Source organism: Anoplopoma fimbria, chromosome 21 (genome assembly GCF_027596085.1).
Source record: "Anoplopoma fimbria isolate UVic2021 breed Golden Eagle Sablefish chromosome 21, Afim_UVic_2022, whole genome shotgun sequence".
Lineage (NCBI taxonomy): Eukaryota > Metazoa > Chordata > Actinopteri > Perciformes > Anoplopomatidae > Anoplopoma > Anoplopoma fimbria.
In genome coordinates this window covers 14,173,201-14,430,043 of record NC_072469.1, presented here as the reverse complement: position 1 = coordinate 14,430,043, position 256,843 = coordinate 14,173,201, and the positions used below count along the sequence as shown (strand labels likewise).

At 43.2% G+C, this 256,843-nt stretch overlaps 4 protein-coding genes across 6 annotated transcripts in view; 1 reads left to right on the top strand and 3 right to left on the bottom strand.

The window, feature by feature from the left end:
* Positions 1 to 13,828: 13,828 nt before the first annotated feature.
* Positions 13,829 to 38,394, bottom strand: mkxa (mohawk homeobox a). Its single transcript, XM_054623306.1, has 7 exons — positions 38,313 to 38,394; positions 36,781 to 37,052; positions 34,314 to 34,473; positions 31,452 to 31,605; positions 28,011 to 28,403; positions 14,302 to 14,328; positions 13,829 to 14,133 (listed from the first exon to the last, which is right to left on the bottom strand). The coding sequence occupies exons 2-7, from the start codon at positions 36,954 to 36,956 to the stop codon at positions 13,946 to 13,948; spliced, it is 1,098 nt and encodes a 365-aa protein (XP_054479281.1). The 5' UTR covers positions 36,957 to 37,052; positions 38,313 to 38,394; the 3' UTR covers positions 13,829 to 13,945.
* Positions 38,395 to 50,440: 12,046 nt separating this feature from the next.
* On the bottom strand, positions 50,441 to 91,797 carry odad2 (outer dynein arm docking complex subunit 2). 2 transcript variants are annotated; one of them, XM_054623101.1, is made up of 21 exons: positions 91,704 to 91,797; positions 90,361 to 90,602; positions 89,841 to 89,998; positions 89,291 to 89,498; positions 88,974 to 89,080; positions 88,314 to 88,450; positions 86,851 to 86,967; positions 82,160 to 82,377; positions 81,445 to 81,594; positions 80,062 to 80,215; positions 73,050 to 73,196; positions 72,450 to 72,659; positions 71,146 to 71,379; positions 70,465 to 70,575; positions 69,861 to 70,015; positions 64,478 to 64,658; positions 64,307 to 64,368; positions 61,826 to 61,940; positions 57,990 to 58,178; positions 57,504 to 57,725; positions 50,441 to 50,645 (listed from the first exon to the last, which is right to left on the bottom strand). In XM_054623101.1, exons 2-21 carry the CDS (start codon positions 90,582 to 90,584, stop codon positions 50,529 to 50,531), a joined length of 3,216 nt encoding a protein of 1,071 aa, XP_054479076.1. In that variant the 5' UTR covers positions 90,585 to 90,602; positions 91,704 to 91,797; the 3' UTR covers positions 50,441 to 50,528. The 2 variants fall into 2 exon arrangements, with proteins under 2 accessions (XP_054479076.1, XP_054479077.1); XM_054623102.1 differs by lacking the exon at positions 91,704 to 91,797 and adding an exon at positions 91,299 to 91,319.
* Positions 91,798 to 106,082: 14,285 nt separating this feature from the next.
* mpp7a (MAGUK p55 scaffold protein 7a) lies at positions 106,083 to 234,005 on the bottom strand. Of its 2 annotated transcripts, none has more exons than XM_054622687.1 (17): positions 233,691 to 234,005; positions 205,245 to 205,414; positions 191,007 to 191,125; positions 178,117 to 178,194; positions 171,255 to 171,335; positions 163,647 to 163,778; positions 149,449 to 149,530; positions 148,861 to 148,946; positions 148,115 to 148,189; positions 145,510 to 145,706; positions 144,898 to 144,962; positions 128,260 to 128,430; positions 122,221 to 122,301; positions 119,005 to 119,098; positions 116,144 to 116,252; positions 114,328 to 114,471; positions 106,083 to 109,004 (listed from the first exon to the last, which is right to left on the bottom strand). In XM_054622687.1, exons 2-17 carry the CDS (start codon positions 205,279 to 205,281, stop codon positions 108,825 to 108,827), a joined length of 1,731 nt encoding a protein of 576 aa, XP_054478662.1. In that variant the 5' UTR covers positions 205,282 to 205,414; positions 233,691 to 234,005; the 3' UTR covers positions 106,083 to 108,824. The 2 variants fall into 2 exon arrangements, with proteins under 2 accessions (XP_054478662.1, XP_054478663.1); XM_054622688.1 differs by having other exon boundaries at positions 233,700 to 234,005.
* A 2,557-nt stretch (positions 234,006 to 236,562) lies between these two features.
* Positions 236,563 to 256,843, top strand: part of waca (WW domain containing adaptor with coiled-coil a) — a 22,632-nt gene continuing 2,351 nt past the window's right edge. The window contains exons 1-11 of the mRNA XM_054622828.1: positions 236,563 to 236,841; positions 237,048 to 237,078; positions 237,929 to 238,121; positions 246,334 to 246,425; positions 247,147 to 247,262; positions 247,397 to 247,512; positions 252,559 to 252,813; positions 254,606 to 254,728; positions 254,887 to 255,035; positions 255,196 to 255,320; positions 256,832 to 256,843. The exon at positions 256,832 to 256,843 is cut by the window's right edge and continues 184 nt beyond it. Of these exons, the coding sequence (XP_054478803.1) occupies positions 236,801 to 236,841; positions 237,048 to 237,078; positions 237,929 to 238,121; positions 246,334 to 246,425; positions 247,147 to 247,262; positions 247,397 to 247,512; positions 252,559 to 252,813; positions 254,606 to 254,728; positions 254,887 to 255,035; positions 255,196 to 255,320; positions 256,832 to 256,843 (1,253 nt within the window). The 5' untranslated portion in view covers positions 236,563 to 236,800. The remainder of the gene's footprint in view (positions 236,842 to 237,047; positions 237,079 to 237,928; positions 238,122 to 246,333; positions 246,426 to 247,146; positions 247,263 to 247,396; positions 247,513 to 252,558; positions 252,814 to 254,605; positions 254,729 to 254,886; positions 255,036 to 255,195; positions 255,321 to 256,831) is intronic.

Below are 256,843 nucleotides of genomic sequence, written 5' to 3'. Positions count from 1 at the left end.
TTTTTTGGGACACTGACATTCTTTTCACTCACTTTCTTACTTTTTTTAAACATAGTATAAATTAGAAATTTACTCTGATTTCCAGTTAACTTTTTTTGTTTGTCATCACCGTTTTCGACGTACTATGGATATGTTTTTACATACCATCCACCTTCTTTTCTCAACATTCTTAATTATCTTTTTAGAATGTTTTTCGACATACATTGCTATGACTTTTTACCATGTTTTTTTTTGGCATACTATTGTATGAGTATTTTATTTTTGGGCATACAATACTTTTTATGTTGTTTTTTCGACATACTTTCTATACATTTTTTCAATATACTATACTTTTATGACCTTTGTTCTCGGACGACTAAAAATAATTAATATAAATTACTATGGTTTTTTTTGGCAGGCTTAATTACCACAGTTTTTATCCCATGCTATTCTTTACTTTTCCATGAAACACTAAACTGTGACTTCTTCATGACATTAAACTTTTTATGACATTATACCACAGACTATACTATGACTTCGACTTTTAAAAAAAACATTTAATTACCTTTTATGGCATACTATGACTTTATACATTACTTTTTCATTATAAACTCTATACAATGGCATGTTTTTTGAGACTTTTTGGTGACATACAGTATTATGACATTTTTTTACATAATAAACTATTACTTCTTTATCACCTAACCAGAAACTACTGTTACCCTCACTAGAGCCAGGCGCATCTCAATCTTCCAGCCGAGGACCAACATCATGGAACTTAGCTCTTACACCCGAGGAACAACGCTTAAATAACTGCTCCAACCAAGTTCCCCAAAAATCCTATACAGAAGCCATAAAAGACTGAAAAATCAAAAACAAAAAGCACAAATCCCAATACTGATGTGTAAAGCCAGAGCTGAAACAGACCATCGACAGCCAAAACATCACCACAGCCCGGTCCCTGTACCGGCCAAACCAAACTCCACCTTAGTCTTCAGGTGTTACTTGTGTTGGGTACTTATGCTCTGTAACCAAAAGGAATCCATTCTCAAGCTTTACAGGAACAGAACAACACCAATTTACTAACTGTGTATAGAGGACCACCGGAACTCTCTGACATAAAATGACCATCAAAACGCAACTTGTGACCGCTACACAAAAAGCACTCCTCAGAACAAGTACTCAGTAGAGCTGCCCACATTAACCAAAAAACAGCAAAACTACTACTACTACTACTTCTATTCACCACATTCGCCCATGTCTCCCAAACAACCAGATTGCACAACTCATTCCTCAAACGAGGTGCACCTGCCTACTGGGCGGAGACTGATCTTGAAATCAGTCTCCGCCCATCAAGCCATTTACAACCAGAAGAACCAACTGAAAACCCCTCATTTGTTTCACTTCAACTAGATGTAACCTTACCAAACGGGTTGGCATCCCAGACGGTCCCCATTTGACACAGCCTTGCTCAACGCCTGGGAGACCAGAGGAGAATAAAAGCAATACAAATTAATTTATTTACAAGGTACCCAAAATACAAAACATTACTTTTTTATGACATGCTATACTATTTTCTATACTATTACTTTATATAATTGTTATGGCATGCTATACTATAACTTTTATGAAATGCTTTATTATGACTTTTTATGACATGGTAGACTTTAAAAACTGAAGTGTAAAATCAACAACCTGTGGTCTTACAGGGGCTGATATGCCAAACAGGCTGTTTCTTAGTTTAAATCTAAACAAAGCTAACCAGCTCATGTCTGTGAATTATAAGGCTGTAACCTTATAATTCACAGACATGAGATTTATATGAATCTTCTCAACTCTTGGCAAGAACCAAATAAGCCTATTTCCAAACCTTTCTGTACTTTTCCTTTGAATCAAAGTATCTAATACCAATGTGACACAGAGAGCTACTGTTATTCTTCCCGTGCTTTCTGTACTCAGTCTTGTTTCAGACACACATTTTAGTTTTGACTAAACTGATTTGTCTCCTTAAATACAAACCAAATGGGCCATTAGGCTTTCTTTCAGTTGGTACATCTCACTGGTCTCCATACTAATTTTGGCTCAGCCAAGCAGCATCGGGTGCTAAAGTTATGACAGTTGTCTCAGGTGAGAAGTGGAATATTTACTTTATGTCATGGCAACACTGACAAGTTTTCTAAGTTGCTGTGATCTGCTAAAACTGCAACAAAATGTTGAAGTCAGACCTATGGACACTTTCTGCCATCCCAATTTGCCACCTCTGCCTGCCCCTTGTTAGTAATGCTGATTCATAGATGCTGATTCATCTTCTCCGTCCTTCCAACAGCCCCGAAATGAAGCCCACAATGGTCACAGCCAGGCGACTCTGAATGAAAAGGATACTGTATGTGACCATATATGTCCTCTTGAGGTGGTCCCACAGCCATCTGCATCCAAAAATGGTATAAAGTGTGATGATTAAACTTAGAGGAAGAATTCAGAGGGTTGCACAGTGTGTGCTCTGTAGGCAGTGAAAGGACCATATTTTCCAAAGGCCTCGGGAGGTCTTGTGCGGTCCCTGCCAAATGGTGCTAAAGTCACGCAGTGGGTCATAAAGCGCTACTGTACACATTGCTGAGGTCTCCTTCGAGGCACATGTACCACGGCTAAAGATTAGGCTGCTGTGTCTCCAACAAGAGGATGCCATGCAGAGGTCCACTCTAGAAATTGGACTTGTTCTTGGAATTGAAGTATGTAGTTTGGCCAGTGCTCGTACCCATCTACTATGAGTGTCAAATACATCCAGGATTTGGGAGGAAGTGATTACATTTTTTGATCAATGTCAGTACCACACATCCAATGAAAGAGCAGTTGCAGAAATCCAGATACCTCAACGGGCTGAAGTCCTTGTAATGTGTAATGAAATTGCGTCATTTGATCAAATGGACTGCCCCTCAGCAAAAATAATGTTCTTTAGTTTTTTACTTTTCAAATCCAGGTACTGTTGCTTTGGAAATACAAAGAGTACTGGCAAAACCCAATATAGCAAATTATCAGCAAAGTGTGCACAAAAACTATCAAAAGTAAAAGTCTTCAATATGGGAATTGGCCACCTTCATAATTTTGTATTATATCATAGCTTTACCATTAATTTACAGTATGAGTTGCATTTTATCTTGCAACTGGTCCAAGTAGAGCCTTTCTTACCTACTTTATGTACTGTTGAGTAGTTGAATCTAGCAATGCATCCTATTTTATTTATTGACCATATGTTTAAATTCCTAATTCTCAATGTAACTAATAACTTTCAGATAAATGTGGCTGAGTAAAAAGTACAATATTTCCTTCTTAAATGTTAAAGAAAGAAGTATAAAGTAGCATAACACTTAAATAACCAAATAAAGGATAAGAATCTCAAAATTATTCACAAGTGCATTATTGGAGTATATGTTCTAATTTTGTAAACCTGCATCACAAACTGCAAAACTTTTATCCCACACTTTCTATAAGCCCACCATCTATATTTATCACCAAATCAGAAATGTTCTGAAAAGGGTTTGACCATAAACACACCATCAGTATTAAACACTAACAACTGACTCAGCTGATAATCTATAACAGCTGCTTTCCATTATGGTTTACACACTGTGAAAACACAACACCATTCTGATTACAGATGGCTTTAAAATGTGACTAATAGTTCACTCCAACAGAATTAAAAAGTACTGAAATTCAGTATTTGTTTTGTAATTACAGCCAGTGGATAAGATAATTTTGTGAAATGGAGTGAGCATAAATTAAGAGGAGACTGTCAGATAATATTTCTAACGTTTGGTATTCTAGTAGAGGCATAAATTGAGACAAATAGTCACTCCTCCCAACTATAATGGGCTGCATGTGAATAAAGATGAAGTGTTCAATGCAGCAAGGACTCAAACCAACCCTCCTGACTTGTCTTTACCCAGCAGCTCTATACGCACACTCCCTGGACAGGATTAGATGTACGATAAGTGTCAGTCCACTAAAGCGGAATGGTTGCAGTAAGTAAAGTCGTAACCTGACTTCATCAAACTTCGAATCACCCGTGACGAGATTGTGAATCCAGACAGCAACGCTCCACGGTTTTTACGCCTAACATATGTATGTATTTATTTGACGGGGGGAGAGGGGGAGAAAAAAATAAAAAAATTAAATAAGAGTTCTATCACTAACATCTGGGGGAATGGGCTCCTGCGTTGGCCGAGTGTGCCCATTCGATTCCAGATTTATGGTAACATTACAGTTTTGGCTCCGGCTCCACGCTTGAGCAAATGTGAGGCCTATTTATTTGCTGGCCTTCAAAACTGGCTGCCACAATCATGCCATGCTGCCTGCCAGGTCTACAGCCACTCACTCTGTCTCTATATTTCTATCCCCCTCCACCTCCCTGTGTGTTTAAATATCATAATATACTTATATCAAATTGTAAAAATAATGTACATACATGTGCCTCTGTGTTTAATACTTTTTAAATACTACTCTGACTACTCCGTAATGTCATCCTTTTACTGTAAAATATGTCCTGGGAGTTTCACTAGGTCTGGACACATGGAGGCTGGCTTTGTGTGAGATTTTTCCATATGACTATGAAGGAGATCGGACCCACCACCCTGTCGTTTCACACACACGAACACACACACACACGGCACAGTCAGACATGCGCTCGAATCCCGCTCAGGCCTTCAACAATGTATCTTTGTGTTCCCAAACACAAAGTGTTAACGTGAGAGGACCTTCCAGTCTCTCTCCAGGCCTCCGCTCGCTGCCAAACCGCATTCCTCCGGCAGCTGCCATTTCTTACATCTGCTGCATTGACGTGGTTTCACTTGACTGTAGTGAGGAATGTATTTAGCTTTTCTGTGATGAAATATTACACAGAGACACCAGGCCCCGCTCTCGTCTATGTCTTATTTGTGATCCCCCGGCTGTCATTATGTTATGAGTGTCTGTGGCTTCTGTTTTGCTCTGCTGTCTGCCCGTGCTGCTGCTGCTGCTGCTGCTGCTGCTCCAACTCAAGACTGCTGGTCGAAATACTCACTGCCCCATAACACTTCCAACAGAGTCATGATGTGGACATTGGCTCCCAAAATACTGTGTAAAAGCAGACTTAACAGGGAGACCCCAGAAATGAAACCGTCCACTTTAACCCCCAACAAAATAAATAAATTGATGGTTATGTTAAGTAAGATTTAGCTATACGCTGGTTTTTTATGAAAGTTACCTGTAGCTTCAAAATTTTAGATAATTAAGCACATATTATTATCAAACCAGCAGGAAAAGTAACAGGTATAAGAACAAACTAGACAACAGATAAACAAAATAGAATTAACATAAACAATGTATACATTTTACATCAACTTTAATAGTTTGGTTCAGTCTCTTCGCTCTTATCAGTGTCGTTTTCAGACGCAACAGAAGCTGTTCTCAATAAAAAATCTTTGATAAACTTACTGTATGCTTCCTGCCTTGCACCAGCCTGTGGACAAAGATAGCAAATACAAGTAAGCGAGCATAAAATAATAGAGGATTTAGCAGCCAGATTTGTTTTTCAGGTATCAGTAGAGTACAAACACAGAGCTAAAAGTAGATTGAGTTAGGACTTACATTCATGGCATGTTGCTCTGTGTGTCCATTGAGAGTTTGTTGTGCTGCCCTTCATTTACCAGAAGAAAAGAGTGATAAAGCCTTAATTTAATTTATACATATGAGTTTGTACAGTTGTCATGAATTAGCTATAAAGACCAAATCGCTTTCTGCTGTAAAGTTTGGCATTTTAACGTTGATCTATTGAGATGGACTCGCTGTAGGAGCCAGTTTCAATTGGCCATTTGAGTAATTTCTCAACAACGGAGGATGCCGCTTGGTGTGCACAGCCTGGTCTCCAAAAAATGTTGTTCTCATACAGTACAACAAGCACCATAGTCAACAATTTAGTTTTACCAAACCTAGACAAGTATTGATGCCTTAACCTTAACATAATTGAAAATGCAATTTCGAAACGGCAATAGTGTCTTGACCGGTTAAGATAATATACTACTTCTAGTTATACTACGGCTAACTACTAACCGTGATACACACTTATCTAGAAATGTTGATGTGAAATGTATTTTTGGTTCAGAAATTGCGAATTGCGATTCAAAGTATTTGAGGATTGCATAAAAGTACAAGGCCAACGTTTTATTCTGCCGACTGGGTTGGTGTACAAGTATATACATAATCATGATACATGAATTGAAGTTGAAAGCTAAAAAAAAGCTAGTAAGTGGACCATGACTTGAGATTATTTTGTCACATATGCTGAATGAACTTCCATGCTCAAGTGAGTAATGTTTTAAAGCAACTATTGCCTATTTATACACCACTTATAAATGCCCTTTGAGGTGGTTAAAGAGATAGTGATTTCTGACCTAAAAATCCAAGAATTTCTTTTTAACTGGCCCTGTGAATGTGGAGGGATGACACAGCCACCTCAACGAGGCACTGTCTGCACAAATTGCAATTGCAGATTCCACTTTCCTTAACAGCCCAATCCATCAGGCTAAACCAACATTTCCCTGCCTGGTTGAGGGCAAAACCCAACACGGAACGGGCAGTCCTTTCTGCTTTGGAGGATGAACTTTGGAGGGCAAAGTGGCTCTGCTGGTGACACCACAGAATGCGAAAACAACAATCATGCAATCATGGTATATGGTGCTGCCGTGAGTGTTATTTTGGAATTACGCTGCCTCAGCTACTGGCAACACCCAAAGTTCATTCACTGTAGCTGAAAAAAGACTGCAATGAAAGGTTTCCTCAAATGCACAATAATACATTTTTGATATATCTGAAACATCATAACCATGAACTTTCTAGAACAGTAAATCCTGGGTTTCCTTGACCAGGGGTTCCCAAGCTTTCTGACTTAAAGCAACATCTTCTTGTGACTGCTCATCACAGGTTACATGTTTAAGAGTTGACGTTTGTAGGTTTGTTTCATTTGTCGGAATTTTGGAGGCCTGCAAGGGATTATAAATCCAGTATTTCACAAAACAAAAGAACATGTTTTTTGACGTAATTGGCAAATTTGAGAGAAAAAAAGGAGCCAAGCACGGCCAGATCTGAGGTAGCATTTCCAATCTGAGGCGTTGACTTTCACCGGCCCAATTTTGTACCTAAAATGAGATGCTTGCTCTTTGGTGGGGAAGCATCCCTCAACGCCAACAATGTGTTTTGTGAGATCAAACAATTGACTGTGATGGAGTTTCTATCTTACTGAAATAAAAGAAGAGGTGTCAAAATCGTAATTTTGAGCATTGAAATACTGACTTTCAGCGAAGGATTTCATGTGTATATGAAAATAGATATGTCATCTTAACTTTTGTTTGCACCAACAGAACCAAACGGACCAGTTCTCACTCAACAGCATGCGTATCGTTCTGCTCTCCGCAGGTCCTCCTGCTTTGTCTTGATCCTATGTTGGCAGCATTCACCGGCTTGGACCAACAGCACCTCTCATTGTTTGTAGCAGCTGTTTAGTCGGTCTGTCTCAGGAGCTCAGAGAGCAAACAATTACCAGGATTTAAGATGTTGGAAAACAGCTGAGGTGCAGGCAGCTACACCGCCGGCTTGTCCATCCCTGTGTGCGAATGACTCTTGGATGGACTGAGACAAGGGATCCAGGGAGGAAATTCACAGGCATTATCCTCCACTAAAGAAACATTGAGATCTGCTGCATATGGCTGAGCATGGCGGGCCGATTTTGGCTGTTGGAGGCAAATGGAAAAGGATCTGACTAACCTCTGAACAATAGCACTGAACATGAGACCTTTTGTGTTGCAGGTCTTTGCGGTGAGACCGGGACTGGGATTATGTCAGTTTAAAGCGAGGAGGAAGAATTGCTTTGGGTGGTTGGAGTTTGTGTAAGCGCTGTCTTGCCAACAACACAGCATGGCGCATGTACGAGCAACTGCGGTCCATGTAATCATGAAAACTTGACACCAGGTATCAAAGCAGAGATTTCCTGCATTCCCTCGCCTCCTAAGACCCATTCCTGTTTCATTTCGTGAAAAGTGTGTCTCCCTCGCTGTTAGAGCAGTTTACTCTGGCATTTGAGCAGAGTGTTTCTAAGCCATCTACATTTATCCATTTCCCAATGCTCTCAGGTCAGAACAATGTGCATGCCTCCACAGTCTGTTCTTACTAGAGCAATTGACCCTTTTTGTTTAAAACTGGCATGTGTCACATTTTTCCGCCCGTTTCAGACCCAGACTCTCTCCCAAAACAAAATAGAGATGATGTCCACCTGGAATAACACCCGGCATGTCCCCATTTGGCCAAACGCAGCGTTTACTTGTGGTTCCGTGTAAGCATAGCTCTCTCCCTCTTGTTCCCGGTGGTTTTCTGACGTTTATTATGAGAAATGAAGACAGGAAATATTTTTCAACTGCCTTAGGTTAGCTCAACACAGAGAAGACTCAGAAACCGCATCACTACGGAGCTGAAAAATTTCTTTAATACAATAATGGAATCAAGAAGACAAACACAGAACATATTGCTCACTTTAACATGAATGATTTGAGGAAATGATCAGTGAATATTAGTCTTGTCTGACACAAATAATTGCTATCTAGAAGAAAGGGCGTAGGGATCTGATTCTTACTTGGGGGAGAGCGGCCTAGGTCAACAGGTTTTCTCCATTCTGAACATATGTATGAGTAAATATTTCATAGAATATTAAATGTTTGAAGGAAAGCCAGAAATCAGAACTAATACTGAAATAACAAACTGTTCCCAGCACATACATGCTTCATTAAAGTAATTCATTTAGTCAGTAATCGGTGTTAGCACCGTGCAGTGTAATCCCGCTTCAGTGTTCTCAAACTCAGACTGCTCTCATCTACAGATGTGTACTTTGGGAAAATATGCTAATTTCAGGGGTATAATTTGTCTGTAAAGTAATAACGCTTCTCTGACCCTTTGTCTCCTGTGTGATTAGCTCCGGTTCACACAGTGTTCATGATCTGAGCAGTGGCTTGCATGCATCACCTCCTCAAACATCCATGAAGTTACGGCTGATCCAAAACAGCCCCAGTCCCAAAATGATTGCAAGGCCGGACCAAGTTTTTAATCAGTCAATTCTTTCAGGAATCTAACAATTAGGCCCGGCAATTTTTCTCATATTTGAGTCCAAGGGCAGGAGGAAGCAGAAGACAAAGTCCTGGCTCTAATGAACGGGGGCTCCTTGGAGCATCCTTCACAGAAAGGTAACTAATTACTTCAGCATGCCACGGGAGTCATATTTCCTCATCAAATGGGGAAATGATTTTCAGGACGTCTGCGTTCTCCGGTTTCATTCCGTGTGGTTTTGCCCGCCGTCGGTGCAGTTGAGTTTCTGGCCAACTTAATGGCCAAGGTGAAGTCTGGAGTCTGTCAAGTCATGGGCCGCGCCAAGCGAGAATCTCCACTTGTCCGTCTCCTGCGCCGAGATAACCGTACAGTTCCTCGACTCCTTTCGAATCTGTCAGCAGAGCAGAGAGGAGGCATGGGTGAAAAACAGAACTGAAGGGAGAAGCTATAGGCAGCATGGAATATCACTTAGTTTTTCAATGGAAAGTGTGGCTCAGCGAAGGTGGGGTTTGGAACAGGGAGAACAGTGAGGGACGAGAGGTCAACAAACCTGATAGGATTATTTTAGAAAGAGTCCGGGTGAGCCATCTCACTGGGCCACGCTGAGGTCCGGAGGCAGCTGATCTACAGGGAAGATAAGATAAAATAATCCTTTATTAGTCCCGCAGTGGGGAAATTTACAGGATTTACAGCAGCAGAAACCAGCGGGGCATCTTGTTGGGTGTTTGGCAACTCCACAAGATGAGTCCCGATCGGTTCTGACTGACAAATGGAACCACAGTACTCAGCAGCATTTACAGTTTGTGGCGTTCGCTGCAACCAGCTCGGGAATGGCTGCTGTCAACATATTTTATTCCTGTCTCTCAAATTCAGTTCTTGCAATCTTGTTTTCTCCTTCAGGATCTTTCTCATTCCGTTTTTCCTGACTCACTGTTAGATGGGCCCCAGCTCTGTGGCAGTGTTCATGTTCAGGACAAGCGGTGGCATGGTAGAGCCATTAATATACAGGAAAGAGAAGAGAGCCTGAGCCCTGAGGATGGGGACACACCTAGGAAGTGTGAGACATAAATTCAGGCTTCCCCTGGCCTCTTTGAGATGCCTTCAGACTCAGACATTGCACAAAGGCTTGGTTGTCCGTTGACGCTATCATACCAAATCCACAATACCACAAGGGTTCAAATTATATGTTCAGACTTATCTAGGTATCCGCATCACGGCAGCGGATATAGAAAACCCAAACTTTATGAAATCTTTATTTAAAGCCATTTGTCTCTTGCTGCTGCTGCTGCCACCCTCTTGAACTCCTGATACACAGATTTTGATCTGAACCTGGGTCAAAAAAATAAAGCGAAAAGCTCAACATCCTTCTAAAGGTAGCAAAAATACACATGAGATAGCAAACGCTGGGGCCCAAACCACTAATGTGTGGCGTGTGGTTGACGCCGATCACTGCTGTATACATTCAGCTCTTCCAACGGTTTGTCGTGATTAGTTTGTTTAGCTCTTAAAAACCACGCCGCCTTTTGTGTCGTAAACAAACATCTCCTATATTGTGATCAGTGTCGAACGGTGGCCCATGGTTAGAATTAAGATTTTAGCCTGATGACATCAACAAAAGAAAAGTAAAATTTCACAGAGAGACCAGAATTTGTATTTGTGTTTCCTATTTGTTCCCTCCCCCTCCTTTCAAATATTAAACACACTGACACCCCTGCATATAATGTGAGGCTATTTAGGGAAGATTAAGAGAAATGTCTAATATTTGCTTTAATAGCTGCACTGTTGATAGTTTTATATATAAAAAAAAAAATATATATAGCTAAATTTTATGTGAAAGGGATGCTTGTAGTGACAAACCCACATAGATTGTCTCCTAACTTGCCAATTCCTTTCTGCTCTACAAAGGTTTTTAGCTTCTAATGCTAATCGGTTAGATGTACAGCCTGCACATTAACTGCTTTAGGTTGAGTCTAACCGCTCTCATCAACCTCCTTTCAAGCTGTTTTAAGAGAAAGCTCTAAAAACCCACTGTGCGCTACCTGCTTAGCCCCAAACTTCAGAGAGTTAGCTATTAGCTTGTGAACATAGTTTAGCATTTTGCGGCTAAAGAGACAGACATTTTTCTAAGGAGCTGATAGAGACCAATTCTGAAAGAAAAGTGAATATCTCTTATATTAAATGCTTATGTTGCTCCAAATCTAGTGGATGTATGGAATTGCCTCCATACCAGTGCAAAAATGGAAATGAACATTAACAAAATGAACAAACACATGATGCTTTGCATTTCATTCAGAGGTTTATTCATTCATTATTTGCTTTGACCAAGTAACAATGTTTTTATAAAAGAAATTTTACATGAGAGCAACTCTGACAATACAAGGAGATATGCATTTGGTCATTGGATTGAAAATCCAGTCTCTATCAAAACAAACAAAAAAAGAAAAATTCTCAATTTATATAACTTAACAATAAAAAAACAAACTATGGTCACCACTTCGTTTTTACAAAGTCCGCAATAATAATTTATAGGCTTTATTACATACCGTTGCTTTTCCATTTGTCATTGTGGTTGTGAAAGCGGGGCTTGAGCTGGAGAAAGGCCTGTACAGTACCAAAGTCCTGGCCGTGGAAACCCCCCTTTGTTAAGGCTGGTGTCGTTGTTGAGGAGTGACTGCAGGTAGGAACAACAAAGAAGGCTCTGTTGTCTCTGAAGCCTCCTTCCCTCGCTCTTTCTATTCCCAGCGAGCGGGTATCGTGTGAGGTGTGAGGGTCGCGAGTGGTCCAGAGGTTCAGAGGTGCGATTAGAAACACAAGGAGCAGGCCCAGCACTACCCCGCAGCTAGCCTGCCTGGATCAGGTGTATAAAAAACACATGTGGGAGCCCACAACCCCCACTGCATAAGCAAATAGTGCCTGGGGATTGGCTAGTGCGATTGATTTCATTATACCTCCATAGGCACGCTAGCTGGAATAATATAGGGTTGTTCTTCATTTATTTAACTTCTAGTCACCTTCATGTAAAAACGCTCTTAATGGAGGCTGTTTGTTTTCTGATCGAAAACCAAAAACTGTAAGTGCAGCTTTTTTTTGTTTTATACAGTTTGCACATTCAAGACATAAAAAAAATGTCAAAAAGTCACTTTGTGCAGCTTCACTCCTCAAAGTCCTTGACCATAAGCACAGTATGGGTTGTCCAAAAAAAATACAAAAAACTGCACAATTTATGTAGGAGTGTACATTTTGACACACATAAACAGTACCTTAAAGATATACATAAAATTAAAAAGTCAGCATAGAAAGCCAACTTCAGTTTCTCAAGTCCAACTCAATCCCCCCCATTTGTGAACTTGGCATCGTTCGCCGCAAACGTTTACAACATATGCGCCGTACGTAAGTCCTTTCTATAGAAGAGATTCTTTCCATTGGATGACAAAAGAAGCTCTTAATGCGGTACGGCTAAGTGAAACCAAGTACAACGTTTTGATCAAAAACAAAAAGACCACACATACACAGACTGACAATAACAAATACTTTGAACACTTGCTTGGCCGACAAAAAGATAATGCTGAAATGTATTTTTGAAGACAAACACAAAAAGAAAAGCGAGGGGGGAGAAAGTCAAACTTTTAAGTCTGTCCTCTGGCTTCTTGTAAACAGCAATTTGGATGTAATGCTAAACAGCTGAGAGGGCTGAAGATCAAAAGGCTGGGGGAGCTGGTGGTGGCTTCTTTTTTTCTTTTTCTTTTCATTCATTCCGGACTATCTTGTTCTGAGCACAAACATGTGAAAAGGCAACATTCTCCACATGAAACACTGATAATGCAAAGCAAAAACATCCCTTTTAGGTCATGGCATTGAACAGATACTGTGCTGAACCTTAAAGCGTGCCCGTAGATCTACGTACATCTGTGACGCTGAGTGGGTGAACGTGACTTCATTAGGGCCCAGCTGAGCGATTGGGCACGTTTCAGCAAATAAAAGCTCAGATAAGAACGCAATCCTTTACTGGGTAATGAAACCCAAGGCCGACATGTGGTCAAGGTGGAGAGCGTTGGGTCTGCTTGTCGATCTTCTGCTCACTTTAGGGCAACGTATCTACGTATCCAACGGTTACTGTTGGCCTGCCAGCAACGAGAGGCCGACTGAGACAAAACAGTGTTCGGTATAGTCAAAATGAAGACTCCAGTCAAAATAAGCACAATTCCTTCAGGGATATACTGCTGGGTATTTTTTTAAGAGAGTTTGTGTGTGTATGTGTATGTGCTATTTGAGTTCAGTGCCTCAGATGGTGAGCTCATTCAGTCCTTAAGGCACTAGGCTGCAATGTACGGGGAGTTTCCATTCAGAAAAAGGAATCCTGAATTACGACTGTGACACTAAACTTAGTAAAATATTCCAAAGAGGCACCTCGGGATCTGTACTTTGCATTGACCATAGCGGGCGAGTTATTTGTCGTAACAACAAAGGCACTTTTGGCAAAATACAAATTTTCGTAGCATAAAAAAAAAGAAATAAAAAAAATCAGACTCATCAAAAATAAGTTAACATTACAAAAGTGTCTTATTTTAGGAAATACTGCAGAAAAACTCGTCGATATTTGTCTGTCAACCAGGCAAAGAAAATGATGCTCAAGGAATCTTTTGAACTTTTTTAAGACACCAATAACAACCAAAAACAATGGTTTCTCTTTTTGTTCCACACTTCCTCGCCTAAAGCGCACCTCCACCCCCCTCCCTACACAACAGTTCTCTTTTTCACTTCTTTGGGAGTTTATGTGGACTCCGGCGAGTTCGCTGAAACAGGAATGTTTGCTGTTTTTTGCATAGAGAGATGGGAGGATGGGCTAATATTTCTGCATCAGCGGCACTTTAACAGTCTTGATCTCTGCTATATGGGAGGACTTCTGGATGATGCAGCTGGTGGTCCCGGAGGCGCTGTCCTTCCCCTGCGCCAAATTGGTCAAGGCCATGGCGGCGTTGATCTCTCTCCAGTACGTCTCGTCTTTGCCCTTCACTCTCTCCTTTTGCGCAGCTCCGACGCCAATGCTGCCACTGATGATCGAAAGAAACACGCGAACATGTGCAGGAAAAAGAACAAAACAGAGAGCGGGCAGTTAAAGGTCAGGTTCAGCTTGTAATGAGAGAAAATAGAGGATTTGATCTGGGCTGCAAGGTAAGAGAAAGTCTACTCACTTGTCACATTTACTTGATCCATGGTGTGTGGTTTCTGAAAGTACAAGAAAATAAAAAAAGGTTGGTTTTGCAGAGTTCTCTGGGGTCAATGATTTATTGAACTCTAGCTGAACATACAGGCTCAGGAGGTGTCTGTGTGTGTGTGTGTGTGTGTGTGTGTGTGTGTGTGTGTGTGTGTGTGTGTGTGTGTGTGTGTGTGTGTGTGTGTGTGTGTGCATGGTTCTGTGTGAGGTCTGTTCTGTTAGTGTACACCCTGTCCTGTGCAAACATGTGTTGCTCTGTTTTCTCTCTTCACTCAGATGCTGGACAAAAAAGGACGTTTTGCAAGAAGCCGTCAAGAAACAAGGTGACTAATAGGATCGAGTTGAAAGATGTTTCTTATGACTCATAAATTCCATTCCCTAATATTTTGTCCGAAAACAAATGGGACCCGGCCAACGTAATTGAGTTGTCTGAGGAAATCAGATTGAAAATGACTGAGCGTAAAAGATTTGAGTGGGAATGAAAAGGCAGCAAGTGAGTCAGTGAGACGAAGATGGATGTCTGCTCTCTTTTTCTTTTTTTTTTTCTCTTCAAATGGGAGCAATCTCTATCTCATATGTGAAACATTAGTGGTGAATAGCAGAGTCATTAAACAATGAAACCAAACTTCTCTTCAGGGCAACCAGTGTGTTTACTTCAGCATGCGGCGGAGAGAAAGACCGTGTGCATGCGTCGGTGTGTGGGTGTGTTGGTTAATTGGCGCGTGTGTTTGCGCAGAACCTGTCTTCTGTCTCGGGCCCAGCTCTAGGTAGGTTTTGCCCGATGACACAGGCTTGGCGTTTCATGAGGCATTATAAGAGCATCTGGATTTCCTCGCCGTGCACCCTCCAGGCGCTCTCTTTAAGTAAACTAAACAAACAGCTAAGGCCCTGTGAGCTTTTAAGAAGTTCAATCGTGACCAGGTATAAATGATTGGTCGCCTCAAGAACATTCAAAAGAAGGCAAATTGTCTTGATTTCCATTTAGTACCAAAGAGGTCATCTAAACTCATACCTTCTTCACCCTCCAAGATGTCCCAGTGGGTACAACAAGTCTCTTGCACCCTCCACCCCACATTTCCCATCGAAGCAAACGTCTAAACCTGAGATGCCGTTTTAACAGTCGGCGTTCCTGAGCGTTCCCTGAAGCTAATGAAAATCTGTATCCCTTCATTTCTACTGGAATTTGATCCCCTATGATTGTATGACTGGAAAAAAAAAAGGTTGCGCAAGGTAAAGTGTTCAGGGTTTAACTTCCTCGAAGACAGCCACACAGAGTGCCAAAACTCCATCGGAGTCGCAGACAGCACACTAAGGATTTTACCCCTCTGCTTTGTCACCTATAACCTTGCCAAAGCTTTTCATCGACTTTCCAAAGACCTGGATCCAGCGTTCAGGCTTTCGCAAACTGCAATAAGCGCCTAATTACTTCCAACGCTTTTCTTCTGTTCCTCCCTTGTTTTCCAGAAATGTTCCCATGTAGCATGACCCGCGCTGACAGTACCGGGTTTACAAGGCCCCGGGCTAATATGGGCCTGATGAAATTTCCTGTAGTTTTCCAGTTTGCTCTGTAATAGGTGTATTCCACAGAGAGAGATAGGCTTTACTCCTAACAATTTTCTTCTGTTGATGATCCTTACACAGGAGAAGGGAGGAATGTGTGCGCACGTGTGAGAGGGAGATGAGGACATGATAACCCAGAAAAGTACAAACGAGACACAAATGAGATTTTAGGTTTTAGTGCATCAAAGCGTTCCAACAAAACCCTCACATTCTCGTCTGGCCACAACTCCCTGCTGACCTCTCTCTGCCTCGGGCTTTATCTTGCTTTATCAGCGTGTCCCTTTTCCTTTATTGATACTCCTCGGGTCCCTTGTCTTCTGTCCTCCACTTGTTCACCCCTTGCTGCGGCGATCCGCTGTAATAACCCCTGATCCAGGTACTAAGAGACAGACCATTCTCATGCAGCATAGCCAAAACAAATGCAATGTTTTAATAAGGGCTGACTCTTTGTTGTGTCAAGAATAAGTAACTCTCTTCCACATTTTTCAGAGCTTTTTTTTCAAAGCCCTTGCTGTTATCCATCTCTAATTTATCTCCTGTGCTTTCTTATTTTTTGGCCATTTTTTTAAAGTTGAACTGTGAACATTTGAAGAACGTGAAGGCATCCTCTCCGGGATCTAGTCTCTCGATTGTTGCCAGTGCTCAGAAGCAGATTGGTCCTGAGTAAAACTATGCACCATTCTCCACAATCACAGCTATGTTATTACAGGCAAATTACACTGTTTTCATATGTTGTTTTTCCTCCCCCCAAAATATATTAGCTCGGTGTTTACTGCCGCGGTGCTCGGTGCATGGATCGGTCGGTGACAGCATCGAGAATGTCAGTGGCCGCGACATCAAAGACAAACAACAAGCAGGGGAAAGTGTCTTTTTGTGTGTTGTGAGGTCACTGAGGTCTGAGAAGTACACAGCACTGGTCTTTCCGTCCACAGCTTTAAGTGTTTCCAGTGTGCGTGCGGCGTGTCCAAATGACGAAACAGTGTTTTCTGAGGCCACCCTGACCCCCCGCCTAACCCCCAAAGGCTCCCCCCGGAACCCAGGACACCCAGGATCTGTAAATGCACCACTGCATACAAAAACTTTATTTCCAAAGCTCTGTGCCTAAAACATTTAAAACTCAGATTTTTTAAAACAAGGGCTGTGCCAAAGACTCAATAAATCGGCAATAAATCACGGAGAACCTTTTATTATTTTATCTCTTTTTCCCCTTGTTATTTATATATTTTTTTGCTTTAGTGCTCTGCTACTGAGCACATGGTCTACTTTGCTGTTGCCTTTGGGCTCCATTGACAGTGGGGTTTCACGGACCGCCAAAGGGGAAAGCTAAGACGTTTGATGGTTTTTGGCGTCTCGCTGGAAGTCCAAAAATACTAGCTCACTTAACATCACTGCGGGGTTATGGAGGGAGAGCAATAAGAGAAAGGGAAAAAAAAGAAGATAATTGAAAAACACCAGACTAGTTTAACAAATCTTGGGTGAAAATTAGAGAAAACGAGCAGGGGCTGACAAATCAGACAGGGAATGAGGTTACACCTGTTCTGCGGACAGCAGACTGAGGAGAGTGGTTGACTATCATCATTACCATCTGGTGCTGTTGTTAGCAACATACAACAATAAACAAGGCAGGCCCTGCTGCACAAACCCAGGGCTGGGCTGAATTAGGCAGACAAATAAACACACACACACACATTTTATATGACATTTACGTCTCATGCTTTTAGTTGGTGGTCTAATCCAGAGCGACTTAGAATAAGCGTCAAGTCTTAGGTCACCAAAAATCACGTTGCCAAAAATAAGTCTTCAGTGGCTTTACAATGTTCCCATGACCACAAAACAACAGAATTAAATGTTTAAAAATAGATCAGGTAAGAGGAAGGACAGGATGTAAAGGAATGGTTTGGTAAATGCTAAATGAAAAGATTTATACCATTGTAATCTGAGACTGACATCGATCTTCTCATCTTTCTGTCGGCGAGAAAGCAAATAAGCATATTTATCCCCAAAAAATAACTTCCTTCCTTCCTTATTTTGAGTTGCTTTGGATAAAAGCACCAGCTAAATAAATATGATGTAGTTTGACAAGATTATCTCAACTCAAGGACCACTTACTGGCTTTTTTTTCTGGAGCTCTGCAACCTTATGAGCTACTTCAGCCTCTTATCACAAAAACTAAACATCCATAGTTAGATCAAATGAAAACAGATAAGTTATGATTATTTTCTCAACATTTCGAGAAAACATGGTTGGAACCCCTTTTTCATAACAAACCGTTTGTAAAGGGTTTGTAACTTTAGTAATGGTTAATAGCTCATTCTTTTTTGGTGACTTTATGTTAATATAGTCATTCAAGAAGCATTATGTTCTATAATTTCTGAGACATCATAAAAAAAAATTGTAGGTCATCAACAAATACTACTATTTCATTGATAAAATCCACCAAGGCTGCAGTTTGTAAATGTCCATAAATTACTTAATAAATGAAGAGCAGCTAAAAAAAAACAAGGCAAAAGTCCTGCTGGAGGAGGACAAACAACAGGCAGAGAGTCATTGTAACCACTTGGCAACTCTAAAGTGGATTGTCAAAAAAAGCTTAAATAACTGATCTATAAAGTAACAGTAAATTATATAATAGCAATTACTACAGCAATTAGATTAAATTATAAACCTTCTATAAAAGAAGAATGAGATGTGGAATAAAATGTTGTAAGCTGCTGGGCAGGAGGTTAAAATGCATTTACTCTGACCACAATGAGAAAATTCTTCCACCACTGGAGAAAGAGAAGAGTTGGAAAGACACACACACACACACACACACACACACACACACACACACACACACACACACACACACACACACACACACACACACACACACACACACACACACACACACACACACACACACAAATCCAAACTCAATTGTTGAAGTACGGAAATGAGCTAAGCCGATTTCCTCTGAAGCACCTGATGAGAACCAGAGTGGCGTTGCAGACTCGCCAATCTGCTCTCTGCTGACCTAGAACAGATCATCAGGTCTTTGAGTGGCTCCTTTGAGTTGTCAGGGTGGCCAATCCAGGTCTGAGGATGAGTCAGGACTTTTTTTTTTATGTCAGCACAGACGCATGTTCCATCCTGGAGCAAACACTTCACCTCCAGCAACGCATGTGTCACGAGGCTGACTGGATATAAAATCACATTCAAATTACTGAAATACTGACGTGTGACTGCATGGCCCCGTTTACTTTAAGCCAAGTGTTCTTGGTTACAACCAACAAGGAAATGACAAATGCTTAAGTCAACTTATGGCATGGTCCACTTTTGATGGTATCTTTGATTTGACACCGACCCAAGCCACAGAGTCTTGAGTGTGAGGAGAGACACCAAGCGATCGGTTACTGCTTTTGGGCTTCCAGATCTTCCTTTAAATATATTTCTTTATAATCTGGACTTTTTATAATGTCAAAGAGAGTCTGTAAAGGAAGTTAGAGATGCCTTGGCACTCCACTGCTTCGCGTTCTGCCAACCCCGACTTTTATATTACCCCTCCCTTCTCTCTCTCTCTCTCACTCTCTCTCAGTATGTACGGGTGGTGAAGAAATCTGAGTCTGAGGCTCCAAAAGAACCAAACTGTCAATTCCAAACAGCTCGCCAAAGACATCATATGCGGCGTAAATTTAATGCCTTCTCCTTTTGCCCTGACAACACTTGCATCACTTAAAAAATATTGAATAATTAGCTCTTATACTATTAAACAGAACATACACATGGTGACAGAGCCAGACAGATACTGAGCCGCTGCCCAAAGTAGGACTCTTGCATCCGCTGCATTTCTTTTTCTGGGTTGCTTTTTTTCCACTTCTGCCCGGCAGATGACATACGTGTGTGTGTGTGTGTGTGTGTGTGTGTGTGTGTGTGTGTGTGTGTGTGTGTGTGTGTGTGTGTGTGTGTGTGTGTGTGTGTGTGTGTGTGTGTGTGTGTGTGTGTGTGTGTGTGTCTGCGGTTGGGGGCAGATAACCAAGATCCAGCAATGAGGATTACGCTTTGTGTCTTCTTGCTAGATGGAGAAATAATAACAGTGTTTCTGATGTTTAAGCGCTGCCAGGATGTCATTGTGTTTACGAGTGCCAGTAAACAGAGTGTAATCAGGGCCCCCGTTAAATCAGCCAAAATGAGAAGAGCGTCTCGACGTAGAAGTAAATACGTTGTCATGACAAGTATGTGTGTGTCTTCTCCTGCGTGTGTGTGTGTGTGTGTGTGTGTGTGTGTGTGTGTGTCGCAGACTGCCAGGGTGTCGCGGACAAATAAAAAAATGTTTAAAAAAAGGAGGAAACCAGCTCATCGTGAGGGATCAGGAATCGGGAATTGGCGCGACAACAGATGCTCGCATGAAAATGATCATCGCAAAAGATTGAGAACTGAGACACTGATAGCATCTGAGGATCAGTGGGGCTCATACTTCAAATACTGACTGCATGACAACGGGGACACGCTGATGACGAACAGATGAGCCTGCCTGTTGCTGCTTGTGCCACAGCAGGTACAAAAGAGACAAAACGTGGGCCGACTTTTCCCCACGTCGAAGCCATTCCATCACGGGTTTCCCAGTAACATCGTCTGGGAAGGACGTTTGTTGTTTGCGGTGAACAAAACACACACATTAGGGGGAAAGAAAAGCAGAAACCACGAGTAAACATTATTCAGATTTTTAAGTGTTTTCATGTGCCCAAATATATCCTTTTTTTCCTGGAGCTGGAGGCCAAATGATATGTTTGCTCTGGACTCACTGCATCATTATGTTGCAATTCTTCACAGTGGTGGGGTTGAATTGCTCTCTCACACTCATCGGGGATTTCTATGTGTGTGTGTGTGTGTCCCGTGTCCTGGCTATGTCACACCTCTGCTCTCTCATTAAACCTCTCTCTGCTCTCCTCTGTCCCGTGGGAACACAATGGCAGCCTATTGTTCTAGACACGGCTGGGCTTTTTAAAAGTGGAAACAATTTGTGTTTTATACAGAGCGGGGCAGTGTGGCTCGGTTTCCCCTGACTGGGCAGGCAGCTGTGCTTTCTGAATCTGATGACCCGATTGTGCCTGTGTGTGTGTGTGTGTGTGTGTGTGTGTGTGTGTGTGTGTGTGTGTGTGTGTGTATGAGTCCCACAAAGCCTTGGCGTGCTGATGATTTAAAAACGATCAGGTCGAGAGGGCTCATTATTCCGCGCTCTTCCAGTTCTATGTTGGGGAGGTTGCGTATAAACAGCGTCTGCTCTGATGTTTGTCTGTTAACACTTCTCTGCAGGGACGATGGCCAGAATGAACACTGTCTCAGTCTGGTGCTGTCCTCTCTGTTTGCCTCGCACCCAGCCTCTGTTTAGTGGTTGGAAGCCAATATCCCATCTTCACCATTTTTTTCTCTCTCTCTTCGTCTCTCTCTCTCTCTCTCTCTCTTCCTCTCTGTGTTTTTATGCACCTTTCCATTCGCATGAAGCTTCACCACAGTTTAATGCCAGGATTATACCTAACCTCTGCCAACTCCCAGTCGTTCCCACCGTCGGACTGGCCGCACCCTGCAGGACACTTCACAGCCTCTCATGCACATCAGTGAGGACTCCACAATGTCGAGACAGAGTGCCAACATGACTTAAGAGTATGTTATATGATATGGGGTTCTTATTTTAACAAATTAGCCTGCGTTAACCGGCGTCTGTGAGTATATGCATGCGGGTAAATGTAATCCTTTGTTTTAAAATTGCAAATTAGATTTAAAAGTCCTGTTAGCACTCTGTCTCGAGGGACCCTATAGACACACACACCAACATGCATGCATACTTACATCACACACAACGCTACACTTGTTAAAGCGGTTAAACTTTTTGCACACTTAATCTTTACCCTTTGCATAACCCAGGTTTATCGGCAATATGTGGTTCTCATCCTTTAAAGGGTCAGTTCAACCAAATTGCACAACAACACATTTTTCAAAATACTGTAAGCAATACGAAGCCAGTTAGATAAAATACCTGCCTCTGACATTTCCTCCCCCCACACAAATCCAATTGAGGTGAATGGAATTTCATCTAGGCAGCAAAACAGTCAGTTGGAATGGCTCGACTGCAGGGAAAAGTTATCTGATGCAATACTTAAAGAAACTCAGAGAGCTAAATAAAACACAGCACGATGTCATGTGTGTGTTTCTGTTTGTGAAGAACTTAATTTTAGCCAATTTACTTTGAACAAAACCGAGGATACAGATGTAACCATTTGGCATTGTTATATTTTATTCATGGTTTATTTCAAGTTCAATATTTATCTGCATGATAGTATAGAAATGCTGACTTTATTTTTTATTACATTTTTTCAAAACAATTGAGAATAAGCCATTGGAATTTAGATTTTAAGAACTTGGCAGTAAGGATAATGCAGCTTAAGGGTCACTGTTTTTGGAAAGATACTTCACTGTTAAGTTTTTCAAATAATAATCTGAAACACTGAGGAGCACAATGTAACTCTTATCATTTCTGTTTCACTGACAGAAGTTTCAGTCATGGATATTCAAACAAAAACAATTTACATGGCCAGACACCTCTGTGGGTTAGTTCAAAAATATGAACAAAATATGAAAAATATGCATAAGAACTTTATCCTCGCCACATTTTAATTGTTATTCCAACCAAACCCACAAATCAAAGTCCTATTCCTAAAACAGACCCTCAACAAAGTGAGGTCTGGTCGTCATCCTCATCGCTCTATCTTTGTGAGGAGAAATAAAACAACACACTCACACACACATGCTCACTCTCACTTCTTCCAACCACGGTCTCCGTGTCTCTTAGTCACTACCACCCTGCTGTCTTTCTTCTCCCAACCGTCCACTGCTGGAGAAACCCAACTCTAGATCTGGATGGAACAAGTGCCTCCCTCTCCCTCCTCTCATCCCTTCCACACTGATTCCTAAAGCCCAACCTGAACCCAGTGAGTCTTGGCAAAAGCTGCAGTCTTGGAAGAACATCCCTCAACACCCCTCCTCTCTCTGTCTTCCCTTTCTCCTTTCCTTTGGAACTGTGGAAAGAGCAAATTGTAGCCAGTCTATCCACATCTCTGGATGCCTAAGATGAGTAGTCGTCATCCATCACCGCACGGGAGTGGCTCATTGTCACCGAGCGCCGAGCATTGTCTTTCCTGTTGCTCTGTGGCCTACAGTAAGCCACACCGCCGTTCAGCAGTTAGCGAACGTCTTAAATCAGACAAAACAGCCACCATCCCTCAACAAGCCCTGCTGTATAAATCATCCCAGTTAGGTTTCTCTTTGGAGAGGAAACAAGAGAGACATTAATGGTAAAGGAAATCCACTTAAGTAGATCTTGTTTGTCAAAAGTATGAAAACAGTCATGATAGAAATCTTTTATCATGAACAACCATCACATCCTTCGACCTTTCTACCTCGAGACGAGAAACCCAAACATTTTTCTTTCTTTTTTTCCACATTAAGATGACTTTTCTTCCATTCACCTGGACGACTCCAGAGCTCCTTAAGTGCCACTGAACTCTCAAGGATTCAATAACTGTCTGGCACTCACTGTGACCTAATTCTTAAAAGGCCCTTATGATCTCAGCAGCTGCCGTCAAAAAATGCTGTTTTCATCAGACGTATTTCTAAGAAAACTAACTGTTGAACAGTGTGTAGTTTAAAAATATGTCACTTAAATGCTGTAGAACAAAGGTGACTTTACTTAGTTGTATGACCAAGAATCTCTGACTTGCATGTTAGTTGATGCGGAATGAAATAAACAGTAGCAACAGACAGAAATTAATAAATAGGGTCATTTTGGCAGTTTAAACAATTATAACTTTAGCCATGGCATATCCCTTCAGAGAACTCTGGTTATCCTTTAATTTTAGCACCATCATCCAGTCAAACTTTATATTTAGCCAATACTTTCGTTTACGACCAAATACCTGCAAAACTAATGACCTCAGCTGTGCTTTGTGTTTAGTGCTAATTAGCAAATATGCTAACATGCTAAATTAAGCTGATGTAAACATTGTGAAAAGTTTAGCTGTTAAACATCTCTACTTTGGCATTGATATTGAAAGCAGATTAACATGCCTTAGCATTTTGCTAGTACTGCAGTATCATCACATTGCTGCTAGCGTGGCTGTGGATTCTTAGTTTTGTTTAATTATTGAGGGAGTAGAACGCAAACAGTGGAGTTTATGAGAAAAACAATAAAGATGCCTTCAAAAATGACTTTGTACCACCACCATAACTTTGGTGACCAAGTAGCTTTTCAGCTAGCATCACCATTGAGTTGGCATTTGTAGTTGTGAGGGAAAATTTGTCAACAATATTGGTTGGATTGCCATGAAATTTGCTGCGCTTTATGTACCCCTTTAAATGAACTGTAAAAGCTTTGGTGATCCCCTGACTTTTCATGTAGCCCATCGTTGGATCAAAATTTGTCCAAAAACATGTCCAAATACCTCCAAAACTAGTGACAGTCCCAAGGCAACATTCCGGAAACAAAGAAGATAAACAACTGTCTGCTAAACATCAGCATGTTAGCATTTTCATTCTAAGCATTTTAGCATGCCGACAATAGCATTTAGCTGACAGAGACACTAGGGCTGTAGTCTCAGAAAAATGTTAATAATCTTAGTTTAATAGATACACTTTCCAAATAGGCAGAGAAAGATCTAAATGTTGGAAACTTGCTAGTGGCCCCTGACTTGCTTTGAACTATTGATGCTTTTCCACATCAATAGAAGAATTGGCAAGCATTCTACACTCACCATCAGGCTACCGTACTCAGCTGTAACCACAGTCAATAAAGGAGAGAACCTGAGAACATGTACCAGTGTCAACCTTGTGTAAAATTTCGGACCGAGATCCCCCAGTCTCTGTCCGCAGACACGTTGGGAGTTATTTGCCGTGTAATGATCTATATGATATTGGACGGGACGAAATCTGGTACAGAGCGAGAAGGAAAACATTGAGCCAGATTCCTGCCATTTAATATCCCATTAAAGGGTAATTTGGCATGAAACTCCTGGCATGTGTGATGGAATTCTACTGCTCCTTGTGTTCAATGAAATTCCCCACAGGCTTTGGACTGTAGGTGTGTGTGCATGTGTGGTGTTTGTATTGGATGTGTGCGTGTGTGCGTGTGTGCATGTGATTGTATGAGGCCTGAGAATGGTACATGACCGTGAGTGTGTGAGTGTGTGTGTGTGTGTGTGTGTGTGTGTGTGTGTGTGTGTGTGTGTGTGTGTGTGTGTGTGTGTGTGAGTCCTTTCAGGCCAGCAGAAGTGTAGTTTTCCACTGGGGTAAATCTACACTCTCCATCTCTTGCCACGTCTGACTGCCCTCTGTAGTCACAGATAACACTGTGGGCTCAGGCTGTGGGCCACAACAGCCAACTGGCCCATTAATGGACTTTTAGCCAATGGGATGATGGTTGCCAGGCACGCCACTTTTGCTTTGGCCAATCCCAACCACTTTACAGGTCGGGATTCGTCAAAAGAATGTACTCTTTTGAAATTATTTTCCTCGCTTACTGAAAATCACTCTTGACATTTTGTCAATGTCTAAAGTGAGGGGAACATTCACGTTGCTTAAATCTGATTTCCCTTTTTCTTTCTCAGGTTTACAGTACAGATTTATGTGAAATTTGCTACTCAGGAAAGCATTTTACTCTTATTTTTATAGACGTATTCAAATTATTTGTAAAAGAGGAATGCGTTCACTACAAAAATATCTGGAATGTGCAGCCACAGGAGAAAAAAAAACGACAGAGGAAATGATGCAAACCCGGGCTTAAAATGATTCCTCTCTGCCTCCCTCTTTCATTTGCTCCGTCTGCGTCGGCGAGATCAGATGTGGAATTAAAATTTCATTTTCTTGACTTTTCTTTGTTTCGTTTGTTCAACTGGGCGATGGGATCGGAGGGCCCCAGCAGGTGTTTCGATCCCATGAGTCAACACTGCCTCGGAGAACTTTCCATGTGTGGATTCAAAAGCCTCTCTTGCATGTAATAGAGTAACACTACTGTAAAAGTGCCAGAGCCCGAGAAATCCAAGAGGGAGACGTCAGCGCCAAGAAATGATATTAACCATAGAGATAAAATAGTTATTCTCTATTAAAAACAGCAGGCCAGCCAGGTGAATTAATCCTTTTTTGGGGATTTCTCTTATTAAAATCTGGTAGAGAGGGAGTTACAAGTCTCACTTGGTCTATCCATCTCTTTCTTCCTTTCTCCATCTGTGAGTCCCAGCAGGTGCTTCGATGTGAAAAAGCCTGATGCTGGTTAAGGTCACAGGGTTTCAAGTTCTTCGATCAGGAGGATTGTAACCGCCGCAGCCGTTCATGCGTTTTTGATCCAAACGGACACACACACATACACACACACACACTCCTTCCTGCTCAGATAATATAAAACACATTTGTCCATAAGGGGAGCTTTGAATGGAACACAATAAAATCCTGCTCTTCCCCGCACAAAGGCCCAGTCCTCCGTCACCTACATCACCTACAACTTCAAAACCAGCCCCCCTCAACTCCTCCCGCTGCTGCCCACACTCATCACGAAGTAAAAACATCACTATTGGTTGTGAAGTGCGCCTGAACAAAGAGCCAGTGTTCTCGGCTGAAGAAGAACTTGGACAGATCTGACCTTGATTGTTCGCAGCTTTGACGAGCTGCGAGCCGAGGCATTGTTAAAGTCTTTGTAACGAGCCGAGTTTTGTGATTCGCAATGTAAGTCCACGGTTAGATCAGCGTCACTGTAAAATGTTTTAAGCTAGTTTAACTTAATATATGTTGCCTAAGACAAAGACATCAGGTATTTTTTTCTCATTATAAGTGTCTTTTGAGAGTTTTAGCCCTTAAAAAATGCATGCTGGGAAGTCCACTAATGTACTAATGATGCCTCTTTTGAGTGGTCCCTCTGCAGTAATTCTACTTATCATTTCAAGTAACAAGTAACTTAAACTCATAAGATTTGAAATTGTGTAAAAATGTAAGATACATTGCTTTAAAATTAATAAAACATATTTGCATGAAATTATAAATAAACTATGTGTTTTTTCCACATCCACTCTACATTTCCTGTTCATTGTTTCAAGTTGTGCCATTTTTTTCTTCTTTTTACCTTAAGTTGGCTGTCATTGACTTTGAAAAGTTCACAAAGTGAGAAATAAACTGCAGTACAACAAAGATGACCTAAATAGAAACAGGTGTTATTATAAAGTCTGTAAGGGGACCTTTTTTTAATGGATTATTTCAAAGTTGTCAAAACCCAAAAACAGAAACGGCAACAAGGGAAAATCAGGCTGTGTAGCCGAAACTAAAGAAACATTTATCTGACCCTGGAATGTGTTTTTCCATTCTGCAGAAAAATTAATGACAGAAAACGACTTGAGATTCGACTTTGTTTTGCACGGCCTATGATTTTTTTTTTGTTAGTACTTTCTTTTAAAGGTCACTTCGTCTAAAAAAAGAAACGTGTGCCTTTTTTCTTTACGGATCACACACGCTCAGCCTGCTGTTACACAAACACACAGCTCGCTTGCCTTGCCCCATGCTCTCTCAGCGGGACCTCATTGCAGGATCAAAGGCATGCCAAACAGTAGTCTGAAAGTGAGCGTGTTCCACATGGCCTTGTTGTGTCTGGCCTGCTCAAAGCCTGGTCAGAGGAGCCGTCTGGGGGGAATTCCTTCTCTGCTCGGCGGGAGTGGGTGAGGGACAGCCAGCGTTCTTGTGTGAGAGTGTTGAAGTGATACTACATGAGCTCCTCTGCTGTGGGTAAGTGAATGTGTGTTAGTGTTTTGGTGTTTTAAATCTAATAGAACTGGTTTTTCTTCAGGTAAGGGACCCTTTTTACTGCATCTCCATTTCAGGAGCCATATGAATCCCATTTAGCAACACCATATGAAATGTAGGGAAATGAAAGACAAAAGTGTAATATAGAGTGAGGCAGACAGTACGAAATAAAGGACCAGCTGCAGGAATTAAAACAAAATGTGCAGATGGAAGTGGGACGAAAAAAGAACAAAAGTGAAAGATGTCGTGTGTATGTGTGTGTGCGTGCGTGCAAGGGAGACTCTTGAAGGGAAAGAATGTAAGAAATGTGGCTCCTTACCAGCCCGATAAACAAAGTTCGCCTCAGCCTCGGAGGAGGACGGCGAGAGCAGCTCGTCGTCGTACTCGTTGGAGCTGAAGGAGCCGGAGTGGTTCCTCTTGCGGGCATCCATGACAGCGTTGGCCACCATGACGTGGCGCAGGGAGTCGTTCAGGTAGCGGTGCAGCAGGCTGCTCTTGTACTTGGGCGGAGACACGTAGTCCTCGGCCAGCGAGGCGGCCGAGCGCAGCCCCGCTCCCATACCCATACCCATACCCATACCCATGGTCATGCCCATGCCCATGGCCATGCCCATGCCCACCATGGAGGAGCCCTCCTTCTTGATCACGCTCTGGTACATGGGCTTGTTGAGCTCCTCAGGGCCGCTCTGTGACCTCTGAGGGTTGTCTCCGTCTACACCATAAAGGGGGGAAATTAGAAAAAAAACATTTAGATTCAATGCAGAAATACATTTCCCAAAGCAAATTACATCTTTCCTGGTATTTTTCTTGCATGTTTCTGTGCCTTCTTAGCCCCACCTGGAAAAAAATGTATACCGCTTTTTTATCAATTTGTAGATAATTGTCCCTAGTTTCCTGTGTTTTTATAAAATGTCCATACATTTGCATATTTAACTTCAATATCTTTAAAACACATTTGATTTGTATCTTTTTGAAAAATCACGTAAAATTCTTTGCAGACGAGAGGATGCAATTTCTTAGTCAGACTCTTTAAACATCCAATGTATTTATATCTCAGCACCTGTATGCAGTATAAACTCCATTCAAGTTTTCAAATGTTCATTATTGCCCTCTGATTAACTGTACATGAGCTCATTATGATGGCATGTGCAGTTTGTTAGTTATGCAATGCATTCAAGCCAATGGAGGCCCATTGAGCACCGGTGTATTAATAACCAGCACCTATATGTAATCTATATATATCTTTTAAAATGCTTTTGAATTCACACAGCCAATACAGGTCAATCGGTTTTCAAATGACGATAACATCATCCGAAAAAATCTTACCAATCATCATGTGCAGATATCAATCACACTCATATTTTTCAGCAAATGCTTCTCCAGTTTAAATCCAAGTACCTTCTGCATGTTCCTCCCCACTGACTCACAGTCTGGTTATTTTTGAGCTAATCTTGAATCTAAAGACCAGGGCAGGGAGATTTCAACCTGGCGCTCCTGCCCTCCTACTGGCATCACCTCAAGAGCAGAAAGCCCAGCCGGGACTTAAGACGCATTACCAAACCATAACGGATGGTAGCCTATTTCCTCTCCATCAAGACCACATTGCCCCTCTATTCCCCAGCAGAAATAAATAATTTCCAGGGAGCTCGGCAGCGGGAGAGATTGAATTAAAGCAAAGGTCTCTACCTGATGAAAGAAACGGAGGGGGAGATAAAACACCGTACTGAAAAAACATATATCCTCTGGCAGGGGGGGGGAAATCAGGGAGAAGTTCACTCAAGATACTGTCCCTGCCAAGACTGTAATTTTGTAATTTGGGCAGGTTGGACTTTTGATTCAGCCTGAGCCAAATTCAAATTATAGCTCCAACATATCAGAAACACATGGAGGTAGCATACTTGCTCTCCTTCCCCTGTGCAGTCTGAGGTAGAATTCAGCTATTGCTTCAGCATCTCATGCAAAACCACACGAGCGATAATAAACCCAATCAATATAATCCCATAATAGTGTCCTTTAACATCTAGGGCTGCCACTTTTTTGAATAAAACTTCCTTTTCAACACCTACATGACGGCATGTCCGCTCTAGATCCCGATTAAAAAACAGCATTTCTCACTTAGGCTTGCTACTGTAACTCCAAAACAAGCTGGACCATTTCAGGACAGTAAGAGGAATGCATGCCGAGTCAGTGGGGTCAGGTCTGGGCCCCATAAATAGCCTTCTGGAACAAAAGCATAGGCTTAAATACATAATGGAGGGCTTTTTAGTGCTTGGGGTCAGAAGTGGGAGCAGGCTGCGGACAGCTTCATAACCATAATGTGAAAGGGAGAAGAGTCAGGGAGATATACAGAGCCACCGGTGGTACAGTGGCCTGTGGCGGACACAATGCAAACACCATGCACACATTCCTCATTCAGCCGCACGCTCAGCCAAAAAATTTAATTAGAGATCGCTGACACCACAGCGCTCTTCATTTCTGTTCATTCTCTCACTGCATGAGTATGTATGTTATTTGTTTTTTTCATTTTTTTTTTTGTTCCCTGACCATGTTTGCAGTGCTGTCAGTGAGTAGAAACGGCAGTTGCTGTAAATACACGGCTGACAGAGAGCTACTCATTTTCAATTGTAGGCTTGGAGACAGAGGTTGGCTCAGCGGGGTGTCTTAATGACAGCGTGTCGTGGCCTGCCGGCCTCGGCGTCTCCCGGCTGGATCACACACTCGCCATTTTTATACACACTCGGAACATGGCCCCGCATGGCATCAGCCCGCTTTAGGACGCACACAGAGGGAGACGGCCTGGCCTTTGGCTGCATTTCACCTCATAATGCTAGATGTTAGTTCCGGGGGCACAAGAAGTATGATGTAATGAGATTATTCCAGTCACTCTGTACAAAGAGCATCAGGTTCACGCCAGACCGACTCATAACTGGAGTCTGAAGTGATCATGAATCAGATTGAGGGATGGAGTAGTTATGTACAGTAAATGGAAAAGTTTTCCATCATGCTTATAAAACTTGCACATGTTAAAATCCTGCCAATCAAACAAACGAAATGGTTCAGATTCAGATGTAGAATGAGGGATATAAATTTCACTTTTGCTTTCATCTGGAGCAATAGAATGAAACTGAAGAATTATCCCAAATTCCGCATTACAAGAAACCATAACTAAATAAATCAAAGGTCAACACTAACTAACTAACTGCAGTTGTTCTAATAAGTAATGAAGATGACGTTTTTAAGTATTTTTAGGATTAAATGAATTGGTGGGTTATCTATCGACTATCAGGCTTCCGTGGCAAAACAACTTCTTACTGAAAATGAAACACAGCTGAGGGGAGAGAGAGGCAGCTTGCATGTGTTAACTCTGCTGTTACAATTTTAATATGGTACTGCAGCAATTTCAAGTCATAAAGTCGGGCGACTCAGAGGTTCAGCGCATATTTCTTTTTTTAAAGTAGGGTCAAAATCTGTCCAGCAGGGTCTAAGGTAGCCTACTTTTTTAGTCTCTAGCATAGGTCGAGCCCATTAAACACTGGAGCGGGAGCATGTTTTCCTCACAAATTTCCCTGCTGTAGGACTAATAAAGGATTTTCTTATCTTATCTTATCTGATGTTTTATTTATCACCCTCCTTGACTACTATATCTCCAAAACAAATGCTTTTAATCAGTTGCCACCCGCCCAGGTAGTGGAGCTGTGATAGTTTGTGAATTCTCCTCTTTTAACTTGGAATGGAACTTGGAAGTGCAGTGGAGCCGTACCGTCTGAGCAGCTGTCCTCGCTGCTGACGCTCAGCCTCTCTGCGTTGCCCTGGACATACTTGTTGTAGAGCTTGATCCTGAGCGCCCAGCTCAGGTCCGGCTGCCTCACCGTGTTCTTCAGTCGCCTCCTGGCATTGGCAAACCAGTTGGAGACCTGAGAGAAAGAGAAAATAGAAGCAAATAGAAACATGTGTTATTGTTTGGACATCACACACCTCCACGTCCAAAGAAAACGTCTGCCATCAGTTCCCCTCGGGGAAACCAGAGAGAGGCCGAGGCAAAAGACAGAAACAGAGTCAGGTTGCAGAGCGGCTCCCTGGAAAAGCTTTAAGAAACATCCCAGACGCTCCAGAGAGACACCTCAGCATACATCTTTTCTGTATCAACGCCATGAAGAAACATTTAACACCCAGCAAGCGCCGAGCGGCCAGTGAACGCAACGTTTCATTAACAAATGTTCCGACCGACATGTACGTCGCCCCTGTATTTATTCTGGACTCACACAGCCTTCCTCCAATAATACGTTTTTTCCAACACTGTCTTCAAGATGCAATAAAAGAGACACTTGAGCCAGCGCTCTTCCTTTCACTGGGAAGGGAGACTATTAGATGTTATACTAGAATAACTTTTCATGCTCAATAGACTTCAAGCGGCTTATGAAGGGGCTGAGACAGGGGCCTTATGCTAGAGTACTTATTTTTCTGATCCCCTCTTACAGTATCGTGTTTCTCGTTAACTAAGACCATCCCACATCCCTTTTGTCTCGAGCCCAGCGCTGTGGCACTCCAGGGGGAAGGCGGCATCAAGTACATGTGGCTCGGCCGGAGGGGGAGGCCGAGGCGCGGGACGGCGTCGCTAATGAGGAACTGGAGGAAGGATGGCTTTCAATGGGGTGAGAGGAGAGAGAAAGGATGGCACGCCTGCTCAGATGACACCCAGAGAGATAAAAAAAAAAAAAAAAAAAAGGGGAGGACACGGCAGCCAAACCAGCTCTCTCACCCATGGCATGTCTGTGCTGTGTGTACCGTAGAGGGAGACGGCATGCAGGCACGCCGAGGGAATTCAACGGTGGTGGAGAGATGGCACCGGCGCATTAGCCCAAACTTTGAAGAAACAATTTACGACATTGAGATGGGAGGAAAATGGGCTGTTTTGATTCAAACATGACAGATTTAGTTGCTTCAAACACCTGGTGCCAGGTGAGTGTTTCCAAGGAAAAACGCACAGGAAGGGATGCGTTCTACATTACTGGCGGCGGTGGTGTGTTTGGACTAAACAGTGGAAGAACTGGGTAGTTCTTAGGCAAAGAAAAGAATGCCACATTGGGCTGCAACTAACAATTATTTTCATATTGAATCGTTTGTTGATTGATTTTTCGTATAATCCAGTAAATGTTTGGACTATAAAATAGTGGAAAAACACCCAGCACATGTTCGCAGAACTCAAGGCGATGTCTTAAATCGCTTGGTATGACTTGGTTTCTTGGTTTTTGGATTAGTCCAAAACAAAGAACTCAATTTTTCTATGTCATTTACATTTGCATATTCTAATATTCTTAGCATGTCCTCACATTTAAGAAACTAGAAAAAAATGTAAATTAATACATCTTAATGGAAAAGCAATCAATGAATTATAAAATCTTTTGGCAGTCAATTTTCTGTCCATTCACTTTGCAAAACAAAGTGAATCGGGAGAAAATCAAAGGAAGAATATAAACAACATAAAAAGTAAAAGAAATGTACCCCCAGAAGAAGAAGGACAAGGAAAATGTGGTCAGAATTATTTACCTGCCTGTCATCACCCTCATCCACTGACCTTTGACACTGCTGCTGGTATTTTGGGTGTCAGCTTAAATGTATGCGTGTGTGTGTGTGTGTGTGTGTTCACAGCACAGCATCCCGGTGTCCAATACAAAGCATTCCTCTGCACTCTGCTCGCCCTCACCAAAACAAACAGCTCCATCAGGCTCCCAAAATGAGAACCAGATTAAGCATCGTGGCCGGCGGCCCGAAAAAGCCGCCGCAGACTTTCTGAGGGCCGTATCAGTGACCTTGTCAGCCAGATGATACTGTACACACACAGCTGGGAGCGCCAGACACAAAACACACTCATATCCACTGCTGGTTTTCCTCTCAGTGGTCAGTTTTGTCAGTCTGTGAAGTCAACTTGTCCACTGTACTCTTATATTATCAGTAGAGGGTGCAATAGCATATAAGTGTATTTATTACTACAGTATAACTACACATGCACTAGTGGTGCATGTGTAGTTATACAAGAGGTCTGAGGATAAATATAAGGATAAGAGACAAACTAAAGGAGTAATGGGAAAATACATCTCTGCTACACAAATTTTCTTACATTTTCTAATAGAATATAAGAATAAAGTTACCTGTTCATGCCTCTATAATCTACAATATAAGAAAATAAAATCACTTTTCGGCCACATAGCGAGGGAAGCAAAGTAGAGGGCTCATAAGTCAAAGAGGTTGGGAACCGGCTGACTTACTGTATGCAGCGCCAAATTTGATTTACAGTCATTTTGTCAGATTTCAGTGAAATAAAAAACAACGAACGGAATTGCCAATTTGGAAGTAAGTAGAAATAGCATTAACCCTCACTGCTCGAGAGCTGAAACATAAACAGCTCAAGATGTAAAAACACTTTCTACTCATAGCCTCCTAATTGCAAATGTCAAAGTCAAAATCTACTTTTTATACAAAAACTCAAACCACATAAATCAAATTTCACTTTTCCCCCTCGCTGATCACACTCATGCCTGCGTGAACACTGACAAATACCTCACTTTTTCCTCTTTCCTCATCACCTGACCAGCAAGTGATAAAGACCAAAAAGCGGACTGACCTGGACGAGGGTCATTTGCGAGCCGAGGGCCAGCAGGATCTTCTCGGTCTTGGTGGGGTAGGGGTTGTCTCGGTGCTTGTAGAGCCACTGCTTGAGCGGCCGCGCCATGTCCTGCAGGGCCTGACGCTTGTGTCGCACTTTACCGCCGCTGGGACGACCCCTGTGGAGGAACACAAAGAATAATATCAGCCAGATACCACACTGAAGTAGAGCTATTATAGAAATGAATACATAAAACCGAGATTGGCCGTATGTATAGGAATTATGGGACACATTTTGGGGGTATTTTTTTCATCTAAACCTGGACTGTTTGTTCTTTTCTTTCCAGCAGATTTATTCTTTTTACAAATTACAAATAAAATGAATAATCTTCGGACAAATGCAGGCTTTAGTCTTTTATTTCAGTTGTTTGAAATGTACCCATCCTGCATTTATCAGTAACATCATGTGTTCATTACATCAGGATAAAATGTTGGTAAATCGTCTCAATTTTCAATTTCTAATTTTCACACAAATTAAAGTAAAAGCTGGTTTTAAAGCCATGGAAGAGAAAACAGGATTCTGTTGAAGTCCTGAGTGAACCGGCATGTTGTCTGAATTGTTAGTCATGACACATAAAGTGAACACTACATAGAGTGTGCAATTTTCTCACCTAAAACACTGCAATTAAACTAAGAGAGGTTGGATTAAAAAAGAGGGAGAGAGACAGTGCAAGAGAGAGAGAGAGATACACTGCCACACGCTGTTTATTTTTCATTGCGTGTCCCACAAACCACCGGCGGGTTGCAATGGAACAAACAAAAAACACTTTGTTTGGCACACATTCTTGCCAGATTAACATTTCACACCCAGGAGTAGCGGGTCAAGAACAATGTAGCCGGGTCGCAGGCACAGCCAAGCCATCACACAAGGGACTGACAAAAAAACTGTTATTATACTTCTGTTTTTCTTTACAGTAAAGTGCTATGACACATGTCCAGGGGACGATATATTAAAAAAAACATCATAGCAGAAAAAAGAGGGGATTAGAAATATATATATTCCAAAGTCCCAAATGAGTTACTCATCACAGCTCTTGTAGGACTACTGCAGTGATATAATACAAGATTTAAACAAACACAAAATATCATGAAATCACTATAAATGTCTTATTGTGTAACACAGATACCATGTGAGTTCCTAAAGGAATATTAACATTTTTCATTCAAGTTCATCTGCAGCAGCCTGATGGTTTTCCCTGGTCCGTGAAGGATTGGGTCTCACCTTAGCTCCAGGTTTTATGAACCTGTAGATGTCAGTATGGTGCCGTGCTCCGCTTCTCCCTTTATCTCTACAAAAAGCTCCACTGAGTGCAGATGTAACATATTTCAGTCTAACCTCAAGTCTGACTGAGGTTCATGTTCTACAAATATTTTCCTTGTAATCTAGATTGGTATGAACATCCGAAAGGACATTTTACTCCGTGTTCTTAGCTTTGGTTTAAACACACGCACACACCTCGCTTTAATCGTTTAGTGTTCTTCATTAGCCCTGATGCTTCCCTTGAGGCAACACAGTACAGTCACACATATCCACCACTCATAATATTCTTTGTTGTTGAAGGTTACTTCTGAAGGTCACAGCTATGATGTTCTCTCTCTCTCTGGTATCCAAAAAACTTGCAAATAATACATAACAAATAATAAAATGACCCAGTGTTTCTTACACCTGCTTCCAGTCACATAAAGAGAAAACAAAATAAGATATGTATTTAAAAAAACAAAACACTCTGCCCTTATGTGATTGACTAGGCCACACAGAGAGTTGAAGGGCGAATTTATTTATTGGAAACAGATGGAGACACGCTACCGAACACGGCTGACCTACTTATTAATTTTAAGATTAGCTGTGAGCATCAACACATAAATGAGTACCAGATTTAGAAACGTGAATATTAATTCCAACAGGATCCATCAGATCATGTTGCATTAAAGCCACATGAAAAAAAGTCAGTCTGTCCCACCAAATTTGCTTTTCAACCTTGAGATGTGAAGCATAAGAAGACAAAGTTTAGAACTATAAAAGACCTTCTTTGTGGGTATTTTATCTGCGCGTAAATGTCAGATTTGTGTGCGTAAATGCGCAATTCACGCACAACTATTTTTTCAATCAAAATTTTAATAATAGTTCATTATTATATCTCAAAGAGGCTCGTGCACATCACCAATGTCATTCTATAGCATTTGACCCTACAAGTCCTATCTGAGCTTGACATTTCTTATCCTGTCTTCATTTTGCGCACAAGGTGGAGAGATAACCTCAGAGCTCTGATAACACAACCCTCATTGTCATCCACTCTCTCGGTGTGCTACGTTGTGCTGAGTGAAGTAACCGTGAAACAGAGGTATTCCTCATCGGTAACCCCGGACTCTGCGTGTTAATAATAAAAGCCACACATGCGTTAAAGGCAGCAGGACGCTCCACATACCCGCTCCGCCTGTGCCTGATGGCCTGGTTGTCCCTCATGGTCTGGTTGCTGGACAGGAGGTCTGGATGTTGCCCGTCGATGACTTCTAGATAATTTCTGCTGCTCATTTCCACCTCTTTCGCCTTCTCCTCAAACAGGACCTGGCTGCTCAGTTTGTTAAACACGATGGTGTTCATCTTGGTGCCAGATATTCCTCCCGATTAAAAAATGAAAAAGGTACAACAAGAAAAAAAGTTTCTCCTCTGATTTGTCACAGCGTCCCCGTGTCTCTCCTGTGGAACAAATATGGATATATATATATTTTTTGACAGAAAGAGTCTTTGTATAAATAAATGATATACATAGAAACATAATTTGATGTTCGTGATTGTGTTTCCCTACACTGTTTGAACGCACCAGCCTGCAGACGGTCTCTGGCTGAGATGGACCGTGCGTAACTGCGCTGTTGTGATGCGTCATTATAAGGTCGTTCTTTGTAAACAGTCCAGTTCATATCAAGGGAATTGCGTGATAGCCTAATAAGTCCAAGCATCAGAAACTTATCAGATCTTGTAAAGGACCAAACAAAAAAACAAAAAAAGTCTAATCATTATAAGCGCAGACAGCAGGTCCATTTGTATCTATTATTGGTGGATACATTTCATTTTATTCGAGCGCAGTAACAATGAAACCCGTAATAAAAAACCCTCACATTAATTATTGTGCTACTCAGATTCAAACTTGATTTTTTTTTTATAGAAGATTTTTACAAAATCCCACTCGATTATATTTAATACGGTTTCACTTGATTTTCAACAAGCAACTAGTGAGAACATATAATTCACTGCTGTGTCTACAGAAAGACTAGATAGGTGGTTTGGATTGTAAAAAAAAAAAAACAATTAGAGATGTTTCTTTTTGTGTATATATATATATAAATATGTTTTAGATTCCGGTTCAAGCATCTTGAATATTTCTGCCCTGCCTCTTCTGCGCTGCGGTCGCGCGTCTCTACAAAAAAAAAAAAAAAAGAAAAGCCCCGACTGGTTTATTTTGGTGGGTGCTCCACATTATTCAGTGTTAAACAAACAAGCCCGCACGCCCCAGAAGTGTGACAGTTTGTTTTTCTCTTTAAATGTGGAATTGCGCCGCCGAGGTTGAGTATTGGATCTGTCCCGGGGAAAGACGCGCCGTGATGCGGTGCCATCAGCACCCCGCTGCCAAACGTGAAGCTCAGAGGACCATGCAGTGATGAAATGCACAGAAACATCATGCTGGCAGTAGGTTAAGAATGAATACTACATATCATATTAAGGCTTACAGTCGCGGAGACTTAAATCAAAAATTAAAGACCAGTTTAAGCTCAATACTCTCCATTCAAAGTTGGATAAACTGTTTTTTATTTTTTTTTTGTTTTTTAATCCCTTTCTACATCCCTGATTCCAAACCTAAATAACCTGAGTACCATTTCAAAGTTGAGCCTATCGGTCCATTCCTGGAAAAAAAAACACAAAACCCTCCCATCAGTGTGCCAGTGTGTCTCGGTCAGTTACCTGTCCCGGGCCCCTCCTGCGTCTCTCTGCCGTGTAGAACAATAATCCTGCTTCCAGTCGCCCATTCCCTGCTCACATGTTCCCGTCCTGAGATCCTGAGCTCAAACCACACGGACCGCCGTCTCCTCCTCCGCTTTATCCACGGGCCTGCGCAGCGCCGCCCGGGACTCTGAATATGTCACCATGCTCGTGTTTCCTAGCACACGGCCAGAGTCTGCGAACATACTGTTGATAGTCTACGCCGGTTCCGGGGCCGGGGGGGGGGGGCAGCGGGGGGAGAGGGAGGGAGAGAGGGGAGGGAGGGGAGGGAGGCATCACGCTGCAAAAAGTGGGCTGTCGAAATCACTGACTCCGTGGTAGACCCTGATATTGTTACTTTTTCTTGAAACAAATTTATTTCAGCTGACATGAGGAAAAAAAAAACTTTCAGTGCTAATGCTGGCTCCAGGGATTATTATGTTTCTTGTTCTGTTTCTTGTCTTGGAACCACTAATTCTAACGAGGAACATTTAATCAAGGTTTAACAAGTTAAAGCAGTTAGTAGGCTAAACTAAAGGCTTTATTAACAGTTCATAAAACATCATCACCTGTTTCATGGATCAGTTACAAGTCAATAAAGATGAATGTTAATTTGTGAAATTGTCACCCAAAGTTACTATTAAGTCCAGTGCATCTTGGTTGACTTAATTTGCGTTATTTTTCAATAATGCAAAATCTGCTTTAGCTGATGTAGTCCTTTATGGTGCAACATTTGCAAAAATAATCAATACAAAAACCTATTGATGTCAAGTGAAATAAGCTTTTGGGGCCACTCTGGGTTCCACTTGGTAATCCAGATTTAGTGCCCAACTATTCAATCTTTTTTCTAGGAAATTTGACAAACAAGTAGAAAAAAATCAGTTCCAATTAAAATCTTCTTGCCACATTTGCAGAATTTGTGACTTTGCCGACAGCTCCTGCACTGTGCATGGAGACTGAGTTAAACCTATTACCAACTGTCTGCTGCAGGCATACTCTACACCTGTTTTTGGATGCTTGTCAAGAAGGTATCATCTTCCCTTCAATGCAACACACACCACCTTAATGGCGCCATGTCAAATGTTTTCAGGTTTTTTCTTACAGGCATTAGTTTTTTGAACACCTTTGGAGTAATTTTCTTTGTATTCCATACTTGAATAAAGCTGCTTTATCTTCTTTTTTTACAGTACATTTTCTTCTTCGAGCTGCCCCAAGCTGAAGTCAACATCACTGCTTTTACTGCAACAACAATTATTCCATCAGATTCAAACCAAACACAAACCAAGCTGTTTTTAGTAACATTCAGAATCAAGAGGAAAAAAGAAGATTCTTACTGCATATAGCCATGCCACTGCTGGTTTCTCCTGATGTACCCTCTCATTGACTTCCATTATAAAAGCTGTCACATAATGGGCTCATGAGTCACAGCGTCTGAGGTTCTCAGCTGTGTGTTCCCTTGGGGTTTATCCAAGGTAGTGATTCGAAGGACGTGACTAAGCAGCAAGAGCCATATGAAGGGTTAGGGATTCGTGTAATTATTGTTTATTTGTGCTTATTTTCATTTAATGGGGGAAGTTCACTTTTACTAACGGCGTGTGCAAACATGCTATGAATGACCCAGTCATGCAATCACTTTAATTAAGGTCGGGGAGGGTATATTTGCTCAGGTTATACACAATATGTACGTTTTCCGTCTCGCCTGAAGTGAACCTCTGTAACATCCCGTGACCTTGTCACTGTTATCTAAATCTGTGGGTGAGAACAACCGTCTCTAGGGATGAGAAAATATGGACTTGTCACTGGCTTCTCTTTCATGTTATTCCACCTTCTCCACAGCCTCTGCTTTGGTTCACTAGATCTACGTTTCAGACTCCTGCCTGTTGATCATTGTGGGCGTACAAAACGATCCAACAGGTAGGAGGCACGACATCATTAATCATGATGTGCTGCTTGGTAGGGGTCTGAGGCAGGAGCTCTGCAGGCGTTCCCCGTCCCCTGTTTCATCTCAAGCTGGAGTTTCACCAATTTCACCAGCATCTGCTTTCTTTGTCTTCTAATCTTTGTCGCTCTGCAGGTCACTTGGTTGTGACCAATAATCGTTTTTGAAACCTGGCACCAAACACCAATATTTTTTGTCTCAAGTTGCAGACTGCTGAGACTTGTGCAGATATGGACAATTTCCCTGCTCAAACGATACAGGAGCTAAAAAAAAACACACTCTTCAAGTTGAAAAATGAACTTTCATGTGACACCTGAATCTTTCTATAACTGTTACAGGAGGAACCCTGGGTTATATCACATATTTAATTACACAAAATGGTGAAACCGCCATTATAGCCTTTCAATATAAAAATTGTTTACAGTCTGATTTATGGTTAAAGGGCCACCTCATAAATTTTACACATCAAAATCTGTTTACTCGACATAAAGAGAAAGTACAATTCAGCCTGTGAAAACAGTTATATAATGTCTTCTGTCCCTCTGGAGGAGATTGGCTGAATCTGAAAAAGTAACCTTGATGATGCAATAGTGATGTCATCAGGGTTATCTCAGCTCGGGCTTTGGAAGACTACAAACTGGGGATGTGGAGTTTGAAATGTGTGCTGTTTACCAGGCAAAGTGAGGGTGTTATGAAATATCTTGAATGGCTACAGGGAAGGTGAAAAACACAGTGTTTTTAGCTAAACTACTTAAACTACTGTGTTTGGCAAGCTAAAAGCTAACATGCCGGTAGTCCTGGAACTTGCCAGCACCAGTCACTCACAATAGCTTTCTAAGCTTCTTTCTATCCTCTTCGTGCTGGGCCGTTTGCACATCATTTAATTCAATAAAGATTTACTAAAGGGAGAGAAACAAGCTTACTGAGCTAGCTAGCTTGCTAACCATTAGTCAGCAGGCTAGTTAGCTCGGTTTCTAACAGGACACAGTCCAAACAAGAGATGTATTTGCACCATCTGCTCCTGCTTCAATGCCCATTGCTCTTTTGTGGAGCAGTTTATGACTGTACTCTGGCAGAAGAGGGTTACATAAAAGCAGATAATGAAACACAGCTAATAAGCTTCAATAGCTCTGTCCTTTTTGGACCCTCTGGCTCTCAGTTCCCTCAAAGGTCAGCACCCGTCAAGATGGGTTGCTATTGTTCAACAGTGCAAACTTTTGTGTCAAAGTTGAATACGGCACAAAAGATCTCTTTGAGCGTTTTTATGTTGCCCTTGTAGACGAAACTGCTGATTCAATTGAAAATAACTGATTTTGCTGCGAAATTTCACCATTTTAAATTCTGGTGTGACTGGACCAAAAGGTTATCCTTGTTCTGTATCCCAACATCTGGAGCTTTGTTTTCATACAATGCCGGGAAGGAAACCTCAGTTTAACGTCATCCTATGTCCTCCATCCAAGATAATTTAATTTAAATGCTATACGTCACTGTATTTATGGGAACATGAAGCTCTGTTCTTGCATATAACCTCTGTACATGTTTTATGTAGCCTACATGCCACTCAGTCTTGTATTGTTTTATATCACATCTACTGGAGTTCATTTGTATGAGGGTTAGGTCTGGCCTGCCAGAGGGGCGGTTGTAGTAAAAGTTTTATTTCCTTGCACTCATAACATTTGTTTTCTCCTTAAACTTCCAATTTAACTCTGATCCCTTTTACAGAAAACACACCACTAACGTAGCAAATCAAATGTCTCTGCTTTTGTATAAATAAGATACTGTAGTAAGGAGGCAGCAGAAGATCAGCAGCCTCAAATGGAAGACTTGAGTGTCTTTTTTGAGGCAGTGAATGTCAAATTGAAAAGCAGACAGGGAATACCCTGTTTTTGCTCTGGGGTACTTCATCATTCAATGTGTATTATAGGATCTCGCTATGAAAGGTGGCCATTACATGAAATCAGCGTTAGCTCAATGTCAACACCTTACGCCATTACAATCTAAATTATTTTTTAAAACCCAGGTCTCTGCACCCATAATCACACCAGATGATGTTTTCACTCCAGACTTGGACTTAATTTCGCCGTGTAAACCAAGTTGGAATTACATACCGTAGCGCGCGGGCTACTTGTAAAGCCACAGACATATTTTTTCAATAGTTTGCCAGCTTTGGTGGAAAATGTGACTGAGGAGAAAATTTGCAGGTTGTTTAAAATGACCCAATTACTGTTTTCAGGGGGGGGGTTAAACATTTGGGACACTAATCAGCCAGTTCAAACGTGCTCTGTCTGTCCATGTCTACTGAAAGTAATCAAGAGTCAAAACCAAATGCCATTAGTAGTCACTGCAATTGCTCCCTGAAATTACAGTGGGGAATAATTGCAACTTGGAACACCCAATACTCTTCGAACCCTCCTATCCTCTGTTGTCTCTCTAAATATGGCTTTCCAAGAATACACAAATTGCTTCTACATAGGCACATACTACTTCAGAGGAAGGAGATGCCAGTTCAGTATCCAGTATACGTGAAGGTGATGGATACATCTGTCAGAGAACATGCTTTCATTGTGAAACGGACCCTCTGATTTTCTTGCACTGGTAATCCAACTTGAATGAAGTCAGACAAAGCGTGCTTTTTGTGTGCCTAAGCCTTGCCAGAACTACTCACTCATGTTAGAATAACAAAGAGGCATATTTGACTTTGGCATTTATAATGCCAGTGTGAAAACTTAGAAAAAAAAAAAGTAGTGTCATAATTCTATAATTCTGGTCGTGCTATCTTTGGTTGTTGAGTGTCCAGGTATTTTTTTATTTTTTGTGAGCAGACAGTTGCAAAGCTCTGAAGTATTTGGGAGTGCTTGGGCAAACTGACAGACAGCAGTGAGCTAGACTGGAACGGGGTGTTATTTATGTATCGCGCGGTGGGAAAGGACATTTATTAATGTCAGAGTTAAAGCAGCACTTTGGAAACATTGGAGTTAAGAATGAGAATACCACAAAAGAGAGGATACAACACCACAACCAAAGCAGAAAAACTTATTTTGAACATTTGCCCAATTGACCACTTTTACAAATATTACTCTTAATTTTGTCAAGAAACTCAAGCCTGCAGCGTGTACCACAGTTTTTGTACTTTGCGCTCATGTCTCGAAGCACGCAATCAGTTGCAGATTTAAATAGGATGTCCTATAATGCCTTGCTGATGATTTGTTGATTTGGTGCTATTCCCCTCTGTTGCATGTCTTCCCCTCGGGTCCAGAGTTGTGATAGCTTGATGAAAAGACTGTGATGAAAACTCTGGGATAATATAATTTTTGGTGGGCTGCCATACGGAGCTCTCAGGTTGGTTCATGATCGAGGAAGGGAAACCTGGCCGGGCTTATGGTTCACAGCTGTGCAGCTGGGAGCGAGTGCCAACTCATCACTGTCTGCTGTGTGAGGAACTTGGCATTTTTGAGCGTCTTTACTAGACAATATCCTTTGTCTGCAGATGAATATAACTGCCTGTTGGCTATCAGTGTCCTCTCCTTTCCAGTTTGATGAAACTGCAAGAAGGAAAGGTCCAGACAGGCTGCAGGTCAGTCAAAATCCCCTGTGAACACAAAGCTGAAAAGTACTACGAACATCATCACGTCACATTACCGAGAAGGTTGCAGAGTGAGTAAGACAGTAAATCAGCACACAAAAAAATAACTGCAAACATGTTCAAAAATGTATTTAAAAAAAGATGCTTGTTACATTTTGAGGCCAATCAGTGTGATTTTAATAAAGCTAGAGTCATAACTTCCAAGTTTCATCAAATCAGCAGTGGTGTCTACGATTTCACAATTTCCTCGATTTCAAGGTCAGGTACAGAACAAAAAGCTATGATCTGTTAATGTGGTTGACAGGCATATCCTAACCCCCCCAACTCACACTGACTACAACGGGCGGACATCAGATCCGGTGAGCAAAGACTGTTTCATTAGAAAGGCTTAGATGTTGAGTGCCGTAACAGTTCAGGATTAGCCAGGATGACTAATCTAACAGAAGTCTTGCACGGAGCCTCCTCCAATCTGCTCTGCCTCTCGCATTCAGAAAATATCAGAGTTTTGATATGAAAAAAATATTTTAGATGTGCTGCAAATCTAGGCTCACAGTCCTTCTGGCCGTGTAAAAGCAGATAGAGGCACAGCAAAGTTTATCCCAAGGTTTTTGCAAAATACGTGGTTCTAGAAGTTTGGCCACATAGTAACTACTCGTTACAAGCTGGCAAACTGCAATAGCTGGTGAGCTAACCGCTAATACGCTAGCCTGCCTGGCTAGTTCTAGTGAGTCACAGTGACACCAATCTTTGTGTTCCCAGGATTGTACACCATTTCATTAAATAAAAAGTTACAGCAGGGTGGAAACTAATTATCTGAGCTTGCTAACTGTCAGCTAGCAAGCTAGCTGAATTGATCAATAAGTTCATAAAATATACTCAAAATACACATTTGCACCGACTCCTGTCTCGGTACTGTTTTGTGTATTATATGCTTAAGCATAGCAAAAGATAACCCACAGATAAGCAGAGGAGGGATTTTTGTTGGCTCTAAAAATGCATAATAGTTCATGTACAAAATTAAATTGTTTTGAACATTAAATTCAGAATTGAACTCAGAAAAACTATGTTTATTACAAGCCTAATGCTTGTAAGGACCAGTCGTTATTCATATTTTTGAGACCTTTTTGGACTCTAGCAGCCATGAAATCTGAACCAGACCCTGTGGTATTTGCTTGCACATTTCTCTGTTTATTTATTGTCTTAACAGTTTGTTATTTACACTTAATGGAAGGGAATGTCAGAATTCATTAGTGCAGTGAATTTTTTTTTTTAAGAAAGTCTGAGAAGTGCACAGGGGATCACAGGACAGCACTTTAACCTCCTGAGGAGTGCAAAATTGTGAGTGACTGCTAGAAGGAAGCAGATGCAGAGAGGCAACAAGCAGCGTGTGAGCACGACACGCGAGGCTCACTGCAACAGACCCGGTGGTGTGAGCATGCTGTAATGATATAAAAGCTAATTTACAGATCGAGAACAGACGCTGTGTTCACCCCCTCCTCCGCTACCAGAGAGCGCTACTCTGTGTTTGGATGGAGCTCTGAGAGGCCGTTTTGTATGCGCATGTTTTTAATGGCAACATCGCAAGCTAACCACCCCGCTGCCACCAGTGTGCAGCAGTTTGATTTTATATTAAAAACGGTCCTTAGACACTGAAGGGGACGGAAAGCCACTTTTAATATTTGGAAAGAACTTTTACTGTTCATTAGTTTCTTTTATGAAATATTGCTGCAGGACGCCTGAGGAGATGTGGGATCTTTAAAAAAAACTTCAAAAGAGCTGTTCCCTTTTAAAACAATTGAGCTAGTATCACAATACACAGCTCATTCTCTGAAAGACTGCCTGACTTTAAAAATAAGCGATATATATATATATATATATATATATATATATATATATATATATATATATATATATATATATATACCATTTACCATATATATACCATTTTCATGGCTGTAGAAAGGACATTTCCACACTAAATCTTGTGTTATGTGTTATGGTTGCATCCATCACCCTGACCTATGGGAAACCTCTACTGGAGTCTGGACAGGGTGAAGGTCAGGCCGATGGTGAGACCTACAGGCTGAGATACAGGGATGTGACAGATGCCAGGGCCCACACTTTCCCTCAAAACAAGAGCAACAACACCAGGGATATCCCTTCACTATTTCCATTCCTTCCGTTCAGTGCTGAGAAGCGTCAGATCTTGAATAGTGACCAGAAAGGCCAGAACCGGACGTAATTGCTGCCTGTGCAGAGGCGTGGAGGCATAACCTCTAATTTCTTGTGAATAATGTCCCTGTGTCAAACGGCCAGCCAAAAAAAGTGGCAGTTTCTGTTCCTTAGAGGGTTTGTGGCTCGGCTAATACACTCAACTGTGGCTTTATGACCAATGGGCTTGAGGGCCAGGCTTCTGAAACCAACTGACTGCTTCCTCTCAGTGCCTCCCCTGTGCTCTAAAAAGTTCAACATCAGGTTCAGATAGGATATTCAAGCATTGTTTCTTTACAGCAAGTGCAAATATTGCATATCAAGCCTCAGCAAGTTCTGGAGACATGATAGAACGCTAATGTGCAGAGATTCTTGTTTGCATTACATTTCCAAAATCAGGTTCTAACTCACACAGGCTGCACCCTCTACTGTACTCTTCGGGTAATACCCTCCTCCAATCACAAGCATGAATTTGTCTTCTTATAATTTACATAAGCACAGCCGGCCAATCAGGGCAGTCCAACCCAAATATGTGCAGACCCCACAGTATATTACGCAGCATGCACTGCTGCCAGACTATCTCTTTGGCGAACAGTGATTTTTCCACTGACTGCCTACCTACATGTTTGTAGTTTCCACTTCAGGAAATTCGTCAGTGCCCATCATGTCATGTCATCAGGACAGAGCTTCACGATACCTTTAGCATGTTCTCCATCACCGATTTCCACACAGGAAACTGGAAGGATTGGACCCAATACCGTAATGTCTGCTGCATCTATTTCAAGCTGGCCAAGCAGTGAAGCATTCAGGGACCTCATCTCCAGCTTGGACAGTCTCCCATGGGCAAGCCTTAGGTTTATGGATGGTCGGATGGTGGTTATGTCTGAGACACATATCAAAGCTTTTTCGCAGCCGCCCCACAGCTGTTGACTCGTGCTCTAATGCATTTTGCGAGAAGTTGAGACGCAACTCCGTGTTTACAGAATTAATGGACAGGACACTGAGATTTGGTTTACGACGCTCCTCCTCCCGTCATGGGCATCATGGAAGTGAATTGGTCCTCCCAGAAGGAGATGGATTACCTCTCAGCAGAGATCTAGGACCTGTTACAGTTACAGGATGTGGTCCAGGGGATCGCCTACTACTGGTTGTACTAAGGGAGCAGACCCTGCCACACCAACAAGTTGAGTATCTGGGGATTATGCTGGAGGCCTGCAGACTGCAGGCCGCTCTGTCAGAACACAGACAGACTGACCTGCTGTAACTGACTGTCATGCAGGTGCTGTGGTTGGTTGCAACTGCCCATCTGGTGGTACCACAGGGGATCCTACACATGTGACACCTGTAGATATGGTTTGCCAGCCTTTACTTGGATTCCAGGAAACAAAAGCAGCGCTTGGATACCATTCCCTTTTCAGTACAGATAGACCTTTGATACTTGGGGTATCCACAACACCTTTGCAGTGACGGTGTTCACAGATGTGTCCCTGACGGGGTAGGGAGGGAACTGCCTGGGGAGAGTGGTAGGTGGGGTGTGGCCCTGATGGAAGACCTATACATTGACCTCCTCGAGTTACAGGCAGTGTTTTTGGTCCCCCAACACTTTGAGCCCCTGATATGGTTGAGGCATGTGTTGGTGAGGACCGACAACCACACCCTCCTGGTCTACATCAATCAGCAGGGTGGGGTTTGGTCCGCTGCCCTGTTGAGAATGGCTAAGAGCCTTTTGTTGTAGGCCTCAGAGCACAGGTTGTGCTCTCCACATTCCCGGTACGGCTAAGTGTAAGTGGGTCTGATTGCCAACTGACACAACACTAAATGCCTGCTGTGGCCCTCCTTGGCACTGCACTGCACAATCTGGGCCATCCTCTCCAGGCTTGGCTCCTGAGAGGGACAGGCCAAGGAGTGCTGGACTGTCTGTACAGGTGGTGCAGACCATCCAGGTAGCAAGAGCGGAATCCACCAATTCCGATCACAGGTCAAGTGGTCGGGGTACAAACATTGGTGCGAGGAAAGGAGGCTAGAACCCCTGTCGTATGCAGATGGTAAGAATGTCTCCTTTTTGCAGTGTTTGATAGATAGAGAGATGCCCCATGAAAAAGGATACGCAGCAGCCATGTCTTCACGTCAGGAAGGGTCTTGCAAGGGTTTTGGCAACAGACAGTTCTCTGGTCACCCTCTCCTGGAACGGTTCTTGTAGGGGGTCAGGAGACAGTGCCTTTGATGCATGAGTTCTCCCTGAAGTGGGAACGGCCATTGGTGGTCGCGGCTTTGGTGAAGGGTCTTTTTGAGCCTCTCTCTCCATGTGGACTAACTCGCACTTTATACTATGTCAGTTTCTTTGAGTGTCTAATAAGGAAGGGGTTTTGTTTACATTTAAGTTAGGTTCGAGCCTGGTGCTTCGCATACAGACAATAAAGAGTGCCTTGTGCATCAGTGTCAGATGCTGAGGAACACGGAACAAGCTGCTGTATTTGACGCACTGGGAGTTAGAACGGGTTGAACTTGCATAGTTTGTTAAATAGTTTATATTTATTATAATACTTTATTACTAAAAGTAAGAGAAGAGCTAGGCGTATATTTTTACTTCGTTTCCCCCAGCTTTCAGTCTCCATGCTATGCTAGCCTAACTACATCCACTGCAGCTCTGCACTTAACGTATAGATGAGATTAATATTGATCTCAACATTTCACTTTTGGAAGAGATCAGATAAGCTATTCCCCAAAATGTTGGACTGTTAGTAAATTAGCTAAAAGAAAAAAAGAGGCGCAAATTAAGAAAAATCACAGAGCTAGAAATAAAAGCATGAAAAGAAACAGCCTGAGAAAAGGAAACTTTGTGTTTGTGTTTCTCTCCTTGTTGTTGAAGTGACTAAAAGCTTCTCCTTTAAACAGTATTGCTTTTTACACTAAGCATGTCGGGGAGGTTATAAAGCTTGCTGCATGGAATTAAAGAGCCATTAATCATTGTGAGTTTATTTGCTCTGAGTGGTTTGGAGTCAGTGGCTTCCTTCAGCTCCTAGTTTAGTTTTTTAGAGGAAGTTGCTTCTTCAGAGTAATAAGCTCCCTCATCTACTATCCTCCTTCCGCGCTCTTCCACTGACCCCCGCTAACAGCTGGTAGTGTTTAAACTTCAAAGAGTGATGAAGATTTTCAACCACATATTTTCAATGTTTTGCTAATTTTCTGTTTTAGCACGTGGCTGATATTAATGATGAAAGTCCCATGAGATTTTGTGGCAGCCTCTGTGGTTGAGTGCAGAGCATCTAAGCTAACTGGGACCAGGACAGTGGGATCAGAGAGACAGAGAGACTGACAAACATGTGAGGGGGGGGCAACAGTGGTGGAGGCCAACAGCCTTTTACTAAAACCTGCTGCGCAAAAGGATGTCAAGCCTGACATGGCCTGTTTGTAATAAACAAGAACAGAAGACGAAAGAATCAGACGAGACCGGGTCAGCTGCAATGAGGTGCACACGCACACCGTTACTATAGTGTCTAAATATGTACAATATATAAAAATGAAAAGTCTATAAAAAAGATATTTAGCAACAAAAACAACAAAAAATAAGTACTTTTAGGAAAAAGTAAGGTAATTTTCTACATTTTCCCAAAAATCCTTCATTAGAAAGTTTTATAGTTGGGGCTCACAAAGTACTTATGTGCACAGATGACTTCAACTAGCAAAACTTACTGACAAAAATAATGAGCTTGTTTGTCAAATATATTTTTATTATCTATAATAAATACTCCCACAAAATCTGAAATTAATGGAAATAAATTGTGAGTAATGTGGAAAATCTTGCTAAAATTCATAATATCTGTGGTGGAGAAATGACACACTATTGTATTCCTGATTATTATTGATATTTTTTATCCACTAACAGTTTATGTATTTATGTATTCATATTATAGTGTGGTATTTATACATAACGTTTGTGCAGACTTCCCCGTTTTCCACGCTGGTGCTGCATAACTAACAGCAAGTTACTTTGTTTGTCTAAATGTCTCATTGCAAGCACAGAAGTGTCCAGACTGTATAAGAGGATGTTGAGCAACCCAAGCAGATGTGGATCTTGTTTAGATATTGCGGTCTCGTCAGTTTTACTTAAGGAATGTCACTGCAGGCGATGCAGAGTGTTTCACGCTGAACAACGTATGGGGTATTTGGCGTGAGATCAAACGTGAAGAAGAAGCGTTTATTTTTATCATCACAGTCAGAGAGCGAGAAGAGGGCTTCCTAAAATGTTTGTACCAACTCCCGATGAGGTAGTTGATGGAAACGCGGGATGAAAGTTTGCCGCTAGGACGGAAGCAGCAGCTTAAATAAACACAGACTCATCAATTAAGTATAACATTTTATTTGAACGCTCTGAAACATATTCAAACCACTAATATTTGTAACACTTTTTTCATAAAATTCATTTTAAGCTTTTTTCAAACACATTTAAAACAAACTCTGAGGCTCAATAAAATAATTGGGCCTTCCTATTCGCCAGGGCCAGCAGTCGGATGTTGCGAACACACCCAGCAGCAGCCTCCTGGAGCATCTCATCATCAGAGCCCATGATGTGGATCAGGGGCTGTCGGAACACAAAGAACAGAGGTAACAGTTTGCAGCAGGAACAGATTCCTAAAGAATCATGTATTTCAAACAGTATGCTTGTACACCTTACACCCCTCATCCAGTGCCCAAACAGGTAGCTTGCTATACACATTGCCATGTCAGCAGCAGCCAATGCACACTACCACCAGCACGGCCTGCAAACATATACAGTGGCTGTGCGGCGACAGTCTCAAGCTGCATGTGTCCCTGTTTGTGTGTATGTGTGTGTGTGTGTGTGTGTGTGTGTGTATGCAAGTGTGTGTTCAGCCTGTGTGTGTCCCACTTTTACCCTTCCAAACCATGCCTCTGCAGCAAAGGGGTTGCAGCTGCGAGCACACATGCTTCTGTAAGTTCATTCAGATGAAAGTCGTGCAGGGCGGGCTCGACATTAAAAACCTGAGCATGAACCACACCACTTGACAGCCCTCCCGACTCTCCAAAGGTCAGATTATATCCGACTATTAGTGGCTTGTGTAAATGGAACTCGTTAGATCTCAGTGCAGAACAAGGTTTTTGCGCTCTCCAGAAATCTGGAAGTTTATTTTTTTTTGGTTACATAAAACCAAACATTTATACGATTTTTGTCCCCTTATTGTGCAGAATTGAGCAAAAAGGGAACACACAGGACATATGGAATACCACTGAGTGGCATGTGTTGTGGAAGGGTGAGTTTTTTTCTCCATTTTATCTGCAGCGAAATCACTACATTATGTTTGTGGGCGGCTGTGGGGCTGAATGAAAATAAAAAGTAAATGCAAGCATAAATACTCTGGTGTAATGGATGGATCTAAATGTGTTCAATGTGTGCTCTTTGGTAAAATCACAATGCAGTGCCACTGAGGTTTCCTAAGCCACACTTGCAATTATTTCGGGTCGTCTTGTTTACGTTCATAATGAAACAACGGCAACATTACATCCCTCAACTAAGCACTTAAGGACTCCCTGCTCCCAAACATAATGAAGCTTTGATGAATACTGTAACTGCTGAGAACGTCTCAACCACTTTTAAGCCCCATATATCAGGGATTTGTTCCCAACTGAATGAAAAAGGATTTGTAAAAAGATTTTTCTTTAACAAATATCATGCTGCAGCAGGCTTACAAGTGGTGTTTGAACACCGTCGGGATTGTTTCCCCTGGTTTCAGCGCAGCAATGCCACATCCCTGTTGATCCCGAGCAACACAGTGGACAATATCTAGTCTGTGGCTGTCAAAAGGAAATGATCCAAGAACTAAGCCCCTCCAAAACCTACAAACAGCCACTGATTTAGATTTAGTTTAAGGCAGCAGAATGATTCTAAAAGATTCTGGCAAATCTCCATTTTCTGACCTTCTCTCCCCTTGTTTCCCTCTTATTCAAAACCTCATCCTGTTCAGCACTGGCTCCGCATATCAACATAGGAAGTGATGGGATTTCGTTAAATCAAATTAAATGTCACTCATCATTTTCAGGAAATAATTGTTCGTAGACTTTGACCTAATCTCTATCTTGCGGATCCAAAAGGTCCTCACTCACAACACGTCAAATAGGGACGCTCAGTTAGGACCCCTTGGCGTCACTTTTTAACGTACTGGGTACCCCTTAGCGTCATTATTTAAAGTCGCCCTATTATGCTTTTTTCCTCTCCTTTAATGTGTTATATATATTTTATTTTTTTACATGTAAAAGGTCCGTAGAGGTTAAAACCTGAAGCCCACGCCTAAAAGGAGTTACCCTCCCCCTCAGAAACACTGTTCCTGAGCTGCCTCGATTGAATTCCCTCCTTCACTTCCGTAACTTTATGAGGTCATAATGAGGTTTTTTTTATGCGGCCGTCATGTCGAGAAGACTCTGCGCTTTGCTTTGCTCTGCAAGGGGAAATGTCCTTTGTTTGGACTTCTAAAGGCAGTTGAAATGAAGAAAAAGTGGATACATTTCATTTTTAACACTTTGCCCGAGCAGTACAACGAAAACTTAATGTGTTTTGAACCGCTCTGGAAGACGGGGCTGAATTCTGTTTGTAAGGGGCGGGATGTATAATAGGGCCTGTTTAACATGCAGGGTAGTCCGATAGCCTTCAATGTTATGAATTCAAACAGAACTACTTGGTTACCTTTAGGCAAAAACAATACTTGGTTAGATTTAGGAAAAGATCATGGTTTAGCTTTAAAACAGTATGTTTATAACTTAAGTTCCATACGTAAGTTATGTATGTGGCGTAAGATAAGTGCCTTACCTAACTTTAAATAAATCCATGTTGACTCCACAGAGGACACCAACAGTCGTCTTCTGGGTGAAAGTCCTGTGTTTGTTGATCCATCCATAAACGCCAACCTCCTCCCTATGCAGACTTTGTTGCTCTTTAAACTACGACACCTGACTTCCTCCTTTACTTCCGTCATAATAACTACGGCCAATAGAGACAGCGCTGCAAATGCAACACTGATGCTAGAGGGAGACGTGGAGCGCCACAGTTTCATGCGTAGAGCAACCGACCGAGCTTCCGTGTGTTACGAGTTGGAAGTGGGAATGGGCCGGCTGATCAGTGCTTATATTGAAAACCTGAGATTTATTTCCTCCCAGTCATCATTGTGTTCATGATGCATTTCATAGCAGAGCTAAGTCTGACCCTGACTCCTCCCCACCTTGCATAAAAACTCAAAATGCACATTTGTGTTTGTTAGTAAACAGCCGGAGTAGCAGAGACAAGATATTCTCAACATTTTTAGCGCAACGATAAACAGCAAAAGGAAAACAGATGAAAGTCGAGTTGAGCCAGCTTTTGTGTGTGTGTGTGTGTGTGTGTGTGTGTGTGTGTGTGTGTGTGTGTGTGTGTGTGTGTGTGTGTGCGCGCGCGTAAAAAGGGCTGTGAACCTACAGTGCACGTCAAGTTTAAAAACTGAGAAAATAATATCCTTCCTCCTGATTATAATCACATCATTTTGTGGAAAAACGGCACGCAGCCGTCCAAGACGTCAGCTCCTCTCAATGCACCAGTGTTGAGGAGTCGATGTGAAACATTTGCACTCTGGTTTTATATGATTTTTTAAATAGCATCCAAAACACCTCCAAAAGCAAACTTACATCCACAGGCTCCAGAAAACATGCAGCTCACTAAACAAGTCTCTTTTGTGAAAAGAGAGGATGCATGAGAAGTGCCAGGGGCGGCGTTTTTGCCAACCTCATAGCATGTTATTCAGACGACGCCAAATAAGGTCTCCCGAAGCGCACAGCTAGGCTAAGATAAGCGTGTCTCTCTTTGCTGCTTTTCTCTCTAGCTCGCTCTATCCCTCCCAGCTGGGATCTCTAGGAACATAATACGCCACTTGTTAGATATTGCCTGACCGTGGTAACATGAACACTTGCCCCATGTTTGAAAAACTGAATCGTGAGTTTTTTGAGGGTTTTTTTGCACATCAGAGAGCTCCAGTGAGTCCTGACCTCCAAGAAGGGAGCTGTGGAACACGCTCCCCCCATCATTTCCCCTTGGCTGAGGAGGGAGGGGGGAGGAGCGGGCGTGCAGTCTGAGAGGGCTGCACATATTGTTGCATTTCCACACGCACGCACCTCTTTGCACACAGAGGTGTCACGGTGTTAAGTGCGCTCTGTCGGACGGTGTCTGCCTGCAGGAGTTCAGGTTTAAATTCCCCCTGTGCCGGGTCTGACAGCCATTACGGCTCCATCAGCTACTCAAGCATCCCCATGTTTCAGACTCCTCTGTGGAGGGCAAACAGCACAGACAGACAGCAGTGTTTAGCTAGGGCTGAGGGGAAGCTGCTGAGGGAAGTCAAGGTAAACAACATTCTCTGCAGCCTCCAGTGAGCCAGAGGCTGTTAAGCTGCTTTCTCTGTGTCTCTAAAGAGGAAGAGGAAAAAGGAGGGGAGGGCCGCTTTCAAATCAATGGCTTTAAGGGGAACATTTTCAGCCAGAACTCCTCTGAGCACGTGCAACCTAAAGAACATGGCTTGACATTTCTGATCTAGGCGTGAGGGGAGAGAGGCTTAAGTCAAAAGGCTCTGAAACATTATGCTCCATGGATCTCAAAAACACGGTAGTCATAACAGAGCAGACAGCACACGGCGCCTGTATCATCTGCTCACCACACCCACAACCTGAAGTCACGTTAAGCGCAAACCAACGGGAAACTGCAGAAGTAAACCCTGTGATTCTCTACTTGGTTTTTTATTCCTTCACCTCACATTTGGGGTAATGTTGCCCCAACAATAACCGAAGTGTGCTCATGGCAACAAAAGTGCAAACTTGCTTTTTTTTGTCATTTGCATATGCAAAAAGCTGAAAAATACATACAAAGAATTGCCAAAAGCTGCGCTCTGAAATACCTTCAATTAAAAAAAATAACCAACAATTACCATTCGCATTTTACAATTTTCATCAATTTACTTCATAAAGCTTTTCTCATGAAAGAACCTCTTTAATACAAATAGCTGGATAAAGCTGCCAGCAAGGATTTATGGGTTCAGCAAACAATCCCCAGTCCTTTTTGAAGAGATGTAAAGTTGTGTGTGTGTGTGTGTGTGTGTGTGTGTGTGTGTGTGTGTGTGTGTGTGTGTGTGTGTGTGTGTGTGTGTGTGTGTGTGTGTGTGTGGGGGGGGCTTGTGGATTTGTACATGACACAAAATGAAGCATATCCGTATCAAACTGCGAGATACCAAGAGTGGATGTTAAATCGAATGGCAAGGTTGATTCATCCCTCAGGCTAGAAGTTTCTTTTCCCTGGTATGTATTTCCTGTGAGAGCGAGCACCTGAACAAGGTCTGATCTGAGGGGCCAGCAGGAAAATATGTTGGCAGAAAATGTACACAAGGACTTGTGAATGATTACAGGTTGTGTCCAAAACAAATCAAAAGTGTTTTATTTAAAGATGGATGATACTAGATAAAATTGAATTGATTCTGGATCATATTTGAAAGCTTTGGAAAGGGTCAAATGAAAAGACTATGATGGTCACTAATGTGTTTTCCAGTGTGAAATACTTTCTCTTCAATGCCTGATTTCCCCTGTGAATCTTCAGGGACTGAGTTATACACCATTAAGTGTGCTAGAGAGGAAAGTTACTGCTCTAAACGAACTTTGGAGTAAGAGAGACCTTTGCTCGTTTGAAATCGTATACTACACGTGGGTGAACATGTTTTGAGAGTTTCTCAGTGGCACAGAAAAGCTCTTTGAAATACAGTTGCAATAATAAAAGAGGTAGTTCCAGATTTTGACACAGGGCTGTAAATTAGACACAGGGCGCTGTATCAATCCCCGATAAACCCTCTCCAAACCTGTTCAGAACTTTTGGGGATATTGTTTTAACACATTCTCTCTAACAGATGCCTGTATATCACTAAGCAGAACATTGCAGCGCGCACTGAATCCAGGAGATTGACAAGCTCTCACACTGTAATGTTTCCTCAGGGGTCAGGCAGGTAAGCATGGGCCTCCCTCCCAGACTGGCTGTGACCGAGGCCAGACCGAACAATGAGGCTGCCTGTGTTGTGTTTCCATGTCTGAGATTAAGAACAAATGCAACGCTGGTGCAGTTACGTGGCCTTCGGTAATTAAGCTCTTTAAAAGTCCAAAAATAAATTATGGAGAAGTGTTGCAACTCTCAACTGGTACATTAATAAGGGCAAACACAGAGACAGATTAAAAAGGGTGGCATGTCACACACACTCACACCCAGACACACACACAAAGTCATACTCGAATTTCAAATATAGACACACACAAAAAGAGGGCATGTCCAGTTTCTGTCGTGGCTCGAACTACAAAAAGCATCCAGCTTAACGACTTTTGTAAATTGACATAACTCTTTCGGAACACCCAATGTTCAGTCCAGCTACCAATTATGGCTAGTGTTGAACCACATACACTGTAACGGCAGATCAAGCTAAAGTACACCATTTAATGAACATGGGAAAAAAACTATCTGGCTGCAATGGCATAACCACTTCATAATTTATATCGCAGTTGTTATTTAGGAGGGGAAAAAGGATTTAAACTGGCTGCGGCCACAAAACGATTTCTCATGTGAAAGTTCTTCTACGTGAAACATGATTGAATTAGAGAAGGAGATAGCAGTGTTTTTCCCAAAATGCTGAAATACGGGTACATGATCATCTGTGACAAGACATCAATTACAGCGTAATCTAACGCTAAATCTCCACATCACTGTCAGAGACAAACATAAACAGTCTCTGGAGCTGAGAATGGAAACAGCCCGACAGGCTCAAATGTTAGACAAAACAATGCTTGTTTCTTTTTGGAAGAGCATACACTGCAATGATGAAGAGAGCTGGCGGATGTAGCTTTACAGAGTCGGGGGTTTGGTGGGGGGGAAACATTGTTCTCTCTTAGCCTTGAACAGCTCTGACCCCACTCTTTGGCGTGAACCATATCGCTGCTGCATTCTGCCCTGATGTCCAGGAACAGCCCTTAGCAACAGTTACCCCCAGCTACAGCCCTTTGACTTGTGCTGTAATGGCATCTAGGGTCTACCGGAGAAATGGCACTGCGCACACACTGAGCTGTTTGCTTTTCTGAATTCCCATGACGGCTAGAAAGTGGAGTCATGTTTCCGCCGACGAATAAAAACCCACTTTGTTTCTGCTCCATCGGTCAAAGGCTCTGAAAATAGTCACAGCTTTTCAAAGTTTATTACTCTGTGTTTTTCACACATGGCTAAAACAAGGGGGATGGGAGGCCAAATCGCATTTTCCTCAATGTAATTATGCCAAATTTAGTCTCAAAAGCACCAAATAAAGCTGAGAAAAAATTGCTTACTAAATTAGCCACAAGAAAAGCAAAAGTAGGGAGCTATAAATCGAGCTTTAAAAAGACAACAGCTGACCTTGACAACCCCTTTCTCGTGCATGGTGATGCAATTGTTGGGGTCCCTGGACAGCTGGTACAGGGCCAAAGCCGTGCTCTGGTGGACTGCCTTGTCCTTTGACTTGAGGTACCGCACCAGGGGGGCCACCGCTCCGGCATCACCGAAGGACGCCCTGTTGCTTCCCCACATGCAGCAGTGGCCCACGGCCTCAGCCAGGTGGCGACGGAGCCTGTCATCAGTCTGTGGAGAAGAGAACAGGATGCTATTGGTCCCCAGAGACCTGTCTTTACAATGCAGATAATAACAAGGTCTGCTACAGCTCTGCAAGAGACTCCTGGCAGAACCTTACTATGTTCTTCTCATTAGCTGGGTTTATGCTGCATTCAGTAGGAAAAGGCCAACTAAAATGAATTGTGAAGACAGTTATTTGAATATGGAGAGTAACTGCAGTGTTGTTGAGTAGTAAAAGCTCGTTTTTTGTATCCAGCAGTGAAGTGTTCTTACCGTGTTAGTCAACTTGGCCAGCAATTGGACAACCCCGTGATCAGTGAGGACCGCCAGATTCTCCTTGTCTCTGGCTATTTTGGCGATGGCGGCGCAAATGCTTGCCAGCACCTCGTTGTTTGTTGACTTCAGCAAATTAACAATCAGTTCCAACCCACCGACGAGGGAGCGCACCATTTCCCCTGCATCCTACAGTCAAAGAGTCTGTTATTAGCCGGTGCTCTGTCAAAATGAACGAGGAGGATGACAGAGAGGGGAGCTAGTGTAATGACTGAGGAAAGAGCAAATGCCCTGCAGGGGCATTTTAAGCAGGACAGACAAAACAAAGGATACTAAATAAGTACAAACAAAGTATTTTCATCAGGCAACAATCAAAGTCCCATCAGTGCAAACCAAAGAGTAGAACTATCTTCATCTGTGTAAAACAGATGCTTTCAGAAATAACAAACCCTCTCCTACAGTAGAACTGTGTTGTGGATCTGGGCGGACAACGCAATAAGTTTGACATCTTTGTCAACCTCTTTCCTCCTGTCACTCTAACTTGTCATAATGAAGAAGCCAACATAGAATTTAGAGCTTAGGGGTGACATTTAAAATGTTTGCCTCAGACTGAAACACAGTGTAGACTCAAGGCTTCACGGTTTGAGTTCACGGCACCAGCTGGCACCACAGACCTCTCAGCCACTTACGGGGCGATGCCTACCAAACAAACGGGCTCATAGCGCCGAGAGAACCACAGCGGAAGAGCTGGCGGAGACGCTGGTTTCAGCATGGCTTGGCACATCAGGCCGCTGTTTTAAAGGCACGACTCCAACGTATCGCCAGCCACGGGAGAATACATCAAGGTGGCCCAAGTCTGTAATGTTCAGCGCTTTGAAAATAGAACAGGAGCTTTTCCCAAAAGCCTACAATTACAGATGACTAGAACATTAATCTCCATGTCAAGAGCTGATGTATGACACACACGCTCTGGGGTAAAGTAATTAGAGAATTTATTACTTGCACTCTACAGTTGTTCTTCATTCGATAAATTAAGGGATTTTACATCAAATTCAGCCCTGACAGAAAAGCAGTAGATGATTTACAGTTTCCGTGTACAGCTACCTTTGTAGATGCACTGTCGTGTTCTCCCTAACAGAGAACTCACAGCAGAGATCAGGCCAGGGTGCAGTGTATGGGCCCTGTGATGCCGTGCCAGAGGATGAGCCATGTGTGCAGTGCAGGGTAGGGAGGGAGGGGATGCCGGGGCCAGGAGCTGACCCCCCTGACACACAGGAAGCCCTTCCTCAGGAATACTGATGACGGCTGGCCCGGGAGTCCCTGCGACAGAGGAAGCTCTCTCAAGCCACCAGCTGCGATAGACTAGCCAGAATCTCTTTCATGGCCTGGACGGGCCCCCAGATCTGAAAACCGCAACATTATGAGGCTGCACACGGAAAGGCCTTCCTCGCTATCCTCTCCCTCTCCCCATCCTCTTACCCAGGATGAAATGAAATAGAAAACACATTATCTGCTGTGCGTGATCTCAAGCTGAGGGGAGGCAAGCCAAGCTCAGAACAGCAGAAGTGTGCCCTGACCCCCTTCTCTGGAGCAATCAGGCTTCTATAACATACATGGCTATAATGTAAAAGGAAAAATAAATCAAGCATCTAAATGTGCCTCTGTGCCCAGGCAAATTAATGATACACCCCATTACGTGCGACTGGGAAGGTTGTACTTTCTTGATTGAAGAAAAGAGATAATTGAATGATTCACTACTAAGTCTTTACGGTACTGGTATGATACAATGTGAGTTTAAGTTGTGGGCCTGTGGGCATAGAGCAGCACTACTGTATGGAGCATCCAGCAGATGCATTGATACCACGGCTCTCTCATAAATCCACTATGGAACTGCTAACAAGAACCACATGGGGTTTTTATCTAAATAACGACTGCGGCAAAGCAGCTGTATCAGGTTCCTCAACTCCACGGGCCGAGAGCACTATTTAGCTCATGTCATTGCCCCTGTCCCAGGAAAATCACCCAAAAAGCATGTTCATGAATTTCCCTCAAAATTGGCACACTGACGTCCAGACAAACATTGTCAAACTTTGTTAGCACTCAACAGTGGGTCCGCAGTCCCCCTTCTCCCTCCATATGGTTGCCATGCATCATTTTCGCTACACTTCTGGGCCAGACAAATTTCAGCCAAAAAAATAAAAAAAGAGTTTCACCCCCAAAGACACCTGCCTGGGCCCAATATGTCTGTTTAAACTTAACCAGATTGTCCCAGTGACAAGCTGTTTACCTTAATCACGGCGATAATCTAATAGAACAACATTACCTTTGTAGTTGGAAATGATACAAGTGCGCAGGGGATCAAAGACTTGCTAATGTGTAACTGAAATTAGAGTTAACTGACAGCAGTGCTGTGTAAGACTATGCTAAAGGCCTGTAACAATATAGGTGGCATAAAGGAGCTTGACATTTTTAGAACAGTATTCTGCTGGTTAAGCATTGCACTCCTATAACAAGATATCGTCTTTCCTATTCCACAAAATTTTCTTCCTTATCAAAACCTGCGCCTATATTGCCCATAATGCAACTTGACCACCGACATTTCGTTCCGAGATACAGTCCGATGCCAATACTATTGGAAATTACTCTTATGCTGGATTGGGTATTGGCGAGGAAGCTGGTCTATGCACCAATCAAATTTCACTTTATTATTTATCAGCTAATTTACACTACGCAGGAACAACAACTCATGTCACTTGCTACCTGCACATCCAGCTGATCGGTATTGCACATGTGCAAACTAGCACTAGACACCTGTGGTTATACACTCTCGTGCACCCTATTTTTTCCCTGATAATTGTGTGCAACAAATTCGTGGTGAAATTGGCTGGAGGAGAGCTAGTTAATGTTAGTGAGTCCTGCTTGGCTAAGTGACGGTGCAAACAGCTAACGTTAACGGAGTTACATTATGATGTGTTCAAGCACTATTCAGGAAACATTTGTATTGAATGAAGGTAAATTATAACTATAAATCATGTTGTGTTCAAATGTAATCTTGTAAAATTTTGTTTAGTTTCTGATGAGAAATTGATGAGATGAGATGTTTTTTTCAAAGCAATATAAAATAGATATTAGAGAGAGTTATGACATGTATAACTTCCTAACTAGCGCTAAGCGGCATATAATTAAAACCTATAATGTCAAGAATTCTTTGTTAATCAAAGTATATATATGTGTATGTATGTATATATGTATATATGTATACACATATAAAATAATGTGTTGACCTGCAGTCTTTTCATTGCATTCTATGATTTGTTATGTCTGAAACTCTATATCTTTGCAAGGCATTTGAGCAGTGTTTTCATTAGGGAAGTGGGTTCACAGAAACTATCTGGTACCCTATGTTCTGTGTGTAGAACGGTGTCTGTAACTAGTAGCATGTTGCGGCAGGATTTTTTTCAGCTGGGAAATCAGAGGCCATGCCACAGGATATTGCTGAGTCTTTCTCCCTGCCTGCTTCCCAATTCACTAGTGTCAGTGTGCCAAGGAGGCTTCTCTGCTTCGTATTAGCCCCGGGGTTCACGTAAGCCCCCTCTGACACAGCTCTGCCTCTGATCACCTCCCAGCAGCAGCAGGTTGGAGGGAGAGCTTTGGAGGCATGGTGATATAAGCAGCCTTCTGTTTTGCGAGTGGGATAACCCTTAATTCTGAAACGACACGAACACTGCAGACCTCTTTGATTTAGGGGCAATCTGGTGCCTTTGGCGTGCTTCGCTCGCACAGGACACAGGACAGAGGACAGAGGAAGAAGATTAATGTACTTTGCTGTGCTGTACCTTTGCATTCTTGATGCATGGACAAAGGGCCCATGCAGCACTGGACTGGACATCTGCACTGGGGTTTTTCAATAAGGACCACACCAGGCGGACTCCATCAAGCTGGTCGATGATCCTGTAGTGAGAGAGGAACAGAAAGTAGTATGAGGGAAAATAGAGGGAGGGATGAACAAAAAAAAGAATAAAAAGGAGAAAGTTTTACATTTTGATTCAATTAAGATGTTTCCCAAAGCAAAATTATCTGCTTGAAAGATTTAAGAGTAGCTCATTTGATCATGTTTGTTTTCCAGAGCTCTGGCTGTATCCGTCTGGTCCAGCAGCAGGATAAAAAACATTTATCGATTTCAGCATTTGTTTTTCATCACAACTTGCCTTCAGTCCTTCTTAGTTCCTCTCCAGACCTGAAACTCACCCACTGTCTGCTCACTCAAATCACTCCCCGTGGAAAAGCTAAGCCTTGCCAGGGCGAGAGGTTAACGCACATACATCTGCGTATAGTGCTTCATACATGAATTTATAAATAGAAACTGAGACAAACTTACACTTTATCTCGGTGGCTTGTTTTTCAACCAAAGCCAAAAAGAGGACCTCTTTCCAAATCAAACAGAGCCAGAGACAGGTCGCTCTATATTTCATAGGGCCTGAGTGAAGTTTACTTAGGCATGAACTGTATTTCATGTCGCATACATGACTGTAGTCAAAACTGCAGTCAGGGTCTGGGAACCGAAAAAATTACGCCACAGTGCACCCGTTGTCTGGTATAAATAACATGTAACGTGTTCCCCATGTGTGCTTCCACCAACAAGGCCGACATTGAATGCTGTCATAATTACTTAAACACTCCCTAATCACAGTATCTCCGTGACTGGCAACGAGCGAACACTCATCAGGGACGTCCCCTGCGCCATCTGTCTTGCCTTTGCACATAAATCAGTCTACAGGGATCATAACATCAGATTCCAGTCTACAGGGCCTCCTAAATCCGGACCCGAAAACAAAAGTGAAGCATCACATCATCCGCCAAAACAGCTCCGTTTTCCCATGAAGCAGGTATGAAACAGATTAGCAATGAAGTTGCAGCTGACAGTGATGGATTAGAGGAGGAGACCGCAAACCCGGGAGGCATTAAACAACGTGCGTTCACTCTTGTAGCTACACATGATTCTTTGGGGGAAGCGCTATGTCATTAACCGCACACTGCCTACTGGTTGAAAATGAAAACAAACACATGAGTATTTCATGGAAAACTTGAAAGCGATGAACCTTTTTTGGGGGGCTTTCAGGAGTTATGGATGACCTGCATCAGAATGACGATGAGGGAATGATTGTACTGATCAACAGAAGGTGGTATTAGAGGGAAAAAAAGTTTCTGCTGGTAAAATGAAGTCATGTCAACTGACAAGAATGTTAACTGTGTGGTGTACATCATCATCATCATCATATTTGTTAGCTCGCCAAATACCATCTAATTACTGGGGATCTGGAAAAGCAGGGTTGGGTTGGAGCCGGAAACAGAGTTATGTTAATTGCTCAGCAAACTACTGTACACATACATGTCTCAAAATAAGCCATCGCCACAAAACCTACACAACGCACAAGCGGCCGTTGAAATGAGAGCTTTCTGTTTAAAGCCAAGTGTGAAGGCTGAAAAATGACACAGTCTGGTCATCATATACATAACGTGAGAAAACACGGAGAACGCGATGAACCGTGAAACACTTCGCCTCTTGTGTGAAGTTTAGCGGCTTTATTTTGACTTGCTTCACTTTTTATTGAACCCCTTGGGTGTTTCCTCCAAACAAATGTAATAAGCTCACATGGCAGCATTAACAGCAAACTAACAAAGCAAACTCAGACTTTAAGTTGTGTTTGTGTCCAGTGCTAATTAAGAAGGATCTCGTTGTCCACAACAGCCTTGTAAAAGCAATGAGACACAGATGGAAGCTTCACAATGTTCTGCAATACAAGGGTGAGGTTAAATGGAACACAGAACAAAGACTGCTCTGGACTGTGGTTCACTGTGTTTTTTTTCCCAGCCTTGTAGTCTTGGACAGGGTAGGGCTTTAGGTATGCCCGTCTGACCAGCTCAAGTCCTGACAGTGACCACAAAGCTATAGTAAAGCACTGGGAATTACACCACAACCATATTTAACACAGCAGGTACAATAAACAAAGCTTTTAAAATATGTCATTAAGCCGGGCATGAAAGGGAAAAGTACCTGCATAATTACAATTTAAAAGAACATAGATTTCTTTAAGCATCGGCCCATGACAGCTTAATGATACTGTGTTTAGATCCTGGAATTGGTGTCATTCCCTTGTCAAAACATATGACACGAGAACATATGTTTGGAGGTAATTCAGTAATGACGGTGAGCAAGCCACTAATGACGTTTTAAGAGACACCTCACATGGGGCTGTTTGCCTCGTGTAAACTGTACTCTACATGTCAAAGACCGTGTTAGCTGGTTGGAGACTTACGCCATGTTGTCCATATCAGTAGCACAGGCACCCACCGCCTTGGTTACATTCACAAGCAGAGCCTGTTGAAATGACAGAAAATAGTACATGCATTGATCAATATACCTTATAGACGCGTGGTTTAAAGATGAGATGACCCTATATGCAGCAAGAGAAGAAAAATCAACATGCCTGGTTTGTTCCAGTCAGCAGGTTAACTAGCGACCTGATGCCTCCACACTTGCGTATGGTGGCCTTGTTGGCAGGTATCTGGGCAAATTCTCCAACGGCTCCCACTACATTTACCAGAACTTCTTCAGGCTGATCAGTCAGCAGGCCAACGAGGGTCTCCAGGGCTTTGTACTCCTGAAACCTGTGGAGGGTGGAGAAGAGGGGCAGGCGTCATATTGACTAAGCGCTTCACATTGTTTGGTTTTATTTGTTACATTCTGTTGTTTGATCATAAAACAAAGTAGTGGACAAATTGAAGATTTGACCTTATGATGGAGCTAGAGAAAAAGTTAAAGACTACCCCAATTCATCCTGAGGGGGGAAATGTGGTGAAATTTATGGTGAAATTTATGGTGAAATTTATGGTGAACCAATAAGTTGTGGAGACATTTGACTCAAATAACAAATTTCAACCTCATTGTGGTGTACGTGTATGAAAAGCCAGAGGATCATGCAATTTTTCTGATACATCCAATGGGAACCATAAACGTAGCAAATCTAGTAAAACTTGGTGCCAGATGAAAAGTCAGGGAATCATCAAAGTCATCATGATTCATCTTCTGGCGACCAAAAATGTCTGTAAAATGTCTATTGCCTCCATGCAATAATTGTGGAGATATTTTAGTCTAGACTCAAAGTGGTGGACAGACCAACAGACCGCCAATATTGCCATCCTTAGAGCCGCACCACCAGTGTGGCTAAGAATGCTATAAGTTGTAGCAGCTACGAGGCCCTCAGCCACATGGGCATAGATCTCTCACTGTGACCCAGCAGTACAGCCGCTTTTCCCACGGCTGCTCACAGTTGTCCCCTGTACGTACTTTACATAACCAAAGCTTTGCTGCGGCTTGGAAACTCTCCCTCCCTCTTTAATTGTGATTTTTTCCTTGTTTGCCAGTGCAATAGAGTGGTAAACTACAGTAAACATTTAAAAGGGATATAATGCGGTTGCAAAAAACCTCAACAAACCTCTGATGTACAGTTAAGTTCTATGACTGTTTTTATTCACAGTTACGGTTGCTGGCAGCACGGTCCGTGAGCTATTGTAGAAGGCCAAGGTCATTTGGTTTTTGGTCAGTGTCCACCGACACACAGCCTATTCTTGGGAGTGAAAACACTGCTAATGAAAAGATGAGCTGCCAAAGTTAACTTCAGTGAAGTTTCACCATAAAAGAAAACAATGAGTTCCCTGCGCCATGACTGAAGTGTCATCCGCAGCTGACTGCAGTAGAATTATGTTGTTATCGCAGACATAACATTTGATAGATGATCGGTAAGTCGTGAAGACTTTTTTGTCAGCGGGAGTAATTACGTGATGGCAAGAGTAACATTATGCAAGGCTGCCTGAAGCGGCTTCTACTGCAAACACTGGGCTCCACACAGCTTGCTTAGGCCTGTCAAGAGGACGCAGCAACCACAGTGGGGCTTCTGTGCTGCAGATTTGATGATTGATTGTCTCCTTTTTCCTAGTCAAACTCGACTAAGTGACGAAAGCTCAAACACTGCCTTTTGTACTATTGTTTTAAGGAAGGCCCAAGTGAAAGTAAGACATTTCAGGGACCCAGAGATGCTAAGCAATGACAATGAAGAGAGAGATGGTTGCTCGCTCAACCTGAAATTGAACTGACAGATTGATCTGTTTCGTTTGAAAGGAAACAGCGTAGCAGTGAAAAACTTGGGCTGAGCACACAACTTCTGTGAGGTAGGCAGAAGTATGATTTGGAGGGGCATTTATGGCGTGCTCATCATATGTTGGAACAGAGGTAGGATGGTGGGGTAGTCAGTAATTGGAAGAGAACCCCGCAATCTTGACCCCAAAACATTACTGCGCTGGCAAATTTAGCTTGAGACTTGGCAGTCGTGACTTTCCATTACGTTGGAAGTTATTCCCTCACTCTTTTGTTAATGCTTTTTTTACAGCATTTTTGTGTGTCCATAGCACCTCAGTATACAAGCCCAAGGGACCGCCTATCGATGTGTCCATAAATCTGCACAAAAATAATGTTTCCAAGCAGGACTTCTACAAAGGTATTTTCATATTACACATAAGCTTGGACCAGGTAAAGACCTCTCTGTTATATTCTATAAAAAAAATAACACGCTTATGTGGTCTTTAAACAAACAAACTTTAAGTTATAAATGTAATTATATTTCGGGGAATCAATCACCTCTCATTTTGATGCATCATTAATCAGGAAAATGGCTAACACATGCTGCTACTTGTCTCGAGTGGAGGTCCCCGGACCTCTATACTGTCCAGACCGCGCAAATCATCAGTCACATTAATGAAAAAATTATGTTGTTTGCAACTGGCCACGAGGTCTGTTTCACTTGACCGTTCACTTAGTGAAAAAAAAGAAAATCCACTCTCTCCCTTTCACTGCTGCTGTAGCAAAATATATTCCAAAATTATTTTCATTTCAGCGCGGCGCTCAGCCCATGATTGATTCTGAAATGAGCGCATGGCCCTGAAACCCTGTTACCATTAGCAGCCTTTCCTTTTTGACAGTAATGACTCGGTCACTTCATTCCAAGCTGTAGCCTGACCTAGACATTTTAAGTGATTCAAATAAGCCTGAGAGAGTACGAAAAAACAGATCCACTTACACATTCAAGTGTGCATTAAAAACATTTGCCGTGCATCATGCCGGTTTCCTCCTGAGGAGGTGGCCACCTTCACTCACACCCGACTGCCCACATAGTCCAAAAAACAAAATGAAACATAACACACACACACAGGAAAGAAACCACAAAATGAGAACTCTGTTCACATTATGGCGCTCTCTCTTCGTGACATGTTAAATTTAGAGTGAGGGCAACCAAAGTGTTTTGTAGTGTTTGTAAATGAAGTGTCACTAAACGTGGCTTACATGTGACTAATGGCATCATTATCATTATTTCTATTATTGTTATTATCAGTAGTAATAGAAGTATTTTACATAGCAACCGTGTGACAAGTCATTACGTATGGCAGGGAGCCTGTACTGGCAGCAAGTGTATTAAGCTGCCACATTAATCATGGCAGTGTAGTTAGCTTTTATCATCACGCCAAGCTGCAGTCAAAAGGGTTCCCAATCTGCGCCAATTTAGTTGTTTTTTTAAGAGAGTTGATGTTAAATAATTATTAAAAAGATTTTTGGACCGTCTTCAGAGTAAAAGACATGGCACTTTCTTTAATCATTTAATGATAATAATAATTTAAATGCACAATATGTCCTTAGGTAAGCGAGGGATCATGGGAGTTGTCTTCACCGCCATTGCTGTCATCACTGTCATCACTGTCATCACTGTCAGCGTCTCCCGGTCAGGATTCCCTCTGTGTTCATCGTTCAGGAGGTTCTAACCTGGGAGCCAAATTATCCACAGGGGTCTCCTTCTCTCCAAAACAACGGAGCCATTGATTAAAAACCGATAAAAATAAATAAATAAAACAGTTTCACGTCAAAAATCAGCATTTCTCAGACGCTGTTCGATGGACAAAAGACGCCCAGGAGGGGCTGTGAGTCATGCTGCCGCCAACATTTGCTCAGCCTGTTTCTCTCATAACTTAAGATCCAGACGTTTGTTGACTTAAATCCTTCATCCGGTTAAAATCAATAGTTTAAAACAGGCAAGATCGAAAAAGTATAAGGTCAAAATGTTAGTTAAAACTGGATAAAAAGTCCATTAATGACAGCTTCTGGCAGACAACCACAGCAATGACCCAGGTGCAAAGGGGATGTGACGCTATTGACAGGAGACCAAATGAAATATACTGTTACCTTTATTAAAATGACTGATTGTGACTACACAACTCTAATATATAAAATAGGTTTTGTTTCTAGATATTCTAACGCTGAAAAGTTGATATTATACCTTAAAAGAAATGAAATTCCCCCAAATGATTTTCTCTGATGACGTGCGTTAAATAGACAGAAATCTGATCTGATCCATCTTGCCTTAAAGGAATGTTATTGTCATGCTTCTGCTCCTATAAAGGAATCCTCTCTTAACTCGATGTGGCAGCAGACTCTCAGTTCCAGTTGGGAGGACTTAACTTAGACTTTAAATGCAGGATATCATTCTGTCAGTTACGATATATGAAGTGAAGACAGATTATTGTGAGTGCTACTGCTCCGTTTTCTTGTTATTTTAACAATTCCATCGCATTTTGAACTATACGGCATTTGTGAGTCAGAAGAAAATAATTTTCACATAATCTCACCTCAGCGATAAGCCTCAAACTTCAAAAATACTCTTTATCATAATAATGATTCAAATAAAATGTCTTATCAGTTTCTTGGCAACACCGGGGAGAATTGAGAATTGATTAATATGTTACCCAGATATTAAATTACTGCATGTGGGTTTTATATTATGTCCCCGGCCCCACAGTGAATAAGAAAATAAATACACCTAAGTCATTCTTTCACGGGAGCACTAGTGGAAATGTATGGGGCTGCCAGGGCACGGTCCCCCGGCATTATTTATTTTAGAGGGAAAATTACTGACTTAAAAATCATCTGACACTAAAGTACAAGTCAAAAACCATTCCAAAAGTGTCATTGGCGAATGAACCAGGCAATGACACTTAAATAAACCTCTGCCTTACATGACAAATGATTAAAGGCTCCGTCAGCCTGCGTCTTCTGACATTAGAAAATCACCATCTCAAGGCTGATTATTTCAGCATGCCTGTGTTTGGTTCGATTCTAACAGGCCTCGACCAACACATCACCGAAGTCTATAAAATCAGCGCGTTGACTTGAGCTTTCGCTAACGGTGGAAAAGACTGAATTCTAGCAGCAAACACTCACATAAAAGATCAGAGCAAAAAGAAACTTTACATTTTACGCAAGCAATTACTCTGACCAGAAACAATGGTAAAGAAAAGGGAGATATGACAGCAGCATACGGTATGAGTGGAAAAAGCGACACAGCCAGTCGTGAAAGAATAAGAGCCCCCCCATAAAAGTAACATATGTTCTGATGGCATGACGGCCATAATACACGCAAGTCGGTTGAACCCTATATTAGTGTTCTGTTTTCACATACTGTAAGACTGCTGCTAACCACATCATCTTAGGAAACATATTTTCCACAAGTTCTGGGCACATATGGGTGCGATGCCTAATTGCTATTAACACCCTTTTACCCTTTTAGGCTCATTAGATTGTTGTTCCTGTGGATAATGATTGATTTATCGCAGGCAAACTAATCTATTACAACTAATTACAAACACATAGCCATACATCCCGAAAGATATGGCAACAATGCGTTTTCTCTATCTCTTTAATGTCAAGTGTGTGCGTTACTGTGTGTGTTAATGAGACGTATTTAGGTGAGACCCTGAGTCCCGGCATACTTAGCCACGTTCTCCATACTGATGGAACACTTCCAGATGGCTCCTGTGGCGGCGGCCAGGAGCTGCTTGTTGTCCGACTTGCTCAACAGTGAAACCAGCGGCTGCAGACCTTTGTACTTGCGCACCAGGTCACGAGTTTCTTTATCCTCTGCACACTGCAAGGCAAAAGAGAGGGTCAGGATCTACATTAAGTCCTATAGAGATATTATGTTAGAAAAACAATTTTACTTAGTGGCCTTTTCCTACGGAAGCCCTAAGAGACTTAAGAAACAGTGAAAAAACATTTTTGCCAGGATAATCATTACTTTTTTTCCCGTCCATGACACAGGTGGAAAAAGTGCACCAATATAATAGTTTTAAATACGACTAAAAGCGTTCACTGATTATTATCATTGATAACACTTTTCTTTACAGCCCGTTTCTCAGATTACATTTATTTTTGAGAAGCTTAGAAAGATTATCCTGTCAAAACCTTTTCCCTTGTTCTAAATCAGCAGAAAATAGACCACCAGAATTAGTTTTGCCCTTCAGGGCTTCCGTACATTTCTTTCATTCCATACATTTTTTGGCGTACGACAAGCTCTAAAGTGTGGAAAACAGTTACCTTGAAGATTGCGCTGGCACAATGCATTTGTAACTCATCGTTGTCACTGCTTAGGTTTTGGACCAAGTCCTTGATCATACCCTCAGTCTGAATGGCAATCCTGTAGCTTTCCTGTAGTGACACAACAGTTAGCAGACCACAAGAACAGCATGGACTAACATATACTCATGTCACATATGTACTTGTGCTATCTTTTATATATCTATAATATTTTGTATATTATCTATAATAATAAACACATTTTTACACGTCTTTTATTTGCACCATTGTTGGGATTCTGCTCACCCTCCTGCAATCCCATTAGGGTTGTTTTGAGGAAAAGGCTGGCACTATGCAATGATTCTGTGTGTGTGCTCATTGTAATGAAGTATCACGTCACCAAGTGCAACAGTGTGGCTCATAGATGTGTTTTAATAGTCTTTAAACAACTAGGAGCTCTATGGAACAGAGGAAGAAGATATAGCAGACACAGTACTTGTTGGTCGGATCAATTCATCGTTGCTTTTAGTTTTTTACTGGATTAGCTGATAATGAAAAATGAATATTAAGCCTTATCCTTCAATACACTAAAACCATTCTACGACATATCTTTTTCAATGTGCTGTATTTTGAACGTCTAATATGATCAGACTTGATAACCTGTTCCACATTCAACAACATACAGTATGTGCCCCCTCTCACCTCAGAGGCACACTCCTGCAGGGTGCCCACCACAGGAATAAGCATGTTCTCATGTGGGGACTTGAGCAGGCGTCCCAGCAGAGGGACACCTCCGGCCTTACGGATGGCCTCTTTGTTCTTGGTGCTCTTGCTGCAGCTCCACAGAGCCAGAGCCCCACAGCGAGCCACTTCCACGTCCTTCTCCTGGTTTGCAGTCAGGCTGGCTAAATTGGGAACACAGTCCAGCAGCTTTACCTGAGCAGAGAGAGACAAGGGACCCAGACTAACATGTGGATGGACACAAACCTGAAAATATTGTGTGCAAACAAGCAGACAAGACAGCACGTGTTTTAGCAAAAAAAAATAAAAAATCCATAAAAGCATTTACACAAACTCGGTGAACTTGACATAAATTCAAGGACTCTGAAAAGTGCATTGGAGTGATAATGGATGGTTCCAGGTGGGAATAGCAAGTTGTTGGCTGTGATTAAGGGAGTAATTAAAATTCTATTACCACTGGGCCTTCAAGGATGAAAAAGCCAGAGATGCTAGGAGTGGAAAACTGTCAGGATAGATGTTGATGTTAAGCCTGGAAAAGCCCAGTGTGACGGTTTATGGCCATCATTCAGTGTTCTAATCCATAGTTCCTGGCCAGTGAGACAGAGCAGGCAAAGCTATTACACACAGCGCAGTTCAAAGGTGGTCTCATAGTGTAGCGTGAAATTAATCTGCCCCCGTGAGTGACTTGCACATGAGAACATCCGATTTGGGGCCGAGGAAAATATACAAGGCATGGAGGCTTTAATCACAGGTCCCTCTGTCAACAAACATGAATGCAGGTCAGAGGATGTAGGGGACATTCTATCTGTTTTACCACAGCACCCACTCTGCTAGGTTCAAAGACCGGGTGAAATAGGATGGATTGGCCACTATCTTGCAAGTGGCGTAGGGTGTGAAAAGGGAATGAATTAGATTTGCTTTGAATCAAAATGCAGTTCAGCAGTCTGGATATGTGTTTTTTATCACTTTAAATGAACAAGTAATGGTAATATGTGGATCGCATCGTAATAAGGCATCATCCTGTTTTCCCAAAGGTTCCAAGGTGTTTGTTGTTTAGCACAAAAAGGTTTTCAGAAGTGTTGAAATGGAAAATCTGCCATCCAAGGATATCCATTTTCTTTCATAACACCAATACAGAAACATCAGGTTCATTCATTCTGTTTTGCAGTTTTCTCTCCTGCAGCTCTTCATATTGGGATTACAGACACTTTTGAGTACATTTTTTACAATAACCGTAGTTTAAGGCGGCCTGTGCTTATGCTCACCAGTTTTTTGATGCCGCCATAGTGCCTGACGGTTCTCCTGGCTCTGCAGAACCTGGCCACGTTGGCAACGGTCTCTGCAGCTAAGGCCTTGAGGTCCTTCACTGGCGAGTCTAAAATCTTCACAATGCTCTGCAGGCCACCCATGTCAACAATGGCTCGACGGATTTGCACGTTGTGACTTATCTTCCTCAGGATTTTTAAAGATCCAATCTAAAAAACACACACACAAAAAACTTAGGAAACATATTAAACACTCAGTAAGATATTTAGAAAATGATTTATAGAGAAGAAACTGTTGTGTCTATGCCAACATGAGGTCTCCATCTGTTCTAAGAGTACACACAGCAATATCTAGTAGCCAAACATTAACCCACATTACTACTAAAAATAGACAGGACAAAAAGCCGTAATAAAATGAGGTTTAAAAAGCACCCACAAGTCATTAGGCACACTGGAGAATAATTGCTACCCTGTGTCTTTAAAGGCATCCTCTCCAACCCAGCACTAGTGTTTCTGTAACTAAAACACAGGCTGGCACACACGGCCGGCTCCGTTCATGCCTGCAGGCCATCCTGGTCCAGCTTTGGCACAGCTACTTACTTTGCATTTGACTTCATCTGTATCCAACAAGTTAATGAGGACTTCAAGGCCACCTACGTCCCGGATGGCTAGTTGGCACGTCTCCTGCATCAAATTAAAGTCCATCATGGCGCACAGAGTGAGCACAGTGGCCGTCTGGTCGCCTCCCTGAAATAATAATTGCCAAACATGAATGAATGAAAAAGGGAGACAAAAGGGAAGAGAAAAGGAGAACATTAAACACTAAGCAGGCATTTGAAAAAGGGAGGAGGATACAGGCCATGATTCCATTCGCCCACCCTCCCTCTCCCTCTGTTGTTTCCCCCCCCTGTAATACAACTCCTGCTGGGGTTGTTTTGTTTAGACCACATCCTGGTAAGTGTTTGGCTTTGTGGCAGTAAACACTGATGGAAAGAAGTAATTTGCAAACAAAGCACTGAGCTCTGACAATAGCGCGAAGACATTGCCCCCTGAGATACAAAATGAACACTATTAGTGCTGGAACCCTGAAAATAATGATGAATTAGCATTTCAAAAAGCAGAATATATTTTAACAGTAGCTATATACACACATAACATGTTAGACCTGCACCCAAGCAATTAGCAACTTAGTATCTCCAACACTACTAAGTCAACAAGTGCTTTGGGGGGGAAATCAGATTTTTGATTTAAAGTCACGACGCTCAACACTCACAGGGCAGAAAACCTTTTTTTACTGTTTCTTAAATAGAATAAGTTCACCAAAAAAGATAAACACAAAGATTTAAAATTGCACATGTGTGGCCAAATCCTGACTTCAGTGGCAGAACCTGACTTTATCTTAGTGTTTTCTCCTAAATTTAGTGTCCAAATACTTGTTGTCTTTTTTCAGATTCCCCTCCCAATGCATAAATCCACATAATGTCTTGTCTGTGGATGGATGTTGACAGCGTTACGGCACTTAAAATACCAGTCTTAGGGTTGGAGCTTTTAGATGGTTAAAATACCTTCCAGGCAGGCAGCAGTGGTGTTTTTATATCACCATATTTAGTCTGTATCATGCGCAGTTGCATAACAATTTTTCCTGACATGCAATGGTTTTGATCATGAGAAAGGGAAAAAAAAATAAAAAATCGGTAGTCAGATAAAACAGAAGCTTGTGGCACGCAAATGCAACAGTAAGCTGCTGTAACACTAGACCTGCTACATGGCTTTGATATGTGACACTGAAACGTCCAGTCCAAAATCTCCTGGCAAGTAAACAATCAAATATTATTCTTTTTCTGCAGTGGTTTGAATGTGTACAGTTAGAGTACTCATCTGGTGGATTCAAGGCCGCCTGTACCGTTCCCAGCTTCATAAGCCTTTATTAGTTGCACACTTCGCAAACAATTTGAGACGTCAGGAACGCTCTAAATGGATTATTTCAACCGAACATAGGAATGTAACACGTCCTGCTATCAGCTACCCATATGAGTAGAAAATAGCCCGTCACTATATAGAAGGCTGGGGCGGTAATCTGTTTCATGCAGCTGTTGGAGGGGCCAGATCATCAGTGTAGACCTATACCAGAGTCTCAAGTGGTGTTTGATCATATCTCCCTCGCAAAGCAGCGCTCTGACACAGCAGGATAACGGCCACATGTGTTCTCCATATCACGATGCTAGCCTAAATGTGAACCATTTGCCTATTAACAGCAGTGGATCTACGGCTTCCTTTGTCTCCTCCATTCTCACTCTTCAAAGGACTTGGCGGGCGAAGTTCGTACCTTGTAAAAACAACCCCCTTCCCCCCAAAAAGCTATGTTTCGGAGTGATAGCTGGGAGAACAGAAAACAGATCATGCGCTTTCATTTTTGTTAGCTTTGGTCTTGAAGTATTGTCGACATTCTTTAAAACATTGACAACATCTGACAATCTTTTATGGTGAAAGATCTTTGATTCTATGAGCACGATGGGGCAGACAGATGCTCAAAGTGGAACCAATTCAACCACTATTCGACCTCTGAAAAACGAAATTCAAAAAGTAGTTTAATATCTGTTCAAGGTCTTGGTGGGGATATTTAACTTTGCATTGACACTGTATGTTATGACCTACTGGCTTGGCATTTTACTGGCTTTGGTCATATTCTTTTAATGTGCGGGATATTAGGAAACACAACCTGTGATGTGATTAATTTGGTCCCTTAAAAAACAAATTAAATCTTTACAGGTTTGCTTTAAAAACACATTTTGAGCTTCCACCGTTTAGGACATTTGGCTACAGGTAACAGCAGGGTTGATTGTCTTGGTAAGTTCTACCCAATGGAAAACAAGACTAAGAGTCCATAGACATGCTAACGGCTCTGCAAGGCTATACTGTACAATGCTAACCTGCTGGTGCTTAGCAGTTATCATTTACTGGGTTTACCATCTTACTGTGCATTCCAACACCCATACTACCATACGATTTAGTATGCCGGTCGCATTTTGCAGTATGCAAGCCAGCATGCTTTTCTGGCTATTCTGACCCCCAATCCTTTGTGCAGAAGATACATGAGACAATTTGCCTTGTTATGAGAAAGAAGTATGTCCCAAGTGAATGCATTCTGCATGCAACAGTTCGTAGTTTTTAAGGGCAGCTGCAGTATGAACTAAAAGTATAAAGAAAAAGTATGCGATTTTGAACGCAACTTCAGTTTAACCTGTTGGCATGCTAACATTTCCTAATCAACACTGAGCACATCAGCTGAGGCTAATGGGAACGCCATAAGTTTTGGAGGGATTTGGAGAAAAAAAAAACACCAAAAACGAAAGGACAAATTGACATTGACCTGGTGATGGAACGAGATGAAAAGTCAGGGGATATCCAAATGATTCCTCATGTGGGGAACGGGAATGTCCATAGTTGTCGAAACATTTCACTCTGAGACAAAAACACCAACCTCATATGGTGATGTAAAGTAAAAGTCAGGGGATCACAAAAGTCATAAGGACTCATCCTCTGGAAATCATGAATGACTGTACAAAATTGTGTGCAAATCCATCAATAAGATATCAAGCTATTTCCCTGAAAAAGTGAACATGTTGACTTGTTGGTGCACTCGAGGAAAAGTCACCAAATCACCAAAAGAATCACCAAAGTCATTAGAATGTATCCTCTGGGGACCTTGAATATCAATAGCAAATGTTGAAGCAATGCATCAATAGTTGTCAAGATATTTCAATATCTATCCAAATCTATCCAATAGGTATTGAGATAAGGAAGTTTGGGTTAAAGTCAGACATACCCACCAATTTACATTACATACACAGAGGCAAGCAGAATGTGTGGATAACCAGAATACTTATAACTCATAATGCAAAATACTAAAGTAAGAATAAGTGACAGAAAATGTGTTAAACACAACGAATAGCAAATGAAAGGGTTTATAGAAAAAATATCACTAAAATGGCAATACTAGTCACCCCTACAATAACACATCCCATTAAGACCTTTCATAGGGGTACCACTCTGGAATTTGCAGCATGCTATTTATGTAGATGATACCTATTAATCACTAGTTAAACGGCAGCTCGTCGAGTAATGATTAAAGATAGTTGTATAAATGCTTTATCCTCTTGTCTGATGATATTCCACAATTAGAAATTGATTTAGAAGAGTTTCAGCAGTATGGGGGATTGAATTCCACTCATGAGGTGAACTCAATATTAGCCACTTAAAGATGCTTTACGCATTTTGTCTCTTCCTTTACTGCAGGTGTCTCGGCCTGCCCTACTAAATAGCCGATGCATTTCCCGCTACTGAATGGAGGTCTTATTCTTGTCTGGTTCCTCTGGAGCAGCAGACTGGATTCTGCAGACTGCCCTGCATGAGCCACTCCAGGCCTATAAATCACAGCACTAAGCACTTAGAGCAGGGATGGGGTTAAAAGGGCTGTCAATGGTACCCTGTTGACCTCAGGCCCTTTTTCTGAATACAGTTTTTTTTTTTGTATATATTTTGTGCGTGAGTATATGTTTTGGCATGGACTACATGCCAGCGGGGCTAAACGTGCATATTGAGTGACATAAGTGCTCAGATATATAAGAGCGTATGTCTGCAATGCTGGACTGGTGACAGGTGGACTCGGGCCACTGCCAGCGCTTCATAGAGCTTAGTGTAAGAGGGAAGTAGCGACGTCTTGGCAGAGGCAGAGCCGCAGAGGATGCATGAGGTTTCATACTTCTCTGCAGTCGGCAGCAGACTTAGAGGGAAGGCTACTAATGACAAGAACAAACCCAATCTCCTGCTCTATAATGGGAAAGGTACTGTAGGGATAGAATGAATGATTACTGGTTGCTTCTTGCTTCATATTTGACATAGGACCTCCTATAACATAAAACTTGATCACTTAATAGGCCTTTCTGTCATAAAATGAGTGCAGTGCATGCTGAGCAAACGTCTAGTCGGGTCTTTGGATTGAAAAGTGGCTTAACTCATGAGAATGCAATGATGCAATTATTCTTGCAAGTAAATTCTCCAGATTAGGCATGTTGTAAATGCATCACAGGCACTAAAAATATAATGTTTTAATTGAGTGCTATAGTTGTTAAAACAAGCATTAAAAAAAATACTGGCTCTTGTACACTGGAGACAGGATTAGTTTTAGTGTAGCAATTAGTAGAATGGTTCTCATGAGGAGGGCGCACGGCAGTAGTACTGTGACTGCCCAGCAGAGGGGGAGCAACCTTAATGAGGGTTGAACTCAATACCATGTGTGTCAAGGGCCCATCTCAGCTTGTTTATCTACAGTACTTTTTCATTTAAGGTCAATTTATAGGTAAAGAAACACAATCTTAAAGCAATGGAGAAAGACTGTGGTAAAAGTGACACTATTGAAAAGCAGTCTCATAAATTATTTCATTGTGTGTTCAGAGAAAGACGGTACAAAATCATCTGCCCAGGGAAAAAATATTGAAATTATGAACACTCAGTATTGGAATGTTAATCAGGTAACAAGCAACATATTGTGTATCAGACACAATATTTACATGTTCGAGAAATGAAAATTGTTTATGTTCAGAAAGACACAGGCCGACCTAACTGGTAGCAGCTGGAGAATGTTGTCTTTATTTGAAATGACACAAAATTCTCAAATAACATTTGTGGCTTAGTTGCTCAACTCACTGCTTGTTATTCAGTCCTGACTAGTAAAACAGTCTTTATTCTTTTTAGCAAAGCTGTACTGTAACTTAGCTTTTCTTGTTTCCTGTCAGGTTTATTGAAGGCCTGTATGCTGTACATATAACTTTATATGTACAGCATACAGCCTTTAAAATATATATATAGGTTTAAATATAAAGTATGATAAAATGTTTGCTTATACTGTGGCAATGACGCATTACAGACTGGAATTGGGAGGATGAATTATGTTATGTTAGTGTGTTACAGGCATACATACTACCGCAAAGACATACACATGTAAACCCACGCTTCCTAAACTGAAATCTGCATGCTGGAGTTTGTGAGCGACCATGTAGCCATTTTACAAGATCTCCAGTCATACAACTATAAAAACAAACACATCGGAACACTAAGCAAACATTCCTACATAAATATCATTAAAACACAAAACAGAACATCCATGCGTCGCTGTATGAAAGTGTTAAACTTCCTAGAGTACAGACGGCTGTCTATAGTGCAAGGGGAAAGGGGGGGAAAAAAAGATCTCCTCCTAAAATAAAACAGATATTTAACTTGGCTCATGGTAAGTTTCAGCGTCTGATGGTAATGATATTATAAAATGACTACTGGACAAACCCCATAAATAACTGTGCTGTGTGGTTTCCAGACAGATAGAACGCTGGGACATGTTGGTTACTTCAGGGCTGCATCTCATTGAAGCAGGAACACACACACAAGCCTGAAGCTCACGCCACAATCCCACTTAAAAAGCAAAAAATATACAAAGCAGCGAGGGTTTTTTTTCTTCTGAATTTGCCTTTTTCATATCATTTACATCTTTTTTTCCTTTCTGGAAAGCAGTAGCTGCCTGCTTTCAGAGGGGGAATTTCCTCCCATTATATTCTATTTTGCTAAGCTAAAAATATCTATCTGGAGATCTATAACTTTACAGCAGTGTGTTCTATATAAGATTTACTCTGAACACAAATCTGTTAGTGTGTAAAAATATGCAATGCAGACTATTATTGCACGTTGAAATAACATCAAGCAATTTGAAGCAGCATTCAAGGAATTTGTGCTGTTAAATAGAAGGGGACAGCCTTGCAACGTGCGAAAAAACAGATTCCTGTCAAAATAAAGTAAACGTGGTCTGTTTTAATAAAATCTGTCTGAATGACACTGTCCAGATAAATAGATAATAGGGACCACTGAGTGAGGAAGGACAATCTCTAAGTCAAGTGGTCAGAAGTATTCCCAGCCAGTCTGGGTCGATCACGTTTTTTAATCCTCTTTTTCTTCTCCCTCCATGTTTTGACACATTAATATTCACCATATGCCCTGTCAGACCTATCACAGGCGCGCTTCATTTTCATGCTTCTGCGGTGTGGGCAAACAGTGCGTACAGCTGCTACAGCGCCTTCAGACAGCTCTTTTCCCTGTGCCTTGGCTCACATTTGCAACCAAACAGGCCTGTGTCAAAAACCAGGAATCCACGAGCCGAGCCAACCACTTCAATAAGCATCTCCCTACGAAGCTCAGCTTAATAGAATATATATACTTTATTTTATCTGACATCCTCTTTTTCCTTACTAAGTGACACCTTGATATGACTGAGGCAAAACAGACAGGTTTGATTGGAAAATTGTCTGTCATGATACCAGCTATTCAAAGTTTTCCTGTACCTCCATGCATTGCAGCTCTGAAGAGGTTTTTGAAATTTGAATTCAGATTCAGGACAGCTTCAAAATTGTTGAACAGACGTCAGGGAAAGAGCATGGACGTTACTGTTTCCTGTCAGTTGTGGCCCACCGTAGCTTGCAGTTGTTCAGCTCTCTGTACAAATCGCTATTTTGTGTTGGAATCCATCAAGAGGAAGGAAACAGTGATGTGCCAGGTAACGTTCCCCTACCTTGAGGTACTTGACCAGTTTCTGGATCTGCCAGTATTCAGAAGGCAGGTCTGTGTTACTCTCTGGACGGCGCTCTGGCTGCTCCTCCTCCTCCTCACTCTCAGCTGAACTTTCGCTGAGAGCGTCCACTGGCATGGATCCTGCTGGGGTCTTACTGAACAAAAAAAAAAAAGAGCAGATAATAGTGCACTTTTGACCGCAGATAACGATCTACAAAGGTGTGGGATAGTGTAACAAGGAAGGACAAAAGGAGGGAGTATAATATTGTGAAATCTCTTTTCCGGTGTTTTAAATGGGGAAAACAGCATGGTCATCCCACACAAGGAGTTCCATTAACGATTTCGAGATTCAAGTGTCAAGTTTGAACTTCCTCAGAATTCATGCAGCAGGAAAATAAAGATTGGAATAATGTCAGGGGAGGACTGGAGCCGTCATCATCATATACAGAGGGTCATTGATGCAAACAGGAGTGCAGATGGCTTTTCAAAGTTGCTCTGGCCCCTTGGATAACAGTATCCTGAATTTGGGAACGGTGGAGCAATGAAATTTGGTATATATATTCAAATGGGGCCGCTGAGAGACAGTTACCATGTACATACAAATAGCATTTCCAGGGGAGCGTATTATCAGTAGGAGCCAGCCCATATGAGGGCGTGTTTTCAAGGGAGAAACATGATAACATGACAGGCGGCTGTGGCGTAGTGGAGAGTAAGGTAGTTCTCCAATCAGAGGGTCGGTGGTTCGATACCCGGCTTCGGCAGTCAATGTGTCCTTGGGCAAGACACTTAACCCCAAGTTGCTCCCGAAGGCTTGCCATCGGTGTGGACTGGATGTTGCATGAATGTTAGTTAGAGTCTGATGGTGGCACCTTGCATGGTAGCCTGTCATCAGTGTGTGAATGGGTGAATGATATGTAATATACTACTGATTGTAAGTCGCTTTGGATAAAAGCGTCTGCTAAATGACTGTAATGTAATGTAATAAACACCGAACCGAACTAGGCCTACACACTGTCCTGGGTGGTGTGCAAGGCATGCCTGTGACTGAGTGAATCCCGGGGTCTTAATTGCATTTACACTAACCAATGAGCACCAAAGAATGCTATCAGTGAACAGTGGCTAGAGTCGATTTATGATGCTAGCAGTCTGTATGCATTGGCAGATGCAAGTGTGGAGACAGCTGAGGAGGTGTAGCTGCCAAGAGTTGGAGGAAGAAAATACCTTTACACAGGTTCTTTGTCAATACAATTGGAAATGTGAATGCAGGTTACACTTGTTAAACAACAATTCCTATTAGTTCCTAAATCGTGTATACCTTAACCCCCCCTGCAGAAAATAATCCTTAGAGATTCTGACAAAAGGAGAACTGCTTTGGGACACTTACATTTTCTGGGAGGACATGCGTCCAGGTAAAGAGGACACAGAGAAGTCCGCTTTCATCTTGCTCTTGGCTCCCACTCCAAGCTTTTTCTTCTGTATTTCACCAGACTTCTCCTCTCCGGGGCTCTTACTCCGTTTCTTTTCCTCTGCTTCACTATAATGATGTGAAATAAGAGTCATTACGCCTGCTTCTATTTTGAAAATGGTTATTTTTCTAACATAATCATTATTTAACAATTCGTGACAAGGGTTCAGCGGGCATTTTTTTTTTTGCAATTGAGATACTTTTATCGTGAGCCAGTTTCTCCTCAAATGGGTACAGTTATCACAGGGTACAGCTGCAACAGCTCAGCCCTTGCTAGATCTATTTATCAATCAAAGACCATATGTGACAGATCTTTTTGGGATTGTTTCTAAGACTTTTTCCCAACATTTCTGTCTGTAATAGGGCAGAAAGGGTTTCCACACTGTGAACGTATCCATTAACCTAATCATTGTGTAATCGGGAACACTTTCACTTGCCCTAAAATATAAAAACCATATAGCCGTCTCTTTATAATGTGCGTCTGCTGGCAGACACGGCGAGCACATGTGACGAAGGCTTGGCGTCGCTGTCATCTGAAGCTCATCTCCTCAACAAGAAGGATCTCCACCTCGCACAGTGAGCGGTTCCCTGAAGATATTTTAGGACACATCTGACCAGAAGAACCGTAACATACCCACACGGAGACACGAGACCGAGATTCTTCCACCTCGGACATGGTTCATATTTCTTCTCGCCGCCTGCCTTGTTCGGTGCATGCTGTTGCCTCGCCTTCTCATGCACATTCTTTTCCTGTTGCTCGTAAGACCTCTGGGGTTGGCCTTGTTCCTCCGCATCAACCGATTCCACATGCTGGATCTTTTGTGTTAATGGAAGTTCTTGAACTGCAAAATCCTGTTGGTAAGTGGAAAAAGACAAAGACCGGAGAGTGAGGGGGGCAGAAGACGTCTTTCAATTTGCACCAAAATTGTAGCGGTGAGATATACAATACATGATTGTTTGTAAAACCGTATGTGCTCCGGTTGTGCATTTCTCTGAATGATGCTTACTGAAACAAAGTAGTCATTCTGATGTTTGCTTGTGCAACATATTTTCCACCCCACAATCTGACATTATCCTCTCTCTGCATTATGTGGGACACATTACATCTTAATGTCTGACATAGTGTTGGCCATTTCAATCTGAGAACAGGCATATAAAAACTACAGAGCAGTATCAGTGACATATGAGAAACATAAAATTCCCATAAAAGCCCTTTTCTCAACAATATGCAGACCTGCATAACAATTTCCGTCTATATTGAGGCTTTGGAATAGAATACTTTCCCAATGCTTTACACAGAAGAGGTCCCCCTCTGTTAATTGGCCGAACAATATCGAAAAGTTTATTGTTTCTGTGCATTCCTCCACCTTAAACCTTGCAGCTTGGCACAGACAAAGTAGCGCCTTTGTGTCACTGTTATTCACTTCTGATTTTATTTTATTTTTTTCTGAAGTTTTGAAGGTCTTTATACCAAACTTTACAACCTACACACGAATGCCAACAAGACACATATGAATGGTTTGCAGGCGGGTGAATTTTTAATCACAGACACCTGCTCTGCAGAAATAACTTGTCATTGGTTATTAGCGGGCTCAACGTTTTTTAAGGCCAGGGAAAAAGAATTAAGACATAAGTATTTCTATGGCTAGTGTTGCCAAGCATGCCCAATCCCTTTTCCAAAGACTTGTTTTTCATAGAACACAAAGTGACCTGCCATTGGAAACATACAAGTCAATTCACCCGACCACAGAGCCAGAGTCTGACTTTATTAGGCTAACCGACCTTCTTCAATTCTACTATATGTGAAATGGACAAAGTCCATGCGCTAACACAGCAGAGAACACTCCACATTCCTTGACATGCCACGGTAGAAAGTCCTACTACACGTGGTTTTCTACTTCTGAAAAAAACTACAAAAAACTCAAAAAACATTTTTATAGCAGGTGACATTCAATCATTAGCACTTTTCTTATTTCTTCATTTGATTGCTAAAACCTAAACTCCAACTATTTACATGTGCTTGTGGTAGACAAGATCTAATTAGTTGATCCGCACTGATGGAAAATCAGCAGGGCAGCAAATCTGAAGCCACTGGCCATAAAACATCTGTCAGTGGCGAGATTCAAGCAGTCTCTACTGACTGGTTATGACAGTGAGGCGGTCTATATTAATTTCAGGACAAGAATAACAAAAACAAATGTCCAAACCCGGGGAGTTTTCGCTCTTCTGTGAGCTTCTTGCACATGCAAATATGCTGCATGTCCAATTTCCAATCACTCTATGATGTCAAAACCATTCCACAACACTCAACTAAGAAGGCGAGTCTGCTTCCTCCCTGTGTCGCAGGCCTCGTCTCCTTTGGCTGCCTCTGCTCATTTGATTGAAGCTGTCTGATCTAATAGAACTGTTAAAAAAGACCTGCTTCCTCACTTTGAGCAGATATGTTCGGAGATTAGGTGTTGTTATCTTTGGCTATCGCCTTCCACGTTGGGGCTCTCTGCGTTGCAATCAGGGAACTGAGCCGGAGTCGTGGAAGATTGTGTTTCTGATGGACACCGCCCGCTATTGCTCCCTCGAATTAAAACTGGAATGGATCATGTCCACGAGAGTGACCGCAATTACTTAATATCTCAGACACAGGATGCACATTGCGCTGTTTGATTTGCTGTCGTCAGCAATCAATCAAACAAATTTCAAAGCACTGCGTTTTTTTACCTTGACCCCACCATGTGAGCGTGATTAGCTCAAGTGGAGGCAGAGAGAAAATATTCAGCAGCAAAACAGACTTAAACAACTGTAACAGGACAATGCGAGGCACATATCAAAGGAGTTAAAGAATCCAGAAGAAAAAGACCTTGACAATGATTTGTGCCCCCACAAACTGGTTCACAGCAATATTTACTGCTGCTGTCCATCATTTTTAGATCGTTCAGATTCAAAGCATCACTCTTCACACAGGGCTCGTAAAACATGAAAGGCTCAATGTCTTTTTTTTACACGCTTCAGCCTGGCACTACGCAGTGGTTTATTAAAGTCTTCACTAACCCCAATCCAATTTACTATACTATGGACCAATGACAATTTACAAAATGGTGGTGCTGTTCTACTGGTTATGCTACACAGTATAATCTTCATAAAACTTAACTTGATTAAGGCTGTATCCAAAATCACGCCCTTGTTCACACATTCACTACTTCCCGTATGCTAGACATTATATGGTATACTCTTATATTGACCAGCAAATTAAGATTTTATACATTTTTCAATCATCGTCAATGATGAATGTAGTCACACAACGGTTATTTTCTCATCCATAAAGTAAGGAGCATTGCATTGTTGAATTATTAGCAAAAAGTAGTAGTCCATGCCATGGACACTACATTTTCTCTTCCCATATTTTGCATTAATTTCACAAAATCAAATTAAACGGGGGAGGGTAAATACAGTGCACTATATAGGTAATAGGAAGTGATTTCGTACAGAGCTTAAGAGTCTACTGGCACGTGAGCGGTGCTTTAAGCTAAATGCTAATGTTAGCAGGCTAACATGCTGATGTTTAGCAGTTATTTACAATGTTCTCCATTTAGTTTAGCATATTAGAATGCAAACATTCTCTAAATAGCAATTCACACAACATAGAGCTGAGAAATCTGTGAAACAGGTTGTTGCAATAATTATTACAGTCACAACTGGCTGAAGCGATTGCTAGCCATGTTCTAAATAGCATTAAAAGCATTCATGTTTTCTCTTAGTTTAAATTTACATAACTGGGTAACACACAATATTATCTTGTAATATTTCTTAATACCTTTTGATTAGAGTGCATGAAGGAATTAAAACTCACCTGGAAGAAGCACATTCAAACATTGTTTTTTTTAAACCTGCTTTCACAGATATCTAAGAATAAAATTATCCTAGCAAAACTTTTTCTCACTTGCCCTCAGGGTTCCAGTACTACTGGACAAATTCAAATTTTATGATACCATGAAAATAGTACTAAATGAAAAGTCAGGGGGTCAACAAAGTCATTACAACTCCTCCTGAGGGGAACATGAATGTCTGATCCAAATGGTCCAAATGATCCTAAATGGTATCACTGGATAAGTGAAACTTTGCAGGTGGCTTTAGAGGAAAAGCCAGGAAATCACCAAAGTCATTAGGCTTCATCCTCTGGGGACCATGAATGTATGTTAAAAACGATTGGCAAGCCATCCAATAGTTTATGAGACATTTATGTCTGGACCAAAGTGCTCGACCAACTGACATTTCCATCCATAGTGCTAGCGTGGTCTGTAAAAAAGTTTGCGAATTCATGGATGTTAAAGACAAAGTACAGCAATACACACCAGTGACTGTAAAAATAAATCTTGTGTTGAAATCCCATGGGACAATTCAATAAGCAGTTTTGTTTTGGAAAAAGCATTTCTGTTGTCTTTTGTCCTGAAAGCACTTCACATGCAGAATAGTTCTGTGAAATCATTCGACCCGTTGTTTTGAAAAAGCATTGGCAAAAATGCATCTCTGTGTCAATCCAGATGACATCTGTATATTCTATTTATCAGACGGTTGTACTTTCGATTCTTTCTTTGAGAGCCAGATTTGCCCTTTATATTTACACCTTCTGACTCATATTTACTCTTTATTTTACTGAGAATTACATGATAGCAAATGGAAATCAAAAAATCTACACTATGATTCTTCAAAGATCCAAAATCGATACAAAGCAGGCAATGAGCAGCAAGTGGTCTGTAAATGTTTCGATGATGCCACATTTTCCTACAAACATCAGCAGCAGCGAAAAAAAAAAAGAAAGATCAGATTTTTAAATGATTAACAGATTTTTGGAGTGCAGCTGGAATCTATTATTGAGGCGATTTGTTATGTCGTCAAATTACTAAAGCAGGAAATAGCACTACTGAATAAATCACGCGTATTGCAGTGTCTGGAAATGAGCGCGGGTGTCTGTCTGTGCATGTGTGTTTGCCGAGGGGGGCGGGTGGAGGGTGGGATGGGGCCGTGCTGTTTTGATGTTGGAACACGGAGGACGACCGTTTCAGAAATTTTTTAACACAGTGACAACCAGACACTAGCTCACTAGCGTGGAGCAGCACAGACACTGATTACACAACCCTGACTCTGTTTACGCATGTGAGTCACACGGCATCAGCGATCAAATCAGAGCTTTGGAGAGAAGGACCTTGTTCATGGGACAAAGAGGCATTTCAACACCCACGCGTTCCGGCTATGAGAGCTAAAACTTAAGGCTACAAAAAAGAAGGTCTCAATGCGTTGATGATAATTGCATCTGCCCGCGTTCCACTGTACCTGCTTGTTTATGTTCTCGGCAAAATGTGGAGATGTGCTCTTCAGAAGAGTTCCCAGGTCTTCGTACAGATCACTTGTTCGCTCGTAGCCGCTCTCCTCCCCCTCCTGTTTTATGCCCTATGAAAACAAAGTGAAAAACAGCTTCATTAATTCTGAAAACCACAATTATAATTTGACCCACATGTCGGCTGGAAAAGCTGAGGTTAGAAAGCTCGGAGTATCTCCAGGCAGCCTCAACAAGGAAGTGTAAAAACCATGTAAACCGCTGAATTAGGTTTAAGACACAACTGCTCTTTGAGGTTTCAGTTGCATCAATGTCACCCGTTCAGGTTTTAGGCTGTAGTTTTTTCACCTTGGCCGAACCATTTCCAGGTGGAGAAACAGAGGCAGGAAACCTATGGCTTGTCAGCAATGTCAGGGAAAGAGTGAAAGGTGCTGCAGCACGCAAAATCCTCTCTTAGAAATGATTGCAAACACATTCGGAGAGATTCCTGGAGTTTGGGAAGTATTTGGAAGCTCTCATTGCAATAGCACACTTAGGGACTTTAGGGGGACGCTTTAACGCCAGATAACAAATTACATATGATTTTTTTTACCGTACAAATTTAAGGTATATGTATGAAAATAAAAGTTTGAGTTCGTCATCTGATCATGAGTAAAAACATAAGCCTGTTTTGCTACAAACAGGAATTATATTAACAGACTTTTAAACAGCATCAGAAAACACAAGTCACTTAGATTCTGTTGCTGTCCAGTGATAGCCAATGTATTTTCTAACTTGTATCTTCAACTTTTATAATGTTATTTGTGATCTGCTTTTAATGACGGCTAAAGATGTTGGATGCAGAATACCACTGTTCTCTACATTTTATTACTGGGTGTGGTTATCTTGTAGATCACTGCACTTTGTTTAAATACCCCATCCAGCTGGAACAATGTAAAGGGGGACTTACAAATGTCAGAAGTGATTACTTTCTGTGAACTCAAGTCATTTTAAAGGATGTGGAAAATAAAACAGTTGGGCAATGCCTTTGCTATTAAATGTATCTTATCTATTTATTCTTTGTTTTGCTAGTTTTGGAAACTCACGATATATAGCACACACTTAGACTTATATTGATTTTCTTAGGTGGCTAAAATAAATGTTGCCACTGCCCTAATCCACAGCAGTACATCACATAGCTTCTACATTGGTACTCTTGCCTGCTTTTCCAGACTGGGGCCTGCAGACAGCCGTCTACTGTAGGTAATACACTGATAAGGATAAGTACCTTATATAACCCCACTTTAAAACATCCAAACTATCCCGTTACTCGACTCTACAGTGATGGATTGGCCTATCAAAAATTATTTTCCAGAAGGTAACCTCCATGTACGTCTCTCCAAACAGAAAAAGGAAACAATATTAGGTTGACTGTTGCAGCTGATCCACAGTCAACAGTGCTTTATCTTCCTAGCCTTACCCCATTGAGAAAAACTCCAGCTGTGCTGCAGGTGACGTAGAGGGTCTTGGTGTCACAAGGCTCGATCACAAGGTAACAAATCTCATCAAGGGCCTGTCTCCACGGAGGGGCGCGGAAGCCGTTTGAAAATACATAATCTAAAAAGAAAAGCAATAAAAATAAATTTACAGTTCCAATAATCTCCCCCCCAAAATGTTATAATGTAGTGCTTGCAGCAACTTCCAAGTTTGTCTCCAAAAGAGAAGGAAACAGAGGAGCAAAACAGAGAAATCATCACAAATGCCTGGACTGCTAAAGAGGATGACATAGCACACCAATGAGCACAGGTCTGAGACATAGTTTCACTTGCAATGTAAATCATCCACTAAAAAACAGAGCCATTTTTTATAAGGTAGGGCTGGTTGAGAGAGTATCATCATAGACGGTGTCAATTCAACATGAGAAATGGGGACTTTTTTAGGCCTCGATGAATACACTGCAATGAAGCAAAAAAGTGCACAGACTAACGACTTGGTAAACTGGTCTCTGACAGATATAATGACTTCCATGTCTTCTGTGGCGGCAGAACACAGACATGTTTTATGCTTTGGAATATCTAGCATTAGTGTTAATAGCAATTGCTTTCCTTGCAACGCAGTGAAATGTGGAGATAATTCAAACCTGATGTGTATCGAACCGACTTCAACACCCTCTTTTCCCCTTCGCTGCAGAGCCGTTTCAACAGCTCCACTTCATTCTCCACTGCGGCGGGGTCCAGCCTGACTTGTCTGTGATGAAAATGTAGAAAAACAAAACAAAACAAACATCCAATTCATTCATTCACGGTTCCATTTTCTAAACCCGCTGCCTCTTCCAATCAAAAACAACCACATGTTGCTGGGAAACTGGTTAGGTCTGAGTGAAAGAGAACATCCGTGGAGGATGGATAGATGAACAGTTTGAATTATAAGAGAGCTGGAGAAGGAAGAAGCACCTACTCGTCTATCTCTTTGAGGCACTTGCTGAGGAGCTGGTTATCCATATTTTGGAGCAAGAGAAACAGCTTGACTTTGACTTCAGAATCCTTGCCTTGATCTTCCTCTTTTACTTTGTCGACCAGACTTAGCACATCTGTATTGGCATTTTCTTTCTCCAGGATGCTGGCAAAGCTGGGACCAAGAATCTTAACCACGGGGTCTTTATTTTCTGAACAATGAAAGAGGTTAGCCTTAGCAAATCTTCAGATACAGAGGCCGATCACAGTGTTTCCAAAAATAAGAGTTCTTTCCAACATATCCAACATTACATCTTTTTATTTTTTACTACATTCATCATGTATTCCCGTCATTACTTTATCTTTTTTTGGCAGCAGACCTAAAGTAAATGCATATATGTAAAGAATTACAAATAGCAGTATAATTGGATGGATGTAGAGAATAACTAGGAAGACAAACAAATTAAGTCTGTGGGTTATGGAGGTATGCTGGTGGCTGGACTACTTGGGATGCAAATTAGATTCAAATCTCAACCTGTGGTCATCATGCTTACCTTCTAGACATGCTTGAACCTCCTCCAGCTTCTTATCATCTGCCAGATGAACAAGTTTGGAGAGCTGGCTGAAGCTGCGCACATAAACAGTAGGAGGGGAGAGCTGCAACAATGGACGCCCTTCGCTGTCTTTCTCGTAGGACTGTACATCAAAGTCACTGAGGAGAAAAAAATAAAAAAACTTTAACACTTCACTTTTATCCCTATTACTTTTTCATACTAGGTTATAAATGCCAAAACAATTAAGGAAGATCAGAGTCTGTATTTTTGTTTTTGTACTTCTCCGCTTCCAAGCTACCAGATACAAAGCACACACTGAAAGTAGAAGAGAATTTCTGATGAAATAAAATGGAATGTACTCAGTCTAACTGAAGCTGAAAAACAGATTAATTATAGCCTACTGCTTTGAGTATAGCCAAGGTAAAATACGTTTGGACACCATGGTGACAGCATATCCTGCACAGGCACGTAATACTGAAAGCACTGGCCAACCAGCTGCCGGCCTCATGATTAGACCAACCTGATGTCATAGTCTGTTTTGAAATCAGATGCCACTAAAGTGGTACTCCACTGGAGAGGGTCCTCAAACACATGCTCTGCCTCCTGTGGGTGTTGGGAGCAGAACTGCTCCACAAAGCGAAGGACCTCTTTCAACAAGGACTCATTCATTGGCGTGAGCTCAAGTTTGCCAGTACCAGAGCTGGTCGTGGTCCACTGGGCTGCCCTCGTCAGTGATAACCCCATGACACCGGCTGGGATATTCTGAAATGAAATATTAAAAACAACATTCCTTTAACATTGTGAAGGCTGACGCTTCTTTACTCTGCTCAAATTCACATTTGATCAACTTTGGCCTTGGGGTCCCATGTGGAGAAACTAGTGCAACGCCATGATACATTTCAAAGACATCTGTTTGATATATTTCAAGGCTGAAACAGTTAGTTAATTAATTGCTTCATTTATGGCCATTAAATTAATCTGCAACTACTTTGCAAATGCTTCTCAAGCGTGAGGATTTACTATTTGTCTTTGTCTTATGAGATAGTGAACTGAATCATTTTGGGGGTTTGGACTGTTTGTCAGACAAAACAAGCTATCTGAAGATGTAATCTTGGGTTATTGGAATTGTTAATAGCTCAAATGATGAATTGAGAGAATAATTGGTGGATTAATTGATCATAAAAAATAATCACTTGTTGCAGACCAAGCTAATGCATTTGTGTGGATTTATGCCTATACAATTTAGAACTCAAAATCTTTAAAGAAATGTCCTATAATACAAAGCATGTCATACTAAAATGTATGGGACAACTCTGTAAACGCTGCTACAGTCCTTAAAGGATTAAGATCTTCAAAATGGGTCAAAGGGACATGAAAAGGTTTAGAAACTCCAAGATGTATTATCCCAAATACTTAGCTAACCCAGGGCTTTAACCCGACTGTCATGTCACTCTTTACCCGTTTTATTCGTTTGAGTAACTTTCCTCAGATAACAGACACTTCCGGGTTCTTTCTCACGCATTCCAGCACACCCGTTAGTTGAGCGAGCTGATAACTGACGTTAGCTATGAGGACGTTGTGTTTATGGTGCTCAATTTAATTCAACGTTAGGAGTTGACAGTTACGTATTTTCTTTTAATTTATGTATCATTTTTCTAGTTATACCGTAGCGTGACTTTCTGGTCCCACGTCTTTACAGTAACGTCGACGTTTAAACGGAACACTGGACGCTGTAGTTAACGTTAGCTAGCCTAACTGTTAACTGCAGCCTTTAACAACTTTCCCTCGTTAATAAAACACGCGTCACATGTTTCTACCATTATTTGTTACGGTTACAAGTGTACTTCAGAGAGAAAAACTTACCGTGTATCTCACGTTTCTTTTCTATTTCAAAACTTTTACAAGTTTGCTCTCATAGGTGTCCATGGAAACCACACGCTCCATCCGCCCCCGTTGGTTGCTATGATACGACCAAACAAACGGAAAGCGAGTTGGGTCAAAAAGTACCAAACCCAAACTTTGAAAAAGCTAAATGAAACTCGTATAACCAACATGAGTTATTTAATAACCGACTACGGTTAACTTAACATGACAACAGTGCAATGTGGTGCAATGCAACACAGATACTCTGTCTTTACTGTATTGTACTGTGTTTCTTTTTTTTAGAATGTTTGAAAAGTAGCATATTGATTCGTGGAAGGATTTTTCACATGCTCATACAATTTGTGCAGTGAAATGCAGGGTGGGTGAAAAAATATATTAGGAATCCAAATCCAAATATAAAAATGATAAATATACGTGCACCAAGAGCAATTGCAATCTACCTGTGTAAAGTCTAACTTTGGAAATGTAGGTGTTGGGAATTGCACGGCCAGAAGCTCTAAAATGTCTAAATGTTGTCATAATAATAAAAATCCCTGTATGCTTTCCTTTTAGAGTGTCCACATGACCGCATATTTGAGAGCCTATTTCCTCTCTCACTACTGGTTTGGCAGTGTCCTGCAAACAAACATTGGCTGGGGAAAACAGTCTATTTGGGTGGATACTCTCTGTTTAGACACAGAAAATAAGCTCACTCAGTTCAAAGCTAAGAAGCGTATTGGCACAGGTGGTCTAAGCCTTATTCTTGACATGGAAATGAAAAGGTAAATAAAAGCCACTGATACAGACATATTACTTTTGAATGTGCAGATAGACAATATATCTATTCACTCTCACTCTTTAACATGTAAAATTGGCACAATATTTCCCCAAATGTCTATTTAAAGTGGATGAGGACAGCCACTTTACATGGTGGCATACATTGGGAGTGATCCGAAATAAGGCAATGACAATGCTCAATGGAGGCCAGCTTGTCAAGCATTCTCCCAGATACATGAATCATAACAAGGGGTGCAGACATCTTCTCAGTCAATGATTAAACCCTTTCCCTCTTAAAGAACAAATTTGTGTCCTTATTGTTTGGCAGCTGCCCTTCCATGATGACTTGAGCCTGACTTAGAGAAAGGGTCCGTCATGGCCGGTAAAAAAACACTGATTTCCTCTGGCACAGTCTGTCAGGAGCGCCATTGGCGTGGAGACCTATTCCTTTCAGCCTGGCGCGCATGGCAGCACAGCAGGTGGAACTGCTTTGTCTCCTAAACCGTTGGGTTAAGTTGGACTGAGCCTGCACGTAAATCAATCACCAAGGATCCCCCAGGGAGTGAGGAGAAGCAGTAGCTCATCTCTAGTATCAAGAGAGATCACTCTGGATGTAGTTGTTGTTCCCCCCAGGTATTTTATTTGGAACAAGGGGAAAAACTGTCTCGTCTAAATTAAGAAGCATCGAGAATCTGCGACTGGATGCTGAAGCTGGGGGGGGGGGGGGCACAGAATATATGGGCATCTGCGTGTGTCTGACTTTGCCCGGACTGTGAAGCAGTGAAAAACAAAGCAAAGGATGAAAGAGAAAAGGGAAGGAAAGCAGGATAAACAAGGGTCTTAATACATCTAACCCAGGGTCTCATTAGCGAGCCTAATTGCTGTTCGTTAAAAGGGATTAAATGAAACACTCTCCCCACCCTGGGCCTTTCACAAAGTAAAACAAATAAGCTCCGAGCTCAAGAAGCACCTGCTCGCTCTTAGATGTCCTCTGACTCAAACTTAATACGGCATAATAAACACAACTGCTCTCCATGCTTTTCCTCCAATGCTTGAGTTCAGTCGCTGATTGAACTGCACGGAAACCCCGCTGATGACACACTCAGAAAGGTACCGACCCGACCTCTTTACACATGGACGTCATGATTACATCCGTTTGCAGTGTGTCCAATTCCCCACAACACTCCATTAACACTCAGATTAAACACACAAAAGCTGTGCGTGACTAGCCGGAGTGATGATGAGGGGGGCGCGACTACTGTTCCTGTTCCTGGTTTGAAAGGAGCTGGAGAGCGTATCTCCGGTATTTCTTTTTTTACCCGTGCTTTCAGGCATGGGTTCACATCATCCAAAGAGGTCTAATGTTTTTACAGGCTTCGCATCAAATCTGGTTCAGTACGCCTCATGGCCGTGCGGTCCAAGCAGGAGAGGAAATGGGTGACACTGGTCGCCGTAATGAGCACCTGCGAGATTTATCGCACTAATACATGTGGGGTTCTAAAATAGAGAACAATAAAAAGGGACGCTAACAACAGGCCGTGACCACATCCACTGGTTGTAAAAAGCTCCTGGATAATTCTCCCATAATTCTCTGTGTTTTTAGGCTCGGAAGAGAACGGGCGAAGTGCTTTTGAATGGGATTCAGCTTTCTGATGGATAAGAAGCTGGAAGACCCGTCATAAAATTTCCTTCCAAGGAACTCTGGGTCACTGCTGACAAGGTTATCTTTGCTTTTTCCCTCTTTTAATCTGACAGACAAAGATGAGATCATTGGGCCGTTACAAGTAATTGCATGGTTTATTGACTGTTTAAATAGGCACTAGCTAAAGAGGCCAATGGAAACTGTAAAGAGCAACAACGGAAGCAGAGACAGAAGTGCCAAAGAAAATTGAACCTAATTTTCCTAATACACATACAGCATGACTATATCTCCACATTAACCCATCATCGTGTTATGTCTTGGTGTTTTTTAAAGATTTCTTTTGCATTTCAGCTTTATTTGATAACGAGACGGACAGGAAAGGAAGGGGGGAGAGAGGGGATGACATACTGGGGCACCCATAATTGTGTTACCTATCCATATTGGGCCATCCTGATTTTTCTTGGTCTAAACAAAAAATTGAAAATAAAACGTGTCAAATTGTTCTGAAAAAGCTAGATCCAAAATGTTCAGGACATGAAAATTAATCAAAATCTGTTCTAAATGAGTCTCTGCAAACAAAACCTGATACTGCTGGGAATATTTTTTGAGCAACAATATGATTTCCTTAGCTTCTTATGGACATAAACCTGCAATTGTGGTTTTCAAATACTGTGTACAGTAAGTATTTCAAGTGCCGATCGCTTAGTGCCAGTGCTTTCTTTGGAGTGGACGGACTCTTGTCAAATATAGAAGTAACTCAAGATTTATGGCCATAGGGCATCTGGGGAGAACCGATGACAACGTCTACATGTACATGACTTCAAACACATTTTGTTAGTTTTGGTTGCAATTCTGCTAGGCGACACATCTTGGGAAATCATCAGGGCACTCTACAGGAGCTTTTATGTGTTTGCAGAAAAGCTGAGTGAGCACATGTGACCACAAAACATATCTTAGAGAAAGAAATCATATCACCATGAAGTGGAATGTCACCAGCACCTCTGACTGGCTGATGCCTTGTTTGCTTTAAAACTGCAAGTTGTCATCTAACGTTAAAAATAGAAAGTAGGAAGTCATTTTAACGACATGGATGTCACAAGCAGATTTAACGCAGGGGGGAAACGGCTGTGTGCTGCTTCAATACAGAACAGATCACAAGCATGCTTTGAAATTTCAAGGCTGGTGAGCTGTGTTGGTTAGCGCAGTGCTAATATTTTCATGGCTATAGATGCGACACCTGTATTGACCAATTGGAAGCCTTTTGTTTTCTAGAGATTTAGCAACAACTGGACACAAACAGAACAGATAATACAGGGAAGTAGTAGTAGTAGTAGTACTAGCAGTAGGGTTTTATAGTAGGTATGATTGCGTCATTATGGGCTTGAGTACAACTGCCCCCCTCCCAGCTTTCACATTATTAATGTTGTTTCGTACCCAAGTATACTTGCGTCATCATCTGCAAGATCCTAAGTCTGAGTCATCTTTCGCATTATGCCAATCAATGATTTTCATTTGGAGACAATGCCAAGAACGATTTATCACCCATGGCCGTGCAGTTTAGAGGATGAGCTTGGTGGTGTCACAAAATGCCCTTACAACTTTACTTGCTGACTAGCTGGACAGTCAAATAGTTGGCGATAACTTGAATGATCTTTGCCATGTTCAGCAAGTTATAGCCACTCAGGGGGCAAAGGCCATTCCGACAAACCGTCAGAGTTTTGACAGAGAGGAGGTTCACCCTCCCTGGGGGGGCCGAATCGAAAAAGATATCTGAGATAATTTGTTTCCTCAGCTGTTGGGTTTTTAAATTAGCAGTAGGCCTCGTTGATTCTGCACACATGCTTTAACAAAAGACTGACGGACTCTTGGTGCTTTTATAGCTCATTGCAATTTCATAATGATGACATCTACTGTATGTTGTAGGCATTTATTTATTTTGCTGATCTATTGTATGATGTGTATTGGTTGTGTTGACTTCTGTTTCCAAACCAAATTGTCCCACTGGGCGTTTAAAGACTATCCAAAGGCCTCTCTGCACGACAGGGCCAGAACATTAGGAGCCACTTTAGTTGATTTCTCATTGATGTTGTGCAAATTCACTGAGAAAATAGCAATTACAGCACCAAAAAAATCAATGGACATTCTCATGTCTGGGGCCCCACTTTGCCTGGTTAATAATGGGGCCTTGGAGTGTTGGACGCTGACCATGTACAGTAATCACAACATTTTAGGTTCAAGTTTGGTCAGGGACAATGGTGCATGTCATTCCTTTCTCTTTCTCTCCTCATTTCCCGTCACCTCTCTATCCGCTATCAAAATAAAAGCAATAATGCCCAAAGAATTACTTGCAAAATCCTTCTTTCGCCTGGTTCAGGTGAGGATACGTTGGCCCCACCTTGACCTGTTTACTAGATAAAGGCCTCTAAATACCCTTGAGCTGGCAAAATCCGTTCTGCCAGACCGATCGCGTTGCCTCCGCTCCCCCTTCCACTCGCCCCGGAGATAGCAGCTGGTTCTACTCTTGAAAACACAGATCTACCCTCTCTTTCTTTCCTCCCCCCTTCACCTCCTTGCTCCTCTGTCTCACTCGCTTCATCTCTAACAGCGTAATTATTATTTTGAAAGCGCGGTCTGAGAGGCCGTCCGCGTCTTGGCGCTGACTCACTCGCTAATGCTCGGGGAGCCGTAATGCAGTTTGACTTCTGCCGTATAACCTCTCCAGGAAGACATCAGGGGCCCTTTGTTCTTTCCCTCCCCTGTCTCAGGGTGACGGGAGAATTGAGGTAGCAGCTAAAAAACAGGAGAGCGGGCAAGGTGAGGGGTAATGAAGAGCCAGGAGGGAGAGGAGAGGAGTGAGTGGTGGGACGTGGAAAGGGAGCGAAGACAAACACGTGGGTGAAAAGAGTGGACCGAGATGAAGATGGAAATGGAAAAGCTGGGAGACGGGGGGAAGAGAGGGTGAGAAAAGACGAAGAGGGCGACTTGTTAAATGTGGTGAGAGGTGAACGAGAGAAGAGGCTGGTCCCCCTGTCCTCCCATCATTAGAGAGGAGGTGCTGCTTGAGACCTTTGTGTTGGTGCAGCTCCAGCGTTGGCGCCGCCGGGCCAATCAGGAACAGAAAGAAAGACAGAGAGAGAGGAACATTGCTCCTTGGAAATAATGAGACATCCCTGTGAAAGGCACGAGTAAAAAAAACAAGAGACTTCCTTGTGAACAGACAAATGCAATTTAGAGAGAACTTTGCCTGGAGACAACTCTGTTGTTCATCACATCATTTATTTTGAGAATAGAACAGTACACCTCTGACACTGCTCTGTGTAGTTTTTGTTATCCTTTTATATTCAATTAAAGTCATTTTAAACTCTCATTTCTTCTCTTTCCAGGTGTAGTGTTTATATGTAGTTAATTATTGTTCCCGTAATAAACACATGATCTAAATCTTGTGACCGCTCAATAAAAGCAATATTTACTTAGGAACTGTCACAGGTTCTATGAGCAGGTCCAAGTGTAATCTACCTTTTTCACATTGCTCCACTGAATTCATATTAAGAGGCCTAAGGAGATAAAAGTATACAGGAGAAAATAAAACAAAATATGACCTACTTGAAGTAATCTTCAATAATTTGGGGATGATGCTTAATTTCAAGGGCTGGATGGAAAAACCGGATGGAGCTGGATGGAGGAGCACAACTTTCATAACTGTATGTTAAATGCGTATTCAATGAATAGACATGAGAGTGAAAGGCAAGAGATTTTTAGTCTTTATTTCCCTGTTCAATAATCATATTGTATGTTATCTCTATAAACAGAATCTGCATTCATATATAGGCTCTGTAGGCAACGGGACAAGAGTTTGGCATCGGAAATGTTCTGGTTTCCATTTATAGTCCAAGTAGTGTTGACCAATCACGTTCCAGAGGGCTTTGGTTGAATGCAGGTTGACAGTGTGGAGAGCAAAATATTCTATCGTTTGTTGATGATTTAGCTGTTTATTGGGTTAAAATTAGCTTGTAAACTGGCTACTTTTGAAACACTCCAGTCGCACATGTTGTCTCTCAACTTCAACCCCAGTATCGCATCTCAAGTTGCTAAAGGACTGTAAACAACAAGCAACGCACAGCAAATTAAGTTTTGGACCGGATTTCTCCTGGCCTCACTGGAACACTAGAAATATACCCCCCTTGCATTCAATCCGTGTGTAATTGTTTTTATGACCAGACGAGTCGCCCCCTAATGGCCGTTAGAGATAATGCAATTTTAAGGCACTTGGGCATTGGCGAGTTTGCCACGTGGTTAAGAGATTGTAATGTGTGTAACACATGGAATCCCAACATGTCTTGTCTGCTGGAGAAAGTTAGTGCAGAGCTGACAGGTGGGTAGTGTGGACTGTATCACTTTTACAAGGTGGAAGAGAACATCAATTTTGAGGCCAATTTGTGTCCAATGTGAATGTTGAAAGTTTGGGAGCCACTGTGAGACCTGTCTGAAGTTGAGTTACACCATGCCGAATTCCACGACATGCCTGACTGTCACTTGGCCTTTCCATCATGCGCCTCAGCCAACCTCATACTGTGATTAACAGGCAGCCTCAGCAGGAGTATATACAGTCCAGTGAGTCCAGCATCAGCTGGCTAACAGGGTGGCCTGCAGTGTCATTGGACAGGACTGACGACTGTCTTCGGTTGACCGCATGAGTCATCTGTGGCGAGAAGACCTGGACATCGAACGCAGATGTAAAATATCGTGTTTGGATTATTTCTGTGTAGCTGACCGTGTTACTGCACAGGAAGAGTGTTTTACAGGAAACCTAAAATATTTTACTGGCAAACGGTAAAACGTACTGAACTCGAAAGTAGCCAAGGTGCTCTAGTGTAATTAATCAGCGTCAAATATGTACTGATGCAAGATAAGTTTATTTCGTTTGAGCTTGTGCCAAGGAGTTGCAGATTTCAAGATCATAAATATTTTGTTCATTCACTAAAGTTGTTGCCAGCAGCATCAGTACATAAAGTTCTATTGTAACACTTTTAATAGGTCACACGATATTTTCCGGACCATTAAATGCCTTGTATAAGTCAAGATTTTGGCACATCCTCTTTCCGGCCTTTAGCAACAGTCTGAGCGAGTTATCGCAGAAAGCAGGAAGGTATAAAATCCAACAGGCATAGCTGGAGCATCAGGTAATCGCTATCAATTGCCAATTGTTCCCAAACAGTAGCCTTCTACAGCGTTTAAAGAAAAGGACAGCTGCCCATAGGGAGTATGCCGGCAAGCCACTTTGAAGCTTAGAGATTCTGGAAATACAATATGTTTCTGTGCAAAATTTCAACAAGACACGAAAAGGCAGTCAATGTCTGTGCTGTTCCAATGTTAACAATGTAGTCTGATCACAAAGCTCTGAGGACTAATCAGTCTGTCTTTGGCCTGCGTGAGAGCTCTGCTATTGCTCCGCTGCACAGGCGGGGATTGTGGGGTTGTGGGGTCTGGGTTCGGTCTCGCGAGGGAGCCTCCCTGGAGGGCTGCAGAACGGTCAGAGTGCCAGGCGGCCAGACTTTGGACCTTGGGCATTTCCTCCTTTCAGATGGCTCCAGTTAAAGGGCCGCTCCATTCTCTCCACCTCTGGCTGGCTGCACACCAGCGCCTGTGGAGCATCACTCATTAGAGCTCGTTGTCCACAGCCAAAACCTCAACTGCTCCCTAAGCCGCTGCAGCGCCACTCCCCGCCATCAACACCTGCTAGCACATGACACAATGGCTCTGGCTGAGCGGCTGAACTCCCATCTGCTCTCCCGCCTCTGGAATCTGACTAACAAGGCCCTAAGCATCTCTTTCCTTTCCTGACGCCATTCCCGTTTCGACCTCATGCTGCGTTTCCTCAAAAACGCCTCACAGTTCCGAAAGCCGTCGCCCTTGGGTGTAAAACTAACTGTTTATAGTTGCCAAAAGGGGATACGTTTTATGGGTTGTTTGTGTTAGGGCCCTGTCACACGGTTTCTTTCATGCAAGTCTCGGTCGCTTTGACAGTCTAACATGTTGCATGGAGCAGGTCTGTCCTCCGTCCACCAGGTCTGGCCTAGACAGCGCCTGGTAGCCCATGTCTCCTGTCTGCTCAACACTTAATATATTGGCGAAGCCACAAGCCTGGTTCCTCGCAGGACCTATGGCTCTTTATTGGAAATTACGTCACCTCATAAAGGGACATGACCCATTACAAAATCACGCTGCTTCTTGTTATTCCTCCTCTGCAAAAGAAAAGAGTCTCTCTCCCTGATTTCATTTGGTCCCCGTTTAATCCTCCCAGCCTTGATTTTGTTTGTTTTTTCATCCTTCCTTTTGGATCACGTGAGTTCTCATCATACCTCCCAGGTGGGCAGGCCAGCCGTCAAGACGTATTTGATTAGAAACAGCACACAGTGAGTGCCAGCTACACTGGGCTCTTCCTTCTACTAGCCAATCAAAAAGAGGATGACAACGTGTCAAAACACGGTGGAGTTTGGAGGTTCAGGGGCCAGGCCTTGATCTTTTAGGTTCTGGGAACAAGCTGCGCGGTACATCTGCGGTTGTCATGTACAGGGTTGATCCCGTCAGCCGAACGTGGTGTTGATACAGAAGTGCCAAGAGCTCCTAACATGTCGCTGTGTTTCCCAGAACATGGTGATAACAAGGTGGAATCTACATGTCTGTTACAAGGTCTTCGGGTGCACCGGGAAGCCACATCAGCTAGAAGATATACATTCCTTCAACCTCTTGGGCTTCATGGTAGCGCTTGTTGCGTTCGTGAACACGGCTCGTTAAGTGTCCCTCTGTTTTGTTAAACGCAGAGATTCATAATGTGGTGACGTGTAGCCTTGTGGAGCTAATCAAACCTATGTCCTCACATTTCTGTGGGGAATCCAACATTTCCATCCTAGCTCACACATGTCAAGACCACACATGTACTTCATGTTATATTTGGCAATCAAGGCTATTTTGCAAAAGCCATAAAGGCTGCACACCTGCACAAAGGACCAAATATTAATATGCCATTTGCATTGGATAAAGAAGAGCTATACCTCAGGTTGAGGGTAAAAGTCTCAAAATATCACATGAGTTAATCAATTGTTACTCTGTCCTTTTGACATTGTCAACTGCATGGGAATGTAGGTTTGGTTTTCTTTGTCCATTTTTTGAGCGATCTCTGTCTGAGCTATCTGCCACAGCACGTACTGTCGGTTATCCAAATAGTAGTATAGTAAAGTGGGAGTAAAGGCCCGGTCAAAACAGATAGTAGCACATTATTGTGATTCAGGCAATGTTAGAAGCTTGCTAATGTATAGTGACTAGCTCCCTGGGCTGGTTGGTGAACCGCTGTAGCTCGGGAGCTAACATGCTAGGCAGCTGGGAACCTGCTAGCGTTAGCCAGTCACGAGCTTGGTCACAAAAGCACTGAGAGCTAGTTAGCACTGAGTGTGAGCAAGCTTGTTGCTCACACTCAGTGCTAACGATACAGTAAGTTCACAAGGGTCTATTTGTACGTTCCTGTCTCATAAGTGTCAAAAAACATGACTCTTTTGTCGTTTTAACTCTGACAAATAAAAGTGAACAGTGCAACATTGCTAATATGCTACAACACAACAGCCTCCTCCATTTTGTTTTCTAATTTTGCCATAAAATTAAGCCATTAATGTTGGTGTGACCAAGGATACATGGGCACTGTTTATGGCAAAATATGTGCATTAGTCTTTAATATTTTTTTCATCAATGCTGAGAGCACCGCATAGAAAATTCCATTCACCTCTCAGACATGGAAATGCTACCTACATATCTTATGAACGATACAAAGCTGACAGTGGTGAGGTCAGCACACGTAGGGTTTTACTATAATCAATAATCAAACCCTAAATCCCCCCCCCCAAAAAAAGGTCCACACTGATCTCTGTGGATCTTTCTGCCATCATTTTAAGTTTCAAAGGGCTGTCAGTGACATCTCAGGTCCCGCACAGAGCAATGAGCTTCTCAGGTATCTTGGAGGTCCTGTGCTCTGGTCCCAGTGGTGTAGCTGCCGCCACATGGAGGTAACTCTAGGACTCAATATTAATGACCAATGACCAGGGCCTCCTTGTAATCCACTTACCGTCATTACACAGGGTCAGCGTGGCTACTGCTGCTGGGCTCTCATACCCCAGCTGGACGCACTGCTACATTCCATTTGAGTGGTGTATAGTTGGAAGCTGGAGAAACACTGTTTTGCTACTTACATTTGCATGTATTGGGTTTTAGAAAGTTGCACGAAATCGTTCAAATGGCAGCGCTGCTGGAAACCTACGAGGACAACGCAGACTATTAAAAGAATGCGTCATTGCAATAAAAAACAGACACATTTGAAGAGCAGGTACATTTTCCTTTTTTTCTCACTCACCCTAACAAGGGGAAATCATAGCAGTGTTGGGACTAATTTGTAGCACACTGAGGAAGGTCATGACCTTCCGAGTGCTCCAACTTTAAAGATGACAGTCCAGAGTCCGTGTAATTAAAGCTGCTCCGATAGAGGCCAACAAGACTCGGGGGAAGGCCGTGGAGAAAGTTTAAGAAAATACAGGTGGACAGCTCAGAAACTCCTCTAACATAGTCAACGCCTTTGTGCAACCTCGGCCCCCGTACGCTGCTTTAGCTCCACATGTGTCAGAGGAATTTTTTAGCGCCGTGGACCCTCCAGATGAACTTTTACCCCTTGGTTTCACTCTCAAACGTGCACACAGAGATAGAGTTAACCTGCGCAGCCCCAGAGGGCAGTGTATACACACACGTCACCCTGCATTAATGACCAACCGGGCCACGGCTATTAGACTGAGCGTGTTGTTATGATTGCCACACATTCTCATCAGGGTGAAAAGACGTTCTCGGTCCTGGGGAGGAATGAAGGGCATCCCCTGTTTAATCCCTCCTCCCCCCGCCCTCCGGATCTTAAAGTCCTGTAATTGAGAAATACAGCTCAAGGTAACGTGCCCTGAAGACCTTTGCCTACAGACATGAGGTAATGGTGGAGGCTAATTAGGCTGAGGAGACAGGGTGGGCGGAAGCTCCTGGTCTGAAGGCCCATTAGTCTACAGAAGTCTCCCCATGGTCAAGGGCATTTACCCAGGGATGAGGAAAACAGAGCGGCATCGCTGGCTCGCTCCTACGGTAAAGCAGCAGTGATGGACTGAGTAACCACATGAAAGGCTGGGCAAGGGCAGGATAGCGGAACGCTGAGAGCAAGAGAAGCTGGAGGCTCCCAAAGAAAGGCCCATTCAGGACGAGCGCTTATGAAAAAGATGAGAGATCTCAGCGGGGGTGTGTGTCCTCCCTTACTTCTTACCTCGCCTACCCTCTTCTGATGCTAAACGCAATTTGTCTTGCAGGCAGGACTTATCACATATTGGGCCCCGTTTCAGGATATTGGCCCTGACGCTCTAATTTTAACGCAGTAAATCACAATGACTGTAGCGTATATCGTAATGAGAGACTTTTTTTTAACGTTTTTGCTCTAATGATTTCCGAAGTGCGTCAAGGGCAAGTAGCAGGAACCCCTCTTACATGTCGCTGGGCTTTCTTACTTTTCCACAACTTAATCCCCCTCTTTCGTCTACTGGGCCCACTTCTCCTCCTGCCTCTGCCCCCGCTTGTCTGACTCGGTGCCTCTCAGCTGCTAAACAATGGGTTCAGTTAATGCAAGGATTTATGGACGTGAAAATAAATACATCAAAAGGGGCAAGAAAGAGACCGATTCATGAGACATTACTGCAACGTTAATCCCCGGGATCTGAGATAAAAGTCGAACTTCGCTCGCTATAAATCCTCAAATTCCCAAACTATTATAGTCGTCGGAACAGGGGGGGGGGGGGGGGTTAGAGCGCCGGTGTTCATGTCTGAGCAGGGGAAGCCATCGTTTGGCCTTAACTCACACGGCAGCTCACTCTTCAAGAGATGGCGGAGGAAGATGAATAGACAGGACGAGGGATTTGTTATCTTAAATCAGTCAGGGGATGCAGGCCGACTTTTATACAACTATATGAAGATTTATGAGCGTCTCTCTTTTTTCTTTTTCTACTTGTTACTGTAGGGCAGTGCCATTTACCGTTCCGTTTTATCCATCATATGCACGGACGCAAATGCACACACATAGTATATTTCAGTATTACATCATTACTCAGCTAAAGTACCTCGGCACATGTGGCCGATTCCTTTCGTTATCCGTGTTGGGGGAAACCTAATCTGCGAACACGTGTTTCTGTCGTCCCCATTTGAATGAGAATAAAGCACAGCGTCCGGGCTCCCGTCGCTCTTGACAACTGTGTGGGCTCCTTGAGGCGCAGACCGACGACACATTAAGGAACCAGGAAGCAAACAGCACGTCTGTCACCAACTGTGAAGACGTTGAATCAGACGCTCCTCGTTTGTTATACAGGAACAGGTCTACGGGGTCCAGGCAGCTTCACTCCCCCTGCTAGGAGAGCGAACAAAACATAGCTCGACACATTTGGAGTCAAATAAGCACGTGGGAAACCCTACAGTGTGTGAGGTAGCAGGTGAAGACAGACTCAAGTATAATGGGTTGAAGCGAGGACTGAAAAACGCTCAAAATACTGGAGAGGGAACCAGCTACATTGGCTCCTTCAAGTCTGAGACAGGGACACCTTTACACCGGTCCGCATTTGGCGTTACGACGTGAGAGGAAACGTGGTCGATTTACACTCACTTAGAACCTCCTGAATGTCCCCGTCCACGCATTCCTTCCACCGCCGAACTACCCAGGACAACGCAGGGTGGCGTTCGCCTTGTGCTAAACATGCTTGAAGGGGAAAACCATTCTCACTCACTCAACTTGCCTCAGATCAGAGGGCATGATCAGACACATGCTTACAGCTGGAAGCCTTCGAGTCCCCCGCCCCCTCCCCCGTCACTCTGTTAACCTAATTATGAAGAAATACGGAGTGAGAGAAAGCCATGAGGAGAGAGCAAGACGTGGAATAATAACGGGGTTCCTCTATTCGGCCTGAGTGAGTGCCGTTACCTTCTCCTGACCTTCCCCTGCCACTGCCTGCTCCCTCACTGCGTCCTTATCCGCCTTGGCTGTAAACCCCCTCCCCCCTCCCCCTCCACACAGCCATCAAAGTACACTCTGTGGAAAAGCGGAAATGTGAAGGTTAGGCGACCTGATTTGGACCGGTGGGGGATTTTTGTTGGAACCTCATCAAGCAGAGGTTGAATCCTCCAGTGGGTCGCTGGTTTGGAGGCCTGACTTCTCCAGAGTCCCCCCCCACCCCCTTTTTACCACCCCCGCCGACCTGTTCACAGAGCCACTGTTTTCAAAGGTCCAGTGACATCTGAGTTAGTAATTTGGCACACAGCTGTACTAGGACACTGGGGTTTAATTGGGTTTCGCTGCTCTGGTGGTTTCAGCAGTAACTGGATTCTGGCCCTTTCCTCCAGTCTCGATCCTACAAATCTTCAGCGACTCTTTTAGGGGTTCATGCTCCATCTGGATGCTGCAACTTAAAATGTCTTTTCAGGCGCATTTTCAATTTGGGCGGAGGGTGGAAACACCGGATATTTGAAAGAATAACTCGAAATATATCAAAAGTTGGTGAATCAATAAAAGCTAAATGCAGTGCAATAAAATAGACTTATTGAATTATCCACGATGTGGATGAGGTTTCTGCTCCATTTTCCTCAAATAATACAATGAAACAAACATACATTTCATATTTCCGTCACTTTCTCTGCATCGTTTTTCATTCATTTTAGCTTTGACTGGCGCTCCTTTAATGACGTCATCTCTCGTGTAACAGCATCCGACTGGAAAAATAACGCTGCCAACTGTTTATCTCAATGCAGCCAACTACTAATATTAATATGACAGTAGTGGATGGAAACATGCATTTTCTTTTGCCGATTTAAAAAAAAAATGTTTGAAAATTTGTGTTTAATGTAACGTTTAATGGAAACCTGGCTTAAGTGCCCGTGTAATGGTGACAAATAGTTTCTGAATACAATTACAGGAATATATGAGCTGTGTGACAGATTTTTTCATTTTTCATCTTTATACGACAGGTCAGACAATAAAGACACCGGCCAACTGAGCCTTGAAGAAGCCAAATCACTATTTCAAATTCATTAAAGGTGATTGCAGTGTGAGGAAAAGTACTGCAATATCCTGAAAATCTAATTCAGCTGTAACGGCCAAATTTACTCACTTACGACAGATGAAAGATGTCAGCTCTGTTTACACATCTGTGCACTCCGGAGCGAACTTCTGTGGCAGCAGCCGAAAGACGTGGCTGGAATATTGTTCTTAAAAAAAAATAAAAGGCATTCAAGGGCACAAATCCCAGAAACACTGGAACACGTATCACTGCTCTCAATCTTTGCCCGTACAAGTTTAGTTGGATTTTCTTTAATATAAAATGTAGCAGTTATCAAGAATAATGTTGATTCATACAACAGCATTTCATTTACAGCAGGAAATTAAAAATATTTTCTGGACACTGTACAAATCTGATTCTGATCAATAAAATAGACGGCAGAGGGGTGAAGTATGAACAGGTGGAACGAGTAAAATAATATATAACAAGGGAATTTAATGTGACACTCAAATGAATAAAAGACTAGGGACTAAGTTAATGGGCGAAGAGTTAAAGTCCCTTTAAAATGTGTTATCATTACTGAACACTCATTTTACCCTTTTTTTTTTTTTTTTTTTTAAATGGACATAAATCAAATATATAAATATTACAATGAGTGGAAAAGGTAGAATAAACAAACATAAAGAAATGTGGGCAATATAACCTGAGCTGGACATACAGCTAGTGTATGAGAGGAAATTCATTCCCACAGTATAAAGGCCAAATGCTCAAAATACATAGTTTAGGGAATAGATTGACATCAGGACAATATACTAATTTGATTTTTCGGCAAGGGTTAAGTAATCAATACCACTTTCATTTCTGTACGCTAAGTATGGAGCCAGACACAGAAGGTAATTAGCTTATTTTAGCTTAGCTTAGCATACACTCTGGCTATCCCTCCCTTGGTAAAAAAAATATGTGTACCAGAACCTTAAACGCTTATGAATGAACAAATATCTTGTTCAAAGAGTGAAGCAACAAGTTCATAAAACCACAACTTGAGAGCTGCTGCATATTTCTGATCTTTGGTAGGAGCCAGGCTAGCAGTTGATCTCTGTTTCCAGTCTTTATGCTAAACTAAACTAAGCTAAGCCAAGCTAATCGCCTCTTGGCTCTAGGTCCAGGAATAATATATATAATAATATATATATATATTCATAAAAGTGGTATCGACCTTCCTGTCTCACTATAAACAACTATTCCTTTATAGTGTAAAATATTTCAGCAAAGAAACGAGAAGTTACCAGGGCTGTAACATTGTTAATGATAAAAATAATAATACAGCCAGGATTAATAACTGGCTGCTGTGAAAATCAGTTAGGAAAAAAAAAAAGTACTAAGTAAAAAATGAGTAAGTCAGAGCGGGAATAGGAGACTCAAATTAGCAATAAACTTCTAATACTCATAAAGTCCGGGACAGCTACTTAGCATTTCTCTGAGTTTAAACCCTGGACTTATGATGCAGACCTTCTATTAGCAGCCTCGCTGAAGCCATTTTTTTTTATGTGAATAAAAATAAAGACTCCACCCTAATAAAACACAATTGTGAACATTTTCTGCTAGCAGACAGCCAAAATGTGTCCAGTTCTGGGACATTAAATGGTAAAGCTGTTATGCTGGGCACCTTCTGTATGAAGTGGTGGCTTTTTCGAAATGCTCCTAAATGGAATATATAACACCTAAATAAAAATGGCTCTCTCTTTTGCTTTGTAGGGGGAAAACTAGACTGGGGCCGATGAAATCCAGACAGTTGACTGAAAGAAGAGACGCCTCTCGGGTGTGAGAAGCTGTCAGAAGGGTGTCCACAGTTGAGATCAGGAGGCAGGATATGTATATAAAAGGCGGATATTAGAAAATATATTAATTTCTCTTAAATAAAATGACACTTGCTGCCCTTTCTTGGGAGTGTACCTGGCGATGCTTTGTTTGGAGTAAAAGTCATGGAAGCACTATAGAAGCACAGAAATACAGTAAGACAGAAGGCAAATATGTTTTCTTCTCTCCCCCTTTCCCTCTGTAAAAGTGTTCTTTTACAGACATATGCACGTACGTTGTCCAACAAGAAAGATATATGTCAATCCCTTTGGTTTCTAATGGCCTAATGTTATAAACACACTAAAGACGGAGTCCTGGTTGGCGTGGTTGCTGATGTGCTGGCAGGACTGCTGGTGCGGCGATGGTCCAGGCTCGTTCCACGTTCTGGTTTTGGACCAAGGAGCTCCGACCCCGTTGCCACGGCTTTGCGGCCCAGACTGAGACACAGATTCATGTCCAAGGCCCACATTTTGGACGGACGCCTCTCAGCTTCGGCCCCTGTTGGATCTGGTCAGACCTGGAGATCCGCATTCCAGACTACAGCGGAGGTCTTAATCCAGCCTGATCTCTGGCAAAAGCTTATCTTTAGCTCCGTGCAGCTCAGGTATGGCGAGGCAGCTGTCTTGTTTTATTCCGTTACCCCCAACCCCAACACTAGCAGACATAAAAAGATTAAAAAAAAACCTGCATATTTTTGTCAAAGCCCTTCCCTTCTTTCTCCTCGTACACTCCATGTGGACCTCAGGAGTGAGTCCAGCTGACTGGAACCCACTGGGTCTCCGTCTCCAGTTTCTTCAGTGCCAACCGCAGCTCGCCGAAGGCCGCCGAGAGGTCGTCGTTGACTATAACCTTGTCGAACAGGTGGCCGTGTTGCGTCTCCAGCGTCTGGGCGGTGTTCACCATCTCCTGGAAGTCCTCCTCCTGCAGCGTGCGTGAGAACAGAGACACGGAAGACAGAAGGTAAGAGAGACAAAAAGCAGAGATGGACGGCAAACCGAATGGGGGAAACCACCTCGTTTGAGTGTAGCCTCAGTAAACAGGAGGAGAGATAAATTCACTTACTGTAAACACAAAATAGACGGCCTTGAAACACGCAAATAAACACAAAGTGGCCCTTGTGGAGCCCTTTATAACCTCTCGGAGACATGGTACCCACACATGAACCCTGGAACAGACCACGCACTAAAAAGCTCCCCGTGCAACAACCTGACCTCAAGGAATTTTCATAATTTCCTCACACAGTCGTCCAATTTACAAAGAAAATAAAGAGAGTCCTCTAAATAAGCTGAGGACAAAAACATAACCGTCATTTTCAAAAGACAGGCATCTAAAACTACATTATAGCCGGTCTGGATTTTATTTGTGCTATGGGGAAATGACAGCTTGTGGCCTCGCTGCTTCACTGACAGGACGGAGGGAGCTCAGACCGTGTGAACGTGCTGCACTGGAGAGGCAAAGACGAACATGGTGCAGATTGAGCTTCAGGGTTGGCAAACATTTCTTGGAGGCAGAGGTTTATGGATGAAATAGATCTCAAAATGGTCACGAATTTGTGCGTATAGTTTTGGGGTTATCACAAATGCGTGTTCCAATGTAACCACGAATATCAAGCAATTTGAACGCACCTTCACAGATCCGATATGTTTGCCTTCAAAGTTTAGTTTTCAAATGTTCTAAACGAAGAAATACAATAAAGTAAATACACCTCTTTTAAATCATTGTGTTACATCCCTCAGCAAGAGACAGTGATTCAACAGACATTTATTTTAATAATAATCTTGAGATTAAGTTATGGTTTACTCATTCAGTGGGTATATAAATGAGCGAGTACACAACATATTACGGACTAGGTTTAGCTTTGCTGCCTAAACCATGTTGTTGAGCAATCGGGAACGGAGACATCCACTTAAAAAGATCCCTCATCAGCACAATCTAAGGGAGCTGCATTAAATCCCTGCATGCAGTCGCATAGAGGTTTAAATGGGGGTCCTCCAGGGGTATGAGGGGTTTTTCCAGGTCCATATGCAAATCAGCTGTCCAGTGGAAAGAACAAAACCACGTGCACACTGTGAGGGGTAGCCAAATAACATATTTTTATCAGGGTGGGAGTAAACACGTGGCCTATCTGGGGCTCCTGTATTCATAGACGCAGCATTCTGAGACAGCCCAGGTATCTCTCCCCGGTGGTCCCCTCTGAGGGTTTCAGCTCTGTGGGTCCTGGCTGGTCCGGCCCGTTCGCTGCAACAGCGGGGTCTAAAGTGGCTGCACTGATTTAACCTGGTGTTTTTACTGGAAACGCTCAGCTGTAGATTTCTGGGCAGATATGGTTTTTATAGTGAGCCCCTTTTGCCAAACATACAATTATAAATACACACAGATGCACATTCATGCACAGGAACTCAAGCACACACACACACACGCGTATGCACCCCATACCCACAAACTGGCAGGATGGAGCTGCTCGCAATGTGTACGCACATAAACACAGCCTCGTTAAAGTAAAGAGTAAACTCTGAAACGAGACGCTCCCTTCAGCCAAAGGAGTCGATTCAGGATGTTTCTGGTGGGTTTTCCAGCATCGTAATGGATTAGCTGCGCAGCTATATATATACACTCACCCGCTGTGACACTCAACAAAACTCCAGCCTTCTGTTGTATTGCTTTTCTTTATCTCTCTCATGCATCTCCTTTACAAATAAAATGTGTGAGGAAGACGTGATTGTTTCATCAGGCTGTGTCCTGGAGGATGACAGAAAGAGGACAGGAGGTTTGTTGGCCTGCCGGAGAGAAGTCTTCCAGAAGTCTTTCTCTCTTGTCATCTGGACTGAAATCCCCCGAAGGTGTCCCACTATTGGGACTCGCAGATGACCGCCGCGTCCTACGCCAGGAAGACATAACCTCTGACCTCTGTCCTGGCGGCTAAAGGAACCCGAGCAGCTGTTTAGTGTGTGTGATGTTTCCATGTCCACCAGCGGGCCACTGCGTCTGCCTCTCGTTAGACCGTTCCAGGTAAAAAGAACATTAATCACAGCGGGACGCCGCTTAAGGGGACAGCGAGCTGGGTGGAGAGATGGAAAAGAGGATGAAAACATGGAGGGAGATGCAGGGTGAAGGAAAAGAGATGGATATAAGGAAGTGAAGAAGAAAAAAGTGAGTGGATATTCTTTTTGCGTCCACTGATCTGCACTGGAACCGCTCTCCTCAGAGGGCAGTTTGAGCCGATGCCATTCTGACGGGCCAAACTGGAGAAAAGGAAATCATTCCTCCTCTGCTGCCACCAGATTTGTTCATTTCCACATGAAACGATTGAGCGTCTTTTGCCTGTTTTAGCACTCTGTTTTGGATAAATGGCCGTTTTCATTGCACAAAAGGGCCGTTGACTCCCAGTTTGGTTTTTACCACTATTGTTGGTCCATGCTGCAGATTTTAAAATCCATGTCGTGTTTTTAGGGCTTGTATTTATGTATGTATAAGCGCTTTACTTATTGTATTTATTTGTGATTCTACTGGGTCCATTTTACAGTCTAAAGAGGAAAGTTATGGGACTATTTTAGTTGCACTAAACAGCGTGTGTCAGCCTCATCTCTTAAAACCACCACACACACACATATACACACACAGCGACGTCCTCAACGGGACACTTGTTTTATTATTCACAATAGAACACGCCTGTCCTCTCTCTCTCTCTCTCTCTCTAAATAAGCAGCCAAAACAAAGCAGATCTTTACAAATCAGCTTTAAATGACTCCATTAACGCCACTTTACAGCCAAATAATGCGTTGCATTGTTTTTTTCTTTCTATATAGCGCTGCAGCTCCTTCTTTGAAAAAGCTACTCCTGAATCATCTCCAGCTCCAAAAAAAAAAAAGGGGGGCTTAAGTCGAACTGCTCTGCTGGAACAATGAGACGACTGTTCCCTCGGCCTTTATCATTAAAGCAGACCTGTCTCTTCTTGAGAGAGAAATACAGCTGGGGGTGGACAGTATACGTCTGAGACGACCTCGCCCGACAACAGCTTTTCTTTCAGAGCCTTTAACAGTGAACCTGAGGAACATTTACGCAGAACCGGGTTTGTTACCTGCCTGAGTTTTATGGAGGCGTTTTTGTAGGACTTGAGAGAATAGCAGAGGCTAATAAAGGGACAGCGAGTAATAACAGCTACAGCACGGGTTGTTGGTAAGCATCCTGTTTCTGACAGCTGAGGCTCATCGTTCTCAGGACCCCTGCTGGGAGATGAGGAGCAGACGGAGGCCCGATAATATTTCACCGTGTGACTAACACAAGCCGACTTTGGGTCTGTATCCAGGTTTAAAACAGTCTGACGGTGAAGTAAAATATCCACAGGAAGTTCAGTTTGACTGTGACCGAGCTGCAGTTGTACTGCACGTCTGACGGCAGCTCCTGGGTGTGTGTGACACACTCGGGGGGAGGGGGAGTCTGGGAGAAAAGTGTGCCGTTAGCCCGACCATACTGACTCACCTATAGGACTTTAGTTAAAAACAGGAGCTGGTCTGTGTAATAATAAGATGGCGGGAAAGAAGAAGATATAACTCTTCTCAGTAGTGTAAGTGTAGCACTGTTGCTCATCTTGTTAGGGTCTCTTTTACCCCAAAATATACTCATTTCTACATGCGGTTAATCCGGGTTTCCCACGGGTCCAAAATTTGGCCAGGCTGCCTAGATAGGCTGACAACCTCCCCACTCAGCCACCTACGGTTGGATCCATCGTGCCATCAAAACACAGTTTGCTGCTGTTGTTTCCTCGGCTTACAATTGTGCAGCTGCATCTCTGGTTCTGCAATTTATTTGGAGTGTTATTTCAGGAGAAAACACGATGCAATTACTGATTATATACAATAAATCTCTGAAAGGATGAATCCCCTCTCTGATTGGCCACAGTCACAATTTTTTTCAATATCCTCCAGATCCTCTTTACCCAGGATATCCCATGATGCCCCTTACGAGAGATTTGCTGCTTCCCATAGAACATGAATGGGAGCCGAGTTCAGTTTGTTGAGGTCAGCACTGAAGATGTCAATTTTTTTGGGTGGCTTTTCCGGCAGTGAAGTTCAATCCCAGATTTTATTAGGTCTCTTTAAGATGCTTACCATCCTGAGGTCAATGAAAAGTAAAACTTTAAATGATTAAGTGATTAGGTAAATGGTTATGGCAGCTAGGGACTTTTTGTCTAGGGGTCAGGGCTTAAGAGTGAAGGGGAAAGTAAGCAGGAGGTAGGGGATATTAAAAGGAGTTAAAATGATGGTTCGTGTGCTATGTTATTTGCATATGTTTCCAATATAGAAACACCTAAAACCCCAGCTGGAAGAGGTGTCACACTTCTCTCCACCATGTTGGATTTACACCTGCAGCTCACACCCCATCAGTGTCTCCACCAATCCCATGCTTCACTCAACCTCAGGGTGCGAGTTCATCTCCGTCTCTCTGACATTCTCCTCTCTTCCTCGGCTTCCCTCTCTCTCTCTCTCTCCCCCTCGCGGTGTCTCATCAGGCCCTCTGTGGTGTGTCGCTGACCGAAATCTTGGTCTTTGCGCTGCCTGCGGGCGAAGGAGACACGCGCTCGCCACAGGTGGCGTGGGGCTGGGAAAACCATCATCCACCCTCGCCCCCCCACCCGGCAGCTTCACAGCAGCACTGAACGACGGCTAATTGGTTTCATCTGCGTCGGGGCCGGGATGGAGGTGTGTGAGGGATGACCTCATCACTCACACACACACATATAATGTACACACAGGGTCCAGATAGTGATGCTGTTATTTCTTCTTGCTGCTGAACTGTTGTGTGTTTACTCAGAATTAAACTATAGCATCATTGGATTGACTTCCAATGACTTCGTAATTAACTATAATTTATGGTTACATTGTGGTTGAACACCATTTGTATCTGCTGCAAATTTGCTCTCTGGCTTTATGTTTAAAACCCCTTCTTATCCTTACGTAATGTATATCCTATTAGCTGTATCCTGTTATTTTCTTTTGCAGTGATCCACTTACCTCACAGAGGTCATTAAACTTTCATCTAACTTAGTCTCATCTGGGCAACATTTACATGTATCATCCAGTTCTCATTGAAAAGTATATCAAATAGATTTCCTTTGATTGTCTAAATGGAGGCCAACCTGACTCATCTGGTGCTTCGAGCAGTTTGAATAACTCCAGACAACATATCATGTTGATGGATGTCTGACTCAGTGTGAGAGATGAACGTTCCCCTCATGTCCTCTTACCGTGAACGGCTTGGCCGATCCCTTGTCGTCCTTGCCTGATATGATTTTGGCGTTCTGTCTGGTCTCCCTCAGTCTATCGATAGCAGGAGGCTTCACCAACACCACGAAGGGCTTAAACTCCGCCGTCCGCAGGAGCTTTATGGTCTGAAAATACATATGAATTATGAAAAGTGAAGGTGGGGGAGTGTGAGGTGTTGCCATGGAGCGACAAGAGGAGCCTTTATTACCCTATTAATCATGAGGGTTGCAGTTAACAGGGGTGATGAAGTGATTAAAGGAAGGATTTTTGAAATCAATCATAGGGTGAAAAACTTACTTTTTTTGCACATTTAGATAATAAATTATTAATTAAATTGTTTTAGTTTTCAATTTTTCTGCAAATGTAAGTTTAAATATATGATCGAGGCAATATCTTAACAGATCAAACAGAATTCTGAACATTGGAAAAAGCCCGGTTGCAAATTCCTGTTTCATGTTAAATGTCAAATGTTTATACAGAAGGAGTTTTGGATATCTCTTTGTATTACTCTATAAATCAGAAAACCCTGTCAACAACCATAAATAAAATTTATTTTCACCATGTTTTTTGTAATAAAAAGATGTATAAATCAGGATATGAGAGATATATGATTAAACCCCTCAGTGAAAACCTTCAGAATATAGATAGGAATCATATTAGAAAGTTTCGTGTATGTAAGTGCTACTGAAGTGGAGATTTCTGGCTCAGAATCTGAGAAAAAGGAACACTATTATTATTTGCATTGCAACTTTTCTGAAACATTGTGTTTGAATATGCAAATGACACATTATCTAACGCCAACCCTTGGTGGACTCAAGAGAAATCTATAGACGCAAATAGACAAAGTAGTAAAATAAACAGGCCTCTGCTTGAGAGCACATGTGGTTCTTTAGAAGATAGTGGAGGATACATTTCTGACCGCATCTGCCTCCTTGCCTCTTATTTCTGGTGACAACTGCACGACAAGACACCGCCCATCTGCTTCTCAAGAGGTGGGAGAGAGGTCAGAGCTGGTTAGTGGTGGCGTCAGGCAGGCTTCAGGCTCACCCCTGGTTCTGGTTCTTGCTCTGGCATTGTGATCAGGGCTTCCCACCGTGCTAACAGGCGGTAGGTCTGAAACCCGCAACTGATAGGAAGATGGATAAAAAGCCAAAGGAGGGGCAGGAGAGGAACCACTGGGAGGCATTCATTTCAGCGAGTCAGCATGGGAGCAATAACATGCTGTGACACTGCCACGGATCTGGTCCATGAGTCGTGTTGTGGTGGCTCATGTGGGTATGCCAAACACACACCCACATGAGCTTCCACAGGCCCTTTCTGACAGACGTTAGCTGAGGGCTTTGGGGCCGACTTTCAGGTTTGAGAACCTGCCAGGCTAATCTATATAATGGTGCGTTTGTGCCCGCCATTATCCATGGAGCAAAAACAAACAGAGAGGAGCTGGGGAGGGCAGATGGGGCGATACGGGCCACGGCGCTGGACTTATCGTTGCTCAGGGTTTTTTAGTCAGGCTGGGGCTAAGCGACAAGCCAGGCTATTTTTTTCGTAGGGTGTGAACGCAACTACACCCAAGACACATAAACCAAAGAGGAAATCTTCAAATAGAGGAAATTAGAGGTAATTGCTCCTGGTAGAAAAACAAAAACCCTTTGGTAACCCAGTAAGAGGCCAAGGCCTCAGAGAAGCCAGGGACAAGAGAGATCTGCTTCTGAGGTACCACAGGGTTAGAAAAAAGAATACCGGGAAGTGAAGGGAGATGGTCGGTGAGATGGAGAGGAGGAGGTTTGTGTCACTCACATGAGGCTGGACATCCAATAGGCACACTTTGTTCTTGGAGAGGACGGAGCGTGCGGAGTCTAGACTCGTGCCGTAGTAGTTCCCTTTGTACTCGCCGTACTCGATGAACCTGAGAGGTGAGATGCAGAGAGAGAAGAGATGAAAGATTGCTGAGTAAGAAAACACCATTTCTGTGCAGGGATTAGTTATCTAATGCAACACTGATGTCCATTCAGGGAAGGAACATTAGAATCTTGTCCATCTCAGAAATAATGACATATAACAACTCTGCAAATCCACAGAGACAGGAGGATGGACAGTGACTGATCTGAAGATTGCGTCCTCCATCAGAACTTAAAAACCAGACGTTTTGGTCAAGTGTGTTTTTATACAATCTCCAAAGCGCCCCGCCTTTTGATCAGTAAGACCTGTTTGTTCCGGAAAGATCACGAACGGCAAAACTTTCCCTCCGTAATCCCACCATGATATGAACCCCGGCAGACAAACACTTTCCACGAGATAATCTTTCCCTCATTCATACCATTCAGCCGTCGTGAGGAAGAAGAAGAAAAAAAAAGCCACTGGTGTATTTTTAGCTGAACTGAAGGAGGGAAAAAGGGCAGCGAGGAGAGTAACAAGGTGGAAAGAATTTGAAGCTAATATTGTGTCATGCGTGCAGTCTGCTCATGACGAGCGGCGGGCAGAGTGACCGCCGCGGTGTGACTGATGCCATGTAAAGAGAACGTTTTATGGTAATTGCCCATGTAAGAAAGTTTTACTCAGCTTTTTTTTTCTTTTTAAAGAAAGGAGGCTCTATAACAAACCTCATATTCAGTTATGGGAAATTAATTTAAGAGTTTACAGTAGCCTGCGTTTAAAAGACTCACACCTCGCAGCGCCCTGAGACGTTAGTCGTCAGAGCTGAGAAAGTGAGAGGATAACGGTGAGGCTCGCCAGTGGAGGTTTGCCTTTTTTGGGGGGAGCATGAATTTGCGGCGATTTTGACACAGAACAGGGCTTCCCTTGGGAAAGTCGTTCAAGCTAAAAGCACGTTGTTGTTCTGGTCGTGGACCCTCTTTTCCCTTTTTTGTTTCTATCCCAGCATTGTTCCTGCTGCATGCGATGAGGCGTAATGCAAACAAGTTCATCTCCCTCCTCGTCTTCTTGGCTGCCTTGTAATTTCAGCACCGCATGTCCCACGCATGCCGCCCCACATCACAGCTCTGTCGCTCACCCCTCCGACTCCACCGAAGAACATTGCATGCCTCCGACCCACACCGCAACACGGCCTAAATATACACCCCCCCCTCACACACACACACACACACACACACACTTTCTCTTTCTTCTCTCTGCATGCTCTGACACTCTATATGCCCTCGCCACCACAGGCTTCCCCTCTGTGTCACACTCGTGTTTGTGTTTGTGTGTGTGTGTGTGTGTGTTTGCGTGCATAAATATTTTGCATGTGCACCCCTAAGCCCAGTATGTCTTCTCCCGCCACCCTCCTTCTCCAGCTCGTGTGACACCGGCAAAAAGGCATCAATCATTCTTATGAATGTTACAACATGCATTTCAATTTGCTGGCCGCAAATGTCAAGGCGGGCCACGATGTGGCTCGATCAGAGAGAGAGAGAGAGCGCCTGATGGGTAAGGAGGAAGCAGTGACAGGAGACCTCTGGGCCACCGTCTGGAGATCGGTTACCGATCATGGGGCCCGCTGGCCCTGTCAACGCCAGCTCGCGCTCGGTTACAGAGACACAGGGACGACAGCGGGGAGTGAACGGTGGCAGCGAGCGCTGGTCTGGAACCATCTGACCGCCACGCTGCCTCTAGTGGTTTAGAGCTCACATAGGGAGGGATACATCTGTTTGTAACATGTAAAGATTGGCTGCTTTGCTATGTTACAGAACAGTAAATATATCGTTGTAGTGAATATTAAAAAAAATGAATCGATGAATCAAAAATTTAAACTACCTTCATTTAGAATTAGGGCCACTGTAAGCAAAAAGATTTAAAGAGAAATATGATGTTATGGGAGTAAAAGCGTATTTCTACAGAAATCTTTGAAATGTCAAATGGGGGATGGAATGTGGGTGACCTGAATTTATACGACAATAAGAACCTTATTATCATAGGCTTTAGGATATCTAAATGAAATTTAACTAATTACATGACGGATGTGTTGCATGTCCAGAATGTTTTTAATCAGCGGGGACAGAGAAGAGACATGGATGGAAATGGTGGTGGAGAGTTGAATCAAAGTGATTAATACACGTTAGAGACATCAGAAAATGATTAAGAGTTTTGCTTTTGAAATATAAAAACCCTTTACTCCTCATACTATAATTTTATTCTCATAATTTTCCTTGTAAAAATGTAATAGTTTAAAATTATTCTCATAATATCACAACTTACATCTTGTAATCTCCAATTTCACCACACTGAAATAGTCATATTAATTCTGAGTATTTGAAGACACCAACTTCATGACCCACCATGATAAAGGCAGTGTAACAGAAAATGTTTTTACTGCAAAAAAATCTGGTCTCTCCAAATCATTTTTGATTATTGTTGAGTTCTAAAAGTCTTGCTTCCTTTTTTTATTTTTATTTTTTGGGGAGAAAACAGATATATTTGCCATGTGGGGAAATTACCACTGCCTATGGAAAATTTGCACGGTCCGATTTTTACTTGTTTTAACCAGTGTTCATTGGAGATGTAGCAGAGGCTTTAGGCCTTCAAAGTCGTAGGTATTCCCATTAGGAATGTCTGTAGTCCATGTTTCCTGTATAAAGTTAGAATCTATCCAAAGGTTAACCAGTTTGTTGACTCACTCTTTAGTTTTTTTTTTCTTTACTTATACCAACAGTCGTGCCTACTTGTTATTGTGGATATCCGTCTCGAAGAGATGTTTGGAGATGAAGTGGTACTCCACGCCGTCGCTCTCCTGGTTCTTCTTGGCCCGACTGGTGTCTGAGAGAGAGAGAGAGAGAGAGAGAGAGAGAGAGAGGAGTGATTACCTCAATCCCAGACTGTCTGACTCACTGTTGGGTCTGAAAGCATCTGAACTGAGCCCCTTGTTAACATGGCTGAGACGCAGCACGCTGGGCCGTGCCAACCCTTGTATATATTATTGTGTAACAGCACTATAAAACACACAACCTGTAGCGCTGCGGCACTAAACGCAGACACTTAAGTGACATTCGGCGGGGGGGGGGCGGGGTTTACTGCGTCTTATTAAACCCGTCTCTTGTAGAAACAGAAGCCGTGGCGTTAGCAGCCAGTGTTAGCTGCTGTAAGGTAATTGAGTTTGGGAGCTCTCATTAACATCAAGTCTCCACATTTACTTGGCCGTAAACCGTTAAGACTCACTGTAAAACGTGCGGCACGTGGAGGGAGCGTGAGCAGGCCGCGCTGGAGGACTTTTGAGGATCAAGGGGTCGACTCGCAGCCCGGCTCCTTTTCGGGAAGGGCTTTGAAAGGTCAGAGGGGAGAGTGTACTCCCCGTCAAGACACTCCCTACCGGCTCCAAAACAAACTATTAAACTGCCAGGCTTTTGTCAGCACGTGTTGAGGCTGCACCCTGTTAGCGGACCGGTGCCTTTCCTTTATACGCTCCAGACTGATCTACAGGCTTCGTGGAAAACCAATGGTGTGATTTATCCAACGTGTCACTTGCTTGAGAAGGAAAGACGGCCGTAAATCCAGCTGCGGTGGAGAGGACACTGAGGAAGATCAATGGCTTTCTGTCGTCGCTCCGCCAGACGACGGTACAGGAAAAACACGAGAGGGCCAGAACTTCCCTTGTCATAAGATAACATATATTTAGATTCAAATATGTGTGGGACACAGCCAACGGCATCATCCACCGATGCATTATTCTGTGGCACAGAAAAAATAATTACAGTGCGACAGAAGAATGTGCATCCGTTCAATCCCAAACGTTGGAAAATATCAGTAAACTTGGATTGGGATCAAAATGTTTAACCTCGATACTCTAATGGCTTATTGCAACACTCCTTGTGTTTCTCAAAGGGCTGGTTTACTTTTTACAGCGACAAGCAGAAACAGAGAGCAAGAGAAAAAAATATATTAAGCGAGGCCACAAACCATTGGTCTCCAAAGCTCCGGTTTTCAAATTAACAATAAAATGGGGGTACGGCTTAATCCGAAACAACAGCAAGTGTTAAACACATCCATGTGTCCATTGGCAGCTATCAAACGTTTAAAAAAAAGAGGGAGACCAGATACTTTCCGAGTCTCCTTCCTCTCAACGAGAGCCACACAGTGCGACTTCTATGTGGGTCAGAATCAGGCTGTCTGGGCTCTATTAAACACAGCATCACAGGTCACATTTGAGAACAATTAACAAGCCTCGCTGGAAAAAAACCCTGGAAAAAAACAAACACCGATGGGATTTTAATACCGGGGGACATTTTCAAAGTGTCTGACTTTGACTTGGAAACATCCATTATGCCACATGGCGTGCAACAAACACGGCAATTAATATCAGTGCTGCTCGTGTTTCCTCAAAGTCATGTCGCAGTTTCCCTCCCAGCTCCTGGATGGTGGCTACACAATTACTAATGCCACTGCCCTGCTTAAATGTATAAATCAAAAAGATTTATTTGTCCCGATGTGCTGGCTTTGGGACACCTCAGAACTGCCCAAAAGAAAAAAAGCTCAAAAGGCTTATAGAGCCAGTAGTTTGGATGTTCTTCAGAATCATGGCGAGCTGTTGTTGGGTCCTTAAATGGAGAGAAAAAGGAAGGAGGCAGAGGAGGAAAGAGACGGAGAAAGACAGGAAGAAAGTGAGAAATAAGCCGAGAGAGAGCGGAGAGCGGGTAGCCAATGGGTGCCAATTCATGAGGCAGTGGAATGGCATGTCTTCAGGAGGTAGAAAAACGCGGTTTCCTCCGTCATTCGGGGCTTGTCAGGCCGACTGTGAAGAGCTGACACAGGTTACTCTCTGCCAAACAGCTCCCCTTTGTGTTTATGTGTGTGTGTGTTTGTGTGTGTCAGACTGGACCTTAATCGCTCAAACAGCAGCGTTCTCACACGCTGGGAAAAATAAACTGGAACAAGTAATCTAAACATCCTTCACATAAAGTGATTATTTTTTATTTAGTTTCCAGCATGTTTGTCTTTGTGGACAGGTCAACAAGACGCATCTTGGGCACAAATGGATTGATACAAGTAAATAGGGAGGAAAATAATCCCTATGACAACACCCATAGTGTTAGTTTCTTTTACGTTTACCGAGGGTCATTCCTCCAGAGAACAGCAGCTCGCCAACACCACTGATCTTTCATGCTTATTCTATCTTTCTCCATGTTTAAAGTAAGTCGTCTTGAGGTCACACCAGTTATACTGAGAGCTCACCAACTGCAAGACATGTTTACACAACAGAAAAATGCTGTAGCGTTTGGTGATGAAAGTTTTTGCTTGGGTGTCCTTGTGGCCTAGTGGTTAAGAAGCAAGTAAACTCCTGATCCACTTTCTGCATGTCTTACTCCTCTTTCCTACTGTGTCCTGTCTGTGCCTCGACTCATTATCAAAAGAAAAGAAAAAAAATTGAAACAACATAAAATATAACTTTTTCTTACAAAAGAAAATGTACCAGATCTAACAATATGTATATATGCAAATATATGTATAATATATATAGTTAGTTAGTTAGTTATATATAGCGAGTAAATAAGATTTTTTGTTTTAGTCTTAACAGAATTGTTGTATGTGCTGTTTTCTGATGTTCCACAATGCATCTGGCTTTCTTACGGACTGGTGTAAATGCAGCATGCGGAGAAAGCCAAATGGTGTTTTCATTCCCTTTAAAAGTAATTTGCCAATAAATAGCAGATCTGAAACCATGGTCTGGTAAAAGGCTTATGTTTTATGGACACAATGTATGAAACACACATTCATACATAAGACAAACAGATAAACCCCCCCCCCCCCCCCCCCACACACACACACACACACAGTGGAACGATTGGAAGACTGATTTGAATCTACTGGGAGATGCTAAACCAATTTTGGATTTGAACAATGACACGCATGCACAAATTGGTCTAACCTGAGTCGAGTGAACTTACGTGGGATGGTCACACTGAAGTGCTGGGGGTCAGAGATCAATAGTTTCCTCTTGAGCTCATTCAAGCCAACTCCTGCGGGTCCTGCACAAACACAAACACATCGGTAATGTGACAGGTCACAGAATCCTTCACCACCTTCTCTCACTGTAGTCTCAAGCCTAAGTCATCTTTCATAACATTCTTTTAAAATATAATCTTGTTATTTGTTATTATTTCTACTTTTATTTTAAATGTATGTCATTCAAATAGTTCTCTATCTATTTTTCTGTGCTGCTGCGATGTGTATTTTCCCTCTGGGATCAATAAGTTTGATCTAATTTTATCTTCATAAACTTTTCCGCTACATAGACTATGCTTACCCTACCTCTAGACTAGTGTCCCTGTTTTTTCTCCAAGAAAGAGTTCTTTTAAGTTTTGTGTTATGTAATATTAAATCATTTTACCACAGCGTAAATTTAACTCCATATTCTATAAAACTAAAATCAAGCCAGTAAAAGCCTTTGGAGCAAAGATAATTGATTTAAAATGAAAACGCAACAGTAATTCTACAGTTACAGGTCATTTCTAACAAGGTCGTCTCTCATTGTAGTTTGGCAGAACATTACACCTCCTCCATTATAGGTACACAGTAGAGGTAGGAAAGCCTTTTTTCCAGTATTGTATCCAGTATTGACTTTCCATCACATTCCCGGTGGGGAAATTGAGGCAATGAGTTAGAAAGTAGGGAAGGGGGAGAGATTATTGGAGTATTGACAATTGATTCATTTGTGGCACTTTGATATTAAGGAACACAAAAAAGATGGCAAACCTTATACGTGTATTGGTGGAAGTCACTGAATCAATATCCACATGTTCTCTCTTCTTTTGAAAGTTTTCCCTTCTGTCTCTACTCTCTGTCTCTAGAAGACGTTCTCTATTGTTTCGTGGGTGTTACACTGGTGCTACATCATTCTAATTCAAACCGACTGGCATCAATGTTTTCAACGGACTGGACAAGAAATCATTTTTTGGAGTAACGAATGTGTGGCTCGGCGTTTTGGTGTTTTACCACAGCTCAGGGTGTGTGGACAGTTAAAGAGACGGTGCTTGATCTGGGCTAAGGATTCCTTGCATGCCTGACGTTCTGGGCAGGCACTACAATCGCATCAAAACCCTGTTGGAAATTTTGTTTCTCCAGGCAAATGTGTTTAGCAGGCTGCTCCTCTAAAACAAACGGACAGTGAGTTCAGTCAGCGATTGCGGATTAGGTGGAAAGCTAGGGAGAGGTAGAGAGAGAAAATATTGAAAAGGAAGAGCTTTGTATTTCTCAGAGAAAGAGGGCTCTATGTTTTCTCTCCTGCTATCTGCATCTCTCCTCCACATCTCTTCTGGTGTGAAGCAGGAAGGCCGGCGGAGTGATCCACATCCTGATAAATAGGTGTGGACAACGAGGCTCTTTTAAGCGTAATCTCCAAACACTGGCAGGACAAATTCACACCCAGAGCTTTCGCTTTACTTCTGCACCCGGCAACACATGGTTTGGGTCCCATTGTGCGACCGCTGTAAGCGATAAAAGCTGTTTCCTGGACGCGCTCGCACTGTGATTTCAAAAAGAAAGAGTGAGAAAAACAGAGAAAAATACCCAGACCCTCTTTGGAGCGGCGGCGTGAAGTATTCTGTGGTTACCGTCTCTCATAAACAAGCACATGGCCAAGCGAAGACAGCAATCAATCTTAGCTGGGGAGAAGGAGTTTTTCAGTAAGGGGAAAAACACCACCAACAGAGTACCTGGGGGTTGAGAGCATGGGTGATTTATTAAGATGAGGAAATGGAGTTCATTTTGAATTTGTTTCGGGAGCGCGGGAGGAATGTGGCGGGTACTGTTTGAACAAGGCTGCGGACCGATGTTGTTGTAGGTGCTGGAGGTGGCGGAGCGTTGTAGAAGAGGCTCTTTTATGAGCCCTATCACAGCGGTGCAGACGGTGCGTCACGGCAGGCCGCAAGCCTCCACGCGGGCCTGTTTGCTTGAATCTGAATGCGGATGTCAGGGCCCCCCCGGGTGCTGAGGGGAACTGACGGGGGCCGTTTCTGCTACCCTACTTCTGCGCGCTCGTCAAACCATTTTCACCTTGTACGTCGCTCCCTTGCTCGCCACTTGTGTTGTCAATGATGCATGGCAGCAGGCCTTCATCACAATACCTCGTATGGCGATTAAACTTCTTCCAGCTGTGCCACCGCCTGCCAAGGGGGCCCACCACCAGGTCTTTTACGAGCAGGAGCTGTGCCCTGTGGTCCCGTTTCACCGTCTGACCTAAAGCACGCTCTTTGTGCATTGTTTGTCTTTTACAATGCTCCAATAGAACAGCAACATTATAAATCTGAACGATACAATAAAAAAAAAAATCCTGGGCAAAGCTGCTGTATTCACATTGTGTTTATGTGTTTACCTCCGTTTGTCTCTCTCTCGCTGGCCCTCTTGCGGTACTCTTGGCCTTGCAGATTGTCGTGCCAGTAAAAGTGTCAGATTTCATTATCGCTCTCATTAAAGAAGTTGCTTTTAATATCGCAGGCGTAATAACCTCCAGGACATGCGCGGAGCACATTGCATGCAGTGTGCGCGGAGATGCTGAGGCCAGGCCCGGCGAGGCCCCTGCTCTGCCTGAGCCCAAGAGCCTCGACCCAGCCTCAAACCTCGCAGCATGCCTCCCATCCAGGGCGGGGGTCCATTACAGCACCGCTCACACACGTACTGCTGGCTTTGCTGCTACCGCAGTTAAAGGATGACAGTGGTGCAGTGTGTTAACCGCGGAGCATTTACAACGCTACTCCATTTCCAACAGGAGTTGAAATAGAGTTCCACTTTTATAGATTTGGATACCGCATTCACTTAGGCATCGCTATGTATAAAATATGTTGGGACTAAACCCCTGAACTAAAGGCCTTCAATTCATCAAAATCTCACTGCAAGTTAAGTGTGTCAAGTTATGAGGAATTGTGGAAATCAGCACAGCACTTTGTCAGGTCAAATAATCAGATTTCTTTCAAAAACCATCAGGGGTTTAGTCAAATTATGCATGCAGTATGTAAAAAGATATTTTCATTGGCTGTCTGATTTAAAATATATAAAAACCCAGATAAGTATCTTGATTTCTCTTTGAAACAGATCTCAGACGCAGTGCTAGAGTTGAGTAGCGGCAGGTCATTCATTAGTGGGTACTGTGGGCCCGTGCGTCCACATTAATAAAGAACTGCCTTCAGGCATTCCTGAAGAGCTTTGGGTGAGGAGGGGGATGTTCGTTATAAAAATAATGACGGGGGTGTGGTGGAGCACAGCAGAGAAAGTGCAGTGCTGAGGTCTTGTGAGGTGTGGAGGGTTGTGTTCTGTCTGCAAGTCCAACAATAATGCAGATGTTACTTCTTCTTCTCTTAAGTATTGCATTGACTAAACACTTCCCCTGCCTCTCCACTCACTTCTCCACATGTAAAAGGCTGTAGACAGGCTGCATTAAGACCACTCCTCCTAATGCACAGTTAAAGCTAAATGTTTTTTAGCCTTTAAAAAAAACAACACAAGAGCAGGAGTGTAAGGAATGTATTACAGTGTGTTAAACCGGTCTAAAATAAGCTAGCAGTTGTTAGCATGTCAAGCTAACAAGCTTACAAAACTTCCAGAGCTAAGTAGCATTTCATTAGAGAGCTATGTTTTTATGTGGGGTTATCGATTAATTTAGAAAAAATAAAATCCTGATGTATTGCTAGCACATGTTTGGACGCCAGTCACAGTTGCTATCAGAGTTTAGGGTAAAGCTGGAAGCTCTGTTCTAAGAAAACATTTAAAAAGAACATAAATGAAGCAGCCCAACGGGTTTACTTTGGAATTAAATGACTTTATCTTTTACCTTTTTATGAATTAGCTGGAAATAATAAAAGTGCTCAGTACGAAGTTCAGAGCATTTGCGACAGCTGAGCCGGCGGCTCATAGCTAACAATGCTAACAGTGCGCAAACACAACAACAGTAATAAAAGAGCTAACAGTGTTACATTAGGGTGGGCGCTATGCTTCTACAACAAAGCCAAAGGTCAGGGTGCCGTTATCAGCCATTACCGCCACATGAGCACACTTTAGAGTGGCGGCCATGAGCTAGCTAATGGAGCACATGCACTAAAAGCTACGGCCCAGCTATGTATTATGTATCTGGCTGACTTCATAATTTTCAAGCAATTCATGGAGCCAACAATAGCTTAATCAGCTAGCTAGCTATAGCTGATGAAATTTGCCAGCAGCAATAGTATTTTAAGCCGACAGTTCCCTGGTACAAATGAGCCGCCTGCTTTTGTCTGCCTCTGTCTGAAGTCAAGGAGCCATTGTTTCAAAAATTACTGAAAAATTTAAATGGTATAACTGCGATTACTATCATTGTAAATAGCATGTGTGCTGTGAATGGTAAATTGCTAGAACGAAAATTTTAAATGGGTCGAGTAAAGGTTTGATTTTCTAAAGATTTCCATCCATCCATTATCATTAACAGCTTATCCTGTTTAGGGTCACGGGGGGGGGCCAGAGCCGATCCCAGCTGACATTGGGCAAGGCAGGGTACAACGCTGGAGGGCTATCCAGACTGGGCAATTTAGAGAAATGATTTAATCTAGCCAAATATCTCCTGGACTGTAGGAGGAAGCCGGAGAACCCGGAGAGAACCCACACTGGGAGAACACGCAAACTCCATACAGAAGGGCCGTCCAGCCTGGGAAATTAACACGGGCCACTCGTGCAGCCCTTAACAAATCGACTTGCTCAAATAGATTAAATGAAGAGTATAGAAAACACATGCCCTTATGTTAAGGAATAGCGTGTGTCACCGCTGAACAGAAAAAGGAAAGAGCACTTACAGAGTAACCTTTGGAGGGAAAAAGATTTCGAATACGAAAAATCAAGAGACTCCGGGGAGAGGAAGAAGGAGAGAGGGAGGCAGGGAAACATAAAGCAGGTCTTTCTTTGGCCCTCCGCTTCATTACTTGTGAAATTGTCCATAGGTTGTCCTCCAAATTATGGACGTTAATTGAAAATATTTACATTAGCATGACAGGTGGGAGAGGTTCAGCATCCTCTATGGAAGGCTGTGGCATGCTGGCAGGGAAACGGCCTGCTAATTTGCAACATGTCTGATGAAGACCATGCTCTGTGTGAACCGAGGCCTGGTCCATCAGAGAGCATGCGTGACAACAAAAAGAAAAATAGAGGGACCTTGTTGCCAGTGGTGTTCATTCCTAGATTAACTTTACAAATGTTTAAAAAGTCCTGTCAGAATATCTGGAATGAAAAGATGAAGACCGGGACAGACTTTTGAGCACACCTCTTCCCTTGATGAATGGAAATAGATCCGAAGGAATCACGCTGAAAATTTAAGGAATGTTTTGTTCCATATGTGCCTGGGACATTCTTAGAGTCAATTTTTCTTTTTTGTCCTGAGTAACAAACCTTAAAAAGGAAAATATGGAAAGGCTCAGCGATGGCACAGTTGGTGGTGAGAAAGATTTAAGTCTCTAGTGTTGCACCTGGCTTAGTATATTGTTCCACCGTTGGCTGGCTCCGCTCGTCTTCCAACCGCAAATACAGCATGAGAAGCCGCTTAATTCATTCTCAAGACCCTGGCACATTGTAAAGCTCCTCGAGTGTTAACAATTCCATCGTCTCGAAAAAAATTTGAAAAGACATTTAGAGTGTGGGGTTGCCGTGAATTAAAGTACTAAATATGACCGATTAATACGAGGTCTGCTCCGCAGAGTCTTCCATTTGCTTAACATCTAAATTAGGGAGTGCCCTCGATGATTGTGGGTGAGTGCCCGCTTAGGGAAGCTCTTTTCTGGGTCGAGGGACGTGGGAGGGCGAGGCCAAGCCACCTGGGGCTAAGAAGCTCCAATCTGCATGCTGGGAGGTGAGGAGTTTCATTAAATTCTACAGTGCCAAGTATAACAGCCCCCGTAATGCAAAAAACAAAACAAAATGTGAGGAAAGCAGTGACAACATTTTTTATTTTTGGAGTCCAGTCCTTTACTCACCCACTAGGACCACCAGCCTGTGCTTGGCTCCGCTCTGCCTCCGGTACGGGGTGACCTCCTCGTACGTGGGCACGTCGGCCATGTCGTACATTTCGCTCTTCTTGCACTCGTACATGGACTTGTTGGTCTTCTTGTCCCTCCTGCTCAGACGGAAGCTCCTCCTGAACCCGGCTGGAGGTGAGGATGAAAAAGAGAGAGGAAGGGAGAGGAGACAGAAAGAGACACGTTAATCTAAAATATACCTCAGAAAAACAAAAATAAAAGCCACGTATGTGCGATTTATGGTCATTTCTGCGTCTTGGCAAACGCTTCCACGCCTCTGTGTCCAATACCTCATACTGTATTGTGTGCACCTCGGTTTTTCAGACAGCTATCTTTGCAGTAGGTGAAAGAAGAACAGCGTGACACTCGGCCAAAACTGTTTTCCTGGATACCACACTCAAACCCCTTATTCACATTTTCCCCTTGTGTCATGTAGAGGATTTTTTATTTTCTTCTTTTTTCTGCATACACATTTCTCTTGGAGATTGTGGTGAGGCCTTGATACTTTAAATGTTGTGAGAAGCTGTGTATAAAATTATTTTATTACCTTTTTAATCTGGGTAGTATTGTATTTTCTTGAATCTTGTGGTCTCTCAAGCCAGATGTCTGCTAAGAGTTAATCGTGTGAAACGGAAGAAACACGAGATGTACTTATGTACTTTATTGATGGCTACAGAATATGAATTTATAGTTGGTGGATGGCTGGTTTTATTTAGCTTTTTATTCTCATTGCAATGTTAGACAGTTGCGAGATAGGTTTGTGTCTATGTTTGCGTGTGTCATTTTGTGTTCTTTGGAAAGGTTATGCCCAGACGTGCATGGGTCACATCCCATAAGCAGTCATCTCTGATTGGTTTATGGTGTGCGCCGTGTGCTTGGACTGCCGTCACAAAGACGTCTTATGGCGATCGAGTGTGCATGCCTTGATCTTATAATCTGCAATAGGATCAAAAGGAGACGTTCACCCCCCAATTTGAGAACTTCTTTTTCATTCATATTCACGACAGATGTTTGCGGAACCTTAAAATAATAGTAAATCTCTGTATTGCAGGACGTTTAATAACCTATTTCTTCGTCATTCCATGGGCTGTTTTCCAGCCTTCTCTGTCATTATTCCAGTTTTTAATCAGTAATTATTGAACTTCAAAAATACGATGCAAGATAAAAGGCGGCATGAAAATGACACAGCTCCTGATATCCGCCCCCTTAATACTTTCTACAACATTTTCAAACCACCATAGGGCTTTGCATAGAGCTAGAGAGAGAGAGAGAGAGAGAGAGAGAGAGAGAGAGAGAGAGAGAGAGAGAGAGAGAGTCTGCAATCTTCTCGGCTTGTTCTTTTCCAAACGTTCCCTTATTAAGAGATGGAGCTACGGACCTATGCTGAGTTACAAATGAAACACACCGTTAGTCATTGGAGCAGACTAATAGTGTTTTCGTGTGGGCTCGTATGTACGTACGAGCCTACACACGCGCCCGAGTAACAATTTATTTTATTTTTTATATATATAGTGTTACACTGAACATTCAGGGGCAGACTTTGTTCCACTGTGGGCAAGTTGCGGCTTATGTCGTCTGTGCCATTCCTCCTGCGGTTCATCTACTCATTCAGCACCCTCACCCCCTCACCCTCACCCCCACCAAGGGAGCGTTAGTCTGTGCCACACAGTGGAAAACGCACACCGCTCATCTGCATTTCTCCTGTAAAGACATCAAACTGTAACCGATACCCACGCGGGTTGACATCATTACAATAAACATTAAAAGTGTAATGTTAATGATATCCTATTGAAAGCCAGCAGTCAATTTTCTTTCCCCCTGAAAAACCCCAGTCTGGTCAGCCATGTATCACAATGTAAACACTCCTGGTTAATAAGGCTTTAAGTAGTGCTATGATAGCCGTTAATTCTGTCTGCCGTACAGTATGGCGAGCTCGGATCTCATTGGGCTCGGGCCAAGGGCAACCTCCTCTACTTTCCGCAGGTGCACGAAGCTCAGCGGTTATAAATTGTCGGCCCTCAGCTGAAGGGGGGGCCCACAGTAATCTAGTGTCCCTCAAGATCATTTAAACTCCTCTAGACAGCTCCATCCAAATAACGACAGAGAGCTCTCCTGCCCTCCCCCTCTAGAACTGCCTAAGGTCGGATAAATCAAAGCGTCGTGCAGCAACGAGCAGCATCCCCTCCCCTCGCCAAACCTCCCCCCCAGTCTCATCCTCAGCACTGACGGCGACTGCATTAGACAGAGGGGATGGAAGTTAATTCGATCCAGAATTAAGGAACGAGTCCCGTTCAAACGCAGACATGTCATGGAAAGCCTCGGTTGAGTTGGAACACCGGCACGTTTGTCACAGGAGGATCCAAGCATAAGGCTTACTAGTAGAAAAGGAATGCGTGATATGTGTGGCACTGAGATCCAGCTCCTCTTTTAACGGTTTGACAGGTCACATCGAAGTTGTTGACAATAGATCTGTTTTGAATTTCCCTGGAATGAGAGCGGCGGTGTGCTGGTGTGTGCTTTTCTGCAAAAGTGTTCAGTCTTCAGGGGGTATGGAGTTAAAGTTTCCCTCAGTCACACACACTCACATTTACACACACATGCACGTACCTTCTAATGCTGTGCACCAGGCTGTGACTGGGTAATTGCCAAAACTGCAGCACACACTGTCTATCACTCTCTCTCGCTCTCTCACACACAAACTTTGATTTAAAGTCGTTTCAGCTAAACAGAAACATGCAAAGAGTGGGGGGGGGGAGATGAGTATATTTAACATAGTGTAAACACAAACTGTGACTAAGCACACATGCACACACACACACACACACACACACACACACACACACACACACACACACACACACACACACACACACACACACACACACACACACACACACACACACACACACACACACACACACACACACACACACACACACACACACACACACAGAGCTTGGAAGTCGCCAGCAGTCCTGCAAGCCCATTTTCCAGAGTGATAATATCTAACAGCCACGTAGGAATTTTCAGCATGTGCTTAAAGAAAGCGCCCCGGATGCCTCGAATCTCAAACCGCAAATGCAAACTGCCCACTCGGACACGATCATTCAGTGAGTTGCTACAACCTCGCACCTGTAAAAAGGAAATGGCTACGATTGTAGAATGAAAAAAAAGTACAGTGCAGAAAGACAATTGTTCATAAAAAAATAAAAGATGCATTCGCGAACGGGTGTACGAAAGATGAGAAGCCTGAGAAGAATACCAGCATCGGGTCTTCAGGACATCAGCGATCAGCGAGATGACTACGGAGAGAAGAAAAATAACATTTTCCCTCCAATCAAACTTCATTAAGTGCAGAGAGGGAGACAGAAAACGTGCGGTGTAGCTAAGAGGAACAGGCTCATAGTGAAACCACCTGTTGTGAGGCTCTGGTGCCGTGAGGGCCGCCGTTCTGAGGCCCCGTGGCCTAACTACAGGAGACCGCGCTGACAGCTCCAGTGCCATCCTGGCTCTCTCCCGGCGGGGGCCCTCTCTCTTCTCTGGACTAATGTAGACGACATCTATGGAATCAACCGCGCATGGCAGCTGGGGATTAAGTGAGCATTACGCCCGTGGCTCGACGCTGCACACTGCGGTTTGACGCTGTTACACTCCTGGGCACTAAATGTGGGAAGCATTACCGGCCCTCTCGGCCCCACTATGCGTGCCCGCTGCCGGCTCGGTTAGAGGGAATAAGGGAGGCTGGTGGCGGGCAGCTGGGGAGTTGGAGGTTTCCACACCGTCAGCCGTTATTACCCCAACAGTGAGTAAAAGGAAGAGGGAGCGTTGAGGCTCATAATGTAGAAAATACAAAGCCGGGGGTAGACAGAGGGATCGCTCTGCTTGATTTATCACAAATATGCTTTGCTCGCAGAATACAAGGAAGCATAATAGAATGTCAAGGCAAAATGTGCCCAGATTTCATGGAGACAAAAGTTGAGCCATGAAGCTCTAGCTTAAGTTCAGTCAGGGAGACTATACTCTTGCATGCCTAGGCCTGTAGTTTATTTCACATACATCTGCCATTCTCTCCTCAAACATGCTCACTCATAATCTCCTTGCTGTCATTGTTTGGTTCTGTCAATCATGATATCAGCTGTTCTGATCAGCTGGTCTCTTCTATCCACTAGCACTACCCAATTCCATCGTTAGCCTATCATCTTGCTGCTGTCTCTGTTAAACATGATTGTCTCTCTACCTTCAGTATGTTCATGCTGCTGCTACGCGCCCCTCCACCTCCCCATCTCTGCCCGGTCTTTGCAGATTTTTCAACTTCATAAACTCATCATTCTATCAGCCTCATCAGCCACCACCACCACCAGTGTCTGGACTCCTCGGGGGGATTTATCTTGCTGCTGCTCAGGGCAGATGCCCCTCAATTACTAATCCCCCTGTAGAGTCCAAGCTCCAAAGACTCTGTCAAGACTTTATCATCACATATCATCTGTTAATGATAAACAATAAGCTTTTGTATACTTGTGTCTCCTGATTAAAATGTCTTTGTGTGCCAACATAATGTACTGTTAAACTTCTCCAGAGGTTTCAATAAGGAGAGGAATCAGGAAGGGAGAGGATTCAGTAGAGGAATTAGGAGAGGAAATTAATCAGGAGGGGAGGGGACAGGATAGGAATCAATAAGGGAGAAAGGATGAATCAGGAGAGGAATTGGCAGGAAAAAGGAGAGGAATCGATAGTGGAGAGAAGAGGAATTAGGAGAGGAGAGGAATCAGGAGAGAAAAGGACAGAAATCCATAGGGGAGAAAAGAGGAATTAGGAGAGGAAAGGAATCAAGAGAGGAAAGGATTTAAGAGAGGAATTTTAAGGGACAGCAAGAGAAATCGATAGGGGTGAAAAGAGGAATCAGGGGAGGAAAGGAATTAGGAGAGGATTTGGCAGGAAAAATGAGAGGAATCAATAGAGGAGATAAGAGTGCTCACGAGACAAGAGGAGAATTCTGAAAGGACAGCAAGTAAACGACGGAGGGGACAGACAGACAGACAGACAGACAGACAGACAGACAGACAGACAGACAGACAGACAGACAGACAGACAGACAGACAGACAGACAGACAGACAGACGTGTGTCCTTCAAATGATCCCTCTGCACAACTGTTAACAGGCATCTGTGAAAATGATTATGGGACTGTAGTAAAGTGGGCTCCATGGCTGATCTTAGAATATTTGATCGTCATAAACGTCTAACTGTTTCTGGAAGAGGTCACAACAGTGTAAACATAAAGTACATGACCCAACATCCGGACAAAAGACAAAGTTTGTAGGTCTGACATCTGAAATGTACGTGTAGCAGTCCACATTGGTGAAGCCATTAGAGTGTTATCTGGGGAGAACACATTCTGGGAGTAGTTTCCACGGCCCCCGCACTAAGCATTTGGAAAGTGGTACCCGACCCAAGTGTTACCGGCTTATATGGTGGAACAGCGCTCTAGACCTTTGGCTGCGAGAGGTCCATTTGTGTCAAACGCTATTTGTTTTTCCCCTCCGTCTTATCCCACAGCTCTTTGGGCTGAGGAATGTCACGTCCCAAAACGATGCCTGATGCCTTATGTGTTGGCAAAAAGAAAAAAAAAAAACACATACGCACACACAAGTACTTCTGCTTCTACTGGAGTCCTTGAAGCCACTATCAACATGCCTAAGGGGCCCTCTGAGGGCCCAAAGTACTGTAATGCCTGCCTTCCTGTTTGTCTCATCAGTCTGATGTTCAGACGGGGAAGATGCTCTCCTACAAAGCCACAGTCGAGGAAATGACATGTCTCTTTTTAGACTCTTTAAACAACTACAATGGATGGTTGATAATAGAGATGTTCTGATACCATTTTTTTCATTCGTGATACACATACCTGAACTTGCCTTTTCAGCAAAGGCACAGTCATTGTTGTATGGCCTAGCTTGGGTTAAAACCATTTGTAAAACATTAACAAATGCATACAGATAATGAATGCCACAGAACTCTATTTATTATCTAGTTTGACAGATTTTCCAGTGTAAAATATCGCCATACTGCTGACATTTTGCCTCCTTTGGCTAACATTAGGCTTTCTGCTGGCACCTGCCTGTGCATGTGCAAATCTCAAGAAAGATCAGTAAGAAGTAAGATGGCTCTTTTGAACCGATGCAGTTGATTTTTTTTTTTTTATGGAGCTGATGATGGAAGTAACTAATGAGTAAGCCATTTCGCTTCTGTCTCGCAGCTTCTTTCACGTGTGAAGTACTGATCGGCAGGATGTGCAGATAGGGTAGTGTGGAGTGTCGCGTATTGCTGTTCCCGTTCCTGTGTATAGTAATTCAGCTGGTAAATAATATGATATTGAGATATTGGGTCGGTCAATCGACTCACATACTCCCATATACGTGATCCAGCATTTTAGGCTGTATTGGAGGCATTTCCAGCTCTGGTATCGGAACAACACTAGTTTCTTATGCTGATTGAAGCACCCCTGTCAAGCAAGTGCATATACCTGCTCCAATTGCACACAGATTTTGGATATCCATACCAATGTTTATCATTTCAATCGTATTAAGTAAGATGATTGGATGTGGATGGGGGAAAAACTCACTAACATTCAACCAGCAGCCTGATGAACTTCTGTCATTTTGGAAATGGAGCATTTTTTATTTTAGTAAATGGCACACAACCATTTTTCCATAACTTGGACATATGATGGGGCTGATGAATATTCCAGCCCCGGATCGTTCAGCTTTTACTTATTTGGAGCTTGTTGCTTGCCCTCCATATATCCATCCATCCATCCACCCATCCATCCATCCATCCATCCATCCATCCATCCATCCATCCATCCATCCATCCACCCGTCCATCCATCCAAAGTTGAATGTTCTAAAGCACTGCTTTCTAGAAAGGCCTGATAAGAAGGCATCATGGGAAGCAGTTTTCCTCCTCCTAGGTCTGAATTTATTCTCTAGTCTGCTGGCTCTAAAATCTATCAACATCTGAGCACAGGAATCTGCTCGCCCCCCCAGTAGTGCTCCAGGATCGCTTTTGGCTGAGAACCTTACAGACGTTGCATCACTGAGAAACGCATGAAGGGAAAACGAACCAAAATCTAAGGACAACAACTACCTACCCCCCCTTTCGACGCCCCCTTTATTTCCCCATGCAACCTCAGTAGCATTGCAAAAGCATCTGTAAGTTCTAGGATTTCATACTTTTAGGGACGTGCCAACTCTAAATCATACAACCACATCCAACAGGCTGAAAAGTCATGCAGCAAGTACTCGCATAGAGAAGATGTTATTATAACTTACACTATTTTTTTTCTCTCTCTCTTCTCCTCCTCCTGAGGTTCTCTGATTTCAGTTAAACCTCGTTCTGGGCTGCTGGAGTCGAGAAATGCTGCTAACCCGCTAGAGCGCTGGATGTTGTTTGGGTACCGAGGAGGAAGAGGAGAGGCTGAGGTCATTGACCTCATGGAGGAGGCAGGGTGACAGTAAGGGCAAGCCTGAAGGGGACAGAGAGGAGTGGAACAAACGGACTGGTGTTTGGCATGGTTCGGCCTTGGGAAGTGACCCTGATTGAGCTTGGCAGACATGGCTCAAACTCAGTATTTATAAACTTGCGTGTGCACTGGATATCCTGTGAAATCAGTATTCTGAACGGTGTAGTGTGCAAAGGAGAGTTCACCTCTCAACCTCAACCTCTGGATATAGACGGAATGGGACGCAGAGAGGGAGATGGAGGGAGACAGAGAGAGATATAAACAGACAGAAACGCAAGAAAAAAGGCAGATGGGCAGACAGAGGATTTGTGTACGAGCCAGCTAGTACGGCCTGTGGTCCTTCAGAGGGACGATACCTTATGATTTGTTGGGAAAACGACAGTGGTAATAAAGACATGATGGGGAGCATTTTCTGCACAGGACACAGAATTGGAAGCAGCTCTCTGGAAAGGGCTGCAGAACCAAAGTGGCCCACGGTAATTGTCATTAAGTCTGACCGGGACCACATCAACTGGCGATGCTGGCGCCCGGGCCCGACCTCCAGAACAAAGCGTGCAAAAACAAGGCCAACCCAAGCCCATCCAGAACCGTACGCAAAGATGTCAGCAGACCCACAGCGGAGGCAGAGCAGGATAACTACTATATTCTGCAAATCCTCGACATGATCTGCCAGTGGGCAAAAATAGCACACCGTAGGCTTTTGAACCACTACACAACTACTGCTTGTGTTTTCACATGGGAGTCCAAGTTGAATCAGTTGTACCAAAAACACTCTCAGAGTTAGAGGAACAAGTCAAGTACATTTTAAAAAGCAGATAACTATTTGTCAGGGTTACGTGGCACACACTATAAAGGCTGGACTATGAAGGAATAAATGGAGAGGATTCATGTAAATCTAACACAATCCTGGCCCCTTGGCCCCACTGTTAATGCATCGAAGGGAGAGCCAAGTCAGGAGGGCAGAGGACAGAATGAAGTGAAGGAGGCAACATCTCTCACCTAGCTGGAATCCGCTACTATAGTCAGCGTCCTCTGGTGATGAGAAGGGGAAAGAAAGGAGAAGCCAGAAGAGAGGCACAACATCACGTTAAAGAGAATAGTCAGACATGAGAGCAACAGGAACCCACCCCCTCTAACCACGTAGACATATACGGGAGAAAAAAAACATACAGGTACAGTCAACGAGACAGATCTGACGAGATGTTTTGTGTTACTGATGTAGGTGGAGATGCAGTTAATTATGGCCATTTAGTCCAGAGTGATAGCCATTGATGTAGTGGTAAATAAGAAGAGAGGCGAACTAAAACCTTAAGTCGGTGCATCGTGAGACAAACCTACGGAAGACCTGAGAGGCAAGTGAGATAAAAAATTCTGCGGATCAATTTTCTAAGCTTGATCAGAATTGTTTTATCTTTTGTGTTTATGGCTTCTGCACAGGTGAAAAACAAGGTTTTGCCTCGTCGATCTTTCAGAATTTCCTTAATTTTTTTCATCTGTGAAACAGGTGGGGAAAGTTTTTCCGGTTGAAAAAAAAGTTTGGCAGGTCAGAATATATTTTTTTCTTTGGGCAGGATAATTAAAGTAAAAGTAAAGTCAATTCTGTCAGAAAGTGTTTGTTGTTGTAGTACTCATTTCAGCCACAAGAGGCAGAAGTGCACCACTAGCCTTCTAAGTAGGACTAAAAACATTCATATTTTCATCCAAATTAGCTTTAATATCGAATGCATTATAAACCAGTGATTCTCAAATTCGAGATCAGGGTCTAAGAAGGGGTCCTAGAAAAGTTATCAGATTCATTGATTTAAATCATCATTAGGATAAATACTTTTTCCTACCTGTTTTCACAAAAAACCTGGCAACACTTTTTTTCACCCCTTCTAAAGCCACACACAAAATGGAAAATAGATTAGAACAGACTTTTTTTTCCACTTGACTCTATGGGATTCTGTACAATTAACTACCAACACTTAGAAAGAAAATACAATTAATTTACTTCAACAAAACTTTTTTCTTCAACGAAAATCACTGTAGTGATTTGTTTTACAATCACTACATCCCTGGCCATTGCTTTGGATGTTTTCTTTTTTAAGTTTGAATTATGAGTGTGTTCCACAGGCACAAGATTACTGGAAGTGTCCATTCTCTCCTGTCCGCTCTAATGAAAATGAAAGTTAGCTGGTGAAAGATGATTCTTTGTACAATCCAAGAGCCAATAAACTGCAAGAAATTGACAGGAACGTTTGATGCTCCCCTTTAAGAGCGATTAGCTTTGACATGATGACATGGGCCAAATGAAAACAAGAAGGATGGAGAGCAGAGGTGAGAGGTAGACCTTTGGTTAGACACAGACATTATGAAGGTGAACCAATCACAAATGGTTTAACTGTTTCTATCAGCCAGTAATGTCCTATTGGATGGGAGACTTCAGACATGTAGTACCTTCGATCTCTTCGACTGTGAGTGCAATAGAAGCAAGGAATGGAAATGAGTCACAGTTAGAGCAATTGCTGGATTACAAAAAGTAAGTTGAGGGACGATGTGAGGGAATAAAGAAGAAGAGGACACCTACCAAACTCTACAGCCACATCGTCTTAGAAAAGCGAAACAAAAGACAAATGACAAAAAGAAGAGTTAACATCCTAATGTCTCATGTGAAATACTTGAATCTAAGCCACAGTTACAGAGAGCTAGTTTGTGTTTCTCTGTTATAAACTAAACTAGTACACAATACTGTGACGAATTCATATTGAAATATTTTTTTGAGTCATTTCTCACACAAAATTAAAATAGCTCGTAATCATATTTAATTTTGTAGTATTGCTACATTCATTTAACAAAATTAAACCAAAAAATACTAACTTAAGGTCCACTTATTAGCTCTCTCCGAAGATTTCAACTGCAACCCGTGGTCTTCATCGGTGGGTCAAGTATACTCAGTGTCATGACATGGACAAAGTATGTAAACTTTGGCATGAGATCCTGACCCTGAACCCAAGTTTTATCTAGGTGAAACTCCATCCACTGATGAAGACCAAGCGACGCAGCTGAAAGCTCATAAAAAAAAGCTAGTAACTGGACCTTGAGATTTTAACTAACTAGTATATCAAACTATAAAGGCCTTTACACACTGGGGAATCTTATTGCATAATAATGGAACGGAAAACGCTCCTGTTGTGTAAAGGCCTTTAGGCTGAACTTTTACGTTCTACTAAATAACATGTCTACAGTCACTATTTTGCTAGACGACATTTACATCCATTGTTACCTAGTGAGACACTGTCTGTGGTATCAATCTGTGATGCAGCCAATGTGACTACAAAGAAAGAAACATGTTTGGATTCAAAAGGGTTTAAGGTAGCATTTGAAAACACTCCAGATGTTTAAGAGTGCCATCCAAAACATCTATAAGATGGCTTCAAAATGGTAGCCGATGCAGGATCATTGTGTGTGTGTGTGTTTGTTTTAGGATGCCGTTAACATTTGGAGGCACTTATAAATGCTTCCTCCGCTTCACGTGTTCCCATTATGGCCAAACAAGGTTAAATCAAAACATACATAACACTACCAACCACAGCATGGGGGCTCGCCTTACAGCAGCCCATTCCGTTTCCCCGGAGCGTCCCGCCGTTTAGGGAGCTGCTACGTCACGGCATGGAGTTAATGACTAGCCAAAACAGCAGTCAGGAGTGATCAGAGCGAAGGTCGCTCGGCGCTAGAAAACGTCAGGCCCAGGGAGCCGTGATTGCTCCTGAAGAGCAGAGCCAAACGTGTCTCGCCTTTATCTGACATCTTGTTTCACATGTTAGCGTTCACGGCAATGTTCCTACTGATGTTGCCTTCCTCCCGCTGTAATGTGACATTTTAAGTTGAACCAGCGCCTGAAGCCCATTTCGAGTAGGATGAGAGGTAATTGTAGAGGGAGACTTGAAAGAGGGGAAACAACAAGGACAATATGAGAATGATAAAGATATCGAAAAATCCGTCAAAGTGGTGCCCTTACTGCACTCGGGGAGGCTTTTCATCTGGTGCCTATCTGCCACAGGAATGGTTTGCATTTTGCGTAATGGCCTCGAGGCCTTGTCCACCAGCATTCCAAGTCTAATGAAACACTGTGCGATTACGCTGCAGAATGTGAAACAGGGCAAGGCCTATCTGAGAAAGCTTGAATGGTCTTCTCTCAGAGTGCATTTCCCCCCGCCAGCCCAAAGACAATTTTCGACAGCATTGAGCTGGAGTTCAGGTCATGATCGGATGTGATGGTGCGGACGAGCCTAGCATTTACTGAGCGGTCAACCAGCGTACCAGCGCATCATGGCTGACTCCCCACCCCTTTGAGAGGGACTCGCTCTTCAGGGTTTATCACATGTCACTCGCATACCAAAGATTCACCGCAAAGCCTGACAGAAGGGTTGAGATGAGGGGAGGACAAAAACAAGAAGTGTAACATTTGTTTGAGGATATATCCGCTTTATCACACCTTGGGTAACATTTTTTGTAGTTTTGGCTGTTGTTTTTATAGGTGATAAATACACTGTACTCATAGTAATTGATTAGATCTGGAAATGTGATGAGTACAGAGCAGAAAGAAAGACGAACGGTCAGACAATCAGTTTTATTTGAGTAAAGATAGGACTATACTGGGCGAAATAGTAGATCATCAGCAAACCAATCCTTGTTATTGTCCTCGTCATCATTACCACAAGGGTAAAAAGTTTTACTGCCCGTTAACAGAAATATATAATTGTAAGTACCTTTACTCTTTGAGATTGTACTTTGTGGAGCTGTGTGCAGAGTGTCAGTGCTGCTTGACAATCCTTCAGCTATCTCCTTGGCGAGGCAGAAGGAGACAAAGTAGTGACCCCTAGTCGGCACCCTGTAAATGGCCCCGAGTTATGGAGCTGATGTCACCTTCGCAGCAGGCCAGCCAGCGCACACATGGCCTTCTCCTTGAATAAACTGGACGCTGTCATTTTCTCTCTTTCGCTCCTTATATCTCTTTATATATTTTTTCAAACAATCAACTTGAGACAAGCGGAATTTTCCAGATGACACGGATCGAGGGCATTTGTCCTGCAACTTTTGGCATTCGAAATGGAGAGCAGAATATTCAAAGTCGCGGGGAATGAATGGAAGACAGAGACGAGCTGGTCTGCATTAAAAAGCTGACTTTATATATTACAAAATGTGACAAATCACTCAGAATGGGGATACTGACGACTTAAAAATGTGCAGGGAATTTTAACATGAGAGAAACAATGATAAATTGATTTATAAAACTTTAAGGGTGGTGTCCGCGAGGTCAACTGGCTCTAATATTTGTAAATAAAACCGAACTTATCTTCTGCACCCTTTTCGCTTCTAAACTGACTCCTGTGTCTGCGAGGGTTTAAGTTGAAAAATTAAATCGACAGATACATTGAACACGGGGCCGGGTTCGGGGCCACTTAAGACCGATCTTGGGCGCCATTTCGTGAAACGGTTCAGAGCGAGAGTGAGAGAGACGGCCCTCTAATGTATGGAGTGAGACATGGAAAGAACCCCCAAGGTGAGTGATAAGTGCGTCCACGTGTTTGGCAGACTGAGTCCCGAACCAAACAATCAAGGCGGTGGAGGGGTTTGCATGTCAGACGGAGGAGCAGACATGCTGTAAGAAAGCCCAGAGAGCCGTTCGTATGTTCAGAGGGAACAGATGGGGAGGCTGGAGGACGGCCAGGCATCGATGGAAGGACGTTGGGGGGGTTAAAACTAGACAACTAGAGATGTAAAATAGTTGATCTGACCCCTGTACAGAGTTAATAATTGACTTAAACTGATGGCACTTTAAACATCAGTTTCATAACCGAGGTATGCATCCACGAGAGCAACAGCAAAGGGGAGAGGGATTATTTATATCTCACAAATGTTAGGCGTAAATGGACACGGTTAAACAACGCTCTCCGCAGTCGCTCGCCAAGACCAATGTTGTTCCAGCCGACGGAGCTCCCGGGCTGGAAGGAGAGCGAGAGCGAAAGGGACCCCCCTCCTCAATCACCACCTCCGTCCTACGCTCAGTATCGGCGGGGTCTCCGCGGTATCCTTCAATTAGGTTGTAGTTATATGGCCCCGGGGCCTTGAACCAGTCCGCCCGACGTGCACAGGGCCGTGATCCAAGCCCGGTCTCCCTCCGCCTCTCCTGACCCGGCCACCGCCACTCCGCAGGAGCAACATCTGCTACCGAATGTGACCCCATCCATCTATTCCTCCTTCAATCCATCCATAATCCTCTTTTTGTCAGCCTTTTTTATTCTTTTACACCCTTCACTTTTATTCACTCAACTTACACTGGATCATTTTATTTTGAACACCGAAATGTGAATGCGAAAACACAGAGTGAACTCATCATTCCCTAGTTATTCATCTAGTCCTGAGAGGGCCATGTCAAGGGACTTCCTACTACTACTACTGCTGCTGCTGCACACACAGCTAATCCTTACAGTATGTATGACATTAGGAGGAAAGTTTAGCTACAGCTCAAAAGGAGACTTATGTTCCTTTGGTATGGGCTGTAGCGGACTCTACTACATTTTACACCTGCCGTCTGTGCATAGAGAGAGGGTGGTGGAGTAAAGGGGGGTCATAAATCTCATAACTCATAAGAGGAACTGGGCCATTAAAATGAAATAGTAATGGAACAGTGCAGCACTGTCTGCCTCTAACTTTTTAGCGGGCTATTTTTGGCCATCCTGCGCCATGTGTGCCAGCGTGCGGTTGAACATAACCAGGAAATGACAACATCCATAACTCACCCGAGGGCTTAAGAACGGAGGTAAAATAGAGCCCCAATGCTAAGTTTGGAGGTGGTCAGCGTAGCTCTGCTGCTTATTTCGGAGATGCATATTGAAAGGGTCACATTACATTAAGGGCTTGATGCCATGTTGAGAGGAAACGAACAGTCAAATGGACATGTCCGTCCAGAAGTGGTAATCTACAGTGAAAAATATGACCAATAAGAAGCTGGGTTTTGGTTCAATGGGGTCATTGTGGAAACCAGAGCGGGCCTATAAAGCCAAGTACAAGCGTGGTGTGTTTTTCCTGAGGGCTCATTGGTAAGAGGAGGGAGATGAGCTGAATGTTGCAGAGGAGAACCTAAATGTGAGCATGTTTCCCTCCTCCATGGTCACAGGCGTGTACAGCCACTCATATCCTGATGGGCAGTCCCTGACGCCAGCTGGATAGGCTTCCATTCATACACTGTAGCTCCCGATATACAAACCAAATTGCTGTTTGGCAAGCGTTTGTAAATCATAGCTAATGTCTTTGTCATTTTGAGACTGCATGTCAGGGAGTGTCTCACAGGGACTCTCAGTCAGGTGCAACCGAAAGTCCTGCAAACCGCTGCGGTGCCCACAGCAGGCGGCCACAGTTTATGAAAGTGCAAATTTGGCCAATTTGGGCTTGAAATGTTGTATTTGTCAAAATTCTAAAAGCAGATATCATCACTGTTTTGAACTCAGCAGCTGGACGTGAGAAATGTGCCTGTGTTTTGCACACAAATTGTACCTGTACTTTAGTAATTCTTTTTTGAGTAATTTGTTCTTTTCAGAGTAGTTTTAATCCAACACTCTTCTTACTTGAGTAGATTTTTTTTTTTAGAAAAATCATTGCTATTGCCCCTTTACATTTGGATGCATCCATTGCACTACTTTCATATATTCATCATTAGGTCCATTAACTTTACCTGAGGAAAACCATTCGAGTTTGAATAATTTTAGAAATATCCAAATCAAATAAAAGACATGGGGGGAACACAGTAGTGTGCCTTTTTATCATTCTTTTAGTTATTTGCTTTTTTTAAAAAGTAAATACTTTTGTTCTCTTACTCAAGTAGTTATTTTAATGACTACTTTTAGTTATCCTCGAGTACATGTTTTTGCAAACTAACAGTACTTATGCTTTAACAGTCTCTGGCTACTCTTCCCATCTGTTCATACTTCTCTTTTGGGCGCCTGATGGAAGTGAAGGTGTTGAAGATGTTCAACCATTGCTGTAACATCAACATTACTGTCAAGCTTCTTTTTAAAGACAGTTGTGTATTTTGATTGGACTGCTCTACAGCAAAAAAAGGACTTTTAAAATGTAATTATCAGTGATGGCACCATAAACCCCAAAACAGTGGCATTGTTTTTTCTTAAGTTGATAGTTAAGTTCTCTCGCAGCATTACCATCAAAGTCCGTACTGTTTGCCCACTCTGAAGAAATCAGGCAGGCTAATTCAAAGTTATAATGTAAAATACTTGAAGAACTGCAGTATTTCTAAACTCTCATAGGCTCTTTTCCAATCTTGAACTTAAAACCAGGGTTATATCTAACTGCTTCTGTCTTTTCCTTACTTAACATGTTTTATGTCTTCATCATAAAGCGATCAACAATCTTTGATTTATAAGGGCAATTTAGCTACAATCCCCCCCATTTCCTGATCTCCTACATCCCGGCTCCTTATAGCACATTTCTGCTAAGTACTCCTGCTGATGCCTTCTCCTCCTAACTTTTTCTGCACTGACTGGCCACGGTTGGGATCACTGTACAGGCTCGCAATAATAAAAGGTACGTTAATGTGCTCCGCAGCGCAGCTTCGCGCCTTTATCACATCTGTGGGCCTAGCGTACGATCATTAATCCGTCGTTAGGCGTTTTGAGATGCGACGAGCCCGTGTTTTGTCTGGAAGGTGTAAAGGCTCTGAGAAGTTTTCCAGAGGGCAAACCTCCTCCTTTTTCTTCTTCTTCGCATTAAAAAGCCGACCGCGTCAACACATGGAGACAGGCAAGGGGGGGACAGAGAGGAAAGAGAGTCTGGCGGGAGACCGGGAGACTGAACCATGGAGCAGACAGGAAGGTAAATCCAGACCCAACACTTCCTCTGATGACAGGCGTGAAGCAGCGCAACGGCGCCGCATGCTTCGGCGGTGGCCTCGGAATCTAGGGATGAGTCCTGAGTATCACCCCTAGCTTCCACGGCTTGTTAGTTCATTAACCTCCTAAACCCGCCCACCTGTTGCAGTGTGTTGTCCTGTTCTGGGCCTATCACAGATAGCGTATGCTTACATGATCTCCGGCTTGAGGTCCTCTGGAGCGGGAGAGTGGCAACAGGTCGCCGCATTGCAAATCTCCTGGAAGAAAAGAAAGAGAGAAGAGGTTGAAGAGAGAGAGGTAAAAAGGACACAATAAAACCAGTTGTCATGACCACCTGGGGGATAATAAACACTTCCTGCTACGCTTTGATATCCACCAGTTTCACGCCAAAAGGTGAAAGGAAAGAAGAGTGAATCGGAATGGTTGTGAATGTTTTCTCTCTCTCTCTTATTATGCTGTCCTCCATCCCTCATTTCCCCCCCTTTACTTTTGATACTCTTGCCAAGAAACTGCCCCGGCCCTTCCGAGCTCTGCGTCGCACATCAAGTGCTGCCGTCCGAGCGCACACACTGATGTGCGATTTTCCCATCCGCCTGCCATCCAAAGTGGATCCGTACCAGCGCTATCTTTTGCTGTCATTACTCATTTTGGGGCCAGGCATTGTGCGGAAAACCAGACCGTTTTGGCAGCGTGGAGCAAGAGAGAGGAGGGAGAGAAAGAGAAAGAGTATGAAAGTTGTGACAGCAGCAAAGATAGTCGGGACAGCCTTGTTAAGAGGCAAGAGTAGCTGTGGTCGTCTCTTACCTCTCCTGGAACTGCTTGGATGGGATGAGGCCGGCGCGGGGATTGGCCTCCCCCTCGTGTTTGGCCTGCCACCAGGTTGCATCGTCCTGGCTCATGATCTGAAGGATGGAGCCCTTCTTGAAGCCCAGTCCGGCCTCCTTGCATGGGATGGCTTTGTCCTCCTTGGGGTCGTAGTCAAAGAGCGCCTTCATAAACACCTGGACGTACAGCAGAAAACAAAGAGCTGGATTGATGGGAAATAAACAGGAAAAAGCGACGCTTCAGTGTAAACAACCTTTTCCGTTCCATTGCGTGGAGGGTGAACTCTTAAGGGAAAGCCACTGTGGCAACACAGAAGGTGCTTCACAAGGCGATTATTCCAGAAAGGTCATTGCAATCAGAAGTTGAACCCTCCAACTGTGGGCCAAGTTTGTCCCCCCCGTATGGTTCTGCAACACGTACCACCAACTGAGCCCTGTCACCATCTTCCAGAGTGTGGCGAAACTTAACATCTCCTGAGTCAGAGGCTCCAGTTTGAATTGCTTTGTTCCACTCGCTGACACAATCTAATATCAGTAATCTTTCCACATTAAGGAACAGGAAAAAGTTGTTTTCTTTCTTTAAGGGAGTTGGTCTCATTTGCTTTGGCAGCAGGGGTGGACACAACTCATCAACACAAAGGAGTTTGGACCTCAGAGTGGAAAAATCTTTCCCCCCCGGTTGTGGGGCGGCGAGCTGCGACCTAAAGCACCTTGCGGCGTCTTCTTGTCGAAACTGAGTTCTGTCACGATGAGTTAGCGCTCCTAAGACACCTCAGAACATGTGGAAAGAAAAAAAGAGAGGGAAGGAAAGCGTGTATGTGTGAGATGACATATTTCGATGTCCTATTGATTTAAAGAGTGCTTTGTGCCACGTAGTAAAGTTATGTTTCAGACAGAGATGTTTTGTTTGGGTCATAACAGCCGACTTGGCTGCTAAACCAACCGGCAGAATGCACTCGTACATCTACACACTTCTGCCTTGGCTGGGTTTCCTTGGCCTGTACATGCTCAGCCACTTAGCTTCATTTTAATGTCTCCATGCTACCTGATATTAGAGCGCTGGCTATTTTCATGAAGGACTGGATGAGTGTTTGGCACTGGCAGGCTTATTTTTTAGACGGTTACGACCATAACACAATGACAAAGGATGTAAGTGGCCCACCCCGACCTGTACCCCTCTGTGAGACACACAGGGAGGGCTGCTTTGTGAATAATGAGAAACCTGCCTTCGACCCCGGAGCTTTAAAAAAAACGAGTGGATCCAGCCTCTGTCTGCTACTGATAGATGAGTTTGAGAGAAATGGTGCATCAGCCCCCAAGTGGGTGATAATGATGGTATGCTGGTTACAGGTGTGACAGTTAAACCCCCCTCAGAATGGATGACTACAAGCTACTGCCTGCTGGTGCAGCAGTCCACATGAATGAGGACAATAGAGTGCTGCAGGGATGATGTATTTTTGTAGGCCAACCTCAGACGATAGCCTTGGTTCCGTCTACAAAAAAAGCCAGCAAGATAATCTTAAATGAATTAAATAAATATTTTTTTTAAGCTGAACTCAATCTCCAGAAGAAAAAAGGCTATAAACAAACTAGACCTCAGTTGCATGACGTCAGCGTCACCGCCACTAATTCTGCGTTCCAGACAACTCAGAAATTGAGAAATGTTCGACCTCTCACAAGAAAAAGTACAATGGAACGCCACTCAAAGTCAAAGTTCCTACTTGTAAACTCAGGCCAAATCCATCTACCTCGACTTCCTGATGAAGCAGCTGTCCAACGTCACACAACAATGGAGGCGACATTGTAAACCATCAACCAAAAGAAAACATGGAGTATATTTGCCTGTATTTAATTTTAAAAATAAAATAATAACTATAGCAAAACCCGGTCTGCGTGTTAATCCGTCGCCATGTTATTAGGTGGCTTGTTACGCTAAACAATCTCTGAAAGTTCAATTATGTGGTCTGAATAACAACTGCTTTTATTAAAACACTTTGACTAAATTTTCTATACTAATCTTGTCGCATAGCAGTGTAATGAGATTTTACTAGATCGATGCCAGCAGCCTTAGTGTACAGACCTGTAACATCACAGCACAGAACACTGATGCTGCCGGGCAGCAGCAACCGCTCGTCTTCTTCTACTGCAGTTTATTGTAGTTTATTGCAGTTTATTGCGATGATCAGTGGTACCGCTGTGAGCTGTGTTCAATGTTAAACTTCAGTTGCGTGCACAAATGGGTTAAGCTAAATCAGGGTTTCTCTTTAACAGTTGAAAAAAATAGGGTTTTGTAGAAAAACATGTTTAGATTGCACAAAGTTAGGTATCACATATGTGTTATTGGTACCGAAACTCAAAAAGCGCTTCTGCATTGACAAATAACCTGCCCTGGTCTTAAAATTACATTACCATTTTCTAGCTCTCCTCTTTCCTTGTTTTAGACATAATTTCCTCAGTGCGGCTCAAAACAATGTTCTGCATCCAACAAAAAAATGATCATACTCGAGCAGAGAAGCTCTTCCTGTCATTGAAAGTGGACGAGTGTAACCCAATCAACATAATGATTACGCCAGGAGAAGGCATACCTTTGGCTCCTTGGTTGGCTCCTCCTCCTTGACGCTGGGGATGACTTTGAAGGTAATGGCTCCTTGTGACTGGGCCTGAATAATTGGGAGAGACAAGATAGTTACACCGGTTTAGGTACAAATGGAGGGGGTGGAAACCCCAGTCGTCTGTCCAGCACCTAATCCAATGAAAGTCACATATGTCAAAGCAATGTTTGATTTTTCAACAATGGAAGGGTTATTAGGATTGGATGACTCTGCTTGGCAGGAATAAAGTGCGTGTTTGAGGGGGTTAAACGGAGGAGTGTTGAAAGCTTTCATCAGCTCCGGAGGCCTTTGTGTCTGAGAACGCCTCCAGAGTTTAAGAGACTCTCTCATTCCTCTCCAGTTGTCCCCCCCCCATCCTCCACACCGCCTCTGGCAGAGTTTAGGCTCACGGCGGAGCTTATTCGAGGCCTGCGGCGGAGCTTGCTTGGAGAAAACTACTAAGCATCAATCTCATCCAGGGGGAACCGTGTGGCTCGATGCATGTGGTCTAAAGGCCAGGAAAGGCTTGTAGAGAAAGGCCGGTGTTTGGTTTGTCAGCGCTGCGACGGGAGGCACGTGGTCCTGGGTGAGTTAGGGGGAGGTTTTTTGCCATCACAAACAAGGAATGTTATTTTTGCCAAGGGAGTGGAGCTGAAACACGGGAAGAAACCCTTGGACAGCACACACACAGCCACACAGGGCCAAATGCAGTCACACACATACAAACGTACAAGGCTTACCAGAATACGAATGATCTCCTCTGGTTTCTTGTCGTCCACAGGGATTCCATTGACCTCCTTCAGCTCATCCCCGACGTGAATCAGCCCTGCCACACACAAGCACACAGTTTACGGATCCACAGTCATTTATTCTAATGTCCTAATATAAGTGAGCTACTGTATAGAAGTCCAGCGCTCAGAAAATGCCTGGGGATGTGTACAGTACACCAGATTACTGTTTATCGTCGTGGTGGCATTTGAGATTGGGAAAAAAACAAGGCTTTATTGTCCGCACATGTGGAAATTTGCCTTTGGCTTCGCTGTGGCAGAGCTGAATAACAGACTGGACACAATGAACAAAAATTGAAACAGAAAACATGTGGAGAGCAACCAGAGCGTTGCAGTGTACTTGTCATTAACGTGCATATTTACAAAGTGGAAAAGGACAAGTTAAGGGACAGAACTGGCGCAAGGGTAATTCCTGATCAGGGCCCTAATTTGTTACACGCTGGACGTCATTCTGTAGTAAATCTGCGGATCCACGGACAAATGTTTGGACAAAAATTCATGCACACATCGAAACAGAGTGAAAAATGAGGTAGAACTGACCGCTTCTGTCGGCTGCTCCGCCTCTCATGATCCGTGCCACGACGATGGCTCCCGTGTGTTCGTCACGCCTTATGGTCGCTCCCTGCAAAGCCATCACAGAGAAAAATATTAAACTTTGGATGAACTACACCGAATTTCCACTCTGCTTATGGCTTCATAGTTCAAATGTCACATGATCATAGCCCAAAATGAGTTATCTGGTTGAAATTCAAGGGTGTAAACTGCATACAGGATGCTCATTGTTACTTAAATGGCTGATATATGGTTACTTTTCCAGGAAAAAATGGATTATTCTCTTAAGGGACCAATCTATTGTGTCTTATTTACAGGGCTGGATTCTTTTCAGGTGTGTTTTTATAGGTAAAAGCAGTTGGTTCAGTTTACACACTTCCCTATCCATTCAAAATAATGTGGACCGTCTTCTTTGATCTTTGTACCACCTACATGATATCTGTACTACTAGGAAAAAAGTAAGGCTACTCACAATGACATGGCATTTCCACTTTGCTATGATTTAAACACTTTTGAAACTGGTTGTTTGGGGTGGGACACAAAACAGTGAGAGATCATTTAATGTGTAAACCTGTGGATTATCGGTAAAAGGCAAAAAAGCTGAAAGATATTGAAGCCTACATTTTGCATAAATTTCTTCAAAGAAACAATGACCGAACAACAACGACAGAATGACAGAAGAAGCATAAAGTTATCCGACAATCACATTGAATTAGGTGACAGGTTTGGTTGTTCCTGTTTGTCGGAATCACTCTGTCGCTGCGAAAGTAAAAGGCAGAGGGCTTCAATGGCCTGGACAGAGAGTAGTGAGGGCCAAGCAGACACAAGGCAGCAGACTCAAAGCACACACACAAACACACACGGTTGCTGAAGCGTTCCCTGTCCGGCTTTATGGGCTTGGTTTTCAGCCAGAAAGACGCACGGAGAGGAGGATGGGGTTTCAACTTCTTCATTTGAAATGACAGCGGTGATGCATTTACCAGTAAACCCAAACAGCCTCTTCCCTTTACAATAAAACAATAGGCTTAATGGGTGCCCAACCTGTCACGAACCCTCGCACAGACACGGTTGAGGCACCAGCCTGGCTGGAATTGGGATGGAATAGGATAGCAAACTGCAAACCGGCGTCATCCACGCTCGTTCCCCGACGACCAGAACCAGACAGATGCGGCGTCTAGTCGACGCTCAGTTTGCCGGGGCTGCAACTCATCCTTCCACCCTTCCCCTAGCTGCTATTCCCATCATCACGGCAGATTGTTTTTATTACTGTTGCAAAAAAAAGGAAGCCTTCCTCACCCCGCTCAACGGCCGTGCTTTATTTCAGCTGTCTTAACCCATTGCCGCCCAGGTGGACCGCTGGAGTGCAACAACAGCTCGCCATGTGGCAGCTTCCCGCGACAGGCCCAAAGTAGTTCTGGCTACTACCAACGATGGGAAACACAGGAGGAGATATAAAAAAGAATAATAAAAAAACTTGAGGACCAAAGGGGCTTCTGGTTTGTGCCACTTCGCCGATGCCATTAGCACGTCATCTTGGTTGTTTTCACGACCTGTTCACACCTAATGGTTTTCCTTCTAGATAATGGTTTCCTCAAGGCCTTTTTGGGTTGTGGAGATGGGGAAGGACATGGGATAAGACAGCAGTTGGGTCTACAGAGAGCTGCGGACCTAATAGAATAATGAGGCTAATTAAAGAAACCTGAGAGGTTGCAGTAGGAGAGAAATCGGTGGAGCGGGTCAGTGAGAGGGGAAGGCACTGTCAGACCCCGGTGTCAGGGTCACGTACAACCTCTCAGTGTGACTTAAAGCAGCTGTATGCTGATGCAATGACCCCCAGACACATGAAGAGGCTTTTGGTGTGTGTGTGTGTGTGTGTGGGTGTGTGTGTGTGTGTGTGTCTGAAAGAATAGAGCGCAGCAGGGAAAAAGACGGACAGGGTGAGATGGGGAGTCTGCAGGAAATCTCGCAGGGGTATTCAGACATGTGGTCATTAACGTTCTCTCTCCGCTTTTGCTTTCTGACTCTCCTTTTCGGAGCTGGCTGATGGCCAGTGGCGTGATGGATGTTTTTATTGTGTCCCCTGGGGTCCCTGGTGGCTGGTGGCAGTCTAAAGGCTAACTAAACAGCAGAGAGAGAGCCTTGGCCTCAGAGTTTGTAAGGACAACAGTCTGTCTGCATAAACTCCACAGGCGTGCTCTACGCCGCATGTATGTGCCTATCTGTGGAATCTGCTCACACATGGTACGTAGATATAAATTGCATTTTGACACATATGGCTTGAATCACACGCTGAAACCCTGATGCCATTTAGAAACACAGCTTTAACGACTTTCACTGCGAGTGGCAGTGGTGATTATAGAGCAGATCATTTTAGCATGCAAACACGAACGGATGGGGTCGCGAACCCAGATCTCTGGGAAGCAGGGAGACCATTTTGTCTCCATTAAAACCACCACCCTTTATGTGTTTTCACAGCAAAGAGGAAACAAAAAAGATTTTGCCCATTCTCATTTTCTTTTTACACCTCAATGATTCTCTGCAAGGAGAAGCTGACGTTGTTTTTAAAGCCTTGATTCGACGCAATTCTCATCTGACCCACTGCCCTTCAACGTGATGGGAATTCATGGGCAGGCCAGGCTAGCAGCAAGGGAGGGGGAGCCTCCCTCTTAATCTGGCCAACCCCAGCCTGAACTCAGCTCCGGTACGGTAGCCAAATGAGCTCCGTCTGATAAGAAAAGCTCAGAGAAGCCAAAGCACTCCAGTGGCAACACGAGCGAGCCAGACCGGAGGATAAGTGGAAGACCAGAGGAGAGCCAGGACTGACAAGTCGACTGGGAGGGAAGTGAAGGAGGTAGATAGTGGGGATCAGAGTTGAGAGGAAGAATGAATGAATAAGAAGAAAATGATATGATGAAGGAGCAAGATAGAAACAAGGGTTGAGAGAGAGACTGAGAGCAACAAAGAAAAGTGTCAGGGATAGAGATAGAAAACACACAAATACTGATAACCAAGTAAGAATTTCACTGGAGCCAAGAATCCATCTCAACAAGTCATTTACTCTCCTATCCATATATTAGAATATTTTTTTACCTGTAAAAGTAACAAATTCTGCACATCATGCTGAGCTTTAGTGCCAAAACTCAAAGAAGTACATTAACTTGACATTAACTTGAATAAAAACCTAAAGAGGAGTACTTTTCTAGTAATGCAGTACCACGTTTTTACACGGACAGCATCTCTGTAAATTGAAGGCTTTCCTCTTTGAGATCAACTTGACACCTTGTTGTGGAGATTTGCGCTGGCTTCTCTCTGCCAACAGTTATGTATACTGACTTTTGTTTAAAAAAGCTGACAGAGACATTTAGATTTGTGTTCTCAGAGGCGTGGTATTAAGTATAAGATGGCAGCAGGCAGTTCAAATTCCAAAAGTTCTGTAGTACCCCATTCTTCCTGATTCTTGATTGTGTTGGGAGCGCCACATTTCCCCCTCCACCTCATTACAATCCACAGTTGGCCTTCGTTCTCTCAATCCTGCAGGGGTACATCAGCCTCTCCTGGAGGCCTGACGAATGCCTTGGAAGCGGTGAGAGGCAGCAGGGACGAGGGGGGTTAAGATCCAACAAACTGAACTCAGCATCACCTCCCCCTGTGCCTTGATACCCTATGGGTGCTATCATCAGCATCCAGCCAAGCATGGCCAATAATGAGGAGTCCTTGCTCTGTTAAACAAATACATAAACAGTCAGGCTAGAACCTAAATAGGCTGTATGGTGTGTGTGTGTGGGCATCGGGGGGGCACACACTCGGAAGAAACAAGGTAAAGACCCTCAAGCACCAAGATGGGCTTCCTGGCGTAGCAGCTGAGCATTAGCACAAACTGATGGCTAGGTTTACACCGAGCACCTCAACGCCTGCTGGCACATGGAAGCCATTTCAGACTTTTCCTCGCGCACTGGAACCAGTGCAGGAAGTCAGAAGGGGGAAACGTCTGCGTCTGTCAAAGAACACGCACGCATGAGTGACGGCGTGTGTAGGTGTGTTTTTGTGTGCATGGGAGCGTGACCGTGTGTGCGTTCCTGCGAGAGCTTCCACCTGAAGCCGGGCCAAACCGGCCCAGGAGAAACCTCAAAAGACTGGATGATTGATGCTGGACAGTCGCTGAGCCTGATGAATGGGCTACGCTATGTTAGCAATTAGAGGCGAGGCGCCACTTAACCATGGAGTGGCTCAAATGCGCGGAAAAAGATAACATGGCGTGCACTAGAGGCAGTGTTGTTGTCTGGGGCTGATTCTCTCTTCCTGTTGTCAGCCATTGCTGCAGTTTGCAATTCAGATGAGCGTAAGAACGAACTCAAAAAAGCAAGTCTCTCCAGAAATTAAGCATCCAAGGGCAGAAACACACAGTCAAAAATAGAGACGGGAGTGGGGGTCATCGTGGATTGGGGAGGGCCTCCTAGCTGTGGTCAATTAGTCATCAGTAAGGCGATCCGAAGGCTCAGCTCCTAACGTGATCAGCTCCATATGCAGCCGCTGCTCCCAGCCCCATTCCTCCATTTCTAACACATAAATGCCTCCGATTGTTATTGTTGGGCCGGCCAAAACGCAACGGCTTAGTCTCCGCTGTGCGATGGAGAGTACTGGAGCGATGCTCGTCCGAATCAAGCCATCGGCCTTCCCGGCGCATGCAACGGAGCACACATGCTGACATGGCAGCCGCATTAAGTACGTGATGACAAATGGCTCACACCTCATACAGTGCCGACAAAAAAAAAAAAAAAGAGAGAATAGGGACTGAAATTTGGATCCCTTCATGTCTGAGAGTGTGTGTTTATAACAGGGAATGGAGTGAAGGCAAGGTTGTCCAGGGAACTGTCGGCGCACAGTAGTGCCATGAAACTTAAGCAGATAAGAGGGGTAAGACAAGCTGGATGTCTCGTCATGTAGCTCTGCTGTGATTGGCCAAAATGAGTTTCTGGCGAGCTAAGTCTTTACGGGGCAATTAGAGTGCCCTCTGGCTGATGGACTGGATGGATGGCTGGATGACATGATGGAAGCCGGCTGGCTTGTACTCTGGTTGTACAGATGACGAGAGGGCTGGCTAGCCAACTTGGCCGGGCCCATCTCGCGTCTCGGGGTCTAGGGCGGGCTATGTGTGGCCTGTCTGGTACGTGCCATGGTTGAAAAGAATGATCCGAGCACCTCCTTACCTGAGCCGGGGCCACAACTGAAGCCACTCCACGGTTCCCAAGCCCGCCAGGGAAAACAAGCACGGCGCTCTATTTCAAAACTCATTGGCCCCTCGGCCCGTAACGAGGACCTCGAAACATTGTCCCGTCGTGAACCGAACCGAACGCCGTGGCATTTGACAAACATTATTTCTCCCTCCAAATTGAGAGCGACAAGGGAAAACAAATGTGAGTGGCCTCGGGCGGCGAGGCCGACGTGTTTTGACATGATGTCACTTAACGGCGAAAGTGTAACAGCGACAATAAACTCCTGCCGACTGCTGTATTGACTGCCATGTATAGAGGTATAAATACAAGTGTAGTGGAAACACATGCCGGCGTTCCTCGCACCAGATGTCGGCCCGTGGAAAACACCAAATACAAAGTGGGAATGGGCCTCCTGGACATTAAAACACAATTACCTCCAATCATATCTGGTGTTGGAGTGTGTCATTTCATCTTACCTCACTTAGATGGCACAGAGCCCCCCAACACATGACCGCTCCACGCACCAGCGAGTCCAGCATCTTTACGAGTTCTTACATACTTCCTCAAACGGCACGGCGCTTCGCATAAGGAGTAAAATCATGTAATATTAGCGCATTCGGTCATGGTCAGAAAATCCTTTGAGTCTAACGGTCACCTATAAAGATTAATACGACGCTGTAAAGAATTAGCAGAAGAAAATCTATATTATTGTTGCAAAGAGGGGGGAAATGAAAAAAGAAGCTGGAGAGCAGTGGAAGTTACCCGAGGTTTAAATGTCAAATAATTTTTTGAGCTGATGCAAAGGAGCCGCCGCCGCCACTGACCAATCCCCTCTGGGTGACCCCTGGGCATGCCTTTCCACCTCTTTTATTAAATCTCTTATGATTGCAGCTAATAAAAGCGACTCTGCCCTTCCTCTCTTCACTCCCACTCTCCCTCTCGCACTAAACCAGACTCTGGTTTCCTTTTTTGTTTCCTTAACCCCGATCCTGACCTACCAGTCGTAATTAACAAGTATACTGAGAAAAAGGAAAATTGCGGGTCATTATTATGATAATTACAGTGAGGAGGAGAGGTTCCAGGAGGAGCTGCCAGGTGACGGAACGGCTTACCTTCATTTATCTTCCTCCAGGACCTCTTTTCCTTTTTCCTCTTCTGCCTCTTTAAACCTTAATGTTAGCGCAAGTCATTACCCAGCTGCTATGAAAACACACTTAGCAGGCCACCTCAGTACTTCAGACAGGTGCTGGTTGAATTTTGGGTGTGTGAATCTGCGTTGCCATCTTGCTCGATGTGTGTATGTTTTTCCCGTACTGTCCGCATGAATCACCATGTAGACTGAGTGGAATCGGCGTCTCTTTGCTACAAGCTGGACAGTGCCAGATATTTAGTCATTATGTACTGTGTGTGTGTGTGTGTGTGTGTGTGTGTGTGTGTGTGTGTGTGTGTGTGTGTGTGTGTGTGTGTGTGTGTGTTGACTGAGAGCTCTGCATGAGCGCATACAAAGAGACAGTTGTGTCACAGAGAGCGGCCGATCTCTGCCCTGGGATTGTTTAGTGTTTTCCCCGTCGTTATCCCGGGTAAAGAAAACAGCACTTTCACATGTCACTTCTCATTTCCAAAGTGGGCTGGGAAGCAGGGCCGCCGAGGAGAGAACACGGCCCTGACAGGGCAACAATGGTCGCATTCAGCCTCCTGGGCTCAACGGGCTCTCGAAACGCACGATGATTGCACACGATTGGAGGACGAGGTTATATTTTAAGAGTGAGATTAGGATCTGGAAATGCCTCAGATGTGGCTCTGAAAGCAGCGCGTGTTTTCACATTCACAACTCAACAGGCTGCAAGGGTGGTATGAGTGTTGTACAAGCAAAGGGATAGGAACAAACACAGGGGCTTTTTTTTTTATGTTTTTTGCATCAATGTGATGAAAGACATTTTCTTTTTATGTATTCTATTTGCTGGATAAGCAAAAAAAACAGTTTCTAAACAAATTCTCCCTTTTATAGATTTAAATATACTTAAATGATATATAATCTAATTGACTGTTTTTTATCCATATCACCTACTCCCATACAGAGTATAATCAATTGCATTAAAGTGCAGCACGACCATCAGGAGTTTATAGGATATACAGTGCAGGTATACAGTGTGCCTCAACTTTTAGGAAAATAAGGACCTCGTTACTTTTTATCTCTTTTTTCTATAATAGGCATTTCACTTGCGTCCAGTGAATCTGAAACCCAATAAAAGACTACATTACAACATCCTTTCTGCAAGTATCTCTTGGCAGTCAGAAGTGCAGACCAAATTGTCTCTCTACTCCGTGCTTGAGGGTTCGAAACGGGCCCTGCAGCTGGCAGTCGGTCAGTAACCTAAAGGTTAGAGAGGCAGGTCTGTGGCCAAAAGGTGTGACTGTGAGAAAACTCCCCCGAATGAATAAAAAGGTCAAAGAATAATATGGACATTTTAAGAACGTGTCACTTTGGCATTTACAAATGTGACATTTGAAGTAGGCCTGTACATTTTTAATGGATTACTGTACAGTGAACAAGTGTCCAGTGCAGGATTTATATAACAAAGACTTGTGGTCTTGTGTAAAAAAACATTTTGTTGTGCAGAAGGTAACCAGAACTACATAATGAAATGTTTATATATGCATATCCCATGCAAATTCTGGATGCATCCTTCATATACAGGCTGTCATCTGTGTCGGTGTAATCTACATTACAACATATGCTTTAACATGTAAAATGCTATCATTATGGAATTTACAGAGGTAAATTATTCTAATGAGATTAATATAATATAATTATATAATTCTAATACTGTATGACCTGTAATAGAGTTACTTATATGTGCACACATACGCAAACACACATCAAAAAATAAACTAAACTCACAGAACAAAAACCTTAATACAACCACTATAGCAGGGAATATAGTAGATAGTTGAACCTAGGGCACACACACACACACACACACACACACACACACACACACACACACACACACACACACACACACACACACACACACACACACACACACACACACACACACACACACACACACACACACACACACACACACACACACACGCACACACGCACACACGCACACACGCACAACATGACACAGTCAACACCGGCAGTGCTCTCCACTTGTCCTCATGTTTGAGCGCATCGGTGCTCCATCTTCCTTCGCAACGCTCCCGGGACGCGGCGGCCTAATCCATCAAGTGAAAGATGTATTGCTTTTAAAGCACATGGGTCGATCCGTAAAACACTACCATGTGTGCTGTCGGCTCCAATCTCATTTGCTGCTCCATTAATTCCCAGCGAGTGTCATTACTTTCTCACTCGCTTTCCACGTTCTGATGTAAACAGACAATATAAATAGTCACTTTTGAGAAAAAAACACATCGATCTCGTCCCTCTCTTTGATAATTGTCTCAATCAAGAACACATCTCGGACACACTCAAAAACTTTATTCACGGTGTAAACCTGCGTTTGTATACATTTACACCAGCGCATCTTAAATACCTAATAATGCAGATGGCATTAAGACCATCCGGATGGATGTGTTTGAGAAGGCTTCCAGACAAATGGGATCAGAGGGGCCGCGATCCGACCGTCCCAATTGTGTCAGAGGAGGCCCGCCTGCCGCAGATGAGAAAAGCATGGCATGTCGAGTTGCCAGTGGCTCATTCCTGCGACTGCCGTTCATGGAAAAACCAATTTCGTCACAAAATCGATCTCAAGGCTTTCCTGTCTTGTAGCAATTAACGACTCCCTTATTAAGTAAAGAAAATCCACCAGGCATCAATCACGCAGTTGGAGCTTTTACAATAACAATGTCCAACATGTCATCTACATTTGTGTGTGCAGACACCGCCGTAGCTCTGGAGCTGCACTGGTGCTCTTTGTGGGCGTATAATTTGAAGTCCAGATGATCCACTGGTATCCAGCGGCTGGGGTGGATGAATGGCCGGGCCCTGCGGTGGTACAGCTGTATTGATCCGTGGTAGCTGGTGCCAGGCGGGACGCCATGCAGGCTGGCGTTGCCAACAGGATGGCACGGACACTGAAGACTATGCTTTCCATTAAGTTGCACCCGGTCATGATGGGATAAACCAATCCCGTGCGCGCAACGACGATGAGAGGAGGGAAGAGAGGAGGAGAGGGAGGAGAGCGATAGAGCTCGACATCGATCCTGTCACATTCCTGGCGGTAGAGTTTGCGTGGCTCTTAATGAAGCCTAATGACCTAAGGGATGGAAGAAGTGAGCGAAAAACAGGGAATGGAGAGAGTGTTGACTCACACAGTTGATGACAATTTTGCATAAATGCGGAGCAGGAATGTGGAGAGGGGCATCTATAAATCAAAACTCCTGAACAACAGGTGTCCATATAGGCGATGCAGAGACAGAATGAGGGGTAAATACTTACTTGAAGGACGGTGAAACGCATTAAAATTAAGTCGTAACATCTTAAAAGCAAAAATACTTAATACCACCTCAAATTAAATGTTACAAAAAAATTGAATTCCCAAGAAAGACAAGAGAAATTGGACTGAGAGCGAAACCAGATTAAAGAAATTACTTGGGAGAGTAGAAGTGAGAGAGTTGTGGAGAGAGAAAAAGATGGCGTGCTAGTAGGAGGAGAAACTTCACATGAACTGAGTGGGAGAACTGAATGAACGGCACACCGACGGCGAGGGGGGCGGGCACCGACTGAGTGGCACTGAGCAAGCCGTCAAGTGGTGTGTGTAAAACGCACGCGAAAACAGCGGCTCCGAAGTCTGCTATTTACATCTGGACTTCCAGAACGTCCAGATGAGGGGAAAAGAGCCGGACCACAGCAGACTTGTCAGCACCAAACTTTTCTCACATCATACCGATGGTCAACCCGAGCAACGGTGGTGTACCCTCCTGTGGGTGTTCCAAGTCGACTTCTGCTACGCAACGCATTTCGTGTGTGTGAGGATTGAGGTCTACCAGATTTCTTCAGGATGACGTTGCAGTTCCTCAATGGCAAAATCAACAAGTTCTTTAGCCAATGATTCATACAATGATTATTACAAACTGTCAAATTAGGGCACATCTCTACACCATTACCAAGAAAATGACACTTGAATTACAATGACGCTATATAACTTTTTAAGGTGGACGTTTTTGCAGCTCGTGTTCAAGCCTTCTCTCGATCCTCCTGGATCTATTTTCTTTTTTGGCTGGGGGACATTGAGTTGTGTAACACCAGTGCATTTTACCTCACTTCAACGTTTTGTCCAGAGTTCTGCTATTAGTCAGTCTGCATACAAACACTTTATCACTGGAGGCAAAACCTCCCCAGTATATCAGCTACGCTGCAGCCACATGCTCAGCCCCGACGCAACCCGCCGCCAAAACTGTTCTGAAACCTTATCCTAAATAACACATTCTTTCAATAAAAATAAAAAACATGGCTGAGCTGATGTTGCAGTATGTTTATGACGCTCTCCAAATTCAATTATTACATTGTCCAGAAAGCTTGAGCTAATAAATCCGCCGGTTCGGGGGGAGCAGCGGAACAAAGGAGGAGAAAGAAGAAGAAGAGGGAGTTGTAGAGTTTTTGCAGTTTCACCGAGATATGGCATTAGGTCACGCTCTGAGAAATGATAGCAATTAATCAGAGCTACTGGATACAATCCACTCAACTAATCACCATTAACTTAATGGATGAGTCACAAGGAGAGGGCTAACTGCAGCCCGGTCCCCACAATAACCAGAGACATAGGATGAGACAAAGGCAAACGGAGACAAAAATGAAAAGGTAAGGAGAAAATAAAAGAGAGCATAGTAAGGAGAGATGGAAAGGAAATTAGATATTGCACGGCCGCGTTGTTATGATGTCAAGTTTGAGAATTGCAGGCTGATTATGTGAAATTGCGAGTTAAAGGGCACATCCAAATCAATTTGGTCCGGCAGTGAATGAGATGCCCAGCGCAATTAGAGGGTTTTTTATTGGTTAGTGGAATGGCTGTGACTTCACCGTAAGCATCTGACCCGCCGGCCGTTTCCTTAATGTACCGTTCATTAGGGTCGGTTTACCTTTTATAGATGTACAGGATGACAGTTGTAATGGCCAGAGGTAGATGCAGGACTCGATGCAGTAGATGTACTTACTAGTTAGAAGGTCAGTAACTTGACCTCCACAGAAGACAAAGTAATGCGAGGACTATTAGGGCCATTTAACAAAATGGTGCAAAATTTTGACGCATGTCAATGGCATGTCAGCACTTTTACGCTGTTTGACTTTTATATTGTGTGTTAAAAACCTTTATAATGAATACAAAAAGAGGTAATTGGAGTAATGCGGTGCTGGTGCACATGCTTCTTTCTTGAGTTCCAAATTTAGACTAAAATGCTGTCCAAACTCTTTTTTTTCTTCTTTTTTTTTTGCAGTGGAGGAGGTATAAGATTATGGAGGAAAATCTCCTCACATTAGGAGAAAAAGACAGCTACGGGATGCTAAATGGCAGCATTAAGTTCATGGAGTTTAAAGTGTAAAGTTTTACAGCTTTAAAAAACGAAATCTACGATAAATTACGAAGGACAAACTAGCTACACAGTGGTATAACGTAGAAACTATACGCTTACTACAGCAATTTTCTCCTTTTCCACAGGAACTATTTGACAGCTGCAAGGCTCTCTCTCTCTCTCTCTCGGGGCACATTAATTCTTCAGAGGTCAAAAGACAGTGAAGAGTCTTGACCCAAAAGGTGTGTTGATGCAAATAGGATGATGGAGGTCTCTAAGGTCCCATGGATTTGCCCCAGAGTACAGTCTCCTAAGGGGATTCAAGTTGGCCATGTCTTCAAGCTAAAAGAACATCACCCATGACATTGCTCACTGCCAAAATAGCAGCCTTTTAGTATCCGTTGTTTTCTTTGATGCCCACACAGAAAAACTATGCCCTGCAGAAGAATCTTACTGTTGTTGTCCACACCACAGACAGGCCTGAATTATAGCCACAGGAGATTGTGGGCAGCTGTGGTGCACTGTGGGTCCTACGGGTAGCGAGAGGGCAGCTTTGACTAACATGGGATAAACGGCAGTGGGTTTACTCTCGCTTCCGAGATGTCGTTGCATAGTTTGATTCTGTTTTCTGTGTTATCAGATGCAATGGAAAGTTAAGCGTCTGTTGCTGCTCCATTTATGAATAGAATGTTGTCCAATGCAGGTTGGCAGTTATCATGACTTGATTTCCTGCTATAAATCTAATTCTGTAGCCTGTTATGCATCAAAGCCCGTAGGGAGTGAACAAAACGAAACACACTGGTAGAAAACTAAGCAGCCGCTGCTGCAATATTGTGGTGAAACTGATTGTACATTGCATTTAGAACAGCCACATCAAATGAAACCTCTTTTAAATTAGAGGGGGGTTTATAAAACTGACCTGGTGATGACCCCTAAAAGAACATTGGAAACACACAATAACAAGTGTACAGCATTAACCTAGGAACTAAAACTGAGCCATTACATTACTACATAAATATACTCAACATATTTAACACCTTCAATATTGTACAATAACAGTATCACACGTTGTAAAAGTGTGTTTTAGATGTTCTCAGGAGCCAAATCACTCAGACAGAAAAGATTCCGGTTGAGTAATGAAATAACAGCAGCTATATGATGGAGCTGTTCGGGTATGGGTGTAAATCACATTATGGTTTCAGGGAATGTGATCTGACATCAGACTCAGGGAGAGGCCGGAGCAGAAAGCGCCCGCGACAATGTGTGTCGAGAGGGAGAATTCCTAAAAGCCACATTATTACGCTCAGCAGCTCCGCGGAACATGCAACCGGCAGGAGCCCAAAAATGGCTTAGGTGTGTTCTCCTTTCCCCCGGGGGTGTGGTGAGGGGAGAGCGCCGGCTGGAGCCAAGATGGTGGTGGGGCTGAAAAACCACAAAGTGAAAAATAGAGCCGTCCTGGGCCAGGGCACGTCCGGTGCATATCAAAGCAGGGCGGGGCTTCGGCACAAAACGAAAGTGCTACCATGACAGATGGAGGTCTTTGATGGACCGCCGAGGACTGGAGTGTTTATGTGATGCAGGGCTCTGAGGTTAGCTGAGAGTACATAACAATGGTGAAACAAAAAAATAATCAACCAGCAAAGCTTAACTAATTAAAGGTGTGGAGAGCCGGCACCAATTGGGTTCGGTGGGGGTACAGAAGCCCATTCGCAAATGTGCGGCACTGAGAAGACAAGGGGAATGCGTGGAATTGCAGCCGTCACACGACATTACCACACAGAGGTCAAGGGGTTGAGTGAGAGCGAGAATTCCAGGCAAAGACGTCGCCACCGTAGAAGGGTCCGAGGCCTGAGACAGACGATGGATGGTTGTTGACGTCTGGGACGCCGTTTGAAGAGCGTGGACGTGAGAAGCATGTTACAATGAGAGAGCGACGTTGACCAGGATAGAAAAAGGAAGTCATTCGCAGACACCGAGCCTAGACTGGCTGAAAATACTCGCGGCCAGGAGCTGGGTAATTGTGGTCGGTTTTGGTGCACTTACAACTTTCAAGGTTGTGGGTTGGATTCCCACAGGCAAGTGCCTCAAAAAGCATGTACGGTATTGGCTTGAATTGTGGTGTGAATGCTGCGTTGGGTATTCAGAAAGTTGGGGATAAGCGAACAAAGCTTTGATAGCAGGATTTTCCCAGCATCAAGATGTTAAACACAAATAGCAAAGAACCTGATGATGCAATTATGTTGGAGACATTCATTTGGGAACAACATGCAACATATTCTCCATGGAATTTTGCGGTTTACGGTCGGGGCCTTTACATCCAGGCAATTTAGGGCGCCCCATTTTTTTATAATCTGCATGTCCAAAACCATCTTTCAAACTTCTGGGAGCTGCTGGAAACCACCATGTACGAATTCAACCACATCATTTCTCAAGACAACTGCCAACGTTACTCACGAGAGGTTCCTTGTTTTTGACCAGTCTTATGATCTTCACGGAATCCTCGTCGTCGTCGATGTCGTCGGGCAGCGGAGGCAGTTCGGGGTCGTAACTCTTCTGGGCGATAGTGTCGTGGACCGACAGGAGGCTCTGGAGGAAGGAGAGAGGGATGGATGGGAGGGAAAGAAACAAGAGGCAATGGTCATCAGTCAAACAGTAAAAGGCCTCAGCTTTACCTCGGTCTAATTAGCCAAATAAAGTGTAAGCAATGCATGCTATTAAGGGTTCAGTCTATGGTTTCTTTCTTTGAGCTGGACAGAGAACATGCAGGGAGGATGGTTATGAATCGGAGTGTCTCCCTCAAGCACTGGGTGATGGATTCGAACGCATTCGGAGCCAGAGCTTGTGGCTAAATGCGTTGATTGTCGTTAGGCGCATACTCTCCCTCCATACGTCTCTCTGATTAAAGGCAACCTGTGACTGCAAGTTAAAGGCTGTGTGTATTGAGAAGTGAGGGACAACCTTTGACATTGCCTTCAGCGCCGATGCTTTCCAGGGCAAGGTGGCGAACACTTGTGGGGAAGCGATGTTCTGCACGGTTCGGCGGCAGCCTCAAAGTAAATGAAGTTCTCAGCGGCCTCAGATATTTCACGCTTTCACGAGGAGACATAAAAAAAAGAAAAAGAGAGACATCGAGCAGACGAGAATGATGCCATTGAGACCTCCATTTCTCAAACTATTTAACGACTCCGTGTCCGCACTGAGACGCAGCTGGACGCGTGCTGCTTTTTCCGTGGTTGAGGAGAAGGGGGAGGTGGGGGAGAAAAGTGAGAAAAACATCTTCCACCCCATGTGCCAGAAAACAGTGTAGAGAGAGAGAGAGAGAGAGAGAGAGAGAGAGAGAGAGAGCGAGAGAGAGAGAGAGAAGAGGAGCAGTATGTTTTATGACATGGGAGCATGCTGCAGTACAGCGTTCAAGATGTTGCTAACTGGGAGCAGATGAGAGGAGGAGACGCAACTGGAGCTCTGTGGACAGGACCCACTGGGAGACAAGCTGACCAACACACACACAAATATACACACACAGGGCTCGTATTGGACACTTGTGAGGACTGTCAATCAATTCCCTTAGTCCTAACCTTAAAGGACGGTTTATTACATTGGGATTTCTCTTGCAGATTTAGTAATTATTCCTGTCTGCATTAATAACACTGTACTTGGGGGCCTATGGGTTAACTGTTCATCTATCATAAAGGCAGAATTTGACCCAATGACTACAGTCAAGGTTCTGACTCAAAATGATTCAACAGACTAGACAAAGTGAAAAAAAGCAAATTGACTCAAATTCCCAGAAGAACCTATTCCATATTTTTCTCCTTCTCATCTTCCTCCCTGCATTTCTCTTGTTGTCTTGGTCCTCCTGTCCAACTTCTCTGAAATGCCATTAATCCTCTTTCTCATCCTTACTCTTCTTCAGTTTTATCTTTCATGTATTTTTATTTTCCCAAAAACTTTCCCGGCATCAGTTTGCTCATTTCTCAGAACAGGCCTGACAATGCGTTCCTGGCTTTTATCTGCACCGTACATAAACACACTCTGTGTTGTCTTGTATGTCTGGGGATGCTGTCATTATAGTATTGAAATATTATCTTGGAGCGAAGGAAACCAAAACTGTTTGCAGATGAGGACAATAAAAAGCGAACTGAATGGGATCCCGAACCTGTGCTCGGTATATAACACACTATGTATTGTGTTCACAGAAGCATGTCTAGGTTCGGATGGAGAGTACGCAGTTGGGCTGTCTACACTGTAGTGATGAAATCATTAATTTTGCATGGCAATAGTGTATTCACACTAAACGAAAAGTGTTTACATAGAATGCAAACAAATTTGCAGAGGGTGACGCAAATGTTCGCATCATTTGCATCTTTGCAGTTGAAGAATCTCAAAAATTTGAGTGGAAATGCGTTCAAACCACGATTAGCGTTGATATTCTCCTGTTGTTACTCATATTCTGACTGAGGGAAAAACTATTGTAGCAATCAGAGGGCACCATGAGCTCTACAATACTACCTTGTATTCGCACAGAGACCAAACGAAACTATGTGTATAAATGTATGTGTATTTGACATGGGTTGTCTATGCCACAAACAATAACATTGCTAGCATATTTATGCCTAGATCACATAGCTTAGCATAAATCTATGCGAACTCCATTCATGAAACAACAGCATTTTTAAAAGATGTTTGCCTGACGTCTTGTGGACAGAACAACAAAGCATGAATTCAGACTTAACAAGTTGGCATCAAAATGTATTTATTTTGGGATCCTTTTGATCCATTCTTTGCAATTAAATCATAGCAGAATCTGTTTGTTTTTGTAAACCAGCTGACCCGTGGCTCGCTATATACAGTGATTAAAGCTCTTGTGTGCCCCTCCGGATGATGTTATGAACCAAGACACAACGGCATTTGGTTTTCCAGCATATCTGGGACTTCCAAAACGTAAACAAAGCAGCAATACTGGTTATTTCGTCATTATTGTGGATGAAACCTTGGTATCTACATGGAGGGAATAAACATAACTGATCCCGCATATAAATTTGCTTAGCCTTTGGTGTGAACACAGCATCTCAGCACCGCATGGAAACATACATGACTTTGTAACAGCTATAACCATTAAATGGAAGTAGCATTTCATTCAGAGCTGAATAAAATACCACAAAGAATGCATCCGACACCGTCTCATTTTCTGTTTTCTTTACCTTCTGTTTAACTCTCCCACATGGGGCATTAGACATACTATTTAAATTTGATGTTATATTGAGTTTTCTGAAAACATCCTTTGGTGAAAACCGGTCCGTGCTGTGACAGAGAAAAAAGGAGGGACTCTTTTAGAGCTTGAGGTTGGATACATGCGGTGTTGTGGCTTTCTTATGGCGTCTGACTGTCAGTCAGAGCACCTGATCTGGGTCGCAACAACATGCGGGTCAGCCAGGCGTCCATCAGCCTCCCAGCGGGGTGGGACACGAGTGAGAAGAATAACTATACAGTGTTTTGCAGACGCTGTTCAGCATTAGCGCCTGGACTGAGTCTGGAGTCGTGCTGAAACCATTTGTCAATCAATCCACTAACACAAGTTTAATGTACAGCTTTTTTCTTTTTCTCTTCCTGCAAAATGGTCAGATTTTAACCTGTAAAAATAAATGTACTCAATTATGGACTTCTTGGTTAAACAAATAACCACGAGGTTGGTGGTTCGAACCCCTCTACAGCCAACATGCCGAGGTGTCCTTGAGCGAGACACCTAACCCCCAGTTGCTCCCCGGGCGCTTCTTAGCAGCCCACTGCTCCTCCAGGATGGGTCAAATGCAGAGAATTGTAATTTCCCCATTGTGGGACTAATAAAGGATTGATTATTATTATTAAGGAATGTGAACATGTCAACTTGGGATTTGGGAAATAGTAATATGTATCTTTCCCTAATATTCTCAACATGTATAGCCTATGTTTAATGACTGAACATACAAACAATTAGTTTTAGATTAAAACTTGGTTGTTGCAGTAGTAAATGAATATCACAAAACAGAGCAAAAGCTACAAGTAAAGAGAAACCCTATACTTTTACTCATGCTCACCTCCACCTTTCCTCCACTAACCTGTCGGCTGCCGTTTCCTCTGAACTCTATCCATCAGGCCTAACATCCTGACCCGTGATTCGTCCTCTCATCGATGGCACTTCCTCAAATCTGGCATTGCTCCCCACCGCCACATCCCCCCCCCACGGCCGTGCCTAACAACCCGTAACAGAGCCACAGCTAATTCCTTGTAAAAACTCTCTAGGAAGTAGCAATAACAGCTGTATGCTAATAGATAGCACATGGGTACGCGGCCCTGGCTGGTGACCGTTGACATGTGAGCGCGGCTAGGCAGGTACGAATGTTTTACACACAAAAGGTCTCTGTGTGGAGGGCTCTCTCATCCTGGGTTGATACGAATCAGCTGGTATCGCCATGCCTTGGCGTCGGCAGATTAGCCGCCTAATCAAATCTGGAGCTGTATCCACGTAAAGGCCCTGCAGGCGAGGTAAAAGAGCATGGTGAGGGACGGAAAGAAAGATGAAGGGGTAGCGAAGCCACCCTTGTTTTCCAGGCATCCCGTACTCTTCTCGGTTTTCGTGTGTTTGTGTTCATTAGGGCATAATAGGGATCCTAGAAAAACAGATCACTGAGCTTGACTAAATAAACCTGCCTGTACATTCCTGGCATTGGCCTCTCATTAAAAGAGCCCCCCCGGCCCTGTCACCGGCCCACTCGTTTTTCAGCTGGCGGTGCTGGAATCGGTGTGGTGGTAACTGCTCTGCCCAGGGGGGGAAGACTCTGCCGTGTGTGTTCTGCCTCGGGAGACGCTTCTGCGGGGGCCAGCTGGGATTTGACACTCACGCCCACCCTCCCTGAGCCTTGAACCAAACACATCCTGCAAGCGTGTATACACACACAAACTCACCTACCTCCATACGCGCCGGCGGAAACAGCCGGCCGTCATAATTGGCACTTTCATCACTGTCAATATTAGTCTGGCTGAGGGAGGGGGTGGGGGGCTAATACGGCTGAAAGTTGTTTTTTCATGTGCAAATCGTAAAAAAATAGTTTGAGGCGAGGAAGAGCATGGAGGAGAAAGACAGAGGGGAGAGTTTTAAAGAGCCTGATTTATATCCCCGCCCTAGGAATGGATCATTTCAGCCATAATTAAGAGTGATACAGTTACTATCGCACAGAGACGCCATTCAGAGGCAGCAGCCATCTGCTTGTGTTTTACACCCACGGCCCTGTGATTTACACCGGGGCTGGCTGGTACGATATCAAGTGCCCTGGAGGGCAGATGGAGACAGAGAGAGATTTTTTAATACTTTGTTCTTGAAGCCCACATGCTGCCTTTGGTTTGAGACACGATGTCAGAAAAACAGTCAAGAGCCTCCAACACGTCGGCATGTTACAGGGAAAGCTCTCCCTCCAAAACGAGGTGCTGGAACTGATCTATTGTTGACCGAGTGTTCCAGCAGCAGCGTTTAAGGCCCAGGTGCTCAAAACGTGAACCAACACGCGAGAGCAGGGGTCGTGAGGTTGAGGTTTGTGAACACATGCAGATGTCAATCGCTCAACTTGAAGGGTACGGCGCTGTCCATCTAAACCGGACACACTGCAGCTTACGGTAACTCACAACAAAGAGGATCCATGGATTGTGACTCCAAATTTCTTTGATGTTTTGACGGACGGATTCCCATACTTTGTTCCTATGGATTTCAATAATCTCACAGCAATGAAATGTTCAAAATAAATCTTTGTTGTGGTTTGTTGGTTCTAGTTGATAAAATGCCAGCGCACCATGAGTCGCATCCCTCTGCCTCAGCTGTTTCTGACAGTGCTGTTGGCCGGCAGTAAAGGAAGCAGTAGCCGAATATTTTCCATTGTTTGGTGTCGAACTGTTTGGCTGACCTCGTCCTGCAGACTGAGCAGCATAGGGAGGTGATGGGAGTACAGAGCAACAGAGGAAGCAAATGATAAAAGAGTGAAAAGGCATTGTTGGCACTGCACTAGTGAGTTATATTTAATTGTAACAGATGGGGCCCTAACAGTTTTTAAGGCATTCTTATGGTTTTGAATTAAATTCTTATTGGGGAAAATTTTCCACCAATGACCTCATCGTTTTTTTTTTCTACATTTAATCATAGTAATATCTGATCTAATCTAATTAAAGCAGTGTTTTGCTGGCTTCTCTGGTTGTCCAATACTACTTCAATGAAGCAAAAACTGAGAAGTCAAACCACTGAAGGTTGCAGGATGGTCAGCTAGGGGTTGTGGTTAGGACTCTGGGATCGACTCTGGGGCTGAAGAGTCGTCCCGTGGCAGTCACAGCGGCCATTGCTTCTGTTAAGTCAAAGGAGAAAAAGTGCAGGCAAATCAAAGATGTTGATCAAAGTCCAAATGGAAATCCTTTAGTTCTTATAAGAATTATTCAGCAGATCTGAAACCATCAGGATCCATCAAATTTAGAGGAGATTGGACACTTCTCTAAATGTGACGGCATACTTAAAGGGACAGGTCACCCCAAAGTCAAATATTCACATTTACCTTAAGTGCTATTTTTCAATCTAGATTGTTTTGGCATGAGTTACCTAGTTTTAAAGATATCAACTGTAGAAATGTGTCTGCCTTCTCTCCAATATAATGAGACTAGATGGCACTCAGCTTGTGCTCAAAGCGCCCAAAAAATATATTTGAAAAACCCAACAGCGATGTCTCTTTCCAGAAATCCTTACCCATTTACTCAAGATAATCCTCAGACACACAGTGTGCAGATTCACGTAGGAACCTTTTTCTTTCTACTCACCTACACCTGCCAACTGTGACTTCAGCAAGCTCAGTGGTGCTAGGTGAGCTAGCAGTATCGGTTAGCTATAAACTATAAACACGAGCCTTTAGTAGATGAACAATATGGATTTTGGGATATGACATTAGCCTTTGTGTACCTGGCATACAGTCCTGTCTTCTGCCGTCACCTCTCCTCACCTTGAGGAGAGGTGACGGCGTCTTGATCGATTACTTTTCCGCGCCCTTCGCGCTTCAATGGATTGACCCTCGCCACGCCAAATACCTCCACTGTAAGCGCAATCAAAATAATAAAATCTCTGACACAGGCATGCTTTCATGGCAACCACCGCGATCATTTGCTGGTGCATTACACCTTGATGTCGACAGAGACAAAAGACACCCCGACGTAGCAGAGCAGGAGAGCGGGGTCGTGATGGATTGGGACAGTTTGTCTTCGGGACGGTGGCAGCGTGAGAGTGTGTTTCGAGTGTGTGTCCGCCATCATGTGTCTATGTGGGAGTGTGTGCGTGGATTGCTGGTGAAGTGTGATGAACTCGTTGTCACGCCTTACCCGTCTGTCTTTCTATATGCGTATAACTGTATTGTTTTCATTCGAGAGATTAATCATGACATCACTAGCACAGACGTTCAAAAACCACATGTTGATCCTGATCCTTTTGGGAACCCCCTCGTCTTTTCACAACCCTTGACACTGAGAGGTATTAAATATTTGAAAGTACTGTAAATGTGTGTGTGTGTGTTGTGTTGGGAGAGGACTTCAAACTGAGCTGTTGTTTCTGGCAGAGCCCAAATAAGCATGACGACAGCGCATTAAAGAAAGGAGCCCCGTCCAGCTCTCCTTCTGTCCCACCGTCTGGCTCAGACACCTGCAGGGGCCTGATGGACGGCCAGTCATGCATTTGAAAATCAGAATGTGTAAATTCGTTTTGTAGCCGTCTGTGTCTGGATAAAGAGACCATCGGGGCCAGCAGCCTAGAAGACGAGACAAAGCCCGGGTAGAAGCGCCGTACTATTTTGAGTACGGCACGATAATCGCATTAATTTAATGCTGGCGCTGCACAAACAAGTAATACACGCTGTTAGTGTGATGACATCAGTGAGAATACGAGCCAAGGATTGTGTTTGTTTTTTAAGACAATACTGTGGTCCTCCACAAAAAAGGGCTTGTACTTAACATTTGCTGAATGCTGAAATGAATAAAGGCTGTAATCTAACGAATGGGAGCCAATCTCACCTTCATGTGGGGTCGGGCCAGTAGTTTGAGAAGCTCTTTGATTTCCCCGTTGGCTGATTTCCCCTCCAGCTCCTCGGACAGCTAAAGGGGAGAAGACACAAATGCATTTACAATCGGATATATCAGGAAAGGCTATTAAACACACTGATAGGAAATAATAAATCCCATTATCTTGTGTCTATGATTATTGTCCTGTTTTACCAAATCGTATTTCAACTACTGACGCAAGTTCAAAACTGATTATATTACATGTGAAGATCAGATTTAGATTCTAGTGGTGGGTTTTTTCTAACTCTCCTGACCCAAACATTTCTAGTTTCTCCAGTGCGTTGTGAAGTCCAAAACTAAAATCCGTCAAGACGCCATAACTGTATTTATGTTGCAGAAACTGATGCGTTATATTCATTGAAAAAAGGCTGACTGAATGGAAAATCTGACTTGTTTAATATGCTGAATAACTGTATTCAAATTGGGGATTTTGATCACGGTTTTCAATTTTTTTAGGTTGGGGGCTGAGCTTTTCTTGGATATAAGTAGAGGGGGGGGGCTCAAGAAAAAAAAAAGTTGGTAACCACTGCTCTAAAGCACGTGTAAATAGTACAGTTATATACTCAAGGGTACTGGCCTATCATACAGGAGAGACGACATTGTGTTAAATTAGGTGCATCTTAATGGAAGGCATGAGGGCTAGAGTTCACACTTGTTGCCATTCGTCTCTTGATTTAATTTACAACTCAGGGGGATCATTTTTCAATAAAAGTCTCAAGAGCAGTCCGTTCCTCTCTGAGACAATGGGAGCCGTGAGACCATCTTCGAGCAACGAGACCGCGCTGGACTACGTTCCTGATGAATGTCTGGGAGCTCCGAGACGAGGGACTCCGATTCTAAAAGCCCCGGGCCACGCTCCTCAGATTTATGGATGATCCTCCTGGACGTGGTGCGAGTGTGGAGTGGAGAGGAGAGGAGAGGAGAGGAGAGGAGAGAGGAGAGGAGAAGAGAGCAGCCGCACACAAAGACCTGCTTGTGCCGAGGCTGTGGATCGGGAGCTGTCTGTCTGCTGTACAAAGGGGGTAGTGGAGCTGGCGGGCTGGGGTGTGAAGGGAGAGCTAACAGCCATCACACACACATGCAGCGTCATGTTTCCTCTGGTGTGTATGTGTGGTGTGTGTGTGTGTGTGTGTGTGTGTGTGTGTGTGTGTGTTTTGGACCACATGTATGTGAAATGTGCATTTTAAACATGAAGACGTCATGGTTATCCGTGTGTCTTTATATTTCCGGAGCACTTTGCAGTCACTTTTGCAATAACAAACAGAATATTTCTAATAATGAAATGTAGAGCTGAAATGATTAGTGACTTATTTAATCTGCGACTACTTTGTTAATCAATTCTAGTTTTTTTTTTTTAAGCAAACCTGCATACATTTATCATTAAAAGTAAAATAAAAGCTTTGATACGAGTCTGAATGTCAGTGACATGGGGCTCTAGGAAATTGTGATGGGCATTTTTCACTTGATATTATATTTTATAGTATAAACAATAATCAAGAAAATAATATAGATTAATTGACAGTAATAAATAATCTTTAGTTGTGGTCCTAATAAAGTTAAAATCGAAGGAGCTCTCAGGACATGTTTATCATTAAATAAATAATTAACAGCAATACATCTGGTATTTCATTTTTGGATAATACATACAAAACTGAATTAATAATGTATTTTTTCCAACCATTATGGCCCTTTTTTCATTATCCGAATTGGGGGTAAAAGGATGGACGACGTCACAACGAAAAAGCACTTTTAATAACAAAAGAAAAACTACAAATAAAATAATAAAGAAGAGTAAGAATGCAAACTGCTGTCATCTATTCCAATAAGAGATTTTACAGCTACAAATCTCATCACAGTGGATGAAAATATAAGAACAAAAAAGATTAGTTCTTTAACTTCTTTAATGCTACATGGCTATCAACACTTATTGTGTACCTCAACTTTAAAACGAAGCACTAAGTAGTGCAGCAGGGCAGCGTGAAGAGACACATGGATCACTTTGGTGCCTCTGTTGTCGTCACCAAACAGATAGGCCAAACGGGGGAAGTCTCTCCTAAATGCAGTGTTCTGCATTAAGGATGACAATGACAGAGGTTTGTTTGACGAACGACCCCCGGCGGTGCAGGAATAAAGCAACATAGGTGAGGTGGAGGTAAAGGCAGGGGGGCCCGAGGGTTAGAGTGAGGTCAGGGAGGACGCTATGTCACTTTACCCCAAAACAGGAGGGGTCTCTTTTTATTTTTTTCCATTAGGTTTGACTCAACCCCCATCCCCCGAGGGGAGAGAGACAGCGCTAAAAAATAGTCAGGGCGGTCAAGGTTACTCTAGCTGAACCTCGGTCAACCCTGCATTTTCTCACTTTCTCAAATATACAAAATAAGGGAGTCTGAAAGTGTGTAAGGTCGGGGGAAGTGTGAGAAAAGGGAGGAGTGGGGATAAACGGGGTCAGGGTCTTTAGAGAGGGGAACATCTCTTGCTCTGATGCGCCGCCATCCATCAACTCGTCGACAGCCAGCAAAAGGGAGGGGAGATAAAGACGGATGGAGAACTGTAAATTTCCAGTCCCTCATATTGTCCTATTAAAGCACAGAGTACCATAACTCAGCGTGGAGGACGGATGGGACATGTTTGACAACACGCTCTGCTCTCTGCCTTTCATGCTTCCATGTCAGAGTCATACTTTCCATGCTCAGACTTTCAGGGAGAATGAGGGAGGGGTGTAAATAAAAAAATAAAAAGAAGAATGATGGCAGCCTCCTTTGAGACTGTGTTTATTTCATTTGTTAAATGTCACGGCAGGCACTGCGCTGTTTGGATAAGTTTGATCCCAGCATGTCAGTTTATAGCTCTCCGTTGACCCTGAACGGCTACGGGCTCGCCGCCTTGATGTATCGCTGCCGATGTGTCAAGCTGACCTTATGTCAAAGCGCTTTTATTAAAACATAATAAAACTACTAACCTTTAATTTAGAAATATCGGCTACCAGCCATCCATTTCACATGGATAAATGCACCTTGGCTGGCTTTATTGTTCACCTGAACACATCGGTTGACCACAGTAGGCGTTTTACCTGAAATCATTCTCATACAGCATTTTGATTTGATTTTATGAGGTCATGCACACAAGATGTTTTCCTTTTATTTAATTTTTATAGGTTTCAATGAAAGTTTAAAAGTGCCACGGTCTAAATACTGGATTTCACACTCCTAGAAAACTTCAATTAAATAGGAAATAATGAATAGAAGAATTTCTCTCATGCAAATAATCCAATTTTGGAAGAGAAAAAAAGGTTCTAAAACTGACTTCACTCCACATTTATTTTTTCGGGGGTTATTCTTGAAATACATGCAGTGCATCAGTGTAACTATTTAAGGTGCAATTGCTCAACTTATCGTATTTTACTAACTTTACGTACTTAAAGTATTTTATAAACAGACATGGGACAACAGATACATATTACGAATCCAGTTTAGGAATAGCAATGCCACTCTTCAGGTACAGGGAGACTAAATCATTAAGAGGTGTTGTGCTCTGAAGGTTATTCCTTAACCAGGGCCAATAGATAAGAGAAAGCTGTTTTACCAGGTACATGCTGGACCTACCAAAGACCTGTGGAGCCATAATTAGCTGTACAGAAAAAAAACTGACATGGATGAAGCCCCATCCTACTCTCAGTCTGTCTGTCTGTCCCAATACTAGTTGTAGGTAAGGACTGCAGACCAGTGCCCTCTGATGGCACCCAGTGGTCTCCCCGAGTAACAGCAGATGTACGGGTGAGAATAAAGATGTTGGGAAGTCTGCCAAAAAAAAAAAAAAAAAGAGTCTTCCAGTGGAGAGGGATACAAGTCATCCACCAGGACATGCAGTCTCAAGTTCAAGCGATGGACACTGATCTGGAACAAGAGGCTGGCACGTTGAAGTGGCGTGAGAAGCCTTTTTGTCTTTACAGGGTTGATGGAGACTGATTGGATCGACAGAGCTGGTTCACGTGTGAGGCTGATTTTGCCCCTTTTGATTAATGTAACGTGGGTCCTCACATTCCACAACGCAGCTTCTATTTCAGTCTTAATGAGGGCTTGAGAGAAACTGGCTGTGCGGTAATAAACGTGTATGTACGTCCATAAAACCTGTGTCTTTATGTGTGTGATACACTACTTAGTCCCCGGGCCCGGTATCGATCGTGTTCCAGGCGGAGTTGGCGGTGCTCGTTTGTTTGAGCAGTGGCAGTCACATGCTGTGCGTGCTAGACAGTGCAGCCCGGGGGCAGACTGGGGTTGAAGTGTCGTTTTATGTTAGGCAATAAATTAGGCCTCCATTACCCGAAACCCGAGACCCAAATGAATTTCATCTAACTGTAGATCTCTCCCCGTTGCACCTCAGCCCACAGCCACCACTTCAATGGCGTTCATTTGGAGCGGTGACACGGGTGAAAAACAATCCGCTTTAAAAATACACTGCAATGCTCAGAGTTGAGAGCTTTTCTTTTACTTTTCTTTTTTTTACCCAGCCAAGGGAAGGGGGACTCAGGATTGCGGTGTGCTGCTAGACGCTTTGATACACCATCTCTGGGATTTATTCCGATACCTGATAATCCCAAAGAGACGCTTTTGCGGGGCATTCACCAGGAAGCATGAATTTGAAAGTCTGTAATTTGACAAAAAGAATGAGTGAGAAGATAACGGGGAGGGGAGATGGGGGGGGTCTCTTTAGTAGCATGTGGCCTCTTGCCACGACCTGGGCAGGCAGAGCAAAGACGAAGGATAGAGAAACAGAAGTGATCCTTCAAACTTTGTTGGAATCTAGTGGAATTCTTGTTTTGGTGTTATCTGGTTAGCCAGGACTGATAGCAGGGTATGAACACAAAGAAAAGCAGAAAAAGAAAGGTATTTGGGTGCCTTAAGATTCAAGCTAGGCCCTCCTGGTTTGGTTAGGGGTCCTGGGTGGTTTGGGACTCCAGTCATCTGTATTGTCGTTCGGGAAACCTTCCAGGATGGAACGTCCTGGCTCCTCTGCCGACACTTGTGGCCTGAAAAAACCGCTCTAGACCACAATGCGGCCTCTCTATTTCGTGACAGCCTCGGGACACTCTGGACTCCCTCCGCCTCGGTCTTTACCCCAACCGACTGCGCAAACGTCAGACCCTCTTTTCCCTCGTCTCTCCCCTTGACTCGGTACTAATTAGCATGATGTATGGCCGCGGGCTCGTTGGAAGGGGTGGAATAGTCGGAGGCACTTTGATTACAATAAACAGAGCTGGGGATTTCAAACAAAACCACACACCAGTAAAAAGGGCTTTTCCTCTTCTCCATTCCCTGTGCCAGGATGGTTCTTGGGTTTACACAGGTGTGTGTGTGTGTGTGTGTGTGTGTGTGTGTGTGTGTGTGTGTGTGTGTGTGTGTGTGTGTGTGTGAGCAGGCACTTGCATGCTTATGTGCACAAGTGGCTTCCAATAAATATTGCAGATGAACAACACTGTAACAAATGGCGGGACACCGGAGGTTTACTCAATAAATCAGACTAAATATCTTTCACAGCTTGACGGAGAGCGGCAGGGCCAACGGAAGAAACTCCTCATCAAGTGGTGCTGTTGTTGCAATTATTGTCTGTGTGATGACTTCTCATTAACAGGTTAAATAATGAAGAGGGACCGCACGCCATGAGTGATGCTCCCTCTCTCTGGATGGGAATATTATATGTGCTCTCTCTTCCCCCTGACTTGTGTTTATATGATGCAACTCCAAAATCATCTGTAGTCTCTCTGCTGCTGTCCATCTGTCACGGGTGCCCATCCATCTTTGGCTTTGCTCTGAACGAGTCCCATCCGGTTTCTGCCAAAGGGAAATTATCCGTCTCTGCTTGCAGGATCAGATTTTCAATTTACGTGGTGCATGGCTTGATGTATGGCTAAAGAGTGGGCGGCAGGGTTGGTGGTGGGTGTAGACGTTATTGCAACAGTGAGTGAGTCTAGAAAGGGGCCGTTCTTAGTTTACTTCAGGGCAAGAGGAGAAAGAGGACATTGCCAAGGCTACTGCACGCAAGCGGCAATGATGCACTTATGATCTGAAGCCCAATCTGCATAACATCTATCTGTTGCACTGCCAACTAAGACAAACTGCCTTTCTGCTAACACACAGTCTCTCTAGATTTGGATATAAGGAAATCACATTTGCTTGCTTTTCAAACACAAACAGTAAGACAGGACATGCAAGACAGGGAAGACATGATGTGTGTGTAGGCGGGTGACAAATTAAAGGAAAAACCTTTAGATAAAGGAGTAGAGGAACATTACAAATGTGTGGTGTCCTCCATACAGGACTCAAGCACTTACAGAATGGTTTGATGAGTATGAACAGGGCTGTCAGGTTGCCATTGGCAACCATTTTGAGAAATTGGCAACCAATTCTTTGCCTTTGGTTGCAATCAGGGGCAACCATAACTATAAACTTTATAGTTTTCTATACACACTTTTCTATCACATTTTCATTATTAAGCTGACATATTACTGCATAGTATAATAATGAATTACTTGCAATAAAAGGTGACTAAAAATAGCAACCATCAATTTTTTGTTTTATGAGAACAAAAGTTGATACCTTGATGCCAGCATGGACCCCAATTTAAAACGTTAGTGTTGAGACCTGAAAACCTAAATTCAACACCTAAAGATGTTTTTTTTCTAAAGAATGATGTTCATCCCTCCAGTAGAGTCCCAGAGAACAAGACTTTGTGTATTTCTTTTACCTTTTATTTGTCACCCATCTGTATGTGCAACCAAATAAATGGTAGCCTTCCTCCCCCCCCAAAAATAACTTACTTCATGGACCAGAGCTGCAGCGCTGTGCAGAACGGGGACTGGTTTGCTCTCTTCGTAGTGGTGCAGCTGTTCATGGATCTGAAAGGACAGATTGTGTTCATCAGTAAGAGAGAGAGTGAGAGGAAGGAGGTCAATGTCAGGCTGCAGAGGCCACGGTGAGGCCTCTCTGAGCAAACACACCGCCACGCATGTGAGCAAAGTGTGCACACTAAACCCCATGAGCACTGTTACAAGCACACATGTATGAAAACATGTACAGCCTCCATCCCCACCATGTCCGACTCTCGCACGCTCGCAGTACATCAAAACGGCGGGCAAATTGCAGCAAAAGCCCACACGCCCCCCTTTTTTACACATGACTGAGCACAAAAGAGTGTTTCTAAGTATTGCAGCTCGCTTAGCCACTGTACAAACAATCCAGTTTTCCACTGTGCATCTGATATGCCCCAGTGGCCTGGTAGGTATTCCAAATCATTTCAACAGTCTGGCTAAATTGGCTTAACATTTCCTTATCAGCCTCAACACGGCGACTGCACAATGTTGAGAGACAAAGCTGCATGTCTGGAGACTATGCTAAAATGGAAAGTAGGCCCCACTCGTGTTTGCTCATTTACACACACAGAAACACTTCATCACTCCAAATAAAACGATATGTGGAGTAGAGATGGAATGAATCCATTTTTTAAGAGTAGCCATGCAGGAATGTGTTGACAGCCTACAGGCTGCTGTCTGGTCTAATCAGAGAACAACAGACAGGGACAACTGTCCGCCCAGGCAGCCACTACCGAGTCTCTCCACAGCCCAGCATGGTGGAGGGGGACCTCGGCCACGGGTCTGACTGATAGCTGTGCCCCTGGAGCCTCTAGCTGGATGGCCCACAAAAGCATTCCAGCGCAATTGTGGAACAGAAGGCCCTCCGGCTGGGGAGAGAGTGACAGAGAAGCTCCAGGGCCAACGGGATGTGTGTGAAGGGCCAAATCCACACATCCTGGTGCGACACACACACACACACGCACGCGCACACGCACACACAGAGTTGTATTCATTTGCGACAGAAAATCTCTCAGTAGGACAGAAAGACAAGAAAGAAAAGCAGTTGTTTGCTGTCACATTGTGAGCAGCTGCAGATGCTGTGTGCAATTAAACATCTGTTTTGGGATTGTTAGACATGATATTTCCTCCTCCCTACACAACTAGATGTCACTCTACAGTAGCAGTTCTATTGATACTGTAAGATGGCAATCACAGGATGTGATCTGTCCCATCTAATGACTCTGTTGATTCATTTCTGGATTCTCATTCGTTATTTTGTTTATAAAATAGCAGGAAATGTGTTGATCAGTGTTTCTCAAAGCCCTGACGTGTTCAAAGGTCTTGTTGTATCCTAATTCAAAGACAGAGCAGTAAAAACACCAGGTAATATTTACATTAGGATGCTAGGATCGGAGAGTTTTATGTTCTTTTTTATTTTTGAAAGAAATACTGAAACCGATTAATTGATTATCAAACTAATCGGCGATTAATTAAATAGTTTATAACTAATCTATTAATTGATTAACCGTTGCAGTTATAATTTTGGCCCTAGGCTAGACATTTCAGTGAAGTTCTGATTCGCAAAAAGACACAAAGTGTTTAGATAAGTTCATTTGAATCTTTGTCTGTCATCTGTCTTTGATATCCACCAGAGTCCATGATGTCATTTACAACGTAACACTAATGTCAGCATTCCAAGGGCACTTTTATGACTTTCTGGTGAGAAAAATGCGACATAACTATGTGTTAAATGTCTTCGAATATGCACGCCCCTCTCTGCCTGTCAAGACTGCAGCTCAACTGTTGGCCTTAAACCCTTGCAGCCTTTTCAGCTCGACTTATCCACACAGTCTCCCGTGATAAATCATGACCCGTTAGGCCTGCGTCTGGGCCAACAGAGCAGCCATGTTGCAAGGTCAGCTTAGAGGTTCAAATCCCTGCGTAAAGCCGACATTACTCGGCTATAAAACATGGTGCATTAGGCGCGTCGTGGAGGTAATCTGCTGAAGGCCTGAGGGAGACGGATGGCCGCTCGGCTCGGCTGTAGAGCGCGGAAAGCTGCGACTTGAGGACCTCAGACGGGATGTGAAGTTAGAAAAACGGCGTTGGAAAGAGCAAGCTGTACAGTGGCTTTGCAATGGCCTGGAGAGGTGCAGGAACTTGCATGAGAGTAGCCTTCGAGGCTAAGGATGGAGATAAAAAATTAGTACAAGCTTGGAGTGCAGCTGTTACAAACTCAAGTTGACTCAACTGTTAAACTGATGTCTGTGCGTTCCATGTTTCGTGCCATCAGATTTAAGAGAGCCACTCTGGGGCAATTTCTGGAAATTTTTCATCCTCATCTGTTTCATTTCACATAGCCACGTCACATTTGACTCACTGCTGTTCAAGAAGTCTCAGCGACTCCACCCCATCCTCCTTTTCCTCTGTCTGTTCTTCTACAGAAGAAAGCCATAAAAAAGCCAGGCAGGCAGCTCCGGTTACTTCATCTGTCCTGATCATCTTTGTAAGAAAACAGATGAAATAAATGAGAGAGGTTGCCAGTGTCTTCTGTGCTCCAACATACCACAGTCCTAGTGACATCTGCTTAGGTAGTTGCTGCTCCACCACCTCAACTTACTTAGTTACTGTGGAATTTTCTCCTCCTGCTCGCTGAGCAAACGCGAGATTGAAATGCTTTTTATTTACAGTTCAGGACACTTTCCAAGTGCCTGTCCATGACGCAGTGATGTATTTTAAAGTCATTACTCTGCTTTGTGCATAGCGCGTTCTCTGTCCCTTTGGTGAGGCAGCAGTGCTCCTGGCAAACGAGTGAAGTGGCCTGGCCTTAAAAAAAAATGTAAAAAATAAAAACACAGTGAGAGACAGTGTGCTACAGCCAAGGAGGGCTTAGCTCAAACCAGAGTGGGACTCCTGGACACACAACTGAATCAAAGACTGGGATTTTGAAGCTTCTCCGATGAGATATGTGGTGCTACTTCTATGCAAAATAAGGCTATAGAGTCTGGATCAGAGTGCTCAAAAATTAAGGGGGGAAAGCTCGCTGAAGTGGAGGCTGAGAAAAGATGAATGAATGTGCACCTTCACTGAAAGCTTTAAAAAAAAAAAAAAAAAAAAAAAAAAAAAAAAAAACATCCTACAAAAGGAGCAGTGTGTGTCCTGTCTCCACAGAGGCCTCCGACTAAGTTGTGTTTGCTTCCAGAAATACCCCGCGGGCTTAAAATACACACAGGAGAAAAAAGTGAGGAAAAACACTAACACGGGTAAGAAATTGATACGAAAAAATTCCAACTAGGATGGACTGGAGCAAAAACATCACATCCATCTTCATCTTCCTCAGACAAGAGCTCCAACCACTGCTAAGGATCAATGTTGAGGTTAAGGGTCAGACACCTTGGAGACCTCTAAAGAATCCTTTATAATTTAGCAATACAAATTGTATTTATGTTCTCTTCATGATCAAAGAACAATGACCGCCTCGAGCCTCGATTGTCATCATGGAGGTAAAGCTGAGGGAAAAAAGCCTTACAAACGCTGATCCAGACACACTTCAGCAAGCAATGTCTGGCGCAGAGTGAGAGGGAGAGAGCGTGCAAGTGAGCGAAGGCTTGATAGATGGAGAGGTGGGCTGATGGAGGGAGAAAGAGAGGTCTGGAGATCACAGGGCTGGATAGTGTTTCGGTTTCTGAGTCCTGAGCTCAAGGCCTCTGGTTAATGTCCACCGGCCGGAAAACTTCAGGTCGGACCGGTTGGGGTTGACGATCTTTCTCCCGCTCCTGTTTCTACATCTACCCACCGGAGCGGATCCGGTATCAGGCCTGCGTTAATCCACAAGGGTCCGATCACTCGGTCTGATCCAGAACACCTTGTCAAGGCACCATGGCTTGGTAGACCAGACCGAGTCAGGGAGACGGGAAGGGGGGCATTACAGACGGACGTGCAGGGTTGCAACTAGAATAGCTGTGAAATGATATGTTTACTCATGAAGCAGAAGGAGAAAAATGTGTTTTTTGTTCTGGTACAGTAGGTCCGTTTACAAAGTGCTGGCTTTAGACCTGGCATGATGGCATTAGGTCCTGGACATTGTGTTGTGGTTCATGAACAAGCCAGAAGATGACAGTACCATTCTCCATCAGGCTGCTGAGGGTACAACCAGCAAGTTTACACAGACCAAAAATAAATTCAACCCAGTGTCATCGAGGAGCAGATATTAGAAACGACAGCATCCACTCAGCAATGCCATTAGTGGTAACTAAGTTTACACAAAGGGTAGCACTTTGAACAATCTTTCATCGTGGATCTACCATTCCAAATAACTTAATATTCTTATATGGTGGTTGATCTACCAAATGTAGAAGGAAGGTCTGCCAAGGCTTTCAGACATTTCTTTATGTGAACAGCAATTTCTCCAGGGCAAGACTTAATGATCTGGTTGATATATCTCCCTTGGACAGAAATGAGTTTAACTTTTTATAATCATTGACTACATGCACACTAATGTTCTAGTATTATTCCAATATATGACAATATTCTGAATTTGATATGGGTCATATAAACACCATATTCAGTTTGGATATTCCAAATAAGGCCTTCTTTTAAATGTACAGTGGGGGAAATAATTATTTGATCCCTTGCCGATTTTGTAAGTTTGCCCACTGAAAAAGAAATGAACGATCTATAATTGTTATGGTAGGTTTATTTTAACATTGAGAGACAGAATATCAAAAAAAAAATCCAGAAAATCACATTATATAAAAGTTATAAATTGATTTGCATTTGATCGAATGAAATAAGTATTTGACCACATTACCTTCTCCCAAGCATTCTCTGAATCATTCAGTTGTTCATTGGCAAACTTCAGACGGGCCTGTACATGTGCCTTCTTGAGCAGGGGGACCTTGCAGGCGCTGCAGGATTTTAATCCATTACGGCGTAGTGTGTTACCAATGGTTTTCTTGGTGACTGTGGTCCCAGCTGTCTTGAGATCATTAACAAGTTCCTCCCGTGTAGTTCTGGGCTGATCCCTAACCTTTCTCATGATCATCGATACCCCACGAGGCGAGATCTTGCGTGGAGCCCCAGACCGAGGGCGATTGATGGTCATTTTGTGTTTCTTCCATTTCCGAATAATCGCACCAACAGTTGTCTCCTTCTCACCAAGCTGCTTTCCGATGGTCTTGTAGCCCATTCCAGCCTTGTGCAGGTCTACAATCTTTGCCCCGACGTCCTTAGACAGCTCTTTGGTCTTGCCCATGGTGGAGAAGTTGGAATCTGATTGATTGATTCTGTGGACAGGTGTCTTTTATACAGGTAATGAATTGAGACAGATGTCTTTCATACAGGTAACAAGTTGAGATTCAGAGTACTTTCTTAAAGTGAAAGGACTAATCTAACCGATATGTGGGAGCCAGAATTCTTGCTGGTTGGTAGGGGCTCAAATACTTATTTCACTCAATGAAATGCAAATCAATTTATAACTTTTATATAATGTGATTTTCTGGATTATTTTTTTTATATTCTGTCTCTCACTGTTAAAATAAACCTACCATAACAATTATAGATCGTTCATTTCTTTGTCAGTGGGCAAACTTACAAAATCGGCAAGGGATCAAATAATTATTTCCCCCACTGTATGTGAGATATGCAAATACCATGCAGGTCTTAGGAGCATTCTCTAGACATATACAGTGCATTGGGAATATGCATCTCATTTCGGGTTTTCTTGCCGGTTTATGGGCAGCACTGTAGGTTGTTAAAGATGCACGCCCGAAATGAAAGGTCACATTTCTGATTGGAAGGAGAAACGCCTACTTTTTGTACATTATTAAAGACTTTGATAAACAGGTTTCTAGTTGTAAGCAAAAAGAAAAATCGCAATGCAAATCTTTTCAAGAAGGTGGTTGAGGTAATGAAAGACGGTGTTGGCATGGTACAAAAAAGCACCCCTGCACCACCAGTGTTAAACCTTAAACAAACCCTTTTTTGAATTATAATATCTGCACCGCTGCACGTAAACCGGAATATAAGTGGAATCTTTTGCCTTGTAAACAGCTTAGTAGAACTATTGGGCCTCATGCAAGATCGACGCCTCGTACACATTTGTCCTTAAGTGGCTTGAACCAGTGATTTAGAAGAACTTGCTGCACTCACCAATTTTACTGCTAATTTACAAATTACATGAACGCAGGCTCATTTACGCAACATCATGTTTAGGCTGGTCATTTACACAGTTGAAGTTAGGTGCGTTTGCCGAGTTTGACGTGGCACATTTGTACGAGCCCACCGTACGAAAAAAAAGTAATAGAAAGTTAAGATAAGCATACGAAAATGTTTTTGCGTGAGGTCCATTGTCTTTTTAGAACTTAATATTTTGTGCATGTAAACAAAGTGAATGATTGTATGAGACAATTAAAACCTTTATTGTCCTGGACTGGGGTCCTGAGCCACAACAGTGCATTGAGGGTCTTGAGGACACTGGGTCATAAGCTGATTAATGGGGATATATGCCAATAACTGGTTTTGTGTATTCTCACATTGCTGAGCAGATATTTCACACAAACCCTTTACTTGACCAAGACCCCATACAGAGCGGTCTGGTGCCTGAGCTCGCCTCTCATTTGTTGTGGAAAAGGCCTGGAGAATGTGACAGCTAATTAAGAACTAGCAGTAGATCCAATGGACGAAAGAGAGGGAGAGGGAGAGTGAGAGAGAGAGAGACCAGTGCAGCTGGCCAACAGCCATGACAGCCACATCATTTAGATAGGGGATACATTTCCTCCTTGCTTGGAGAAAGGAGCAGAGAGGCCCCTGACACCACCTCCGTAGACGCCAGGTATTCTGTCAGGCCAGGACAGAGCAGGACACAGTCACACTTGTGTACATACTAAGACATTCTTGAGACACAGCTTAAAATTCCCACTGCAAGATGTCTGTTGTGTTTCAGCCTCTAACCTTGCACAGTACAAAAACATCACCAAGGGAAGTGGCATCTATCAATCATGCAACTCATTCATGTGATGTATAGCAGCATTTGGGTTAGAAAACAGGATTCTGAATTACTGAGGGCACAAAGCGAAGACAAATGCATTTACCTTAATGAATCAGATCAATTTGAGTACCTTTGAGGAAGTCACTTCAACATATTCATTTGTGATTACTACCTTAAAAAGCTCCAGGTGAGCCCATGATGTCTTCAGGCAGTTCTTGGGCCAGGTGGGAGCCATAAAAACACTATATGGCACCATGAACCTAACTTTCCATATTTTGTGAATCGTTCCTATGCTCCACGTCCTATTAAGGTTGTCTTCGTATAGTAGACCTTCTGGTTTCACTTTGTGACCTTTTTTTTTGCTAAGGAATACAAATTTGAGGTCAACCGAAGTGACCTGGAATAATGGTTGTGGAATCGCTCCAGAGGTTTACCTTGATTACCAATACAGACATCTGACGGATAGTAATGGGTAATGGTTGATCTGCAGGCCTCTCCTCGTTTTCACTGTACCCTCCCCAGTGTTGTAGAAATGGTCCAAATCAATGACTTTAAAGTTAATTCAGTACTCAGTGGGCCATACTCTAGCCTGTCTTCTGCACTAAGGTGTTTTCCTCCTCCTTTCCCCTGTCCATTACATTACATTACAGTCATTTAGCAGACGCTTTTATCCAAAGCGACTTACAGGAAGTGTATTCAACATAGGTATTCAAGAGAACTACTAGTCACCAGAAGTCATAAGTGCATCTCCTTTCTTAAACAAGCATCTAAAAGCATAAACCAGAGTATAGTGCAGAGGCAAATTACTACGAAAACAATAATTGCAACAAACTAATACGAATACAATAGGTGCTACAAACTAATACGAATAGGATAAGTGCAATAAACAAAACAAATACAATAAGTGCAGCGAACTGATACAAATACAATAAGTGCAACAACTAATACGAATGCAATAAGTGCTACGAGGAAGGCTCAGGGTAGTGCTTCTTGAAGAGGTGAGTTTTCAGCCTGTCCCTATCACAACCTTGCCTTTGGCTCCGTCCATCGACTGTTCATCGACCTCTTCTGGCTCAATTCAGAGGAGCTTGTTTGTGGACATTGAGCATGATCTTTGGACTTCATGGTGTAGTCGTTCATTAAACTCCTAGAAAAATATTTGGAAGGTAGCCTAAGCGCGGAGTATAAAATTGCAAGGAAGGGGGGTTTATTTTAGATTCAACTGAGGTTTTCAAACTGTAAATAACCACCCGGCTTGTGTCAGAAACAATATTTTTTAGAAACAAACGGCAAGATGTAACCAAAATCTGCACAATGTTCTTTAATTTACAATCACTACCGTAAAAAAATAAGAATACAAGAGCCTGCTCTGAGTTGACTGGTAGGCTACATGAATATGAGAGTTATCTGTTTTTAGGGATGGAAGCTCCCTTGTCCAAAGCAGCCTGCAGGTATTTGCTTAACTCCCCGCAAGGGTTCCTGTTCCCCCAAAATAATAAATACAGACATCAGAGGCGACCAGTGCGCAGGACGTGCTGACCACAGACAGTACACGAGTGAATCTCTGAGGTGGTATAGGTTTACAGGCTGAGTCCTGAACCAGACTATTAGCTAGGTTTTATAGCTGCGCACAGGGTGTGGGGCTTAAATGACTCACAGAGAGCTATTCCAGCAGGGTGAGGGGTTTAGAACAATTTCCTTTTTGTGATCTTCCTTGGTAATGGGGACCTGGAGCATGGTATGTTTTTAGGTGCGGAAAGGATAAGATAAATGCCCAAAGGGCAAGTCTATGGTTGTCGTCAAGGAGTAGAGTTGACAGACATTACAGGGTGAGTCATAAAACTTGGAGGGCTACCTAGAGTGCGATCCAGTTATTCATGGGATACCAAGTCTGGCACTCAAGGAATACAGTCCAGTTTGTCTGAAAATTAGCTCATTTCTACCCCAAAATAGCTGAAACTTTCCACTTGGGCACAAGTGTCAGCTGCGGCACCTTTACATGTCATTAAAGGCCTGCAGCGCTGAAGAACAAACTGGCAAGCCTGCATCAATGTTGCTGTATAACAATGTTGCAAGTGCCAAGCCTATTAGCAACTAACAGGAGCAGCATTTAAGGGGAAAACTGACTGACCACAAAATGAGGGATCTTGGGGCCTGGCTAAAGGCCTGCTGACAGAAACTTGGTCTTTAAAGAGAGCCCCACCTGAGGCAGGTGGAAATTGAATATTGTATTATATTTCCTGTGGCTTTCTGTGGAGCTGGAACTTGGCAGCGGAACAGTGAGTGTGGTGGAATTTATAGAAAGCACACTTGAGTAACTCCCTTTAATTGAAAAGAGGGGAACTGTCTGCGTCGTTTTAGCTATGCTAGCTAAACACGCCAGCGCTCGCATTACATGTCAGCTCTGATGCAGCACCGATGAAAAGTCTGCAAAATGAGGCGAACTCGCAAGCCCCTGGGCCCCGCTGAAAGATGATATTAGAAAATATTTGTTTCATCTCTGTGACATAATAGGATTAAGAGGGAGGTAAAAGGCTGTCCCAACCATCTGATGAGGGCAGGTGAGGGGAGACAGAATGAACTTAAGTCTGGTTTAGGTCTTCATGTAGGTCTTCTTCCTTGTGTCTCTTTCCATCTTTGACACCTCTTCCACTGGTCCTCCTCTCTCCCCCCGGACAGACTGACCAGTAACTGATGCTTCATAATTACCCAGGTGAGGCTTGAGCGTTTCCATATGAGAGACCTGGGTTGCCGAGTATGTCAGATTAACATGATGTGTGTGTTTTCTCTTTGCCGTTTAGCCATTCCCAAAGTATCCCCTTCACAGCCTTGTGGAATAAAAGGTGGAATCAGTGGAGATTTGGCGGCGGGGCTTTAGAGGAAGGGGACAATTAAGGTTTTATTAATGGTGTGCCACTGACGTTAGCCATGTTCACCTGAAGCTGGTCTCTGCTGTAAGGCGAGATGGTTGTTCTGTACTTCTGTGTGTTTCAATGTCTGCCTGTCTGTCCATTTGGCTCACGGGCTGACAGGCTGGCTCACGTCTCCGTACCAAGTAGAAAGCAGAGGAAACACATAGTTCTGCTTGTCTGGACCAGGGCAGTTTCCACTTATGCCTCCGCGTTAACATTAAGAGACGCTAAAAGCAGCTCGGTTTCTCTCCATTGAATTAAACAGAAGAGAAAGAAAAAAAGGGTCAAAACATGCTCAATCAATGTGGTGAAGAAATAATATGGTTCTTTGATGTTTCACTGACGTACTTGATCCTTTTGTGACTGTGATTGGCGAGACATGACTGTTACTGTATTGTATTTGCGGTATTCATTCTGCCACGGTAGCAACAGTGAATTAGGTCACATTAACTTTGACGTTAACTAATACTTACTGAATTGCAGGGCCCCAAAGCGAGAGCCACTCACCATCTTGCTGGCACACAAACAAAGTGGTGTTTAAATTTTGGAATGGCTTTTAGGGAGTTGATCACTGACCATTCAACCCTTCTTTCATGCATACACAACACGCACCTGACATTTAAGCTTCTGACAATCATTAAACTCAATTTGTTGGGCTTCCCTTTGAAAGATGTTTAAACCAAACCAAAAAAGATGGACAAACTGCTTCCAAGATCTTATAGCCTTTGGCGACTGGTATGGTTGGTATCCACCCATCCATCGGCACCCGGGGGCTATGCAAAGTAACCCAGACACTTCCTCTCTTTACCTTCCTTCTCCAGCTCCACCTGAGGGCTTCTAAGGCGTTGCTAGGTCAGATGGGATATCTAATCCCTGACAATCTTAGGCCTGGTTTTTGGTCTCCCCGCATGTGTTTGTGCCTGGAAAACCCTCAGGGAGGCATCACATTAAGACACTTGAACATCCTCATCTGGTTCTTCTCAATTGAAAAGAGCAGTGGTGCAGCTCTTTAACGTATAGGTGAGCCAAAAACAAAAAACTATTTTGGTTGCTTGAATTAACTACTTAAAAATCAAAGACTGGTTGGTAGAATGAGAGTTTGCCCTCCATGTTAAGCTCCCTCTAAGCTCTAACTCTATATGCTCTTTTTGTCTTTTATGATCGTTTTTGTGTACAATCAAGATTAGGAAAATGATCCACTAGTTTCAAAAGCACTGACACGTTATCCCCTTTGAGTAACTCTCACCAGTTTAGCCAGGTATAATCAGGGGTGGTTAGAGGGCTAGGTGAATTGAGTGCTCCACCCTTGCGCCTGGCTAAATATCACAGAAACATAATGCCACCTTCATTAGCATCACTCTATCTGCCCCACACTAAGCAGTGTTTTCTTTGGGGCCGGCGAGAATGAGAGCCTGAACATGGGCAGGCCCTGCCCATCATTATCCATGTTCAAGAGGCCTTATTCTTTGGCCATCCATAACAATCCAGGCATCAAATGAAACCCGTCTGGTTTCCTCAAGACCCAACATCGGGGTTTTGCTTTAGCGTCTGAGGTATGCCATAATTCAGGCACATTTACACGCTCACATTGGTGCATTACAACCCTGGACCCTGAACAAACATGCTTACATAGAAAAAGAGTTCTTCAAAAAGGGAGGGGATGAAAATGATGTCAATTTTTCTCTCTCAATCGTCTCTGTGAAATAATGATTCTGGCTGGAGAGAAAGAGAGACCACCAAAGGGGGAATATATCATGCCAGCACATAAGAAAAGTGTTGGAGACCATAAACAAAGGGTATAGTCAAATGTAGTTACAACAATTAGAGACGTTTTCTTTGTAAATTGAGAAATAAAGTACTCTCAGTAACATCAGTGAACAAGAGGAAGGGATGAAGCAGTGGTTACATGTATATGCTGGTTGAATAGTTACAATACAAACAAGCTGATTTAAAGCACAAAAGCCCTACTGTTCCCTTTCCAGTAGCAGGAGAAGAGGAAGAAGTCCTTCTTCCTGGCTGCCGATTGCAGAGGATCCCAAGTGAAAATAAGGTTAGGGCAGACAGACAGACAGAATGTGTTACATTCATTACCTCCGCCTGTCTGCTAGCATATAAAGATATGAAGTGTGCTCATCCTCTCCCCAAACTCTGCAGTTATCCAGTTTAACAGGCAGTAACCGGACCACAGGCCCATTCCCTCTGGCAGAGTGGGAGTTAGAAGATCTGGGTGGGTAGGCTGTTGGAATGACAATAAACTTAGCAATATATGAATGAGACCGCACGGAAGGAGGTTGAATGAAGCGGGATCGTGCAAAGGTGCAAGGGTGTGTTTTTTATGTGAATAGGAGAGGTCGGATCAGGGGTGGGGGTCGCGGGATACAGAGTTTGGATTCTGTCCCGTAACAGTGGGTAGCGTAGACTGAGACGCAGATTTATGGGGATTCCACATCCAGGGTTGAAATATATATTGTCTGTCTGAAATGGGACTGTTATAACTTCTTATATTTCATTTTTAAGAAGTATTTATTATAGAACTTATTATTACAGCGAGACAAATGATATCCACTTATCTTGCCTCCCGATAAGAATGTCATCTCTGAACATATTCAGGAGCCTTTGGTTAAAAGTGATCAGATTCTGTGGTGAGATTGCTAGCTAAATGTAATTATTCATGCTTATTACACAGTTCCTTAAAATAACAACATTTTAGAATAACATGCTGGTTAAAGGATTTGCAAGAATGTGATGGATTTTCTACAGTAGTAGAAATATAAATCACTAGTTTGATGATATGCATTTATAAAGTGAAGTACCCCAACCGTGAGGGATATAAACTTGCTCTTCAACAGCAGTGCCCTGGCAATAACGTAAAATATAAAAATCTGAATAACATCTTAACTGAACCACCCTGCAAACACACAGATCTAAAAGAAAGAAGTGTCTTGTTCTTGTTTTACCTTGACCAGCGATTTGAGGCTTCTCTCCCCAAACATATCCTGGAGGAAGGTGTTGTCCTCGGGGCGGCTGACATGGGGCTGCAGCTGGGAGGGCAGAGCCGCTAGCAGCTCATACAAACCTGCAGATGTTGGGGGGAAGAGGAAACATAGAGTCAGCATGGCAGTGGGAGGAATTAGTGCATGCATGCACAGTCACACGCAAAAAAAAAAACATGCATTGAAACAGATGTGCCTACATCTGTAGTTTAATAATACATACCAGAGCATAACTGCTGTATGTGTGCATACATATATGCAGTCAAGACAAGACAATGCATGCATTTGTAAACATTCATATAAATGCCTACACTTGGGCTTTTATAGGCTCACACACACACACGTCATTTTCTTCCATGGATCTTTTTCTTTTTGGGATAGTCCAAAACACACAAAAAACGCATTTGCCCCTGAAAGTGATACAAACTACAGGAAAATAAAACTCTTAACGCCACTCTTTTGCTCGTTTCCCCCCAGCCTATACTTCCAACCATTGTTGCAGCCTTTCCTGTTGTTTGAGGAACACTGCTGTCCTGTCCACAATCAGAAACAACCCCAAAAGACACATGTCGGGCCACTAGAAATTCCACTTTTTGATCAGTTGAAAAGTTCAATATTGACCTTTCTTTGAACTATAAACAGATGGCACACATGCCTCGGGAGGCTCCCCATCCACACATCCTTCATGCCTGCAAACAATCAATCTCTGGAATAAAGAGCACGTGGGTTTGCTAAACAGAAGTTTTGGAAGAAGTACTAAGGATGAACTCTGTGTTGATGATGTCATTATTTTTTGTATTTAAAGCTGAAATATCCTTTTGCATTTTAACACTCACAAGGACGTTCTCAAGGACAGTGGACATTTGAATACAACCCGGCCTCAGCATGAGCAACGCTTGCTGGTGACAGTGGCAGAAAGAGGGTGCATCGGTCAGCAGCACAACGGCTGAATCTGAAACCTGTCAGAACAACACATGCTGAAATCTGCAAGGCCATTCCCGGTTGTACTAACCCAGCTCATAAAAGAGATGACTCTTTCAATTTCAGTTTACAGAGAACCAGACTGGGAAGCTGATGGTTTCAAGATTAAGCCGAGGGAAAGACGTGAAGCACAAAACCAGCGAGTGAGCGGGGTCCCTTCCAAACACAACAGAGTACCGGAGCACAACTGATGAAGAGTAGTAGCAGATACTTGTTTGTTGCTCTGGTCTTGTCTTCAGCGTGGCTGTGATCCACTAAACCAGGGAACACATTAAAAGGTCAGGCCCATACAGGGTGCAGTCAAGCTGGGTTGTTTGCATCAAAGACCCCTTTATAAATGCACCATTAAAAGGCCCCCCCCTCCAGATTCAAACTCATCAAAACACAACCACACGGTGGTTGAAACCCTTTCAAGTGCTACTGATCATGTGAAGAAATTCTAAACACATTTTACGGCGGAGCCATCGAAACGTCAAAACAAACTTGAGCGGCTTGGCTACCTCTCTGAGAGTGTCTTTCATCAGAGGACAGAGTGGAAGACAGGAAGGAGGGAGGAGGAGGGGGGGAAGCTCCACAGACGCAACCGGAGTAATTCGTAACTGAAAATGATTGATTGAAAACAATGGTTTGACGTCGTTGGCTGGATGAATGACTGGCTGACTGAGCTGGCGGGCTCTCTGACTGGGTTAGAGCAAGTGTGTGCTGGCAGCTCCGACCGCTTGGCGGGAGAGCCACGGCTGACTAACTTAGCTCATGTCATGTGCTGCCGCTTCTGCTGGGCAGCCAGATGGATGGACCGTCATGTGCCACTCTCAACCCTCTGCTTTCCATTTAGAGGTAATTTGGGGGTTTTCTGAGATCTTTAAGCAGAGGCACAGGATGCTTCCTAATGATATTCCCGTCCTGTTCCGCAGGACACGACGTGGATTCTGTGCAGTGTTAGCGCCTCATGCCTCACTGCTAAAACAGCTCTGTGGTTCAGAAAGAAGAAGAGAAAAGGCCTCTGGATAACAGGGAGAGGTTTTACACATGACACATGTGCACCAGCCATCACAGCGACCCCCGTGGTTTTACTCAAGCTTGGTGTGTCATATTGTCCCTGGTATGTGATCATCCGACGCATGGTTCTGTGGTCTTCATCACCAGTCAACCTCAATCATTTACAACTTGGAACTCCCAAAAGAACATCTCACATAATATATATGAAGAAATTCTTTTTAAAGAGACATGGGATGAGGTGAGGGGTGTAGGAAGGGCGGTGAAAGTGAATGTGTGTGTGTATGTGTGTGTGTGGGGGAGATATGGTAATGTCATTACTATTGGCAGCAGTGAGATACCAGTAGGAGGGGATGAAGGGAGCGAGGGAGGGAAGGAGAGAGTGAGAGTCCCTAAGCATTATTCTCCCCAGGTGCGAAGTCTACACTCCTGTCTACACTCTCAATGATTCAATTCTTTATTCCTTCTGACAACAATCCCTCCCTATTCATGCTGGGACAAACTAAACATTCCCTCTGATATGCGCCAGTAGTGCATTATGAGAAACACAGAAATAATTGTAATAATGGGGAAAATGGATAAAAGACAAGCTACCACTGTGCTCGCTTTCTGGGGTCACTATGTCAGGCTGAACCCTGTGAACCAGAGAAAACCCAGTTTCAAACAACAACAGAAAATGAGCTGTAGAGGAGCCAAGAGCTAAACAAGGACTCTGCTAAGCTGAAATTAAATGTAAGAATGTATGGCTGGACAAGCAAGGAGGAGAAATGAAGGGAGAGAAAGGAAATGAGCCAAAGAGCGACCACAGTGGTGGTAAAATCACTGTGTGGACACTATAAAAAGTGGAAAAGAGAACTAAATCCTGGGCCAGATGTATGGACACATGTATGGGTCTGTAACATCAGAAACCATGTCCAGAGCAGACAGTGTGAGACAAAATGAGAGAGGGGGGAAGAAGAAGAAGAAAGGGAACAGGATTGCGCCAACCCTTCACCACTAAAGGGTGGACCGACTTGTTTCTTGCAGGGCTGGTCTGGCTTCATTCAGTTTGTTTTGGCCGGACTATTCTGGACCCTCTTGTGCGGCTGCTGTGTGTAGTGGACCTGGCAGTGTCTTGTAGTGGACCACGCGGTTCTGTTGTGGCTAGTGCTGGCCCAGCCCTGCCCCGAGGTCCTGAAGACCTGCATGATGTTGCGCCGGATGGCCGAAACAGTCTTCAGAGAAACCGGAGAATCCAGGGCCTCCGAAGCTTCCCGTACGGAGGAAGTGACCACTTAAACTGCCAAACAGCACTTCCCCTCTCACGCCTACACCTCTACAGCGGTTAAAGAAAATAACAGTGTTTTTTGCAGATCCCTTTTATGTAAAACACACACACAACAAAAAAAATCCCAGACAATGAAATGCATTAAACATGATACGCGTCAAATTGCTAGTCACACAGTTCAACGGAGGGGGTTCTAGGGCAAAGCAAGACAAGGAAGATTAATCTACCAATACGGAGTTTGTACAGGTTCTAAATTATGACCCTCACCATGACATTGTAACTTAGGCGCTGTTTACTTACAAGTCAGACTAGGCCACATGGGCTGCTGAGACAAATGTATCAGTCTGTCCATAACTTTACATGTTGGTGGACCCCCACTTCCATCTTGTAACCTAACTACACACAGAAAGACCTACTGTCTGGTGAAAATGAACTTGTTCGAATACAGGAAATGAACGCTGGGTTTCGACTCAATTTCCTCCCCACTACACTTTCTCCCAGGTGCCGAATGAGTTATTGAACTCTCTCATATATCATTCAGGGACATTTAGAGAGGCACAATGTCCGTGAGGCTCACCAGACTGCTGTTGGGGGGGGAAGAGAATTGTGACAACACGTGGGAGCTTTCTTAGCAGCTCAGTATTTCAAACACCGCATTGTGAATGTGCGAGGGCCATTTGTACAGAAAAAAGGTGGCATACAGGGGTGGCGGGAAGAGAAGCAGCTGCAGACTGTGTCGCCTAATCCACTAAAGGCTTGATTTACCCCCTTACTCTCCATTCGAGAGAGGAGGAAAGGCTGCCTCGAGCATAGAAAGGGCAGACGGAGACAGAGCAGAGACGGGAAAACAAATTGAAGGCAGAAACAGTGACTGAACACGACGTCTGAGATTCATACCGACATAAACAACATCTGATTAAAGCATGTGTGCTGACAAAAGAAGAATAATGACACTAAGGACAAAGTACACCATGAAAAGTCCGGGGAGTGATGTCTTTCTGCCAGCAAGAAATCACAATTACAGCGATGATGACTCCTGCAATCGTGTCAACGCGTTTTCCTCCGAAGGGAGAAAGTCGAGACAGACAGTGGGCGGGAAGATGGATTTAACCCGAGTCAGGTGCCAAACAAAAGGAGAAGTGTTTAGGGCCCATTGTTCACGGCCAACACAGGACTGATATATCATCAGCCCACTGCCCCCATACCGCTTCTGTTCTGCCCTGAAGCCTTCAAGCGCTTGACCCCTTATCAAGCTTTTTTTCCAACCAAAGAAGCACACCAGAGGAGGGGAAAGCACAGCATTGGTTGTCTGGATTAAGAGACCATGCCACTGTTGCAGCATCACCTTCCAGACATAAAATGATATAGTATTACAAGATGCATTAGCTGAGCAGACGCTGTGATCTTTAAACATAACTTACAATGAGTCCAGCAGCTTTCTTCTTGGGGTATAACCATGGTAGACCATGGAAGAGCATGGAGGGACGCAATATATAAGGTGGGCCAAAGAACGCAACAGCATGAATCCGTGCTGCACTGAAGCCCACAAGCCTCCCATTACCGGTTCCAAAGACTGAACCACTTCTCCACATTAATAAAAAGCCAGGGGACTGAACCCTCCAATATCTTATTCATTAATATTTTATCGTTACGGTCTCTGAATAGCTCCATCCTTTGGGAGGGGTGGGGGGAAAAAAAGAGCCAGTGGCTTTTGCAAGATGTTAGTTGGTGCTCCGCGGCATGGAAAAATCACTTCAGCAAGCGCAGAGGGCCGGTCCAGGTGCAATCAACCGTCTCTCCGATCATATATCGACTGTTTCACTACCGCAAGCTGAACTCTGCTTGTGTGTCATTTCAGGGCCTATAAAGAATCTGTGGTCCTTGCTGAGATCATGCTTCATTCAGGGGGAGCAAAAAGAATCCAGGTTACACGACCTTATCATAGTTGCATTTCAGCGCCAGGATAAGGCAAGTTTTTCAAAAGACATTTCCTCTATTTCATCTTATTTTCAACATGCCATTGAGTATCACGTAGCAAGTGCCCCGCCCGTCCCCTGCTCCATGCTTCGTCACACCTTTACGCTTCAAAGGGCTGTCAGCACATTGAAAACAGAGCTCAGGACAAAAGTACAAGTCTAATCAGCATAATTGAATGCATATAGTCTGCAGGATCCCTCAGAGAGCCAGCAATGTTTTCGGCTACAACGGTTTTAACGATCACACCACAGACACGTGAGCTTGAGTGGAAGCACCTGCAACGTGGCTGGAGTTAAAGTAGGGAACTTGGTATCTCATCCAGGTCTGAGAAGTTAAACTTCCCTCCTACTCACAAATGATATATAATGTAAGGAAAGATGGAAAGTGAGACAAATTGATTATGGAGGAAAGACGAAAGGTTAGGAATATCTATCTTGGCAGACAAAAAGATGATGACAGAGACAGCATTGTGGATAAAGACAGATATATGAGATGTGGAGGATGGAGTGCCAGTCTGTTGGATGCCAAGATGGAAGGTCCTGGAGTCTGTGGGGAGGCTGAGTTTGGCCATCCAGAACTTCTCTCTCCTCAGATGGAGATGAAAGGCCGATGTTTGGCCCAGCCCAAGCAAGCTAAGCATAGCTTCTCTCTAACACCGTAGAAAAAACAGACGCCACAACAACCTAGCCACGTCCAAAAGACCTGCCCCCTCTGTTTACTGTGGCAATGGAACAGCAGCAGACTCTCTGGCTCAGGCCCGCATGTTCTGTCCAAAGCCGTAGCCAGCTACTTATTTTTTAGCGAGTATTCCAGGGATATCAGGGCTGGACAAGCCAATACCACCTGAAAGCCTTGATTTTGTTCATACATTAATGGCGGCGCAAATTTGTGCTTTGCATTTGCACTCTAAATCTTTCGGTGTCTCACTCTCAAAGTTGCAGGCTATTATTCAACATCCCACTGCCTGGTTGTCAAGCAGCGCACATGGCCTGTAAAGCTGTTTTCAGGTTCTTTCTAATGCAAGTGAGCATGTAATGCCCGCCAGTGACCGATTTAGTAGCCTGTGTGCTTTGGATGGGAACAGCGGAGGATGTCATCCTACCTCAACAAAAAGAGAAAGAATCCTTCGTATTTAAACAAATAAAAGTCATCGTTGCTCACTCTCAGTTGCACTCACTTGGTTTCTTTCTTTTACATCTGCTTCCTTTGCCTGTGTTTTTCATTTTTTTGCTAAAATGATGTGGAAATTTTTGTTCTGATGTAACTGGAAACAGGGAGCTCTTCCAGTGGCAACAAATCGTTGTGTTTCAGTACTGTATCACTGCGGCACGGAGCCGGCTATCGGCCAGGGACCACGACAAATGGAAGCTCTCAGAGGAACACCCCCCCACCACCACCACCACCACCACCATAAGCAAAGTCCTCCCCCAACCTTCCCCTATGACAAGCCAGATGCTCTGGATTCCTGACATCAGGATGGAAAATTTTACTGTTAACCTTAACAGAGGAAAAAAAAAACAATATGACCATATTCCTATCATATCGCTTTATAGAATACAGAGATCTGTGTTTCTGTGTATGCATTTTATCCTACACAGGGAAGTCACAAAGTGTCTCACCATAGGAATGTCTGCATCTCATTACTCTGAATCATTACAGAGCCATCACCTTTTCCAACAGGGGAGAGTTCAAGATTGGAGAGAATGAGATGGCTGGAATCGCTCATCTATCGCTCCCGCACAAACATGCACATATGGAGCCAGTAAGTTATTAGTGTATCTGGTAAAAGCGTTGTCCCATCGCAAGATTTCCATGTGTAGTCTTTCATGCGAGTGTCGCCCACCTCCTCCACAGCTGTGCATGGCTGAACCACCCTTATCTTTAGATGCAGTGCGGGGCCCGTAAACCTTGATAGAACACGCAGGTACGGCTTGGAATAACACAGTTAACTTTAATAAGGTTAATAAAAGGGCATCGGGGTCTTTAGAAGTGCCTGAGTGTGTGCGCGCAAGGATTTTTGGCTGGTCTCGGGTGTATGTTTTAAGGGGCACCATGCAGAGACTGTTATGGCACATGGGGGGCTTGTCAGCCGGCAGTTGAATTAGCGGCACTATTGGGCAGACCAGTCAGTCAAAACCAGCAGAATACAAGCGACAAATCATTAGATAATCACTACAATGTGTGTCTCGTTCCCTGAATCAGGTAGAAGGATTAAGAGCAGGGCTGACCACAGTTTGATATATCTGATTAAATTAATAACCTTCATTTCAAATATGTTCCTGAGAATTTGGTTCATTTAAATAAATGTTAACCTGATCGGACAGAGGTTCTGTCTAACAAGCCGTCATTGGAAACTGTTAAAAAAAAGGGCAGATTTCAATGAAGAAATGCTCTCCAGATCCAATATAACTGACGCTATTGCAGCATCTACACTAACCTCTTCAGGGCTCGCCATTGTTGTTTAGAACGAACGGTCGAACAAACCATGTCATCGAACACACACCTAAGCCACGGTCATAGCTGCCAGTAGCTCCTCAAAGGAAGCCAATTGGTCCGTAATACAGTGGTCTGGACCCAAGCACATTTATGAAGCTTAACAAGTTAGATTTCCGTGCCATTATGTGACCCGCGATTCTCGAGACACTGGGAGAATCTAGCTACCGTGGAAGGTAACATGAATGTAAGCTTTTTAGACAATAAGCAAGTCTTAACTACAAATTACATAATTGAATGATATTGGAGTTTTGAGGAAGACATCAATAAAGATATTTAATATTTAACTTTTTTTCCAAACACCTGACATAAAGAAACACTGTTGAGAATGACAACCTTGTCTGATTGCCTTGTCTGCTTTTTTTGCTACAGTCAGTCATTCTCAGGACCCATGCCAGGAGTTCTAAAAAGGGCAATCACCGATTAAGATAGCAGGATTTATATTCAAGGATATTCGGCCGATGGGCATTGTTTGGGGAGAAGCTTTTCAGGATAATGACAGGACTGGAGCCAGGGTATAAAATCTAAAGTGGTACCACAATCTCACGAGACACAGGGGTTGTATGACACCACAAGGGAATATATATAGAATAAACTGGAGGGTAAGACACTTTCTCACATCACCCATGGATGGACATTTGGTATGGGTGGGGGATTTATTACGCTACATAGGTCGCATTCTAAGGAATTATATGTTAGTTTGAATTTGTTCAAACTGGGCTTTGTGAAAAAGTGATGCAGGCAGGAGCAATTTTTCATTTAGAATCATCCAAAACTGACATCTCAAGGTATCCCCCACTGGTATCAAAGAAAGATTTAAAACTAGGTGTTCGTTCTGAGGTCTCCGGCTCTAAATCTCCGTTATCTACCCCATCCTACATCTCCTCCACAAAGGAACCATTCTACCACAAAAACTGCAATCGCATACCTACAGAAGCAGGGAGGAAATGGGGCTACAACGAGCAAACACCCACTCTCACTCCAGGAGGCTCGCTGACCTCCGAATGACATCAACCAGATGTTGTACGTCAGAGGGTTTCTGATGGAAGAACGGGGACATTTGGAGCAATATAGAGAGCTCCTAATCCACAAACAGTGAGCTACCATTACTGTACAACCCTCATCAAGAGATGGGGCAAGTTAGTACTCAACCGACTCCAAGTCCCACATTTCACTGCATACAGAGAAATGTTTAGACACATGTGGAACTGCATGCAGAAGACGGAAATGTTAGTTGTCATTGACTTAGATAGAACAACAATGATATCTTGAAATTCAACATTATTATTAATATAATATGCAAATATATGTCACCTTAAAGGAATAGTTCACAAACAAAATGACCATTTGTACTTTTGTTTCATTGCCAGCTGCTCAAGTTTGTGAACAGATGTTTTGATACATAGTTTTTGCTGTTGTTAAATGTTGTGGCCGCCATTTACGAACGTTCATCATCAGTTTTTACTGTTTTTTCCGATTCTGTGTTCACGATAGAGGCTTGCGAGAAAAACAAAGTTTTCTTCAAGAGTTCAAGGCAGCATGGGATAAGTAATTTATATACAAACGGTCATTTTGTGTGTGAAGTTTTCCTTAATAATGAAAATGTGACAAGTATGTAGTAAATGCTTTGTGATGTAATTTTCCATCCAGCTTAAAGATGCCAGGATACTTGTCCTCCCAAGACTTTTTGTTTACGGTTGGGGTTCATCTGGTTCTTTGTCCGTTGAATCAATTTGCACATTTGTTTGTGATTAAACGGTTAGTCCAATTTTTTAGCCCCCAAGTGAAACAACTGAATTTTCTTCACCATTGTCTCTAAAACAGATGCCTCTAAACGCACCAACGCACATGCAGCGCTGTCTGGTTCTTGTTTTGGAAGCAATATTCAAATAACATAATTTGGGGTGCATGTTTGGCTGTTTGCTGACCTTCCTTTTTATATTTTTAAAAGAAGTTACCACTGATTGCAACCAAAAGCAGAGAATTATCAATTTCCAATAGTAGACGCCAGGTTGCCAAAAGTAGACGATGGCAACCTGGCAACCCAGACTGTCGAGACCTGGGTGAGTAGAGTTTTTTGGTATAAATGCAGCAAAACACATACACATACAAAATCTCAAAACGTAACTTTGCTGCTAATGGAGCTCAGTGGGGAGATATATGGTGTGCAGCAGACAGAGGAGTGGGCTGGGTTTGACTGTCTGAAGAATCCCAGAGTGGGGGCTGAAATAAACTGAGATGAGCTGAGCCAAACTGAGCGGAGGCGTAACAGTTATCTGTCCCCGACTGAGCCCACAACAAAACTCCATCACGGCTGAACAGGAGGAGAAATGACTATACAGCAGCTGTCTGGAGGAGAACGAAGACCTGGATAGCAGCTGCATAGCTTAGTGAGGAGAGGTGGTGGTGGTGGGGGGGGGCGCACAGTTTTGACTTATCGTCTCCGCTGATCAGACTGCCTATTACCTGCCCTGTGAGGTGTTTGCACAATTAAAAGCTAATTATCTGTCTCTTCTTGGCCTCGTTATTATAATGTGAATTAATGTGCTTTTGTGTATTAGATCCCAAGAACGGCAGCCAACAAGATGTCACGTACAGCGTCCTGAAGCGCGAGACAGACAGGGCTTTCTGGATGCTGAAGGATGGAGAGCAGAGGTTGGATGCACTCAGACAAATAGTTACAAACACCAAGAGCAGGGCCAGCATCATCAACTAAAAAGCCCCCGTCGTTAATCTGCTACCAAAGCAATCATGAAAGTCACACAATGAAATGAGTCCACAGTAACCCAATCACCAGGACATTCTCTCCAGCACTCCCTGTGGTCATATATTAAGGTCAGTTTTCCAACACTTTATTGTTTTTCTAGTTTATTTTCTCACTTTTTTTATTTTTTTTTTATTCGGCCTCATTTATTAGAATCTAATTCACACAGAGGCCTTTTGTTTATTTGGGCCGAGACAGAGAGAGAGAGAGAGAGAGAGAGAGAGAGAGAGAGAGAGAGAGAGAGAGAGCAGTGGTATGATTTTACATGTGCCCTCCGTTTGTCTGCCCACGTGTTTGCTCTCCAAACACTCCAATAATGAGCGTTTTTAATAAGATCTACACATTCTGCTGCTCCAAAATCTGGTGCTGAAATAGGAGAGCTGCTACTAAAAAATGGTTAAATTAATGATAATATTTTCCCCATTATGTTAAAAGCGCCAGCACAGTACTTCATCTTTTGTGTGTGTGTGTGTGTGTGGTGAAGGGGTCTGCAGATGGCAGGGCTGCTAATGAAAAGAAGGTAAGGCCCTGGCAAGATCCAGTCATGTCTCTGTGATTACTGGCAGCCGGCGCATGTGGAGGAGGGATTGTTAGTCTCGGTGGATTTATGCTCGTCTGCAGAGGTGTTGCTGCCTTTATGCCAAATCTCCAGGAGTACGCAGAGGGTCCCGCTGCAGCTGATGTGGATGAGGTCTTCCAAAATGAGACTACACGTCAGGCCACGTCCTCCGCCATCAATAAAAAGAATGGAGGCATGATTACCTCCAGTTGTGTAACAGATTCATTGCGCTTTGAAGATGTACAAATGGCTTGACTTGATTATTTTTCTTACATTCTTATTCTGGTAAATACAGCGGGAACAGAGCGACTGTTTGCTGAAACACTACCGAGTGACACAAGGAGTCAAACATTTCTTATGTTATATGTCTGGGATTTTCCTAGTTAACAAAGAGGATTTCATCTTTTAAAGAGGTTACGTTTAGTGCCGCTGCACATTTTATTGAATATTAATCGCGGATGACTATTTTGGCTTACCACACTTAAATGAACGAATGAATCACGAATGCATGCATGAATGCACGCACCTACTACATGAACAGCCAGCCATCAGAGGGCGATTGAGAATTTTGCCACTGCATTCCAGGGAGAAGAGTAATATAGTGTATAGCAGACGGGCAAAAACAAAGATGCACTAAATTAAGGTGAAGAAGAACCTTATTTCACGTCCTCTTTTGATGCAAGTTTCTGTAATTAGCGGGGAAGTAGCACAACGTTAAACTGAAAGCACTGCTCTGTTGGTTACATTTTGGATAAAAAGTTTTGGTTTTGCTTCTAGGAGATGCACTGTGAATAGGGATCTGTCTTATTTTGTTACAAAGATTTGTACATTAACAGGAATGTAGCACATGGAATTGCAACAAAGACCATTGTCCCTAAAGACAATAAATATCTGATCTAAATAATCATGATTATCAATTTGACCATAATCGTGCTGCTCTCATTTTTTGTGGGCAAGAGGGTTCTGTAATCAAGTCCATCTGAGCTGAAGTCATCCACTCAATATTACGCAATTATGGGGTACCACAACATCAATGACAAAAGCAGGCATTGTGATTAAGGCTGCCTGTTTTTGTTTTTTGTCATCTTGAGTCCATACCGAGATGGTTTTGTAACCTGGTTGCCCTTACTGCTGAGGTTAACCCCATAATTCCCATATGACACATAATACGTTTAATCCCCTTTCCTAATCATGTGTTTATTTATTAACTGTTGGTGTGGATAGCGTTTACTTCTATTATGGATAATCCTAAATGCAATACAATAGCGGTTTTCTTTTTTCAAAGTAAAAGCAGCTTACTTTTATCAGTATGGCTAATAATTGAGGCTTGTTGACTCAATATCTTTTCTATAAACTCATATTAGGGGACATTTATTCAATGATCTTTACTGACCCTCTGTTTTAAGTCTAAAGCTCAATTTAATCGGTTCATTTTTATTTACTGCTTTAACATATATTCCATTCTTCAAGTATTATAAAGACTAGAAAAACAATATCTATGATCAAACATGTTATTCTAAATGTGATAGATGACTATTTACTGCTTAAAGGGAGAGGACACAAGAACATTCTGAGAGATGAAGGCCTTTAATACAGGCATCGCTATCAAATATACACATACGGATTCCAATATAGTTTATATCACTCAACTGTAACGCAGCCTTTACAACCAGGACAAGACCACTATATCATATAACTTGCAACAAGCTACTTAGAGAGAATTAGTAGAGGAGGGAAGTTATAGATCAGTAATCATCCCTTCATTTTATTATTTTATTAGATCGTCTCAAGCACTAACTGATCTAAGCAGACTTAGCTCAGTTTGTCTCTTGCAGCACAACATAAATACGACAGATTTCAGATCCATCATCCCAACGGAGCTTAATCTCTTAATTCAACAGTATTACCACGATACTGAGAGTAATACTTCCAGTGCTCTGCGTACATGTTGTTACAATGCCCTGTAGTCCCGATGCCAGGCCAGCCACAACTATCTGTGATCTCACCGGGCCTGGAAGTTCGGTGACCTAACGTTCATCGTGTTTCACCTGCACACCCGACTTCACGGGACCATCACGGGGGAAGCGGAGGAGATGGGCCGGAGGAGTCTTTACGTGTTTTATTTGGAAACCCGAGCCCTCGCCGGTAATTGCCCAAAATGACTCTAATCGTAATTGACGGTCTGGCTTTCTACTTTGTCTGCACAAATTTTCCAGGACGACGGGGGCCACGGCAACTCTGTTAAAAGTCTGGACGCAGCAGAGCACACGCTCTTTATCCATCAGAGCGGGACATAATGTCTGTCCTCCTTTTGTCCTTTTCTGCTATCCTGCTATCTTGGTTGGGTCCTCTGCGTGCATGTGTGCGCGTGTGTGTGTGCGTGCGTGTGCGTGTGCGTGTGTGTATGTGTAAGATGATGATGATGTAGCCGGCCATTAAGCCAGACTGAGAGGAGGATAATGCTCCTGAGGGGGAGAAGTGGTGATTTCTGGCAGCTGTCTTGGCGTTGACAAGCTTGATGTGTTCCTCATTCTGACATCACACACACACACACACACACACACACACACACACACACACACACACACACACACACACACACACACACACACACACACACACACACACACACACACACACACACACACACACACACACACACACACACACACACACACACACACACACACACACACACACACACACACACCTCGGCATATCTGGACGTTGTTTTTGCTCTCTGTTGTTAAACTGTAAATTGCGAATATTTTTGATGGTGTGTTTTTCATTTGGCGGGGAGCGAAATTAAGTGCAAATGGACTTTGGTTTGTTTTCCAACCGCAGCTTTAGAGGGTCCACTCCGGTCGACAAAAAGCAGCCTCAAGACAAGCTCAGAGCAAATCATTTCTAATTTGAAATTAAATTTAAGTGGCGGCACACCACCAGGATACACTGACTCTTAAATATAAATATATTTAATTAATGTAAGGCTGGGATCACACGTGGTGCTTGGGATCTTTTTTTTGTGCACTGATGGCAGACATAGAAATGTGAAAAAATAAGCAATATGCTTTTTTATGAGTGCGTTTTGCTGGTTTTTGTGTGTTGAGCATACATTCTTGTGCTTTTCGTATCGTGTTCCTGGCCGAGGGGTTTCTACAGTACCTGGCTCGTGGCCGGCTCCGGTGGCCAGGGCAGGCATGGCTCCTGCCGGCTTCCTGGTTCCCCTCAGGCTGTGGAAAATGGCAGCGGGGCGTCAGAGCGGTGGGCTCCTCGGGCAGCTCTCTCCCTCAGGGACCGGCTGAATGTGAGCGCGGGCTTTATGCCATGGAGCCCTGCAAGAGAACAGGATTTTAGAGAGTACTTGTGAGATGGCCGAGCGGCCGCATGCACGTGTGTGTCAGTCACTGACAGACACTGTGTTCTGTGTTATGGGATGTGAATACCTGCCATACTAGCAAACATGTGCATCTGTGTGTAGGCGAGCCAGCGATTGACAGAAAATTACTCACTCAACGCTGTGTGTGTGTGTGTGTGTGTGTGTGTGTGTGTGTGTGTGTGTGTGTGTGTGTGTGTGTGTGTGTGTGTGTGTGTGTGTGTGTGTGTGTGTGTGTGTGTGTGTTGACAGTACATTCACAGTTGACTCTGGGTGTTTACAACCCGACACTTTTTTCCTAAGCTGCTGAACATCCTGCATTGTACACGAGCCAGCATCACCTCAACCAGCGCCCACATTACACTCAGATACACAAATGCAACACACACACACACACACAGACAGACAGACAGACAGACAGACACACAGACACACACACACAAGTACCCCGCGCTTTATACAGCGTCCAGCGGAAACAAGGGAAACTTTATCCGCTGAGGGGAAAGTAAGCAAGCGAATGCAACAGACCTGTGAAGAAAATCAAACGGGCGTGGAAAAGCGTTGCTTCGTAAATAACGGCACTCAACTGGAAAGCCAGATAGAGCAGGGACGGGAAGAAAGGGGATGTAGAACACGAATAAAAAGGGCTTGGCTCATTGAAATCTCTCCATTGCAGTGGATGAACATGTGTGGAAACATAAACTCCTGAAGCACAACCGGAGGAGAACGGCTAATATGTGTTAATTAGGATAAGACAGCAGAGCAGAGGTTACTCCAGACTTGAAGGTGGAGAAGAAGCTGAAATCCACCCTTCCCAGGCCTTGACTCAGTCACATGTTAGTGAGCATTGAGCAGCATCAATTACTATTTTGGCATCCAAAGATAATGAGAAAAAATGAATTGACGCAATACGATTATTGCGCCATATTGATAATCTCGTCATGTCTTGAATTAAACTTCCAACGCACCCCTTTCCTTTACAGCGGTGCACATTCACCTTCAGAGCACCTTCATTTTTTTTGCCATGTCATCACTATTCATATCTTTTCAACCAAGGTCTTTATGATTAAATTGTTTACTGGAGCTCACAACTCATTGATCTAGCCCTCTTCATTTTGCTCTCAAAGTGCACAAGATTGTTGCATTTAACTTTAAAATGTTCTTTCCAAACCAATGAAGTTTCCACTGTCAACAAGTGATCGTGTTACCAAAAGTCATGATATCAAAATTGACCTAAATAATCGTGATTATGTCTTTTACAACAATAGAAACACCCGTCTTCCAAATGTACACTACATTTATCTCAGCCTCTTCTTCTAGAAACTTCGACAGGCCCAGCTAAATCCTGCCACCAGCAAGAATGCTTTGTCGGAAACAGGGAGAATGGAAAATAATTAGAACTGGGCCTTTCGGTTCTTTACAGCATGCAGCTTAATGATCCGTTATATGTCAGCTCCCATGTGCTGTGGTCCAGTCAAGCTCAGTTACCTAGACTGAACAGCCTTGGGGTCCTGTTAGTTGTTACTTCACTGGAAGAAAATGCTCTAAATAAACACCAGCAGTGAGATAAGCCACATTCTGTGTCTCCCATGTTGATTAGACCTGTAAACACTGGCTCTGAGTGAGTCACAGTGGGTTATGGCCGAACCACTTAACTGCAGACAGGGACGGCCAAGACACCTGCGCCCTTCCAGCTCATTGGGACCCCTCCCATCAACGGTTCAGCGGTGTCGGCCACACACATTTGAAGTCTGAAATGCTGTGACTTCACGTCCAACTCAGCATGGCCAAAAAGTGGACCGAAAATTCAAAACAAATGCGTTTTCTGTAAAGAATCTCTCTCAATCAGCCCCCGCAGTGAAGGATGCACCAGACTGACTATTTCCTGGCATTTCTTTCCCTGCATGCGTCTAGAAACACACGCAGAGGTCAAGGCTCAAACCTGCCAACACCGCAGCCCACGTAGCGAAAACGCTACCACGCCTGTCTGACACAACTGTGATGTGAACTCACCTCGGGGCCCGGCAGACCCCAGGTGGAGCCTTGTGGAAAAAGCATCTAGACAATACAGTCCAGAAGATGCCTGAGCGAGCAGGTAAGCAAGCCATTAAAGAGCGTATCAGAAAAATATATTTTTTTGTCTGGATTGAGACATTCAAAATATGGTGCATTCATCAAACAGCACTTAAGAAAGGATTGATTTTCCACTGAGAGGAGATCTGGGACTCAGAACCCTGCTACTCTGTCACGCCAGCACCAATTTGTAGGCCAGATTTGTCAGTCGTTTGCATGAGCACAAACGGGAAACCTGGTGAAATCGGAGTTCGGTTCTGTTCAGCTCTTTGGATACTTCAATAAAATAGGTTAAGGGGACCAGCAGAGAAGGGCAACGGCGCCTCGAGCCGTGACCACAAAATCTCTCCAGCAGGCCAGTTTGAACAGGGGACCGAACCTAACAGCCACTGCGCTCATGCCAAGAGAACTGACCCATGCTAAATCAGTTCAGTGTTTCACAGAGCACGGTTTTGTCATAAGGCTTTGTGATTGGAATGACAGACTAAAGGAAAGACAAGGGACATGAATTCTCCTTAGGTATGCGGCGCTGTAATATCAGTCGTTCGGTCTTTTGGTTCCATCCAAAGGGGAATGACCACATTTTCCTCAATCTGAGGAGGGATCCATCTTTCCATTTGAGAAGCTTTCTGAGGGCCAGGAAGCATGTCGCAGAGCCTGGAACACCTGGGACTTTTTAAGAGGGCCCAAAAGGATCATAATAGACAGGCTTGAAGAAACATTCCCCGCTGTCAGAATGCTCTAACCGTGTCTGTTCAGATCACACAATATCAGATGGTCATGGGGGGAGAAAAGGGACACCATGTGGACAAGAGCTGGGGCTCGCTTAATTGCCTCCTACGCCGCTGTGAAGTCCGACAGCTTCAAATGGTTCTGCCTCCATCTAGTGGGGACTTTCACTGCTGCAGGGTGTATTGACCCTGAAAACCCAGCTGAGACAGGACCTGAAGTCCCTCTCCCCAACGAAAGACCTGCATTTATGGATGTCAGGAGACGCTGTCTGTGTCTGCTTGGTCTTGTTCCGGGTGTGAAACCTGAGGTCGAATCAGTATTTAAAGAGAAAATAGCCTGGGGGTGATGGATGGATAGGTGGAAGGATGGAAACAGGGAGGTGTGGAAGACTGTTATTCTTCCTCTCTTTTCAAAAACAAGCCTGTCCGTCCAGCTGGGAGGTTGAGGGGTGGAGCCGCCCGACTCTCAGCTGGATGTTGATGAAGTTAGTGACGGGAATAACAGAGTCAGGAGGTGAAATGACTGACAGTGAAAAACACTGGTAGACCGGTCATTTCTGAAGGGCCTTTTAACAACTGGAAATCATGCTTTGAGTATAGAACTTTATATTAGTTTAACCATTCGGTCTTTTGCTTCTTCCCTTCCTCCTGAGGGCGGACTTTACCGTTGAAAGATCACCGTTTCAGAGCACCTTGCCAGAAGAGGACGAGGTCCTCAGGAAAACACGTCCCGCTCCTAAGCGTTCACAGGGTTCGCCGCGATTGGATGGTTCTGCGCTCATGTTGCCTCCATCTGGCAGGAAGTGCTACACCAGGACACGTCAGAGGTCAACTCTACAATTCAGCACCGCTGAAACCTCCCCGGGGTGCTACTGGGGTGTTGGTTTTTTTTTCTATCCTGGATTGTCCCACATCAAGTGACAGGAAGGCCAGCTACTGGCCGTGGGTTTTTACTGGGCCACCGTGAACGACACAGATCCTCTTCAACGCATGACAGACGCCCATCCAACGCCACCCCTGTCACACCTGCTCTGGTTACAGCTCAAAGGGCCAGTTTGCTCCAAAGCGACCCACCAGCTTCAACTTCTGCTGGTCCGCTCCAATCGACCGAGTTTATCTGCACTGGTCATTGCCGAGGCGACAGAAGATCTATTTGGCAGTCCGTGTGACACCTGCTCAGGTTACCAATTCTGTACCGTCTGTTGCAACATTCTGAGGCTTTGGTTCTGCACTTATCTAAAACTTATGTAGAATGAAGGCGATCAGGTTTTATTGTCCAATGTGCTGCTGCTTTTGTCTTCATGATTCTCTCCAATATAGACTCGCTGCAGGAATCTACCTCGCCCTCCCAAATCTGTCAGAAGTCAAGTATTGTTGGGGGCCTTTTTTTTTGTAAGCAATGAAGCCATAGTAAGCAGCCATACAATAACTGCCTAAATAATATAGCAAGATTTTGATATAAATGAGGGAGTATCTGATCAAAGTTTAAGCAAATTAAAATAAAAGGTATTCAATACCTTTTGGAATAGGGCTTGGCAATAATTCAATATGACAATTTATTTATTTTCACTGGAAACATATCGTGATGAAATCATAGAAATTCTGATTATTTTTCACTAAAGTTCTTAATTAAATGAAAAAAAAAGAAAAAAAAAAAAGAGTACTTTTAATTTGTCAAGTATTCATTTCTAACAAGACTATCCAAAACGACATGGCTATTTCATACAGACTCATTACCAGCAATTGTGGCATATATCAAGATACAAAATGACCAATATCCTGACAGAAGATTTTGGCCATATCGCCCAGCACAACAAACCAAAAGGAAACACGTTGGTTAGTGCCAAAAACAATTTTAGTTTTGACACCCCAACAGCTGCACCTTGAAAATAGATGACCAAAAACATGTTCAGAGACAAAAGCAAAACTCCACTTCATAATCCTGCACCGTGGCAGCATCCAAGGCTACAGATGGCGTGCATTCAACAGCTGCATGCTGAAGGGTACACTATCTTGCTTTTGCATGTTCTTGCGTGCTAACACAAAGGTCAACAGTGGCAGCAGAAAGCACACAATCTTCCAGTACACAAAACAGGCTTGTAAATATTTGTGCTGCGATGCCGTTTAGAAAGAGTTTGACGTGACTGAGACAGAAGAAGAGAGGTGTGCTACCGTGTGGTTTTTCTTTTATGGAAAACTCTGTTCTTTTACTTCAAGACCCGTTGGTGAGCTTCAGCTCTGGGGTATTGGTATGGGGTAGCTGTGAAGACAGATTGGATGTAAAATCAATTTGTATTTCAGCTACTCTACATCATATTGGCTTTAAGGAACCGCAAAGTGCAAAGTCAGACAGACAGAAGTAGATAGAGTTACAGCCACATGCACACAACCGTACATGACACAATCGTAAGAGTATAATTGCAGTGTTTCCAACTGTGGTAGCGGCGAACATTCATTTACACACAGGCACACGGTGGAACTACATTTCAATGGGCTGTGCATAATTGCAGTGTATTAAACCGTGGTGGAGGGGAATGTTCATCCACATGACATTTTGAAACTGAAAGACCGTTACGAGAAAAAAACATAAGAAAAATCCTCCTGATGCCAGCGCCGCACAGGCAGCCCTTTAGCCTTTTTCTGTTTTCTTCTGTGGAAAAACACATTGTTGAATAATGTCTTTCTCCTGCCACGGCGCTGCCAAAATGTCACCACGTCGATTCCTATTAAGCGTGAGGCGCATGACGCTGGCGGGACAGGGGTTGTGTTTTCCAGGCGCGTGCCATACGACTTCTCGTTAATAGCCGTTAGCTTTACGAGGGATTGGGGATGCTTAAATTAAGGCTCAGCGGCACCTGGCACGGCTGATGTTCCTGGAATGACTGGCTGCTGCGGAGGAGCGGTAATAACGATGAGCCATAGTGTATTCATACAACTTTAAAAAGAAAAGCATATGGAAACAGATTAGCGGAGCAAATGTGGTTAGAGGTTGACAGAGAATTGGGGAAAAGTCAGATTCCTTCTCTTGGTCTCAGGTAGGATTTTTTTATTGACAGCTCAGAGTCAGAACTCTGCCACGTGTTGCTCATAGGCGTCCAATCTTTCCACATAAAAATCCATCTGCTCATGTGTAGGTACATGTGTGTTGTTAGCACACACAGATACAAATCTGGGTTTATGTCAACCTGTCTTACCAGACGGATGAGGTCATTCTCCCCCCTTCAGATGCCACAACGCGCAACTGGCTGGAACATTTCATTGGGCTTAAAAAAATATTAAAGAGAGGTCCGTGTAATTTACAAGAGAAATGAAACGATGTTTCAAGAACTCGTGGGCTCACTGATATGGAAGAATATGAGTCAGGGCACTCTAAGAAAATCAAATGTGACAGACTATAAGTCTCTAGTGTAGTAGATATTTATTGCAGAATACTACAATGAATGTCTGGTGGATGTGTCAAACTTGCTTTAAGGCTTTACAATGGTGCTGTTCCATACATGTATAAATCTTTTTTGAAAATGACCACAATTTAACGCAAAAAAACCAATAAAATATCAAGGGTTAAAGTGACTTTGTCCTCACCATAGAAAGATGTTCAATAGATTTAAGAGATCTGATCTGACCTATCAAAGTAGAAGCTATACTAACGCAGGTCATGAAGACAACAAGGACAAAACATGGAAACAATAGCTGTGGGGGGGGGGGGCGACTTACTGGGACACTTTCTTCCTGCAACACAAACAGCAGTTTTCACAAACAGCAGCCACTACACTGTCACAGTGCACGCAAACTAAAACCTCCTGTGCAGGAAGATACCTGCCCACCAGGTGTATCGGCTCACCTGAACAAACCTGAAACTCCAGTTCCTTTTCCTGCCTTAAGCCTCACAGTGCTCCACCCTTCTTCTTTTTTTTTGACCCCTCAATACTGAATTGTAAACAGAAGGAAAGTATTTTTTTTCCAAGACATCATTTCCACTGCATTGGCTCTTGAAGCCATTTCTGATCATACCATACTACAATAAACATGTTGCACAGAACATTCTCTATGACAATGTACTTTCAGAAATATCCATATGTGGTAGGAACTCTGCTAAACAGAAAGCAGACTGAACTAAATTAATTCAATCTATAAAAACTTTATTTATCTTAATAGTTTTACGGAATAGCGCTCAGACCACCTACCATGTTATTCACTGTACAGTGCAGTCTCCTTTCAAAATGCAACGACAACAAGTGGCCACTAGATGGAGCAATTGGTTCACAAAATATCTCCAGACGACACATCATTGGGGAAAAAAACTATTGTGGAAATATGCAGACGGTGTAATTCTGCATGCTTGCTTGTGTGTGTGATTGTGTGCCCGACTGTGTCAGTCTGTCTCTGTCCTCAACATGACCTCAGATGTGCCTCAGGGTGCCAGTAAAGATGGGCTCCAGTAATCTCATCCCACTGGCTGCCAGGGCCCCATTGATTACTAAAAGCAAGGAGGGGCCCCGCAGGCTGGCACAAACACACACTCACACACTCACTCACTCACACACTCACACACTCACACACTCACACACCAGCCTTTTTTGTAGTTCAGGTTAGCTATTGTAGAATATATCGAAATTCTGTCTGAGGAATAAAAGTATTTTGTAGCAAATTCCTATACGTTTGGTGCATGCTGGCTCACTGTCACGGCTTACTAGGATACTTGATTGGATCAGCCATCACACTTGTGCTTTCCCTACAATGACAAATCAAAATGTCTACTGTGAAAAAAAATAAACCATGAAACTGGTAGTAATGGTCCTACTAAATTGTCACTTTGATAACTACCAATTAAGATAAAAACAAACAAACAACCAAAACAGTTTTATAAATACTGTTAATTAAATGTCAGCCTCCCAGATTATAAACACAGACACTAAATAAACTACATGTCTATATAAAACCACAGGTTTAGTCACGATCAGACATCATTTGAAGGCATCACCTTTTGGCTATGAAAAACCATGAAAGTATATATATATTTCACTAGTTGCACACCCTCATTGTAGTCTCTACCATTTCCTCGTCCTGACACCTCTTCCTCCTGTTTGTCCTCCTCCCATCTCTGCCCCTCTGGTTCCCATGAACACACTGCAGCTCTTTGTCTCTTTCTGACCCATTAACAGCGACGGGAGAGACCACGCTGTAAGTTGCCGCTCACACATTCCACACCGTCTCTGTATCTCTCTCCATCACACACACACACACACACACACACACACACACACACACACACACACACACACACACACACACACACACACACACACACACACACACACACACACACACACACACACACACACACACACACACACACACACACACACACACACAAATTGTTAATGACCAATTAAATTAATCCTAGACATGAAATGGCAGATTTAACTATCCCATCGACAGACGGACAGAAAAACAAGAGGACGTGAGGGACCGGGGTTTGGCGGTGCAGGGAACAGAGGGGCGAAACACACTTTGCTTAATCAAAAAATAATAATCATTGATGTGAGTGCTTCACTGCTTTACTTTAAGCCCTGCGGTGCCCCAAAGTGCCTGACCAATATTGTATTTATTTATAGGGATGGACCGGCCGGTTCATTAATCCTCTATACAAACAGTTTATGTACTCCACCTTTCGCTAACATTAATCAGATGATGACGGATTGTCAGATGAGTGATTTGAGCTGAAAATAGCAACGCACCTGCACCGAGAGGCAGAGACAGAGGCAGAGAGAGAGACAGAGAGAGAGAGAGAGAGAGAGAGAGAGAGAGAGAGAGAGATCAGCAGGTAGCTGTAAGCCTCACTAATCTGGAAGGCCTTCTAAACGCCAGCGTTGCCGGGTAACCTACATCCTCTCCAGATATCGCTGTGAGTGAATTGCTCCACCTGGAGAGTTCACAACTCATAGGAACAGAGAGAGAGAGAGAGACAGATGGTTAGACAGACAGTCGGACAAATGGACAGATGGGATGAAGACGGATAAGGAAGCTTCAATGCAACAAAATGCAGAGGCCAACAGAATGGAATCTCACACACACACACACACACACGCACACGCACACACACGCACGCACACACACACACACACATGGACACATGGGGGGATGGGGGGGAGAGAATGAGAATGGATGAGCGATAAGAGAATGTCAGGTGGGGAAAAGTCGATAAAGGAGAGAGTTGGAGGAATCACTTAGTCCCATCAGTCTATTTGTAAGCTGCGCACCGTAACCACTCGAATGCTGCGTGGCCCACTTCAGGACAAAAATAACTCTATTTTAGAGTTGGCTCACCCTGCCTGCTAAAAATAATCCTTATAGTATCAACAAGCATTTGTGTTCAAATTGTAGACGGATCTGGTCACGTCAGGCCAACTCCTGAGCAGAAGCAGCAGGCCGGAGTAAGACCTGGGTATCATATCAGCTAATATTAGCCACAGATACAGCTTCATGTTGTACAGAAACGCTGAAGATGGGTCGCCCAAGCAGAGTACCAGAGTAGAGAGCGTACCTTTAAGGCTGAGTCCTTGCTGCATGTCTTCCTACACCGTTCCTGTCTCTATCTCTATCAAAATAAAGAAGAAATGCCAAAGATATGTCTGTGGTAATTTAGGAAAAGTGTTCCGATTGTCCAGTAGACAGCACTAAAAAGTATATTTTCCAATTGCTAGATATCTCGCTCAGTACACATCTTATCTTAGTAACAATTTTAAAAAGAAAAACATCTGGGGACATTTAATGTCTGGACAAAATATCACAGCAATCCACCCAATAGTTGAGTTATTTCTGGACCAAAGTGGGCTTTGATGAGGAGTTGATCGGAGCTCAGATGGCAGAGCTACAACCCCAAGACAGCCTGAGATCTGAAGAGGGCCAAAATCTGATCCCCGGTTGGGTTACACCAATGAAGACCCAAATAAAACACGCTATCGCTTTCAGGAGATGGAAAGATAAACACTCCGGTGATAACTTGAGACAAGAGCTAATAACGCGGCCCCTCATCTGCTCAGCGACTCATTCTGGGGTTTCAACTGATCCAGGAACGGAGTCAAATGCCAGCAAAAGCTTAAGGGTGTCGATCAGCAGCCTAGCGAGCAGGTAGACATTCATCACCTACTAGATAACAGAACTACCATCTATTTGAGCGATAGAAAAGTGAGTAAACATCTTTATTTCCAAACCTAGATTACATAGGTCTGTTTTTCCACACTGATAGCTATTCTGCATTTGTCTCCGTCCTTGATTTTTGTGGCTCACCCACAACACTCAGGTGTTTGAACAGCATCCAGGCCCTCTTTTGTCCTTTTGTGTTTTCAATGCTTTTGACCATGGAGATAAAGCCACAAAGAGCCACGCCCAGCTGTCACAGCAAGCACAGGTGCATCCTGCCAGCTCCGAGAGAGGAGCAAGACAAGGACTGAGAGGGAGGGAGGGAGGGAGGGATGGCCTAACCTTCCTCGTTTTGGCTCGGAAAATAAGACGCGGGCCACCACTCCCGCTGCGACACAGAAACACATCACTTGTAGCAGCTGATAATCCTGGCGCTAAGCTGCTTATGATTGAAAACAAACAATTATTAGATGCCACCCAAATGGTGGTGTGTGTGTGTGTGTGTGTGTGTGTGTGTGTGTGTGTGTGTGTGTGTGTGTGTGTGTGTGTGTGTGTGTGTGTGTGTGTGTCTGTGTGTGTGTGTGTCTTTTACCAGAGACTAGATTCCAGAGGGATAAATGTGCCCCTGCACTAGGATTCCAAACTGTAGAGAAACTGATTTTCAGAAGCAGCTCAGTCGGAGCATTGCTTTGCTTCACTGTCAATAGTTGTTTTTGTTTGTGCATTGGAAAAAAAAAACATTTCTGAAAAATAAGTAGGAAAGGACATTATCATGCAGCCACATTTGTGGTTTTTCCCTAAATAAAGTGTATTTGCCAACAAACAAACAGCAAAATATATCACAACCTCCTCTAAAAACAGGATGAAATGATTTTTTCGCCACACAACAACAGCAACATCTATCATCCCGTAATGACATCCTGTCTTTTCTCTCTCCGGGGGGCCACCATGCCACCCACTGGAGCCACTACAAGCTACCAACACACACTGGGCACGGTCCTGCCCCCTGCCCCCAAACACAAACACAGGTGTAAATCATCTGGGCTGTCGGCTCTCCCATTCGCACCGTTATTCACTCCGGCAGTGGAATTCCAAACCACCATGCATCCTCAATGGTTTGCCTCCCCCCGTCCTGTCCTCAATCACACTCCTTCACCCTCCCACACTGAGCCCAGAGAAAGACAAGGCCTCTTACAAACGCGGTTACGAAAAGATGGGCAGGTTTAAATGATGTCTGTGCTTGTGAATAAGGGAGTAGTTGAGAATGTTTTTGTTGAATACCAAATGTCGGCCCGGGGAGATTACACAAAGTGCAAAAAAAGACCCAGTGTCCTCTGAGGGACTCCCGTTTGGTGAGAACGTTTCTTAGGATGGACAAAGAGGAGCAGATTCTCTGTCCAGAGGAGACACAAAACTGGGAACTGGTGTTAAAACTGATATTTGAATTATATGGGGACTAACTTTTGAAAGTCAAGGTTTCTCTCATGTGTTGCTTTCTTCTCTTTGAACAGATATAACAACTTTAGGTTGCTCGCCCTCTTTTTTTCAGAGCGCTACCCGTTTTTGTGCGGCCGCTCCGAGGGCTTCTAGCAAAAAGTCTAACATGGCTCCGTCTACATGTACTTTGTCCTGTATGTAAAAATGGTCCTGGCATCCAGTCAACACACACACACACAGCTTTCTGTCCTCCTTCATCCCCCCCAGCAGATGGAGCCTATCCCACTCTGAGCCTTATTCTTCACTTGTCCAGTCCCCTCTCTATGTGGACCTGTGACCTCCCCTGGAGAGTAATGAAGCAAAGTCCTGGAGGTGACCTGGATCTGACCCTGACCTTGACAGAAAGACAGATTGGCCGCGGCAACCAACAGCTGAGCCCCACACTACGCCTAATGGGACGCTCAAGTGTATTTGAATGAAACCTACACATCTGCAAAGTAAGCAGAATCCCATCCCATATACTCCCGTCGTAAATTGAAGAAAGCTGGAAAAGCCTGACATCCTCTCTCTCTTACAAAATAAGAGAAGAAATTCAGAAATTATTTGACGTAATCAGCAATTTTAAGGCCCTACAGTACCGTGTTTATACATGTTTTTTTATATAGTGAGGTAAAATGTTTAACAAGCTCTTATATAAACCAACTCGGTTAAGTAGAAAGTACATCAGACGCATAAGCAGTGGTCAACATCAAGCAAAGAGTCTTCATGTTCATAAAAGGTCCTATGCGACACACAATTACACAACACCTGTAAAACATAGACGGTGATGCAAATCCTTTTAGGCGTTTACATGAGCTTTAATTTGATGACTGTTGCCGTTAGCACGCGCCGTTAATCACTCGAGCTTTGCAGGCGGAGCTGTGCTGCGCATTATTGTCCTTAGAAGCATTACATCACCGGATGAAACTCTAAACTGGTGCAGCGGTCCACCGTGACACACGAGAGGGTCCGTGGAGGAAGTGAGACTTGGTGCGAGTGTGTCTGACAACATCACCATTAATTCATAATGACATTAGTGAACGTGAGTCTATGAGAGAGAGGTGGAGCATCGCTGACAAGCCGGAGCAGTGAGAGTGTCTGTTCGGCGCCATCAGAGAGATTGGTGTTGTTCGTGTGGGATCATGCTTCAGTCATGCAGATGAGTGGGATTCATACTCTGAAACTTCACTGTGAGGCCGAGGACCATTCTCCCCCGTCACATTCCATCACTCAACATGAAGCTGCTGCACTGGAGCCTTTCTAGAGTAGACTCTTTAAGGGTTGTTGTGTAGTAGGTTTCTGGTTTTGCCGGTCGGGGCCAATGCACAACCTAAACCGGTTTGATTTTATGCAAACCCGCTACACCTGCATTTGTCTTTATGACACATTCTGGCAAATTAAAAAGTGGCCTTCATAAGCAAACTGTGTCGATGCCAAATCCAACTTGTATTGCATTGGCAATAAGCATTTGTTAATACTAATAAGTATTTAAGTACTTTATTTCTGAAGTTGAGAGAAAGAAAAAGAATAACTGACCTTGCTGAGGTTGGCAACAGGAAGGGTATCAAATTTCAGAAGTGGTGGCAAGATGTGCAGGCCGCACGTTGTGTAAAGGTGTTGGAATTCAAAGATGCATTGCAAAACAGAGGTGCGCAATTCTGCAGCGACACAGTGACAGAACATAAACGCGAGCTGGTTTCATTCCAGCTCGGTGTGAGTATGCTTTTTAAACAATGTTGGGCTGCAAAACCTTGCATGCAGGCTGGGATTCAACATGGTGTTCTTAACCGTGTTGGGAAGATGCAGTGACTCAAACCAAGTAAGAGTAGTAGAGCTATGAGTGAGTAAGTCTGCTAGCCGCTAGGCTAACTTATGCAGTGTAAAATGCCATGGGCATTCAGTGGCCTGTCTTATGTGAAAACTTTATTCCAAAGTCCAAAGAAGTCAGCCAAAGAGACGAGGACATGTGAAGTGGTGGAGCTTCACCCTCTGCTTCTAGTTCTTCTTGTTTAGTGGGTGTTGGCCGTTAGCAAGCCAGCTCAGAGGTTTAATACTGCAACCAGGTGGACTGGAGTCGTTACACTCTCATTAATGGGCTCTCGGTCTTTGGTGAGTTTTGTTTATACATGGTCATTTCATTATGAGTATTGTTATTAATATTACTCTCTTAACTTGTGACTTTCTCATCGTATTCAGCACAGACAAACTGTTAACAGAAAACAACAGAAAACAAACATGTCTGTCATGAGGTCGGCAGTTAATGCCTCATTTCCCAACCAGATGGGAAAAGTCTGATAGAGCCAACGGGGAAAGGTCGCCAAAGCTGCTCCCGTGGGTGCAACAGTGCAACTGTCAGCCGGTCTTTTTTCGCTCCGCACAGCACCAGGCCGGCACCAAAGCCGCAGAAGCCCATTGGGCCGAGACAGAGACAGGATTTAACCGATCCATCCCTCACCGTCTAATGTCGGCAAGAGTGTGTTTAAGTTCTTATGATTCCTTTCGCTGCATCACATTGTCGAGATTGTATAACTTGCAAAAGGTTGGACACAAACGCACATGAGCAGATGGGATGGATCTACAGAATCAATCCTGACAACCCAGTGTCATAATATAAATATATACCGACGGACCAGCGTGACCTTGAGGACTGCAAATTGCGAGTCTGCGACACAGCATTTTCCACAGCAGAGCGCTGTTACTCATGTATACACAGGGAATGGAAGGGTTTCCGTAGCTCCGTCCCCTGGGACAGTGACAGCAGCCATGATGGAATGTCGGGCGATCAGCACCTCCCAAATTACCGACAGTGTGCGAGTGTGCATGGGGGTGCCAAGCCTTCCGTCTAACCAAATCGTCTACCCTCTGATAACGCTCAGACAATCACAGCGGCTGTTACAAAGTCATTAAACTCTGTGGTGAGACATGCATTGTACTCAGGAACTCATACAGTTTGAACTTGAGGCGATGCCCACTGCGACACGGCTAAATCTGCTGCTTCCAGCAAGTCCAGGCAGAATTGTCTTGGTTTTTGGAAAGGAAAGGGTGGGGGGAGGCGGGGGAAATCTGTCCGACGGTAAAACGTGACAAGTCCCAGGTTACCTCCCTCCAATAAAAAGGGATTGACGAGGCGACGAGTGGGGCTCCGTGGTGAGTCTGTTTTTAGAGTCACGGGGAGCTTTAGAGTTGGGTTTCAGGGTGTAAGCTAAGATGATGATGGGGTTGATGGTGCTGCTGTGAGTCCGTATGGGTGTGTGGTTATGAGTAGATAAGTGTTAAGCAGTAACTCTAGACGCTTGGGAGGGGCTTGACCTGAGCTTGTCAGAGCAAGAATAAGGGACTACGACGTGATCCGAAACATCTCATTCGGCTTCACAGCACTTTTGATTTCACTCCGAGACTCAAGATCAGACAAGAGGCGTCATGTTGCGTCACATCTACACTATTGTGTGTTTCTGCAGCTTTTGTGAGCTCGATGCAAACCATTTCCTAATCTTTTTTGGAAGCAGAATCACATAGCTCAGTTTACGGCATGTAAAAACAGGCCCCTGTGCAGCAAGTTATAATGGCCATAAAAATGTTTAGCTGCAATTTGCAGTACCTGCTTGAGACACTTTATTTTGAGTGTTTGAGCAACGTTTCCCAGAGTTCAAGAGAATGTCATCAAATGTCTCATTTTGTCTGATGAACTGTCCAAAAGATATTTAGATTACTGTGATTTAAAACAGAGGAACGCGGTAAATCCTCACATTGGAGAAGTTGGATAACAGTTAGAGATGCTGCTTTACAAATTACTTCTAAGATGCTTTGATTATCTAAATCGTTGCAGAATATTCCTGTTGACCGACTAATTAATCAATCTGCTTTCATGCACATTCCTGAGATAGAAGCTGCAGGAGGGTGGTTCTTGAGCATTTTGGGACATTGACTGAAGATATGAAACGCAGAGGACAACAACAGAAGAAGCAGCAAAAGATGAAGATGACCTTCAAGGTTTCTGATAGTGTCTGAACTCTTTTGGAGCCCAAATGATGGCCCTTTGGTCCTCGATCACCCATCTCTTTTCCCACCACACGGTATGACACGAGACAGCCGCCAATCACCTATCACGAAAGGAAACCCCCTCCGCCAACACATTTACCCACGTCGGACAGTGTGCGGAACTTTCTCAAATTGTCGATCCAACGAGCCTGCTGGACGGACCAGGTAAACAGTCGGAGAAAGTACTCAGGGTCTGAGCTCTCATATCAAGCTCTTTTTTTGTCTTTTCTTCGTGTGATTAAATGAAACCACAAATTATTTCGGAGAGAGACTGTTTGAAAGATAACCTCATCTTGCCCTTTTCTACGATGCGAGTGTGGCCATCCAGAACATCTTTAGCCATTTTAGACCTTCAGACCGACGACATTTCAAACCAAGTCCTAGTAGGTTATTTCAAGCACACCTTTAGTGTGAGTGGCATTTCATTATAATACAATATATCTACGAACAGAGCTGGGCTCTTGAAGGAGAGTTAGTCTACTCATAGTCACTTCCACTCTGAACCACCGAGAGCTTCTCTTAATCCTGCAGATGCAAACAAAACGTTGCTTACATGTTTCATCATAAGCCTTTCTTTCCTGTTTTCCTTCTTTTTTTTTTTTACACCAAATCACTTGCTGCCTGTAATCGTGCACTCCTGGGAACAAGAACAAAATCCCAACAACGGGCGAGCTGTTACATGCAATTAGCGGTTAAGAACTGTGAGACACTGGGAAGAAAGATAAACAAGAGGTGTTTGCAGACAGGTCGGCTGAGGATCGCATACAGTAAAGCAGCTCAACTGCTTTCAGCTGCTGGGAAAGTGTGTGTGTTGATTTCACCTGCGGCAGGGAATGGGGAGAAGAGAACAGGATGATCCAGCATGGAAAATAATTATCTACCTTGTATCAGAGGGCCTCCTCCTTTATCTCTCTGTTAGTTTTCACCAATTAACACATTCCTCCACCCTCCACTATGCGGGACTCGGACACGTCAGCCTGATAACTGAAAACGGGAGTGTGTGTGTAACCCCGTTTCCTGGTGCCCCCTGATCATTTTGCATGGGCTTTGGTTGCTAGGAAGAGCAGAGTAGGCATGAAGTAGGGAGGAGGCATTAAAAGAACAATGCCTCGATTGAGTGTCTCAGCGGGCGCCCCGAACTCTAAATGTGACTCACCTCATTTAAATATCACGGGTCTAACAATGCACTGAAAAGGGCCATCGAGAGAGTTTACACCACGGCTGACGAATGTGTCACTAATGTGAATGAATTACAGTTTGGGCCGTTCCATAGCTTTGTGTTCCCTCCCATGTCACTTTCATCGGTTGCCTGAGCGAAAAGGCGTTCGGTCCAGCCAAAAATGATGCAGATTGTGTACAACGGCTTCTCTAAGTGGCACACGGAGAGGGAGATTAATCCGACAAACACCTCTCCGTTAATCCACCTCTATCCACCTTCATCATCCCTCATTTTGAAACGCTTCCCATCTCCGCTCTACTCCACATTCCACGCAAAATGACGCCCGACGCTTCCTCCACCTCCTCCACCTCCTCTTCCTCCTCCTCCACTCGAGCGGAGAGAGGTATCACTTTCCGCTGCGGCCTGCAGTCTCTATCTCGCTGCTGCTTTGTCAGTGAAATCTGAGACGCAGGGAGGCAGTTTGTTAAGCCTGGAATAAAACAGAAAACTCTCCAGAAGAATTAAAAATAAGGGTTTTGAATGTTTATACGACGTGGGGCGAAGTTTTAACATAAAAGAACGGCGAATAACTGTGGGTTGAATATCATCGGTTTCCAGCTTTTTAAAGCTTTATGAGGTTAAGTTGCAAGGCTAGGGGGTTAAGTTCTGTGGACGTAAACAACACAAGAGAAACTTGGTTGGACGTTTGCTGCTGTGTCACTGTTTTTCGGGACCCGATCCAAAACAAAAGCCTTATATTACTTAAAACCACTTTTGTGCCCGACTGGGAAATCTAGTGACTCCGCACAACTCAGGAGGGAACCGCCTGGTTCGTGAACTTTGCGGACGCTAAATAAACAACACTTTCTGACTGGAGCTGAAGAGAGAGAAGAGAAGGCGGCTGTGGCGTAGTGGAGAGCAAGGTAGTTCTCCAATCAGAGGGTCGGTGGTTCGATACCCGGCTTCAGCAGTCGATGTGTCCTTGGGCAAGACACTTAACCCCAAGTTGCTCCCGAAGGCTTGCCATCGGTGTGGACTGGATGTTGCATGAATGTTAGTTAGAGTCTGATGGTGGCACCTTGCATGGTAGCCTGTCATCAGTGTGTGAATGGGTGAATGATATGTAATATACTACTGACTGTAAGTCGCTTTGGATAAAAGCGTCTGCTAAATGACTAATGTAATGTAAGAGAAGACACTGATCGAGACTAAATGAACACATTGGGTATGAAAATATACATTTAAGCCACTTCACAGAAACTTCTTCCCCTAATCTCCCAAGTGCAAATGGGAGTAGCCATCTCTGTAACACACACACTTTTTTTAGATAACATATCTTTTGGATAACCTCATAATTTGGCTGAGAGAGCCAAGATAACTCTTAGTGAGTCAGTGGAGGAGTACCTGGCTGCTGTCCTCAGTGAGAATGAGATAATGCCAGAGCTGAGAAATGAACTTCCTCGTCCCAAAAGGAGATAGGAATGAGAATATGCATTTTAATTTGGAACAGAAAATGCCCAAAAGTGGGGGAAACAATGCAGCACAGTGCCTATAGTTACAATATTACAATAAACACAGTGAATAAGGATGCCACTGATGTGACTGACAAGGACAGAGCAAACTGACCTTTAACACAGGCTCTGTGCAAATACACCCAGGTGTGCACTATACACACACACATGTAGATTAAACACACACACGGAAGAAGAAGCTAGCATTTCTGTCACGGTTGCTTAGACACAGTTGTTTGGTCAGGATTTTTAGGTTCGCCCTTTTTCCCCATTTCAAACCTGTTGAAGCCTAGAGATGGCAAAACTTAGAAACTCGTTTTTTTGTGGTATCAGAAGTGTTATCCAGTCTTCTATAATTATGTCCAGCCCAGTCCTATCAATACCTTTTTCATTTGAACCCCTTGAACCCAACGGGAGCTTTTGTATGAGGGATCATTAAGAATCAAAACTGCCCTACAAGGTGACGATGCTACCCATTGTGACAAAAATGCTTTCATGTTACCTTTACAGTGATGCAAATGTTACAGCTAGAGAGAATGCAAATAAAGTTAAAGCCATGAAAGTCTCCCGAGTAATACGTTTCTTATCAGTGCTTCCAAATAAACCCCTTTGGACTGCTGTGTGAAACTTCTGCCTCGGCCTTAGGGAATAGAACATGGAATAACAAAAAGGAACCAATTCTGTAGTATCAAGTTGTTTTACTTTCTTTGTTTTTATGACTGCCTAAGACTTCACGCTAGCTGATAAAAGCCAACCCTAACAGCACCGTCACTGATCCATTTACTGAAGGATCTGATCAGTTCTGTGACACAAGCAGGTGGGTCCAAATGAAGCACTGTTTGCTAGGAAGATGAACTGCAATCTGACATGCTCCTTTTCAAATTCAAAACGGCCTTGAAAAAAACCCATACGGTATAACAACATACGGCCTATGAGTCAGTGGTTCTCCCATATCATCCACTGTGGCTCAAGACTTGGTATGTTTTTATTCATAGCACCACAGAAGCCAATCTCACTGTTCATTAGTTTCCTCCCTCTGACTGAAGTTGTGCCGCTCAGCAAAATCAGCAGCTGCAGTGTTTGTTTGGAATAGAACGTGCACTGTGTTGGGTCGCCATCCCTAAGTCGGCGTACAGAAGAAAATGATTTCAAACCCAAGATGAAGATCTTGTGGCTTTACCTTTGCAAAATTCAGTATCTTATAACTGTGTGGGAGCTTTCAAGCATGTGGAAGAACACCAGTGGGGTTCACTTGATCTGAAGGATGTGTGAAGCTTTCTTTTAAAGATTTAGGTAGTATATATTGGTGTTCCCCTTTTGAAAACTCCCTTATAGAACACAACAGGACGTTGATGTTTCAAGTTACACTTGTTTTCAGGTAAAGGTAGCATAGGCACCTAGCCTTAGATATACCTTGGGTATCTCAAATAATAACTCAAGACTTATTTCTTAATAAATCAGATAAAGAGAGGCGTTTCTTTCAACTTTTTCTGAATTCTCAAAAAACAGTGCAGGATCCAGGTAATTTGAAACCCATGTTTAATGCTTAACGTGCACACTGGTTCCTTCTCTTGTGGGTCATAGTGGACAAATACACATTCAGAGTCAAATTTCTTCCCAAATGAAATTATAACTTGAAATTGCTGGTGGAGGCATTTAAGAATGCAGGATTTGAAGACACTGTATCAGCTAAATGTTGTTATCTTTCACAGGGAAGAATCCTGTCCTTGAGTCTGTAACCCTTGCTGACCCTGTGACTAGTGTGTATATATTACACTAGCTCACAGTATGATCCTGTGTCTCAGACTTGATGACCTTTCCTCTATAGATTTCTGTTGGACCAGTAGCTGATGGTTTGTCTAAGCAATGTTTACATGGAGCCCAACATCACACTAGCTTAAACAGAATCAAAATGACAGTGTATGGGAACATCGTAGGAGGAGTATGATGGGAGGAACGTGGAACTGGCCCTTCATTGTGGGTCTGTACTGCAGGTCTGAACCATGGTGGGCATTTTATTCTCAGTGGAGATGTTACAATATCATTTCTCCTTCCTGATACCTGAACTTCAGGTTTAAATTATGCATTATAAGCTGCTTAGAGCTAGTGTTAGGAATCCAAACAGGCCACAGTTCCCTCTTAAATATCTATTGTATATATATATATAGTTTCTCACCAAAAACAAAATTTTACCAGGTTAAATTTGAACATATCATGATAAGGCTATGATTTACCTTCACCCACTACTCATTTCTACTAAATAGAACTTGAACACAATTACACCTAGTGTAACTCAGTGCAAACTTCATTGACATTAGCTGTTAGCTCTGTTATTTAGCGAAGCAGGACTGTGCTGCCCAGTGGCTGCTAACAGCTAACGTTAAGTAGCTCTCGTCCCGCTGATTCCATTACGGATTTGTTGTTCACAATGTAGCCTTAACAGAGAAAACAATTGTTTACAAGGGTGCGTTTAACCACAGGTGTGTAGTGTTAGTTTGCACATGTGCTGTACTGATCGTCCAGGCTGGCAGATCAGGTAACTGGCAACGAGTGTTGCTGTTGTTCCTGTGTAGCATAAATTAGCTGATAAATGATAACGTTTTCTCGGATCTGTGCATAGACTCGCATACTCGTAGATACCCAATCCAGCATTTTAAGCTGTATCTGAGGCATTTCCTATATTGGTAGCGGAACAAATCATATTATAAGGTAATGGTCAGAGAGTGTTTTCCTGGCAGATCTCCCCCCCACAAGATTTAGGATCTTTAACACCAGTTCCACCCTGTAAAGAAGCAGTCTGTTCCACAGTGGCCCGCCGGCACACAATACCCCTCTGTTCACCAGATGCCAAATGGTCCAGTCATCACCCTCCATGCCACTAACCCCCCCACCACCCCTCCTTTGCCATCTCTCCCTGGTCTTTTCTCTCTGTATCTGTCCTTCCCTGACCATGACAGAAGCTGCTGATGGTCAGTCAGATTAGCGTCCAGCCGCTGAAGGGACGACTTCAAAACGGACAGAGAAAGAGCTGCTTTGTCTCGACCCGGTGCCGACGACCCCGGAAGTAAGAGAGGAAACTGCGTGGACAGAAAAAGCATTACAAGGGCCATAGTGATGACCGACTGTGAGAGCCTTCTTCTGTTACAATCCACTACAGCTCAAGAAACACTTTAGAAATTAAAACAAGCCATTGTGTCACATCTGCTGTAGGTTTTTGAGTTATCAAGTAACATGTCGACCCATGCAAGCTACAGTCTCTTAACATGTTGCACTTGGCCCCATAAACAACATCTCTGACCCAGTGAACCTACAAACCTCAACTCCACCCTGCGGCGTCCATCTATTCAAACTCCATTCAAATCTTAACTGACTCAACAAACTGCATGATGACGCCGTCACCATCACTGCGCGCAGAGTAAGCTACTCCTACACACACCATGTGCCCTGTGTTATCAAGGCCCCACAATCCAAAGCAAACTATAAATATCACACTTTCATTTCACCAGAGCCAAAAACCTCTGCTCAATGGCCTTTTTCCATAAGGTTACTCAGCAATTAGTGGTGAGCTGAGGGATAAGTTAGCTTATGGCCCGTCCTTTGATATAAGGAAAACATATGATAGGCAGCAGAGAATGATACGCCTCTTAAATAAAGGGCAAATAACATCTGTAACAATGTTAGGCTAAAATTATCTAGGCCTATGCCATCTGAAGGCCGCTTTTGGACAGCCAGTGTGGAAAAAACTGATTAAACTGGCAACATCGCAAATTACAAGGTAGTGTGGGAGGAAATGTGTGTTACAGAAAATGAATTACAAAGAACTATACAATAACATCAACCAGTAGGAGTTCAGGTACGATGGCTGAGAGCCAATCACACCACAGCGTGAGATAAATATATAAAAATCAAATAGATGAGGAAAATCTCTTCAACACCAAATCAACAACACAAATGTCACATTTGAACCCTGCATATAAATAAAACATTAAAACAACAATACAGGAAATATGTACACGTCACAGAAAAATGATATCTTAACAGACATTAGATGAAGGGCTCTTTATTTCTAACAACTGTAGATTTTGTAATAGCTCAGTCCACGTAACTTTTAGGGACACACCTAATGTAATTTGTTTACGTACAAAGATTATATTGAGCTTTTTGAATGAAGCTTAGAATGTCTGTTGTCATATAATATGAAGTCATCGTCTTAAAAAAGCAGGGGAAAAAGGACTTTTCGCAATTGTTACATAAATGCAAATTTATGGTGCTGTTAGATTGCTACTATTCCGGCCTTGTTAATACAGGTGTGTCCTTTGAGTGTGGCAAGTGGGAGAGCAAACAGATTTTTTGACTGCAGTGAAATGTGATTTCTGAAAAGCTAAAAGCCAACAATAATGGATTGAAGCAGAATATTTTGTTAGATTAAAAAATATTAAACTCTTTCTGCTGCTATAGCAGAAATGATAAGACTTATTCTGTCCACAACATCTGACTAAACCCAATTACTCTTGCACCTTGTACTGTGTGACTAATAGGCCTAGATTACTTAGATACTAGACTCGTCTGTTAGTGGACATGTAAGTAATGTCTAATCTAGGGGAGGATAATGTGCAATTTTTAAGAAAGTATCTTGAGCCGAGTACAGCAAACAGAGTCCCATTGGTTTAGATGGTTCACAATCCTATCCCCTTGTCTGCCATCATGCAGATTGAATAGTTTTAATCACATGGGCCAAGCCATCAAAGAGTGAAGATTGCATAGTTAATGGTTCTAATAGGCTCTTGTGAAGGGGTATTCACACTCAAATTGCTGTAATTGCACTCAATGAGCAACGAGGGAATAGGCAGAGAGTGGGCCAAGTGTAATGAAGAAGAATGAATGCCTGTCCGGTACATGCACACACAAACATGCATGCACACAGGAGCTTGACAACATGCTTTCAAGTTCCGAGACAAAAGCAGGCATTCACAAACACACACAGACCTCCTTTTGGCGATCAAACATTTATGCGTTGTGGGGTGTAGTCGAGAGGCCAAGAAGTGGGGGCAGAGCTGTTGTTAACAGGCAAATGAAAATCCAGCCCCGCGGGGCCTGTAGCCAGAAGGAGGTGGCAGGAGACACGGCAACAAGTGTGCAGAGCTACAGCTGACACTACTTGAGACGGCCCACACACAAAGCGGGGATTTAGCCCCGCGAAAAAAAACAGCGTTGTTGTCTGGAGTCCCTGCCAACTCAGAAAAAAACAAAAACAGGCAGCTAAAGAAAACCCCCTTGGGCTAATAAGCAGTATTCCGAAGAACTCAAGGCCTCTGCGAGCCCCCACCCACCGTCACAAAGAACCCAGCATACCTTATTACTCAATCCCCCCAGTTTCTTCCCCCCATCTCATTGAATCAATGCTTTTACTGCAGGTCAAGGGTGGAATCGATATCTCAAGAGAGACCAGGAAGTGATACATGGGTGGCATTAGATTTACACGGAAAATGTTATCAGAGACGTAAGCAACGCTGTACCAACTGTGCTTTCTGTCATTATCGCAATTGATATCAATCATGACTGCAGCTAGGAAGCCAAGAGGATTCATGTGGTAAAGCCAGGATCCCTTTCAGGAAGGCAATCCAAGAGTGCAAGGCAGCAGAGGAAAGGAGCAGGCTGCTCGTATGGTTCAAACATGCCAAACGACATCCAAGAATTAAGCTCTTCTGAATGTTTCATTTCATGTGGGCTCCCCCTCAACAACCTGCGACCGTTAGACGCGTACAACATTACTGCGTTTTAATTACCGTTGGACGAAGAGCAGTTTGTACGCAACGGTCAAGTTACTGTCACTGTTATCTTTAGAGAGCAAGTCAGGAAGGGAAACATCAGTCACAGGACCGGCGAATGGTAACCGAGCACTCTAAATATCACAACACAAGCTACATGAATACTGCAACCTCATGGTCCATTAGTACAGCAGCGGATAGCCATCGCTGACAGGTGACATAGATCCTCTCACGCTGATGGTGCAAACTTGGAGCTGTACTATACTGCCTACAAATGCTCTGCTGTTGCTAAGATTTACCGGACAGAGCCACAAATAAGTGCACGCTTTGGCTTATTTTGGTTGCGTTCCCTCCAAGTTTGTTGAATTATTCACAGGGCAGCCATAAGGGGAACAAGGGTAGTAATGCTAGGCAGGGGCCCTGCATGGAAACCCCTCATAAATAAAACAACATTTGACAAATAAGCTTGACGTCAGTCGAGTGAACCCACTGCCTCGCTATGTAAGGCTATACCCTTCACTGACTACTGACAAATTAGTTACAAGCTGTCTCAGACTTCAAGTGTGTCTCCACTCGATTGCGTGACAATTCCTTTTTAAACAATGATTTAGCTTTAAACAGCAGATTTACAAAACCTCCAATGTGCCGGATTATGATCAAGGCATTTTGTGGGTACAGTATTCCCACAGAAATAGCTCTTGGAGCTTTGCACTTCTTAATAGTCTCTGCTCTAAAACAGGAATGAAACCGTGTCCCAGAACAAAACACTGCACTTTCCGACCACTCGTGTCCGCCCCTATATACAGTAACACATTATGGCTTGACCTTCTCCCCGAGGGGTTCAGAGCCCGACTTGCTTTCCCACACCTTTTACTTTTATTAATGCTACCAACCACGAGGCCTCTCTGCTTTCTCCATCAAACGCCGTGGTGCAGTGAGTCAGGAGGTCCAGCATGCCTGAACACAGCTTTGGAGATGAGATACGACGGGACAGACGCAGGTGTCTGATGGCTGCCATTTGCTGGGTGGGCTAATTCCAGCGCAGCACCGCAGAGGTTTACGGGGTGCAGAGAGAAACCCCACACCTCTCTGGGGCGGGGCAAAACAACAACGGCGTCACCACCACCGCCGATGCTCATCATCTGTGACCCTGCCAAGTACATCGCTTTAATCTCTCCGTCCGGGATCAGCGGAGCAGCAGTCCATTGCGGACCGACTCGCAACCCGAGATTAGTGATGTACCATCGAGTGACACGGCGATTATGCATGGATAGCGGGATGGGTGGATAAATAGACGGATGAATGGAATGATGAAGGAACGAAAGGGAGAATGGGTGGAAAAGAGAGGTGTCCGGTCCTCTGTATGCTGCTCAATTCAACAGAACCATAATGATGAGTCGCCAGTCAGGGGTGATCCAAAACCTCAAAGATCAATTCTACAATATGGACTGAGACGCTCTGCACAAGCGCATTAAGTAAGATTCTCAGACAAATATGCAGTTAAAAATATTAAAACTAGATTAAGCTACTGCAACAACGTACTCGTATACATGATTCATATGATGCCAAGTTTTGCAATGACTGGTATTAAAGAAGGTTCACATGAATGTGTCAGGAGGCAGCACTCAAGAGACCTGAACTGAGAAACCACTCAATGCTTGATGAAGAGGCCCAAACCATCTGACAACCTCCAATTTCAACTCTCTGGCTGCTCTGGTCTTTTGCTTTAGGGTACCAGAATGACTGCATTCATGCAGGAACAGATATTGTTGTATTTCAGGCTGTCACAATGAGAAGAGCCACGGCTTACCACTTGTCCTTAAGACCCCAATTTAGGATCTATTTAGCCCCTGGTTGACATTTAAGATGAAAAAGGAAAAGTGAGTGAAAGAAACAATGACGTTTTAAATGACATTTCTCTTCAGACGAGGCAATTTCCTGTGTTTCTGTGTGAGCTGATAGTGATCCAACCAAATGCTTGGATTAAGAGTCTTAAACCACTATATCCTACCCACCCTTAAGCCCCAAGAAAATAGCCTCGCTGCTGACAAGCAGCTATGGAAGCCAACTCTTTGTCGCTGGCTGTGAACAGCGTGATTGGGCTGCTGACAGGTTTCTCATCAACACAAGCTGCGCCGCTGCGATGACAGGAAGTGTTTGTCTCAATCAGCAGGTCGCTCAGAGGAATTCCGGGAGTTGAGCCTCGCAAGCATAGCATTCTTAGTTCCCACACCTCCCTCCCTCCCCCCCCTACTCGGTGACCCCTCCACGACGGGGAACAAAACCCTGGGAATGTGAGCTATGCAGGGCTGCAGCGAGGAGACACCTGTTCAGACAACCAACGCGGGGCAAAGACTCCTACGCTGGGCCTCGTCTATAGCCGCTGCATCCGACCCCGCCCTGACCTCGGCTGCCTACTGCATGCTTTACACATACACGCACTCCAGCAGTGTGGGACACAACAACATATATCAAGAAACATCTGTTTTCATGTCACATGCACTCGCGCAGGCCAGGCAAGCTGAGAGAATTTCTAGTTAGCTAACCTTTGCAGCTCTTTTGAACACTTTTCCCTTGTATGATGCCTTCAAGGACTCTTAATTAAATGAATTTACCATGTGAAGCAAGGGGCATAATGAAGCTGTCACCCACTTGTCAAAATGCTAAGCTGTTGCCCTCATAAACAATATAAGCCAGAGAAATATACTGGACTGAAATACTAATAGTCCAAGTCTCCTTGGAGAGTTCCCTTTGCTCAGCTAGAATACAGACTAAAGGGCTGCCACCTTTTTCTAAAAAGAAGAAGTAGGTTACTCCCAGTGAGAGCATGAAGGGCAGGCCAAAACTGCAGATAAGCAATTGAGGCTTTTGGAGTTTACACAGAGAAATGTCAGCTCCCTAGAGAGTCCCCTCAGTGGCATTCAAATACAAGGGAAGGAGGGTCATTGTCACTGTCTTACTCGTTGTTTTTTTTCCTCACAGCAAAAGCACCATAAGGGTGAAAGGGAGACCAACAGCAGACAATGTAAATGAACGATGGAACATGACGCAGACATTGTACCTGGCAAGCAATAAGCGAGGTGTCAAATAAATGAAGCTATATACACACACACTATTAGACGCAGATCTAAATGGAATGTTTTGGAAGCAATAGACTAAGCGACAGCTCTCTGGGTTGATTTCAGCTGTGAAGAAGCTCCTCTAACCTTAGTTCCACAAGCTGTTTAACATCTGAATGAACTCTTGGTTTTGTTTTTTTCCAGCGTCTAAACATCGAGCGCTGCACTTTTGCTGAATGATGACCACGTGTGCATTGAAGAAGAATGCAGACTCTGTCTAGGGGAACAAATGACTCCATGCAAATGAATGGCATTTCCATTAATTGCTACTGACATCTTGGGCCTCTCTGACTTTTTAACCACATGGGAGACACAGAAGAAGACATCGAGGCTGTTATTAGGCCCTTACATGTCAAAGTGAAGATACACAGGGGTCTGATATCATCTGACAAGGGCTTACTCATATCATGATGTACCCTCAAAGCAATACAGAGCGGCGTGAGACAAAAACACATGGCGTGCCCTATCATTATCATACACAAATCTAAGTATGCAAAACATACGGCTGGGTCGGGATAGAATGGAGGCTGGCCAAGTGCTGAGTGTCTCGGTGGGCTGCCAGCTCAGAGGCTTGGCGCTGTCAGCCAGTGGCGAGCTCCGTGTCACCACACATGTATACACACACACACACACACACACACACACACACACACGCACACGCACGCACGCACACGCCCATGCTCCATGGCACACTGTACTTCCTGGTGGAGGAGGAACTCCGTGCGTTTACAGTGTGGGTGCGTTTTTGTGTTAGTTGAGAGTTGTATGACGCCAGGAATTTTTAGTTTTTTTTTAGTTTTTCCTGTGTATTGTGTTTTCTACTACTACTACTTTTTTTGTTGTTGTTGTATATGCTAAGTTGTGCTGTAATAAGAGGTGCTACATAAGCTTCTGCACTTGTTACAACTACTATAACAGCTTATCATGTTAACCCCGTAACATTACGTTAGCACGTACGCTAAAGCTACGTTCACGGTCCACTTTCTACAACATGTCAGATGAAGTCCCATTGAAACGAAGAAGTGCTCATTTGTGTGTGTGTGAATATGAATTCGCAGAGAAAGCTACTGGTTTGGTTCTCCTGTAGGGTAATACACATGTTAAGCATGAAGCCATTCGACTGTTTTATCACGACAAAAAAAACCCCAATGACTTTTAGTTTTCTTTCGCTTGACACATTTGAAGTTTTTGGCTGGGTGCAATATGTTGGTACTCACGTTACTCACTCTGTATCGGAGGTCGGTGTTGAATGGTTTCTTGCAGGTCACAATGTACTCCAATGGTTCCTTCCGTCAAACAAAACTTTTCCTGTTTAAAATATTCTCCACTTTAGAAACCTTCGATTTCCTTCTTTAGATCTCCTTAACTCATCCCCGCTCTCTGTGGCTCTCCACTGAATACAACCTTTCAACAATGTTACGCCTCGGCCGTGCCTCTCTCCAAGACGGATAAAGTGGTCTGTCAAGGCGCTGATTTGGAAACGGTTTGTTGATCCCGACACGACATTAATGGTTGGAAATGAGACACACACAAACTGGTCTGAGGTCTGCGCCGTACGGGGCTTTCACCATAGGCTTTAAGCACAGAGGCCGCACAAGCCGCGAGATCTGTGCTCTCACTGGTCAGTATTCTGCGAAGGCGTGCTCAATAGTTCAGCTCTGTCTTTTGATTGGCTTAAGGTAATGTCAATCAGCAGCTAATGCCTCCCTCGTAAATCCACTGCTTCACCAACAGGAGAAAGCAAAACAATCCCAATTGGACAGCATCATTATTTCAGAAAAAGTGTTATAGTGTTATAATTATTAATAATAATAATAATCTGCAATTTACAAACAAAAGGGTGAACGTTGTGAGTTGCTATTTTATTGTGAAAGACCTCTAATTAAATCTTTACAAATAATGCCAGTCGAATGCAACATCAATCTGTGTCAAATTACCTTGATTAATATTACATAAATTATAATTGCACTCGCACATATGTTGGAGTATCTATCAAGCTGTATCCTTAAATATAGAGAGACTATTTTCCTCGCATAGTATATAATATAATGTTTTGTTTTGATGTTTTGCCAGTTTATAAATCCTGGTCCTGAGAAAAACAATATTTAACCAGCTGTATTTTTTTTATAATCCCCCCCAAAAAAACAGAACTTGAACTTGACAATCTTTTATTTTTATTTGTATTAATTGTATCTTATTTAGGAGTGGTCAGCTATTGCAACTGGTTATCACGTGGGTTTTGTTGCCTTAATATTAGAGCTATAGAGAAATGTTGTTTGACACCTCCCCCTACAGGTTATATTTAGACATAACGCAACAAGTAGTCAAAGACCAGAAAAGGCACTTTAAAGATGTAATTTGATTATTTTTCAACAACAAAAAAGAAACAAATAAAATGTGTCTTAAAATGGCTGAGGTCAGATCAGTGTATCTTCAGTCACAGTCAAGGGGGTGTGATCCCACTGAGCACTGAACAGGGACACTGACAGGCTCTTGAGAGACTACTCTGATATCTTTGACTTTTACCTCCGGCAATTCTTTACACCACATTTTTTTACGTATTTATATGTCAAGCTAAATAGCCTACAGGAGGGGCACTAAAGTATTTCACTGCTATATATGTTGAGTATATGACAATTAAAAAACTTAAAATTGATCCTGAAACTGATCCTGAGAAATCTCACATTCATAAACACTGTGTTTATTAGAGGTAAGTAAAGAAGTGAAACTTTAAGACAGAAAGCATTTTACACTATTGTTAGATTGAGCATAAAGAGTCATATAAAAAAGAATCTGTGTCTCTGTGTGTGTCAGTCTTTGTGTGATGTGTGTGTGTGTGTGTGTGAACATGTACCAGAAATGTGCCAACAATAGAAGCAGCCCCTTTTGTGTCCCTACATTAAAGTGTGTTGTGTGCCAAAATGCTGAACCACAGCTTCTTTTGTCCTCAGCCTGGGATATGATGTGGGGTATATTGTCTGCAAACAATGGAGCCCAGCAGCCCTCTTCTGACAGATACTCACTCTGGACTATCAATGGAACCTGGTCAAAGCCACAAATTGTGAAGAGACTGCTCTGCATGCACATGCACTGTTTCATTTCAATGGCCTACGCGTAGACTTGCAAATTACCATTATACTCCTAGGATGCTTCCCGAGGGACACATTTTTGACACTCTGTAATGATTATGTAATGATAATGTTTTTTATGACATATCATTTCGGTATATTATTATATTTGTATATTATACCTAACTTATTTATTTCAGCCAAGACAGTGAATACTACAATCAAAATATTAAAAAATAAAACATTTTACTCATTTACAATTAAAGCGACGTTGGAAATCATGCCCTTTAAAAAAACATGAAATTATTTTTGAGGGATACAGTGCAGCTAGAACTACCGCTATGAGTACATGAAGATATTTACTGTTTGATGCTTGCGATGTCACAATACAACCACTAGATGTCAGGAGAGAACAAGTCAGTGCCTTCTGCAGACCTTTAATGGCATTTAAAATGTTATACTTACAGCCCTATATTGAAAAAATGACTGCGTGGGTCATTTTTTCGAACAACTACAAATGCAATTGCGGAAAGAAAAGTTACAGTCGGCAGAAAAAATAGGCAAGAATAAAAGCTTTTACAAGTTTTTGAGACATCTCCACTCCAGCCAGTGTGTTTGTGCCCCGGATGTTGCCATCGGAAGGGGGAGGTGGAGAATTGCAGTCAGGTTGCCATGTCTGTAAAATACCCACATTTGTCCACCTATTTGATGGATATTTCTTAAACACTCGATTTCTTTGAATTATTACGGGAAAGGTCATAACCCAGAAATCTGACACTGACACTAGAGGAGCTTAACATTCCATTCTTACATTGTTGTTGTTGTTGTTGTTGTGTATTTAGCAGCAGTGCTTATATTGTATTAAAAATAATAGTTATAGCTGACTGAAATATAGATACGTACCAATATCTAAACCAACACCTCATATTGGATACATGACACGACATGATTACATGATACTTTTCTCATGCACAATTGACTTACAGAGGCTTTTCCATACTGGTGAGTGTCACATATGTGGCAACCCCGACGCGCAGCTCCACTGCTACGTTTCGTGGGCAGATAGAGACACGGCTGTGTGTCTGAGTGGGAGATGGACTGAGTGAGGGCGCTCTTTCGACCAGTGCTGCCGAGAGCATTGAAATACCCACAAGCTAGGTTGAAATCATTGACGATTTTAGGTCGCTGAATCAACAAGAAAAACATAGCACCCTCATCAATCTTTCACATCCCACTCTAAACACACTAACACGGCATTGATGGTAATGTATGCAAGGAAACAACCGAGACTCGGCGATGGGTAAACATCTTTTTAACGCTACTTATTCTGTTTTCTCCCTTTCCTCGCAGCTACGCTTTGACAATCCGCCATTTTTATTTTTTTTACTGAAACCAAAATAAGTGGCTTGAAACTTGCGCGTTCAGCTGTTGCAGCACTTTGCACAATTTCTCAACGTTGACATTTCCAGCTTCATATTCACAAGTGTTTTTTCTTCACATTTGCAGGTGCGACCGAAGAGATTCTCAGCCCTATCAGGTACTTGTTAGCGAACTGTAGCCTGCTAGCTGGCTAGCAACAAATAAGATTAAGATGGACACTCTAGCTCAGGCTTCTGGAAAGCACAGCAGGCCCCAGTCAGTGCGGAAAATAAGCTGAAAAGTAAATGGGTTTGTTTGAAATTGCCGTTTTGACGCTGCAAAGACTTCCTGGCGTAAACACTGTCGGGTGAAGACAACACAGCCGGAATGTATCCGTCGAATTCAGCTGTTTTGGAAAACGTACAAGCGAGTTTTCTTGCAGCTCGAGCTAATGATAGCCTGTTACTATTAGCTTGCCTGCTAGCCAGCCGATTAGGGCCTGACCGCAATCTGTCATTTTAAGGATATAGCTAGCTGAGCTCTGAAAACATCCAAGTGCTCGACATATATACATTACAAAACAACGTATAAACGATACAACTCAAAATATATTCGCTAAGCAGTGACGAAGGCGGACCCTTGGTTGTCTGTCAACATGTTCATGTTGGCCTAATTATGATCAGTAATTATAAATATATCAGTTCACCAGAGTACATTTTTACCAAGTGAGAAAAGACTACACAGCCACAATAGTATAACTAATATGGCTATTTAATTATGTAGCACTAGAAAGAAAGTGACAGAGATACATCTGCTGCTTTCTGATCATAAATATATGGATTCCATTATTATTCAAACTTTGATGCATAAGTTCTTTGAGATTTTAGAGCTTTGGACAGCCCAACGTGGTGTTAAACAAGAAGGTAACCCTGGTTTGAGAGACCTTATGATTGTGATGAAAGGATGAAATCATTGTATGCCGCTAGACAATAGATTGTAGCGAGGTGTTTGATTTTTTTTGTCCACAGGCGCTCAAATACTCGTCCAAGAGCCATCCGGGAGGGGACCACCGACATGAGAAGATGCGAGACTCGTCAGATGTCACTCCTCCCTGCAAGATGCTCAGGAGGTCCGACAGCCCTGAAAACAAACACATCGACAGCACAGGGCACAGCAGAGCAAAGGCTGTCCATACACACCGGGCCAGAGACAGAGACGGAGGTGAGACACAGTGGTCATTGAGACCAAAATGGGTTTAGAGTGCAAACAAATGGCTCATTTAATTTGCTATATTTAATGCTGTCACGTAGGCGCCGCTTCAACACTGAAATTCTGCAACTGGTGAGATTTATTCGTCTTTACTTCAGACATCGGTACAATCTGCTTTATGCTTATTTATGTTTTGAAGTGGTAGGTATTCCAGCTGGTGTAGTTTGGGATCAATCAAGCGTAACATAAATGCATTGATGAAGTTCTATTTGATCAAGAAGCACTTTATTTTTAACAGTTGACCAATCTGCCTTTGAGTGTGATTTCTATAACGGAAACCACCACAAAACATGTTTCGTTAATGCTTTTAAATCTGCTGCATTGAATATTAACACCACACACTGGGCAAGCATCCAGGTATTGAAGGAAATATCTTGTAAGAGGTGTCTTTTCATCTTGTTTAGGGTTATATGTCAATTTGCTCAGTAGCTGAACAATTTCACTGACATTGTCAAAAGTACTTATTTCACAGTTTGAGTGGATTTTCAATGCTGCAAAGTGGAGGTTTTTTTCTTTCCAAGATAACATGAACATAAGGAAACAGAACCTCCCTCCATTTCTTAATATTTGATTAATCGGTCACCATCAGTTTGATCCATGCGTGCGGTATAATTTTGGTGTATGTGCTAAGCATTTTTGTGATGTGGGGCTCAGTCTTAGTTCAAAGTGAGAGTATTGGGTTGCCTTGTTAGAGTTGGGTTTCCAAACAATGTTTTGTGCAGCCGGTTTTTCAAAGTGATACATTGATGAAACAATTGTCGGACTAATGTTGAACTGTAGATCAAGAGTTGAGAATATGACCCGGAGGAATGCAAATAAAACTACGGGAATGTGTGTTCGGATTTTACATGACAGTGTTGCATTTTGGTTTGGGATATTTGAGTTGACCGGTGTCTTTAGGCTTCAGATACTGTCATAGGCTGTTAAAAAAACATACCAAATTGAGAGCTTTCATTATTTAAGTCGTCTTCTGTTATTATTATATGCAGCCAATGGGCCATTTAATCTTAAACTGAGTTGTTTTTTGTTAGGGGGCTTAGACTGCATCAAAGTAGGTTTCTAATACCTCCTTGACATGTCATTCCATTGCAGGTCAGGCCGTCATAGTACTAATGGTCAAATAACATTTGGATTTTAACATAACGTGGTCAAACTAGCAAAGTGCTCTTTAAGGGTATTTAAACATGTAATGAACATATATCATTGACAGCTTCTGAATAAAAGAAGAATGAAGGTGTAAACAATGTTATGATAATAATAGTATGTAGCAAAACACACGCACACATACTACATTGGGGGACTGCCTTTTTTTCTTCAGGTTTTATATATAACATGTAAGAAAAATGTATCATCAACTACCAAGATGTAATATCAGATTTCAAAGTTGAGTTTAGTCACAGATGTGTACAGATGAGTCACTGATTCAGACCAATATTAGCATTCTATTTGAAACTGGTAGTTTTCAAACTCTTTAAAGGAACCGGTTATTAGATCAATGCTTTATATGCACAATAGGTTAAATAATGCCCATGTGAAAGGTGTCGCTTGTAGTGGTGAACAAACAAGAATCAAGCAAGTCTGATTCTCCCCTCAGAACTATGGAGCATTTTTGCATCTTCCAGTTAATTGTTTTGGTTTTCTGGCCAACCATTGAACTGTTATTGTTGAGTTTCACTGCTGTCGTCGGCCCTGTTTCCAGCTGCAAAAGGCAGCTGTTCTGATAAAGCCATTGTACAATACCTGCCCAGCACCAAACAGCATACAGACCTCTAGTAATTACATAGCGACGCATTTAGCAGGTAAAAACACAACTACATTCAAATTAATGTTAAATTTGCACTGCGTCCGCTAGATGTTATTCTGACATTCCTTATTAAAAAGTTTAAAAAGCCACCATGTGTCAAAGGTGTGTGCCATTGAAATTATTGAGGAGTTCTGCCAGATTGCAGCTTGAAACTATTTAGCTGCTGACCTCGTGTCAACAAATGCTGCTCATCTGATTTTCAGGTTGAAGATACAGGTTGTGAACATAATAGGCTGCCACTCAAAACAAACATGAAAGGTGATCACAAAGCTTACTTACTAAAAACAAATGTTTACGATTTTAGTTGTTTGTAACTGTAGTTACGAAGGCTTTGATTAAGTTTGTTTACTGGTATTTAATCACAACTGTAGTCCTCAACAAGCTGGGAGCCAGAGCCCAGAGAGGGGCTTGAGCCTCGTTTATACTTGCTATAGTGAGGCCGGCGCAAGGTGCATGAGACAGAAAATAACATAATTACAGTGGTCGCTGCATATGGTTGTTCGCGTCCGAATTTTTATAACTATGCACGTGCAGTGTGCACGATCCGTGCCTTTCAGACGTGACTGTCACAAATATACACTGATAAATGCACTGTTGACATGCCAATTTGTTTTTAACTGCATTGGAAACAGGAGGTCTTAAAATCTGCATTTGAGTATTTATTTTGCAGCGAATCTAATTGTTTACATGATATTCTAGCTTTTTTTCCTGCTTTTCCACAGCACATTATGTTTGTGCGCCTTCTGGCGTTTCGGAGAATAATGCAACAAACGGCACGTTGAGCATAAAAGCCTTTGTGCACATTGGGAGCAAACGTGCCATCTACGGAGGCTTGCGCTATGGTGCCATAAGCTCCTATAAACAAAGCTTAAACTGGAGGCCTGCTATCCAGCAGCCTCATCAGAGTTAACTGCACAAGTTGGTACGATGGTCAATGGGGGATAAGAAATACGCTGGGCAGTGAGAGCGTAATTCCTCTCCCTACACCAGTATTGGTTAGTCTCATTGTTTTTTTTTTTTTATTATTATTGTTGCTATGCTCTTGAGTCCTGTCAGAAACATTAAAACTCCTATTGTGAGCATGGAAGATGTCCTAAGGTGAACCTTTGAGTTCAAATGTGTAGTTTGACTAACGCCAACGTCACCTCATGGCACACACCAGAAATGCCACACAGATGGAGGTAGCTGATCATTAAAGCAAATATGAAAGAAATTGCTGATTTTCTTGAGGATGGACATGTGTTGACGCAGGGAGCTGGGATAGTGGTGTCTTCTGCTGTGTTGATGTGCATCAAGATACTGCCAGTGTGTGGGCTTACATGGAAAACAATGGATGTGGGTCCTTTGACGCACGTCATGCGCTGCTAATATGTGCTGCCCTTTAGAGCTCCGTTTCCTGTTACCAGCTCTGTGCATGCTGAGTTCTGTGTGTGGGGTGTATAAGGGATGAGTCGAGAGCTGTTAGGGAAGCCAAACCATGCAAGCTCATTAAATGGTGTGTTGTAATTTCAGCTAAAGGTGAGAGTTCTGTATAGGTTGTTGGCATACCTGATTTTTAATTGCAGGCTGGGGAATGTGTAGTCTCTTACAATTTGCATCTGCAAAAATACCATTTGTGTTTTTTTGGGGGTTTTTTTACTGATGGGGATGGCTAATGTTATCATGTATTCTTTATGATTCTGCTGCAGCCATGGTGACGTTAAAATGGTGGCATGATGTCAGAGAGGGCTGGGAAAAGTAGAGGTGCACTGATTGATCAGCTAAATCGAAACTGGGCCAAAATATGTCAGCCTTGGAAAAAATGTTTCGGGGGACTGTCACTTTTACACTCGTGCCGCTGCCGCATGATAGTTTGACGGAATAATGCGATTAACCGGCTGTTCTACCAACGGCATGGGGTCCCCCCGCAGCACAGTCCTGCTCGTAAAAGAGCTAACGGCTAACGTTATCAGAGGTTGCTTTGACTGTCACTATGGTGTGTTCAAGGTTTACTTAGTTAAAAATGAGTGTTGGACGAAGGTAAATTATAACACAATCATGATCTATTCATATATAATCTTGTAAAATGTAGTTTTTGATGAGAAACTTGAATAAATCAAGTTGTTTGAAGGAGATGTTTTCACAACAACATAAAGTAGACATTAGACAGGGAATCAGCATCAGAATTATCACTGTGTTTTTATGCAAATAACATTTAGACGGTTTTGACAGATTACTTCAGGACTGTTGAAATAATGTTCCGCAACGATGGTTAAAATAAAATGTGTCTGTAGCCTTGCTGTCAATTATAATTAGGAAAAAAATTGGAATCAGTAGGTCAGGCTTAAAAAAAGCACAAATTGGAATCGCACAAGCAATTGATGCAGCTCTAGTGAAATGAAAGGAATTTTAACAATTAGGCCTGTCTGGTTGACTGTGAGAGACCTGTTGTAGAGTTGAAATCCAAAAAGGATCATACAGGTATGCGTAATACCTGAATTTCTCATGTTCCTCAAGCCAGGGCAACTAATGAATAACTAATGTCCCTAACATCCTTGACGTCTAATGGTGTCCCAAACCTGTTCCTGGATCAGAATAGTGTATTCGAAGAGCAATTTAAATATGTTACAGAAGTTCCCAAGTGTTTTATTGTAGTGGCACCCTACTTCACCTTGAGTAAAGAGCACCTCCCTTAACATTAGAAGGTATTTCTGTGTTTCTAATTTCAAATATTTAAACTGTCATCTAGTTTCTACATTGAAATGGTGGATGTGAATAGCCTATTTCAGTTTGAATCCTTGAACTCGCAGATAAAATACCCCAATTCTTTAAATTCTTTGGCAATTCTCTTACTGACCTTGCTTTTTTTATGTTAGAGAGAAATGAAGAAAACATTGATGTAGCAGGCTTCTCAGTTGTAGCTGGCTCTCGTTTTCTATTTTGCTGGTTAAAGTGACAAACTACACAGACAGTAGTTTAATATCAGCTGTTGCTAATTAATTATCTCTAACAGCTAAATAGAGACTTTTGGCTGTTGTCAGTTTGATTGCTCTCTGCATGTCGGAGTGTGTACTCAGCCAAAGATGGTTATGAGTGATAAGACACATCACTCTTTCACAACACTGAGTGTTTTTGTAGTTCAACAAGACCAAAAGAGTGGTGGCTCTTCACTAAAGGAATTGACTAATTCATCATATCACAGCCATTTCAACAGTCTTCAGGTCAAACTTTTATGCACGTCATAAGCATCAATACTTTATGTACTGTTACATTAATATAATATAGCCACAAGCAGCAACTGTGGGTTCTAACCCTTTTTTTCGCTGTACAGAAGGAAGCAGCTCAACTGCCAAAATCAGCCGCAGGCCAGTTTTTTGCCTTACAAAGATGAGCAAAATCACCTCTGTTTGTTTTAAATCCGTTTTAAGAAAGACCGATATTAATCAGTCTTCAGTGACTAGTACTTGTCATTGGACTTGTCAACCTTTCTAGCATTCTGACCACTGAAAGTGCTTTAACACTAAATGGCAATCAACCATTCAAACGGATTCACCTGCATTCCAACAGCGATGGGCGGTATCGATCCACTGATCTACCTCTGATCCACAGTTGCCCCATGGAATGGATTGATACTGGTGGTTGTGGTTTCAGAATAGTTTTATAAATGTGGCTTAACATTATCATCGTGTACATTTTATTGAATTGGTTAAACTTCTTGTGAAGCACATGACCATAATTTCCAGTTATTGTTTCAATTTTCCTGTTTCTCACAGGTATATGAGCCTGGGCGGCAAATAACAATAATAATAATAATAATATTAACAAACCGGCTGAACTTGGAAAGAACTACAGCATTTCGACCGAAACCAATTTACTTGGGCAAACCCTGTGATGATAACCTGGAGCCGATGGAAAGAGGATTGTCATTGTGGATCAGTTGTTTACGTGACTTGAACGGCCGGTCTTTGAACATATTTCTGAAGTTCAAATACAAAACGCAGCTTAAATAGAAGTTCTCTGTCCCAATAATTCTCTTTTGGCGTCGTTCATTAATTCAGACTGCTTCCTGCTGTTAGGTTTGCATGCTCTGTGGTTCACCTGTTGGCCAGATTGGCTCAATTAAACTAGTTAGTTATTTTTCAGTCAGTGAATTGACCCCGGCTGATATTCTTGAACCATGATTGTCTAACTGTACTATCCAGTTATTTTTTATCAAAGTCTTACCCAAGACTGAACTGAACGTGGGAACTCAATTTCATAACATTATGAATGTTATTAAGAAGGGGAAAAAAAGGATTAATCATGCAGGTGTGAGAGCCTGTATGTCTCGCATAAAGGATTAACAACACCTATTTATGTGCCACACTTTCACTCTGTGAAGGGATCATGAGTTCGACGCATCTCCTTGGTGTAAAAGACGAATAAGATATAAACCATCAGATGACAATATCCAAGGTCTGTCTCAAACTTACCCAGAGAGCAACACTGTTCAAGCAGAGACTTTCAGCTTTGGGGAAACAAAGTTTGGGGCTGTAACAGCTCCTGATTGGCCGGATGTTGTATTGTGCCGTTCCAAACATGGCTGTGGATGGTAATTGAAGTTCTCAGGGTAATGCACAGTTGTAAGAATCATTATGTACCTCGGGAAAAGGTTTTGTTGTTAATGTGGTTGTTGGACTGATTTGTCCCACAGTAATTGTAGCAAGGTGTTGGTCAGGCCTGTTTAGCTTTAAAATGAGAAAAATATGTATATTTTTCATCAGCTTCTGTTATCAGTTTTAAGTAATGAAACAAAAATGTCACTTTTTTTGCTTCGATGATACCCAGTGAGCTTTTATCTGCTGTATGTTTTTCATTTCCCAGCTGCAGGTACAATGGGAGTATAATATGTGAGTTTGCACTACTGGTTATGCAACAGATGGTTGCCGGTCCTTTTACGTACATCCTTCATAGCCTTCTGCTATCCCTTAAAGAAACCTTGTCACCAGAGGTTTTTAATCCAAGCGTGCATTTCCAGCTGCGGTCTGACTCACTGACATGTAATTATACCCCAAAAAGCAATTTTAGAAAATGTTACAAATGTCAAAATATCCTGAAGTGCTCACACTTGTAGCATATAATAATGGCTGCGCAGCGCTGAGAAGATGGGCTGAGTAAAAGCAGGTCCGGTCTTGCCGTCTGATTGCTACACATGTTCTGCTACCTGAAGCGTTGGCGGTGTTTTCAGATCAGAGTCGCCAGGAAGGCAGCTTGGTACTGGAGCAGATTTTTTAATTATTTAAAGTAATGCAGTAACACTAATGGACTTGTGATAATATATCTTGATTCACATTACACTGCAGAGTTTTCCATAAAAAAATGCCGTACCACTATGCTCTTTTGTTGCCTTTTCAAATAGGCTGTCAGATTTACATTATTAAGTTGCCAATTTTCAATAAATATGGAAAAGTGGAATTAAAAATAAAAGAATGTCGTTGTCAATCCAAAATGGTGGTTGCTGGATGTCATGGTGAGACTCTGTAGATAGCAGACAGCTGATTTAGAGCCTTGGTGACGGTTTGCTTCAGAATGATGACAGTGCCAGAAATGTATGACCAAAATCCCACAGTGTGACTGCTGCTACTATACCACATTTACAAACCACCACATTCCAATATGACATAAAAATTAACCAGAGTACACAGACAGGCTAGCGTAATGCTACGGCGTTACAATCCTAGTCCTCCTCTGAGGTTTCCATCCATAAAAATGCCAGTGCTGTGACCGAAGCTTGTTTATTGTTTTGCAACATTTACATGAGAGCGGTGCAGATGGATGACGTTAGCTGATGTTTCTGCCTGTCCTCCTTGTTTTTTTTTTTTAGTGTTTACATTGTATCCCTACTATTCATCAGGCATTCACTGCATCATCTTTCATGCCTCTAAAGTATTGTAGAGTCTGACATAGTTTGCAATCAAGATCAACAGATCAAAATAGGCTACAGAACTGAAAAGCATCTCTTGTGCTATTGAAATAAATAAGAAAATGGAATAATACAAAATAAAGCTTTGGGCCAGTTTTTAAATTCGTTCCACAATGTGGCTATATTTGTTTATTGGGGTTAGCCCCAATATATATATTATACACCGTTAAGAAATTAAATGTTTCTGTGAAATTGTTTTGGTCATCATTGTCTTTGCACTTATTACCAACAGTAATATTTAATATTGGTGAGAATTCAACTACAAGTTATTAGGCATTCAATATTTGGCACCTGTTTGGTTTTTTTGGGGCACAGACGGCCTCGGGCAGGTGTGTGCATGTTGTTGTAGTTCTCAGCCAAGCTACTGTTATTTTCTGTTACTGATGGTGTATCTCCCTCTTCTTGTGTCTTTGTTGCAGGGACTAGTTATTCTCCACAAGAAAATTCTCACAACCACAGTTCCCTTCATAGCTCCAACTCACATTCTAACTCCAGCAAGACCTCAGACACAGTAAGTGTTGCCTCTACCTCAGCACGGCGAGAGGTGATGGTCTATAAATAATAACTTCTATTACAGCAGCCTGTTTCTTGTTAGTAACAGCTGTTCTGTAGTTGCATGGCTTTGAAAATTGGTTTTGTTGTGTACAAAACACATTAAATTAACTATGACAACATCTAGGAAAATTGTAGTATATATATTGTCAAAGGAGAAGCTGGGCACAGTGATTAATACAAACATGATTTAATGGCAGCAAAGCTTTTAATTTCCTCGAATTCACCAAAATGTTTGAAGATCAATTAAAGGGCCATTTTTGTTCTCCTTATACCCTCATTTGCTCTATTTTATTTGGTAAAGAAATTAATTCCATTCAGTTAATGTGATTTAGTCAACAATAAATAAGGCTTAAGTTACTATGTTTTTGCTTTATAATTTTGACAAAACAATGAAGTACTGGATTGCAGTGTAAAATGGTAACATAATGTGGGAAAAAGAGCACAACAATGGCACAATTTAATGAATCTTTTTTAACCAACTGTTTCTCTTTGGTTACCGTAAGAATTGTGATGTGTCCCTGAAATAAGCCCTGGCACCCACAGCACTTCTGTGTATAGCTTTTGTTCATTTCAGATTTCATTACAAGCTCTTGCATCACATCCCCTCAGCACACTCACACACAATTGTTTTCTGTCTGTCTGGCCTCATTGTCCTAAATATTTGCCCCTCTTCTCAGCCTTACGAACCTGGTGACGACTGGTCAGAGCACATCAGCTCGTCTGGAAAGAAATACTATTACAACTGCAGGACGGAGGTGTCCCAGTGGGAGAAGCCCAAAGAGTGGTTGGAGAGGTAGCTGTGATTCCTTCACTCAGACCAATTTTCATTGTACACACTGTCATTTTTGTTGTTAATGAGTTTCACGTAAAGGTTGGATACGTGGCTGATATCTGTTTACATTCAAACTCGTATCTTATGTTTCACAGAGAACAGAGGCAAAAAGAGGCAACAAAGACTGCGGTTGTCAACAGTTTCCCCAAAGACAGAGACTACAGAAGGGAGGCCATGCAAGCATCGGCAGCCCCTGGCTTTACTGGAGCAAGTAAGCGTTCAATATAACTATAAGAACACACACACCCACCAGTCTGCTTCGGCTGCTTTTGATGAATGGCATGTCTTTATGTTTTGTTACTTGGCCGCCTCAAAATATTAAAGAGGAGTTTCTCTACAACTGTGGCTCAGTGGTAGAGCAGGGTCGTCTTTCAATCAGAGGATCGACGGTTCGATCCCCCACCCTGGTTAGTCCTTTTCGATGTTTCCTTTGGCAAGATATTTTACCACAGGCTGTGGCAGCGCTGTGTTAGTGTCGTATGAATGATTAGATAGTCCTGATGGGCAGGTGGAACCGTGCATGGTAGCTCCTGTCATCAGTGTATGATTGGGTGTGAATGGGTAAATTATGACATGTAGTGTCAAAGCGCTTAGAGTGGTCCGAAGGCTAGAAAAGGGCTACAGTCCATCGTTGTAGAAATGTGCCTGAGCGCCTAGTTTAGGCCTTGTTGTTACTGGTTAGTCGATGATGACTGTTGTTGAGCTGATCTACGGCTGATGAACGCTAAGGACCAAAAGACTGAGACGACAAATGGCTGAACGGCGCATGCTGATGCAGCTTTTAAGCAACACACTGCGGCTGTGCACTCAAACTGATCTGGTGATGCCTTTGATCGATCAAGGGGGGAAACCATTACCTTCTTGACCAGTTAGTGTTGTTAGTGTGATCCAATTATTTTGTGTAAAATGGGGAATTTCTCAAATAGATTTTCTGCCGATAAAATATATGTGTGTGTGTGTGTGTGTGTGTGTGTGTGTGTGTGTGTGTGTGTGTGTGTGTGTGTGTGTGTGTGTGTGTGTGTGTGTGTGTGTGTGTGTGTGTGTGTGTGTGTGTGTGTGTGTGTGTGTGTGTGTGTGTGTGTGTGTGTGTGTGTGTGTGTAAACAGCTGACAGAAAAAGATATCGGAGTGTGCTTTGCATGACGGTTGGGATATATTCCTGTTAATCTAGGTTTCAATGCTAAACCAAAGTTTACCTGAAGTTCCTCCAGCTCTATCTGCAGATGTCTGGCTTCCCATGATTATTCATCCGCCATTTCAACCATATTTAGTGTTTTTCCTTGATTAATTTAGCCTGCCATGGCCAGACCAAATCAACAAATGTGATTCAGTCTGTAACCTCCCTTTTTCAATTTCCAGTAGGTGTTAACATGTGTAGACCAAAATGCCTCTGAACACAATTGGATAGACATAGAACCAATTACAGCTAGGAAACATGTGATGTAGGGGCGAACTACGAGAAAATCTTAACAGTCTATAGCGTGATGCTGTGATGGTATAGAATCGGTATGTCTGTGAACAAGTGTTGCCGTCTTTTCTATCAGAATTTGATTGGCAAAAGGTGTTTTTACTTTGCCTGGGAACCAGACAAATGCAAGCTCATGTTTTATTTGCCATTTGGTCTGGCACGGTCGCGCTACGCGACAGGCCTCAGCAGAAAGTTCGACATCGGCTGCAGCTATCTTGGTCTTTTTATAATCATCATTTCAAACACGCCCTGTATTAGATTTAAAGGTTTTATTGGCCCGTCAGGTCCCTCAGCTGCTGGAAATGTGTCCAAAGCAGAGGCGGATTGAATGCATCTGCCAGAGCAAATAAAACATGAGCTCACAGGTTCGTCTGGTTCCCAGGCGAAGATTCTTTGCCTTTTTCTCATGCAGACTGCATCAAAAGTAGCATGACAAACCGTTTTGATTCTTTTTCTGTTTTGGTACAGTCATACGCGAAGTTCAGATTTTAGTGACGGATGCCTAGCGACAGAATTTGAATCATAGTCTGCACGTTGTACAGAGTTCAGTATGGGCTTATACTGACTGTCAACACTATAACATAATCTGAGAGTCTTGGTGGATATAGCTGATGTGTGAGGTGTCTGGTCTACTGTATGTTTCAACAATCTTTTAAGTCTGTTCCAGGCTCAAGTTATTCACATTGTTGCAGGATATATGCTAGTGGCAAATAGGAAATACTCAACCTTGCACCACAGCAGTGACCTGAAATTACAGATTCCCTCAGGTACAGCTGTCTTCTGTTGCTCTAAAAAGAAAATCCTCCAAGGCTGCTACAAGGCAATTACAGGCAAAATGTTGCAGAATATTTTTACTCCACAGCGGCACTCCTATTAAGCTATTTGAGCTATGATTGAATTGAATAACCTGTTTCTGAATGCCTATTAACCACTCCCAAAGCCACTTACACTTCAATAGACCTGAAACAATTGTGTTCATGAATAAATGCTGTGGAAGATTGGATACATAGAAAGACTACATACAAAGACACAAAAGCATTCCTAAAGTAGGATACACGATATTGAATTTTTGCAGATATCTGTTATGCCGATATTTTCCAACTCTTTTTGGCCATTGCTGATACACGCAGATTTATTTTTTCCACCTTATTGCAGAGAACATAAAGTCTCTCTTGTAGTGAAATTGACTCATTATTAGGCCTACTGTTAAAGGGATGGCCCACTGTCAGATGTAGCTATAGAATACCATGCTTTTCAAAATGTGGGCAAAACAAGAAAACTTCTTCAGCATAGGTTACATGTGGAACACGCCTTATTTATTTACTTTAACAAGCTTGGATGATGCTGTCCCTGAGACAATCCTGAAAATAAGCACAGCCGGGGAAATTTGTCCTATTTCAGAAGTTGATGGCGGCTTTCAGAAGAGTAATTAATTAAATATGTACTAATAAAGGAATGCAACCTGGCTCCTCCTTACATGACTGACGCTGAGTGATCATTGAGAAACTTTGATATCCTTTAGATTTGTAGAAACCTCCACACCGCAGAATGTGTTTTGGCACCTGCTTTGTTAATAGTTTGCATACGTTTCCATACGCGTCATGTTATCGACCTGTCATATCTGAGGAATGATTCACTTTTGACTATTGCCTATATTTCATTTTAAAGCCTTTATCTGTAGAAACCGATGACGTGCAGATACATTGATATCATTTCTTCTGTTATCGATTTGCGGCGACCTGCCATCACCACGGCAATCCCCTGAGTATAAATAACATTTCCTTCCTTATCACTATTTCCCAGCAGTCATCCTGTCAATCAAACTCTGTCACAGAGAGGGCCCCTTTTCATTTGAGGTGAAATCTAATGTTATTGATGCATAGAACTACACATCAGCATTAGCTGCTCATACTTCATAATCTGTGCTCACCAATATGCAGGCAAGGGGAGGTTTTATTTAGTTTGGCAAACCTCTAACTTCCGTGTTGTGAAGACAGGCCTTCTGGACACGTGGAGGGGCAGCTTGCCCGAAGCGTCTGCACTGACCACAGCTGTTCATAGCTGCTCTGCCCTGTTACACATTACCAGTAATCCTACAGCAGGGCTTGTTTGCTGCATGTCGTAGACGAGGTGGACAGAGTTTCTGTCCTCGGGTCTCGGTGGGGTAAAAAACCCTATCTGAAGCTAATGTGAAGCTCCACAGTGTTTGTTTACAGGGGACTCTGTTTCCGTGGAGCTTTTATATCATTTCAATTACATGTATAACATAAAAGGTGCCAGCGACTAATTGTGGGTTTAATTACAAAATTCAGTATGCTTTTTACTGCTCTAGCAGAAACACTATACCAGTTGTTACCTGAGGTACTTCTTAAAATGATTCTTTCCTTAGATTCTTTATGCTGTCATTTTTAAATACATTTGCAGTTCAAAAGACTTTAACTTCTCATTTTTGGATATGTCATGTTCGACTTAAAGGAATAAGTCGAACATACTCCATCATTTTGAAATGTGAGAAAGATCAGGTGGTTAAATACCTCGTGAAGAGGGCCGTATGATTCTAAGTTTTAGTTTAATTTAGTATCCTGCCAATATTTTAACTACTGTGTTCTCGTTTGCACGTTTCAGTGAAAGATGCTTTCAGATGTTTTTGACAATAGGGCCCCATGTTGGTTGTTTTTAACTCATTAGATACAATTGTGGTACCAGTAATAATCAAAGTTTTGCTATTTACTTGTGGATTGTGTTTTTGCACCCCTGATCCAGAGAGTGTGCTAAAGCAGTGTGGGTGCATGTTTTAAGGTCTAGGTGAGACAATGAAATACGGGTTGAGGAAGTCCAGTGATTATGATTATGTTTAAAGCTAATCTTACACCAGAACACTGCACAACTGTTTGTAATGCAGACAGGATTGCAACTCTGTAAAAGCTGTTTGGAGTGCCAACAATTATCTTTCCATGGACTCAATCATAAGGTTTACTCTATAGTCAGTTGAAAGTTAGCAGGACAGTGTGCTCTCATGTATGTGATGGGCCCACGCAGCATTCGGCCAAAATGAGGTTGCATTGCAAAAAAAAAACGCAGGGTTGTTGACCCTGTGTAGGCACCGTGCTGTGTCGCCGGACTGACCTAATTCAAAAGAATGAGAGGGTTGTGTTATTTCACACAGATTCATACTCTGTACGAACGCTTCCTTAAGGCTTCGTTCATGGTTGCCGTGATGTAAATTTTGTCATCTGTCAGACCTTGCAGGCCAAATCTCGACCACGTTACAAGCACGCCTATAGTGTAAAGTAAACTAGACACTTGTTTGGTGAACTGAATGTATGTACTGAAATCCCCATCAGTCAAATTCTTGTTGAGCAGTTACACACATAGTTTTGTCATATTGTTCAGCCAACAAGCAAAGGAGCTCCTCTTGCTTTCACCGGGTCGCCAACATGATTTCTAGTCCTCATGACTCGTAGACTCCTGATCGGAGTGTGTGTATAGAAGTGCATGCAAGCCTGCACCTGTCCACATCTGTCCACATCTGTCCTGGAGTATGATGAAGGCTTTATCTCATGTGAGCCCATAAACCTGTGAGATGCTTGTCTGTTAGCCAGACGCCCCAGGTATTCTGAAATGTTGGATGTATCTTTCTTTGGATATGCCAGAGAGAATGCAAAATGGCTGAAACCCTTTTGCACAAGCGTTTTCATTATTTTTTGTCCTCAATAATGGAGCTGATGTTTGCATTAAGAAAGTTGATTTGTGAGACTGCCTTTGTTGATGAAACCACTCCTCTCTGCAGAGTCAGCCCAGGTGGAGAAGCCTGCAGCGACCCTTGCCACCCAGTCCCAGTCATCATCCTCTGGCTCGGGGAGCTTGAACCCCTCATCGGGGCCACACGGGTCATCCGCCTCCACGGTACCCGTGTCCCCGGTCCTGCAGTCCCCCGCCACTCCGTTCCTCCAGGACCCCACCCTGCTTCGCCAGCTTCTCCCAGCACTTCAGACCGCCCTGCAGCTCAACAATGCCAGTGTGGACATGGCGAAAATTAACGAAGGTAAGAGAGACGCAGGCGATTTGATGTACGTTCAACGGGTGTCTACGTAGAGCTAGCTGCAGTGGCTGTGTTTGATGCGCACTAGTTACAGGGCGACACTTGGTAATTACATGCTGCACTGCACTCGGCTGCAGGTCTGACTTCACTGTGTCTGTGCAGGCTTTAACATGACATGATAGACTTTGATCGGGGTTCTTTCCTGTGGGTCTGAGCACAGTGTTATTGAGTCCTATCTGACGTCGCATCCACGTTGTAGAAGGACTTTGACAAAGAATGTCTCATAGTCAGGGTACTCTTGAAAATAACTTATTTGTACACCCATGTCAGAGGGCAAAAATGTGCATATCTGTTACAAACCGATAGAAAGTGGCGAGACACAATAATTGTAGATGTGGACATAAAAACGTACACCCACAGTCTCTCAAATTCACCCCACGTGAGTTTGCAGTCATTTCGATCCCAGTGTCAGGAAGATGTGGGGTTTCAGATGCAGTTTGGCCGTCCGACAAGCACTTCTGTTGGAGTACACGATGAATGACGAGCCCAACAGTTGGTGTTGTGCCAACACTGAGAAAAACTTGGCTGACATTGTAGGGGGGGACCATGCATCCTGACTGTCCAAGTTTTAGTTTTATTATCTAACCCAAGGAGCAGCAGCACGTCTCAGTACACCTCTGCAGCCTGGACTCCTGAGAGACAAGTTCTGGCTGCACTATGAATACTGTTGCTTCATGGCAGTGGGCCTAGTTTCTCTAGATATGGTCGGTGCTTTGCTGCTTCCTGTGGCCTGTATTTGTAGCACCTCTGTTGTCCTGCAAAAATGTGTATAAATATAGCAGGGTTTGTCTGTTCAGGATTCAGGACCGAAAGAAATGTGTGAATTGATCCATGGTGTGCACAATGAATGTTGCATAATAATCATAACCATGACAATGTTTATAAGGATTCGAGGATCATGTATTGTCATTATGCAACACAGGAAGGCACAGCGACATGCAATTGTAGCCCATTTGCAACACGAGAAAAACAAAACAAATATCAGACAGCCAAGGAGCATGCTGGGTAGTGGAGTTGCCTCAGGTCCTAGCTGGGTTGGCTAAGCTTGCCTCTCGGCTCTCCCTCCTGCCCTCCCTGGGGCAGTTTGGTCCGGCTGGTTGGTCGGCCGTGGGTGGTGATCGTCTCCAAGTCCGCTGCACTCTATCCCCACGCTTCCTTTTCAGTTGTTGAGAAATGTATTCAAGGATCAGTTATTGTCATTATGCAATAAAACTCAGTTGTAGCCCATTGGTTACACAACAAACAAAACAAAACAAAAACAAAAGTACATTCCTGTCATGCATTTTTTGAATTAGCATCTTAAGGAATGTAAACCGCAGCAACAAAAACGATTCTCTGGGCAGATAATATGTCCGACATATTCACATTACTAGTTTGACATGAGGAAAACATTGTCCATCAGCTTTGACTGTGTTTACATCATGATGCTTGTTCATTTGGTCATATTCTGTCACATGCCGCTAGTGCTCCAGTAATAAACATGAAATAGCGTAATTGATTGGAGCTCTGTGCCGCTGCATTTATATCACAACTACAAATATACGACGTGTATGTTGAACGTGTTTCACCCCAGCCTGTTCAAGCTATATGCCATTGTTACTGAACATATTTATACGGGACACATTGCTGTCATAATCGCTGTGTGGCAGTGCAGAAACCATTCAAGTAGCAGGACTTATTCATGTCAATGCATTTGGCCAACTGTGTGTCTGTTTGTCTCTCTCTCTCTCTCTAGTTCTCACCGCTGCTGTCACACAAGCGTCATTACAGTCGATGCTCCATAAGATCCTCACTGCTGGACCGTCAGCTTTCAACATCACTACTATCCTCTCTCAAGCCGCTCAGCTCTCCAACCAAGGTACATGTCCGTTCCACCGCTGTGTGCAGGAAGTCTTTTTAAGAATGCACTTATGATCTATTTCCTCCTAGTGTTTTTTTTTTGCTGGGTATTTAATGTAGTAGATTGTATTGCTCCTTCAGATTGTCTGACTTTCTGTTTGTCTTACCGTCCTGCAGCTCAGCAATCGAACCAGTCACCCATGTCGTTAACATCAGACGCCTCATCGCCCAGGTCTTATGTTTCCCCGAGGATCAGCACACCACAGACCAACGCTGGTCCCCTCAAACCCCTCCTCAGCACGCAGCCTGTCATCTCGCAGTCAAAAGTAAGAGGCCACAAAATTCAGTGCTAGCACACAGCAAACCGACTGTCGCCTATTGTTTCTGTGATGAATGTCCAGACAGGATATACTTTCTATTCTTACTATCTACAAGCTTGGTAGAGAGGGTTTGTTTTGATGTCATGTGTCTTACCTGCTGCTTTAGGTGAGCACGTCAACAGGGAAGCAGTCCTCTCATCCCCAGCCCACATCCCAGCAGTCCCTCTCCAGCGATAAGCACCACAGTCAGGATGCCACCACGGCATCCCCACGCAACCTCCAGCGCCAAGGGTAGGTACAGACACACAACTCGATAGAGTCCAGAAGGAATGTCGCATGAGAGATCCTGTACATGCAAGATCTTTGACATTATGGTTTAAAATATTGACATGGCTTATGAAGGCCATATCTATGTGCTGATGTGCTTTTCTGTCAAATCATCTTCATGTAAATGTGCGACCGCCCATTCACATCGGCTCATGAATGGTGGTGTTTTTACCAAAAGAAGGGAGCTCCCGCCTGCAGATTATCTTAAATATGTAGTGTTGTGGCTCCATCTGCTGTTCATTGAGGGAACAACGAGTGGCTGCTTCATTCAGGAGTTTTAATCATCTTAATTAATTGAAGTCATTCATTTATTTTGTGTAACAATTTACAAAAGAGAGTAAGCTAAGTGATTTTTGTTTTCTTTGTGTCTCTGTGCAAAGCTCTGGTAGAGGCAGACACACGCACACACACAGCTATTTACACAAATATTCAATTTTTCAAAAGGAAGAGTCTGTATTGCTGATGCTTTCAAAGTCAGTGAGTTTCACCAGTGAAGATGCAGGAACTGAAGATGAGCATCCAGACTCACAAGTGGCCAAACAGACTCGGTTTAGTCAGTCGGTCTCCCAGCCACATTTGGATAAGAGGGTTGCACAATTCTCTTGTTTTCCACTCCTTGTTACCAAGCTAACGCTTGAAGCCATGCTAACAGAACCCCTCTCCAGTCAGCCATCTTGAAATATGTCACTTGCCGTGTAACAACGTGCCTTTTAATGCACCCCTCTGTGACCCAAAGGGTGGAGCTTTAAAAAAATACAAATTGTCTGTACTTATGCGCTACGCATAGAGTTGTGTATTGGACTGTAAGTGCTGTCAATGCGCTTTTGAGTACACAGCAGAACTATGACCGAACCGATCCAGTGTGCTTATGTGCTGCAGTTATTGTAGACATGGTCCAAGTAACCACTTATTAACCAGCTGCAACAGTGACGCCGGTAGTGTTTTTACCTTTACCTCTGTTTGTGAGTCATATTTACAAAGTGTGTTCCTGGAGGCCCCTGCTGTAGTGGCAACTACCTCAGGAACCGTTTTCAGTACTTTACCAGGTGATAATGTGTCCGTCTGTTTGTGGACAGTATCTGTCCCTGCGATGGGGTCACAACTGTCAAAGGATTCAGTTGAAAAGACTTGGTGCGGGTATGTAGTTGAGATCAAAATTAAGATGGAAGACTGGTGTGGTCCGAGCAGTATTTTTTAAATACGTTTTTTCACAGCATAGCACCCTTGTTTTCTACCATCTAATTCCTTTTGAGACTTTCTCAACTGTAGCTTTGTTTTTCACACAAGACGTTGATGACACTGAGCCACTGTGCTGATCAAATAGTTATTTCCCTGCAGGTGGCTGTTAACAGAGACCTGTGTTAAGTGATCACAGCTTGGAACAAGGGATGTTGGGTTTTTGATATAGAGCTCAGTTTCATCCTAAACATAACCTCTCAACGCTCACATTCTTCCTCCACCTGTGTTGATTGCAGCAGTCATAGGAG

What these genes read in the sequence shown, in the direction of transcription:
- mpp7a (XM_054622687.1), bottom strand. Translation starts at nt 205,281, where the DNA reads ATGCCTGCCCTGGCCACCGGAGCCGGCCACGAGCCAG. An exon ending in CAGGCTGGTGGTCCTAGTGG is followed by an intron (nt 122,302 to 128,259) that starts GTGAGTAAAGGA and finishes GTGTTTGTGCAG; the next exon opens with GACCCGCAGGAGTTGGCTTG. An exon ending in ACGGATATCCACAATAACAA is followed by an intron (nt 116,253 to 119,004) that starts GTAGGCACGACT and finishes CTCACCTCTCAG; the next exon opens with GTTCATCGAGTACGGCGAGT.
- mkxa (XM_054623306.1), bottom strand. Translation starts at nt 36,956, where the DNA reads ATGAACACCATCGTGTTTAACAAACTGAGCAGCCAGGTCCTGTTTGAG. An exon ending in ATCAGGCACAGGCGGAGCGG is followed by an intron (nt 34,474 to 36,780) that starts GTATGTGGAGCG and finishes GTTCCTCCACAG; the next exon opens with GGGTCGTCCCAGCGGCGGTA. An exon ending in CGAGGACAGCTGCTCAGACG is followed by an intron (nt 28,404 to 31,451) that starts GTACGGCTCCAC and finishes TTTATGGTGTAG; the next exon opens with ACGGAGACAACCCTCAGAGG.
- odad2 (XM_054623101.1), bottom strand. Translation starts at nt 90,584, where the DNA reads ATGGGGTTATCACTGACGAGGGCAGCCCAGTGGACCACGACCAGCTCT. An exon ending in CATGCATCAAGAATGCAAAG is followed by an intron (nt 58,179 to 61,825) that starts GTACAGCACAGC and finishes CTTTGACTGTAG; the next exon opens with GATGCAGGGGAAATGGTGCG. An exon ending in TGGCCAAGTTGACTAACACG is followed by an intron (nt 57,726 to 57,989) that starts GTAAGAACACTT and finishes TCTTCTCCACAG; the next exon opens with ACTGATGACAGGCTCCGTCG.